The sequence below is a fragment of the Lasioglossum baleicum genome, chromosome 11 (genome assembly GCF_051020765.1).
Source record: "Lasioglossum baleicum chromosome 11, iyLasBale1, whole genome shotgun sequence".
In the NCBI taxonomy this organism is placed as follows: Eukaryota; Metazoa; Arthropoda; class Insecta; order Hymenoptera; family Halictidae; genus Lasioglossum; species Lasioglossum baleicum.
The window spans coordinates 16,219,072-16,423,222 of NC_134939.1; the positions used below are offsets into that span (position 1 = coordinate 16,219,072).

At 47.0% G+C, this 204,151-nt stretch overlaps 2 long non-coding RNA genes across 3 annotated transcripts; one reads left to right on the top strand and one right to left on the bottom strand.

Annotated features, from left to right (window-relative positions):
- Positions 1-48,712: 48,712 nt before the first annotated feature.
- LOC143213616 (uncharacterized) lies at positions 48,713-203,693 on the bottom strand. Its single transcript, XR_013010001.1, has 2 exons — positions 202,647-203,693; positions 48,713-51,097 (listed from the first exon to the last, which is right to left on the bottom strand). It is a non-coding gene; the product is annotated as an uncharacterized LOC143213616 (long non-coding RNA).
- Positions 110,163-128,349, top strand: LOC143213355 (uncharacterized). 2 transcript variants are annotated; one of them, XR_013009958.1, is made up of 3 exons: positions 110,163-114,439; positions 124,178-124,285; positions 125,203-128,349. It is a non-coding gene; the product is annotated as an uncharacterized LOC143213355 (long non-coding RNA). The 2 variants fall into 2 exon arrangements; XR_013009957.1 differs by having other exon boundaries at positions 110,163-124,285.
- Positions 203,694-204,151: the final 458 nt, after the last annotated feature.

Below are 204,151 nucleotides of genomic sequence, written 5' to 3' on the forward strand. Positions count from 1 at the left end.
CTGTTCCCTTTGTTCCCGCGATCGGAATGATCGTATACTAATCCTGTAACTTGCTTCAGCGACGTGGTTCTTCGGGATCTTGATCTTTGTATTGGATATTTTTATCCAATGTGCTACGAATTTTGCTCTGTGTGTATTAACTAGACTGCGGATCTTTATGCAAAATAAAAAATGTTTGCATTGACTGCAGGACACAGGAGGCAAATAAAAATTGTATTCTTCTTTTAATTATCCTATCAAGCTGAAATTAATACACTGATGTCCTTAAATCTTCTTAATTCGAACACTGCTTTAAATTGTACGTGTCCATTTTCGTCATAAATGCATAAAATCCGCAGTCTAGTATTAAGCCTTGAAAATCAAACATTTCTTCCGACCTAGAATATTCCATTCTATATGATTTTTTCATTTTATGGATATGTAATTGGTTAGATCCCAATATACTTAATAATGTAAACAATATTTCGAATAATGGTACAACAACTTTTAGCGGCGATTCACCAATCAAATGACAAGCGTTAAAAAGGCTATTCTTCCCATTAAAATTGACCCGAATGCGATGGAACATCGTACGATTAAAATTCGAAGATCGTTTCGAGTACGATGCCAGAGCAAAATGTGTCGGAGTGTTTCGGATATTCGTTGGAATTTTGAGGAACGGGTCCAGAAATTGCAGACAGCCGGTGGAATTGCTGGCTCCGCGGCAGTCCGCGGAAAACATCACGGGGCAAGGAGAGAAGCCCGCGCCTGGGGAAAGAATGCGCGATGGCCGGCTCGTTACGCCGCGCGACCTCTCGCGATCTCGTCTCTTTGTCTCCGGAGGCCAGCAGTACGCACCAGGTGACCGTAATCGTTCACAAATTAACGTCGTCGGGGCAGTTTCTTCTCTCCTTCCACGGATCCACCAGTGCCTCCGTATAAGGCCAATATACCAGGCCGTGTTTCAATCATTTTGTTCCGTGGTGTTTGCTAGCTATTCGCGGCCATCGCCATCCGATCCGTGCTTTTTTCCACCGTCGCGAAAAACCACGTAACGTTCTTCTGAGACCTCTAACACTCGCATTTTTCTGCCGATCTGCACAATTCAGACCGAGCCCGCAGCTTCTTCGAGAGACGCAATACTCAATCTTAAGCTATGTCCACACGGAGGCAACATCGAGCCACTTTTTGTCGGTGATGAAAGAAGTGGGTAACAAAAAGTTGCTCGATGAACATAGTTTTAGAGGCCTAAAGAGAAAAGTTGTCACGACAAATACGAAATCGAGTATTAGACTGTGGGGACATCAACGAAATAACGAAATGAATAAAATAACGTTGATATATTTGCGACTACATCTTTCCAAATATACAAGAGGACTTCTGACGAGCCGACAGAAATTCTCAAAATGTGAGAATAGCCGTCAGCTTGTCCGGGAATTAAAGAGGACCCCGACGAAGTTTCCAAAAATCCGTCAATTAAAAAAGACCCAGCATCCCGGCTAATTAAACACCTGAAGCGATCAGCCGGTTGAATTCAGTTGATTAGCTCGCCGAAAGCGGGCAAACGAATAAAATAAACCGAGTGTCCTCTCATCGGGTACAGTTCCAGCAGGTGAGTCAGCGGGTTCGTTCACGGTTGACCCATTAAATCACGGGTATCAGGACGGGATCAATTAACAGCGGCGGTGATTCCACGTCCGGATCGACTTTCGGGCGCGAGGATTGCCGGTCGGCGAGGAGTCGGCTCGTGAGGTCAACCTGGAAACGACTTCCAAGAGTCCGAAACACAGACGGAGGGATGGACGTGAAGTCGCAGAGAGCGTCGCACGTATCCGTCGCGTTTTATTACACGTGTCCAGGGCCTGTCCGGAGAACGGCTCACGGGAGCGGGCAATATCCATAAATCAGAAGTATCGTTGAACGAGCCCGAGAGAGTCCTCGGCCTCCGCGGAGTTCTCGTCACCGTGTTATCGCGTTGAGCAATGAACTCCGGATCTTTATGTAGATCGTATCGGGGGCCCGCCGTGACACGTGGAGAGTGTGAGAACTGCCGCGAGCGACGCTGATGGACACGGATTTACAAGTCTCGCGGATAGACCGGCTTCTTGGACTTCGGTGACCGCCTGATGAATTCTTACCTGCCTTCGACTAGCCCCGATTCCCTTCAATCTCCACCTCGTTGCCGGAAATAGGTCTGTTTCGCAGCCGAACGCTGTCGAAAGCCCTTGCAAATCAGCGGCTTAAGGGGCTAGACTCATTTCCAGGATTGCTAATTTCTCAATAATGCAGAGATGGCGTTTTTCAGTAGTCAAAAGCGCTAGAAAACAGATGAATCTAGGCCGCAGTCGCTCTCAAAAACCCTATTTTTGCGTTTACAAGGCGTAATTTGCAGTATTCGGCAGCATGTAGCTGTTACAGCTTTATGAAAATAGCTTTATGCTTCCGAATAATGCAAATTACGCCTCGTAAACATAAAAATGTAACTTTTGGAAGCAACTGCGGCCTAGATCGATTTTTTATCTAGCGCTTTTGACTACTGAAAACCCCATTTTTGGAAAACTACCCCCTTAAGTGCTAGATGACTGACTTCGAAATTGTACACAATACTCGAGCTTCAATAATTAGAATACGTTTCACACCTGTGAAAATTGCTGTAAAAGTTTCTTCATTTCTCAGAGCAGGAGCTGAAAATGATTTTAGATGCCGACAAAATTCCTCGCCTGTGTTTCGCGCATTTTCGAATATTCGAAACGCACATGATCCACAATGCGACGTGTTCTCGTTGCATCGCGTACGTTCTAACGAACAGAACCAATTAATGCAAAAACTGTGGACGGCTCTCGGAGGAATTCGCTTTCGGTGAACTGATGGAAATTAATTCGAGCGTCATTGAATTACGGGTAAAACGGAGCGCGCGCGGGTACGATGACGCTGGATACAGACGACAACGAGTGTCTTTCCATTAAGCTTCATCTGATCCGCGCGAAATACCGATTACACGGAGGGTCGTTGGTCCGATCCGCGGCAGGATACGCGTAAACGCGAGCGACTCGTAAATTTTCCCTTCCCCAGGCCCGTTGGGAGGGTGGGCCCTTCGGTTGATTTAGCATTCAGCACTTAAATCAATTCTAACAAGTTCGGTACTTAAGAGCTCCCGAGTTTGTACAGAGAGCGCGCGTTGCTCGTTCGTTCGTTCGTTCGTTGGTTCGTTGGTTGGTTGGTTCGTTCGTTCCTCCGTTCTTAAAGAGAGAGAAAGAGAAAGAGAGGGAGAAAGTGGCGCCCGTAGGGTGGTTTCGGGGGTGGTGGAACGTGGGCGCAGATGGGCTCGCGGAATCTCGAGGCGTTCATTACAATTATCATAGCAGCTCCACAACCGTAACATCGCGAACATTAAGATGCCTCTGGAAAACGTTTCTTATGCGGCATTGGTTCACGGGGTTCGTTGGTCTGCCAAATTTTCAATGGCTTCCCCCATTTATCGTTAATGTTCCTCTGCGAGATCCTTCTTTATCCAACTCGTCACTATGAATTTTACAGCTACAACTTCTCTATGATAACTTGATCAATAATCATTGATGAGTAAAAGAAAATCTGTATATCGGTACACAATATCGACTACAAACACAAAGATTGAATTATATGTCGAAAAGACATCGCCCAGCTTTATATCGGTATTGTTAAATTTTTACGATTGGGGTAAAGGGAGGATCGATTGTCGCAGGGGTTAATTTCCGGCGGCCAGGAACGATTACTATGGTTTCGGCCGGACAACATTGACCAGAAGCAAAGTGTCTTCGACCAGGAACCTTCTAACGACCAAAGGACCCTCGTTTGCCATCAGAATGCTTCGGGGGGGTAATGTTTTCCTTCCCGACTCGCCGGCTTGATTTATTTTATTGCTCCCGGCCTAACGTTCAGCGTTTATTTCGTCGAATTACAAGAAAGGGGTTGCTCGCGCCACTCGCTAAAAGGCGGCCCACCCTCGTGCCCCCATACCCCTTTCTTCAGCAATTTCTCAACCCCCGGCATTTGAAACCTTATGCTTCCTTCGATTGTAGGGAATTAAACTACGGAAAAAATGGGTATAACTAATGCCCACCGCAACGAGAAACCCGACCCTCCTACTCGGTCCCGTTAATTAACAAACCCGAATCAATAAAGTGGACCAGAAAATAGAGGCCGGGGGGATAACATCCAACGAGTGAACAGTATTACAAATATTTTTACCACGTTTTTATTAGCTCGCTTTCTTGTTTGTCTGTTTGTCTGTTCGGTGGCAAATGAAAAAAAAAATTGGTGGCAAACTTCCTGATGAGCTAGAGACTTAAAATCGGTTACATGTTATTAAGCAGCGCAGAATTTACATTTATTTGCCATGTAGATGCATATTTTTCAAAATCAGAACGAGAGAATAATTTCTTCCACCTATTAAAAAATTCTTTGTTACATTCTCGCACGCCATGATCGCATAAAAGATTGCGCTGTACCTCATGCTAATTTTTACAGTCCCCTTCACAGAATCCAGCGCCGAAGATGAGCACGCTTCATCAATTAACATCGACATACAAAACAGGCTTTTCTGATCGAAAATAAGTGTACGGTATTCTCCATAAATCGATAGCAGTTTGCATGAAATTTCGCCAGATTGGCAACAGCGTCGAATTGACAATGTATATATTTATACGTCATTCGATGGTAACTTACGAGTCGAACTGTTCTTACATTTTTCTTATCCGACGTTCGGCTTCGAGACTCGTCGATAGTTAATGACCCCCATGAACCTACAAATTGAGATGTCGAACATAAATTCTACATGTTCCCCGGTCGCGATGGTTAACGTTCGAGACGTCGGTTTACGGGAGTAGACGACGCGTCGCGCGGCGAATGTCCAAGCTGATTATTAGCGATCATAAAATATTGATTGATTCCGACACCTGCCTCTAACTACCCCGTATTACACTTTCGTTGGATGTCGACCACCAGCCGGAGGCTATTATCTTAATCATACGGTCTCGGAGTTGCCGTAATTATAAGCAGGCATATAACAAATATATACACCGGTACCGCTCATAACCGAGCGAACGACTCTCGGCCGCGGCAGAACAAAGTGTTACACTTTGGAAATCGCTCGACACTCCCTCAGAAAATTACTGACCCATCCTTCGGTCTATTGTTGCTTCAAATGACTTTTTATTTATATATTCTTCAATGCTTTTTCGGTGATTCTACTTTTCGAGTTTCCTACCGTGCTTTAAAAGCATCGATCTGTTCGAGGAAGACATTCCGTAATTTTTCCTGGGCCTACTTCTTTCTATTTTGTTACTTATAAAGAAACTGCGGATCTTGATGCAAGCTAAAAATTGTTTTTAAATCTTTTTAATAGGTTCACTGCTTTATATTTTACTTTAAATGCATAAAGTCCGCAGTCTACTTCTAAATATCAAGATGTCTTGGAGGCTGGAGGCTTCTAGCAAGCTGGCAGTGCTTTTCGGCCAGCAGAAGGAGGGGTTCCGGTAATAAAAAGCATCTTCGGCGGCACCGGTCCGATAAATCAGATGCAGCGGGTTAAAGGGCTGCTCGATCTCCGAAAACTCGCGGAGCCACCCTTTCGAGAACGCCACTCGCAGCCTCTTTCATCGCCCTCAGTGGAGATAAGGATCGACGGTTCTGCGAGGAGCAATCGGAAAAGAGAGGAGATCTCTGGAGATCTCCGAGGAATCGGGAATCAGGGAGCCGGATTTAAAGGCGAGCCTCGCGCGGGGTGGAAAGAGGTGGTGACGCTCCGAAGAGTTCGAAAGATGGGGGTGGTTCCGTGGGGGATAAATACGGCGTCGACGGAGAGAAACACAAACAGTAATTACGAATATCTCGGCTCGGGATCGAAAAGACATCGCAAATCTTTAACTGGTTTTAGCCATCCGGCTTCCTTCTCGGAGGGTGATCTTCCGTTTTCTCTCTTACCCCTCTCAACCCGCTTTTCACCCACCCCCATAGCACCCTCATTGCCCCCACGGGTCCTCCGTCTACCGAGTATCAAGACTTCGAACCCCTTTCGGTCGTACTTTCGGATTAACCCTCTCCCTTTTCCTCACCTCATTTCGTGTCGAAAACTTATTAGTAATTACGCCCCGGTATCAGCGCCAGGATCAAAAAGAGACGAGAGCTGTGCCGCTTTCCAGATCCGATCGCTTTTCCTCTTAGAAGGATGCTGAACCACCACGCTTCCCTTTCGGTTTGCTCGTTCCCGGTTTCTTTAATTCCCGAACTCGATCCGATGATTCCCCGGTAAATATCGAAGGAGATGAGAAAAGTTTCCGCCGGGACTGCTAATGGTACTGCCGAGCTGGCTACGGGATTCGCAATATGCCGATCCGAGGCGAACGGAATGGCCTCGGTGTTTGCAAAAATTAGCTCCGGTTTCTAACATCTCAGTCCCATTTTTCCAATTTTTTAAATTGTTGCCCTGCTGCTTTCTTTTATCTCTAATACATTTATACAGGGTTAGTCAGCTAGCGGTTCCATTGGAAATATCTTTAGTATTTTAACAATTACATGATTCTTTTGAGGATCCACAATTTACGTAGGGAAATCGCGTGTGACTGATTTTTATGGTAGCCGGGAATTTGCCTGGAACAGTCTGCGTTTCTAGATTAAAGAGTTCCCTGCGAGGTTCGTCCGGGGAGCGTGTTCGGGTAAAGGTGATTATTATTAAAATCGATAAAGCTGTGCGACGGGGATAGTTTTACTCGAGTTGAAAATGCAAACGTGAAAAGTATCTTTGAAGGGCTATTACTGTTACCGTTCTCTTGATCTCTCTCAAGAGCACGGGATGAGGGGTTCAGCATTACCCAATGAATGGAGGAGAGTGCTAGCAGTTGGAACGGCAGTATTATACGGAAAAGAGTGGCGATGTCTATTTGAAGGAAGATAACGGGAGGCAAAGAGGCGGAAAGAAAGGATAGACAAAGTAAACAGGACGACCTTCACAAAAATGCCAGACGCAGGATCAATACAGACGGAGCATTTAAACTTGTAACAATATCTTTAATTAATACGCTTCTAATTAACTCGATGAAAATATCCAGCAAATTATGACAGCAAGAAGAAACTCGATATTTAATTCACGAATTACACTCAACGAGAAACTATATGTATAGTGATTGTCTAAATTTAAGGGATCCTTTTATTGGTTGGTCCGTGGTTTAGAGTTCACGCCCCTTGCAAACGATCGTGCTCATTTTCTTTTGCTATTAGTTTCCACTCGAGCCTTACCAACAATTGTTTCCTCAGACGTGTATTGCGCTTCAAAGGGACGGTCCCTGTTCAAACGATTCCGGTCAACTGATGTTTGCTTCGGTTAGCCGACTGCCTGTCCCTTCCGGCACCCCGGCGCGGCGCACCCTTCTGTCCGGTCCTTTCCCGACAATAATCATAGGGTCTCCCTTAATTCCGTGGCAACCCCATTACATGGACTCTCTCCTTTACTTAAATAGTTATCGCCTCTACTTCTGTGCACAGGAAATTCTGATTGAAAAAACTCTCTACCGCCCTCGTTCAAAAACAAATCCCAAACGTTACTTTTTAATTAATTTTCTTATAGATTTATAATTCTTGTGTGTATAAGTTTGACTATAATACAACCAGAGATGGGCAAAAATTTTATTCAATTAAAATTTTTGAATAAAGTGGATTTAAAACACACTTGGAAAAAAGCCACTTCATTCGAAATTTTTATTAAAATTTTTGCCCGTCTCTGTATACAACTGGATTTGAAAGAAACCCGAAGTGCTGGCACCTGAATCCTGGCAACCCCGAACTCCAAGGCGACAATAGTAATTCCAGGGCACAGTGTTTCCGATCGTGTCTCGATTCCGTCCATTGAGGTCCACTCGGCCCGTGGCTACCCCCTATCGTCCAGGGCTCACGTTTATGTCTGCATCGCCCCAAACACGCCATAAAATCAGCCCCAGTGAACGTCCCACGTGAACACGGGGGCGAGAACACCATATTCTCCCCCACCAGAACGGCGTAGAGAGTGGGTGCGAAAAAAGGAAGCCGGGAAAAAAAGGATAGGTCCCGTTCGCAGACCGGTGCAAAATCACCCTTCGCCCCCTTTTACCAGGCTCAACAAGTGTATCCGCGTAAAAAAAAGCGAATAAGAAGAGAGAGAGGGATGGGAGAAAAAGAAAAACGTTCCCCCGACCATTATCGGTGAAATTGGGAATCAATAGGCCATGAAAGGATGGGGTCGAGTACACTTCTGCTGCCGCTGCGCGCGGCACACGATCCTCGACGCTCTCGCTTCGTGCATCGATGGTGTACGCGCGCCTCTTCCTATCATCCTCCCGGCCTTCGTACGCGATAATTCGATTGTCGCCTCTGGTGTGTTAAAAGAAAAATGCGGTGAAATCACCGGTGCATCGATTCCGCCTCCGGTAAAACGCCTGGAATACGCGCTGCAGCTACTGGGTGTCACGCCAGCGATTTAACAAATAGGTATCCGTCGAAATTTTTCAATTCCCTGGAATATTTCACATCTCCAGATCCGCATTTTTCACAGATTAATAAATAAAGAGTACAATAATAAATTTGTGTACCGACCGATTCTGTAAATCGGAATCAACCAAAGTTATCTCGAAGCAGGTGAGGACCCGTGGTGGCAGGGGCGTACAATAAAATTTCGTTTGCTGGGAATCACCGGTCGCGCACAATGCTTGTCAGACTCGTAAAACTCACGCCTTCTTTCGACGATTCTCGACCCCGCTGTTTCCTGGCTTTATTGCGACGTGGCCGTGCAGTTTACAGAGTTTCGTTTGTGCTGTATGCGACGCGACGTCGACAACGCCGCCAAGGACGTTGCGTCGGTGCAGAGACAGACCCCAGGGCCCCAGATCTTTTTTCGAGAGAGGGCAAAGACAATGTTTCTATTGTGATCCGAGCCAAGTAATCACAGGTTCGGCCGCGCCAGGTGCTTTTCCGGAAACTGATAAGTCCTCTTAATTTCTTTATTGCCGCCATACGGTCCTACGTAAATAGCGGGCCCCGAACACAGAAGTATTGTTCGGGCACTGAACAAGCGAGAAGAGCAGCGAGCCGGTGCAACGGATGTTCGTTTTTAAAGCTGCACCAGTATTATTGGTTCTACGGAATCGGGCGGACGCACAACAGAAACCTTTTTTCGGGCTATCACTCGGTCTGCGATTATTTGATAGTTTGCCAACGCTTTCGGGCTAAGTTTGAATATGGTTTGCAGTTATTGCAGCTCTCGACGCGAGAGAATTTTACTCTACACGATTTATTCATGCCACGGTGCAAAAATAATTCGTAATTCGTCATGTGCTTGTCTAATAAAATTCCTGATACAGGATACGCATTTCCCAACTTAATTTCTTTATACACAATTGTAAGACAGAATCTGTGCTAGATTAAATATATTAAATTGTGTGTAATCGAATATAATTTGTGGCAGGATACGATGTGTCCAGATGTAATTCCGAATGCAGTTTCATATTGATTTCTCAAGCGAAGAAGTGGATCGACATTTTGGAATATTGTTCATCGCAATGAGAGGAATAATGGCGCGCAGTTGCTCCTCAAGTATTATGCAGTCTTGAACGCAAGTTTCCCGATCCGAATTTTTCCCGATCCCACAATCAGCATCATTGTTCGCGGAGCAGCACGCGAAACAGTCCCAAACATTCGAATGCTTTATTCCGACAGGAAGCAGAACATTCGTGGCACCCTCGCTCTCCTTTTCAAGCGTAGTCGAGCGCAGGAAATGCGCGGTCGATTGACGCGTCCTTTATGCGCGCGACGATGCCGGAATATACCCAAAGAATTACCATATTGAAAGGACAAGCTCTCCCCATAGAATTCGCTCTTATCTCGCTTAATAAATAGTTAAAACCCGATATTTGTCTCCGTGGTCCCACCATTCAATTTCGCGTTCGAACCAGAACCAAACACCAAAATATATCAGAAATGCCAACAACAATATGTACAATATATTTCTCCAACTACTTTGCGCAGGACAAAGAAGTTATCAACTGTTGTGTATGCGAAGAAGGTGGTGCGAGGGGTTAATAATTTTTTCAAGACGACATCAAAGCGGCCGGAAACCACGGGCGCGCGCTCGAGACTCGTTCGTCCCCCGGAGGGTGGGCGGCGGGATCGAGAGGGTTGAAAGTTGCGCAGAATGAGGGTGGTGTGCCAGGGGGTGGTACGTATTTAAAATATCCTGCCCGCGAAATGCCGATACGGATGGGCTCTCGACGTAAGGGGCCGACTTAAGGTACGAGAAGAGGGAAGCGGTCTGGCCTCTCAGGGCGGCGAGATGCTTGGGGGTTCGTACGCGAGAATTTGCTACCCCCCGCCAACCCTTCTCGTCAGCGAGGTATGCCTTTGGCCTTTGTCATTTAATATCGGTGTCGGTATGCAAGGACTCGGGGTAAGGAAGCCTCGGGTGATCGCTTTGATGGCTGGGCGGCCCATTCGTGAATTTATGGCAAGTTCGGGCCACCACCCGCGAACCCTCAACCTCTTTCTACCTGTCTAGGCGGCTTTCCTTGCGGCCGGTCAAATCGCTGGCGAACGCGAAACCCGCGCAATTTCGATCGAGACACCGTCTCATTGTCTTCCACGAAGTTCTGTGTTCCGTTATAATTAGACTGCGGATTTTATGCATTTATTACGAAAACATGGACACGTACAATTTAAAGCAGTGGACATGTTAAAAATATTTAAGAGCATCAACGTATTAGTTTCAGCTTAATAGCATAATTAAAAGAAGAATACAATGTTTATTTGGCTCCTGTGTCCTGCAACCAATGCAAACATTTTTTATTTTAAAGGTCTGCAGTCTAGTTATAATATTGTTCGACGCATCCCTAGCTTCAATAACAGTGCATATTGCAATTGCAATAAATCGTTATCGTTTATTGTCCGGAGGAGGAGTACTTGTGCGACTTGCGGCCGACTCACTCTTGTCTCCGTTCGTAACAATATTATAATTGCCGGTGAAGCCCTGTTCGGTGCGCAGGACAATAAAGTCCTTGAGGAAATAACGAAGTATTTTCTGTTGGTGTTTAACGGGAGGAAGTGGGGATATTACGGTGACCAATTGGTCGAGTGAAATTTCGAGAACAGGGCTTTATTAACGTCGGGGCAGTGCGTGAACGGGTTGTGTAGCGTACATCCCAGCATTCCTGCGGACGTGACGAGTGACCATGGGGCACGCGTTATTGGAGAACGCCTGAACCGTAACGACCATAGCCAAACCGCATACGGTTATGGTATACGAAAGAACGTGTATCGTGTATACCGTCATATCGGGTCTGGCCAGGCAAGGCCGCGTCGCGCCGGTACTTGCACCGCTGGCCACGGTCACGCAGGGTATATTCACGCGTGTATACGTTCTACACGCGTGTATATACGCGTACACGTATAACATGCGCGTGCAGTGTGCACGCGGCTTGCGCTGGATATATTCCCAGCGTTAATTTATGTACAAGTACCGGCCGCATTGTGCGCAGCTGTATTTGTTGCCCGTGGACTGGGCTATGATCCGAGACCATAGATCGTGACTTCTGTGGGAAACTCGAAGGAAAGTAATAACTGCCGGCGCTACCGACGCACATCCGTCACTTTTTCCCTTTTTTTTCCTTCATCCTTCTTCTTCTTCTTTATTTTTATTTCTTGTCCGCTCTTGATGCCCGTGACGGTGCGTGCGATCGACGCTGAAAGGGAAGGCGGTAATCGGTAACGCAACGGAGACTTTCCGAGAGGGTCGGCCTGATATTAATCAGAAACGAATTTCAATATCATTACGCGATTACTGAGCTAATGTGCCTGGAGCGACTGAAAGCCTCGATGAAAATAATCAGCAATGTAGGTGAAAGAAGATCAACGTTTCCCCGATGTATCTGAAAGTTCCTAGGAGCCTAGCAGCTTAGCCAGAAAGTGAAAGAGGGCTCGAGCTAGGGACCAGTATAGTGTGCGAAGTAAAGAGAGCCACGGGGCCACGGTGAATCGAAACGAATCTCATCCTCGCGGGTCGGTCCTCGCGATACGGAACGAGTTTTCTCTGGGTTCGCCTCGATCCGTCACACCGCCCCCGCGAGACGCGGTCACATGCCAGCCACGGCGATAAATTACAACGTTATGGTTTCCCCTGACATTTCTGTACAGTTCGCTAACCCGACCTGGCCTAACCTCCGAGTCCTTAGCTCTGCGTGCATGCGCGGCTCGTCGCGTTCGTCGATTCGTGAAAAAAGAGCGCGTCGCGTCGGTGCGTCGTTCGAGGGAGGAGGACGCGAACGAAAGAAGACGAAGAAGAAGAAGAGGAGGAGGAGGAAGAAGAAGGAGAAGAAGAAGACGAAGACGCTGCTCAGTCGGTACTTATCTTGAGCCGGGGGCCAACAATGCAACCGAGCTTCGCTCACGCAACTGTCCCTCTGCATCCGCTCTCATCGAATGTCTCTTTCCTCTAGCAAGGGAGACAGTTGGCTCGAGTCTTTATGAAAATGCAAAGCAAACCGGAGCGAGAGGACACCGGTGGACAGAGCAAGACAGAAACAGAGGAGAGGCGAGGGGAATCGGGAGAAAAGAAAGGCGATGCGGCGCCTGACAATGCCACGGAGACGCGCCTACGTGTATTAATAATTACTGTTATTCCGTAATGACCGATGTGGAGCATGGGAAGACTCGATAATCCTATGCATTAGGCCACCGATCCTTCATTATACCCGGTTCGCCCTTATTTATGGAATTAAAGCTAGACCCGGAGATGGATCTGCTGCCGTTTTCTATGCTTTTTTAACGGTGGTGTGCCTCTTCCCCTCCTCTCCTCTCCTCCTCTCGCCTCCTGTTCCTCCCCCGCGTCGTGCGTTCTTAATACGCGAACGCTCTACGCGGCCACTTCCGGCGACGGTGAGAAAGCCAGCCAACGATCGTGTGCCCTCCCGCCGTTGATAGACAATCCTGGAATGTCGCTGCCTGAATTATACGATTTAATCCGCACCGGAGGAGAAAACCTTCGTCGCAATTACTGTACTCGTTAATGGAACCAGGTAGACTAATAGCGGCGGCGAGGACAACGGCTGAGAGATTCTTTTCCTATTCCAGGTCGTTGAATCGGACAAGACGCTTCCTACCATTCACCGGTTCTTAAACTGAACTGCCTACGTCCGAGATCATCATTGAACGCATCAAAATCCATGTTTTGGCAAATATTATGATTTGAATGTTTGAATAAAATTGTTCGACGACTATCAAGTAATAGTAGAGGTTCTTTACAATAGATATGTGCACGAGGGGGTAGTTAATGTATCCGGGCAACGTAAGGTTTCGATTTAACGAACGGAAATATCGGGGCCATGAATCATTTAGCCGTTTCGGACGCATCAGGGTTCCGAACGACGATATCCACCGAGGAATATCACCCTTCCCAACGACGTCAGAACGATTCCGCGACTGGACCCGCATATCAGCCGAGGTTGCCAGTCAGTCAGGCTGACAAATGTCCGGCAACACCCTTCGCCCCTTCCGATTCCACCGCCTTGAATCTGAATCCTTCTGCGGGAGGGCGTTCGAGTGGATACTTCCCCCTCTCCCGATACTTTATTACCCCAGGAAACGGTGTGCCCGGCTAATGTTTTCATTCGATCTATCCCCCGTTTTCTATTCGACTCTTCTGAACCGTCTTAAGTAGTCCCATCTCGGCTCAAATGTGCCAGATAGTAATGCATTCTACCGTTTCGTACATAATGTTATATTTATTAACAGTTGATAGACATTCATGTCTTCAAGAGACATGAATTTGTAAAATGCTGACTTTTATCTCACACGATGATACTCAGGAAACATTTTTAGGAGTTAATAAACAGCCAGGAGTGAATAAAGAATGTCCAATGTAAGAAATATTGTCGTGGAGGCAGGATCCAGCGTTTCGGCGGAGAATCGGCAAGCCGTAGAGGCGATTAACAACGTTAATATAGAAATACAGCTCCTGGGAGTGAGATCTCTCCGAGGTGAAAGTTAGACGGGTGTAAAAGGAGTCGGTGGCACAAAGGCGGGAAAAAGAGAGAAAATAATTCCTTCGGATGGGTTTATTTACGGTTCACCTACCATGTTACGCCCTGTACGTGTCGGCTGCCGATTCGTTCTTGCTCTCCATCGGAGTGCCAAAACCCCTGCTATCCTCTCACAATACGCGGGGGAGAAAAACAACGATCGTGATCGTGGAATAAAGTAGATGGCACGGGATGGGGATGATGTATGGCGAAATATACAAAGACACGTTGTCTCCCGTTATTTACGTTATTGTGCGCCGACACCTCTCAACTTTAATAAGAATGGCTCCCTGAAATTCCGCGCTGAATACGACGCGCAAAGCGAATTGCCATTGGTGACACTCTCCGCTATACAAACGCGACATCAACAGACGTTCAACAACCCAAATTTTTCCTCGCCCACGCATATTCCCTATTCTTTCTCGATTCCTTTTCATTTTAATTACAAATAAATGACTTCAAACAAATTCACGAATCTACACTCTTTTTATTCAATAACAAACCGGATGCACGAAATGAAACAATTTCATTTGACAGGTTAATTCCAGTTCATTTTTGGTTGCTAATCTCTGAAATTAATTTAGCGTTGACGTTTCCCCAGGAAGATGCGACTCGTGCGTATTCCGAAGACACGGTACAGCGCAAGTTCTCCGTGCCGGATCAATTCAAGTTAAACAGAGCTAATCTCATAACCTGAGATTCTCTTCCAAACGGATAGATACAAATCAGAGGAAAGTTCCCGGTGTCCAGACGGTTCTCCAATGTTAATTCGGCCCGAAAGTTCAGCCGAACAAATTGGCAAGATCAGCCGGCAGAAGAAGCCGCTGCAAGAAGTTAATCCACGTAAAAGCCAGATCAGGTTAAGTCCGCCAGGTCGAAGGATTTCTGTTGATCGATCGAGGGATCGAGCCGCATCCCTGCTCTTGGACCTGTCGTGGCTTTCTCTGCGGCATCGCGCTATAATGCTGCCTTGATCTCTCGGGGAATGACGAATTCTCTTCGTGAACATTCCCGAAACCAGACCATCAACAACGCGTTTGAGACACTATTTTCAAAATGTACTTACGGAACGAATATATTTTACAGTGTTTAGAGTATTACAATAAAAAGAAAGGACTTTTCTGAGCAGTATAGAAAAATTGAAAGACTTGGAAGTCTTTTAAAATGAATTTGCTGCGTGAATTCGTTTTAGAACAGTGCGACGAAGAAAGATTTTATTGGAGGATCTCTATGGGAATATTCTGAGCATTTATAGCGAACGATTTCGACGCGAAAAATTGAGAAACGTAAAAATCATTTACAATGTACTTGCTGCGTGAATTCGTTTTAGAACAGTGCGATGAGAAAAGAGGTTTATTGGAGGATCTTTATGGGAATATTGTGAGCGTTGCCGAGAAGGATTGCGAGACAAAATCGAGGTAAGAAAACAAAGAGTGTTCGCGGCTTTCTATGGTCACAGTGGTTGCCCGTGTGAACGTCCAGCGGTGCTGTGGACGGACACGATTGGTCGAAGAAGAGTGTCAGCTCCGAACGTTGTTGTTCTATCCGACGCAGCGTCCGAAGCCGTAATAATGGAAGAGCAACGCGCCTAATTACCACCGATACACATGTGACCGCTCGGCGGGTACTGGCCGAACGCCGGTTTATTCTTAAAGGCATATCCACACGCCTAGAAGTGTCGCCCGAGCGAGCGTCGGCCCGCGATTGCTCGTTAGCAGAGCCACGGCCCCGTGTCTGTCACGAAATCGCTGATTATCATCGTTCAAGGAAACCACCGACGACTACGTCGCCCCTTAACTCTCGTATACCAGCCATCGCGGCCATTACTTACTTATGCCACGGACTGGTAGGCTTAGAAAAGCTTTGTCCACCGGCGCAGGCCCGCGAGAATTAACTAGAAACTTCGTCTCGAATTTTTACACATCGAATTCGCTCGAGTTTCCCTGAATTTCTAACAGGGAATTTCGTTCAAATTATTCCATAATCGACATTATGTTCTTCTCTACTTTTCTAATTGTCTGAGAATAGAACGAGACTGGTTCCCACTTGATAGACATTTTTATCGTATCCTGTTTTCAGCGGTGATTAAATTTTATAGAATTTCCTGAAATGATAAAGCAAAGTTAGGGTTTCCATCCCCAAGAACAATGCTGTATTGTCTCGTCCCGATGATTCCGATCTCGCCAACTTGATGTCGTTGCGAAGGGTTAATGCTTGAGATACAAAGGGTGCTTCGGGAAGATCACCAACGGATAAAACGGCACAAAACGATGTTTATTCATATTTGTGAACGTAAATTCTATGGTTCGTTAGTATGTTTCTAGGAACATGAAAATCGCAGTAAAATGTGGAAAGTGATTTTTGATGGATCACCATGTTCATAGAGCATGCTGCGGAGGACGGTTGAAGAAGGTTGTTGATAAGAACTATGTTCATAACGACGTGATCTTAATGACTCATCTGTAATACATGTAGATATTAAGCTACCCGGGAATATACTCTAATGTCTTGAAAAATGCTTGTGATTCTACCTCAACGATAAGCTTCTTCTCTCGGAACAACTGAAAATTATTCCACTCGATATTCTACAAGATCAAATAAACAAATTCCATTAGTTTCCACACAAAGAGACACGATCAGTGGCCACAAAGAATGATCAAGGATCGCTAACACTGTGGATCGTTAACTAGGAAACTTATGCGAAAGCTGCGATCCTAAGAAGACACGTAAAAATGAATTTGCTAACGATGATCGTTATTATAATCCATTGTAAACCGAGCCCGATAGGAATCTCGGTGATATCTGGCCAGAGATTAGGACAAACGGATATTCGTGGAGCGAGTATAATTTTTTAGGAAATCGTTTTGGTCGAAGAGTCCTCCGGTTGGAACGACGAATGCCGGAAGCTGGCATTCAACAATGAGAAATGAAAAACCGCTTCTACGCTGCTGGTTCGCTGGCTAGGCTGGCGTGTTCACACATCGGTTGTCACTGGTGCACGTGTGAACACGGCGACACAACCCGGAATTAGGGAAGACGCTTATTATTTCAAGGTTCGGTTCGCCTGTGCATCAAATAATCAGCCGCGATGCGTTACACTAGATAAGTCCGTGAAAAAGTAGGCGATTAGACGTTCCGGACGGAGGAGGTCGGGAGACAGGAAGCAACTCGGATTAATTTGCCGAAGTGTGGCATTGTCGCCGACGCTCTTTGTTCTCGTTCTGCGACGGGGAATTTGTTAGCAGCGGAGAATTACCGACTTGCACGGCTCGTGAATGGGATTACACGAAACTGAATTCTTCGCCGGGGAGACCACAATGCCTGATTGATCGGCGAACCATGGGAATTAGCATGAACGGGCCTTGAATGTCCAAAAATCACAAAGACCCGATCTTTCTGTTATTTCCCGTACCCGCAGCCGAACGGAAATATAAAAATGTCGAACACAATCTTTCACTGTGTGCAAATGTTCACCAAAAAGCAGAAAAAACATTGATCTGCACTTGCGCGCATCGAAAAGCGAAAATGCTAATTGAATCGTCTTTTATTGCCAACGAGAGAGAGTGGTCTGGTTTGTCTGTAATTGTTAAGAGCCACCGACTTTCAATTTCGTAAAAAATGATACGAGGAACGTAGAAGGATCCCGAAGTACGGTTTTAACTGCTCGACAAGGTTTCCGATAGTTCAGAAATCACGGCGCCCAACGCCAAAAGTAGCGGGCACTATCTTCACCGCTAATTAAGCGCGTTCCACCGTGCCGCGGACGCACGTTTATTAACCAATTCTCGAAACAGTTTAGAACTTTGTAATCACGATGGCCTACCGGAGGATACGCGCGGCTGATGCCGCAACGACATTACTTCGATCCTCGTTAATATCGCATGGGATTTTATTCGCTACCTGCCCTCGAATTGCCAAAAAAGCAAACCGTTCGGGAACACGTGTATGTACTGGGTGGCACGTTTCACAGGAACTCGGATCCTTCAAAAGAATATCCTGAATGAACATTGGCAGTCAGGATAGTTCTCCCCACTCTTGTTTTCCCACTCTACCTTCCTTTTTCCCGTCACGTGGCGCGTTTTGTCTCTGTCCAGCATGCGTCACGATGTCACGTGACTAATCCTGTAGCGGCAGAGAGATGGTAACATTTCCCCCTCCATTAGAGTCAGTTCTGCTGACCTGGAGACTCTGTTAGCAACTTGGGTACCAAACTGCATATCGAGAGGTCCACCCGGTATAATCCGGTCCGCTCGTAATCGCAGGGGAACTCGGTCCTTGAACGAGGGTTTTACGAGTGCCGGGGCATAACCGTGAGTACAAATTAAAATCTTGCACGCTCGAAACTATCGGCGACGGCGGCCGAGAGAGACAGAAAGAGAGAGAGAGAGAAGCCGTGGCCGTTGCTCGTGTCGCGTCTAAACTCGTATCGGCGGATTGGACCGCGGCAGGAAGATAAGGAAGCTGATCCTCTCTTGTCCGTCGTAAATTCAGCGGGAGCCACGAAAGAACGCTGGAAGAAGCCGAGAAGAAAGGGGCGCAGGGAAAACAGCGAAGCAGCATAGGCTGGATGAAAAAGGAGCGAGGGAGGAGAGGGGACGAATGGTTGGTTCGGCTGATACGGACGATCGCTTCGTCTGCAAGCGGACTGATCACTCTGCCGTCGCTCTTATAATTATTATTCGTATTTTAATGGCCGTGGAAAGGCTCGTACGCCTTTGAGGCCGGACGGAGCGACGACTCCTCGAGACCCACCTCCTCCAGCGAGGAGCTCGCTGAGCCGCCCCTGTGCTTTTAAAAATATTGGGGATTTCAGATATCAAATGCCGCGCGCTCTCGCGCTCTCGGCAACGCGTTCTCTCTCTCTCTCTCTCTCACTCTGTTCGATGGTTGCCGAGAAAAGGGACGTGAGATCCTCTCCCTCTCCTTTCTTCGCAGTTCTTTTCTGCTTCCCCGTCGAGCGCCTCCGGCGCAGCCATTCAATCAGAAGCCGGGGCCGAGGATAAGTTGCGAGCTTTCATTTCGAACCCGCTTCTTCACGGAGAACGGACGCACCCGATACCGATAGGTGAAGCTTTTCCTAACTTAGCCCCTACCCGCCCCAGGGGTTCTCAGCCGATGAGACACCTGGAGCCTGGGTCTTCCTCGACCCAAGTTATCCGGAACATGACGTCGACAACATCGTCCACACGATAATCATAGTGTACACACATTACGGAGGGAGTTGAGATATTGTCAACTAATGCCCGCATGTCTCCTAAAATTGATAAATTAATCCGATCGGGATCAAGCTGGAGATCCAGTCTAGAATCTCGAGCCACCCAGCTCGAATACCGAAGCGTCGCGAAAGGAAGAGGTAATCAGTAACGAAGGAAGGAAAGTATCTTCTGATCAATGAAAAAAGTGGACGGAGGATCCTACACCGATGAAGGAAAAGAGACAGTGATAGAATGAGACATCAATCAATTTACAACCCTTTGGCCGATTAAGCCGAATCAGCCGGCCGAAGACGATTCGTTTCTCGGTGGCCCTACTCCCGAGTTAATATGAATTAATAGATAAACATACAATTAGAAGTAATCTATATTAATTAAGGGAGGGTCTTGGCTTCGCGGTGGCTCGCCTCCTTTGTGTCGGTACCGTGAATATCCGGCGATTCATTCATTAACCCTCACCTTCGACCCTGTGGCTCGGTAAGGCCGCCAAGACTCGAATCATGCTTCGAACAATAACCGAACGAGAAAATCTACTTACGGATCGATCGACTCTTTCGACGCCCGGAGACAGTGCCGGGTCTCTGCGTTGCTATCTTCCTGTTTGGTCTAAATCGCGAAACAAATTCGAAACGCCCTCGATCGAACCTGGGAAACTCGCGATTCCGGAGATGAACGGATTTTTATCGCCTCTGTCGCTCCAATTCAGCAGATTACTTCTAGCAAAACGATCTCCCCCCCTTTCCGGCAACGAGCGTTTTCCGCCATCGTAAAGCCAGAAAAAGAGCGGGGACAGTCACCTGGCAGCCCCGGCCTTAATCCTAAGATTTGCCTGTACCCTTATACTTTGGGATTGCTATAAACAAAAAGCAGTGGGTGGCTCTCTGTTTCCGCCGCGCCGCCTCGGCAATGGGAATAGGTTATACCGGGGGAGGAGAGAACGGGGAATCGTTATTAATACAAAGGGACGATGGCAAGCAAATCCCAATCTGAAATACGACAGGGAATAATCCGGTTAAAATAAAACGAGCAGCATCCGCGGGGGCCGCGTTAAGATTAAGCCTGGCCAGTTATAGTCAGTTGCATTCAACTGTTTCCTCCCGTTTAGCTTCCGTGGTGGTAGACCTGGCTCCTCCGGAAAGAATGGTGACGGCGCCTCTGCTAAAACGTAAATGAAATAATTAACCGGCTCGCACCGGTCCACCTGTGCACAAAATCATCCTCGCGTTGCACCGGACTTTACGGCGCCCGGGAAGAACGCACGCATCGAAAAGAAAGATTTGCACGGGAGCAGACGGGTAATTGATGCGAGCCACAGCTTTTTTTAATTCCTCTTCCCTGGACGCACAGCGAACCGTCGTACTCCCCTTTTCTATCCGAAATATTCAATTCATTTCATTCATTTCATTCATTTCATTCATTCGAGATGATCGTAGGTATTAAATTGTTCTAGAACTGTTAAAACATTCTTACAAAGGCAATAAATAAAAATTAGAAAATTCTTTTCCAATATTCTGCACATGTTTTCCACATTCTACGGTGAACAGTAACGCTGCAAAAAATTACAGACCATTGCCGGACACCGTAACCTAGCAAGAAACTGTTTAATTTTCATAAAAAGAATATTGCCGAGTAACACACGTTGAAACTCTAATGAGGGAACGAGTTCTTACCGTGCGCGTGCTTTATCTCCTGACGGGAACAGCAGATAAAGACGATGTTATCGGTGGTATTACACGAAGCCTGTATGTAATTTCGAATGATATTATAATAATTAGAATTGCTGATACCGGTGAGCTGTTCTATTCCTTAAAGAGTGGAGACATCGATGCATCAGGATGCAATTTTCGACGGCATTAGAGGGCGCCCGGTAAGTGCCACTGCGAGGGGACATTAGTCACGTGAGAATGTCATTAGCAAATTGCTTAATTCGCGGAGGTTCTCGATACGAGCGGTGTTTTCGGCGGCCGCACCTTTGTAATTATCGGACGGTCGATGTCCATCAGAATTTTGCGGTCTGTCACGAAGGGCGTTTTATTGGCAGGTGCTCGATCGCCGAAGGGTGAAATACACCGCGTGCATCAAGATTGAATCAAGACCTCTTCTGCCGATCGCACGAATCATCAGGCAGCCTCTGACGGATCTGCTGATATCCTGATTATTATTGATTCAAGCGGGAATTAATGGTAATTACGTTCAATGGGTTACGATTAATGTTAATCAGCGAAAGTCCAGACAAAATCGTCGGTTGATCCTCCGTTAGACATTTTTCCATTAGAAAGTTTAATTTGTTCATGCTATTTGTTAACAATCACGCAACTTTTACTAAATCTAACGGAACTAATATACATATACTGTTATATTATGTATCAACATACGGTTCCGTCTAATGAAATATTAGTAATCAGTATATCAGATCACATTTTAATGATAACGATCTCTCTTCCACAACGCACGAGAATATCTAAGCAAATGTTATACAATTTGAGTGTGCAAATCCGAAGCGTTGCACGCCGATTACACGTCACGAACGACTCCACTTACATCCTTTTACGTACACCTATTTATCGCAATACATGTTGTTACATTTTACAAGGAACATTCAATATCACTGCTCCAGACGCTGCGTTATCTGATCAATTAAATCGTGGCATTGAGCGTAGAGGGATTGGAAAAAGTCGTAGATCTTTAAATCTGAGCTTCGATCTTGAAATCTATGCGAGTCTCGTTCATCAAAAACATTTTCTAATGTTTTCACGGAGGTTTGAACTTTGAACGCGCAGGATTTTCGAGAAGAGAGGCGAGTCTCTATTTTCTGCAGGTTTGACGCGACCGTTCTGCGTCTATGCGGAGGCTAGGCAGTTCCGCGAATGACTTATGCGAGTATCTTTCGTCGACACTTATTCTGTCATCGAGCGTGCGAGCGTAAGAGGCGATCGGGTCGCAGAAAAGGATGATTAGGACGAAAAGTGAAAAGGGGAACACACAGGTCGCGACGGTTCCCGGCGAACAGAAAGATGGAGGACGGTTCCTTCGAATCGAGGCCCCGGTTTCTGCGGCCATATATAACCCGGGACATTAAGTGGAGATCTCCACGGTGCCGTGGGCTCAGTCCGTTTTATCACCACGCTCATACCGTTTCAATATGCCATCAATAATAACTTCTTTTCTGATAGTCGGCGGACGGGCGCGCGCGCGCGTGCAACCTGGCCGCGTTACATTTAATGCCCTGGGCCCGGGGTTCTACGGGGGCCTCTGCCGCTTTGTCAGGCCCCAACGGACACATTGTTGCGGATCGACTGAAAGATGGCCACAATTAAAACCGACGAAATTTCTTCGAATCGACTTTCGAACAATCGCGGACCCCCCGCTCGCCCGCCATTGTCGCCGCGATATTTATGCGCGACGTCGCACGGTAATTTCTGCTCGCCGATGAACGAGCTACGGGAACACCGTGCTCGCCGGATCGGAATTAGTAGACTGCGGATGTTTATGCGCGTGTATTAAACACCGGAGGAACCCGGCGATATTTAACGCACAATTAAATTTTACCCGTCTACTAAAATCAATGGGAAATCATATTTCAGCCGGGTCAAACTTCATAAAAATGTTACGCCCCCGATTCCAATGGCAAATTTTGTTTTCCGTGAACAAGAAGATTTTTCCGTCGATGAAAAAACTTCTCAGAGTAAAACGAACGATGGATTACGGAAGCAGAGGCCTGAAGCTTTCGAATGAGACCAGATTTATTGCTGCAGTATTTGCTTTAAATTCAGAAATTAATTAAACAGTGTCTCGAGAGGTTGAAAATTATGGTTCGATGAAAGTCTGCGCGATAAGAACGAACGCACCGCGATAAAAATGATTTTCCGCGAGTATTTACCAGTATATAGGAACATTGCAGCGAGCAACGATTTAGTATCCGCATTTAATTGATTACCATGCGTGTGCGTTTGAACACACGAATGCAGAGGCTACACGGCAGCCGAGGAGAAAGCTAACGATAGACGATGCCGCTGTAAACGATCCTGATTTACGATGCTATAATTACTAATTAGGAGGTAATTGTAATATAGTAGACGGTTCTGGTATAAATATGGATTGATACCGGCGGTATACTTTGTGAACCATTCGTTTTCTTATTTGCCCGCTTTATACGTATACAGGGAAGATACATTTCATTGGGAGATTGTCGAGCGACTAACCAGATTTATGCGAATCTTCCTATTGTATCAGAATATAATTCACTAAATTACGTAGTCGGAAAATTAAGTAATTATCGCAACGTAGGGTTTTCGCGAATAACATCGCGAGACTCGCGGATTCGCGGACCGAATCGATCCAGTTTATTCGAAATAGGAAGTAAAATGGGATCCGTTAGGTTGTTTCCGGCCAATCGTGCACCACGGAGAAAGCACACACAGTTTCGGAATTGATTTCATCGCCAGCAAAGCGTGCCCTCGGTAAACTATAACACAGCTGCGCTCACGGCGCGGTGCAACAGCGAAGCGCAGCCGCATGAAAATGAATTTTTATGTGATCGAAAAATCGATGTTCAGGCTGCCGTGAAACTCCCTTGGAAACTCTTGGCAAATAGGAATAATACTTCACCGGGTAATAGATGCTCCGATAGCGGGCCAGTGAACCCCTTTTGAACGCTTCAGCGATCGGGCCTTTGACGGCGATGGCAATTAGAGTAGTCCGATTTCAATTATTTACGCTGCTAATCATTACAATGTTAACCGCTCGTGCACGTTCTCCGAATTCCCCGGAAAATCACTACGAAAATTCCCCATCGAGATCATCGCTCCGATCCGAAAAGGTTTATGTGATTCAACAAACAGTTCCATCTCAGTATTTATTCCTATAATTAGGACAGAACGCATTAAGAGTTCAAACAAGAATGATTTTCTGGAGAAAATGGGCAAGAATTGTCAGCTCGCGAAGATGTGCAGGCTGAGCGACCCAGGGTTCGATGGCCCCCGTAGCGGGGACAAGAAAAACAACAGTAGACGAAGAAAAGACCGCTGTCCGATACGATCTTTTCGTGCTAATAATTATTGTATTAATTACGGCGAGGGAAGCGTGCGCATCTACGACGTTTCGAAGATACAAACGCGAGCGTACGCGCGGAAAGAACAGAAGAACGAAGCTAGAAGAAGAAGAATAGAGGAGACGAAGAAGAAGAAAAAGAAGAAGAAGAAGACGAAGAAGAAGCGGAAAAAGAAGTATAGTTGCGAGCGTACTAGTGGTTCGCACAAGAACGCTATACGCGACGAGGAGGACAGAACGAGCAACTAGGCTGCGTTAGACATTAGCGGAGCCGCATGGGTGAGACTGACTTATGTGCCAGATTTCCTGTGATACCAATAGTGAGGACACGCAGTGAAACGCGTGGGACTCGCTGCCAAGACACGCAACGTCTGATCGAGTGATCTCCATGCAATTAGGATTCGTACGCGCGGATTATTTTCGCGCACCCCGCCGACGACGACTGTGGCAGATTATCAACCGGCGCGGCGCGGCGCGGCGGCGTGCCTCTTCATGTTCTACCGGTTTCAAATTCATGATATTGTTAACGGAAGGCTGTGTCTGCAGAGATAACAGAGAAAGAGAGCGGCGCCTGTGTGTGAGCTTTTGTAGGAGACCTTTCATGGTGATTCGTTTTACAATAAAAACATGTTTCCCGAAAGGACGACTCGAAAAAATTTTTCTATCGTTTTCTACCTTACCAACTTAGAATTCCCACAGCGCACAGTGGGCCCAAACGCCAATCTAACTGATAAAAAGTCGTATTTTCAATCACATACTATTACTTACTTTTTTATTTGTCTCCATTCTTAAATCCCTGTAGATCTTAGAAACTATATTCTGTTTTGCTCTGAAGATTTTTTATATAGGGTAATATTTACGCAAAAGTCTATAGTCGCTGCGGCCTTTAAGAGTACCCCAGAACGGTCAGTGAAGGGCCGGGAAGTCTCAATCATGGTTGGGAGGAATCGGCCTCGGTCGTAAAGTTTTTCCCGTAACAAACACGAATTTTTGGGAAAAATGGCTATATTTCCCTGTTCAGAGATCGTCAGTATCTCTCCTATAGTGTAGGTGTGTATTCAGTGCATGGATGTGTGTACAAAACTGAAACGATGTATGTATAACTAGAAGTGTAAATAAGTCTATCTAATCAAGTGTGTATGTTTGTAAATATATGAGGTTTTTATTTTAGTGTCCGTTTCAGTTCATTTTGTGACTAAAAACGCTAGTAACTTTAATTTCAGCGGGAAATGCTCCTTCTCTCTAAAATTACATTAATGTAAATGACTATAAAAAGTTTAAAAAAATTTTTTTGTGGTCCAAATTACCATAAATTTAAAGATTGAAGTCTCCCGGTTACAACGACTCCATACAAGTTGCAATAGGAAGCTGCGTTTGATCACTATGATTTTTTATCAGCTAGATTGGCATTTGGGCCCACTGTGCAGCCTACTAAAATATACCCGAACCGAAAATTGTGCGTCGCGACGAGGAAAAGGTCTGTGCCCGACGCGTTCGTACAGTTGTCCCGGCAATTTCGCAGTAGTCGTGCATCAAAAGTTGCGTTTTCTAGCGCCGCTAATTTGTCTGCGAGCATTCCCGATTCCCATAAAGATACATGTCCGATTATTTTGGCCGCGGACCGGTCCAGTCCAACAATACGGAGAATGTTAGGAGCGTTTAGGGGGGCTGACAGAAACGCACCGGTGAGGAAGACTAATCTTCGCGAAAATCCGTAATAAGCGGCGGTCTCCGTTGCCGGCACATGTCGCGGGTACGCGTGGGACTTGTAACGAGGACATGCAGACTCGACCACGGTCCTCAGAACGTGCCGCGTACGCATCGGTCACGCGTGCCAGCTAAGAATTCGAAGCGGAGAGACGCGCGCGCGCAGAGTACGCAGCCGGTGCGACGAAAGCTCACTGCCAAATTCCGCGCGTTCTCAGTCAATCTTCGGCCCCGACCTTCGACCGTGATCGCATTGATAGCGTCCGATCGGCCCGCGCGAGATTTTCCACTGGGAAGGTCACCAACCCCGAATAGACACGAGATGCCTCTCCGTCTCCTGGCCGGATTAAAATTAGACACCCCCGACACTTTCGGACCTGTCGTTCGATAGACATGAAAATCTTATGGGGACTTGTCGCCAAACAACGCGATCCCCGTAAATTCTCTCCACCCCCGCCATCTGTGTTTTTATTGTTTTATTGCGCTGGTAAAAATGGAAGGTCTGCCGCTTTCGACCGGCTGCAGCTTCCTATAATTATACACTGTGGATTGATAATCTTTTTTATCAATTTTACAACAGTTCGAACATGGAGAATTTTACTTTTTCTTATTGCATATTTAGCCATTGATTATTGGGAGTCCCGATAATTAAAGAATTCTGTTCCGAAGAAGCTTTAATAATGCATAACTATGTGTTCGAAGTAACAACGTTCGGAGAATTAATTCGGCACACGTACAACAGCCAGGAAAAGTGTTGGTATACTCACGTAAGGCGTAAAGGCTGTTTGTATTCACCCAGATGCAGATTTGATGCGTTATTCATAAAACTGCATCTATTTAGAAACTATGTAGATTCATGAATAACTTACACGAATATCTTTTGTTAACACTTACTCTCGTGCCTTGTGTGGAGTGCACGAATACTTTTGCTGTCTACCGTATGTGTACATAGATCGTTGGAAGCCGACGCGTTAATTCATTCATATTTATTACATAAGTCTATTAAATAATACACCGTTGGTTACAAACAATTCGAGAATGTTCTGATATTTATTGCCTCGATTAAAAGTCATAAAGGAACTTACATGAAATCTGTAGAATTTTTCTATGAATTTTTATGAGCGCTATAGGCTCCATTGTTCACTGTGTTTACCGCAGCCTGTTCATTTTTCCATTATCGCGCTCGAAATACCCACAAACCTAACCCTTGATGCATAGATAAAATTGTAATTGTAAAATTGTTTGTGGATAACATCTAGGCAATTTTCAATTTCTTTTTGATCTTCGCACTACTTTAAATTTCATAAATCCCTAAAACCGTGCAGGCTAGCGATTAGACATTTTCATAGATTTTTAAGGGATCGGAATCGCGGAGAATGCAAGGGCGCGTAGCCGAGAAATATCAAAGACTCTGTTGATAAATTGAAATCAACCGCGTCGAATCTCCGTGAGGGAAATAATCCGGTGTCGCTCGTGGCCGATGCGCGTCGCGTCATAATTAAGCAGATCATTAGCGTCATCGCGATGCGACCGGCAGAAAACACCGGCGAATTGCAACGCCCGCTGGCGCATACCGTTACGCGATGGCTGCGAGCCGATATGGTACCCTGACTAATGCGACCGCGGCGTTGCACCTTGCAAATTGCAGCAGACCGCGCGCGGGATGCACTGGTGCACCTATAGACGAAGAAAAACTAGCTGGGCCCGATTTAAGACCGGAGGAGCTCTGTGTTCCTCGGTGACGACTTCCGACGATCCTCGTAGCTGATCCCTCGACACCTGTCGCTCGTAAACGCGACGACGTGTCCGGTTATTCATTCCGAAATGTTTTGACACCGCCCGGTTTTATTAATGTGCTCCGGCCGCTGGCTCTCGTTTTGCAGAAATCGCTTTGCTCGTTTCCGGATGGCATTCGACGCGAGTGCGAAATTTATTAGCGGGAACTCACCAGAGAATGCACTCAATTCTTCGTCAAATGAGCGAACGGATCCATAGATTATTAGGAAATTTATTCTCTCCGGTTAGTACTCGTGCGAGGAATAATTCGATCCACTTATATCTCAATTCATAAAACGCACAGTCCGCATAAACAAATCGTAGATTCTCCGGAAAAGATAGAACATGTACTAAACAAAGAGCAAAAGGAAAATCCGAGGGCATCAAAAGTTTCCCATGGAAAGTGTGCTATCTGAAATGTGTGTTTGTCAGGGAACCCTTTCATCGGCAAACTGTTCCATCTCGAAGGGGCCCGATGCGGGCTCGGAGGTAGTTCTGGCCGGGGTAGGTTCGAAGGGCTCGGCGAAACGAAAAACAAACCGCTTAATAGAACGGCGAATTCCAGTCATTACTATTTCCCTGAACGCGGCTCCGGTGTCACGGAAAATTTCAATTTTCCGCTCGAGGTAATAGATAATAACGCGAATATTTTTCCGTGTGACGGAAGTCCTCCCGTGGACAAAGGATTCTTTCTCTTCTGGCCGTGTCCATGCCCGCCCCCTCATCATCCCTCAGGCCCCCTCTCGTTCGTTCGTTCGTTCGTTCGTCGTCCAGCTCTCTTTTGCCGAGGGACAGAAACACACCGGCGTCGAGGCAGAGAGGCTAGAAGGAAAAAAAGGAGACGGACAGAGTAAGAACGGAGGCGGAACAAAGTGGTGACGGCGCGGCGGCAGAGAGCTCGAAACAAACAAACACTGAACTCGCGACCACAGAGAGAGAGAGAGCGAGAGGGAGACACATACATACGTAGCACATACCGGCACACCGGGCGGCTACGTTGTCCCTCTATAAATATGTATAGCCAATATCCGCTTACGTATTCGCTCGCAGCGACCAGCAATATCGTCATGCAGATCCGCGACGGGATTGGATCGCGGCTGCCAGCGGCCAGGGGGATCGACGTGTGCGATTCACGGATCCCGTGGATCCTTCCAGGATGGCCACCGACCTGCACGAAAAGATCTAATCTGCATGCGTTTGACTCCGACCTCTTTCGGGTACAAAGTCGTTTTAGAAGCCTGTTGGATTCCGTTAATTAGTATTTTATTTGTAAGATGCAAACGGAAGGGGTCCCATGGAAATCACCGACACAAATTTCCTCGACACGGTTTTGATCGATAACAATGTTGACCGACAATGAATTTGATTCACAACGACTTGAGGAGGGATTCTTATCGATCGTAAATTGTTTGAATAAACTTGGAATAATGTTTTCGGCGAAACGGTTCGATCAAATTCTACATTATACATATAGCTATGTTGTAGGAAATTTAAACGTTTCGATTCGGATGTGAATTAGTTATCGTCCTAAGACCACGTTTTGCTGTAGAATTGTATTCTATTAGAGGAAAAGAAAGGTGTTTCGTCCTGTTACTGAACTGTGACAGTTACTGAACTGTCACCAATTAGTATATTAATAACTTTCCTCAAAAAGTCTTCTGACACTTGTGTCTAAGGCAGGGCCCGCTAGATAGCCTTACTGATGAGTCCTCTAGCGGGTCTAGGACGAAACACCTTTCTTTTCCTCAAACCGACAAATTCGTTGTAGGTTAAAGGTGTTGTCGGCCAAAGTTATTGTCGGTCAAATCTGGAGTCGGTGAAAACCGTGTCGGGGAAATTTGTGTCGATGATTTCCATGGGACCCAAACGGAAGTTAGCCGAAACCACACGTTGACAATGTATTGCAAGTTAGCGGAACAGAGAATTTGTACAGTATTTTGGGTGAAAAACAGAAAGCCGGGTATCTGTGTAGAATGAAATGACGTTGCTATACAACGTGACACTGAATTCCGAGGGGATAGTCGGCTGCATCCGACTCGCATAATCGTTTTTAATAAAATCCGGACATTCCAGAAAAATCGGCGGACTAGGAATGCGCGGAAGAAGTCCGAGTATGAAGAATCGATATCCGGTGGTAAGAAGCGATAGTGTCGCCCGAGCAAGAGATTCGCCGGGAGCCGTGGTCCCGGGGACAGAGCGGCAAAACAGGGCGAACGGATGTCGAAACGTAGAAAGAAGTCCGCGGTGTGTGGTAGGCGTGCGTTCACGCCTACTAATTACGATTCTAGACGCCGGTCCCCATCCCCGGCGAGGTGTTCTGGGTGCGGTGACTGCTAACGAGAAAAACCCACACAGTATAGCCAATCGAAGCGGCACGCCAGGGTTGAGAGTGGTGCGACCGATGCGAGAAGGGGTGGAGACGGTCCCCCGAGGTGAATCTTCAAGGTCCGTCGCGAAGAAACTGGCCCCCGGTTCTCCTCTCCTCTTGGGGCCCGCGTTCTAACGTGTCCGGATACCAGCCGGGCGCGTCTGCCGCTCCGAGGTAATTACGACAGGGTTCTCTTCTCTCCGTTGATGCTTGCCATTGCCTCGCTGCTACCTTGGACGCTGTAGCTGGCTGCTTCGAGAACAGAGTGACAAAAAGCCGCGTCTTAATGCAAACGCGCCGGCTCCGGCCGTAACTCGTTAATTATAGGCCGTCCCTGATTGATCCGCGGCCACTTCGCCTCGGTATCCGCGGACGGATACCACAGGCTGGTTTGCGCCGACACCCTGTCGATATTCGTGGCGGCACGCGCGACCAAAAGGTCCCCAACAGACATACACGGAAAAAAATTAATTGAAAAATACCTAAGAAGCCGACTGGACCGCCTACGTGCGTGACGGCCGACAACGCTCCCCGAACTAGACTTGTTTGCTAGGTACGCGAGCGACGATGCTTCCAGTTCTCCCTCATATTTTTAGTCCGTTTTTCACTGTTGCCCTATTCAGCAGCAATGAAAGTAGCAACAAGGAGCATGTTTTCCAGGGCACCGAAGAAGGAATATCTAGAGCTCGATTTTCCCATGATCTCGAAGATCCCTCGGCCCGATTCGACTACAGCGCACACCTATGGACGTCAATTACCAGCAAGGTAGACAAAGCGTGAACACAGTCCGGGAAAATGCTGAAGTCTCTGATTTGATTTGCCGCTACATTGTTTCTGGTTCTCTGGAAGAACCCCCCCGCGTTCCGTCAGCGATATCCACAGCGCGGCGTTGGTTTCCTGGACTCGGACAGGCTTTCGTCGCCTATCACGCTGATCTACGTTGCGCGGCGCAAGAAACAGATGGGTCGACTGACGTGCGTTGCTCGGTGTACAACGTACTCTTCATTAATTTTCCGTTAGCCGCGGTTCGGTTACGGCGAAACGATCTCTCGTAGCGAAAATACGTTTCACTTCGGTTGGCTTGGTGCGAGCGAGGAGGAGACGGTCACCGGTACGATGGAGAGAGATCATTATCGATACGAAACGAAACGAAGCTCGCCGCGGTACCCTTCCTTGGTTAGTGCCCGTGCCTTCTCTGGGCCCTGTGTTCCTTATGCCTTATAATACCCGCGCTGATGTCGTCGCGATTGTGACAAAAAATGACGCGTATCCGCCGGAAGCGGTCTTCCTCCCTTCGGTGGCCGTCCATTACTTCGTACTTAGGCTCTCTTTTTCCCCCCGGGGCTTCTACGGAGAGATGATTCGTCGTTTCGTGGACGGCCGAGCCGCGAATTGACGCATCTGCCACCGCCGTGACGAATTCGACGGCGAATTAATTGATCGCGATCTGACGCGACTTCGGCTCTCAGTCCTCGTCGTTTGTCTCGTCGTCGTCGTAATCGCTATGGCTGACCTCGAATACTATATCCAGACGTCTACCTGTCGTCCCGACCCCGTGTAATTTTTTAACAGGACCAAGGCTGTCTCGGACACCAACTTCGATTTTTTGTTTTTATTGAAAGCTGAATTGAAACTCCCCGTAGGGGGTTATAAAGCTATACATTAGTAATGTATGTACATCTTACCCTGCTGCATTGTGGAATCGCTAGTACTGTGTCTACATTTCTTTTTAAAAGATTCAATACGCTTATTAGCTTGTTCTAGTGTACCAACTTCAATTGCAAATTCTTTTGCCGGACCAATACGCTGCTTAATCTTGGAAATTTCTGATTTTCTAGAGTGTTTTGAACTGGTAATTTTTCAGAAATCAGAAACACGCGCGATCCAGAGGTAAGCAATCGTCCGAGCAAATCGGCTCGCAAGCCGCAAGTCTTCGGGCGACTCGGGACGAGCAGACAACAGTTGTGACGATCCCCTCGGCCCATAAATAACTCGTTAGCCCAGTAAATTTTCAGTTAGCAAACGTACAATTACTTCACGCGGGTGTGTTTCATCAAGCGATCCGGATCGGCGGGCACCGTTGAATAATTCAACGAGAGCGCTGGCCCGTCCGATCAATATTCGCTAATTCGTAGGTAAAAAAAAAACGTGGGACTGTGTGTGTGTGCGGGGGTTTGGCCAGAAATGGTAAAAAGAAAATCGCGAACCGTTGCTGTCTGTATAGAGAGTAGTAGTAGAGCCGTCGTTTTGCCGTTGGTGCTCGCCCAGGCCAATTATACACGTGCCGAACCGGGACGGATGAGTCGAACGTTACCGGGGTCGTGGCGTTCGAGAGGGTAACAGGTGGTCGAGCAGGAAACATAGGCTATATAAGAGCAGATACTGGCCGACTGGTTAGCATAACAATTGCACCAGCTACTGTACTGCTAGCGAGCGTGGAATGATTTATGCGTAGGAACGCGCATCGCGTTCACACGCGCAACAGACGCGAGCACCGACACCAAAGGCTTTTCACTATTTCTTGCGAGCACGTCGATTCCTGCGAGAACCCGAGGAAAAGTCTTGAGGGAAACCCGCTTGCCGATCGATCGGACCGCTGCCTGGGAAAGCGGGAACTGTCGCATGCTCGCTGCGAGGTCTCCTCATTTAGAACAGCAAACGTGCTTCAATCGGGAAAAAATGATGTACCGGTGTGAGTAGCAGCTTTCTAGAGTATCCACGAAGACGCTAATGATCCCCCGAAACCAGTATTTTAAATCGGAAGCTGATACACGAGTATCTCGCGGCGGAATCGAGGCTCGGGTTGCCGAAATTCTCACCGGGATAAGAATAATGGACCATGTTAGGGTGTTTCCCGATGGCAATCTTAATAACTATCCATTGCGCGGGTAATGCGCGAATTACGTATGGTAAACTACCGCGGGATTTAGAAGAGGAGGACGACGTAGGTGGCAGAAGTGGCAGAAGAGGACGATGCTATCGATATTATGGATGTTATCAGATCATTATGCGGCGAGAGTACAAGACGAGGCACCGAGGCTCTCTAGTCCGCTGAATTATGCATAATGATGCGCTCGCGCTCGAACAATGACTGGCCCCCACCGCCGAGTATTGTTCGGCCCCTGGACACACGGGGGAACCTACGACTATATAAAAGTGCCACGGAAGATGCGCCGTCAAGATCGTCAGGGAAACAAATGACGCTGGCGGGCCTTTTAATTGCAGCACCTGCTCCGCTTTACGCGCAGTGGTCGTCTTCTTCGCCGTCCTCTCCTCGTCCTCGTCGTCGTCGTTCCGTTCCGTACAGCCCCGGCGAAAACGCGGAGGTGATAATTTTTCTTCTACAGCTGGTCGATTTCGTTTCGAGGCACCGAGTCATTGACGAGCCCGCTCGTAAAAACCGGCTACCTTGTAAGGTAGACGCGAAACGTAAATGACCCGCCGCTCTTAAGACCAGTTTTTGCGCTCATCTTCATTATTAAACCGCTATAGTGTGCCCTCGTTAGAAAATACACACTGCGAGCAACCCGGGGGACAGATAACGAGGGTAGGACCTCGTTTCTACACTTAACGCTGTGATATTTCCACGTTCCGCGACCAAACAACGCCGATTCCGCTCAATAAATCAGAAATAAATAATAAGCTCATCAATCGAATTAATTGCTACTATGCTCTCCATTCCACGCGATCGATTACAGTTTCTCGGGCCAGATGCGTCGAAGAGGGTCACGAATGATCTCCCGAACGATCACGAACGACCAATCATCGACGAGATATTTATTTTCTATTATTTCGTGGGAATCGAGGCAACGCGCAGCTTGTTCCCGAATTACGAGGCCCCGGCCGATGGCGGATTTTTATTTTCTGCGCTGCCTTTCCATCAAGCAACCCCTCACGCACCTTTTCTCCTCCGGAGGGTGAATCTTCCCGGCTGTCATGTGTCTATTAACGGCACCGGGCTTGGATAGCTCGCGTGACATCGAGCCTGGATCGGTTATCATTCGACAGGTACCGTTTATTAACCTATTTAGATACACCTCGATTCTTGCGCCGCGTTCGGAAATCGGCAGATGGATGTAGATGGATGTGTGTCCGTAATCTAGCAGAGCTGCGGGCAATCGCGATCAAATTGCCTGGGCTGATGATGCTCGTGTATATCGGGACTGTCGGCGCAGAATCATTCAGGCTAATGACACTATTTGACAGAATACTGTGATCGGGCCGCGGGCCTCTCGCCTGGTTTCGATCGACGCGATTTCTAACAGCCAACCTCCTTCATCGTTATTTAATTATTGGTTGCACATGCATTTGTTGGGGCAAAAATAATTCTCGGTCGATTATCTAAGAACAAAAAGCAGCATTGGCGATGCGGACATTTTTCCAAGATTTTTAGACTTCCATCTCGTTGGGGTCTGATCATTGACAAGACGCGGGAGCGTGTCAGGCGATAACGATCTTACTTTTCAGCGAATCAGGGCGATGTTGCGAAGTCACGCGGCTTCGCATTAAGAAACAGGAAGTCGATTTCTAAACGATCCCGTCGGAATCATTAAATGGTGCCAATTAAAAAAGATAATGAGCGGGATTCATTACTCTCGCGAACAAAGATTCCATGCCCGTTTGGAGAACGGCTCTGTGCCTAGACGCCGACGGCGCGTCGTCGTCGTCGCCGCGACGCGAAACGACCGCAGGAAAACCGCGCCGCGGCTCTGACGCAACGAAATCCAGTCGAATAGCATCCACAATGGACGCAGATCGAGAACATCGCTATTAAAGATAATAGAATGTGTAGAGCAATTTTCCCACAGTCACAGCGGCGAAAACGCGCCGGCTTTCCTACCTTTCACCTAATGCCACATTTCGCGTTGTTCTGCGTTCGGTCGCGAAATCTACAATTGAATTCCGCGGAATCATTGTCTCCGACGGAGATGGAAATATACGGTCTCGTTTGGATCTACCGGGCACGCCTACCGTGTCCGTAGAAAATCGCATTATAGTCTTGCCTGTGCCAGTACAGTGATGAGAAAAATAGATTTCGATCTCTAATTTTAATGTTCTGCCAATAGACCGGTGACGTTCATTTTACGGTGTCTTGAGGATGGTTAGTAAAAGGAAGAAAGCGTTTGTCCTGTTGCGTAGATTATTCGGTCAGCCGGTTAATTTGGTAAATCTTAACCCGAGGGAGAGGACGCGCGATTTTCCGTGCCCCGGCAGGCCAAACTTTTTCTCCGCTCGCATTAAACGTTGACACGAACACCGGCAACTTTTCGCCACGCACGCCATAGTGTCACCGATCGCATGCTAGCGTGCGGTTAGACGACATTTCAACGCAGTAAACAGGGAAACCTTGTGGTCTTTAGCTGAAACTGGAGTTCAGTAAATAACGTCTTTTCATTCCTGCGCTCGGAGGTTCGAAATAACCGAGTGCTTCTGATTCCGGAATTTCTTTTCCTTCGAGACACTTTCTTGGAAAAACTACGTATGTATCCATAAGTCAGCATATGCTACTAAATTATGGTTCCCGAATTTTCAGGATCTTCAGAACCATTTTTATTGCATCGGCTGCGTGCTCTTGACGCGCTGAGCTCGATGTGAACAGAAAAAAGAATTTTTCGAATGTCCGATTAATACCGGAACGAGAGGGGGAACACTCGTGTACATCGCGGAGAACACGACGCTCCCACTGAAACACGGTTTTAATTACTTTTCATACTTTCGTGCGATAAACGAGGCGTTGACTATCCGTTCGCCGATGTCAGGGGGCGAGAAGGGCACTATGCACGCGCCGCAGCTTTTAAATAAACGGCTGTCTTCCCCTTTGACTTCACGATAATGAGTTTGTTTGCATTCCAATTTGAAGAAGTTTAACGACGTTCGTTAACCGAAGCGAAGCGGCGGCCTCGTCGTCGAACCGAATTCGCTTTCACCGATTCCCGGAACACAGAAGTCATTACACTTTCTTCGAATTGATCAGGGAACCGTGATAAATCCCCCCCGGGGATTATCTGGATTTCAAAACTCGACGCGTCTCCTTTCTGATCCCGCCGTTCGAAACAATAAAACGCTCGATGCGGAAAAGAATGCTTCGTTACATTCATATTTTTATAAATTATAGAAGCGAAGCAATTTGCGATGTAAGATTTCGCGGATATTGATAACGAAACAAAAGGAACGGGAATGGAAAGTATTCACGCACACAGTGCCCGAGATTTTTATTTCAGAAATAGTCGACACGGACAGATTCGAGCGCCGTCATTTTTAATGCGGCCATCAGACGGTGTCATCTTAGAGGACGGGGTTCGGAGTTCGTCTGAGGTCGCGTTATACTTAACAGGGGCCTCTCGCAGACAGCATAACTGGCCCGAAGGGAGCCGGTCTCGCGCGAGGGTATTTCAAAAGGGGATAATTCGGAGCCTTTTATTTCACGGTCTAATTGCGGCCGCGGCGGCGGCGTTCCCGAAGTCGTCCAGAAATCCACGAATGCCTCGATGTTACGGAATCGTAATAACGCGCCGCTTTCCGAAACTTTCCCCGAAACGTGCGTCCTGATTAAACACAATGAACATAGCGCAACACAATGGAGTAATAATATCCCGGGACGGCGCGAAATTCGCGTGTTGAATGAAAAAGTTATCAACAAGCGAAATTCCCGTGAATTCCGACAAAAGCATCGAGTTAGGCTAGAGCACCGGGGGAACCGGGGGAACCGGGGAAGGGTTGGAGAGAGAGAGAGAGGTGGATAAAGAGGAACCAGAGGGTGAGGGCGAGATTGAAGAATGAAAAGTACCGAACACACGCCGTGTGTGTTCGGAACAAGTCGCCGTGCCGCGCCGGCCAGGTTTCTATCGTAGCCGGCTCATTATCGTTGTAATTATCAGGCAAAGAATATAATGTGAGACGGTGGCGTGTCAGAATGCATTCAATATCGGGCCTCCCTTATACGAAGTTGATCCCCGTGTCTGCGTGGAAGTCGTACGAGCAACTCGGGGGAAGGAAAACAGGCTCCCGTTTCAAATAAAAACCAGGATTTTCGAGGGAGAAAAGTTACGCCGCGCCGGTTCTTTTTCTACCCGTTCCTATCGCCACACATGGTCTGGCGATGTCGGGGCCTCCCGGACACGCCATTTTGATTCGTTAGCCGCGGTCATTTCATTCACACGCGGCTCAATCAAATATTTCGATTCAACTATCTTATATGAACAATGTGAAACGAATAATTTTCGTGTACAGGGTGTACAAAAAGTAATGATCATCAGTTCTAGGGGTGAATCTACACCTTTGGATCGGTGGACATTTGTAAGAGAAACTTGCCGCAAAATTGCTTCCACCAGGAAAAATTTGTAAGTACCTACACTTGACGTTAGTATTTTATAATGTAGGATTAATATTATTATGTGTAACTATGGATATATAAGGTATTCTTTCACATTTTGCAACTTCAAATTTATGATTCGCATGGGCAGGGAGACGATCACTTGGTACGGGCCTAGCGACTGTCCCACGATCATCTTCTGTCTCATCAACATGGCCGTTTGGACTGTAGTAGTAGGCTTTTGTGTATATGTATAATTCTATACAATCAAATTTTGCAAGAACTTTAACACCTTATATCAATAACTATTTGTTTGAGACATTTGTCTGAGACAAAACAAACTTTAACAACAATTTTCTTTGTTATAACCAATTTGTAGTTTCCTTTACAAATGACCACCGATCCAGACGTGTAGATTCACCCCCACGACGAACGACCAGTACTTTTTATACACCCTGTACACTAATGGGTTCGATCTCTCGTTCTTCATAAAAGAACGCGGAAACGTTTCCAGCGACCAGCAACGCCGGCCATTGAAAAAAAATTGTTTATTGCACGCGCTTATCAAAGTCACCGAGAGTTCCACTGCAATTGAATCGTCTGTAAACATGCAACAGACAGTGTACGAGCCCTCGGACAATGGGTAGGATTCCGGGTCAGTTCTGACAGGTAGTGAAGTTTCTTTTGCACAAGTTTCAGCGCAAAGTTTTCCACGAGATTTTTGCACCACTTGTTTCTTATCTGGCTGACGGGAAACGATACTGCCACACAATAACCCCACCAGACAGGCATTCCCTGACTGAAATAGATTTGCAATAGCACACGAGTCGCCTTTCAACAGCGCGGTGGATACACTCCGCCATTTCTGCAATACAACTTTTTACTTCGGACGATCTCTGGATTTATTTTTCGTTCTGGAACTTTCCAAACAAGATTTTTATGCGATATTATTAAAATATACATCAATCATTTTGAAGAACGTCAGTTTTTTGTGGTTCTGTTTTTCGAATTAAAATTGTTAAAGTTCTACGAAGATTACCCGGTTAGGGCGACGCGTATGAATAAACGGGGTAGCGCGGTTGATTTTTTGATTCGTTGATCAACGTGAAAGGAGGGCTAGCTCCTCGTCGGATCGATCGTAGCGGGGAGCTGCGTCTCCGCCGCGAGGAATCGCTCGGAAACGCGAGATATATTGACCGGACCGTTGTATCACGGAATCCGTGCATTAATAACCCAGCCGGTCTTTAACCCGTAAACTTTGAAACTCGGACGGGGTGCGATTAAGAGGCTTCTAGGGTCGTTTCGTGCTGGCCACCCCCTTTACCCACCCTCTAAACCACCCGCCAACCCAAGCTCGAGTCGACCGAACGTAGGAAGTTATAGATACCTTGGATCGAAGAGTTCGCGTGAGACGTCGGGGGAACGATCGTTTTGACGATTGCGATTTCGCTCAAGGCGCACCGAGCTATCCAGTCAACGAGACAATTAGGGTGCTTTATAATATCGAGGCTGATATCGGGCAATCTAATTGCGGCTGCTAATTGCGCTGCTGCGATTCCGCTCGCGGATCCATCGATTCAAGGGCTTCCCTAGCCACTTTTGCAAATTGTTTCCATGCGCTTACATGAACGTGCTGAACGTTCTGCTCTCATTTCCCTTTGCGTTGTTCATTAACGTTTGATTCGCCATATCAATGATCGTCTGGTGCGCGACAAGGAAGAATATATGTTACAATAAATCCTTCATCTACGTGGAAACATAGTTTTCCTTGAAAATCGAGCATCGACGAAGAAAGCATAATACTCGCGCGACAAAGTACGCGGCATCAATCTAACAATGACGCAAGATCAAGCACAATCTCGTCGTCCCGTTTCAAATTTGTCGTGCGTCGTCCCGAAAACGAAAAAGCAAAGTCGTCGTCTGCTTGAAACGCGACCGAGGCCGGGCAATTTCAGAATCCATCGCGCCTCAAAGGACGAACGCACTTTTCCACGTGAAATTCTCGCGTCCTCTGTTCGCGCCCTAAATGCAGCCGAGGCGTCGCGCTCGTTCCGCTCCTCTCTTATTGCGAATTCTTCTTTTCCGCGCGCGCTCGCTCGCTCTCTCGCTCGCCAACACACCTGGGACAGGATGTTTCCTCGCGGGAAAACGGGGGTCCTGCTACGCTTCCTTATTCCCATGCATAGCTCTCGATGTCGCTAGAGGACCCTGTTTAGCGTGCCGGCTCGTCGTTCGAGGCGGATAATATTCAATTTCACGCGCCTCTGCGGCAATTTACGCGCCGCCCTGAAAACCGTCGCTTTTACGCCGCTGTTAGGCTGCGGTTATACTGGATCCGATCTCCGATTTGCGGGGCACACGCGCCACGCAATAATAGATACTTCACCCTTCGAAATGAGTGCAGGCAGAATTTTTCACGATTTTTCTATACGAAGTTACAAGGGTTCGAATATGAACAATCTACCAGATAACGTTGAAATACATCAAAATACTCTTTTCTAATGAAAACATTGTTAATGATCGTTTAGTTCGATTCAGACGCGTTAAGAACGAATTCGAGAGGACCCGGTAGGTGTGGAGACAGATCGGTGATCGCGTCGAGTGTAACCGCGCCCTTACCGGGAAGAGGATCTTGGAGAAAAGTAAAAAAGGAAGCGGCTCGAGCGGTTTGAACGTGCTCGTTTCCGGCGTTCCCCTTGTCTCCTTCGATCCTCGCGGAGCTTTACTGCCTTCCGAGGCCGCGTAAACGGCGATAATTGCGCACGCAGTTGCAGAAAGGACGCTGGGAATCGCGTGCATTCCCCGTGAACACGTGCACATAACCGGAGCCGAGAACCAGGGGGCAGAAGTTCGGACTAGGAATAGGCGATGCCGTTTTACAGCCGCGTAAACCGCCTGAAACGCAACGTTGGTTAACTGCGAGCGAGTTCGTACGACCAGCACGCCGCCAGATGCGTTACGACTAGCCGGCCACCATCGTCTCTCTATCTCTTTTCCTTTCTCTCGCCCTCTCTCTCCCTCTCTCGTTCTCTCTTCAACGGCTTGTCAATTATTGAAATGAGCTAATTATCGTTTTCTCGAGCCTCGCGGCGAACAGCTGCACCTTGCGCGTTCTCGAACGTTTAGACGGGAAGGGGAGAGGCTCCCGCTTGTCTGCAGAGTGCACCGGCGCGGCGTGCTGCAGCGCGTGCTACGCGTCGCGTCATTATCCTTCAGAATGCAACGGCTGCACTCGCGCTGCTCCTGCGACCGGCTATTCAAGCTCTTTCGGAAGCGCGAGACCGCTTTCGTCGAGCACCGGCGATCGTCTGTTCGCACTTTCACTGCCTCTTCAACGAGAGATGCGCCGTCGTTTCTTCCTGGCTTAAGGATTCGTTTGTACGCTGATGGGTTTACGCGTTGCCCGTCGTTATTTAACACTTGCACGCCACGGACCGTGTCGGCTCGTCCCAGTTAAACAGTCATTTAACAACAGCCATTCGGTATCTTTTTGCTGAACTTGAAAATCAATTCTTACTGCAATCTATTAAGCAGACCAAACTTTATTAAGACTCTACTAGGCGTGAGAATGTTACAACAATTATTTCCATGTTAAATCGGATTGTCCTGGCCCTGAATTCGTGACGTTTCAGCAATACACGCTGCACAAGGGTTTCCCAATAATGATTTTATAAATCGATTCAGATTGCAGAGGAAGATATTCGCAGAACCAAGTTCCCGGGTATTGAATTCCGGGTAATCTTCGCAAAGACCACGTGATCCGAGCGGGTAAGACGTCGCGTAGAAGTCTGCTAGATCTGAGGAAGAGGGTGGGGGGCTGAAATCGTTCGACTAATGGAACAAGAACTGAGGGGTTTGCTGGAAGAACCTTATTTCGCTCGTTTATCCGCGGAGTGCAGATTCTTAATAGAATACTCGATGAATGTATTTCTCTTACGAGACTAAGACCGGTTACGGGGGACATCGGGCCGAAGGGGGAACCCTGGAGAGGAGGACAGGGAACGGTGGAACGGGGTACAGGAGAGAAAAAGGGGGAGAGGGTGGGTCTCAACGCGATAATAAATCTGTGCTTAGCTCTGCGACAATGGGCCGGACGGAGAGAACGGAAAGAAGGGTTTAAGCCGCGTCCTACTTACGCGACGGGGATACTCTCAAATGGATCGTACCCGGCGGCCAAATTAATCCGCCGGGAAAACGAATTTCGCGAATGATTGGACCAACGCGACGACTGCAGACACCTTCGATTCCCCGTTTCTTACAAGAAAAGACTCGCAATGTCTTCGGCTGTCCTTTGACTGAGGTCTCCTGTCTTTGGCTTTGTCCCTCGATGGCTACGCCGCTGCCGACGACCTTAATTGGTAGGCTATTGTTCGATCATTTTACTTTCCACTCTGTGTGTTTGAATGTTCCCTCCGAGTCTCTTTTATTTTTTTTTTTTAATTATAGAAAATCTCAGAAGAGATTTATTACAACGTTAGGTATAAATATAAGTGGAGTAAACACAAAAGAAGAAACTTATATACAAAACTAAGCATGAGGATGTACAACCATTTTGGTTTCCCTTAAACATATAAGTTACAACTTTTTAGGAACGAGTGAATATAAAGGCAGACTATAATATTGGGCCCAGCCAAAAATATAGAAACGTCCAGAGGCAGTTGGAATTTTAACTCAAAAAGGTTTCTCAGCAGTAGTAATCTTTGCGCATCATATAAATTACACTGCCCAAGGACATGATTAAGAGTTTCACACTCGGAGTTGCATCTACACATAGGGCTGTCAATGATGCCAATCCGTGCGAGAGAGCCAGCAAGATGGTAATGATCAGCTCTGCTTCTGTTTATTGAGTCTCTTCTATTTTAGTAAAAATTGTAGACGAAAGTTTTTTCAATCAAAATTATATAGCAAGTGAAGAAATAGAATTTTATGGAGCTTCTTTGTGACTGTTGTGTCGGGGCAGCAGGCTAGAACAGGAGGATTTCCAGTTTCGAGAAATTCCAGATCGAACGGAGCTTTAATCGCACATTAAATCGTTCATAGCAGGCTTTAATGCCTTCGAAGAAAAAGCAAGAGAGCCTAGGCCGCAGATGCGGCTCAATCAGTGTCGCATACTTGAGGCCGCACGCTCGACCTAGCCAAGGTCGGCCGAGAGCTACCTGCATTCTACGTGTTCTTGTCTTACCCTGGTATAAGGCAGGTGATCCCCTGTGTTCAGGTGAGCAGCACGGCTCAAGGAGGGTGACACTGAACCGACGACATTTTCTGGATACGCGGAGAGATTCTCCTGTTTGTTGATCCTCTCCTCTCCTCTCGGGATCTTCTAACAATTGCGACACGATCATCCACTAAAATTTGAAAAAATCCAACTCACTACATTACTGGATGAGAAATCCTTATAATATTATTTAACCTGTTCCGTCAAGATCTAACATTTTTTAACTGTTTAAGAGGATGACGAGGAGTCTCGCAAGTGAACAATGCTCTCTCGAGAGAACAGAGTTCGGCTCACAAAAGATCGCCGCCAGCGAGTATGTGTGAAACGAGCAAGGGACACCAGGAAAGCTCATCATTGTGACCGGTTGGAAACCGGTCGATGAGGTACGACGGGTATGTTCGAGAAATGCCGTCAGCCGGCCAGCTGATCCTGGGAACAACGCCCCGCGACCATTTCTTGCGGGAATTAGGCCTCCTTGATTTAAGGCCAGCCGCCGGGTTTCTCACATTCGCGAGGGGGCAGCTCCAATTCCGCAAATTCGATCGGGGCTTCTATTTAAATCGCCGTTCCGCTATTAATTCTACCCGTGCGTGGATACATTAACACCGGCTATCCGCTCTCTCGCGCTCGCGCACGGAGTTTGCGACTCCACTCTACTCTCAAACGCGCATGATTTATCATCCCGGAATTCCTCATTCGTCAAATTTTAATAGGATTTTTTGTTGGGCCCCCGGATTCCTTCCTTGGATTCCCGAAAAACGACCCATCCGAACGAAATACGTTCTTCTGTCCACCGAATGAATCTCGGAGCATCCACCTTCGCTTTCCAAGCTCGACAATATTTTTGATCAATTGTTGCTGCATTCGATAATGCGTCGGAAAGAAGAAGCGATGCGATTGAATAATCTTCCTTAAAATAATAGCCTCGAAAGAAATGATTAAATTTCATTGAAGATAATTTATTAAAATGTCCTCAATCATCTACTTTTGATTTTTGAATTGCATTTTTGAGTGGTTCGAGGCAACGAAGGGGTCGAAAATAAAGCGACGAGCCACGTCTATAATAAAGCGATGACCGTCCGGTTTCCATTTCGGAAATAATGGGTTTTGATTCGTTTTAATGGCGCAACTTGTCTCGCGGTGGGACACGGGCTCGGCTCGGATCGGGGTTCGGTGCGCCTCGGAAAAGAAATTCGTCGAATTGTTCGGTGTCAGCGTGTACAGGTGAGCGATACCGTCGTTTGAGAGGCCGTCGGCCGAGTAGTTCCCAAGACCGTGTGTCGATTGGTCGGGATTGTTTGCGAAATTCCTTCGATAGTATTCGATGAATCTATCGAGGCACGTCGTCCGCGATTCCAAAGGACTCGGTATGCCGGTGCCGGTCGTTAGGCTGGTCGTCTTTGCTATCGAGAGCCCGCGGATAAAACCGTCTTGGGAATCCCCTGGCCAAACCGTCGTCGCTTAGACGGTCGACCAGCCCCTCCTCTTAATTGTTTACGCAATAATTAACCTCGGTAAACCGTGCTCCCCACCCACCCGTAAAATTTTCGAGCCTGGCCAATTTTTTCCGTCGCTTATTTATCAACGCGACGAGCAGTTGAAAATATAGAAAAGCGTCGAGGGACAATTCTTACAGGTGTCCCAGACCAACTTCAAATAATCCTGGAGAGTCCTCCAGCTTCTATTTAGCGTGTCCGGGAGACAGTGAAAAGGATAATCAGTCGAGGATATTTATATTTGCTGCCTCGAGAAAGCGGAGTGCTCTCTAAATTTTTCAAGTGTACACCCAGGGTAAATACCCAGCAACAAACTATTTCGACGAGGTTCGAATGTTCCGAAATAAACCATTTAGAAATTCCGCGAGCAATGTGCACGTACGTATCTGCTCAGCAAAATTGAATGAAAGAAGTATTTCTGTTCTCTGTGTTTCACGGACGAGAGGTTCGACAAAGTGTTTGGAGTTCGGCACAGCAAAATCGAGGGAAGCGAGGAGTACAAAGACCAAAATCAAAGTCGCGATTTAAAAACCAGCCCTTTAATCTCGGAGGCACGGGAATATCATTGGCGACCGCTGCACGTTGGTCTCTGCACGAGGACTCCGAAAGAATGTTTCGCCGGGAAATAAAAAAGAAGAAAAAAAAAGGATAAGCGACGAGGACAGATCTTCTTGAGAGGAAAATGCACAAAGGCCGCGCGCGTTTCGAGAGGAATTATTTTAATACGAGTCTTTGAACGGGGGTTTTCGAAATAATTGCGACAACAACTGGAAACGTCCCGCCGATAGACAGCTACACGCACTATACTCTTTCCACCCGTTGGCCAAAGGGGTGGCGAAAAGGGGGGTAGTATGTGTGGGTGGGGGCCACGGGTAACTTCAACGTTCAAACAAATAGGAAGTTTGTTTGCTGGGTGTACAATAGGTGGAAACCGAATGATATGTCTAACTAAATACGTTACCGTACCGGTATCAAAGGGAGAACCGAACCTTTATGATGGTTTCTGGTTGGCCCGCGTCTCCGCAGTTTGCCGCTCGCTCCCTTCTGTGGTTGCACACGCGTACACCCTCACCTGCCCTTGCCTGTATCTCTCGGAACAGCCGCGCATATACACGCACACGCACACGCACACGCACACGTTGATACCCCACGGCTGTCGCTTTCCGGACGATGCATCAATTGCAAAATTGAAATTTCAGCATCAACAATAATTACCATTGTCACCATACCGACGGCTGCTTCGCGTTCGTTACCGGATCGAAAGCGGTTCTCACCGGGACCACCCCCGCGCTCGCCGATACGTCGTCGAGTCTGCTTTATCCGCTCTGGTTCCCATGAATCGCCGCAAACTGTTTCATACTCCTTTCCCCAATTTTCCCTGTTAATCCTGCACACGGTTTCCCGTCGTTTGTTCATTATCTGGCTAGATAAAAAGATTCTTAATTCATGACTTGATAAAAATGTTCATCTACCCGACTAATGGTTATGATTAATTGTGAGAGCCACGAATTAATTTGTACACCAAATAAAGATGCTCCTGCGGTACTCCGAAGTGTTCGGTCAGAATGTAGTCGGTGGAAGATGAGAACCGCTGAGAATTGAGAGCGTCAGGACGTGAAACTTTGCCTAAAGGCTCAGAAACATCGGGAAATACGTAGCTAGTTAGTTGCTTCGGGGCGGGAACGCATCACCGTTTCCCGATGCGTCTCCCCGGCCCCTTGCATCGCGTGTACCCACCATTTCCGGTTTATCTATCGAGCCGCTGAACGGTATGACAGCCAACCTGTCTAAACGCTAATATGTCAAAGGCAGGCGGGAGTACCGAAGACAACCGGAGAGCAGCGATTCTAACGACGACGACGACGACGGCGAAGACGACGACGGTAACTGCTACCCTCGAAAAGCCCTCGTTTCGCTTATTTGGAAAGTCGTCTGCGACTCTCTCCTGCCAGCTTCCTTCCTTCCTTCCTTCCTTCCGAATGAAAGACTAAACGGAACCCCCAGCCCTGAAACGCGGAGGTGCTCTTCACCCCCTTCGCTTGTTAACCGTGCACGCGCGAGACTCTTGGCAAATTGATCGCCTTGTTACGGACGAACGATTGCAGTAGTCGGTAGAGGATACTGGATGTTAGAATTTTGGTATCTTCGAAAAATTCTCACCATTCTTTCAACCTCTGCGACCCTTAATGCTTTTAATTTGTGTTCCAGAGTAACGGTGTGTAGGAAAATGAAACGACGGCTGAGACAATTGCTATCGGTTCCGTGGGTCTTCGGAATCCTCTTCGGAGTTCGGGGGTGGTTTTCAAGGGGTTCCAACTATTTGTTCCCGAGTGGGAATCGATACCGCGATTCGAATTCCGCCGGCCGCCTAAGACGATTATCGTTCGAAGGTAAGCTCTCACAATTAGAATCAACGCATTCATTCGTTGCCGAGTGGCGGAGAGAACGGTGGCCCGGGCTCGCGAGACAAAAAGAGAGAAGGAGGGAGAGAGAGAGAGAGAGTGAGTGGGGGCCTCGGGATCGTCTCCCGTGGGAAACCGCTCCTTTCGCGGCAGTAAGGACAGAGAGAAATAAAATAGTGAAAAAAGAGGCATGGCGGTTACGGTGGGTGGGATGGGCAGGGGGAGGATGAAGAAGGATGAGAGAGGATGAGGTGAGGGGAGCACAGGAGCTGGGAGGACAAAATCAAATAGAAAGAAGAGGGGACAAATCGCCGGAGGAGGTGGAGGAGAGGAATCGGAGGTGGATCGAGGTAAAAAGCTCGGCGACGAACGCGGCCGCGGTGCCTCCTGAAGAGAGATCACCTTTGTCGGCAGCCTTGCTAATTAGTTTACTAACTTATCGACTCGACCGTCCCGTATCTGTACACTACCACGAAATCCCACGGGGTCGGAGCATTGACAGTGGCTGTCACCATATGGTTGAGGTGTTGTGAAGCAAAATAAACCTCGAAATCGTTCGATTCCCCAGCGATGGAAAGAGAAGCAGAGAGAGAAAGAGAGAGAGTGAGAAGCAGAGGCGAAGAGAAGTTCGCTACAACCCATCTGCTCGATTCGGGCCCCGATAGTCGCGTTCCTGGAGACAAATTAAGTTCTTGCTACTCACGTGTTCCCTCGACGATCGTTTCTACCTGCTTGATATCCGGGAGAGTCTGGATTCGAGCATTATCAGCTTCGGCAAAGTAATTGGTAATTAAGAACGAAAGCCGATTGACACGGAAACGTCTGCTGGCTTGAAGCATCGACATTGATAAGAATAATATTGAAAATTTTCCAAAGGAAGCTGCCAAATCGTCTCATCGCCATTTCCTTCTTTTCGATCTATCCGCTTGAACGGTGTCACTCTTGAAAATAGAAGTAGCTCCCGGCTCACCTTTTCCCCCCTCGTTTTTTAAAACCATCAGTTCTATTGTCAGCCATTCGGAACTTATTCCCGCGTAAGTTACTTCGCTTTTACAACCGGGAACAACGTTTCCACGGCATAGTTGGATATTCAGCAGCATGCGAGCCATTATTCCCTTTATTCGCAGCCCTTACTTGATTCGCGCGACGAATTAAAAAGCAGGAAGAAGACGAGAAAGGGCGAAAGTAACGGGCTGCCGTCCTGCTGGCGAGGTGGAGCGGGCGCGTCGAAGCGAACCGATGAAATTCAGACGAGGGATAATTTTTTAACGTTATTACTCGGCCGGCAGTCCTGCGAATCGGTTCCCTCTTCTACCCTTTCCTCCTCACCCCTTCGTTGATTGGCAATTTCGCGTCTTGAATTTTTATCCAGCTCGTCGGAATCGGAGGGGATGTGAGAGAAAGAGAGAGAGAGAGAGAGAGAGAGAGAGAGCTCCGGCAACCCCTTCGTTTTTAAATTATCCGCGAGATTAATCAAGGCGTCATTTTTCACGTCCAATTTGCAATAAAAAGAAACCGTGCCGCCGCGACAGACTAAAGAGCAGAAAGAGAGAAGGAGACAGAGGGCGAAACCGGGGAGGAGAGCAACAGAGCACCGTCGGAAAAGTAAACCTTATTCTTAATTGATATATTTTGAATTAATTAATCCTTCCGGCCGGATGATCCGATGGCGACTCCGAGGGCCGCACCCTTTTTCTTAATTAGCACCGACCGTAAATTTCTTTCAATGGACACTTTTTTCTTCGATTATTAGCGCATACATTTTCCAACCCCTTCGCGGAGCTACCCCTTTCGCTCCCGATGTTCAACATCTGCTGACAGAGGAATTCACTTTAGATTCCACGGTGTCTTATAAACTCGTGAAATTGGGATACAGTGCTCTCTCTCTCTCTCTCCAGGAACGTGACTGTAAAGAGCTGCGCACTAAATTCAGCAAATGTTCACTAGTCAAACGTCGGTCATATTGTCACCCGCCCCCTTTCGTTCAACTATAAATATTCTCATCAACGAAATTCAATTTTAACTGGTGAATGCATCATCGAATAATATACCACAGCTTCATTCAAAAAGTTTATAATTATGTCATGTCCATCAATTTAAATATAGGAAGAACTGACGTACCGAAAAGAAGAATTGATTTCCATTCAGCAATTCGATAAAAATGAATATGGAACATTTCAGGTCCGTAATTAAAAGCTCGCTTGGACATCAATCAATAAGTCTGCTTTTCAAATAAATCAGCTCCGGATAAAAATGTCCGATCAATAAATAATGCACGATCTTACCCGATATCGTTTTTCAAAGAGTTACGAGCGGCAAGAGAGGGTTGAACTCCGATTCCCGGGGGTATTCGAGGGAGGACGCAGCCGCTTAATAAGAAAGTTGTCCGATGGACCGAAGATCGAGGGACTGGGGGCGTTGAAGCGGAGTAATTAAAAAATATACGGCGATAAAATAATATTGGCTACAAATTGCGCGCGGCGCTCGGCGATCCTTCGCCCTTTTATATAAGATATAAAATTTTATTCGTCCTCGCTCGCCGCTTTTCAACCCCTTCGCTTCTTTATGTCCGCAGTGGTTCTTCTGACCATCTGCTTTTTATATCTATTTATGCGCCTCGGGGAAAAAAGAAAATACGCGAACCCAATTTGGACAATGCACCAATATGCAGGCCCCGGTTCGAACCAATTTGACCTGTGCTTTCAGTTCTACTTTTTCTTGCAGGAATATGTACATTGATTTATTATTAACACGTTGTACACGTTGCAGAAGAGATGAAAATTTACTTAAAAATTGAGTGTCGACTATGATCCAGTAAATGAACGAAATAGAAATCCTATTAATGGTTCTAAACACATATTTTCTTCTGTCAAAATACGAATTCCCGAACAATAGCCAAGAATTGCAGGCTACTGCGAAATTGCATCTTCCAAGGAGCAGCAGCCGCACGAACGACCGACACTGTGAAGAATAAATCTTCACGGGCCTTTTCTTGGTCGCTATCTTTTTTCCGGTCGGCTATCAATGCGAAACTGGACCTGTCTCTGTTCCGCTTTGCCACCCTGTATACACGGTCCCGGCGCTGTGGCACGGCAGCGCGCATAGCCGCGGGGTGTCCGCTCGTTTCCATTCTGGGAAGGCGACGGAAACGTTATGCAAATGGGTTTTTACGGGGAGAACTTTCGTCGGCGACGAACAGAGGAACAGGAGAGGATGCCGGGGTTGGTGCGAGAGCCGAATCAGTCCGTCTAGCCTTTTCCCTCCGCCCCTAGAGCCGTGCCTCGGGATCGGCCAAGAGGCCGGATCATTTTTACCGAAATTAAATCGAAAATTAGACTCGCATTAAAATGCGCTCTCGATAGGACTCGCTGGAATCGCCGGTGGCTCAGCAAACGGTAGACCAGAGTGAGTAGAACGAGAGAGAGAGAGAGAGCGATCTGGTCGATGGGGAGGGTTGGAAGAGGACAAGAGGACTCGAGCAAAGAGCGGGGTAGGATTGAAGTGAGAGAGAAGGCCGAAAGAGGGGGTTTAAACCGAAGGAATTTCTTGCTCATGCAAATCAGAGATTCGCAGGCGGGGCGCCGGGGGTGGACGCGGGGATTGTACGAGTTAATCAGGATCCGCTCGCGCGGAAGGCACCGGAGCCAGAGAGGAAGCGGGAATCGGCACAGGCCCAGTTGAAAACCACTGAGAAATAAGAGTCCGACGAGGCCTGCCAGCTAGAGAAAGGGATAAAATGAAAAAAGTTCGCCCGGCGAACAATCGTGTATAAATCAGGGGTGGTTAATAGGTAAGAACAAAGGGTTAGAGCACAGCAGCCGCCACCGCCGCCACCGCCGCGCCGCGCCGCGCCGCCTCCGTCGAAAGACGAGGACCGGAGGGATGCGCTCTCGGCGGGGTTGGACCCGTGCACCGGCTCCAATTTACGATTCATTTCGCCGAAACGGCCGCCACCGTCGGCGCGCCTTATATCGCCATTTTGCCGATCTGAATAATTAATTTTAATAACGAATTCCCAGGCTTGACGCCCTCCGTCGAACTCCTGCCGCCGTTCGAGCCTTCCTGCCTCCTCTACCATCCCCCGCAAATCCACAGGCCGCGTTACGCGCGTTCGTTTTCCAACGATGGGGGAATGTCTTGGACGTTTGACGGAAAGCCTCTATTGTGCGATACATTTTTAATCGGCCAGAGACGCCGGTAATTTGTTTCCCTGATTCTTCTCGCCAGACGCGGTTACTTTTCGTATTCGCGAATCGAGGTTCGCGCGAGGAGCGCGTCTCGTGCAGGGGAGCAACTGCCGAAAATGGGAGTGGTTTGTGTAATGAGATTGCATTGGGAAAATTCGTCGACAGTCAGAATAAAAATATATATGCATAGTTACCGGAGAATTCGCACTGGTCAATTCAAAGTCTGAATTCATTAAAACCTACGTATAATTTAATTTTTCTCCGTTCCGTGGATCGAAATCGTTTCCGCATGAAGAACGGTGGATTCCCAGTCGCCGCGTCCATCTGGAACACAAATTAGTTAATTAATAATTGTAGTTAATCGCATCGAAGGCTGAATCGATCTTCGGCGCGAGTAGAACGGCGATCCGACTGGAATTATTGATTATCGCAACGCGAATGACGAATCGAGCCGCGATGTAGGGGTTGATCGCTTCGAAATCTTGTTTGCTACCGATTATGGATCGTCCGTGTTACCTCATGACTGCTAACTGATTGGTGTATTTTAAATGGCTCGAGAGTTATCGATTACACGGGCAACACCGTTGTATTTTTCGCTTGATCGTGATCTATACTATTCCGAACACGCGTTATCAGCTTCGTACTAGTTCCACCTATTCGTTTCACGTGTTTATAGTATGTTTACGATAGTTTTGTAAACTTATTCGTTCTCTGGAAACTTATATCTCGCTGGACGATGGTTAAAATACATCGGAAATAGTAGCGGAGGAATCAGTTATCCGACGAGATCGAAGACTGAAGCGACCGGAACGGCTAACGGTACGCAAAAGACATAAGTGTCACTCTTATTTATCGGCAATTAGACCCATTAAATTCCCGTGTCATCGGGCAAACGGGAACAGAGTGCGTCGAACAGCTCCTTCAAGCAACATTACACCGCGGCATGCACAATACATCAGGAAACCCGTCATTTACATCGCTTAATTGACAGTCTGCCCGATAGCATCGTGAATACGAAGAGTCCCGCCGGTTGTTCCAAGGAAACCGGTGTCGTTTCGTTCGTCGCCGGTGATCGATGAATATTTGATCGATCCCGGGTTTCAGCTCTCTCTCTCTCTCTCTCTCTCTCTCTCTCTCTCTTTATTTCCCGCTCCCACTTTCGGGTAACATCGTATCGAGTCGAACCGTGGCCAAAAAATAAATATCGAAAAGCGATTTCGACGTGCGACACCGCGAATAGCAAACGACGTGTGTCGCGACAACGAAATAAATCGCCCGGAGCGGAACCAATGATAAGATCAACCTCGAAAAAATGGAATACGACGGGAGATAGGGATCTACCCGCGAGAGAGGCTCTCGATTACACTCGCCAAGGAGATATCTCGGAGCCATCCGTGATTTACAAAGCAATAAAAGAATCAGAAAAATTCGACACCGGAGAGAGAACGCCGCGGCTCGCACACCACACCGTAGATTCGTGCCGGTGACTTCGACGGGATTAATACGGCCATAAGTTCGATCGCGGGACGGTTTATTGGAATTCTTAGGTCAGATTTATGCACGCGAGAGCCTTCCGATATGGGACGGCAATTTTAATAAACCTGTCGTTTTAATTTCTCAGGGAAAATTCGCTTTTTACGAATTCTTTTCGTTTTGACAGCTTCTGTATCGAACGAGCTGTCTAGACGCTTAACGTTGCTTTTCGGCCAATAAACTCTGTGTTTGTAATGGTTACCAATAACTGTGAAAACTGATATTTGAATCTTCATCGATGCAAATCTTGGTCGTTATTTTGTCCATAAAAATCGAAAGGATTTTATACATTAATGGCAGAATTAATTACGTGAAATCTCGAACAGTGAAGACAAACATTATTTTCGATCAATACAAATTATGAAAAAAAAGATCTTACTGTCCTCGCGCGTCCTAAAAGGGACGAGTCAGATAATTGTTAGAATTTTAGCAGTGAAAGAAATATTTTGGGAAGCAGCTGTGCAAAATGAACGTAGACTCTGGATGATGTTTCTACGAGGTGTGCAGATCGTGTGGGGTAAGTTCGAGCAGCGATTAGCACGGTAGGACATCGATGATTTAGCGGAGTATAGATCCAGCGATCGAGCTGGGACGTCGAAGAAAAGGAACGAAAGAGAGAACCGGGGAACGATCCTCGAAGCATTCGGTACCTGATGCGACGGTACGAACGAGTATGGTAGTGGTGGCCCAGTGATATACAACGCTATCACCCTCGTATTTACTGCAGTGTCAAACCAGGGCGACAACTTGGTTACAAATTAGTGCTTTGCATCTCGCGCCTGGCCACGTCCCGCTCTTACACCGTACACCGTCGCCTATACATGTACATCTATACACGTATATCTGTCTGTACGTATGCGCATCTACGTATACATTGTACATGTGTACGTGTATCTACATCGGTGGCCCTTCCAGCGGGCTATACGAGTCTCGTATGTTTATGTTCCTGGCAGCTGCGCCGCAGAACCTTGCCAATATTGGTTCTCAATTTAATGATCAGCCAGTTGCGTGCGCCCTACCTACCCCCTTCTCGCGAATTCCGAATCGTAAAATTCTTCTTCCGACCAATTCGATCGGTTCGCAGCTTATGCTTGCACCTTAGGCTCATTAAAATCCATAAAACAGTTTCACTGGCCGTATTACCTTCTCCGGCCTCCCCTTTTACAACGAATCAATCAAACGCGACGTTTCTACGCGGAAGCACCTGTTCAAGAACATTACAAAGAATCATAATCATTTTCGGACTCGTGGACACGTACCTCTCACTTTACCGGTCCCTTTGTAATGCTAAAAAATTTTTAACTGTGTTAGAAGGATGTTACGGACTTCAGTGTATCAGTTTGAGCAGAGTAAAATTCTGTGTGACTCATGTGTAGACTGCGGATCTTTATGCAAAATAAAAATTGTCTTTATAAACTGCACAACATAGGAGCCAAATAGAAATATAATTTTTTCTCTAATGATATTAATTAGCTGAAACGAGTACATTGATATTTTTAAATCCTTTTAACCTGTCCACTGCTTTAAATTGCACATACTCATTTTGCCATAAATCCATAAAATTCGCAGTCTACTCGTGTGTCAATCGATGCATCTTTTGTTCCAATCCAATTTCTACTGTGTACACCTGCAAGATAAAACTTGTATACCTCGGTTTCAAGTTAGGACATGAAATTCTTGAGTGTTCAGGATGGCACGTTCGGGAAAGGTTGATATCGAGATCGAAGAAAGTTTGTGCGTTCCCCGTGGATCAAGATATATCGGTGCTCAGATTCGTAGACCGAGATCGTGGCATCGATCGGTCGATAGGGTGAACTGAGAACCGCTTGCCAGTAGAAGAGGCGATATATCAGCCGTGGGTCAACAATGTGTAAGCGGTATCGTTCCCGAACCCCCAGGTCGAGCGACCCAAGTTCGCTCTCGGTGACACTTCTGGAGTTTCTGCTCTTTGGACGGTGCACACCGGAGATATATGTTATTGGCTGTTCGTGTGAGTACACGTGTGTACACGATACAGCCGAGACCCCGGTGGACGTGTCTTGTATATATGTTCGGTTACCGAAGCTTTCAGAGTTATAGTCGGGAACCTCGAAAGATGGCTCGTGAACGGCCCCGTCTTCGATGCTACTTTACCCCGGCGAGTGGCCCCGAGGAACCATACATGCTAAATTAACGCCGAAACTTTCTTGTAAATATCCCACTCCTTTCTCGTTAGCCCCCTCCAGCCGAATATCGCTGCCACTATTTTCACATCGTCCGCTAGCTTCTCTTTTGTTGACTCCCGGTCTCATCCAGGTTGTTTTCTTACAAATGCATAAAATCCAGTCTACTCATCGCACACGTGCTCTACTTGTTGCACCCGGCAAAAATCGCGAGGATCCTTTGGGAACTGCAGAAGTGCAGTTCGAACGGGCATCGAACCTCACAATGGAGTAAAGGGGAGCGCATAATCGCGATCTCGTTGAGAATTAATTGCACAAACGTTCGAAAGCGGCGCATAAGGCAAACTGCTCAATAAATAGCATCGATATGAGAGCGCAGCGTGCACAGTTCGAAGCGGGCCAGCGTTAATGAGGAAAAAAAAGCATATCGCTTCCCACAGGGGGTTGCGTGAGGGTTGAAGGGGGTGAAGCAGGGGTGGCGGAGTTTTTCACCGGTGAAACGTAGAAAATTGCGGGAGCGGGTATCGAACCGGTCCATCGTGCCGTGAATCGACAAATTACTTTTCATTGCCGCGATGTAATCACAGATTCAGGTGTCGCCCTCATTACTGGTTGCCCCGGCAAACCACCCCCGTTTGGTGGGGGGGCGGTAGGAAAGAGGGGCGCGGGTGGCGCGCGGAGGGGTGTACAAGGACGTAACAGGAAAGGGGCGGTTGGGGTGTTCGAGGGTGAACGGTGGAAGCAACAAATTGAGGTTTTGAAAAAAAAGCACTCGGGGCCGCCGCGCCGCTTTGCCACAGGGAAACCCATTGATTTCCCCCATTCAGCCGGCGCGATAATTAAATGCATTTTATACAGTTCTTGGTGCGGTCCCCGGGCATAACGGCGAGTAATTAATAGACGTTTAAAATTTTTAATAACGACGCTTTTATGCGTGCCGTTTCCCGAGCCTCCCCAGTAATTATAGCCGGTGAATGGATCTGTTGCATTTGACTTTTAATGCCGGTGGATCAAGCGGGTTACACTGTGCCACTCTCGCGAGCAAGAGAGAGAGAGAGAGAGAGAGAGAGAGAGAGAGCAACTCCGCGCGCGCGAGGCAAACTCGCTCGCGTTCGCTCGCCTGCTCGCGCGCTACACTTATCTGCCGGTGCTAATGACGGGAAAATTTTTCGTAATATAGCTTTTCTGCGGGCTTGTAACGCTTCTCCGCTTTTCTTTCCTCTCTCGCTCTCTCTCGCTCCTTCTTTTTTCGGCCGGTCGAAGGAAAAGCAAACAGGAAGAAAAAGACGGCCGGAAGTCCCTCCGCGTGCTAACGAGCGGCTTCAACTTGTTCAACGCTTTGCTTCCTCCTCCCTTTATTCCTACGATTTCGCCATTTCTACCCGTTTCTTTTTTCTCTTTTTCGACGTGTTTTCCTTTTCGTTGCTTTCTTCTTTTACGCTTGATATATTCAACCGACTTCTGTCGTTCGGCTATTATGTTGTAACACGCCTGGTGTGGATCGTGCTTTAGCGACGACGTGTGTGAATCGGTCGAGGCGGGCGCGCGAGAGTCCCGGGGCCGGTTGATAAGGATTAATTGGAGACGCGTTAACGAGCCGCCGGTGACGATATTTCACCGGCGCGTTGATGAAAACCGATCCCATTCGCGGAAGAGTTTACATAAAATCTTCACGCGACCGTTGCGATAAATCAGTGCTTCTTTCTACACTCGAGAAAAACGCCGACCGAGCCGCGCGCGTCATTAAAATTAATGATCGCGTGATCGGCGGACGCGTTCAAGCTTCATCTCGCGAAGCAAACCCGGTCAAACTCGTGCCGGTTGAATCAATGGACACCTGTTTCAAGGCGGCGCGACGCACCAACTCCAGCCACCATGGATCCTTTAATTAATTAATTGGGACGCGCGCATGTCAAATTAGAACTCGTGCAGAGTCTTGGCCCAGGGATGCTCGCGGAAGTTCCTGGGATAATACTAAATTCCCTTTCGTTCTATACTGTGACACTAAACCTGCCGCGCCTTGAAAGACGACTTCAAATAACTCTTAAGTTGTTTGTTGCACGAATAAATTTTTCAGGCGAACATAAACACACCCTGTATACGTCATTGTAATAAGATGACAACTAACTCTGGAACTGTTGGGGACTTTTCTTCGGAGAAATCGAGCCGAATAGTGAGGACCTATAATTCCGTGGAACCACGTCTATACCCGTCGAAAATGTTGCAGATCAAATTACTGTCCCGTCGGGGGCCCACTGGGGCCCGGAATCGCGGCGGCTATCGAGGAATCGTTTCTACGTCTCTAAACCTCGGCCGGTTTAATTGGTCGTCGATTTATCGTTATGTAGGCAGATGAAACTGACGATAATAACGGGCGACAACTTGCGGGATCGTCGCGTCGTATGTTAATGCGCGATTAATTATATAACCGCGATTTTATGGGAAACATGATTCCGGGGAATCCAACGGAATGCTCTCGACTGGAAAACCTAACCACTCCTAGCAATTCCGAGGGGAACGTGGGCGATCGATTCTGCAGTTAATCCGAAGGAATTTTTCGCCAATTAATAACAACCATTTAGTACTGCCGTAAGTGCCTTCATTGTCGCATATTAATAAATAGTGTGAGCACAATGAAAAATAAATAGATTAAATTAAATACAGGTAACATTACATTGTATACAGATAACATTAAATATATACAGGTATATTAAATATATACAGGCACATTAAATATATACAGGTATATTAAATACAGGTAACAAACTGAATGAAGGAATTGTAACCAACTAGTAACGTAAAACATTTAATTTTCTCGACTCACGGGTTTTGTTTGGCAGCTATTAGCCCGATATCGTTTTATTCGATAAAACGCTTCGGAGAGACCAGGCCGATGATCGGTTCTGTAATAAGAGAAAGGCGAAAGAGCCTCGCCGGAGTTATTAAGTAAAATATTGAATTACGACAAGGAGGAACAGCGAACGTGGAAAAAGGCGGAGTGCGATATAAGAACGATATGGGGTGCCGGGATGATATCGAGTGGATCTTCTGTCTTGATATAGACCACCATGAGCGAGCTGGGCCCAACCAGTAGACCTTAAATCGTCCTCGCACCGGGAGGGCAAACCAGTGCCCCTCGGTACCACCTAAAATATCCTCGACCTAAGGTATCCCGATCGAACGTATCCACCACCTCTGCTCGCCGTACCCTACAAAATCGACATTCCCCACCATTAAATCACTCGGAACGCTAGGTGTGGTGTGACAACGATGCTGTGACTTCCGGGAACGGTGGACTTAAATTTACCGTCTTCTGAAGCGGACGTCCAATCCTTTTCGTGGGCGGCCCCCGCTAAGAATATCTGAAGAATCGTTCCTGACTCCTTACGACTCTTTCGCCTGCAATTATCAGGCCTTCGAGCATGTCTCCAAGTGTGAAACAAATAGTAAGTAGAAAGACCAACGTATTCGCGTGGATCCTGGTCGATCCCAGCTCTTCATCCTCGACAGCTCGTCCCGCGAAGACTTCAGAAAAGATAAACAAATCGGTTTCGTGCGGGCGTGAACGCGATCTCGTCGGAAATCGTCGACTCTTCGCTCGAGTGTCCCCTTCAGCCTTCTGTTTCGAACGGGAGAGCTCCAATTTGTCGTCGACGTGGCCGTTGCATGCTCGGCGGCCCTTTTTCGTTTCTTTTCCGCTGGTTTCCTCCGAGTTCACGCAAGCCGGCCGCCTGACAAATAAGCCCACCATGCAGCCGCGGAACGGGCGAACCAACAAATAGCTTCGCGGCCAGGTGTCAGAATCAAGATTATGACAGCGCGTCGGGTATAAATTTGAAATTTAAGAGAATTCTACCTTTGCCCGGGGTGCTACGGTCAACGTGCAACCCCCTCGAACCCCCTGAAACCTCGGAAACCCTCGCTATTCCCCCCTCCGGTACCCTAACCGAACGCCGGTTCCACGTAAATCACGGTGATATGCGGGTTCGCCCAAAATTCCCGGCTAATCTCGAAATCAAACAGCAAGGAAAGACATAAAAATGCTTTATCGCCGGAGACCGAGATGCACCTAAGTCGCCCACCCCCTACTCCGCACCTCACGGCTCCGATCGCCTTGTTCGGAGACCGGACAACGATCTGGCACCACCATTTTGTCTCGGGCCGATGACATCGAACCTCCTCTAGCCGTTTTAATCGGTTCCTGATAAATGAAACGATTTTTGAAGTGAAACTTCTTTTTTATAAAATTTACTTTTCTTAGTAAATTCAACATTTCGTAACCGAGTATAACAATATCGATTTTAATGAGAACTACGCGAACCAGTGGGAGTTTGCTCACGGCTCAGATTAGTGGGATCGATGCGCTGCACTTTCTCCGCTAATCCGAGCCAGCATTGTGTCCGACCAGCCACGGGGAAGAGGATTTCGGTGGTCCACCGTGGTTTTTTTCGGAAACAGTGATCGCCGGGTACGTCTCAGTTTGCATTTAAAGGACTTCATCTATAAATACGTTGATTAATGGCCGTGTCGCCTCTTATTTCATGCGTCCTCTCTCCTCCGTGGGGCTTTGCCACGAGTGAGAATACGGTTGCCAGGCAATTTAAGACGCATCGAAAAACGCAACGGTCAGTTCGGGGGGCAGAATTTATGCTCGTCCGCCAATGCATCGCCACCGCTTCGGTCGGTCGTCAATAACCACCGTCCACCGCCGATACGATACACCTTCGGGCCCCTCTCTCTCTCTCTCTTTCTCTTCTCGGCCTCCGAATATCCGATTGCAATTATTTCTTCTTGTTTGCATACTTCCCTCGAATCCATCCCAACTACCCGTTCGTTCCCAGAAGTCATTGATATTCGCGCAATCGGCGGAACGGTGATACCGAGATCGTATCGATTCACGAAACCGGCGCGGCGTAAAATACTTTGTCACGATGACCCGGCTTAACGAAAAATCATCGCGCCATTCTACATCCGCTATTGAAGATTCCGATCGTCCGGCAGCCGAGGATCTTTGCTCCAAATCCCAGGCTTTCATCGACGCGTACAAATTCGTGCGTCGATAGACGCGCGGAGCACGACAACCCTTTTTATCTCGGAAATTTGAAGGGTCATTTGTCTGTGGGAAAAGGCGGGGGGAGGGGGTTTATGGTCAGCTGCGGTTCAGGCGGCCGGGGTCCGGCGATCGGGGTCCGTTGAAAATTTCGAAAACGCGGTGATCGATACGCCGCGTCGTAGGGCCGTGCATAGACAGCGAAACAAATGCCGCCGCCTCGCATTTAATTACAGGAGTATTTTATCGGGAACGGAGCCATTGGTCGCCCATTCATCCGTCGTTGTTCACGTCCGGGTGCGTCTGGTATTTCGAGGGCAGCACAAACGTTTGCCGGGCTCTCTCTCTCCGATGCCGATGTGTGCCGATGTGTGTATGCTGCCGAGCCCCGGCATAGGGCCGACGCGGTCCTCGAATATTTATGGGGGCCAAAGTCAAATTAGTGGCGTACGGCGTGCACCTTTTGATTAAGTATCTGTTAACTAAAGGTAATACTTAATAAAGTAACGCTGATTTAGTGTGGGCCAGGGACGCGCGGCATCGGCCGATCGTTCGTTTTCCCATTCAAAATAAAAATTCGATATTTATGGGCACCGTTCGGGACCCATATGACCGTTCGGCCCGCAACCAAGCCGATCTGCCGATGGGATTCGAAGGGTTCGCCGCGTGAGCGAAATGCGTGTGTTCCGCTCGCCTTGAACATCGAATCTGTCGCCTTCGGTCCTACGTTCCTCGAATTCCATCCTCCGTGCTGCCACTCGTCGATACTCGATTCGATCGGGCCCCAGAACGAGCCCACCTTTCAATGAAACCCACGGTTTTATCATTTTCACTTGCGTCAACGACGCTGGACTCGTCCCCAGCATTCCCCGGCCGAATCTCTCATCTCGTTCGATGCTCGACCACTTGGATTAGCGAGGTCAATCTTTTACATATCATACGTCAATTTCTTTCGCACACTAACTGATTGAAAAGAGGAATAGTTGAGGAATAGATAACTCAAAAGTTGGAAAGTTCACCTCTTGGACGTGGTGACAGGCGTTAAAAAGGGATCTTGTTTGAGAATAATTATTTAGCAGACCCGCCGACAAATTGTATTGCGGCCAGGGTGACTCGGAGCGTGATCCGGTTATTAAAAATGTTCAAGCGCAGAGTAACAGCCCCTCTCGGATTGAAAATAAACGACGTTCCAAGGTGGTTCCGGAGACGGTGCCACTCGGCCCGGTTATTGTGTACTCGGCCACGGAAATTATGGCCAAAGCAAAGGCGGTCGGCTCGCGGTTCGGTAAACACTAAACACTCGTTAGCGTATAGATTGAAACGCAATCTGTATTCGCGCGCGCACAGGGCTACCTTGACTTGCGGTAAAGAGAGGGAAACGGATGGAAAGGCCATGGTAACTCGTTACGCCACCCAGAGAAGAAGGGAGATTCCGGGGTTTGCGCGACCGAGAAAGGGTAGTCCTGCACTGCCCGAACAGCCCCGAGGCCCCCCACTAATTGATTTGTGCTACGGCAGCCCCTGCTGCCATAACCTTTTGCTGTGCCCTTTACTTTCCCGACCACTACCCCTTTCCTGGCTAATCCTAAGACACCGCACGCATCCTACCATTTTTTGCCACAGTATTTTGTCGCCGCTTATCACTCTCCACAAAGCCGAATGGAAGTCGTTAACCCTCGGCATTTCTGGAATTTTTTTAGTTGAAGTTGACCCTTTGCACTCGGAGCTATTCTAACTCGAAAGTTAAACATTTCTCCCGACCTAGAATATTTCCATTCTCTACGATTTTTTAAATTTTATGGATAGTTAATTAAAATATTTTGAATACTGATACAGCAATTTTTATTAGCGCCTCGGAGTCACCATTCGAAAAGATTTAAGACAAGTTGTAGTCTCTTTTCGGATCAATTAAAGGTTTCAATCGCGTTGAATTTATATGTTTGAGGAATTCGTCCGTCGTTTGACGTGTGGGTGTTAAGAACGGCAATTAAAATCCGAGACGGACCGAAGCGAATGGAGTGGAGAGCATTAACGATTCCTCGAAAATGGTCGCAGCATGGAAGGTTATGGTTCACAGGCAGCGCACGCGAGGAAAAGGCCAAGTTCATTGAATAAGGAACGTTTACAACGTATCTGGCGGCAATAATGTAGCGTATAGTATAAGCTCATGCGAGATATTTAGTCGGATATCGTGGCGCCACACCACCCAGGGGACCCTCTCATTATTTGCTGCCAGGATGAGCCTTTATTAGCAGTTATCCTGTTCGGTCTCGAATCTATACGTTCGCATATCCATAAATTCGTGTTTACGGTGACCGTATCTTATGCAAATGAGACGATTTAATCCGTCGGATATTTCAGAGCATTTTTAATAACCCTCCCACCCTTGGTTCTGCTCGCCTACTCTACTCGGGGGCCCTTTTCGGACCAATCAATTAATGACGATTCATCGTCTCGCATCTTCGGCATCCGAGGAGTCTTTGCTCCCCGAGGGTCCTGTTGTTGTGCACATACCTGACACATCTCATTTTATTAAATACTATACTGAATATATAATTTGTGTCTCTAGTATTATAATTAAGACATTATGAATTGTTCGCGTTCGTTTTTAAAGTACAGAGCGAGCTTAAAAGGCAGACAAACGCGCTGTCACCTGGTCGGGCGACCAGGAAAGCAAAACGGTGGTGAAGATTAGACGTCGCTACTGGAAATCGCGGCAGGAATCATTGCGTAGGGGAAATCGGCCCGGATAGAGCAGCAATTTCGCTGGATGTTTCGAGCCGGCAAAGTGCGATAATAAGCCCGCGGGCAGTCGGTGAGAATTTGCAATTCGCTCCGCTCAAATTGAATACTCTGTAGGCGGAATCTGGACTCTCCGTCGAGGGTTAACCTAAGATCAGCGATCCGTGATATAGTTGGACTTTGTAGCCGTCTGTATAAACGGTCGTTTACTTCGTTCTACGACGAATGTCGTCTCTGGGCGTCTCAGACAATGGAACGGCGAATTCGACAAACCCTCACCGCCACGATCCAATCGGAATGTCCCTCAGGAGAAATCACCACATCGTTTCACACACGCATTGATTTACCAATTTAAAAATTATTTAAATTATTATACAACTGCAAGGAACGAAGGATACGTGATTTAAGCAGTGCAAATTCACTTAGAACGGCCCTCTATTTCCTGCGAGATAAATTCCCGGCGCTGATATAGGATCCCATGATCAAACAGTTAGAGTTGCCGGGCGCTTATAGAAAAGCTCGTTAAACGCTGAATACTTAACCGTTCGCGTCGTCCGCGCACTTAAGCTCGCACACACAAGCGTTGCAACATCCTCGAGCGAGCCGCGTTAACTGAAGATATGACCGCATTCCCTATCAGAGAATCTTCGGGAGCCTTTTTTACGCCGGCATTCCTTTGCGCGCGCCGGCACGTGCTCAGACGCCCCTCACGCAGTATGAAACTCACGGTGACGGATTTTGTAACGCGCCACGCAGAAATAATTAAGGGATTATTTCAAGTGCTCGCTGACAGGCCCGCCGGCTCCGAATGCACGCGGATCGGGAACCCTGAACGATAAATTTCCACCGGTGGAAACGTGACGAAATCGACTGCAGCTGCTGAGCAGGGCTACTGCAATTTGGCAGCTGATCAGTGACCAAGATTTAATGCTGACACCGTGTACTGACTTGGAGAGTGCGTTCGCAATTATTGTCTGGGGTCTGGACATTGTGACAAACATTCTTGCTGACTTTATTTTGAGAATTCCTTAAATTGATACGGAAAAAGAGTATTTTTGCAGTTCCCATTTTGTTTTGAAGAACCCTGTCGACCTAAAGAAAGATTGCACCCTTAGCAACCACCGTTTGTATCTCCACAAAATGATGAAAAAGGTCCGAGGCCAATAATTGGTCGAAAGGGCCGCGGCAAAACAAAAAAAATGGTAAAAATAAAGGTCATACGTGTAAACGATGGCGCGACGATAAATTAATCCGTCCACCGTTCTCCGTGCCCGTGGTACACCAAATTCGCAAGCTGCTCTCACAGCTCTACACTCGCGCACCCTCCCCCGCGGCAGCCGTGCACCACTTATCCATGATTTATTGAAATTACATCTCGACACGCGAAAAAAGGAACGTTTTCCCGTGGCATTATCTTCCGTTCTCCCCGTCTGAGCACGAACGACACTCCTCCGTATCCGTGACAGGACAATATAACTATCATCTCGTCGAAGATTAACGATCTTTTCAGGTGTGCCGAAGAGAGCTGCTGTACAGATCGGCTCTCTCGTACGTCTCTCTTCACCCTCGCGCCTTTTGTGCACGCGTTATTTCACGATTAGAGACGGCTGTTAGCCTAGCCGGAAACGTTCGACGTCTTTTGTTTCCTATGGTCGGCCCGATGATCTCTCTGTTAGTGACAAATTGAACTCTGACCAGCCATTATGTTCCTCGATTGCCTGCGAATAATCCGCCATCTATTACATCGTCTTCGTACAGGATCATTTTTCTCAGCCGTCGATTTTATACCTCTTTGTTTCTGTTTCCGAACACGTCTCCTCTGAATACTCAAATAATTGCACCTTTATACGTCTTGATTGCGAGCAATTAAAATCCGCAGTGTTGGAAGTATAGGCAACGAGGAAATCATGTACGAGAAATGAAAATCAGATTTTGATCGGAGAGAAAATTCTGTCACCAGAATAATCGCTCACACATCTTTTCTTCTCATCATCACGTCTTCCCATTTGTTCTTCGGCTAATCTTCCCGAAGTGTTACAAAGAGGAACGAGATTTTCAGAAAGTGTATCTCGGCGGGGATTAATTAATGAGCATTTCTGAGTCGGATAGTGATCGGTGATACGAAGAAACTGGTCGGTTGGATTATTTTGAGGGAATAATAAAAGGGAGTATCGTGCACGAGAGCTCGGTTAACCAGCCCGGCGCCAATTAGATCCCAAGAACATCAGCTCGCGTCGGTTTTGTCGTCGATGGAACGATATGTAAACAACTTCTCGGTAAAAATCCAGCCTCGATCGCGATATTGGAATTCCCGGGGTTTAACGCTGTCTGGAATTAACACACGATAGCGGCTCGTTAACGTTCGTGATCACGGCAGGTACGCCGACGCGTCGCCTCGCCTCGCGTCGCGACGTCATTTCTACACATAGACACGGGTTCCCACACAGAAAACCACGGTGTTGCTAGTACCCGATACCCCGACGAAGAAAACTGGTAATGGGGTGCGTGCTGCCACCGCATCGCGAGATCGAACTGGTTTATCGATAAAGGGAAATCATAGCTTGCGGACTTTACACGAGAACCGGAGCGAACCAAACGCGCCAAATGAATAAGTAACTATGGGTTTCTGTGGCTGTGGTTACACGTGTTTCCACGGGAAATCTCGCAACACCGTTGGATTGGCTAACTTACTCCGCGAGGAGAACCGAAATGACCTGGATGACACGTCGTTATTGGAAATTTTCTTTTGATTCGAGTGAGAAATACCTGGTTAAGGGGATAGACTCGTTTTTCCAGGAAGGGTGCGGAATGCGCGTTCACATTTCTCGATAATACGAAGATGGAGTTTTTCGCGGTCGCTCTCAAAAGTCCGATTTTTCGTTTACGAGGCGTGATTCGCATTATTCGGAAGCATACAGTTGCGCATGCAGCTATTTTAATGAAGCTGCGATAGCTACATAAGCTACGTAAAAAAGTAAATTTTTAAATCTTTTAGTTTTAAATCTTGGAAGTATTTTCATAGCTATTAAAAATTCGCAATCACAAATTTTCAGGACTATCTGTATGGGGTTAGGAATCTATACGGGGTTAGAAAAAATTATTTTAGCGTCTTGTTTTTTTTCTGCGCATTCCTAAGTTTTGGTCAACCGCACAGCTAGATTTGACAAGCTGTATGTACTACCGAGCATCAAATATTGCATTGTCATCCAGTTCTGAGGTATGTTTAAAATTTCAAGTCTCTAGGTCATCGGGAAGTTAGTTTAAAATCAATTGCAAAATTTGTACCGAACAAACAAACAAACAAACAGACAGACAGACAAGAAAGCGAGCTGATAAAAACGTGGTAAAATAGGACTTTCGAGGGCGGTCACGGCCTAGATTGATCGTTTATCTAGCGCTTTTGACTACTGAAGAACCCCATCTGTGCATGATCGAGAAATGAGAAGGCGCATCGCGCACCCTTGCAATCACGGAAGCGAAAAATGTACAAGTTGAAAATTGAAATAAATTCCTGCACCCCGAGGCCCGCCCCCGACTATTTCAGTAATTAGTGTAACCCTTATCCGAAGACAGGGCTGGTTGCGTCGAGTCGATAAAATTGTAGGTTCGGTGAGTGGCAGGTGCGAGGCGTTTGGCGTTTCTCGCGTGGACATTGAAGCGTGACAGGGTGCAACGCATCAAATCCTGCTGGCGAGGCGGCAGTTGCACCGGATCGCCGTAATTCTCCGCGAGAAGGAATCGCGGTGAAACCCTTTTCGTCGAGCTGCCACTTCACCGGCGCACACAGAGACAAACACCGACAAACATCGGTGCACAGTGTTGGGAAGCGTCGCGCGAGCTCCGATGCACATGCACACATGGATACGTACAGAAGGGAGAACCGTGTGCACATGGACTTTGTCCACATGCGCGTAGGATACGGCACGGCACGCCATACTTTGACAGACACAAAAACATCGGAGAGCCTTGATAAATTGCCCAGGAGAAAAAGCATCGACCACTCGAGGCTGTTCGGTGGCGCGAGAGGGGCCGAAAGGAACAGAAAGAAATGGGAGCGGAGAGAAGAGGAGAGGCGTTAAGGACAGGATACATCACGGACTGGTTCCGGTATTGTTCGCGTTAATAGCGGCCGAGATACAACGGGACTCCAACGGATCCACCCTCGCGACGTAAATACGTGCGTTCGAATGAGCGATGCTTCGATTATCCCGATCTGGAGAGCGTCAATTTGACGGAAACGAGAAACAGGAAACGTCTGCCGCGAGGGGACGAACAAAGTAGCCGGCTGAGTAGCTCGGATGCGCGACCAGAAACTCTTTCCCTTTCTTGATTCCAATCCAGACGCTATTTTCTTCGTCTGTCTGTTCGATCCAATTTCGACCTGGCTAAATAAACAAGATTATTAAAGCGTACCGTGTATCGCGAGTCTGAATCCGCTGAGTGGGTGAATCCTTAGCATAGTTAGTGAAAACAGGGGTTCATTTTCGGACATTGTCGTCGGCTGGTAGCAGCCAGTGGGCGTCACCGATAGGGAGCAGCTTCCTCGATGTAATTTATATATTTTCTTTCGACCGATATTTGTCATCAAAGAGTGGCCATTAGTAGGAGAGCGTAGCAAAAGAAAGATCTTCGGGAGACACAGCGGGAGGCATTAGACCATGGCTCCCATTAGCTGAACCGGGTTTTTCTTTCAGAAAGAAATTAATGGCTGATCTTCGCGCTGTTTGCGCTGCCGTTCGCTCGGTGTACAACCGATTCTCGTAATCCTTCAATAACAGCACCATCAATTAGACACTTCTATCTCGGGCGAATTAATTCTACTACCTTGCACTCGCCACTCCTCAAACATCCAGCAAGAAGATCATCACTCGCTTGTGAATCAATATGCATAATAAAGATGTTTTGCATCAATTAGAGGAAGAAACGTAAAAATTCATTTCTTTGCTTAATATAATCGTGATGGATTGTTCTCATTTCAAGGTACAGTTTCTGTAATATTCGTTTCAGCCGTTCCCCGAAGGCGTTCCACGCGATTGATAAAATAAAAATTGTGGAATATTGATCGGAGCGTTCTCAGAAAAATTGCCCGATCTCGAATATTCGTCGGAGGACAAATTTGTTCGCCTAACAGCCGGATCAATCATGTGGATACATACAATCGCAGATTCGTGAAACCGGATCAATGGAATTGACTCTGCGAGCAAAGGCAACGCGTCCGCGAGAATAATACGCTTAACCGCATTGTGCGAGCCATTTATGTATTTGCCGGAGCGTAGAACGTATTTTTAGTGTGCTGGACGGGACTTTTATTAAACGATCAATCAGGCCACGTTACGGCAAGAAACGCGTCGCGTTATAAACCGTTACCGTTAAGCGTCTCCTACCTTGGAGCTATAGTGGCTGATAGTCGTTCGCACTCGCAGTTGGGAACCACGTGAGTGGCACGTGACTAAGAGGATGTAGCAATTATATCTTGACTCTATCCTCTATACCCCGGTCTCCGCTCCCTCTCTCTCTCTCTCTCCTCGCTATCCGTCTCTGTCTTTCTTTCTGTCGAGCACAATCGCCTGGTTCTTCTCTCAGCCCTCTCATTCTGCCTCAGCATCTCCCTCGAACGCGGCCCGCCTTCGTAACGCAACAATTAACGTGGCTTCGTGATATCAAAAATGACCCTTCCCCGAATCCGAAAACCGGCGGCTGCCCGTCAAAGGCGGCTGCAATAAATTCTTATTGCCGTTCATCGGGGTATTTACGGTTCCCCGAACGCCGACGCGCCACACTCCCTTATTATTTTATCGTCTGATTTCATCTATCGATACTCCTGTCGTGTGCCTCGCTCTCACCAAGAATTTCTGGCGTTATTGTTTTACCAGGAATCCACTCTCGACAGACCCTGAAACCAGGAGCACGAACGGTGAACCGAACCGGAGTGCCAGACCGATAGGATTGACAGTGTTTGTCCAAGTTTGCTTCTTTTCTGGAAGGGAGTTGTTTGTTTCTGAAATAAAGACGATGAAAATGTCGGCGTAATTCCGATGAAATTCTGAATGTGTTTAATCCCAGCAAAATCCAGCGAAGGTAGGGGAACGAAGGGATTGTATGGGGGCAGCAGGTGTAGGTGGTCCCCGGTGTTTCCTGCATCCGCGGGGGCCCCTGAATTGGAGACTTGCACTTATACGGTAGCCGAACGACGTAGTCCAGGAAATCTAATTGTCGGTCTTCGACGTAGCCGGCAAATTACAAAAATAAACACATCGGCGGAGAGTAGATAGGAAGCAAAAGTGGGGGAGGGGGGGGGAGTTCGGGCGAAGGGTTGCAAAAGCGGAGGGACAAGGACAACGAAGAAGAAGGAAGGAGAGGGTAGGTAGAGAAACGGTTGAATCGAGAGAGGATCGCCTCTCCTCCACACTGCTGCTGGGTATAGTCTCATCCTTCTCTTTTTTTCTCTGTTTCCCTGTTCGCCTCTCTTCTACGGGGAATGGAAATACTAATTTTGCGGAATACGGTGGCCGGACTGCGGTAAGCGGCCGTTGGGAAGACGGTGGTGTGGGTCGTGATTACCTGGGGATAATTATAGTCGACGTGCGCACGGGTTATAGAAGGGGGTGGCTCTGACCGTACCACGTCAGACGTGCGTTTACGTGTGCGTAAGGCTATCACGTGCTTGATGGAGATCCGAGGCGAAGTCATCTCTCGACACAGCGCTCCTGCTGATGCTGCCGCGCGATCTCTGATCACCCGTTTGACTTCGCCCGCTATTTACTTTCCAACTTTTCTTCGAAAGGGATCCGCGAACACCTTCGTCCGCGGATCAAAGATCCCACGGGAATAATCATTGTAATCACCGCGTACCGAGGTACCGGCGCCGGCGGCTTCCGCGCGCAATTTTTTTCGATTCGAAAATTAAGGTGATGATTTATCATAGATATTACTCTTTCAACCCTCTGCTACCTGGCAGGGTCTTAATTTAATTTGGTACGTCGAACATTACCGCGGGAAAATTGATTCACGGGCATCCTTTGCTTTGTTTCCGACGCAAGGGATCGCTTCGAATCAGGAATAAATTTGCTTCTTCTTGAAATGCTCTTAAAATTAAAAGAAAGAACATTCTTCTAATCCTTCGACTGCTTGAAATCGTTGCTCATCGTGCTCGTGATGAATGCATAAAGTCTGCTAACGACGAGGGGGGATTCGAGTTGCCTAATTATCTAAAAAAATCGTTGTCCGAGGAGGTTGAAGAACAGATCGGCGACCTTCGAGCGGATTCGATACAGCGTATCCGTCGGTGACCGCGAAGGACAGTCGGCCGGAAGATCGGCACAAAGCCGGGGCCGCAAATGAGGCTGGAAAACGGCGAAAGGGGTCATGAATTCGCGCGGTTCAATTCGTGTCTTTGTCTCTTCGATGAAGGGCGCCGCGGCAGATATCTCTCGGGGTATATACGCGCGCGGTTTGAGGTGGAGGCACTAAATCAAGGCCCCGCATGCTTTGGATGGCGTCTAACAAATGAGCCAATGACAACCAGCCCGGCCCTGGCTCTCGGCTCCTCTCGTTCTCCCGGTGGTTCCATCTCGCTCGAACCCGCACGAACAAAACGATAATATATTCCAGCGTGAAAGCAAGAGAGAGAACGACGACAGAAAGAGAAAGAGAGAGCGAGGGAGAGGGAGAGAGAGAGAGAGAGAGAGAGAGGCGAACGGGATCTGGACGGATCGAGCGGATACTATACGCTCGGCTCGGCTCGGCGCGTTTCGAGGCCCACGATCATCGAGCCCGAAGGAGAAATCAGCCGATGATGCCGGCAATGGTGATGGTGATGGTGGTGGTGATGTTCGGTGGTGGTGGTGGATGGTTTTAAGGCCCTCGCAGGGATGGAGGAGGGGCTAGTCTTTTACACGTCACCGGGAACTAATACCTCCAAGCACGCTAATGACGGCCAATAATTTAAAATATGAATTTGTATAAATCACCGGTAATCGTTAATTTCTCGGAATGTTAGATCGGCTCCGGTCCATCAGCCGCGGCCAGGACAACACCGGCCCCATCGTCTTTGAGGTCCTCGCGGAGGTCATTTGTGCCGGGGCCCTAGATTAATTGGATTAATTAGGCATTACCGTGCCCCGGGGCACAACGATGCATTAGCCGGATACGAAAGGGGGGAACCCGTGTATGGGCACACGTATACAAGGATCTTCTTCTCTCTTATTTTTTGTACCTCTCTCTCTCTCTCTTTCTCTTTCTTTCGATCTTTCTTTTCGTTCGTTGTTCCGTTCTTTCGCTTTGCGACGCGGTCTTGCTCTTTCACTCGGCGACCTTCCTACGGGGGGAGATCATCTTAGGGGATTCGCGGGATCTTTGATTTTGGAACAAACTGATTTCATCTTTCGTCACAGGACGACGCTGACGGATCGCCGGTGATTTTTCAGCATGGACTGGGAATCGGCCGGCTTTGAATTTTGGCGCGGGCAAGCCTTTGACGCGAGAGCTCTTGTCTCGGGGGATTATGTCACGCGTCGAACAGATTCTCTAGACGATTCTTTCTTTCGATTTGCTCGGACCTCTGTTGTCTAGAGCTGCGACAATTAATGTTGTGTGATGTGTTCGTTGTCGGAGACACTTTGACAAATCTGAATCGTGTCGCGTTGGAATTTGTCTCAGGCGGTTTGGGAATGTATGGAGAAATTTTACGGATCATTAGAATCTTTGATGATAGAATGCCATGGAAAATATTGTGGAAGGAGATACAATATTTGAGGAGTAGAAGAATTACATTTCTGCCCGGAGAGATTGAAATGTCCTTGGACACTGGATCCTCCAGTCTCTCGAAATTGTGCGAGAACACTAACTGCGTTCTCATTGAGTCGATGGCGATTGCGAACTGCGACAGATCGTCTGTCGAACCCGCGTATCGGTGAACTCTTTCGAAGGGGTCCCCGAGTGGCCGGTTGCATGGTCAAAAGTCATTACCGGCGAACGAAATTTGACATGGTTTTTACTTTTATTGCGCGACCGTTCGCCTATAATTATTTCCACATCTATCACTCGAGAGCTTGGCAATGACCAGCCGCGGTCGTGGCTCGAAGATTGAAGATCGGCTCGGTAGAAAAAAATGAGACGCGAAACCGGGGTCTTTCGAGCAATAGCGCCGAAGAAGAAGAAGAAGAAGAAGAAGACGAAGAAGATGAAGAGGTGGCGGAGGCGGAGGATGAGGTTGAAGGAGGATGAAGACGAAGGAGTAACGAGGATCGAGGAGAGTGGCGGAGGGAGGAGAGGGGAGCGCGTCTATATGGGCATTCGTCGTCGACTGAATGCCAGTCGGTTTCCTCTTGTTCGACGAGAACACGAAAGGCTTCGATGACGTATGGTTCGTGGAAGAAGGAGAAATAAAGAGCGTGAAGGGAGGAACGAACGTACCTGTGATTGTCCTCGCTCGGGATTCAGAAAAAAAGTGTCATTGTGCTCTCGGGCCGAACGAATGGTCATTTGGCCCGAGACCGGCTGACATTTCTTCGTGTTCTATGAGCTTCCCCTTCTCCGTACACCCCCGCGCGCCGTCAATTGATGAACCCTTGACAGTCGTTAACGATTCGAGGCCACAGGTCTTGTTTCAGGGCGTAATCCCTCCCTATTAATATCCCCAACGTGGATTCATTCAAGTGTCCGTCAATAATCTGTCTGGCCGACGCCAGATACAACATGCCCGGGACCGGGAGGATTATTCTGCTTTTTTAATAAATCATCCCTCGAATGGGGGACATTCTCAAAGATCGTTTTATCGCCGCGTTAATGCGACCGAGACATTCCTCATGGCCTCGGAGGGATACGTCGAGATGTTCTTTGAAAGAATGCTCTTCGGAAGGTTGTCGACTACAAAGCGCAGGCATTAAATTGACATTTATTTTAATAGGTATAGGCTCTTTGATCATTCTTCCCGTTGGACGTCTTCTCGAACCGTCTTCGTTCGAAAGGAATCTTTGCTGTTTCAGAAATGGATTTATCTGTGATATAATACTTTACATAATAGTTCCGTGCTAACTCTGACAAATGAGAGTATTAACCTTCTACACAGCGCAATTTTTCTTGAACCTGCGTTTCTTCGTTAATTCATCTAACCCAGAAGAAATTTCCAACAGTACCGTAATCCGAGCGTGACAGGATTCGAACAAGAGGATGAAAATATTCACGGCTCGTATCCTCGATAAATACCGTCCCGAAAGTGTCCTCTGAATATTCCGCGTTTCCGCGGAATCCGCGCGAGCCTGCCTATCTATAGCGGAGCGGTCTGATATATTTCTGAAGCTTGGCGAGCGGCCACCATTATGCACATGATAATTAGAATGCGTTAGCGCGTGTCTCAATATATCCGCACGTGCTATACGCGCGCCATGTGAGTTGGACTAAGCCAACCGGTCGGCCGCTCCTTCACTGGATTGGTGCCACGGTGCCGTGGGTGGTGACCACTTCTTCCTCACGAGTACAGACGCTCTTATCGGTTATCGGTATGCTGTCGATGATTTACCGATACTCAACCTCTCGATATCGCAGCAAAAATGTGCATCGCATCTCAACATCCACCAATTTTCGAAAAATCAGCCTGTTCGAGTAGAAGTTTTCTCGAAGAAGCACAGCGTACCATCACAGCACGTTAATACACCGCAAAATTTTGCTTTCCGCTGTGTGACGCACTCGCGAAAGTTGCAGCAGCACAAAACCCGGCAACAACGTCACGCGGAGTATTAATTCGCGTTTTTTGCGTCAATTACGAGCCGACGATGGTCACGCATATGTGAAGACGACGACGACGACCACGACGGGGGCCTTGTAAATCGATAAAAACACAGTTCTCACGGGGTTCTTGCTGTAGAGTATCCGCGAGGAGGATAGTCGGATATCGAGGCGCACAGGAAATCGTTGAAACTCTGTCTGATGATCAGGACAAGCAGGCTTACGTGGTTTTTTTCCCGTGTCGGTGGTAGCTCGCGGGCGGACGCAAGTGCGTGCCATCTGCAGTCGCCGGCGTAATTCTCGCGAGTTTTAATATCGTGTTTCGGTATCGAGTGCCTCGAAGTCGACTCGACTCTGCGAGAAGAGAAGAGAGAAGGGAGGTGTTCCCTCATAGGTAAAAGAAAAGGCTGGCCGATGAAGACGAAGAAGAGACACCCAGCCAACGACCAGCCAGCAGCAGATCTCTCAGGAAGACTCGGCTTCGGAATCATCCGGGCAGACAGCGATATCTTGTTTCCTTAATAAACGGAAACGGAACGTAATCGTATTATTTGTTTCTACCTTTAAGAATACTACCCCCTCGTTCTAAATACGCGCGACACGAAGCGAAAGCGAGACGGGGGGACGAGACGGGAGACGGAATTCGAGGATCCGACGAGATGAACACGAGGAAAGAGAACGGAGGGAATATTTAAGAAGGTATTAAACCTCCCTCTCCCCCCGCCCTCCGGCAACCCCCGTCGCGTGGATAAGAAAGCATTAACGTTGTACTTTATTCGCGAGTGCTCGATGAGTTCTGAAATATGGAAAGTATCGCGAGATTCCGGTTTCAGGTAACAAAGTTCTTGCCCGTGCCCCCTTTTCCTGCTCGCGGATGTCGATTCCTGCGAATAAGACGAGGCTCTCTCGCTTTCTTTCTCTCTCTCCCTTTCTCCTTCTCACTCCGTTTAAACCGGACGAGAAGCGACCGGTAATATTTCACCGAACTTCGCCCGCGAATATTCATGTCCCGGTGGATTTAAGCACTGAAATATGTTTAATGAATTCGTAACCGAATAAATATACGGTCACCGTATTTCTCGGGCTTAACGAGACCTCTCCGTTTATGTCCGATCGAGTTTTATTCGTAAATAAGCGAGACGTTTTGGGGCAACAAAGAAAGTGAATCGAAAGTTCTTTGCGCTCTCCCATCTTTCAGTGAAACTAATAGACGCACGTATAACTTACTTCAAAATGGAGCTTGAACGCAAAAATGAATTTTTAGAATTGCTGAGGAATTTCAGATTCCGGAGTCTTAATCGCTATCATAGTTTAAGACGGGTCACGAGTGACCCGGTGTCGTTTAACGACTGAGAGTACCTCTCATTCACGGATCCTTCTTCTATTGAGCAAATAAACACGTGCGTGATTGCCAGGACATAAACGCAGAGCTGTATCCGCCGAGGCATTCTCATTGAGAATCCTAGTGAGAGTAAAACGACCCGAGGTCATTGAATGGAGTCAGGTGTTGGACCACGAACCTGAAGGGAAACGCATTAACAGGTGTTGTGTGCAGGGTAATAGTCGATATATCATTCACCGAACCTACCTGAACGAGCGTCCACGTTCGTTCGAACGGGGGAAAGCGTGCTCGATTTTTCCGAGTGTTTCGACGATACAATGACAGAGTCGAAATCGTCGGCTTTGGGAACAGGTGGCTGATGGACGCGCAGGTTTCTATCCTGCTGAAACTTCTTTCCAGTAATTTTCGAAACTGTGATGAATCCGTAATTTCTCTCTGATGAAAGTGGAAAAGATATTCGATTCTAAAGCTGATCGTTGAAACGCTTTTATTCGAGCGATGACCGTTCAGATACTTTCTAGGTCAGCTGAGGGTCATTTCTGTTTCATTTGTGTTAAAAATAAATTTTTAGCTGTTTGCCCATCGATATTCCCGGCGTTTGGCGTCGCAAAGCGCGTAAGGGATGCATTCGCTCGCATTTCCGGTGCGGCTAACTACACCGTCCAAGGGTCATAGTTTCCCACAGCGTCGAGGGGTCCGATTAACAAGTATCTGTCGGGCAACACGGAGATCGCGGTTGTAGTAACGTTCGCAATACCCCTTTCGCTGTCTCGTGCAAATAACTTCTACATTACGTATCGTGTGTCGAGGAGGTAACGGCCGTGCGACCGAAGTCACCGAATCGGGGCCCAACGAGTTAACGATTACAAATCGGCTGGCCGATCGGTACCTATTCCCGGATTAATAGAGCGATAAATAATCGAAAAGCTGATTACCAGAAGCACCGACTCGCGGCTTGTACAGATCCGTCGACAACGAGAAACCCCTGTACAAGAGAGAGGGAGAGTAAGAGAGCGAGAGAGGGAGACACAGAGCTCGTTGGAAAAGAAAAGGAAGAGATGCGGCCGAACGTTGAAGAAAGGAGAACCGAAAAGGAAGGAGTGGAAAAGGGAAAAAAAGGATGAGGTGTATTGGTACGACGATTCCTTAACGGCAAATGAATCCTTGCACCCGCGATACACCAAGAGCTGGTCTTAAGTTATACCGGGAGGAACGTAAACCCGTAAACGTGCCCGAGGCCAACATATTACGCGCATTAATTCGCCGTGCTTGACGTGGAAGGCGATTCGTAATACGCGCACGGGAAGAGGGACACCAAGAGCAACCAGAAGAAGGACCTCGATGCATAACAGGCCTGCAAACAGCGACAGAAGCTACCCTGGAACCTACATGGCGATCCTAGGTTATAATGAGATCGGTAGGGACCGACCGATACCTCTGCCTGCTCGGTAATTATTAATTTTGAAGCCAGTAAATATTCTGCGCGAGCCTGCCTCGAGGAAATTTGCAAGGTTGCCGTAAGATGGATGAGGATGCAGTCCTAGAACAGAGAGAGAGAGAGGTCCTCGACTGGTCTTTGGGATTGGTTGTCGAAGAACGATGGCACAATTGTTTGTATTAGCTTAATTAATTCTTTCTTTGGATTTACTTCACATAATTACAATTCACAAATATTGACTAAATTCTTGTAATCTTTTAATGTGTGAAATTACGCCCATCCAGTTTTGTTTGATTGCGGTTTTAGATCACAGAGCAAAATGTCGTAGAACTTATTCCAAATGGTTAAAAACTGGCTTCGCTGAAATAAAATTGGTTAATATGTAAGGAGCATAACTGATTCAACACGCTCTAAATCGGAATAACTTTTTTATAAATGGACTAAACGACTTCAATTTCTCTGTAAGGCTAGAAAATCTTGAAAAATTGCAATTTTTTACCACTTTTGATCGTTTATAGCTCGTAAGTAAGTAAGAGTTGGCCAAACACATTTTTTAAATTTTCGTTATTGGCCCAGCTAAAAAAATAGTAAAAATCAATTCTTCCTATGTTTTTTCGCAATTCCGACCAAATGCATTTTTTTCAAAATACTTTTTAGACGTCCTTTACTAAACTAATTCTTCTAGCCTTACAGAAAAATTGAAGTGGTTTGGTCCATTCATAAATAAGTTATTCTTATTTAAAGTGTGTTATGCTCGTTAGTGTAAAATCCAAGATCTAGTAATGAATAATCTAGTAGGTATTTCTGTAGTTCCGAGTGGAGGGTCTCGATGGAAGATTTTTCGCCGCCGTGAAAGATCCGAGGCGAGCAGAATCACGTTGCAAGACGCTTCCACCGACTCCTCGGAGATCGACGCAGACTGTATCGAAGACGTAATGGAGATTATAAGGCCACAAATGATCGAATCGCGTAGGTACACCAATTACTCGTGGAGGGCGGTCCGATTCGCTCTGGCCTCCCTTGACGGACCACCCGTTGGTCGTCGTTACGAACGCAGCACATCGCTCGGATACATCTCTGATCGGTAAGCTCTGATCGTTCCTTTTTAACCAATCTTCCGAATAAAACTAGTCTCGGTCCAATGAGAAAGCCGTGACTATCGATTTCCGGTTACGAACAACGGGAACGTTCTCTTTTCTGACATTCGTCACTCCGAAGTGGGTGGGGTTCGTGTGACAAAAATCAGGTGTGTTATCCAGCTACATTTTCCACATATCGAATGTTTTTGACCGGTGATTGACGTTTCCCGTGCAATGTACGAGAGAGGTGTATGTATAAATAAAATTTCCCACACATTCTGCCCATCAATATTGCAAAATTTCTCTCTCGTTTTCCAGCTGTATATTTTTCTTGTCTCTTGAATTAATTAATCGCTAGTCTGTATTATCGTACTTTGTACTGGTCTCTCTTGCAAAATTGAACTAAACGCGAGATTCACTGAGATATTCGAACATTTTCAACGAAAATGATATATAAATTTTTCTTTTTCTTTTTTATTAAGCATTTCAGATCTCAGTCGAGATCTATTTTTGCTGCACTGAAACAAATTACAGTATACATATACACATTCACACATACACAGTCCACACTACATCAAATCAAATTCGCAGTTTACATTTTTTCAAGAACTTAAAAATAAGAAGACAAGCGGCAATATTGGGTCGGCCAACCAACATACGTATATAAATATTTGATCACGGTTTATTAAATATGTTTGCGTCACTGAAACTTTGATGGGAGTTCAAACATAAATTATAGCCACACTCCTCGTCCTTCCATGTAATTAGAATACGTAATTTTAAAATAAATCGTAACTTCGAATAGTATTCAAAGCATTGAACGCACTAAGTATTTATCGAAAATTTTTTTAAAATCGTTGACTGAGCGTGCCGATACTTTTTGGTGCCACTGTACCCGTTCGGTGATATATGCCTGATACACGTTTTCGAGGCGGGGGTGTAACAAAGACTATTCACAGTCCGATTTAAACAAAGACGGCGTCGTCCCGCGACGTCACGGAGCTACCAGAATGTAGCTGCCTCTCCGGCAGACCGTGGACGTTCGTAATACCATGGAATTAATCTATGCTCGCGTTGGTAATAATAAGGAAATGTTTCAATCTCGATGATGTATAGCGCTCGGTGCTCGCTTGTTCGCAGTGGGAAAAGGGTCTCTTCGTTGTTTGGAACGGCCGCGAAGCGATCAATCTCGTCAACGAGTCGAGCCCGGGGATTGGGATCAGGAATCCCAATCCCTTCAGGACGCAGATCCCTATCTACGACACCGGGAACAATAAAATCCACAAAATCAAATGGTACCGATTGTCCTGGTGATTAGAGAAATAGAACCTCCATCGCGCACGGTGATTTATGGCGCGTAATTGCCTTCGTTGCGCAAAACCCCGTGTGAAACGACGAGGTGTACAGGCGACAGATACTACGGAACACTCGGAACCACAATGGCGGATAGTCTTCGTCATATACACGTGAACCCTCAAGAATTCGAATTGTTCTACCCGATATCTTCTATCTGCTTGCGACATCAAGAATCCCGTCGAATTATCATCCGTCGTTCATTTTCTTCGCTGTTCACTGCCACTGTGAATTAGGCTGTGAATTTTACGATGAAATTCGAACGGTTACGGTGAAAATATTTTAACAATTTTTAAAAAATCGCATTATTTTAGACTCGTTGATTAAGACGAGAAATAAATGTGGGGGTACGGTTTGCGCGGCGAGGGTGGACGGAGAAGCGTTAAAAATCGTTCCCTCGGACGGACAATAATCGGTCGGCGGTTCTCGTGCAACGTCCACGACGGGATTTCTGATTTATCCGGATAAGTTAGCGGAACGTCATCCCCTCGACATCCCTGCCCGGTGGACGATACCCCCCGTCGGTGTTACGGCGTCCTGCTTCGACTTTGATAACCATACGATAGTTGCTTTCTGCCCGGTTGGGGTTGGAAAACGGAGACGCGCGCGCGCGCGCCACGGCTCGGCTCGGCGGTTTATCTTCGATTACGAACGTCTTGGCTCTCGGTTTCTTGGCTCCAGATTTATGGCGAGCGATTTGTCGGTAGCGCCCAGATTAGAATTAGTTTGCGGAGCCCCGGGTCCGCGTTTGTTTGCGATCCGACACTGTGTGTATGTGTGTATGTGTGTGTGTGTATGTCGGCTCTCCCGTGCCGCTGGGAGATCGAGATCTGCGAAGAAGAGAAGAGACGTAAACCTTGCTCGCGCTCGTGATCCTGGCACCAGTTGATCGAAACCACGGGAAATGAAAATCGTGCCCGGCCAACCTGCGCGACGATGAGGAAACTTGGCTCTAATCGCCGCGAGATCGCCGCTCGCCGATAACCTTTTTCTAACTAATCGGCGTCCCCGATTCATTAGCTGCTTCGCTCGGACCTTAAACGCCTCGCTCTGATGTATAATGGACGCTCGGGCCAACGATTATAACGCTGGCAACCCTTAAATAACACTAGAGCTACGTGTACATTTGTCTATCGCGATCTGAAATTGCGCTAACCATTAAATCTGTATAACGCGTACCACACACTTCAAAGAGTTTTTACAATTTAACAACTTGTTCGATCATTTTATTGGAATGCGAACTAGCTTTGGCATTGTTACGTAATGATTTGAAAAATTCGAAAATGGCCGCAGGGGTCGCGAAAGATTGCGAAGAGCCGCGATGGCGTCTGTACACGCACGCGCCACCCTCTCCGTGGTGGTTCGGTAGTTTGCACCCTTCTTCCCGGCAATATTAATATCTCTAATCATTCACCAACCCCTTCGCACCCTTATCAAGGGACACCATAGACGTTGCCTTGATACGTGTTATTCAGATTTATCCCATTTGCCTTTGGGACCGTATTTATCCGTAGAACAAACCAAGTACACGGCCCGATAAAGCGTTTGTTTCGCGACCGGGATTAATGCTAAGCCGCAAATGAAGGGCTCCAAGAATTTTTTGTCTCCGCTCGAGTCTCTAAACAACCCTCTCGGGGCTCCCGCTATACTTTCGTCGACTCAGCCTGATATCAATGGCGGTCGTTTGTACGGCTAACCCTTGCTTTCATAAACAAGAGATAAACATCCGAAAAATTAGAAATATTCTGACGATCAACCCCCGGCGCTCTGTAAACTTGATGTTCATTTTTTAGGGGAATTAATGTCCTCTAGCATCCTCGGTGTACTTTTTACAAAGACAAAAAATCTGTTTCTCGAAAAATTGCTGTTGTAAATGAAAACATTATTCTTGATAGCCTACGCACGATAGATACAGCAATTAGTTGGACATAAAATAAGGGTTGAATGGTTCAACGTTCTTTTAGCGGGTTGTGGATGTTGATAAGATTGAGTCGGAAGACGTGGGATCATTCAGGCGGCATTAAAAGGGCGCAGACATATAGCCGGGGCGGGTGGATGGAGATGAGAAAAGGGGTGGGAAGGAGATGCTCGTATTTAGCCACCCTCCACACCTTTGGCCAGTTTCGTCTGGTTATTAATGAACCCGCTGATAGGAAGTGTCCGTCTCCCAGCGAAGAATCGCCTCTCGGAGCAACGCTGTCACGTATTCGGCTTCTATTTCCCTTAGCTAACGCTCTCTATATGCAAATACGTACGACCGGTCCCTCCGCGTGTCCTCTTTCGCGTGTCTCCTTCGCGTATGTATGGAAATGCGTATTATCGGGCCGGCTCGGGCCCGTGTGTGCCCGTGCATCTTTACAGGGATCCAGCGCCGGGTGTATGAGTATATGAGTGCACGAGACCTGACTCTTTATAAATAGCGACTTTGATATGCAGTCGCGCCTTAACCGGGGGATGAAGCTCTAACCCTGTGTGTAGCTCCGCGCCCCATCAACGGCAAAGCCTGGCCGCGTTAAAAATTAAAGGGTCCACGCGTCGTCGTTGCCATCCGGATCGCCGATCCTACACCAGAAAGGATTTTCCCTGATTCTCTGCAGCACTGCATATTCTTTCATGCATTGTGCGTTTCGTGGCAGCCTAATTGCGCCGGTGAAACTTGCGAAAAATTATTAGAAATGTTACTGACTCCTTTATGCGGCGTGAGAACAATAAAATACCGTAACGGATGAGAAACCAAGGCTAATATTTTGTACGTTTTATTATTGTACGCATGCTCGTTAAAATCAAAGTGGGACAGCTGGACTCTTTCCCTTGTCAATCTAAAATTGGACAGCACAAATTTCAGATGATACAACGTTCAGTCACATAAATATTTTAGCTAGACGCACCGTGATTTACATACTTGACCGTTGCTTGTCAAATCGCTAGCATCGTACTATAATTTAAACAAACGTATCGGAGCTCGGAAGCCATTTCCCTGAATACGAATCAGAAAACGAGCTGAACTCCGCAGCGAACGATGTATTTGACTAGGCAAAAGGAAGGAAACTGTTATCTGTTCCAGTTGTTTCGTTGAAGAGGTCGACAGGTGCGGCTCGCGCCACCCAGCTGCCGCCGCCGTTCCAATATCATTCATATGACTCCACGCTTCTGGCAGCCATTGTTTCTCCGGCGTCTCTGCATCAAGGAGATATTTTATTTCGTTTTAATAAACCGCTTGTAATTAAATTCCTGATTGCGGTTCCGAAGAGAAACTCCTTCGTGCCCCTACTACTTTTAAGAAACGTTTCATTTGTCGGGACAGTTAAAAAATTCTAGCTTGAACATTTTAGAGGAACACGTTTGTAGTCGAGTGACATCATCATCGATTTGCACGAGTGTCAGCCTGTTCGAAGGACGGGCCCAGGACACCGGCAGCGACCCGGTAGGGCGACCCCGGTTGATAAAGGGCCACCCACCAATCATAGTGCTGGTTAGAGGTGCACTCGGTCAGAGGTGTACGTTTTAGACGCGTTGGCTCTATTAGAGTCGCCATAAGTTACAATTAAGTCGGTTTCGGGGTGCGCCCTTCCCAGATGTAGGTGTCGACGTGTTTCGGGGGTGTGAGGAAACTCCAGTTACGGCGAAATCGGGAGGCGCGCGGCGGGCCCTGACGAAGAAGGCCGGTAGTGGATATCTCGGGAGAGGCCTGTGGGTCTATACTGATTTAGAGTTAGTCTAATTTCGGCGTCGCAACACCTAATGTCATGCCGTCTATAACGCATAAATAATTACCACTTAGCTCCTTTGTCGTTACGAGATCCCGGAGCTTCCCCCTCGGACCGGCGACGCTCCTTTGTCCGTTGCGGATCGTTTACGACCGCAAGATTTATCGACTGGTAATGTCTGGCTTGCCGGAATCATTAATGATCGATAATTCATGGTCGCCGGGAGACGCTTCTGTTTTTCGGAGAAACAATGACCACGATCGAAATAGAAATCACCGTTCGGCAACGCATCTGCGCGCTACCGATCATCCGCAAACAAAATCTCGACTCGCCGACCAAGCTTTGTATTCGGGATTTCGTGTTCATTTTTATTCCGACGATACCCGCCTCTAGTTAAGATAATTAAGGATTTGTTTTTTCGGAGAGGGACAAATTTTGCCGTATTCTTCGAAGATCGGCTAACACGACGAAAAAGTTTAATTAATCGGCAGTTTCGCCGCCGAGATCGGTACGGATCGGTATAAATCGTTCGGGTCCTCGGTCCCCATTTCCCCCCGCGGCTCCGGATCCGTAAGATAAATTAAGAGGGATCAAGGCGAATCGGGGATCGATGCCGAGGAAAACACGTTGACGTCCTGCTGTTTTACAACGGCCACGTCTTAACACGTCCCCGGGGCCCGGGTCCCAGGCTGTCCATTAAAAGTATTTACTGCATATTATTACCTTCACTTACCCGATCGTTTACGATCGACGATAATAAAATAATTATAACTCGGTGTCGTAAAACGTTTACGGGGAACCGAGAGAGGCGAACTGCTTCGCGCGGTGTGCGTACCCCCTGTTCGAGCGAGTCGGACATCGCGTTCTCCACCTGAGCTGGTTTTCCCGCGCCACTCCGCGCACTGTACTCGCTCATAGGCGAGACGAGGATCGTGGCCGGGCTGTAAAGATAACGAAATGCCGGGCTATCTTAACGTCCACTTGGATTTTTCACTCAGCGGACGATTATATTCCCGGGGAACAAGGCGGTCCGTCGATACCATCGGATCGAACTGGCTGGCTGGGGCTTTACGTCGAAAAACTTATCGAACGGCCGCGCGACGTCACTTGATTCCCGACCGTAAAACGGGCCGCTACACGCGATTCTAAATCTCGTTCTATCTTGACGTTGATTCGAGCTTCGAGAACGAAAGAGGACGATACACAATACCCGCACGGACTCGAGCTGCTTGCCAGACGACTGCGACGACTGTCTACCTTCCACCTCGTCGGACCAACCCGATTCCAATTGGTAAGTGATTCATCCGAGTGGATCAGTTTTATCACCATCACCGCGTAAAAATTGCAAGATTCAATTTATTGCAGCATTACAGGGTGACAAGAAATAACGGAGTTAAACATTTCTTATTATAACTCTGTCAGATCGACGAACTTTGAAAAACCAAATGATAACAACCATAACATAGACCTTTAGTATTCATATATTTAAGGAGTTTCGAAGTGGCCACCCTTTGAACCGATTCAGAGGCTCAAACGTGTCTTGAAATTTTCGGCTATGGGTCGCAGTTCTTCTTTGAGCCTCTGTATCGGCGCAAAGGGTGGCCATTTCGAAACTTCTTAAATATATGAATACTAAAGGTCCATGTTATGGTTGTTATTATTTGGTTTTTCAAAATTCGTCGATTTGACAGAATTATAATAAGAAATGATTAACTCCGTTATTTCTTGTCACCCTGTATTATTGTTTCAACAACACTTGATCTCGCGTTCCAAATTCGAAAGATTTACAACCTACGCGAACAACCAAAGACACCGCGTTTTGATTTACCGAAGAAGGGCATAATCGGTAAAGAATTTCTCCGGAGATTGAATAGAAATTAATGGGGAAAGTTCCTCTCTGGGTTTTCAATTAACAATGGGCTGATTAAATAGGAATGATGTATGGATCCGTAAGAGGTGCTCCGACTTTTTCTCGCGGAAGCTTCGATGGCTGTTCGATGCACGGAACCGGCGCGTCGAGAACCCCTGCGGGTCTATTCACAATCACGGATTTGATTTAGCGATGGAGAGGCAATATAATGTCTCTAACGAGAGTGTAGCATAAGGATAAAGGTAGGAAGCCGGTCTAAGAGGGGAGTAGAAGGGAGTCTAGTGGAAGGAGGACAGCGCATAATGCCATAATGCCAAACCAACACAGTCCCGGCTCGTCAGTATCTTTGATTAGAGGCTCCATCCTCCTGATTTGCTTCTAATAAACCCATGAAACCGGCCCGGGAGATCAAGACCACGGTGCCGAAACGTCCGATCACGTGATTCCTGCGAGCACTACACGTCCACCGGGACTGGAGGAGGGGTGAGGATATATTTTTATCGATAAGACTCTGAATGTCGTTTCGGGAATTATTAGGAACACGAAATTACGGGGCGATTCGAGATAACCGGGTATGCCTCGGATATCGAAGCCACCGGATGATCACAAAGATCCCGAGATCCGTTGTAACGTCGAAATCGTGTTGTGCTTTCTCTGATAATCGACCCGGTATTATACTCGCTATCCGAGCTAAAGTCCTCGAGGAACGGAAGCGGTCATTTTAATTGGCTGTTGGGCAGACCGGCGCGGCGGCTTGTCATCGGCAAAATCGCGTCCCGACGATCTTACTAACTTGCCAAATCGTGTCAGAAACCGTGCGTAATTATGTAAATTCGTTCGGCAATGCATATATGCAACGCTTCATATTTCCGACTCTTTATTTTACTCTTAATGCGTCTCTCCCTCCTTTCGAGCGTGCCTCGTACGATGCTTGACTTGCTGGTTTGCTAATTATTTATTTCTTCCACCGCAATCCGTTGTACAATTCTTGACACATCGAAGAAATGATTAAACTGCTCAAGTAATATTTCGAGTAAACGATTATTGTTCTCTGAAGGATGCCTAGAGTCTTCGGGAACGGGATTGAACGAGGGCCGGGGAAATATTAAGTTTGAATGGTTGGAAGGTGAATTATGTTGATCACGTTGGTCGATACGGGGCGAACGGAATATCGGGCCTGGAAAGTTGTCGGTGTGCAAACTTACGGGCGCAATTTCGTGGCTTGGGAAGTTCCAATAGCATGGCGCGCGGCGTTTTTTTCCTGGCGCGGCGGCGGCGCGGCGCTTCGAATCTGAATCCTTGGAAAGCGAATGAGCCTCTTTCGAGAAGGGAAACGAAGGAGAGTGGGTTGACGGCTGCTCGAAGGCAGCATTATATACACTGAGAATACCTCCCGCTGGCTGCAGAAATCACTGGCGGGACTTAATAAGCGTGGAAAGAGCCGAAGAGATAGAAGATAGCTAGCTGGATGATGCGAAAACTTTGCTATATTAGCCTTTAGCTTTGGCGATCCGCAGAGCTTTTGCCGCGCGCCGAGCAGAGCCGAGCCGAGCCGCTCCGCGGAAACTTGCTTGGGTACGGACACGCGTACCGACATATTCCCCAAGCTTATATCGAACTAACTTTCACGGGAATATGTTTTCGCAAGAGTTCCGACACCAAGAAACGAAATATCGCCGACGGATGACCGCATCCGGATCTGGAACAATCGCGAGGGAACTCGCGAACGAGCTGTCCACTGCATCCGTTTTTCCCAATTCGAAATCACAAAATATATTCAGTGTTTGTTCGCATCATTAACATTTTGTGTAGCCGGAATTCATTTCGTTCATTTCGGTAGGTGTTTCTATTGGGACAAAAGAGACAATATTCGGGTGTGCACGGTTCTGAAAACAGCTTCCGTTTGATCGTGAATGAAATTTCCGAGTCTCCTCGCTTTTAAATCCACGAATCCCACGCGGCTCGCGTTTAAGAGGTCGCGGGAGGGAAAAGAAGGAAGGAGGATCTTCACTCCCGAGCTAGACTTTATCAGACGTCTTTTTTTTCTTTCTTTCTTTCCCTCTCCCTTCCATTCTTTCCGTTCCGTCGGTGGCGAAGAGAGTTAATGAACGGCAGAGCACTCTTGCTTTCGCTGTTTGATGCAGTAGCGTTTTGGCCCACGCGTCACCATAATTACGTCGTGCACGCACACGTGTCTCGTAACGCGTGATCGGAGTGCCAAGCATACGAGATGCTTTTTCTACCTTTTCGACACCAATCGTCAGTCTGATCATCCTTCCTCGGATCATCAAAAAGTTGTCTGAAATTCGTCGTTCCTCGTAAATGTCCGATTTAGGCCAAACCTTGACCTCTCCGTGTTTGACGAATTACAACAAAATTGAGTAGATGAAATGTAGAATTGTTGAAAAATTGAAGATGTCAATATATGATTTCTCTTCTATTAAAATCGTCAAGGAAAGACACAACACTTAATTTAGTTTCTATTTCTAGCAATCGATGCAGACAATTCTTATTTTCTCTTCTTTATATATAAAAAATGGATGTTTGTATACATATATATATATGATTAATAGACTTCGAAACTGTTTGACCGATCAACATGAAACTTGGCACATATATGTATTTTTTCATGGAGAAGGTTTTTACGCTATTTTTCTTTCTTTCTTTTTTTTAAGATCAAAATCTAAATTCTTCTCACTCTTAGCACGGGCGAAGCCGTGCCGGGGGCTGCTAGTTTTGCATAAAGATCCACGGTCGATTGATGAATCAATTACCACCTCAACGGTGTTTCTCCAATGCGAAACAGGAACGAGGGAAAAAGGCCACGTGCGGTTATCAAGAGCAGTGTGCGTTATGAATGTTTAAGATCGGTGCAACAACACTACAACTAGTATCGGAATGACGTTATGATCTCACGATGACATCACTGGGTAGCCGGGAGAGTTTCTGCTTGCAACAGCGCGGCGAGAGCGTGTGTACGGCCAACGCTCCAGACAGGATATTGTCGCGGCAGTCATTCACTAATTGATTCACCGTTTTATTTTACGCCGTGCCTCTCGAAGAGCGCGCGGTTCTCAATATCTGATTGACAGTCATCGGCAGGGAACATCTGCCCCGGCCACGCTATCTCTAATTACATTACAGTTCGGTAGCCCAGAGAACGTACGCACACACGCGCGTAATTATAGCTCGTCACGCAGATGACCCTCCGATGCAAATTTTTCAACCACCGGATTGATACGTTATCTGCTCGCTGCCTGCTCTGCTCATCGCGAGACAATCTTCTGTCACGGGTGCTTCGACTGTTATCTTTTAGACGGCAGACTGGCGATAACACAGCCGCGATATTTAGAAGTTTCGTCTGCGAGATGCTGAAGAATTTGCACATGTCCGTGCATTATCTCTCTGTCGCCGCAGACACCGAGGAGAACCAACGTAACCCTGTTTTTATTTCCAAATAATTAGTACTGAATTCGTTCTTATCCGACCCCTGATCAATCAGACTTGTTATCTCGGTCTCCCGCCCGAAATCGCATCTGCTTATTAATATTTCAGAATCGCAGAAAATTTTCGATGTATTTCTGAAATATTGAATCTCGAGAAAGTCAGAATTCTGTGAACGACGGATCGTTGATGGTTTGACGAAGATCGGCAATTTTTGTTTCAGCGCTGAGAGGATCGGGATTCCGGAATTGCCGAAGAAATGAGAACCGTTTCCACGACGACGGTGGCATTAATTCATAGAGTTCATAATCTATTAGTTACGTTAGCGGAGGAGCGTTAACGAGTGTAATGGCATCACACGCCATCTACGTGTCATTTAATTCCGACACCCTCGCACCATCGATGATCTCATAGCCGCGGCCGGCTTGACTTCGCTTAATTGTTTGTTATCATTACCGAGCGCGTGCTATTGAAATTAATGTTGATCTGTCTCGGTTAACATGTGCGCTCCCATAAAACCTGCTTCCGGCGCGTTGGCCCGTCTCTCTCGCTTGATGGAATTAAGCCGGGCATACGCCTCGCGTCGACGGTTTCTTCCCCTGAAATAACCAGTTTTTCGACAAGCCTTCGCCGCTGTAAAGAGCGTCAATGGCGCTCTTACTTTTCATATGTATGCTGTTCCTTTTCGCTTCTCTTTTTTTTTCCTCAGGGCTCCGGACAATCTCAATTCACACCGCATTAGGTCTTGTTATCCTGTTAAGCGGGTAACATTCGGGTTCGGCCCTCGAATTGCTGTATCAAAAAGTTCAGAAAAATAATTGAATCATCTGCCCTCTAAAAAGCGGCCGCGATGGCCCGTATCTCATCGAACTTAATATTTAAGCGTGAAAAAGTCAGGCTTCAATTCTACTCGGCCTGTCATCCTCCGCGGTTTTAAAAAATTTAGAACTTACCACCACGTTTCAAATAAAAATTAAATCGTTCCAGATAAACGGAACGATTTTTCTTCCGGCCTGAAATACTTCCATTTTATATGATTTTCTTAATTTTATCGATACAAAACTGATATAACGCTTATTAAGATATTAAATACGTTTAGTAATTTATTGAATACAAATTTAATAGTGCAACAAATATTTAGAATAACGGTATAAGAATGATTAGTGACGCCTCTCCGAGTCACCACCCGAGTGCAGAGTGCTCGTAAATAAACTATTAGCATCAGAGGCAATAAATATTTTGATCGTGCAGCCAGGCATTCCGCAGGGCCTCGGCCGGAAATGCAATGGCCGCGAATGCTCTGTTATTTAACACGCTCAGCAAAATCGAATTAAGAGTCAATTAGGGATTCTTCATTAAATCTCCGTATATAATTACTGGGTCATTAGGATCATTAATGAAAGCAACTGGGTGTGATGTCCGAGGAGAACAGAAGGCTGCTGATTATTAAAGGCGCAGCCGAACATGAGCTGCAAACCGATATCGTGATAGACGTTCTCGAAAGCGTTTGATATCTCCCGTGAATTCTACCTGACCAGGTAAAAATAGAGATCACGTCTCTCTTCTACCTATCTTTACGGTTAATTGCACCGTGTTCTGCGTCAAAGAACGTTCTCGTGCTGAGCTTCTAACTTAAACACTGACCGGTCGATCGTAGAGAGAACTTCCTCTCATTGATGGATGATAAACGAGCCTAATCTAACGCGATCAGCCGGCGTATAATGTGGTCACTGACCCTCGGTGCGTGATTGTTGGATCGACGGACAAGTGTCCAATATAGCTTCCATCGAACGTTTATTGCTAATCGAAGCAGCGATCCTCAAATCCACTTAATCGCAGTATTTCACAGAAATTCGAAGAAAATTTGAAGATTAATATTTTTGCGATTTTTCTTAGTTACATTTCGATAGGGTAAAATGAATATATATGAACTACTTTTTGTTGATGTCACTTTCTGATTATTTTAGAATGCTCTTTTTTGACCAAAAAACTACCAGCTGTAGATGCATTTCCTTCGTATAAGATTCTGGGGTCAAGTTTGTTAAAAAATTAATACAGCTTGGGAAAAATATTTTTTTTTGTGGTGTGTCATTTGCAGGTTTCAACGAAAGGGGTTCTTAATATGGTACACCTTGAGTCCCTAATATGACACCTAGTGCCATATTCGGCATCCACACTAAGAATGTCACTAGCTACACCGATATTGCCATATTGGGATCTCCACGTGGACTGATAATACTAGCTACTGACAAAGAGAAAATGAATTTTAGCTCAAACCAACAGTTGGTAAACATTAATATTAATAAACCGAAACTACAGATATGTTCAAACATTTCAAAATCACTTACCTTCCTCGAAAAAGATACAATCGAAAATCTAACCACAAAAATATTCAACACGTGGAGACACAACTGGCGTAGGATCGATATTAAAATCTATAGAATGGTGCGAATGCACTGCACACTGTTGGATAAACATGGTAAACTATTGTTTGAGGATTTTCTCACTAGAGTGCGACTTCTCCTTTACAAGATATGAGGTGGTGCCATAATGGGGGACTATCCGTCTTTAAAATTGAAAGAATATTTCAAAGAAAATTGAAAAATTAAAATTTTCGGTGGCTCTGAAATTTGTTTGGACCCCAGGAACAGTGTGTAAAGTGACTAGAAGTCGGCCCTGGAATGCCATAATCATCCACGCGTCGGCGAACCCTACCGTAACAAGGAAACTCGTCGGACAGGACTTGCCGAACACGGGAACGATTTGCTTTTACAACTCGATAGCTCGGCGAAGATCAGAAAATCGTTCCGCGATATCGATTCCGAAAGAGGTTCGAGAGGATCATCCCACTCGCGCTCCTTAATGAACATGGTGGCTGCGATGCACTTTCGTTCCGAGCCACTAAAACCGGCTATCGGACAGATCCGCGACGTACATACTCGTTGATCGCAGTTTATTACGAATCGGGCACGGTCCAGATACGGCCGATCGAAGCTACGTGCGCCGGTCGATCGACGATATTATTACAGATTGCCTGAACGGCCTGTGAAATTCATGATGAGCCGTTTAATGGCCTTAGACAACCGCGAAAATCATCCATTATGCTAGGGACAACGGCAGCGACGCGACGCACTCCCTTGATCAACTTACCGAGTCTCCTCGAACAATGCAATTTTTCTATCCCACATCCATCCGGAATCTTATCTTGCATATCTAGTTACTCGGAGTTTACGAAATTCTACCTTCCACCATAAAATTATCTGAATATCTGGTTGGATAAAAATTATGGAGAAAACCGAGTGAAATTCAAAACAGTGAATAGATAGTTCACAAAAATTCAAGGATGTACAGTAAAGTCTCGACTAAGAAAAACACTCGGACCCGTGCTTTTTCTTAGATCGTGTAGTTCTACTATTTCGTTCAATGGTTCTAGTATCAGCTGGCAATCCATGAAAACTTTAGAAAAATTAGAAAGTGAGGAGAGCGATGAAAGGGTTCGATGTCTCGAAAAGTTGTCTGTTTTGCACGCGAGCATCGCGGTTGTTTTTCGACCGGTGTTTCTCCGCGTGGATTCATCTCGCGCTGCGTATAATTAGACTGAGTTATCGACGCCAGATTCGGGGACAATGGCTGTATAAATATTCTCGTCGGGAGCGGTCCGCGTACGTGGGCAGATGCGTCTCGCGGATACAGGGTGGTCCTGACTAAATGCAACGTGGATCAGAACAAGGCCGGCTCGTAACGAGTGCGTCGCGAAACGCCTGTTACAGCCGCGGTTGATGCACGACGATCTGTCGCGTTTTTGACGGGAGTCGTTACTTGCCACTTTTGCAGCCATCGCCGAATTCCTCCCTTTGTGTACCGTTCGGAGGAATTTGTTGCGCCGATCGTCGCTCTCCTATTATCCTTCGCGCCATTAACCAGCCGATTTTTGCGACTCCCTGCCAAACAACCCGTCATTTTCACCGAAAACATTATCGTCTCCCTCTCCGTTTTCTATCGAGCCTACAAAGCATAATATATTTTTTTATTCCGTGGCGATAATTTTGAAAACTTTTGGTAAGTACAATTTAATGCAGTTTAATTACATTTTCAATTTTTTTTTAACTGGAAAATATTCAATCCGGCAATGAGCGTTAAATTTGAAGTAATTTTGCGAACGGAATTTCGAATTACGGATTATATTTGCGGAATGGCGTTTCGTTATCAGTAGTCCTTCGCCGGTTGAAGATTATACATTGCGCTGGGACCGGAAACGGGCGCCGGTAATTATGAAATAAATGTAACGGGTCGTTCGATAGTAAAAAGCTAATGAGAATAGGTGCGTGCGAATGCCGAGAGACAACGCCCCAATTAACATAACGCGTCCTGCGGAGACATTTATTTATTTATATTCGTCTCCTGAGAGAGAGGCGGGGGCGGGGGGCACACACCGGCCGAGTTTTATTTATGGTCTATCAAGTTAATTAATAACGGTCTGTCCACTCTTCTGGCGTGTCGGACTCGTCGCGTGGAAAAATTAATTCGGTCATTAACGGATCGTATCCGGAACAGTGTACGATTCGTGCCCCTCTGCTCCCCGGAGACGACCGGGAAATATGAGTTCGGGCCCCTTGGGTGTTTTGAGAAGTATCGATTAATCAAATGGGTGGGGGAGGTTGCTGATGTCACCCATTCTCTATCAGCCACGCTCCTTTTAATCACGAAATGGAATTTTTCGAAACGAGTCGACACTAACGCGACACTAAAACGTTCTAATTACATCCCCTTATCGGATTCCGAGCATGTCTCGATGGAACTCATTGGGAGTCTTCATTGACACTCTTCCAGAAAAGAACATGAGCATCGAGTTAGAACATTTGAACAGCTGTAGATTAACGTGAAACATTATTCAGTATGCTATAGCAGAGCTCGAGGGAACTCAGCCTTGAAGGAACGCGATAAAATCGACAACTATCGGGGTAGGGGAATTAGAGGAATGGTGCCAAATGGATTTTCAGATTTTTCAATATAGGTTGCGGCTGTCACGAGGCGGTAACACGTAAATTGAGAACGTCGATCCAAGGTTCCGAGCAATATTTCACGACGCGCGGCGCGGTGTGGCTTGTTCGTGGCACTGCGACCTCAAGGAAACACGCTAGGGTTCGGGTCATTAAGAGGCCGCGAGGACTTTTGTTTTATAGAGGACCAGCATTTTAAAAGAGATGGTATCCTTCTACACGCCTGCGTGCGGAGGGAAAGGCCGAATTCAAACGGCCGTCTGAAATGGTCCTTCTTTACCGAGAAGCAGCCCGATCGTGTTACACCGGTCTTTCGGATCTGTACGATGGTAATTATCCATTCTCCTCGACTATGGAGACACTTTGGATCGTGTTACACTTGTTGGTTTATGCAATTAGTGGACATCATTTTTTACGCGCCACAGGGGAATCCATCTTTTTTTACTTTCTCTCTCTTTCTCTCTTTCTCTCTCCGAGCCCTCGTGTGTTCACGCGAGAATCTAACAAGCAGATGTTGTCGAATTGATGTACCGCGTTTCGAAACCATGTTAATGGAACTGTGAAACGCCCTCGGACAACCTAGAACCATTCTTCTCCTGGTCTAGCCAATGCTAGATCTCCGTGGATGAATTTTGATGGTAATCATTGCAGCTCTGCATTTTCGTGGAATCAAATTTTACTTTGAACGTGTAGGAAAAATTGTTCGATTTAGCGTGGAAAGAAAAGGAGAATGGATTGTTCCGGCCGGAATCGATGTACCGTCGAATGAAGCGAAGGATATGGTGTTGTTTAATGGGGAAAAATTGTAAAATGGTAGCTCACTGTGTGTGTGTGTGTGCAATCCGTCAACGAAACGTGTCCCTCTCCATTCGCGAATGGGAGTAACGATTTTTTTCCCAGCCGCGAGATCGAGTTATTTCGGAGTAACGTTCAAACCAGCCATAGAAATGTCGCACCTTCGGTCTTAACAACATGATAGAGTGCGAGCGACAGCCAACTTTATCATTCCCGAGCGTGGTGGGTGCGTTAACTGCAGTGCACGCTAGTATTTTGCTGGCCCTATTAATAGATACGTCTGTGTCTATGTAACTGCGGTATTACGGATATTAATAGCCCATAAATTCAACGCTATTTCCACAGGTAAAAGTTGCACCGCGAAAACTCTCCAACGATATTTCCCTGTTCCAAGGAAACCACCTCTCCGACGCCTCTTTTTCCATTTCTCACGAACAACCACTTCGATCCCAGACACGAGAAGGCAATTATCATTAATCTATACAACGATCCAACAAAACTTCACTGTTAAACGGCTATTTGATGAAGTTCCCGCCGCACGAACCCGGCTAACAATTGATTTCCTTCGTCATAAATAAATCTGAATGCTTCTTGCCTCGGGGGACTTTGTGGGAAAATTGTTTTCGGATTCAGCACGTACAAAAACATTTATTCATTGCGGTTGTACTCAATATTAATAATTAATGCCCCTGTTTTGTGCGATTATTTCTTTCCGCCCTTCTCCCTAATACACGATCAAATCAATTCTGAAAAATCCATATTTCCGCAACAACATCAGCAAAGAAAATTCAAACTCGGTTTATTACCCGGAGTTACCAAAATTCCCAGGAGCGCGGAGGTTCGTGGGATGCCGGGTCCCGAAAAGCGCGCAGAAAATGCGGGCTGTCCAGGAAAAGAACGCGAACAGGCGGCCGCCGCGAGGAAGAAAAGCAAGAAAGACCGCTCGCAAGCAAGCATAGCAAGCGAACGAGTCTGAGAGAGCGAGAGTGAGCACGCGAGAGAGAGAGAGAGAAAGAGAGAGGCAGCAAGCAAAAAGGAACAGAGGCTCGTGGAAGAGAGCGAGCTAGCTGGTCGCGACTCGGTCTCGCGGGGAGGCGAGGAATACAGGCTGAAAAGCTGAAATCACGCTGGCCGGAGCGAGAGACTCGGTCGACGCCGTTGCAGTCGCGTTTGCTTGCAGCGCGTTGCAACGAACAGAAAGAGAAGAAGCGCGGGCGGATTCTGGTGGGGAGAGAGGCCGTGTCCCGAGCTACCACGCGGCGTCTATAGGCCCTTTGATCTTCGCCGCTCTTCGCTTCTGCCTCGCTCTATCGACACTTCATACTTCTACGGCTGATCGCAGCCATAAAACATTATACCGGGGCTCCGCAGAGAGCCAAGCCGCGAGACCTTTCTCCGACGGTGCCCCATTGTGTCCGCTGGCGCAGTCTCTCTCGTCGCGATGCACCGCTTCTTCTTCTTCGTCGTCGTCGTCCTCCTCCTCCTCCTTTTTTTTTTGTTTTTCTCCAGGCCTCCCTGCCCTCCGCCGTAATAACAAAACGCGGCGTAATAATTAAAACTCGAACCGTACACCGAAACCGACGCCCCCGCGGACCGTCTGAATTTTGCGAGACGTCTGAACGGTTCGACGAATGCGACCCTTCTCGATTTCTGGCTCGATGAGTCGCTTTCAGCTACATATCCTGATCGCGATTCAGATGTTTCACATATTAACCCTCAATCGTTTTATAAATATAAAAGGATAAAAAACATTTTACCGCTGTGTCAATTTGTGGAACGAAACGAGGGTTAACGTTTAAGCTGCCTAAATAACTCTGTAGATTACGTTGCAATTTTCCAAACGGGACAAATTGGATTTCTAATGAGCCACAAGTAATACGCGAGTGATCTAATAGAAGTAGACAGGGGGCGGCTAGTTGGATAAACGTGCTCGGTTAGAATTTGTCAACGCGATTCTCGAAGAGTCGAGCGAAATTTGCACATAATAGGAACGGCGCCAATGAGAGGCCGTTCACAATTTGAAGGGGAAATTAAGGACTCCGGGTAGCTCCTCGCAGACCGAACCGACCGTTTGACATTCCAGTCGTTGTTATTATCGGCAGACCGGCGGATCTGGAGGGACTCTGATGAGTCAGAGCTACCGAGCCGTTCTGCTAATTTTTCAATTTATTCCTCCAATTACGCCGGGTACGCGATACGCCGACAATTGGCCGTTATTAGTTTCGAAACGCGACGCTCTCCGGGCCGGGGTTTCCGTCCTCGGAACGAATTCGCGCGTTGATAGACTAGTATGACATCTTCTTTTCATGAAATTCCTTTTGTTTAACCTAGCCACTGCACCCTGTTAGCCTTCGAATACCTAAACAATGGAGCGCCGCCGTCCGCGATCTTTCTCCCTGATTTTCTGGAAATTAGTCTAGCCACTCGTGATTCGCCAATCAGCTCTCCTAAAACGCAACACTTTTGCCTAATGAACTATCTTCGATACCTCGCATCGATTAATAAAAGAGGATTTTTAATATTGATCATTAGGGCTCTTCATCCCCTGTCGTGCAATGTTCTAGAAGCGAACAGAATCATTTGGAAGACAATTCTTCTTTTTCAGCTATTGTATTAAAATTCAAATAGAATATAATATAGATTAAATTTATTTCTCCTTTTAGTGATTTAATAAGCCGTAAGAAATGCGTTGATACTCTTACATTCTTAAATTTTTTAATTGTTTGTCTTAATAGTTTCGTAGAAGAACATAGAAAATGAATATTGGTGACAAGAGAACAGGATAGAATTTTACGGGATCGATCGAGGAAGGAGTGGCGGGGGTGCAGACTAATTCCAGGGTGCAATTTCGCAAAATCCGGTGGCGACGGGGAAATACAAAGAAATTCGCGGCGGGTCAGAGACCCGGGGGACTGATGAGCCTCGGAGGCGTCTCTAGCCGTAATCGCATAAATCAGAGCAAAAGAGGAAGAGGAGAGCGACGGTTAAGAAAGAAGAACGAAGACGGCAGACAACAGACAGACAGAGAGTTCGCTCGGGCAGGTACAGTATACCTGGTGGGTTCAAGAAAACATTGACACGACACGAGGCAACGCATCCGTCCCGCCGATGACACAGCGGCGCACGTGCACTCCGAGTAGTCGGGCATAAATAATACAAGACGCGGACAAAGATGCCGCCCCCTTGACCATTTGTTTAAATTAAAATTATCCCCGGAGCCGAGGGAAGTGCGTCTCCTCGCATGTCCACACGCCGGCTCTTTTATTATAATTGTTAATGGACGGTTGCCCGGGTCCTGGACACCTATTCCAGCCACGGATCTGTTCCTCCGCTCGGCCGCCGTTCTAATTTCTGATAATTCGCCATGGCATTTACATTACTCTACAAAAATAACAAGAACGCATCTACATATACACATTGTACACCCAAGAAATAAATTCACATGTTTACAATCTCAATAGTCGTCGATTAAAACCATTCGAATCCGTTCTTCGTTAAGTATTGGAACACGCTGTAACACCGTAAACGAGCTACACGTCTACGGAAGCTGCCTAAAAATGTTTCTACAGGTAGTATTTCCCGAGAAGCATCTACCTAGCAATTTAGCTACCGCCGCAGCAGTCCCCCAAAACAGAGGGCCCGTAAAAAGGTGAAATCGAGTGAAAACTGGATGTCAGCTCGAGTAGTTCGATCGCAAATCATAAAATGTCTCGGATCGCGTGTTCTTGTATCAGAGGATTAAATCGGATGTGGAGCTCATCGGGTCCTCGTTGTTAAGCTCGAGCAGGATCGCTCGTAGTGGGACTTTTATTGGCCGAGAGACGGGCCCGGGCAATCGAGGGCCCGATGACACAGAGATGAGCCGGACCGGGTTCCGTGGGCTCCGGGGCCACAGCATCGGGAAGCAAGGATGAAATAGAATCATCAGGTATGCAGTGGGCATGACCTTAAATCGGCTCCCCGATACCAATCTCTATCGATAGCCTGGCTGAAAGAGTCAACTGGATCCTGGAGACACGACGATTCCTCCGGGACTTTACGACCGCCATTTCAGACGTCCTGTCGATTTCATCCGCGGCTAATTGAACGTTTTCTCACAGGGTACCCAAACGGGGTTGGGGAGCGAGAACGAGGGGGGTCAGCGAGAAAAATACGCCTCGCGCGCTGTGTGCCTCGCTCGCGATCTGCCTCGCCGATCTGCTACGCGGAGATACTAACTAATTTTCCAATTAGCAGCGAGACCTAACGCGCTTGTGTAAAATCGAACTCCGAACGAGCCGGCTAGCCCGCTTCCATTCCCGTATAGCAACGCTATCTTACGGCTGACAATGAGCACATGTTCTTACCAGGCGCGTGTTAGAATTTCTCTATCTAATGATCGCCGATTAGAAGCGAGATGCTATCGGTGCTACCTTCGTTCGACTGGACCCGTTCTCCGCTACGGATGCGCCCACTCTTTGAATTCTAGTTTCGAACACGGTGTAATAAACCGTTTGACATGATTAAAAAAGAACTGGAGAAAAGTCGGCGACACCCGCTGGTTAATTTATTCTGACCTTCCTCGCACTCTGGTTATTTTATTAAGTGTCCGTGGTGGCTTAGGATTACTTTGACGAGCATTTCCGATGGTATAGCGTGTTCTTAACGTGCGACGGATAATTAGCTCTATGCCTACCGCGCACTAAAAGTGTAATAATTGCGGAATAAAGTATATTTAAATAGGGATACGCGGTGACGTTTACAGTTCCGTTTATTTTAGAGTTTGAATCATGTTCGCAGACTGGTTTTCGAGGGAGGGGGCAGCTTTGGATTGTTAGAGCGACACGAAAGAGACATTATGGGTGAAGGAGAAAGAGGAGAACTGGAATTCGGTAATGATTGTACCGTATTGACTGGTTACACGGCATTCTTAAGAATATAGTCCTCCCGCATGCGGCAAATTTAATTCCGCCGATGGCGCATTCTCGCACGGCATGCGGGTCAGCACAAAGACCAAAAATTTACGCCAAAGCGACGCTAACGCTGGCAATCGCTTAACGCGTCTGCTACTGCACCGGGAAGCGATGACGCTCATACGGTGCACAGTATCAAACTATTTTTAAGAATTCTGCCAAAAACTGTATTCGCGGACGCGGCATAAAATCCAGACTTCAACGACGCGAATGCAGGACGAATTTTGTTCCTTTCAAGCTCGTTAGAAACCACTGAATAATCACTTTCAACGCTTAATTTTATTGCTTCTGAATGTTGTACGTGCTTAGATGCAGTAACCACGGCACAAAGAGGGTCTTAATTTTATATCCACTTAAACAGCTGCTGATATATTTCCAGATTCGTGTAAACGCTGAACAGTAAAAAAATCGGTCGTGTTTAACGCGACGTTATCAAGCTTCAGCCATCGATACCGTCGCCGGTAAATCAGCCGATCACGCAATCTAATAATTTCCTTCGACTCCCACGTGTTTCTTACAACAACTCAGCGGCAGCGTTAAAATCCATAAAAATATTCGATGAAAGCGAGGAATGAGATGTGCAAATGAGTGGCATATGGGTGTTGAAAAGGCATCAATAATTCACCTGCCGCGCGATACTCGCGTCTCCAGGCGATCGCGCGCGGGAATCGCCAGTCGTCTCGGGCCGGTTTCTTTCGCGTTAATTGGAAAAACCATAAAAAAAGGACAAGGCACCGGCCGAGCATAACTCTCGAAGCGTGTTGTGCCCGGTGATGCATCGGGACGCGATAAAGCCGCATGGAAACGAACGCGTCCGACCTCGCAGCGAATGGTCCGAGAACAGACATTCGACGAGCGAATTAACAGGGGATCCGCGACGATTCGATTGCTCGTTTACCGAGACGATCACATGCTTGTAAAATGCGAAACTCGTTTTCTACGAGGTTCGCGGCTCTACGCGCAATTTACCCCGGCCCAGCGTCTGGCCCCTCTCCTCCTCCTCTCTCTCTCTCTCTCTCTCGCTCTTGCGTTGAGACTGTTTGTCTCTCTTTTGTAGGCCCCTCTCGTGCCTCGTCGTTTCCAACCGCGGTAAAGCACTTTACACCGGGGCCCCGGCGTCGCTTTTATCGAATTCTGATCTCCTCCCGGCTCTTCTGTCCTTCACCGCCGCCTGAATGTGATCCGACTGATAGGCAAACACGATGCCAGATGTTGGACCGAGGCAATTTGCGCAACGATCGATTTATGACGGTCATATACGTGCACGATGCCCGCTGCTTTTCCTGTTTAATGGAGCTCCAATAAAGTCGTTCCTGGACGCGGTGATCGCGGATTACAAGAGGTCTCCGCAGGGGCTGCATGCCCGGCTGCCAAGCTAGCTCCGTGTATGTCCGACGACTATGCCTCCTCTTCATGAAATTTCGAGAGACCGGACCAGCCAGATCCACCACCGATAAACACGGATCGAGGCTCTTGTTTATGAAAATTGATTTCCTGAAATCCTCGCCTAACCGATATCCCCTCGGTCCCTTCTTCTGGGCCTCGAAGACGATTTTTAGAGGAGACACTTCTATCTTCTTATCGACCTTCACCGATCTTTTATCGACTTCACGATCACAGCGCACCGAAGCGAACTAATTCGAGGTTCGTGTGTCCGACAAAAATTCTGTGGTTTCCCCTCGATGAGGTTTCTGCAATTGTTTAACGTTTTCATCGAATTCCCAACAATATCCCAGCAGTATTTCAGAAGAAAATCGACGCGAAGGGACTGCAGCAACGATCTATCAGGTGAGAAAGGCTCCCCCATGTTTCATCGGCGAGCTTTCACGCAATCTTCGGGGCGGAGGGGCTCGGGCCGAGCAATTCCGAGGAAATGATAGATCGTCGAAATCCCGATTCCATCGATGCCACGCCGGAAATCCGTCAATGTCGACGGGCTCACGGTAGTTTCCGTGGGCTCTCGGTGTTTGACACGGATACCCTCCGAGCACCCCTCCCTCTCTCACTTTCTCTCTCTTTCCAGCGAACCGTTCTCGGGGCTCACCTTCTTTCGGGACTTTGTCTTAGATGCTGCGAGAAGATACGAGCTGGAAGGTGTAATGGATCGCCACACGACCAGCCGCCCCAACCCCCGTAAGGAACACCGGCAGAGATCGGTTAGATTACAGAGAAGCGGGGCATAATGTCCAAACAGTTGCTCGTCAACAACCGTCTAACGGTCCTACAAAACGTCTACCATTGCCGATCGCCGAGGTCCGACAGTCGAATTCCTCGAACGCTACACCATCGAGAGCTGAAATCTTCACGGGGCTGCCACAGATACCGTTACGGGAGGTGCCGAGGGGACCTTCGTGACAACTACCGATCTGTTTCTGCTGATCTAGACGTGGATCCCGAGGGGTACCCTCCCGTATTAATCCTTCATTTAATTGCTTCGCTGTTCGACAGAAAAAATATACCTCCACATAGCTCGCGTTCCAGTAGCGACTTGTCCTCCACGTTGGGAAAACATTCGTGATTTTAATTTTGTTGTATTGTGGCGCTGTCCAGTGCACCTAAAATTTTTTGAGAGATCAGTAGGGGTTGCGGACGGCTCGATAGCGGATCCAGGCTGACCAGGGTAGCGAGGACATGCTAGCACCGCGGAGTTGAATTATCCCACGGTCGAGGCTGGCTGGATATTCGATTTCGGTAGCTGGGTTGCGTCCGTACTGTGCTCGTCGGAGGAAAACGATGGACGTGGATCCGCGGAAAGACGTGCCAGCGCCGTGGGTGTGTGCGAAAGGGGACAAAGAGATCCGCGAGTCCACGGTAAGGACGAGGAAAGAGCGACAGAAGGAGGCGGCTTGTCTCCTCGAAAGGAAGAAGGACAGCCGGTATCTCTCGGTCGCGGACGTAGAGGGGAGAAGGATAGCGGGATGAAGAGAGGACGGGAGGACACAGAGGGAACTTGTTATGCTTTGAGAGATATGGCGGAGGCCTGCGGAATACATAATTTTGTAAAGACAAAAATGCTGTGGTCGTGCCTCGGCGGAGTCGCATTTTTCCTTGTTTCACGAAATGTTCAGCCTCGGATGCCTCTACCCTCTCCCTCCTTCTCTATCTCTCGCTCTCTTCTCCCTTACTCTCTTCTCTGCTCGTTCTCTCCCGCCCCCTCTTTTCCGTTTGTGGCCTGCTCCTTGTCCAAGCTGTTCTCTGCGCATCATCCCTCTCTCGTTCCTCTAGTAATGCGCCGCGGAATGAGAAACGTTTTGTAAAAAATGTATCCGCATCTTCGCTACGCCGGCTACGCTTCCATCGCGGGGCAACATGTTGCCGCGGACTGTGCGTGTTCCGAGGAACACGTCGAGATGAATTCTGATGGCTCCTCCTTCACTGTCGATCTCCGTCTGGATCCGATCTGTGGCGGACTCGTTACAGATCGCACGATCCCTGCGGTTGCGGCTTCGATTCCGCTGCGAATATGGCGTCGGATGGACCTGCGGACGGTCCGCCATTTTATTCGCGATATAACCTCATGAAGTCGAGGGATTTATTCTTTATTGATTTTGTTGGGTCTTCTTCACGGTGAGTTCTTCAGCTGTATTTATTAAGAGGGTACCGAAGAAGGAAACGGAAAAGTTTCAGGTCACCTCGTCCCGAGGAAGGCAAGGCAGGACCCGTGTCAGCAACCATGATCTAAGAGGCACACAGATTTCCCGGGCAATAATTTCTGAACGAAAGGTATATCGCCGTGGCCATAAAGAACGACAAACTATTGTCTCGGGGACAAAATGTGGCCAATAAGTGGTCGGCCACGTGAATAGGCGAAACGCGCAGCTAACGGTCCTTCCGAGGGAAAAATTTCCATAAACTCTTCCCGGTCGTTTTCGTGGTGATCTCCTACACCGCGTAGTCCCTTCTCCGTCGGCCTGCTGCCTGCCCGACGTCGTCCCCTCTTGCTTTCACGCATAGTTGAGATCCCTAACTGATTTTAGTGGTTTTCCTTTGACTTTTTGACGTCTTACAAGGGCCGACAGCCATTCAAATGCTTCTAGAACCGCGTGGCCCGGTCTGTCGCCGCTATAACTAACCTCGGTTAACTCGACAAGGGAGATCCTCCTCGGTCCTCACCGCTACCCTTTGTTTCTACCTTGATTGGTTCCTTCAGAAAATTAAAATTTTTCCAATAATCCAAAATTCACGTTCGGATACCCTAAATTCCGAGGGAATTTAAGTAGACGAAAGGGCACGGCTCCGGCTGCAGGGTCGGCTCGAAACGTCCGAAATCCTTCAAAGGGATAACTCCGAAACGACGATCCCCTCGAACTAGGATCCAACTTTTCTAGGTCAAAACTAGCCGGCTCACGTGACCCAGTTCCATCCTGAATTTAACTCCGTACCCTGGCTGAATGATCCAAGAGTTCACCCTGTGTTTCTTTGAAGAAGGACCCAAAGGTCCTGGTCGTCGAGGTTCACGGATACTCTCGCGAACCTCTCGCAACCCGTGGACTCCTCGGCATTCTGGCACGTATAGCAGTTTTCAAGATGGGTATTTGATAGGATGCGGACACGTAGGGTACGTATACGCGGCGACTCCGTAGATTAGGATGATATAATTACGACATTAACATAAGTCACCGGGCAGGTACGACCGCGGAATAGTAATCGTGTCGAACACGTGTGCGCGTCATCGTTGTTTCGTTTTACCGCAGTTCGTTTGCCGGGGGGATACACCGCGTTCGCGCTCGTTTCTTCTTCTTCTCCTTCTTCCAACAGGGTTCACGTGCGCGTATGAGGACCCCGGTGATATCCTTCTCCTAAATACCGAGATATTTATCGTGACTGACGCACCGTCGCGTCGCGGCCTGCTTTCCGAATTCTCTTTAATCTGTCTAGCTACGGCGACGTGAATTGTTTCGTGATTACACCCGTGAACTTGTCGGCGACAATTCTACGTAAATACTCCTCAATTAGTATTAATTCTATATAAATAATATTAATCCTCTCAAATAATATTAATTCTATGTATATATACTCCTCAATTAGGAGGAGTTGGATTTTGGATTCGGAGTACCACGGAGTTCGTGGTCTTCGAGAACGATCCCGAACAATATGAACCAATCTGCACAGCGCAGACTTCATTCCGCCGCTGCACGATCTGGCAAACGATTGCAAAGGTTGTTGAAAAAAATATTGGTGACTTTGAGATGACCTTGAAAATAATTTTGAGGATTTTTTGAGGTATACGATCTCCTGTTGTTTATTTTGTGCGGGTTCCATTATTCATCAGGATATTTTTTCACGAACAAACATCTAAACACTGCGGTTAATTGACAATTTCACAGAATAATCTGCGGTAATTATTATCGCGAATAGCGCACGATCGCGGACATATTGCAGTAGCATTGAGGGTGCATTTCGGTCGGAAACGTTGCATCGCGCATTGGTCAGCCGGTGACCCGTTTCAAACGGGTCCCCGTGAAATTCGCGATCCCGCGTTCGGGGGCGGTTTTGCACAAAGAAAAATCCGTTCTGCAACAATCAACAAGCCCAAAATAAAAAAGGAAGAGAGAGAGAGGGGATGTGGGGGTGGGTGAGGAGAGAGGGATGGAAAGGCAGGAAACGGAAAGCGAAAAAGAAGAGAGAAAAAAGGGGTGGAACGGAATCAGCAGGCTGACGGAGCACGCCGTTTGGAAAGTTGGTGAACTGATGAAGCAGTCAGGCGATCATAAAAGGTAGGCAAGTTGAGCGTTGGCTGATGAAGAAATAAAAGTGTACCCCCGCCTTGCCTCGCCGTCCTCCCCGGTCCTCTCAACCGGTCGGAAGGTAGAGAAAGCACAGAGATAGGGTTGCGGAGGCAGGCAGATTTCGCTCGGTCTCTCTCTTTCTCCTCGTCTGTTCGGTTCGCCGGTCTTTCTCTCTCCTTTTCTGGGTTTATCCGAGTCACCGATCGCGTAGATTCCGAGAAGCAGCCGAAACAATATCATAACTCGTCGGCCCCGGGAGCCCAACACCGTAAATAGAAATGCCTGATACCGCGGAGGACTCGTTGCCTCGCTGCTTCGGTATTCCTCCCGCGCAAACGGGGCTCCACGATAATTATGATGCGCCTTGGAGTCCTGGCCGATCGGTTTTTGATGTCCCTTGCTCGCCGGCGCAGCGCGGCAACCGAAACGACCTTACCGGGTACCGGTTCGGCCTGATTCGTGATCGAAATCCGTGATCGATCTCGACCGGCTTTCCAGTCTCCTGGAATCCTGTAATCTTCATCCTGGAATGCCTAAATGTCCTGGTAATCCTTGGTCGCTTCACCTGTGCCGGGAGGAGTGGGGAGGTTATCGGCGATGTTCGAGATCAGGCTGATCGTGAGAATCCTATTGGCGAGTTGTCGTTCTGTTCTCCGTTGCGCGAAGCAAATTCCATTTATATTCAGGTCCTTTCGATCACGATGGCTTCCTTCACGATTATTAGGCTACCAGGTGAAGGCAAATCAGGGTATCTGTCAACCTGCCGACGCTCAATGCCTTTTCGCTGAATCCGATTATACTCGGTGCCAAATCTCAGACATTTGAACATACAATTTCATTGAAACATATTTTTTTTAAATGTCAAGTTGTGGTGAAATCCAGCTTTTGAAAAATCTCTAACATCGGAGCTAGAGTTATTTAAAAAGAAGAAAATGAAAATACGAGATGTTGCGGCGTGTAAAGATTCGAAAAAGGGGGATCAAGTCGTCCAGAAGGGAACTAGATCGTCCCCGGTTGATTCCTCGTTGTTCCATTGACGATTTTATCCATTCTCCACGGGGGCTGACATCTTTTGACATTCGCCACGGATAGCAGCGGTTGGCTACCATCGCATCGGCTCGCTGGAACCAAAGAATAGACACTAGAGCCACGGGCTGCGCTCGCTTAATCCGCGAATCGAAGCTTTCATGCATAATTCATGGCCGCGCCTCCACCTCCCGGGTCCGCACCGCCGCCGCCGTGCGCGGCGTCTTTTGAATCGGAAACTTTTGGAATTCCCTCCCAACGGGAAATTTATCGCGCTTACGGCATTTACGTCACCCAGAAAACTCCGCGTTTTGTACCTATGCGGCCGCCGGAACGCCCGGAAACCCGCGAACCATTTTTTCCTTAATGCTGTGTATCCACCTGCGAAAGCGATCATCACGTTCGAAAGGTCCAACAGAAGTTTATCTTTGATTCATTACGCGTCAACTTCGTAAAAATCTTCGGAAATAACGAAGCCGTGCTCCCCCATAGCCTAAATTGCCAAACTGTCGGTCGGTTATAACCGAGGATAATGGACCGGGAAGGATCATTATTAATATTTGAGAATTTATTGGCTGGCACGAAAGGCAGCGTTAGTCACGGAAAGCCGAATGATTCGATCTTATTTCCGACGACCTAGCGTCAGTATCGTTCGTTCAGACTGATGCGGGTGTCTGAAAGTGGTTGCCCTCTCCCTGCCATGGCCGGTGTCAATTTCAATCGCCGGTTGAAGAGATTGATACGGGTGATCGTCTGGGCGTAAGCGTCGTTCAACCATGGGAGCACGTCTCCCATAAATGCAGAAAGAGACGTTCGTGTTCCGGCGACAACTCCGGACGAAGTTTATGGCCGCGTTTTCGGTGGCCGCTTTCGGGGAACGATGATTTGGATAATTCTTGCCGGACGGTAGATTTCGGGGACCGATTAAGCGGAACGACTGATGAAGTGACTTGGAAAGCCAGCGAGTACGGCTGAATGGTACGGTGTACTTAATAAGGATGATGACAGTCCCGAGAGCTGACTTCTTAAGAACTAGCTATCCTTTTCTTTCGAAGAAACCAATTTCTGGAAGGCACGAGAAATATCAAAAACAATGTTACTGAGTCTAGATCTTTCAGTATCGTCAAGACATGAGAAAAATGAAAAATAAGTAATGTTACTGAATCTAGATCTTTTAGATGTTGATTAGCGTGGCCAGCGGAGGATCGTCGATCGAGAGAGGATGGTAGTCGAACGATAGTTAGAGCGTCGCGCGGGGACCACCTGAGCCATAATTCAAGAAAGGGGGAGGCGAGTGAGACCATGGTGTAGTGCGTCACCCATTGTCCAAAGGCGGGTGTGGTTTGTCGTTGTTGGAGCAACGCGTAGGATGATCTACCTGGGCCATTCCTTGCCCCCAGGCCGACTGCACTCGTCTCTCTAATGCTAATATCGTCTCCGAAATTGTACGAAGGCGAGACATGTTTGCCCGGTGAATTTTGCGACCATAAATCCATTAGCCACGCTCCGCGAGGGGCCCTCGCTGCCACAATAGGCACGCCGGCGATTGTCGCTGGCGTTTTCTCGACAATTCTACTCGCCAGCCAGCCTTTTATACTCCGGCGAAATTGATCGGGGAAATATCTCGTTGCGGGAACATCTTCCTCACGAGATCGCGTCTAAATAAATGACTGTTGTCTGATTTGGGTCATCGGAAACACCGAATAAAACTAATCAGATTCCTGATCCTTTTTAATGGAAGACAAAGCTGGGGAAGAAATTAACTTAGACGAGCAATGAATTTCGCGTCGAGATTTATTCAGGAAAATAGAGACTACGCGACTCGCGCTGTAAAATAATAAGTAGTCGAAAAGGTTAAACGCGATAAGTATTCTTCCACAGATGAAAATATCATCGGACGTTCTCTTAATTAATTATTGACGTAACACTGACAGGTACTTTTACGGCTATGAAACAGCGAAACGGATAAGTTCGATAGATTGATAGCCCCGCTGGTCTTCCACTCATTGCGTAATCACCGCGACAATGATTTAGGATGACTATAACGTTAAATGTCGTCGCCTTCGGCTTACGGATTGTTTCGCATCGCGGGAGATTAATGAGCCTGCGTTGCCATTAATCCCTGTTAAGTCTTTTCCAGAAAATCTTGTGCCCCGCGGTGGAGAGAGAGGAAACGAGACTTTAAGCTTCTTCCGATTCCACGGTTCATGAGACCAACGAGATCTTCGGACACTCGTCTTCGTCGAGAATAATAACTGATAAAATATTTGTATCAATTTGACGAATTCAAAGTTTTGTCCTCAATTTTCTCAACTACATTTTGAAACAAAGGCTGACCAAAGCCACTGCGCAGGGCCGAAGAAAAAGACTGACAAAAATCCCATTTCTCAAATCTCCGGGCCAGGATCAGCCGGGGCTAATCCAATTTCGACGAGCGCTACGAGCAGATAATCAACGCTGCCGGCCAGCAGATTCGAAACTACTAGAAAGAAAACTACACGAGCGTGTTTCTGAGCAGTGTCGTCGGTGGTATCTGATCGTTCGATCTCGCTCGTCGAACGTGATTGCGCTGCCTTAACTTTCTTTCCCTTTTTCGTGTCCGAAGCTTTGTCCGAGGCATCGATATTCGGCGTCGCGCGCCTTCCGGAGGACTTATGACCGCCGTGGAAAGGTAATGGGCTCCAATAAAGCATCGATACCCGGTCTCGTCCCTGTATCGGGAGGTCCGTGGGACGCGTAAGGACTCAATACAACCGTGGACAGGGGGGCAGGTCCTCGGCAGGCCATCTCGTAAAATAAATCGGTGACATCCCGCAAGGCTGGTCAGGCGATTTGTGTGACGGACAAGCGTCGGGAACCGCGCTCCCAGCTTCGTATGAAGACGTCACCTCTACCTCAGCCTCTGCCACAGCTTGGCAGAGAAGGAGTGAGAGAGGAGAGCCTCCTCGTATCGGCAGAATCATTTGTCAGGAGCTTCACGTCGCGCGGCTGGAGGTCTCTCTACTTGCGATCGACTCGCTGATTGACTTATTGTGAGGATCGCGGACAGTCGCCTGTCGACGTGCCGGATCATGCCAGCCGCTACCGGATCTTGATGGCGAATTATACTCGCGAGCCACCGTGAGACGCCTGTGACGAAACTATGGCGCCCCTGAATGTCTATCGAAAGCAAAAATCGAAGCCACTCCCGACAGGGTACCACAGCCAGAGAAGTGAAACTTTCGCACAGTGCCCTAATTTAATGGTCAAGGATTCTGGACCTGGAAATAGAAATCTGAATGCTTCGGAACCGGTCACGCGGGGCACTGTTCCTTATTTTTCAAGAAAATGCGACAGATTTATGGCGTCGTGGAGAGATCGCCGTGTCCGAGTACGTCCGAGAAAGTGTTGAATCGGTGTGAAAGGTGGGATCAGCAGGCAATCTCCTGGTAGCCTGTGCCGGAAGACGGACCCCGGGCGAACCCTAATTACCGGGAGCAATTAGAAAATTGCGTCAGACCCGGGGGTAGTCGCGATTCATCATCATACCCTTCGAACAATCGACCGGAGTGTTCCTGGTCGTTATTGTTCGTCGATATTCACCGGCGGGTTATTGCTCCGGTTTTCGACTCTCGAGTTTACCTGTCCAGGTAGAGAGAAGGATAGAAATATCGTTTTGGAATTGCGAAAGCATCGCTCTGGCCCCCGGAAGGCTTCCCTCCGGAACGCCGCGCCGGGGGTGTAACTTTCGCCCCGGAGTAAGAAAAATTGCTGAGCATATTTCACCGGTGGTTCCCGGCGGGGCACCTGACTGCGCGACGGCTAGAAACGTTGCTCGTCTCGGCTTCGAGAAAATAGATCGACGATCGAAGCCATTATTTAGAGAGGCGACCGGACCGGCCGAAAGCCGGTGGACGGATTATGCCGGTTGATCTCCGGGACTAAATTGCATCGCGTCTGCTACGCTCCGGGATTAATGGACTACGTTATCTGGGAAAGGAACCGCTCGATAGACAAACGCGCCGCATTTATTTATCACGAATTAGACGGCAAAAGTACCGCGATTCCGACACCACCATTTTTCTCCGACATTTTTCGGCGATACCGTTCTACTACCGGACACGATTTTCAACGATGCAGGACTCCCTTGATGCAGCATCGTTTTCGAGACACTTTGGCTGTATCTTTTACTGAAATTGCGGAGTATTAACCTTTAACTACTCGCGCTGGCGTAAAAAAAGTACACCGTTATTTCAAAAAATGCGGTCCCATCACAGTGCGACTTCCCCCACCACTGCCGCTTCATGTAACCTACGCCCAATGTATCCACAAAATACACACGAAGTGTTGTTTTGGTGGCAGCACGTTGAACTGCTGTTTCCGTGTATTCATTCGTACAGAAGAAGGAAATGAAGAGGAGCCGCCACCAACTTTGGCAGGTATTTTGATACGAGCGAGATGTTTTATCTGCGGTAGGAAGAAGAATCGAGTAACCACCATCATCTGCGGCAGTTGCAAGAGATCAGTATGTAAACAACATATGACCACCGCTATTACATGCGATTCGTGCAAGATCGGCGAACAGAGCAGCCAATAAAGCGAATTTTCTTTTTTATTAACAATTATTATATTCATTTATCGTTATTTTCTCAATAAATATCATAATTCATCGAGACAATGTATTTTCTGATACATATGGTGTACAAAATACACCGCGCGAGTACTTACGTGAAAATTCAGGGCGCGGGTAGTTAAAGGTTAAATATAACATCGAAAGAAATGATTTTATACGTTGCCAGGTTTTGTGTACCTCAACGTTTCACTTCTTCAGCGTCTGACCGCAGCTAAGAACGTTCCATTTGCCATCTGAAAGCATTGAATAAGGGCTGCCTGGTATCGAGGATTGTCAGTCTGGGGTCTGGTTGAAAAATTCCAGAGCCTGTGGATCGGTAGGCCACAGCTACCGTCACCACCCACGCAATATTTCTCCCTTCGACATGGTCCTTGGTGGCGTCTTACCCGTCGATTTTCAATCCCGAGGCAGTGAAGAAGGGCTCCGACGTTGTCCGGGGCCCGCAAGAAAAATTGATACGTGGGCCCCTAATGGCCCAACAAAAACGGACCCAACAGGGACGCGACAACAAAAGCGTATGCATATTATGAATGAATGGACCGGGCGAAGGAGGAACGGATCCCAGAAATATATTGCCTCGGTGCACCCACTCTCTCTGTCTCTCCGTTTCTCTTTTCCTCTCTGTTGCATGCGTGGTCACTGGTGCTATTCCCGAGGGTGTCCGAGGGGGTTGACGGGAACAGGGGAAGGTGAAGAGGGTGCGCAGAAGCGCCGCGAGAAAAGAAACTCGCGAAAGAAAGAACGAGTCGAAAGAAAAACAACGGTGCAGTATACGGTAGAGAGTACAAGAGTGAGAGCAAGAAGAAGCAAGAGAAGGAGAGAGAGAGAGAGAGAGAGAGAGGGGAGAAAGAGGATCGAAAGAAAAAGGAGAATGAAGTTGCGAAGCTCGCGCGAGTTCTCCTTCTCCTCAACTCCCTCCCCCCCTATTCCACTCTGCCCCACACCCCCGCTTTTATCTGGCTTTGTGACGAGGAGCAGGCGAGGCCCCGCACGACAGAAAATTAGTAAAATCCGGCGGGTAGCGCGTGGAACTGTCTGTCCTGATGCTCGGCGTCGGATTTATAAGGAGCGAAGCCACGATTTATGCCGCGGCCCCTGTTATTTATCGATTTCGATGGTGCACGCGATATCGCCGCACGGATATCGATACGTTCCTGCCTCGAACGGCATGCCTGGCCTTTCGGTCCTTCTTCTTCCCTCCCGGGACTCCACCTCTTCTTCGCCTCCTTTACTACTACTCCTTCCCTTCGCGCGCTTCTTTATTTCGTCCTTGCTTTTCTTTCGCGCCAGCCGTGAAAAATGGCACAGCGAATTTTCTCTGCGATCGGCGACCCTCGGTTACCGAGTAATTTGTGGCCCTTTTGGACATCATACCGCTCCGCTGTCTCAATTTTAGCTTCGCACGCGTTCCGGAATATTTTGTAAATTGTTAATGTTTCTCACCATCAACTCGCACTTTTAGAATGAAACTCGCAAACTACAGCTCGCACGTGAAAATTCTCAATCACGATGTTCAGGCGATCGCAGACGTCGGGACTCGAAATCCGCAATCGGTGGGCTTTCACGCGCAAAGATCGCGCACAAATGTTCCAATCAATGAAATCCTCTTTCCCGAGGCAACGGCCAAGTAATATCAGCCCCGACTAAGAAGGGTTGAGTCCTCCCCGGAGATTAAAACAGTGCGATACGAGTGTCGACAGGCTTACCGAGCTGAAATCATCCGTTCACTTTTTCTCTACGATAGATTAATACCGTAAACGGAAGGGTGTAGGCGAACGTAACAGGAGGAGGGTGCGAGAGGTTCTGAAAGACGAAAGATCAAGCCGATTACCCCGCAGAGCGGGCGTAGCGTTAGGGTTGGCGAGGCGGTTTGCCGTGCAATTATTAATTCCAGGAAATCGATAAGCTCAAAGAGGTTCCTCCCGATGCCGTGCTTGTAATTATTGCCGACAGAGTGGTAGGAAGAAGAGAGCAAGGAGCAAGAGGCAGCCCTCAAAGCACAATGCCACCCTCTAATCATGCATCGACTTATCGGCAACGAGGAGGCGGGGGTGGGCTCGTGTTTTACCTGCACCTTGAGACACCAATAGTTCTTACGGTGCTCCGGCTAATAGCCCTTTCGGCGAGAGAGCTCAAACTACAGGAAGCACTTTCTTCTTCGGTTCTCGCCTGCTTTCAGGCTCTAACGAGCGCGGTGTCGATTTGAATATCTTTTGGACCGCTTTCGAACGACGAGAAAGACTCTAGCTGGGCCTCTAGCCGTTTCATTAGAATAATAACACGGTTAATAATTGCAGAAAATTAGTAAATTGCCAAAGAAATAATAACGAATTCATTAGGTACGCCTTACACATCATTAATCAATCAAACGTAATGCAAAACTCGGGGAATTGCTGACCTACCTCCACTTTCAGAAGTGTTGAAAATTCACCGTCTCGATCACGCAACAGCCTTAATTAACGAATCGACCGTCTCGCGGTTCCGAAAACCGTCGCAGCTAAATCTCTGGTTTATTATCCGGAACGTTTAGCTTTTTACGAAGTCTGGGACCGTTCGATGGCTGCTTGCCAGCCTGCTGCCGCGCGATTAATGCGTATTTATGTGCGTTTTCCGGAGAACAGCGGCGGCGTATTTTCCTCTCGCAGTTGTAGAAACCTGTACGAAAAGTTGGTCTGTAACTTTCCGAAAATCCGAAGAGCCGGAGAAGGACGAGAGAACGAGGATGGGGTTAGAAATATTTTTTGGTATTTTGCGAGCGGGAGGGTGAAAAAATTGCAGGCTACCGGAAGCGTGGTGATAGCGAGAGGACGATATCGGTACGACCTCTAGGAACGAGCCTCTGACCACGGTGGGCCCTGCTCGCCACGGCTGTGGCATCGTGTGCCCTATAAGAAGTGATCGTTACTGCACGCCGCCCTATAATCTACACGGGCTAATGACGTCCATTACGTTACTGCGCGCCTCGGACCGCTCGCGTCGTCCGCTCGCTTGGCCACGGTCCCGATACGCGACTCTGTTCTGTGTATTCTCGTGCCGGTACCACCGCAAAGAACACACGGAACACACGAAGGATTCCGCGGCTCTAGACCAGTTTCTCAGGGCGCAAGGCCACGGGCACCGCGGTTCCCAGAATCATTTCAATTTTCCGACGATCCTGCACGCCGCCCTCTATCGATCCTCTCCTCCACAGGGACTGGAAACGCAAGGAAAATCGATTTCATCCGTCTTGGAACAATAAACTGCGGTAAAATGCGGATATATTCATTGTAAAATTTTCTGCATGCAATTAGAAATCGTTTTTGAAGCTAATCTTTTCAGTATACAAGATTCAAGAAAGTCGAAACTGTTCCTAGTATCACACTTTACGATTTTGTCTCGAGAAGCTTATCACATAATTATCCAGGTTATTCGAAATAGGTTTTGGATGTCGAAGCTGCAAGGGGCAGAGCTGCTTTATCGAAAACTATATTCTTGAAATATTAAAGCCGAAGGATCGAGTTTTGGCCACAAAAAGTCGCTTTCCAGGCCAGTGTGCAGCGGCGGCACCTTTGTGCAGCCATAACGGGAGCCGCAGAACTTAATGCTTCGACACAAAACAGCCTCGTTTTAATTCATCCGAATGTCTCGCGTGGCACGCACTCAAACTTGCTCTAGGTTCTTCACGGTTCTTTGAACCTTGTTCAATGAGAAATCGAGGATGGGTGTATCTTAATCGTCCGGGCCAATTTATCGTGAAAGATGCTTCCGAACAGAAAAATCAAGTGGTCAACAGGTGAAAGGTTGAGCGCGGCTCGAAATCGCGGAGTTTTAGGGAGCAGAAGATTTTACAGCTTGCATGAACGGATGAAGGGGTGGAGGATTGGGTCGTCGCGAAATTTGAATGCTGATGGCGACGGTGTCCGGTCGATCATCGAAAAGCAAGGACCAGCCACTCGCGTTCCTGGCTTATCAAAATGACAGACTGGTCCCTGAATTGATCGTCGGCTAACTTAATGGTTCGACGGAGGTCTTCCTCTATCTACCTGGCTCTGCATCTCTTCCACGCCCTGGTACGTCGTCCCCCAACAGCCATAACTCGGTCGAGCGAAACAGAGGAGCGCGCGCGAGCGGAATCTGTGTGTGGCCGAGCGCAGGCATGTATAAATACGCGAGGAGAGCCGCGTATAACAAGTTATGGCAGATAAATTTATAGCATCTCCAGTGAAACGCCATTACTTTAAATGCACCCCTCTCCGGGGCCGAGTGCGCTATCCTCCGCGATCCTTCTTTCGCCTCTCTCTCTCCTCTCTCGCTTCTTGCCCCTCTCCCTCTCCTTCTCTCTCTCTCTCTTTCTCTCTCGGATCTCTTTTTCTCTCTCGCTCTCTCGCAGAGTCCTGCCGCCCGTCCGCGGTATCAGCTTTTACGATTTTTAAATAGCCCGCGCCTGCGAATGCCTTCGACGTTGCAGGAACCGCGCCTTTTGTCCGGTCTCGATCTACGGATTTCAATGATCTCACCTGGATCCCTTCCCGGCCGGCCGGCACCGTGATTTTACGGCTGGTGCTTCGATGCTTTGCCTGGATCTCTCTCCGAAGCAGCCATTTCACTGTCAGCGATTTTTTGCAACGTTGTAAAAACGTAACGACACGCTCGTCTTTGTTACAGATGCCTGCGTTTCGAGGGCCCGATGTTTTATAATTATTGCCTCACGGAGGCGGAAGCGCATGATCCAAGGCCTCTCGATCCCTAAGGCGCCGCGCCGCTTCGATCGACGCGATCATCATCGGTCCAGCTACACCTTCCAGCTTCTCTTCTCCGGTTCGCTCTCGCAGTTGAATAATCGATTCATCGCGGGCCTGGTGCATCGGGAAAAAACTGTGAAAAATCGTCGAGGAAGGGTGCAGAACGGCATCGACACGTCTCCGGGTCCCACCCCTCGCTTTCGCGAGACGATCAAAGTTCAACCTCCATAATCTGGCCTAATCATGGCCCGGTGCCCCGAGTCGCTAACTTCTGTGACGTGTGCCAAGTCGTGGCGGGGATTCAAGAACGCTGGTGGAGAGAACAGGGGCTGGACGGGAGGGTGATGGCGCGGGGAGGACCGACGGGGGTATCAGTATCGCTGCGAGTAGGTTGCCAGCCGGGAATAAACCGTTTATCCCATATTATAATTAGTTAAATTCTTCGGGACGTGGAGGTGTCTTTACACGTCAGTCAGCCCACTTCGCTTCCAGGCTCATCCACCCCCGTCCCCGTCATTCCTTCAGCCCTCTTCCTCCTCGATCCACCTCGTCCACACCCTCCGCCCTCCACCTTTCCCCATCCACCATGGATCTCCTCGTTCTCTCCTCCCCTAACGGCACGATCATCTCCAGCGCAGACGAGCCAGCCGTTCCGACTTAACTCGTTCGCCCGACCAGGTCGAGAGGGGGATACGTAAGATATTAAACTATCTGAAAATTAGTTAAATCTTGTTTAAAAGTTCGCCGGCGAAGTATTTGCAGCCGGAGAGAATCGACACCGGCTGCTGCAATGCGGCGATCCGAAGCGGTTCAGTCGCGGGATCCGCGGATATTGCCACCGCCATCTTTCCTCGCCGAAAACGACACCCTACCGAGCCTATCGAAATCCTTTTCCAATCAACTGTCTGCTCTACAGCAGCCGCTGATAATTCTAATATTTTTTGTACCCTTTGGGGGTAGTTTTATTCTTGGCGTGGTCTTTTATATTTCCGGATTAAAAATCCGATGGAGCCTGTTAAAGGTATCAGGGAACGCGTAAGCGTATTTACATTGCCGTGCAACTTGCTTAATGGGTCTCCAGCCGATAAGGCTAACGAGTCAGGCCAGTCTTGAACTTTCGCAAAATAGATTTCGCTTCCTGCGAAGGTGTAGCACCGTTTTATCCGGCGCGTTGTAACTCAAACCCGCGCGCCGAGACGTCCGAATAATGACTGACAGCCATTTGTTTTCTGAGTCAGCGACATGTCCATAAACCCGCGGAACCGATAAGCTGTGTATAATTTTGCCTAATAAACCGATTTTTTACGATCCCGTAATAAATCATGCTCTTGATATGCATTTATGCTAAACTGGTTCGGTTCGTCCCGCGCCGATTACACGTGGTGTGCGTGAATGGCTATTAACGCACAATTAATAACGAACCTCGGCGATTTTCCAGTATAGCTCGTTTCATTTCTTCCTCGAATTAAATAAATCGAGTCTTGCCAGTTTTAGCGGTCTAATGCTTCGCGGTAGATTCATTCCGGACAATGCAAATTCGCGTTCGCCGATTTTCCACGCGATCCAGGCGCGGCCCCGATAAAAGAATATAAATCTGTTAATCGGCGGTCGCTCGTCGAAATTGCGAATCCGCAATAAAATCGACGGCGAGGAGAGCGTGTGGAAGAAAAAACGAGGAATCGGCTCCGGGGGCGTGATAATTTATTCCAAGGCTGAAAATCGAACAGCCCGGTCGCCGTTGAAATCGGAACGGAACGGGCGATGAGGATGAAGAGGAGGAGGAGGAGGAGGAGGAGGATGCAGAGGATGAGGATGAGCCGAGGCACGCGTGTAATCGAGAACGTCCAATTCCGAACGAGAGATTAACACGGTATTATTATTCTGACAGGATTTTAATTTCGTCCGCGGTCAAGCGATCCAACCTCGCCCGTGAGAAGCTTCCCCCTGCACGGTTTTCTGTAGAAGTGACGCAGGAGGTTATGGCAACGGCAAACCTGGTGGGTGTATCGATATTGACGAGGGTGCAATCCAGTGACGTTCCAGGCCGAGGGACCAGGCCGGCAGAACACCCCTGCGTTCTTCGGGGTCTCAGCAGGGGACGGTCACAAATTATATCTGCCGGACGTGATGCTAATCTGGAGAAAGTTTGGAAAAGCAGACGTGATTGATTCTAATTTATACGAACCGTACCCGGAATTCGAACTAGTTTCCTGCATTCTTTAACATCTGGTCCGCGTCTCCTCTGCAGGCGATCTCCGTTCGATAAGCACGTTGGAAACTCAGTTTCAGCCATTGAGCTGTCGTTTGGGACCTAATAGGGAAAACATCCCCTAAAACGTTCTCTCAAACTGACCACAAAATGCTGACAACGGAGAAATGTTCTTCCGCATGCTAATGGAAGTTTGAAAAATTATTCTGCGCTCTTACTGACTTTGAATTTAGAATGATCCTGCCAGCAGGATCGATTCCGTCTCGTCCCTAATCCCTTCAGGCCTGTATCGGAAGATCAGCAATCGTTTGGCGCGAAACGCGTGAATCGATCGGATTTTCAGGTCCGCTAGATGAGAACCTGTCCTCCGGTGGTTCGTTTTCCTTTTCTCGCGCCGGCATCGACACATTCTCCCCCCACACATTCAGAAATCCATCGCACACGTACGCAGGACGGACGAGAATGTGTGCAAGGGGGAAGCCAACGGCGGGCACACACGTTCAGAAAAGTAGTCCGACAATGGCAAGTTACCTGTTGAACATACGGACAGGTGACACCCCACGTCCTTTATACGGCGTATCCGTTGCGTCGTATTTTATCGGTCGGAAAGTTTGATTTCTCGTCGAGGCTGGCCCACAATAAAATACTTCGGCCCGGCTCCCACGCCGATCAGCAGTCAAGTGAGGCCGGATTACTTTCATAAATTTTCCCCCGGCTCCGACCCCGGGGGAACCCGTCGATCGACGAATCAAACCCACGAAATAATCCTCGAGGGTTCCGTCGTTCTGTCTTTAAAATCCTGAAGGATCCACGGTATGTACACAACGAAAGGCCGAACATTTTTCTTTTCCGTTTTTTATTTAGAACACGAGAAACCATCCAGGAAATCCAGCTTCCGCTCTCGGTAACTCGATTTCTTATATCATAAGTTATTCCGCCGTAATTCAATTTCCTGCCGGAGTTTCAAGCGAATTAGGATATTATAGATCCGCTGGAAATTATGACACACATTTTCAGCTGTTATTCTTTCGCTGGTGGATAAAATTGAATATCAAGTGCATTGTCTAGCCTATCAGCAACAATCTCGTATCGCAAAAAGAAAAAGATTCAGAGCCTCAGGAAGCAAAATCCAGCTGACATACAGCACCCCGAAGGTTCGAGGACCAATGGGCAGTATCCTGCGGCGCGATGGTGATTAATAAACGGGCAGAAGTGGCAAAAAACGATGTCGGTAACATGGAGTTCGGGGCCAGGTACGAATCCCACGTGTCACAGATCTCGGATCGATTCCGTCATCGATAGTTTCCGAAGGCTGTCCTTGAGAGTCGGTCCGATCCTTCCACCACAGGACCGATCGAAGGCCGATACACGTACACAGAGATGCGTGCGTGTGGGCAGAGGAGAGCCGAAAAATCGAATGCGTTCATCCGGCAGGCATTCCAATGAGACAAACAGGCCGCAAGGAAGAAAGAAAGGAGGCTAGATGATGAAAAAAGGACGCCGGAACGAGAAGATGTAGACGGATGGCGTGATACACGGTCTCTCGCGGCATGGCAGCCTTATTTCTCTGGTATATATCTTTCTCTTTCTCTCGCAGAGTTGTCTCTCTCTCTCTCTCTGTCTCTCTGTCTCTTTGGTCTCTAGCCTGAAACGCTACCAGAGAAGCTACGGTAGCGGGTTTCGCTCTCTGGGCTGCTGGCAGGGCGTAGCCTGCAGGCCCCGATCATTACCGACATTGTCCGCTAATGGATATTTATGAATGCACCAATCAACGCCACCACTACCGGGCTTCAATGCAATCAGAATCGATTATATAGATTCCGGCCGCGGATGCAACCTTCGATCGTCCTTGCCAGACTCCGCAAGACGCGCCGAGCTGCCGCCGCGTGGGCGGTCTCTCTTTCTCTCGGAAGCATCGGGGAATTAGGAATCAGTAGGAAATTGTCGGGACTGCAATTGCGCTGCAGTTCGAACGCTCTCTTCGAAGGGCGCCCGTCGCCTCTCATCCCGATGCTCTCTGCTCGCGGGAGTCTTTTGTTCGATAAAGCCCAATACTCGATGGACACCTAAACCGACGCGGCAAAAAATCAACTTCTATGTTTTCACCACAAAAACACGACCGAAGTGAAAACTTGCCTCAAGAAGTTTTCACTTGGAAAAATATGATTAAAGAGTATTAAAAATAACGCGTCTATATTTTAATAATGAAAGATATAGTTTATTTTCCGCTTTACAAAAAGTGTATATGTATGAAAGAAGCAAAACGAACACGTCGCGTCGGTTGCCTGGACAGTGGGCGTGTTCTCATTGGCTATTGCCATATTGGCTATTGCATAGAGTATGAAAAGCTTATATTGCAACGAAGAGAACGGTTTAAATCAAATATAATGATATCTCTGGCGCTATTAGTCGTTCGAGGTTCGGCTACATACTTCCGTGGTATAAACGGATGAAGTGCGCAGCGCAGTGATAAGAGCGATAACATAGCAATCGACGGCCAGAGAAAAATCGGAATTTCCTCGAAGGGTGACACCTTTCTGCGTTGGTTCCGAGAAGACGTTCCGTTTTGATCTCGCCGCCTACGTCCCCCGTTCGCTCGCTGTGCCGTTTCCGTTTCCCCGATGCTGGGAGAAACAAAGGGCGATCGGTTTCGCTAATCAGCCTCCGTTCAGCTCATGATTGCACGTGTGACGTAATCGCGACATTTGAAAAAAGTCACGAATAAGCGTTTCGCAGTTCGGCACGCGGTGAATATGCCGTCACGGGCCGTAACACGCCGTCACTACGGCGTGTATAATATCGCGTGTAGCTTGGCCGCATTGTATGTTTACGAGTCGGCCCCGGAGGGCCGAAAGAGCAGCCGCCACCACGAACAGAGAGGTGTCGACCAACACGTGTCCGTATCGACGAGGATGTATCGACGACAGCCTCTCCCTTCGGCTATCCGCGTGTGGTCGTTGTTCCAGCTCTTCCTTTTTCCCCTCTCCGTGTTCCCCTGGATTCCTTTTACTTTCGACGCGTACCAGAGAAATACTCCGACCGATGCCTATCAGCCACCTTGAGCTCCGAGATCGGTGATTAAATTCGAACTGGAAAACATCGTTGCATTCGCCGCTGAGTAAAGACTCCGTAAACTCCGAAATCGGGGTAATTTAACCTACGTGACAGACATTACACTCTTTTAACCCCTTAGACCCGGGAAATCTAAAGAGGCTGCGTGATGGCTACATGAAACGATCTCCCGTAAACGCGAAGAATGACCGAGGTAATCAAGAGCGATGCTATAAATCAATATGAAAAAATTATGAGGGGAACTGGGTCGGGAAAAGTGTCCATGAAAGTTTTACGAACTTTAAAAGGTCAAGGAGGACGATGATGGCTAAAAGAGGTGATCCTGCAAGCTTCAAAAAAATCTTCATGATCTCCCGAATCGTCTGAGAACTCCGAAGAGAATCTACAAGCAGTCACGATCATAAATCGACGTTGCAAAAGAAATTTGTGTATCTCCCGTGAGACTCGTGTACACCTTCCGTATTAACGTCTCACTCGCCGATAAAAAGCTAAACAATTCCGAGGGAATGTTTTCCTGATCGGAGCGAGGAGCCATAACCGCGCGGTTCGCTGAAAAACGCCGGACGCAGGGCTGAATTTTCCAGCTAAGACGGGCCGCACTCATATGCCTGCATGTAACGATCGTTTCATGGGAAATAACGTATAAAATGAATTGGCTATAAAGCCGGTAGCTGCGTGGCTCGGCGGAGGAGAGTTATTCGTACCCCGGTTCCCGCGTGTAACTCGTGTACCCTATAACTTGACACCCTAGCCGCATCGGGCAACCATAACGCGCGTATATCAGTATAATCCATCTGAAATCCGGATCCAATTTCTCCGGGGCGTCACAGTAAATTCGGCATTATGAATTTCACAAGCAGAAGAGCACCATGCCTCGTCGACTGGTTACTTTTTCGACTGAAGGAGAAGAGCTGCTGGCTTCTTCGGGGGATCGAAGCGCGCGAGACCGGCATGCGGCATCGTCGTCGTCGTTCGAGATGAATTCTATTCTAGCGCGTAACACGGACACTAAAACTTTATTCCCCCCCAAGCTACGGGAGCTTGATGTCCCTTCTCGTAACTCGCGAGTATCGAAGATAAGGACGCGAGCGAATAATCCGGCCGGAATCGCCCGACCATAGAAATTTTAAACGTTCCGTTAGACCCCAGGCTTCGCGGAATACGCTCGTCATATTAAACGATAATAACCGAGGGAACGGCCCGGATACGATCCGGCAAGGTCCTCGATGCACGCGAAATATTGGAAACTTGCAAATTGTGCCAGTCGTCTCGATGCACGCGCTAGAAAACGCGGTGTCTCTGCTTCTCTGGCCATTTTTTGGTCTTATTTCAACTCGATAGACTATCGAGAGATCCTGATCCTTCGGAGCAAGCAAAGCGTCTTACACGATTCAAAATTTATGCATATTTCTATTTGCCCGCTTAACACATTACTGACCTGTGATTTTTGTATAATTTTGAAAAATCTATGGTACATGGCTAAACACTTTTTAATGAAACCTTCAATAGCAACAGCAATTTTCATTGTGAACTAACAGGTCACCCTCAATAGCGTTATCTAATAGTATCATTTAAGATTGCAGTGTAAAAAAACTGTCTATGCTTTCTTTTGGTGCAGCAAAATTATTGGAAATTCTGTTAATAGGCTTCCGGTAGGTAAAGTGTTAAGAAACAGCAAAATAACTACAACATTTCTTTTGTCTTTTGAGAGGTACCTTCCAACAACATTTCATGTAGAGACTCTTGTATTATCGATGGAGCTCATTCAGTTTTCAGTACATGAATCGCAGCATGTGAGTTTAGAGGGAGAGAGAAAAAGGTTTCGGGGGAAGATCGCGGATCGGCTTATGGCTGACAATGGTAGTCAGAGCCGAAACGGTAGCAATGGTCCATTGAATCGAGCAGTTTCCGATTCCTTTCATCGTGCATTGAACTTTGGTCCGGCGAGGGCAAGCAGGTTCCTGGTTTCCTTCGGATACGGTGTCGGTCGCCAATGACGACGCTGGATCGGCGGATTCTGAGGCAGTGGCATCATCAGAATGAAGAACGACTCGGAGGTGTCCACCTAACGTTACTAATGATCCCGTGGGCTCCGTAGAATACATATGGAGCGGCCAGTCTGAATTAAAATCGCTCTGGCTATAGCGACCTACCCTTCTCTTCTCCTATGATTAATGGAGAGTTCACACTCAGAATGCACACACAGGATAATTAAGGGGATATATTCTGGCCACCGAGTCCGCGTGTAGTTTGAAGGATGTAACGGGTGACGGGATCGTCAGGCCTTGCTCTCTCTCTTAGCCTGCAACCCTCTTATTACACCTAAAACACTTAAAGCGCGTCACCTCTTCCCGAATCTCTTCTCAATTCGAAAATTTCCTTCGCCTTTCTTGACGTTCTCGATATTGAAAAATTGTCGTCTAGGATTTAGGGTATTTTTAAGTATTTTGTTTTGTAGGGATCGTTTGATTACGCGTGTGATTGATCGATAGTGAGTGGAAGATTTGAAAATGCCACCCGGTATACGGGGTTTGGGCGGCAAGCTTTAAGATCTGCCGCATCACGCCGCGGTGGAAGGGCGGCCTAATCATTAATTCAAGGCTTAGGTGTAAACAAACGATGATTTGATAACGTCCAGAGACGCAGAGGCGTCTCTAACGGCTACTAGCGAACGCAGAAAGGGCGGACGGAATCTTCTCTTGATCCATCCACGCACGATGCGTACACGCCGGGGCGGGACAGGGGTTCCGACCTGTAAGTACAGGTGCTGCATTTGCTCGTTAATTATGTATACGACTCGCGAGAATTACGCTCGATTAATTTTCCCTGATGCGCGTCCTCGAGGCTGCGCGGATTCTTCTCCGCAAATGGTATCCGTGTTCCTGTCCTCCGCGTCTAAAACGTCTCACTTCGTCCAATTGCCTTTTCCGCTGAAATCGAGTGCTGGCAATTCGAAAAGTTACTCAAATATTGGCAACAGAATTGTATAAATCGCGAGAATATTTCATCAAATAATCACACAAAATGACGACGGTTATCAGTCAAGTCGATGTGCACGATTCAATTAAAATCTGTGGTGTCATTCCACAGTTCTCGGAACTTGCAACACGTGCGAAGTTCGAAACTGCACTACTAAGAACTTCGAAACAAACACCTGTGTAATTAGTTCCGTATCTGTACGGGCGTGTAATATTAATTAAAATGTGCATGCAACGCTGCTGTACATTGTGGAACGGGCAAATTGGAATGAATTTTTTCAATTAAATACAAATATCGACTAACGAAAGAATAACTAATTTCGATGTGTTCCTCTTATCCCACGGACTCATCAATTAGGGATTCTCCATAAAAAGTATAAATACTGAATGAAGGGAGGACAAGGCGATGGGAACGCGCGCGGGGGTTCTAATCTGTGACAAATTGCTAAAAAAAGGTAAAGGTTTGATGTAGAGGGGGTTGCACACGACGTCGTTGAACCCGGCAGCATGGTTTCAGGGCACAAGCGAGAGGGGTTGGCCCGAGGGGGTGATACGAGCCACAGTTACAGAAGGCGGGGGTGGTGGGAGATCAGGATGGCGATGGGTCGGGTTAGTGGTGGTGTGTACAGGAGCGAGAAGAGCGCCATTCTTTTGTAAGAAGCTCACATAAATTGCGACACCCAAGAGTTAAAAGCAGTCTTAAATTACGTGCCGTCGACTCCTTGATGAATTGAGTGCTCCCACCGCCGTTCTATCCTCCTCCTCCTCCTCCTCCTTCCATCTGCTTTCCCCGGTAGCCTCTTCTCTAGCTTTCTTCGCCTAGCGATATTATACATTGTTTTTACGTTCCCCTTTATACCCCGTCGGAGGCTTCGCAACCCTAGCCCCGGCCAGGTAACTGGAGCAACTGGTCGTAATGAACAGCTCCTTTATAGTTTTCAAGCCTTCGCCCGGTCGAGGATGCGTCCGTGAGATCCTCTCCGTCACTATACACCCAGTCCTCGGCCACTTTCCTTTAAAATGGGCCAGCGCTACCCCGCCCGTAGATTGGACCGGCAAAAGTAACTCAGGTGTTCTAATTAATTAAGCGTTTTATTGTCGCTTTTACAGACCCCGCTTTCCCGGATACCGACGAACCTTGCCGCGTCTTTATCGAGGAAATCAACTTGGCTCCACCCTGCTATGTAAAACGCGATCTTCCTAAATTTCTTTAGACCCTTAAACGAACGGCTGCGATCTCCTCCGGCTCTTTAAACTAACAATCATTCCTCGGAACACAACAGAGAGGAACACATTAATTAATAAGATAACAATTCTGCCAACGATTCGATTCCACCGGTGTACAAGTATCATTAGCAGACATCGCTGGTCCTAACTAGGGCCCCTAACAAGCCCCCGTTCTCCGAAAGGGGTCCGATTGAACTAGTTTCCAGGGGCGGTGTCATCGTGTCCCGAACCCGTGGCCGGAGCGCGTATAAATTAGCCCGAAAATCGCGTAAACAAGTTGTATCGCGGTCTGAATCGTGGCCACCAATCACCACGGCTTCTCTTGTCCCGCCGACAGTCTCCTTCACCGTGGCACAACCCCCCGCCGCCCCTCCGCTCCTCCCCACCGTACACCCCACCGTGTTCTCTGGTTCCCGTGGTTCCACGGCCTTGCCTCCTTTTGTTTTTTAATATCGCCGTGTATTTTATATTTCTGAAATCCTATCTGATCCTGCGCGACTGATTTATATGCACGATGATACACGCGTGCCGGCACTACCAACGAGGGGGCCTCGAGAAAGCAGCCATCATATCTGGGGGAATCATCGGGCAGCGCAAACAGAAAATAACTGGGTTACCTTTAGTTTTATTTGGCGCAGGTTACGTCGGATTCGTGGACAAACGGGCAGAGAGGGAACGAGAGAACGAAGAGAGGGAACAAGAGAGAGAGAGAGAAGAGAGAGGCGGCGGAAGAGGAAAGGAAAAAGGTTGGTGGCAAGAATGGTGAACGAGGATCCGGCCGAGGGGACGTGGAAGGCGAACGGGCAGGGGGGGCAGGCAGATACGTTATTGTTCTTGGAATGATTCCAAATAAAGATTTCACCGGTACAGTGTGTAGGAACCTGAATAATAAAATTCCGACGATGGGCCAGCGCGCAGCGCTAACCTCCATTTAGCTCTGCTGCCGGTTGCCGGGCACGGGTGTAAAGGCTGCCTCCTCGTAACAAATTGTCCTGTTTGCTTTTACCTCGCGCGTCGGCTTTTCGGCCATCAGAAAGCGAAACGATCCCCTGAACGCTGATGGAATTAGCTCCCTCCGCCAGCGACAAAGTCGCGGCGATCCCTTATCTCGGTAATTGACGGGATTACGCCAACTTGCGGATTTTACGTAGATCTTCGGGAACTAGTAGACCCGCTCTCGTCTTTATGATCCTCGGCCGCGTCTACGCCGAGCGAAAATCTCGGAATCTGCCCTGCAACCTGTTCTACCTCCGTGGAACCGATAAATCAATCCCTCACCACATCCTTGTTCTACACATTTTTTTTTTCCTTGTGGAATTCTAACAGTGCGTACAAATTCGCGAATTAGTTGTTCGGTCTCTTTGATTGCCCGCGAGATTTATTAGTGGATGCAGGATTTTATTTTAAATGCCGGAGTCTGGAAATCGAATAGGGAAAATTGATTTTGATTTTGAAGAGCACAAAGAAAACATTAGAATCGGTGAGTTTTAATTGGAGCAGCAAAGTCTAGATCCCGATCAGTTTTTCCCAAGTATTTTCCCTTGATCTTGGTCACGAATTCTGGTCCGCCCCGGCAGCGTTCGGCATTAACCGCGATTATCATATTTTCGTTGGGGACCTGGCATCATAAATTTGATCTCGTTATCTCGTTTACGGACTGCAGCCGTGCAATGGAGCGGGATGAACTAACGACGGAGACGTGGGTCACTGTGGAAGGAGACGGCTGAAAGAAGTGACGAAGGAATGGCGTGCTGAAACGAACAGGCTTCTTCAAACGAGAAGATTCCTGATGTTCTCGCCGTTTATATTGTGTTTAACAAGTCCGCCGCTGGCTTCCAGGAAAATCAAACTTTTACCTACGCTATCCGCGCTTGCTGAAACGCCAATTAATTTGTATGCGGAACCGTTCCGGAAACAAAGCAGTACATGCTCTCAGAAATTACTGTAATCCTGTAGTCTCAGCTAATAAATTATTATTCCTGCGTATCTGTTGCAAGTGTAGAAAATTGAACAAAAATGATACCGTATATTCATGATCTTATTGAGTAGAGCTGTACCTTATTAAGTGTACAATGCCTACGTTTTAATTGGTGCTCGTGTAAGTATTTTCGTGGCTTGTAAAATCGTTGAAGGATGAGAAGGGTTGGCTTTGGTTCGCGTGGCGTTAGGATAAGTTGCCGAACATCTTGATAGGTTTCCGTGAAAGCAGTTACAACGCAGGGCGATCTTTATCGCCAGAAAGTTCGCGCTTCTTTCGATTCGGCCAATTTCGCCGGGCTCGGTTCGCGCGCATAACTGTGCATAAGCGAAATTTATGCCAGGCGATTTGATTACCGCGATATAAACTTGATGCGGACCTGGACGACAAGACGGGGACATACATCACGCGCACGGTTCGAGCCTGGTCTCTGTACCCTGGTACCATTCCTGGTAAACCAACGACGCCCCGCGTTCCGTTCTTCCTTCTTTTGTTTCACGGCCGCCGGTATCCTTTCTTCTTCGCCGATTCGTCGCCATTTTTTTCGTGATCCGAGCCGCCATTCCTTTCGCGTGCGTGACGACTGCTTAATATCGTCCACGTTCAATCAAACCGTTAGCGTTTTTCTACTTTATCATACTGATAACAGTACCAGTTCGGAATTAATAAAACATAACAAAGAAATTGTTGCATGAGAATTGCAACTCGCTGATTCAACACGTCAGGTAACGAATACCGAGCGATATTAAGAAGCTGGTTGATTACTTACTAGCACACCTAGTGGATTGAACGCGGGCACGTTTGCCAGACAAGCTCGCGCGCCAAAGATAAGTTTAGAATAACTTGTTTTATGAATTGTCTTGTCACTCAAATCATAATGAAAATCATTTCCTCGAAGACCCGACGAAAATTAAGTCGCAGCGTGGAATATACATAGATACTTAATTGATGATCCGCGTCTGGGCGTCTGAGGTGATGAATACTGCACTTTCGAAACTGTAAAACACTAATTTATCGACTCTCGAGTGCCTGAAAATATCACCGAGAATTCGAGCCTCTTCCAAAGTAAACAACGATCTCGAACATCAAACTCAAAGGATTCCGCAACGAATTCTATCAGAAGACATCGTTAACGTTCATAATAGATCTTGAAGCTCGCGAAACTCGCAGCGGTATTCTTTCCAGATAAAATTCTGTTCGGAAGTAATGGTTCTCACGGGACATAGACTAAACGCTTTTTAAAAAGTCGGTGTTCAACTTTTACCACGGCGAGCTGAGAAATATTTTCCGACAGCAAAGACGAGGTGCTCCGACCATGTAAGCTGTAATTTAGGAATTTATTAGCTCTCTAGTTAATCATAAGCTTCATTTTTAATTCAATTTCGTCGGTAAAAGAAACTGGGATTTCTCAATTTGGGAGTTTGTTAATTTCCTGGTATAACAGAGACACCTCAATCTTGCAAGAAGAAATGCATTATTCTGGTAAGAACGAGACGTCTGGTGTTCGACTTAATTCTACGGATCGAAGGGGTTCATTGTGTCGTGGTCGCTGGCAAAATCAAAGGTTCAAGAGGTGAATCAAGAGGTTCAATTTATAGTTATTGTTGCTAATTCACCTGCATGTTGATCCGGCGACGTGTATTATTCGCGAGGATACCGAACGCGTCGTCGAAGGGGGCCTAAATCACCAGCGTCGCTTGACTCACCTTCGTCACACCCATGGCGGCACCCAGGAATAATAGCGGCCCGGGGCCGGAAGTCCCCTCACCTTGTCGGACCAGTTCGTTCCGAAGAATCGACGGTTTCGACGTGTTTGTGTCGACTGCGCCTCGGTGCACGCCACATTCGATTTCATATACGGAACCCCTGCACTAATGATGCCTACACGCGGACGAAAGAAGAGGCGACCGTCGTGGGCGAACGGATCATCTAATACTGTCCTCGGGTCCTCGCCATCGCCTGGACGAGGGGCGGCATACAAAAATCCAATATTTATAACTTATTGTCTGGAATTTGGTGGCATAATCAACTCGAACCGCTCGCCTCCAGTGCCGAGTTATAAGTGTATAAGTGCATAAGTGCACTATCGTGCACCTAGATTACAATTAGAAATCCACCTTTCTTCTTTCCTGCAAAAATTGACGAAAACCCAGTGCCAAAACTTAATACGTAATTAAAGTGTAAAGTTAGAGTTAGAGCGGGCCCGTAAAGAATGTTTGTCGAACCAAAAATCTTTGACGAATCCGTGCTTCCTTTGACGCAGCGAATGTTCTAAAAAATGTAGTGTCAAAGGGTAGTAAAGTGAAGGTAAGCTTAATTAGGGAGGAATATTGTTTCCCGTCGGCAGGAACGCGGTGAATAGCGTTTAATTATTAAGGCAGGGTTACGCGGAGCGAGTTTCGAGTCCGCGAATCGTCAATTGCAAGGCTTATTGTCGTGCCGGTTGATTTAAAAAATCGACAAATGGTTGTTCAGATGGTATAAAAGCGACGGGGAAAGGTAGAGGTACTCGCGAAAGGACAACGATTACAGGATTCCCGTGGTCAGAGAGCATTCGATCCTCGATGCTGTAGGTACTGGGGACTATAAATCATAATTAGGCTGCAAGCGGTAGCCGCGAAGTGGCTGCAGGCCCATTAGCAGCAACAATGCAGCCAACCAGCTTAAGACGTCGTTGTTGCCAGAAGAAGAGTAAGTTAGCCGGCCATTCAGACGCAGATCGTATCGAGACTATAGAACAGGACATTCGCAAAGAAAGAATAATGAGTGTGCAATTCACAATGGGTCATTTGGAAATGTTCCTCCGATGGCGATCAACGGGAACACGGTGTCCTTGCGCGTCGATAAATGAATTGCTTGTACCACGGTGTCAAGCTAATATCTACTATCAATTATCGGAATCCCTTTACACTCTTCTGTGCTCGCGGATTCACTGACATTTCGCCTCCCTTACAATCTTTCGAATTCTTCGACAACTTAATCTACGAATTTCTAGCAAGTCTATTAACCCGGCGTTAGTTAGGTGGGGTCTCACAGACTCCAGAGATTTTAGATTGATTGTAACATTGCAAAGATGTTTCATTAGTTAAGTATTTTTGAATAATAAAAATTTAATTTCGTGGATCTGCGTTTTTACTCTGATAAATTTCAAGCCTCTTAAGCAATACTTAATCTTATAATTATGAAAAAGGTATTTATTTCTATAATATAATATATTATTTCGGTGGGTCTGTGAGACCCCACCTTACCACTTACGATACATTTTCCCACTTTACCACAACGCCGGGTTAATAAAAAAAATTATTCAGCCAACATCGACTCGTATAGAAGAGAATCTGCTGCTCCAGACGAGCCTCCGCGAGTTAAATACTCGGAACTGTTTCATCCATTCGTTTCGACTTTCGTTAATTGCCACAAAGCGAGAAAATAAAGTGTCTATACACTGCATGAACACAGTGACGAAGCAGAAGCTGCCGTTCATCACGCTACTGGTTTCTAAGGACACGAGGAGTAACGGTGAGCATTGGAGGGGATGATCTACTCGTCATTGTAGATGATTGGATTCAGTCGAAAACCGATTAGACTAATTTCTACGTCTGCTTAATGTCTCATTTCCCATGATTTTCTGTGTCGATCGTGTAACGTTCCAGATTGAAGGATGACAACGCGTGAACGATTTTTACGAAGATTCATCGGGTACTAATTGGAGCAAACCTAGGCCACAGATTGACCAGAAAATTTTCAATTTCGACAAACCGGATAATCGTCGATTTAACGGCCGGTGGTTCTCGTTGGGGTTTTTTTCCGTAGACGCCACCGAACCTGAGAGAGCCTACCTGGAAACAATGATTAGGCACTATTAGACTTCGTGGATGCAGAGGATCTTGTTGCGGCGAGCAGACATGTATCGGTGATTCACCGGTTTTTTAAAGATTCAGTGGCCCTCGTCGTTACGGAATCGAAGGTCGAAATAATTGAGACAGTCCGACGATTTCCACTTGTAATTTCGGCTGCGGGGAATGTTCGGACCACCTAAGGTGACGGCCCCCGCGCTCAATGGGTTCCCTTGTGATCGAAGACACCCAGGCCGTGTTATAAAATCTGAAGATTCATCTTCGTCTACTTGACTCAAGTATTGACGGGCCCTGATCTTCGGCCGAGGCCTCCGGACAGTTTCCGTTCGCCGAAAAGAACACAATGGAAAGCCAGAAAGCCACAAACAAGCTTTCCTGAATTCCTAACGTGGCTCCGAAATGTTATATTGAACGTAAATCGACTTGAAAAATTCTGAGACATTACTGTAGAACTCCCGTTATCATTTTATATCTAATTTAATAAATCGATGGGGGATTTGTAGAAAATATTTAAAAAATTTACAGTAAGTACGTTGTGTTTTACGAGTGGTGGCGGTGGGAAAATATTTGTTGAAGATCCAGCGTTTATTTGGCGGTATCAATTTCGAGTTCGCACTCTCGAGCGATAGAAAGCGCAGAGCGACGCGGCGCGGCGGTGCAGTTGCATCGACGGGAACGGTTTCTCTGTCAAATGACGAATGAGCAGAAGTCATGACGAATTATTGTGCGCGGTATGTCATGCATCAACCTGCCAGCGTTCGCGGCCAAGGAATAACGAAGATCCGAACGAACGAGTGTCTTAAATTTCATACCAACACCTACTTGAGAAACGGTGCACGGACGATGCCAGCCGTTGTCGTGTACGTTCGACGTATCTGATCGTTGAATGGACGCGCAGTCGATGATTCCAATCTGCTGTCAATGGTAGCCAGCCTTCGGCCGAACGGCCATTTACCAGCCGGCGGGATGCGAACACCACTTAATCATATTTCGAGCAAGTATGCGGTGCCGTTCGACCTCGGCCGTGTGCCGATTTTTGGATCCACGGTGACCGAAAAGTCTGCACTCGAATTCCTTCAACATTTCATTCCGCTAAACACACATTCCACACAATCCAAATGGTTTCACGGGCCACTTTGATGACGCGTAACGTTACAGCGGGCCGCACTTTAGGTAAACATGCTTTTAAAAAATGTAATACAAATACAAAATGAATAAAACTTTATTGTTATACTATGATTCAATATAATTAACTACAACAATAATTAACTCTATTTGGATCCAAAAGCAGTTACAACTTATAACTCGTTGTGCAAAATATCTTAAGTTGGTATATCTCTCGGATGTAATATAAGTATAGCAAAAATTAAATTTTGATGGGGACGCAAAAATTTGTTTCATTTCATTGCTGCACTGTAATTCAATTATATCAAAGATATCAAATATAGAACTGCAGTTCATAGTCGCACTTGTGCATTATAACAATGACACTTCATTTATTTAATATTTTTTGTATAGATACAACAAGAAACAAAAGTTTCAATAGAAATATGAAATCGCCTGGCGGGCCTCACAATTTAACATGGCGGGCCACATGCGGCCCGCGGGCCGCGCATTGGCCAGGCCTGAGTTATGTGGAAGAATGAAATTTTAGTCACTCGGTAGAATGTTGCAGACACGTTACAGGTGTCCGACGGATTTGTGTCGAACGGATCAGGACTTTTCCGAAGGGAGCAGTTCAGTTCAGGAAGCTGTAGAACGGCTCAATGAATCGTGGAAAGGAGGCGTTCCTGACAAATTTTTCGGATATCGTCGATTTATCAAATGGCCGCGATTCCCGTAGCCGAGGTGTCAAGACAGGTTGACGTCGCCGTCGTCGGAAAGGGGTTCGCGTTTCAACGACAACGACGTCGGGGTAGACGTCGACGACCATTAGTCGCCGGACGATATAACCTCTGATGTATTCCGATGTTGACGGAAAACCTGTAAAACGGCCTCACGCCGGCTTACCGGAGATCTATTAGCGACCGTTATAAATGGTCCGACGTCTCCGTCGATGTCACCGGTGTCGCTGAAAGGAAATTGACTACTCATCCCCCTGTGTACCTCCGACTCCCACGTTCCTCCGGCCGCCTACTCGAATCCTAGAATTAAAATCATTCACGGTGAATTCCCAAGAAAACACGTAACTCGTTTCTGCCGAACAGCCTGGCAGAATCACCGAGAAACCCATGCCAGATTTTCTAGAATCGAAAAGCTTTTAGGACTAATTGATATTTCACTTTGTGCGTTTATGATTTTCAGGAAAGTTGGAATACACACGATTTTCAAAATAGCATACTATCTGAAAAATTGGTTTTCACCAATTAAAGACAAGTTACCACTTTTAAAATGTTCTAATATAGTGTATGCAATACCTTGTAAGAGATGTAACCAAGTTTACGTTGGAAAAACGTCGATACACTTGGAAACACGTGTCAGAGAACATAAACGTAACATCTTGCTACCTTGAACACAATACACTGCCTTGACAAGACATTCAATAGAATTTGACCACAGATTTGGTTTTGAAAATGCAAAAGCAATTGATAAGGAAGTTGATTCAAATCAAAGGATATTATTGGAAACTATTATTCGGAACGGTTGAACGCAGGTTGAAAGAGCGTGGATTCGTGTCGACGCAGAATGGAGTGCGGTGCATCTCGTCGAGGGAGCTTTTAAGATTCCAGTAGCCGGTGGCGAGCCAATAACGCTGGCGTTAAAATATGGTAATCGAGTCGCGGGATCGGCATATCGACGACTTGACAAACGATGCGACGCCCGAAGCATCAGACCACCAACAGATCTCGCGCGCGCGAGAGCGAGCGAGCGTGTGCTCTTCTCTCCTCTCCTCTCCTCTCCTCGAGCGGGGCCGCTCTCGCTCGGCCGGCTCTCAATAATTTGTTATGTACGTGACTCGAAGCTGACTGCTATCCTGGCATTCTGCCATTCCTACGTCCTGCCTGGCCGAGTCCTGACACCTGGTCGCATGAACTACGATCAGCAGGATCCTTACAGGAAAACGATCCCCTGATGCGATAATTGCGATCTCCCTCGATAATCGTTCGCGCTTCTGATCGTTCCAACCTTTTGCTCCTTTTTCTAATTTCATCCTCCTTCTCTGGAAAATCGTTTCCAATTAATAAGGAAACCTGATTTCTTCATTACAGAATAGGAATGATACTATTAACCACTGGAAGTTAGCCTTAGCTACTGGAAGCCTCTTAATACGATCCTAAACGACCGTGCTTTATCAAGAAGAAGCTGAAGCAAGTTCTTCTAAGTAGGAATCTCTGAAGAAACGATTAGACAACGGTGTTCGGATGAAGATTTATACTGTACTCGTTTTAATTTTTAGGTCATGAACGAAATACAATTCGGAATCAGTAAATTATTGATGTTGCAGAACCTCGAAGCAATCACTGGTGGACAATAGATCAACGTTATAACGATTGCAAGCTAAAAAGACTCCGGGACATTCGTGTCCTTCGAAAAGGAGGAGATAAAAATGTTTGCGACATGCACAAAGGTGAAAATTAAAACGTTTCTCGTCTTTTTTAATGGCATATCCTTGCAGTGATCGCATTAGAAATATTTAAATTAAACGGATTACGTTTTAATGATCTCAGTTCGCAATTATGCCACAGATGCTTTTAATTTACGTCAGAAAGAAATGTATTATCCTCTACCTTACTACTCCGCTGATTATTTTCGCGACATAAATTTCTACAGGACAATTTCGAAATAGTCGGACCCTTTTCCGTGTCGATCTGCAATTTTGCAAAATTTTCGCCGAGCAAATTGCGAATGCGCGGACCTGTCGTAACGGGAGACACATCTGTTGGCCGGGCCAGCAGAATTAGAAGCAACTGCACAACCGTTCGCAATGTTTCGTTTCGCATGCTCTGTCAAGATTGATCCGGGAGCTCGTCTGAAGGGCTCTCTCCGCAAATCCCCGAAGCCTCGGCCAACTGACCGCATCAATCCTATTACAAGACGGGCCTATCTCAGCACGGATTCGCAATCGGTCGATTGACTTTGATCTGATACGCTCCGAAAGTCCGGCGCTTGTCACTTGGCTCGCGAATCGCCTGCCATCGCCGACATCGGAGCCGGTTTACTCGTCTGATTCGTGGCTAGCGCAATCCACTGGCTGGCTAGAAAGTTAAACAAAGAGGCCTGATCGAGTCCCCAGCCATTTCTGAAATTCTTTCGCCTACGAATAAAATGTTCCAGCCTTTGGAAAGCAATATATTGCGATAGGAAGATTGTGTGCAGACCCTTCTGAATAAATTAAAATTAATACACCAATCCATTGTAAAAGTCAAGGGATAGTGCATTATTTTTCTGGGCGAGTCTCGGTTACCTTGAAGGAATTTGCGCGAGAAAATATCACGAGCATCTCGGCGGGGATATTCGCCAAATGCGGGTGTTTAGACGACGGTTTTGACGAGCGTCAGAAAACAATGACCGAAATTAATAAGAAACTAGTTGGTGAGCCTCAGACGGGCCGCATTGCCATCTAAACTTGCGGAGGGTTTTAGCAAACGGGCGATTTCTGTCAGCGTGACGGTAATATTCTTACACGACGGTCAAACATTAAAATACAGGGACGAATGTATCAGGCTAAAGTACAAGGCGCACGGCGCACGTTGCTAAATTACGTGCGAGCATTTAGCAGTGTACCAATAATAGACAGCCTCCCTCTCTCTTTCTCTCCGTCTACCTCTCCCTCTCTTTTACACTTGCCCTCTCTCTCTCTCTGGACGTGCCTCGACACCGGGGGACCCCGCACGCTACTTTCGTCGGACCGTTTTATAGCGTTGTATATCTTGAAACGCTTCATTACTGCTTACTCGACAACATAACAAACATTCGGGCGAGGTTTAACATCAACTGCCGCGATTTTACTGTGCCCTCGTGGATTTGTAAAGTAACGAAGGATTCTTCGGCCGCGGACCACGTGGACGGACGTTGATGGAAAATTCTCGGGGCCGTTTTATACGGGGGCCCCTCTAATAGTCGACGGGCGAGGCTCGCGGCGCGCTAAATCTCTCTGAGAAACGCCCGTTAAAAAGACGAGATATCCGATCGTTACTACCGCTAAATCGAAGTTCGTTGACTTCGGAACTGCCCTGCAGGAGAATCACGACCCTTACTTCCATATTTCCGCTCCGGGGAAATTATTGGACCGGCCTCGGCCAAATTGGTCTAGCTGAAATCTGCGAGACGAAACAATCTTGAGAATAGCCACGAGAGTCGCAAGAGAAAAACGTCTGTACAACATCCTAGCCGTGAAAATACAGGGTGACAAGAAATAACGGAGTTAAACATTTCTTATTATAACTCTGTCAAATCGACGAACTTTGAACAACCATAACATAGACCTTTAGTATTCATATATTTAAGAAGTTTCGAAGTGGCCACTCTTTGAGCCGATTCAGAGGCTCAAACGTGTTTTGAAATTTTCGACTATGGGCCGCAGCTCTTCTGGCGTCATTCGGTCCCACACACTGCTAATGCCTGGAGATCGTACGAACGTATAGAGAAGACAAATGAAAAACAATGAGCCACATCATTTTAGAAGAATTTGTTAGTCTGACTCATTCGAGGCGACTGAAAATCGAGCAAGAAAATTTACAGCTTCGTTAAATCGTACACGGCTGTACGCAGCGTGCAGATTTTTTTAAACGACGGCGCTGATTTCAGAAACATCACGGAGCGTGGCCGGTGTAAAGGGATCGGTGTCCGGCGTGGATAAATGGAATACGTGTCCTGTAATTGCGTACTTGACCGTCGCGGACGTTTCAACGGTGCACGACGCGGTGCAACACGGTGCAACGTGGTGCAACGGCGTCGAATTAGAATGCGCCGGTGCCAAGAACACCTCAGGACTTGGGAAAGGATCGAAGGAAAGGGAAACCGGGAGGGTGGTCAAGGCGGTAGACAAGACTCCGAAGAGCCTCCGCGGAGGACGTCTCCGTAATGACGGAGCATAAATAACTCGGACGTTTACGTGCGCATTGATTTAAGCAAACTAATGATTTCACTTTGACCGGTCGGCTGTGCAACCTCACAGGAACCACGGTCATATTGACGTTTATATCCGGCCGTGTAATTTACATGTCTATGAACGACAATTATTGCACGGGTGGCTTCGCACGTTATTAGCTGCCATCTTGCCGAATCGGCCACTGTCCGAAATTATTGCCTTCTTAATAAGCATTTTGTCTGCTGGCACTGTCCGCCATTAATTTACGGTCCCGGCCGTCTAATCCGTGGTTGTCACTGGGAAAAAACGACACCGGCCACTCACAATTTCATTACCGATGTAAAAATAAGCGCCCCGGGCCGGTTATCCTTTCGTTCCGAGGTCTGTTAATACACATATGCGACCATAATCATGAAGGTGGTCTGAGTGAAAATTTAAAAACAAGTTATTTCACATCTCATTATATTAAACTAAACTAATTAATAATAAAGTGCTTGTTACTTAACACTAAACCTACCGAGTACTTAAAGCGATTAAAATGTTTTAGCTTATCCTTTTCCTTTAAATATCTCAAAACAAGAAATACGTGACACGGACCATTTTTATAATTATGGATTTATTGCAATGACTCGTAGATCTAAATTTAATTTCTTCGAAATTTCCAATCACCCTTTAAATCAGTATTCTAATGAACGAACGAAACTTTGAACAGTAATCGTGACAGCTAAAGTTTGATTTCCCTTTTACAAGAATCGAAGGAGATCTGGAATATTCGCAGCGCGCCATTATGTAAATCGACACGGCGTCGTTTCGACTATAGCCTGTGCAACGCTATGATGCTTAATCACGAATCGAGGAAAAGCAGAGGCGGAATCAGAAACGCTGCGCCGGGCGTAGAGCATTAAATCGAGGCTGTATTAGCGCAGAAGTCGAAAGATATTTCACGGTTCGCTAAACCCAGACGAGCATTTGACCGGACATTTTGTCTCGGGCATTGTCTAGCCCCCGGTGTCGAGATTCCGAGCGGTCGAATGTCGGCATTTTCGCGATTTTCTAACTTGACGACGCGGAAATCCGCGACGCTGAAGGCTGCTGACTCTCTCTCTTCATACACATTCGCTACGTTCGCTGCGCCGCCCGATAAGTCTGAAGGGGCTGAGCTCGAGGAGATGACATTGACGGGCTAAGCGCGGGAGTTAAGGCTCGGAGCTTAACTCATCCGTCAGTACGCGATACACGTACTCGGGCACTGTTTGTCTAAGTTGATATTCTCGCAGCTCCGAGACACAACCGGGCTTGAATCCCGAAATTCCTTCGATACTTCTTTTAATCTGCTGTCGAGCTGTTTCTCTCCTGACAACGAGCGATTAGCCCCGCTGCTGTTTCCTTCCTATTTTCGAGCCTCCGGCAAATTCAAAACAGCTCCGAGCTCTATTATTATTTTCATGTCGCTCTAAACGCGAAGATAATCATTTTCCGCAGACTGGGAAATTTGTAACGCGATTGTAAATTTAAGTAAATAAATTAAAATGTTTTCGATACCTTCTACTATTGTCAAAAAATTGTGTGCCTTTTAATTCCAATTTTCTGAGGTGATTTTATTGTATAAATTCTGGAAATTGAAATAGGGTAATTTTTAATTTCAAATTTCTTTTCTGTTGATATCGTATATTTATCTTTTACTTTATTTCCAGTTCTAGTTGGTTCAATTGCAGTGTGTAGTTTGACTGTTGCTGGAAAGATTGCGTGGAAATTTTGGCGAATCAAGTGTTTCGGAGGTGATTCGGACTGTATATGATTATTCTAATGGGACAGTTAATCACGTATCTCCGATCTCATCCGTCCTTCCTTCAAAGGAGCGATACCATTACGTTCCACGGGGTTTCCGATCGGTCGACCCAGATGCATGGTAACACCCTGCATGTCCATACGCTTTTAATGGCATAGTGCATTCTTATCGAGGCTGCTCCGTGATATGAATATTCTATAATGGCTGAATATAGGTTGTAAGTCGTTTCCACGTTGAATACAGGTGCGTTTTCACTTCACCTGTGACATATGCAGAAGCTCCTTCAAGAAAAGTCAATCATCCACCGCGGGTAATTCCATGCAGTTCACACTGTGATTTCGATCCTTGCTCCGACGTCACTACATTATCATACATTAAATCCCATACAATTTTACGAGATGTATCAAACACAATACTTTTGTAGAATCTAAGCTTTGCTATTGCAGGATGTGATTTCGAAATTCATCGATACGATGTATTAGAAGAAATATTCACCTTCGGAGTAGAACATTCGCGAAATAAAAACCGCGGAAAATCCTCGTCGCAATTTTCCAATACTTTTGTAGAATCTACGCTTCGCTATTGCAGGATGTGATTTCGAAATTTAATTCTAAGAGGCGCATATTCATCGACACAATGTATTGGAAGAAATATTCACTTTCGGAGTGGAACATTCGCGAAATAAAAATCGCGGAAAATTCTCGTCGCAATTTTCCGGCAGCTGCGACACTGTCATCGTTTTCTCGAGTCGAAGAGAGCGAGAGGGGGTACGTCACGTCACGGGCGTTGATTCCGGCGAAGTAAGCACCGGGGCCTGGCGGCACTGCACTTCGACGATTTTAGACGAGCGTATAAGAAAGATGCGCGGCCCGTTCACACTTTCATCCCCGGGTCAGACAAAGCTCGCAGACTTCGGGCACTCTCTCCCTGCCTCCCCGAACAACATAGCGCAGACGTCGACGGCTCGTAGTAAGGCGGGCAAGGGATATTTCGGGCATGAAAGCCAAGAACGTGTAAACGAAGTCGCCCCCGCCCGACGTCGGGCGTCGCTACGCGGCGTGCCTGCTTACCGGCGCATAAATCAGAATTATTACGAAGCTATTAGCGTGCCGTGGTAACAGCGGTACGTGTCCTTCGTGCTTAGGGGAGGTGCTGCGCTCGCCTAACCACCCCCTGTCTACGTTCCCGCCATCGGCAACGCGGCTATAGCCAATTATTAATCGCCGCCGCAACGATCGTCTTGATTCGCCAAACGAATCAGACAGAAAAACGATCGTTTCTTTTCTTACCATTACGTGCAGACCATTAAAACTTTCTCATTTCTTGCTCGGCGGAATTTCTTTTCGCGCGGACGGCTCGTGTCCCGGCGATTACGAAGGGTTTCAACCCCTATCGACGCGGAAATTATTTCGCCGATGTTTGCTTATCGTTTGATTGTTAATCAACGAATTCAGATTGAAAAATAGCTCTGAAATGTGTAAAGAATTCTGACTGTATTTATGAAAAATGAAACAACTTTTGCAAAGAAGGGTTGCTACAATTTTTCTGTCTGAAACAGTCGAAAAATTGCGTAGAAATAAATGTGAAAATGTGATAATGGAAAATGGTATGGAAACGAGCACGAGGGTAAGTTTGTTCGGAGGTTTGGAGTTCGGGGGAATGTTCCGCGGTTTCGGGTTGAATCGTGCGAATGGGTCTCGATAGAAATCATCGAAGCAAAGTGTTCGGCCGATCGCGTTGAATTAATCGTCAGCGAAACGGGCCGATCCCTCCGAGCCATTATTCAATTTCTATCAGACTGAGGAGTCCATTTTCGCGAGTCGGTGGTGAACGGAACCGAACGTGGGCACGCGATCACTATCCTCCAAGCATGAATTACGCATAGAGCGGATGCTCAATCACACTGGAACACGCTAACGACATGCAAGATGACGTTCGCCGTGCGTGACTTCCAGCATTCATTCCGTGCGGTGTCATTACACGTAGAAACAGTTGTCTCTATGCATTAATACATTCCCTGACGATTCAGCGCGATCGCTTTTGTCAACGAGGAAATTTCCCCGGAACCGGGATACCCTTGCCTTTCTGATGCTGGCTTTGCTTCTTGGTCGAAGCTCCGTTTGCTTCGGCCCGACAAAAGATCAGCGAAAACTCTTAACAAGTCAGACGAATCACATTCTCATTTCTCAGATTGCAATGCTGGAAACGAGTCTACTCCCTTAAATTTGAATGCAGAATTTTTTAAATAAGATATCATAGTTTGCTTCGGTAGCTAAAGATTCGTTTCGCTTGTCCAGAGCTTTCAGAATTTCTGGAGATATTTCGGGACTGTTTAAGGTCTGGCAAAATAGTCCGAAGCAGTTCGGAATAGGCTTGTCGGGGGTAGCTCCGATTGATGACGATCGGAAAGCATCTTTTCCAGGAGTCATTAAAGGAGGACGGATGCGACGCGTTCTCGCAGACGCTGTGGATGTCTCAGCGCGGTAGTTAGTCATCGGCTGGCAATTTATCACCAGTCACGAGATTCCGTCGGTCTAAGCCTCACTTACTATGCGCGCGATCAGCGTGGCTGTGCAGTCACGATGCCGATTACATATAATTACGAACAGATTAATTAATTACACCGACAGGGACCACCTGAACCCCTCGTTGATGTACAGATCCGGTGGCAGTCGGTCCTGATAACGCACAAAAGTAAAACATTCGAATCTTCTTTTCCCAAGTATTAGTTCGATCGTTAAAACTTACCAACACCCTTCTTCATCTTTTTTTCCGTGTAAAATTGATTGCATACACGGTCAATATCCATGTTTTTCATTTGCTATCATTTTTAACAGCAGCATCGATCGTATAAATAGCTTCCACGGTCTAAAATCGCCCGGCGAAATAATGAATCTGAATTATACAGTCGCGGACTGATTACCGCGACAAATTGGAATAAAATCGTGGTATGCGCAACATTCTCAGCTTTACAATGAGGTGCAAGCTCAGTATGCTGGGGCAACTTGTTGCTTTCCGCCAGAGTCACCTTATATATCAAATTAACAAAAAAACAGAACTGCACTAGCCGACTAAATGATAGGACAGTTGTAACGTACGACTCGCCGCGGCGGAAGGGAGCAATTCTAACAACCGTTAAAACAATTACTCCGCTGAACAATTTTCGAAAAAAAACCGCTGACAATCAACACGTTGCTGTCGCACCGTTTATCCCCGATTTTGCCGAATCGATTGACTCGACGAAATGAGAACTAGAAAACGTCGACGAAATTAACTTTTACAGAGTGGTGGTTTTAAAAATGCAGTGTATCCATTTTTAAGAAAGGAAAAACAACGTTTTCTATCAGAGAATCGACAGTGCCAATTTGCAGATCGGAAACGGACCAACGATTGCGCAAAAAGGGTTGCTAGGTGGAAAAAAAGAAAAGATGGCATTGATTTATGGTTGTTGGTGTCTCGCGTTCTCGCTGGCGTTCGTCGCGGGGTACGTCTTAATATTTTGGTGGCACGTCGAAGCCAATTGCCTTGGCAGCTGCTCGCAGCTGTAATGAAACAACGCGGCGCGGTCCGCCGGTGGAAATAAATACCGCGACGATGCCGCGTATCTCTCGATTACCACTGAAAATCCCTCCATAGATCCTCGGACCGCCTTGTCCCGCGGATGCATAACACGGTTCGCAGTGCAGTAAAGTAGCGTGGGTGACATGCTGCATGATGGACCGAGAAGCAGGTGCAGCCTTCGCTTTTACTCCTCGCAGCCACCTCCGCGACCCTTACGTACCGCATTTATGCGGCCACTGGCGTAGCATGTCGGCCTTTGTCGCTTTGATGCCTGCTGCTCCTTTATGGACAACCGTATCTTTCGGGACGCGGCAATCCTAACTCTTTGCTGTTCAATGAGTTCCAGCCCAGTCCAACTCTAGGGCTCTCTCTCTCTCTCTCTTTCTCGGTCGCGCACGAGCGCACTGTTCACTTCTCTTTTTACATTCCGCCGATTCTATTTACTTTTAGTCGGCTGTCCTCTTACATTGTGTACTTTGCCAGCGCACCACCTCGAGCTCAAATTGCTGCCATCAATGATGCCCGGCTCGCGGGTATTTTGAATTGATCATTTGTCAAATTATTTTCAATTTTTAAATGTGGCGATTGACCATCTTCCATTTCCACAAAAATTCCAGACCGCAGACAATAGGAAATTTATATTTTTTGTATGGCTACATTTAATTGAACGCTTAAATATATCGATCACGAGGGAATCAAATTTTATTTCATTTAAAAAGCACCGCGCAACATTCATATTTGTTAGGCTTTCTTTGAAATCTTCGTCGCGAGTGTGTTTCGTTAACACTTTACCTACCGGAAGCCTATTAATAGGATTTTTAATAATTGTGCTGCATCAAAGGAAAGCATATATAGAAATTTTCTTTTACATTGCAATCTTAAATGAAACTATTAGATGACGTTGTTGACGGTGACTTGTTAGTTCACAATGAAAATTGCTATTGAAGGTTCCATTAAAAAGTGTTTAGCCATGTACCATAGATTTTTCAAAATTATGCAATAATCACCGGTCGGTAATGTGTTAAAATACAGCAAAGGGTTAATCCGAAATAAATTCATTTTGGGCCAAGATGAAATAGAACCGAACGAGAAAATGCGTAGAACTACCGATTAAGATGCCAGTGCAAGTAGGAGTGAGCGGATCGCGGTGGCTAAAAATCGTGTCTGGACAAAGTTTCCTCAATTAGAGGCGCAGCGGCGAAAGTGTCGGGTTTTACGATGATATTATTTACAGTTAAACGGCGGGCCATGAATTCCCCGTTTTCCATTTACGTCACAATTCCGTGTCGGCTCATTAAAGTGTTAAACTACGAACGGCCGGTGATCTATAACACGGTGTCTCTCTCTCTATCTCTGTCTCTCTTTCTCTCGTGTCGGATGTGGTCCGGGTTTAAAGAACGACGCGATTTAAAAGACACGACGAAAGGGGTGACGAAAGAAGAAGAACTCTTGAACGTCGGTGGCGTGGGGAAGCGTTCTGGAAGCCGGGGTCCAGGAAAAATTCTTTCTCGTGAAACGACCGGGCCGAGATCTTCCTCGCGAAAGTACCTCTTCGAATCTACGCGCTCAATGAGACGTGGAGAACGAGATGGAGGCAAAGTCGGGTGCCGGGTGGTCCGTTTCGAGATTTATGAACGGCCCGTTCTGGAACATTCGAAGGAAACAGCGCGAAAACTCGGAATGGATTTCGTGCACCCCGGTCCGAGGAAGAATGTCCGACTGGTTTTTGGAATGGGCCGGACTATTTGCGCGACGGAACGGCCCCGACACTGTTTCTTGTATATTTAGACGAATTCTTCGTAGCTCCACCGGCGACATTGTACCCAGCTCCCGTGCCCCGACACGATCATCCTTTTAATGATTCGAGACCAGACTGATGAACGCCAGAGATTTCTGCAAAATCCAGCGAAACTTATTGCCCCTGTCGCTCCGCACCGACGGACTACATATATTGTAACCAAACTGCGAATTTGCGCGCTTCGGTGTCGCGCATATTTTCGGCAAACGGCGGAATTGAAAAATTCGCTGAATTTACAACTTCCTGCTCGGTATCCGTTCGCAGGATTTATCGCTGCCGGAGATTGCAATCTAATTGGTCTGATTTTCTTGAAATAATATTTTCTTAAAGCTGTTCTGCATTCGATACGCGTTTATATTTATGTGTAGGCGTGCCAGCACAGCCGAATTCTAATGAAATTAAGAAATTAATGATTGCTTGATAGAACATTAGCTGGCATCGATTCCGCGTACGATTACATGAATTATGTATTCAATTAGAGCATTATTGCGTTGAATCCGAGGTATGCACTTTCATTTTTAATTCTCTCTTTGTGCCTCTTGAAGCGTGTCGATCGACGCATCTATATTCTTAAATAGGAAACGGGATCCATGAACTGTCTTCTGCAAACAATTTTTAATTGAACCATTCGTTGCCCTGTTAATACATCTATTGGGTCAGAGCAGACCCAGGGATCGCTGTGGAGGGGTAAAGAGCTCCCGATCGCGAGAAGAAAATCCCAGCTCGGCGTTCTCTGTTTCTCGGCGCGAGTCTTTTATTCCGGGAAGTCTTTTAAAGCGGCCGAAAGGAGAGCCGAGTCTCTAGAACCCTTTCGATGGTCCATGACAGTTCGCGGAAACTAAATAGATCACGCGGAAGGGTAATTACAAGCGTCTCCCGTGAAAAGGAAGGAGCTCCGGCCGAGCGGGACGGTGAAATGAAAAAACGAACACAGGCGACCCGCCGTGAACGAGAAAGAGAGAGGGAAAACAAGAAACGAAGTAAAAAGCGGCGAAAAAAGAAAGATTAGAAAAGCTCGGGCTCGAGTAACGTTGGTCTCCGCAGCTTCTTTGATCCTCCCAATGCGTTATGCCCGCCGATGATTTAAGGACGCACTTCGCCGGGGATGCGCGAGCGCGTCGCCGCGCGCGTGAACTCACGCAACCGGCCACTAACATCATGTTTAATTTGATTTATCGACGCTATTACGCGCGATGAAAAATAGCTGAACTAGGTTACGGGTTTTCGGGTACAAGCGCCGTGGCGGGCAGATCGTTGACAAGCCGAAAGCGGCGAAACCGTTCGGGGACTTCCGCCTTCGGGCTCGCCGCGCCACGCTGTTAATTTAATTCCCCGGGAAATGATGAATACCATGAGTTATGCGATCGGTAATTAATGTGCGTAATTAGCCTGACTCTATTCCGCCGGCCGTGGCCCGATCGTAGGCCCGACCAGATGAGCCGTGAGTCAAGCAGCACGTCCTCCAGAGAGCCACACCACGCAATTAGATCAACGCTTCGCGACACTTTCCGCGAGGCCAACTCTTTCACAACCTCCCGCGGTTTTTATATTTCATTTAGTTTGTTCACTCGTGTTCAAAATGTGAACTTTGTTAAATTTTTGGCTCTCGAGGATTCGCGGGGGGCAGCGAAACGTCCAGACAGAAGCCTGCGATAACGGTAATTTGACAAACGTATCAATTACACGTTCGTTTCGATGCGGAAGGCACCCGTAATTTAGACCATGAAGCAACAAAGATCGTGTTCACGACAATTAAAATATCTTGCCGGCCATTCTGTCCCGCTCGATCGCTTCGGCGCTGCCCGAGACGCATCGGACGTGCCTCAGGCGCAATAATCTGGGTGATCCCGGGTCAAGCATTTACAAAACATTCGCTTCGAGTTCGGGTTTCATTCCGGAGTGCAGAAACTCTGCTGCAAACAATCAGCAACAAAAATATACGATTCCTTCTTGGATGCACATATTTCCATGAAAACACTTTTATCTTCTAGAAGTCTGAAAATCTACTGTGTGATTTTTCAAGAGCTCTTATTCCATTTCTTGGTTCATTATTTTAAGGAGAACTAAATACAGAGGAAATATAATATGAATTTGATATTACGGTTAAAGCTGTTGCTCGGTGGAAATAAATATTTGATCAGGTCACGGATAGTTGGTCTCCCCGTTACCCTAGACAGTGTCGATTGCACATTCTGTTCGCGGGACGGCTGGTACAATGTTTTAGATCTCGAAAAATCGAAAGAACGTGACGCAAGCTCGTCGCAATTTTCCGTTGAAACGGTCCCCTATTGTTCGAGGCTGGTTTGCGTATCGTTCGAAGGCAAATCGGCGGTTAATTTCCATGAAGAACGGGGGCCACGACGTGGCCGGGGGGCGAATTTGTAAGCGTGCATCATGCGACTCGGTCGAGCCCTCTCTTCACCGACGCGGCAAAGGTGTAGCGGGCGAAAGGTAATGGTCCCGGTAATATCGGTGCTGTGTGTGGGGCCTGGGCTGCACTACTAGTAATTGATTGGTCATACCCCCCGTACCATTACTCGTTCAAACTTTGCCTCTCGGTTCCCCAGCCTTCCGTGACCCCCTTTTTGCCGCCTCGAGCCTCGAGGTTCGCCGATTTTTCGAAAACAACGCCTTCCTACCCTTTGTCTAGTCCGTTTCAGCCTTATCATGCTCGCTGAGCCACACAGTGTACTCCAGAATCATTCTATGCTGTATCTAGATTTGTAGAAATGCGGCCGGTATACTAAAGTTATTCTCGTTTTACAATACACGTTGCATAATACGATCCGCCGTTTCCCGACGTCCATCGAAGACGCCATTGGCAGATCTTCCTGCCCAGAATGCGGAGACCTTCAAAGAAGCGGAACTGACAGCTCGCCTATAACAAGTGCGACCAATTTCTGATATTCTAGTATCCGCAACAGCAAATCTCGACAGTCGAAAACCAGTAAATCGCGTAGATTCCTCGGCCGGTCAAGCGGCGCGGGCCGTCTTTTAACTGGCCGTGTAATTTTATTATCGCGGTTGGTATATTGTCCCGAGTTTATCGCCGCTAAGGCTTCCCTTATAATTAGAGGAATTTATCGTTCCAGCCGAAAATAAGGTTATAGTCGCGTTTCGAATTTACTCGGATCGTAAAGTGTTACATTATGTGATCTCAAAGCAAGGGTGCGCTCATGCACGCCGTCTATTTCGAACTTTCGGCGCCGTGGCGAATCCATCCGCGCGAACTCTCACCGCGGCCAGGCAGAAATATTGTTTCACCCGAAAGCGTTCGAATCGGCGAAGTTTATCGGCTGCGATGAAAACCGGTATCCCACAACAAGGCTCTCCTGCACACTTCGCATTATAAATATTCGGCTGCGCCGAGCACTTTTGAAAAACGCACACTGTTTTGTGGCCGATCGCCTAGCAGCTAGGTCCTCTCCTAGGTCACACTCTGACAACCGCTAATCTTTGCTCAACGACAGCTGGTAGTCAACTGAGTTAGATCACAGTGGACTGGTAGGATCCTTTTTCAATTTTTGGATCGAAGCTCCAAAGCCTTCCTCGCCGATTACTTTTGAAAGGTAGGACGGGCTCGCGAGATTAGGGAACGTTTTATCAAGTTTTATCAAGGCTGCGACACCTGTTTCGACGGTCAAAGGTGAATTCTCGGTGTGCTCGAAAACGGCCGCAGAATGAACGGCGATCCCCCACGCGGCGGTCCCACGAAACCACATTACCGATTGTACGCGATAATTATAGAATAAATAAATTCACGTCGTGTTGGAATGCGTATAATATATCTACGTCTGCCAAATGGTACCGAGATACAGTCGTATATCACCGGGCGAGTTATAGGCCCCTCCCGGTAACTCATTGCACAGTGTACGTAGTTTCTAGCGATGCGTTTGGCTCGTATCCACTGTTTCTCTATGGCGCGTATCGCGCGTCGTTCGAGAATCGATGGCATTTTAAAGAGACCAGAACTCTTGCGGATCGAGAGTCTAGACGGATTCGAGACGCTCGAGCCGGACTCCATTGTGCCGGTAGGCCATCCAGACCTCCTCGAGGATCCACATAGTTCCTCGAAAAATGACTGCAGCTTCCTGTATAATTACCGACTCGATGCATCATGAAATTCTTCGATTCACGGATCATCAATGACTGTTCCGCGTATCCCAGAAAGGTTAAGGCGTGCGCGTAGCCGATGAAGTTCCTCTCTCCGTATAGCCATACATCTTGCCGGCCCAGGGTTCGCGGTAATATAGAAATTCAATCGTTCAGGCAATTATGCGTTGCGGCTGTTATTATGGTTTCTCTGTGTCCGCCGGCCGGCCTATTCTTCGGCCTCGTCCGCAGCGTATATATAATATTTTATTGGCTTTGTTTACGACTCGCTGGTGTTTCTTTACTGTCTCTCGGCCGGCTCTCCTAGACGCCTACATTCGGCCCGCGCGTTTTCCCATCAGCTCCTTCGTGGAATCGCAAAATTCGCTCTCGTTAAACGCTCCCAGACTACGGAGTAACGACAAAAATGTAAATGAACGCTATATGAATCACGGTGTCCCCTGGAACCGTCCAGCCCACCGGTGTCTTATTCCTTCTCCGCATTGTTATGGTTCCCCGAAAAAATGGCTTCTCTATTTATTTAATTATACAAAGCGAAGATGCAAGTAATATTTTCGACGTGTTCGAAGCAGCAACTTTTCTTCGGCGCTCGGCGAGGGGTGAATTTTCATTAGCCGGTAACTCCCCGGTTAATTACGATTCTCTCGGTTGATCACTTGGCGACGCACCCTGCCAAGGAAGCTGTCGATGTATTTTTGATGGCAGCAAACTCTCCGACAGATTGCCGGAAGCGAGCCGAGCCCCTCGCGGAACAATTTTTCCGTCAAAGGGAATGGCGAATGAAATAACGTTTGCGATCTTATCTCGTCAGGTATTTTGTCCATGCCCCCTCCGCATCAAAGGTTATGACCAAACCCCGGCTGACGATCAGACGTACACACGTACCCGAACTCGGTGTATCCGTGTTCGTGGCGTCCGCGCGTTTGTGTTGCACGCGGATGGACGTGCGCGCATCGAAGATCTGTGTATCGTGCGTGGGGTACGAGCATCTCGACGTAGACGTTCACAATAGCTTCTGTTTAGAGTACTTATGGCCGAAGGGGGTCGAGGGGCTGCCGGGTAACCCAAGTCAGCCATCTTATATCAAATAAATCATCGCAGACACGTCAGAGATATCATTGAGCCGGTTGACGTAGAGCACCGTCGCTGCCGGTGCAACGGGTGTCGCGAGAGTATCGGACGCGCGGGTACCGTATCCGTTTCTCTTATCGGCGGACGCGCCACCGCTAATTAATCGTCGTCAGACCGGCCGCGCGTGATAATGGTCGACCACTGTGATAATTGATCGCCAATAAATCTCGCTTCAATGCGAGCCCCGATTGATTAAGCGATAATCTACCGCGCGATCGCTGATCTCTGAACACCATAAGCGAATCCGACAGTGAATGGGCCTCCTCAATTGTTAATTAAATGTGTGAGATCCTCGATTATGCCCGTAGCAGACTTGCAATCCGCATTGAATGAATGATTCTTTCTTTTCTTCAATTTATAAATAGTTCCTAAAAAATCGAATTGGAGCTGTCCTATAAAAAGATTCGATTCACAATTCTTTTAGCTGATTATACCGATCGACAGGGAGTAAACGAGGAGGTCCGGGGTCCAAATAAATTTTTAAATTTTATATGAAACGCGTGGTTGAATGGAAAAGCGAGGGACAGACGAGTCCGAGAGGCACCACAGGGTATATTTAGCAGCGTAGAGTTACGATAGGTGGATAGTATTCCGTATCAATCAGATGCCGGGGGCCACATTGTCTTACGCGTCAGGCGAATAAAGGGGCGCCTGGGCCCAGTGCTTGAGGCCCCGCGTAGCCAGCAGCTCCGGACCACCCGGACTGAGCCTATACACCCGACAGGGATCGTATTGACTCCGCGCGAGAGTCTGTCGAATCTCAGCCGCGTCCTTCACTCGAGTGGCTTACGTTGCATCTTGCTGCATTCGAACCTCGCCGGACTCGAAAAGAAACCAAAACGATTATTCAGCTCTTTCAGATTCCATTGGTTCGAAATTTCTTCATCCACAGCCTCTCGAGAAGCTACGAATGCTCGGGACGCAACAAATCAACCTAGAATCTACTGATCGTACAGCCCAGAGATCCTAAATCCTAAAAACCATAACGCACAGGAATCATAGGGATCTAGAGGTCTTAGCGCCGAGAGATCCAGTCCTCCAGAGATTCTGGACTTGGAGAATCTTATAATTCAAAGGTATCCCAGGGCCTTGGAAGCGGAAGTCCCGGAGAAGATCAGGCCCCGCTCACACCGGGGATAAGAATGGCCGGTCAAAAGTTCCTCGTCGACAGACGCAGACAGTCCGGTGATCGAAGAGAGAAGGGACGGGCTGAGTACACAGTAGCAGACTCCTCATATAATGCGATATAATCACCTGGCATGACTACACACTATCTGATCCGCACGCACATCGAGGCGGACCAGTGGGCCCCGTGCGTGTACGGAAATCAGTAGTCGGGCCGCGTTTCACTTCGAGCCGATCATTACTCACTGCTCCTGATATTACTTCAATTCAATCAGTGTCTTGCCAGCGGCTGGCCCCGCGAGTCCGTGTGCGCCACGTTCTCTCGACGCCATCCACATATCCACATATCCACCGAGAGCGAGCGCGCACCTATGGCCACGCGTAGGCCAATGTGGCCAGGTGATGAATGGCTTCGGCCGGCCCTGGAATGCGGTCCCGCGCATCGATGTTATTGGCTGATTTTTTGGTCGATCCCGTGGGCAGAAACAACCGCGGGAACATCTTATCTTGAATACCTGCGGGCTAGCTTAGCTACCCCGAGCGATTATGAGTGTTCCCTCGGTGGCCGATCGATGGGGCCCAATTTTTTTGAGAATTTGTCGACAGAGTCAATTGTTAATCGATCCCGCCTCAATTTCACGTAATAACTCAACAGAAGTTGTTCCAGGATGACCTCCAACGTCCTTGCCACCAGCAGCAGAAGCAAGACAGCCCTTCCCGCGATTTAACATTTTAATTTCCCAGAAAGTCCTCGAAACCTGCCCGAAGATCCAATCACTCGGCCCGGCTTTCCATCAGGCCGGTCCCAGAAAAACCGCACGTAAACTCGCCCCGTTGCATTTCTGTAAAATAAGAGGATCGTCCTTCCCCGATGGGTCGGGTCCCAGTCCATCGTGCTGTCCGTCGAGTGGGTAATTCCAAATTGGTAATCACGCGATGGCGCCAACCTTTCGCAGTCCGTCAGCAATCTCGAGTTTTGTTGTTCCCTTGGACGACTCCTCTCCCCTCGTCCTACCTTTCCGTTTCCCTTTTCTTGCTCGGTGGCCTCTGTCCTCCTCCTTCAATGGACCACGTTCATCCTCGTCCTGGAATAGTCCGGGACTGGGTTGCATGTGGGATGATTGTGTCCGGGGATGCTCTCTCCTGCGCCGAGCGTCAGAGGTTTGTCTTTGTGATGACCGACGCAATGTGCAGGGACGCGACCGGCTACCGGGATACGCGTTGAATTATCTACTACGATGGTCCCTTCAACTCGTGCCCCGGGTAGCCACGTACACGATCCCCTATCCGCCTACTTCTTCCCCGGTAACTTTTCTTCTTCATCTTCTCTCCCGCGGAAGAACAAAGTGTGACAAGACGCGACGCCAACAGAGAAAACGTCCTTGGGGATCCTCGTAGACCTGGCGCAATCTTGCACCTCGTTGCAACTTTGCCAACCGCAACGCTTAAACGCTTCTTTCGGATTAATCGACCTCGCCCCCGTCGCCGCTGCTATTTTCCAATTATTGACGGACCCAAAGATCCAATCGGACAGCTCAAATTAAGGCGGTAGACTCGTTTCTAGGATTTGAAGGTTCTAGATTTCTTCTCATTTCTAGATTATGCAGGCGATGGGCTTTTTCAGTAGTGAAAAGCGCTAGATAAAGGATAAATCTAGGCCGCGATCGCCCTCGAAAATCCTAATTTTACGTTGCATTATTCGACAGCATGTAGCTGTCGCAGCTTTATGAAACTAGCTAAATAATGATTTAAATGAAAATAAATTTTTTTAAAATACTACGTTTTTAAAACGGACTAAAAAGTATAAAATACATTATTAAAGAACACCACGTTTAAAAAACGGACTAATAAGTATAAAATAATTTTTCCTAGCTCCACACAGGTCCCTAACCCCATATAGATTCCTAACCCGTGGGGCGCGGGGAGGTGTAACGGTTAAATTTATTAATAATTCATATCTCCTAAACGCATAAGCTTTTTAAAAATTTTTTTTAAAATATTGCATTGTTATCCAGTTCTGAGCTATGTTTAAAATTTCAAGTCTCTAACTCATCGGGAAGTTAGTTAAAAATTTGTACCGAACAGACAGACCGACAGTCGAGAAAGCAAGCTAATAAAAACGTGGAAAAATAGTAAAAAACGTAAAAATAGATTGATCTCTTCTCTAGAGCTTTTGACTACTGAAACCACACCCTTGCAATCCTGGCAAAACGAGTCTACCCTCTTAAGCTACTTCCGATTAATCTGATCTTCTAATTGGAGGGTCAGCCCTCCTTTAGCCCTCGGACTGTTCAAACTGCGTTCCTCTGCATTGAAATTATTTGAATGTTCGCTAGAAGGTATTTGTGAAATGGATCAGGCGTTCTGCTATCTGCGGTTGAGGAGGAGCGACGTATGGAGCGTTCTCCCGAACAAGTGGCTACATCGTCGATTCGACGAGAAAGATGAAACCGATTGATATCAAGGCCCGGCTCACGAAGGTTAGACTCTAGAAATTACGAGGTCACGAGCTAATCCTTCCGCGTGCATCTAATGTAAGTCGTCGGCCAGCGATACAGTCCCGGCCGGTTTCGCGTCGCAAACAGATTGCACCGTGCTCTCGGACAACGATAATCACCGCTCCCTCTGTCAGAGACAGATAGGGGTAATCGGTAGAACTGAAACGGACCGTGTGAAATTTTCGATCAAATCGGCTATTTTCGAGCAACCGTGCCACGCTCATCGTCACGCTCAATCTAACAGCCTGCTCATTCCTGAATCCGCGTTACGAGTCCATCAAAAATCAATATCGAATAAACTGGCCACTATCCTCTGCCATAATCGCATAATCCTCCGCATTACGTCAAGCTTCGTCCCGTAATATTCCTGTTATATCAATTCAGTTGAAGCTCAAAGGCAATTTAGCCTTCAATCAGTGAGTTGCACTTTAGAATTGTACTTCCGGCAGTACAATTTTTTTAAAGTTTGTGACGGATGATAAAGATTGCTCGGAAAGAAACTGGAAATGAGTCGGAAAACTCAGGGTTTTCGTTCTCGGTTTCCGGTGTTTCTCGCGGAAAATGCCGATTCCCAGTGCTCTCGGTACATCGCCGGAGGATCCTCCGGGTTCCTTTGGTCGCCTGTGCCCGTGAATTGAGCACGAAACGAATGACAACGGCAGATTGTTCCTGTCATTCCGTACCGGTGCGGCGACGTCTCGCAACGATCATCCGGGATCCCGGTGAATAGGCGACGCAATTTTCCTGGACGTCTTCCGAAGCTCCGGCTCCGCACTCTTCGGAGAAAACTCCGGGAGATCTCCCGGCAGCGCACGTCCGACCCGGCGTATAATTGAATTTTAATTTTGTAATTTCTCCGGGCGCTGGTTGGTGCCAATCTCTCTGAATATCGGACCTGTCTTGACCACGCTCTCGCTTCTTTACAATTCGTTTCGCACGCTAGTCTTTCCTCCGTCCCGCAGGAAAAACAAAGGCTTTGTTCCTTTGCTGAGTAGGAGACAATTTCCTGACAATCGAATCTGTCTGTCGAATGAGAGACGCGATTTATTATTATTCCTGTTGTAAAATGTAAAACGCAAATTAATGAAGTACTCGTGCAACGAATGAACGAAGAATTTTCAGTGCAATTATTTTTGAGGGGTGAACTAAGGGAGGAATTAAGGCTTAATCTTTGAGACCAATTGTCGTTGCCTAAGATTCCGACGATACAGTGGTTTGCAAGTTCTTTCCCATGGTTCGACGTTTCTACATCGGCTTTCCTGCGACTTTACTTAACCAATCATGAGTTGAATGAAAACCAGCGGCGCAGGGAAACCGAGGTTATCCCTCGCGATGTCCGGGGGAACGTCATCAGGCAAACCTTATAATTTTGATCATTTGACCGCTTATAATCTCTGCCGGCCGCGGTCCTTACCGCAGGATTTATTGTCCGGTCACTGGGATCGCAGAAAACCTGCGAACATGAATGTCGATGTGAACGGCGAATGGAGAATCCTCGATCTGGCGTCTTACCATTGATGAAAGATGTCGGAATATTTCAGAACTAAATTGACAGGCTTCGTACTTCGCGATAGATAATTTAATGAGATTTTAAATCCGCAAGGGAGAATGTAAAAGTACCCAAAATTCGCCCACCTTTTAGAATTTGGGAAAAAGTCGAACGTGGGAAACGGCGCGAATATCCCGCGTCCCGTGTGTACGTTCCTTAAGCCAGAGAACCAGTCTCCGTGCAGTGCATCATATTTATGTTACTCGCGTTCAATAATTATTCATCCCGGCGTACAGATTTGCGCAGATAAATTCAAGGTCGATCGCAGGCTCTCGCAGAAGCCGCGCGCCCCAGGGACTCTCCTGGCCGGCGAGCAAACAAATATCATAATTCGCATTGTTCTCGTCTCTTTTTCCCGGTCGCGATTGAATATAACGAAATGCAAATACGAGGGACGGTGTGGGGGTAGACGTTGAAAGCGACTCGAGAGCAACTCGGTGTACGGAAGAGAGAAGGGTGTGGGGGCCGGGGGAGACGGGGGTAGAAAGTATTTCGTCAGAGCTTCGCTTCTGTCAAAGTCCTAACCTCCCCCTCGGACCGGCGAAAATCGTTCAGGAATTTAATAATTAACGAAGTGCCCCGGAGCCACTTGTGTTTTTGTTCCCGCTGGCCTGATGTTTCATCGATTCGACGGGGCGCCCCGCGCCGTCTGAAATCAAATACCTTGACGTGCGCGAATCCGCTCGAAAAATTCTTTCATTTCGTCCCTAATTTGCAAGAAATTACGCCAACTTCCTGAACGGTATTTCATATTAGATTATTAATCGACGAGTTTCGTTAACAGTAGAAAGACCTCTCAGCCACCGATAGCTTCTGAATCGCGTTGCGAATTGGTCGACATAGAAATTATGGTTGTGTTTTTAAGGGCACGACGATCAGAATCCGCGAAATTGCGCAGTTCGGCGATTCGGGTACCCGGGCTGTCCGCGGATTTTAATCAAGCCTCGATCCGACGGCGGGTTCCACGATGGAATAAACTGAGATCCGCGAGATGGTGCCGGGGCACCACGGGGGTTCGACACGTACAACAAACCGGCGTGAGACCTCGTACCCCGTACCCCCGTTGCCTATAGGTTTATATGCGGTCGGTCAGCAGCAAGTCCATGGCCCCCCACCTCCCTCTCTCTCGCACAGTGCCTCTGGGGCCCCAGGGGCCTGGGCCGGGACTGGGGCTGGGGCCCCATCGCTGGCGCCTGCTCACTCTTCTCGCGCGTACACCTCTCGGAATCACCGATTTTATGGGCCACCTTCGACGTTTAATGAAGGAACTTTACGAGGCGGGATTTTGTTTTAAAGAGTGTATCGGCTTCGTCGATAATTTTCGCATAACGACGAGCCACTCTCCTGTCCCGACGGTCCCGATGCACGTTCTCGATGGAACGGCCGATTCTCTGCCCCCCATCTTGTTTCTCCTTTTCGTATCAACTAGTCGAGAGTCGGATTCGCCCGGACCTCGAATATCAACGGCTCCGAATTGCTGGTTTCCTTCGTCTTTCGGGATCTTTATTGCGAGCTGCAGTCTGCGAGATTTACTTTACATCGATCTTCAAGAATTCCTCTATTTTTGTTATTTCTTTTCGAAGTTAACTTCCAGCTTAATAATCGAGGGAACGTCTGACAAAGACAGACTGAATCTACTGCAGCGCGAGATTGATTCGGTTTTCTTTATCCATGCACATATTGTGTGAAAAATTCCTCCAAATCAAATAGAGTGTACCCTCATGTCATTTTTGTAAGCTATAATATTTTAATCGCTTTTTAGTGCTCGGTAGGTTGACTGTTAAATTCCGCATGAACAGTGCAAAAGAAAATAAAAATTCACCACCTGTAAAGTAACGTAATTTTCCGTGGTAAAAGTCGAGCAGATGCGTTTACGTGTTCGGATCGAGCCTAATCAATTACTCGGCTCCGTGCTAGGTCGCGAGGAATCGCCGGGACACGATCAGTCGCATTGGTTTTCGACTTCGGGTCGAGGCCGCGCGCAGTGTATCGATTACCGCGATATATCTCGTCACGCAGTTAGTTAGCCGTGCTGGTAACGACCAAGGCAACTCGAGGACAGTGTAAGAGAGTAGGAGAGTAAATGCGAAAGAGAGAGAAGGAGAGTCAGCCTCGGTTGTCTACACTCTACACGCTCACGCACGCGTCGCGTTCATGTTGCTTAAACCGCCTTAAACCACCTTCGACCACCTCTTCGACCGGCGTCCGAGGCAGTGATGGATCGAGCCGAGTTATCACCACCTCCGGAACACCTGCACCCGAACAGGACAGACAGAAGGGGTTGGTGAGGGTTTTAAAAGGGAGGTGGTATCGCGCGAGAAGTCAACGGGGGCAGTTACCCCCGGATATCTCGCTTTGGAAAAGTTAGGCGACTTCGATCCAATCGCCCTCCCACAAAATTCGTTCAACAAAATCGAATTATTTCGGATCAAACGATCGAAAAGGAATAAAAATCATTTCTAAAAGATTCTACCGTGTCTCGAAATCTCTCTGCACCGATTTAAATTCCTCTAAAAATCGCCACTCAGCTTTTCTCTCAAAGTTTTCACGCATCTGCGCCTCCGAGGCGAGGAATCGCAGATTTTCTGATTAACCGATGGAATGAGAAAAGTCGCAAACGGGTGTAGAGCGATCGCATTAATGAAGGTTTAAGGAAGCGAAAAGAAGCGGTCGGGCAATCGATGGTTCGCGGCAAATTAACTTCGGAAATTTGACCAATTAATTACCGGAGGAACGCAATTAAAACCGGGGCTCGGTTCGGAACGCGATCGCTTGTGCAGGCAGCTTAAGGATCGTCCTCGAAATTCTTCCGAGGACGTGGCCGTTGGTTTGCCGTTAAAATATCGATGCAGGAATATATTTACTGCCGCGTACACCGTGTAAGTTTACCAGGAACACGATTCACCGCGCCCCCGTGGATACCCATGCGCCAATACGATGAATATGCAGCAAAGAATCGTGTATTAAATATCAGCAGCCGCCGGGGACGACGACGTACTAGCAACCGTGGAGGTTGCGCACACCACCACGAACACCGGGCATCGTTTTGCTCGACCGGGGGCACACAGTTGATTTTGTTCACCGGTATATATCCTTTAAAACAAGACAATTTGTTTGCACGCTCGATACCACCGGGGCCCGGGCATCAGCGGGTGGGATATCCAACCTAGTCTCCCGTTTAATCTCACTTACAACACCCTCTTTCTACCTCCGCCGGAACCCCCTAACACCCCCGCTGAATCTATTCATATTGTCACAATAGAGCCCCCGGTTTTTATTCCCGTCGCTAAGCTCGATAGTGTTAAGCTGGATTCGAGCTGGATGTCAGCCGGTTCCTATCTTCGCGGAAAATAATCTTCTGAGAGCGTCGGGACACTTTGTTTAACTATAAAATGGACTCCGGAATATTTTTAGCACCTCTACGCAGTGTATTCCTTGCTCTATAACGGTAAGTTTTCTAAAAAATTTTAACTCAAGTATTACTTTTATCTGTAATTTCAAGACAGAAAAGTTCAGCAGTGTTTTCGTAGACTGCGCCAGCCATTGTTCGATGAGGAAACGCCGAAGAATATTGTATAATACGAGGCATAGAGAAAGAGAGAGCGAGCGCGACGGGCAATTAGGGGTGAGGAAAGTTTAGTGCATCGTAAATGCATAGATTGCGACATTTGCGCGTATTAATAGCGTTGGCAATGAATGAGCATAGATCAAAGGCCAGTTGTTCAAACAAACATGGCGACCACCGGGGCGCATTGTATTTATGGAAGCCATGAAAAAACAAACCTATGACCCCATCAAGTATCATTTCGAGTGTAGATATCTCGAGTATCAAATTACCGGCGAAGCATTTTCCACTCAATCACAGTTGGGAAACGGTTTTCCCTCGTAAATTCGCTCCATAATCCGTTATTTCTGTGCAATATCGGTTGCCACATTGCGAAAATAAGGGAAACAGGAGAGGACGATGCACATTGAGGTGGAAAACGACAGTGCGAATAATGATATCGTACAGGAAAGCAGAACGGTAACCAAGCCTAGTAAATTTGTCACCGAGATCGTGCGAGTTTCTTTCGGGCTGCTCTCGTACCCCGGCCAACGATTGATTTACACGAGGTGGCCGCAGGAACAAGTATTTATGGAGCTAATTTGTATGCGCGCGGAAGATAATTAAAAATATGGTGGCCGGGTCAAGGCTTTGAGAAAAACCGCCCCGGTCAGCGGAGAAAAAACCTTCCAGGAAAATGACGTAGAGCCGCCGCCGGATCGAAAGCTGCGAGCGGGAAAATGAATTTAAAAGAGGATGTCGGAATCCGAGCAGCTGAACAATTCATTTCCCAGCGAGGAAAATATCTGCGCGTGCCGTTCTAAACAAATTCTACCCGTTCAACCAAGAAATCTTGCAATCATTTTTAACTTTTACTCCGAGCTTGGTCGATGACAAGAAATTATCTAAAGCAAATTTAAAATGTTTATTCAAGGAATTTGATAGTTGACACAGTAATTAAGTTTGACGGAAGAAAGTGGCGATGAAAATTTATGTCGTGGAAGTTCGATCAGCTCTTTGAGAGAACAAGGGAATCAAGGAAAGGAAGACACTGTATATATTTGTGGAGGATACCCATGCACGAAAGATTCGGGATCCAACCCCTAAACGCAGAATGGAAGAAGGATAGAGCGGGAAGAACATAAACTCTCCGGGGAAAGGAAATTGGAATTGAATAGTTGATGAATTTTAGGAGGGAATTTTAACCGCCGATGCGGCTGAATGGTTAATTTCAGGCAGGGGAATTTTCCACCCTGTTGCCGGATGCTTCGAGACGTTCCATTTTTTCCTGATGAGATTGTCTACTCGAGTCAAAACCAAATTGCAATACTCGAAAGTGACTTCAAAATTTCAACTCTGCAGAGTTGATTTCATCAACCACGTTATTTTATTTGCTAAATGTCTCTACAGCCGGAGAAATGAACCCAAATCATCCGTATAATTTCCGAGTATTGTATTAACAAAGTGCTCTCAATTTTCGACTCGCGGACAATCAATTCGCGGGGGCGTGTTCATGAAAAATTCCGGCCGGTGTTTACGTGTAATGTGCACGGGGAATAAAATACGGCCACGAACGGAATGATTAAAAACAACAAAAAGAGAGAACAGATAAGCGAAACAGGAGCATATGTGTCATTATTGTATGCGCGCACCGGTGTTCCCTGCGTGCACGGGAAAGCTTAAAGGGCGAGAAAGAGGTAGACAAAGGGCTGTCGGGGAGGAAGGGAGGGACAGAAAGAGCGAAAGAAAGAGTGCAGCTCGAAAGAAAGCGTGTGCGAAGAATAGAGAAAGAGTGCGCGTGCTCAAAAGGGACAGCGAGAAATAAAGGGGAGGTAGGGGTTGTGAGTTATGAGTGAACCTTCAGGTAATATCTCGGTGCCACGCAATTTTTAATATCGACGGGTGTTTTCTCACCTCCGGCGCGGCATTATACGACGCGGTTTTTCAAATTTAAAGGTCGCGGCTGCTCGAGCCTTACCTATCTATCCGATATGCTAATTTCGCGAATATCCAGGCGACCGGGAACCCCCGACCCGATAATTCCCCCCTCGTGGGATCTCGCGCAACAGAAACAATAGACCGGCGTGGCGTCGTCGCACCGTCAGCGACACTTGCTCTTTCGACGCGATTATTCCGCGGCAAATTCACTCGTTCTTATTCCATCGCGTTCTATGTATACACTTGAATAACCAGGATGCAACTTCCAAAAACACTGCAGAACAAAATTTCTTAAAGCATTCTCTCTTCAAGACATCACAATCGTAAATCCATCGATTGAACGTTTAATCGAAAGTCGTAAAAATCGTTTTCCATTTCCAGTCTTCACTGAAGTTTCTTTTTGAGGAATGCATTTCCTGTTACGTAAAACACTCGATTATGGATACAATACAAGCTTTTCATACGTTCACCGTGTACAAAGTCGATTAATTGCTACACTTTTATTCATTCGTGTGATCTATCAGTGATATTTCGACATCCTTCTCTTGAATTAATCAGACGGCCAAATACTTACCGTAAAGGGAAAGTAGCACTTTAGACTGACTGTTAGATTGAATAAAAAATCGTGACTTCCAGATTGTTAGACAAATCAGAAAGACATCAACATTGTCTGTTCGTCTGTGGCCAGCGAACAATTAAACATGTTTAATAATTTCCCATGGAATCGCCTTGGCGATTCAGCAACAACGAAGCAGGAAGTCGTGAAATACGTAATTTTCACACGTCCGACGCTCGGCGAGCGCGACCGATCTTCCGTTCGGCCGTAATTGTTTAACTCTTTTGCGGGCGGGTTGTTTATTCGTATTTTCCTAGTTTTTTTAGGCCGTCGTTGTTGTTTTTATTCGGTAAGCGCCCGTGTAACACCTTGCAGCAGCTTCGGTCGCGGGGGTATCAATGTCCCTCCTTGAACTTTACAACCGTCGGTGGTTGTAACTCAACCAGTTTGCCCACCGATTCGTGTCGGTTGCCCACATTTGCACATTTCACGTCGCGCCGCTCCGCTCCACGCCGCTCCTCTCCGCTCCTCTACGCTCCGGAGCGGAGGTGCGAGGTTATTGCACGGATTTGTCGTCGGCGCAGAGTGCCGCGTGATCGACGCTGTTCACGATCGCGGAAAATCGACTAAACTTGGCCAAGAGCGAGAGAGTGCGGTCGCGCGATCCAGCGCCCCGTGGAAATCGCCGGGACGCGATCATTTTCACGGGTGAAAGTACCCGGGCCCGGTGCATCGGGTCCTGTAATTGATGATGCAAAGACGCATCGGAATTTGGCCGCAGGAACGGCATGCAATTCGAATTAGTTAAACGCAATAAATCTGCAGAAATATTGGCGAGCCTCCACGCTCCTGGAAATCCCCGAACTTCGTCCGATTTTACACCGGAAGAGATCCTCCCCACTCCGTTCGATTCGACGCGATTTTCGGAGAGACTTCCCGGTAAAATATTTCCATTATTGCTGCTTTGCTTCGTAAAATTAAAATGTATATACATACACGAGTATTAATCGACAGGAAACAGTGTTTCATTTAATCTGAGATTTGACAGGTCCGTCTGGATACCGGCAAAAAATATTTTATCCTCCGGTGTGGCCGGTGATAAATAACCGGTAGTAAATCAGTAGTTGGTTTGTCGGTCGAATAATTGGCGAGGTAATCAAAGGGGGGCCCCGAACGTGAAGAAGTTGCAATTAAAACAATCCACTCCGCGTGGGAAATGAAAAGTCCGGTCTCGGGTAGAGTATATATCGGAGTCGGCGCTCTCTCGGAACACGATGAAATAAAAACGGCAAAGACAAGGATTTTAATATGCTCCCGTGAACATTACATACGTACGTAGCCACGTAGCAGGTACCGCGGAGGGGAAAATTTCTTCGTCGGACGTGAAATCAAATACACATCTATATTTTAATACAACCGAGCAGAAGTTACACAGCCGTGTGCGCCGCGCGCGCATACCGCTCTCGTCGCTTACTTACGTGAACACACATAAATATGTAATTTCGACGGCTGGTCTGTTTCAGACTACGTCCGCCAATGCGCATTCGTGCATGTATCAGGGAGTACGCGAGCAAGTACGTAATATTTGCCTTAGCTCAATCCACACCCGGCTCCTAATTACTTACTGCCCGGCTACCACGCCACGATGGATCGCTGGTCGCCGTATATGCGATGTATTACGACCACGCTGCTACTTTATTATAGACATTGTGCATAGGCGCGAAGACGTGAATCACAGGCGTAACAATTCCACGCGTTTAACATTGCACTTTCTTTCGGACTTATTGCGCGCCCGGGGAAACTGCTGTCCCGAAGCCGAAGTCGCGATCAAGCGTTTTACGCCTCGCTGCGCGTCATTTCGGTCACAATTATTACGCCAAAAATATATTTTACTACTTCAAAATTCTTATTATTTTTCAACTTGAAAAATTGTTGGTAACATCAGGATCGCTGGAGCATTCCGATCGGTAATAACCGCGGAAGACGGAAGCAAGTAATTAGTGGCGGGACGGTGGAGAGCGTGTCGGGGGTAGAAATAATTGGGGAAAAAATTTGGCGCTGGCGAGGAAGGAAAAATGCGAAACACCCAGGGCAATCGGGAGTAAAATCTGGCCTGGCTGGTTGTTAAAGACAGGACTGTAACAACACGCAGCGAGGCCAGGATCCACGGACGATATGATACTGTCACGGACACGGACACGAGCATACAGGTGCACGCGTATGTATTCATCGAGCAGAAGCCGCAGCCACCCTCGACGTATCTATCTATTAAACATCGGCTCTCGGTTTTCTTTTCCTCCCTGGCAGAGAGCCGGTCTCTCGACGGCCGCTCTCCCGCATTATCGATATTAAAGGAAGATACCCGTCTGAAGCGTACCTGACCGTGTCGCGTCGAGAGGATTAATTAACTCGAGCGCGCGACATCGAGAGCGGAAACCGGGCTTTTGTTTTCCCTCTCGGTCTCGCTCTGCTCGGCTCCGCTCGTCCTCTCTCTATCCAGCTGCCGAGGATCTCCGTGTTTCCGTTTCCGGCACACGCGAAATTCACCCGTGATTTTCACGGCACGGCACGGCCAGGCTCCACTCCGCTTCGCTCCGCTCTCGGGATCCAAGCTCCGGCTCGATTGCAGGGACCGCACGCGTGCAAACGGCTCGACGAATAAACCCGAATTGATACAGAGAGACTACTCTCCTTTTCCCACCCCCTCTCGGACTCGGAATCGCACGGGAGAAACTCGAAGCGATTATGGTCGCCTCCGTTGGGTACGGGTTGATTCTCGGATCTTTCGGAATCGTTCATTGATTTTCGTAGAGACATTATCATAGATTTTTCTGGGAGGATTAAAATTATTCGCGTGATTTAAATCAGATGTACAATTGGGAATTGGTCGGTGCTTTGTTGGAAATGACACCAAGATTCTCGGATCTTTCGGTATCGTTCATTGATTTTCGTAGAGACATTATCATAGATTTTCTGGGAGGATTGAAATTATTCGCGTGGTTTTCATTCTGTCAAGAAAGTACCGGGAATCGATCATTTAAAAAGCCCGCTTAAAGGGATTGTTGAAATTCTTTTTGTCGCTAAGTTGGCACAACTGTCCTCTATCTCTTCGAGGCACCCGTTTTCAGTCGACAGATGACATAAAATAGAATTCTATGATTCCAAAAAATGCGTTTAAAAAATGTTTTGATGATTGGGTTATTCGTTGGCATAAGTGTATTACTTCGAAAGGGGTCTACTTTGAAGGCGATACAATAAATTTGGATGAATAATACATATTTTGTGTTTCATTGACCAATTCCCGGTACTTTTTTGACAGAATGTAAAACGGTCGGTTAAATGGTCGGTGCTTTGTTGAAAATATCACAACATTACTAGGCTGTGGATTTTATTCTATGAAATGACACCATTTTTGCCGCGAACGCATCAAATCCGCAGTCTACTAATTGATCGACGAACGAGACGTGGATAAATATCGCGTAGCTTCCGGTAAGAGAGGAGGATGGCCGTTCCGATACAAAGGAGTCGAAGTAACAGATCAATTCGAAAACGTCAGTGTCACTCGTTTCCTCGTTTCGTCGCGTCGCCGGCGCGCATAAAGAGCTCCGGCAAGCAGAAAACGTCGGTTAATTAGTTTTTCTCGGCGATGGGAAGTTCCGGGCGTCAATTAGCAGGAGAGTCGCGTGTACAGGCGGGCTGTCGTCGTCGACGTCGGACAGGAAGAATTGAAGTGTCATCGAAGCTGGTATTAGACGGGGCGAGGGCGAGTCCGTGGAGCATTGTTTCTCGAAGAACAAAAACCTGAACCGATCGCGGTAATGAGACAGCGATGACGATTTAAATCGAGCCACTGTATAGCCACGAGATCGAAGAGAGAGGGAAGACTGCACAGTGGGGTGGGAAAATCGTGGAACGAAGGCAGCAGGGCAAAGAGTACAAGAGCGGATGGAAATACCGGCGGCATTATCCTTTAATCAAATATATTACCGAGAATTTATCGCGACCGGTGAATTAATTAAATGCCGAAGGCCCCGAAGCGGAGTGGCCGCATGAAATTTAACATTCAATAAAATAAATCGCCACCCACCCTGCGGACCCCGGCACACCTCGGACCTACCCCCGAACAACGATCTCCTACGCCTGTTATTAACGCAGTCGCGTAAATTATTGCGCCGCCCCGATTTACGGGGCGAACACTGACGCAACGGGTTATCCTCCCCTTCGAAGAGAACCAAGATAGACTTCACCCTCCGCGCTCTATACATTTCGCTCCAGCACCCCCTGTGTTCCATAGTCATTTTTACTCTATGCTGCTGTCCAGCTTTGAGTGGCTCTTTGACTATCGCATTCATTCATCCTCAACACTCGATCTAAAAAACATTTTCGGCCCAACAAATATTTTTCCTTGGTTAAGGGATGTTCGAGGAGTGTCCACGTATTTTTTTAATAATAATCCTTCCACCGGTTTTGTGAGGGAAATTGTTCGAGTTGATGATCTTGTACGGGGTGTGACGTAATTACTGATCGAATGGATTTTTGGTGTTTTTATTTATACTGGTTGCAATGGACGACTCCCGACAGGCTCCGGCTGTCTGCTCCTGCAGGTTTCGCGTGTAGGCAGCTCCTATTGTCGGTCAAGTTTACAGTTGACACGCTAGAAAAAGGGAGGTTGAGCGCATTTTTAGACGTACAGTGCATCGGCACGCAACAATCACCGCTATTTTCGTTCTGTGTTCCCCGACAGCGTAGAAACACATAAAGAAGCCGTTTCATTGCTGGAGGTTGTATCAAGCTGCAGTATTCATAACTCACTGGTATTTCTTTCGAGAACACCTATCACCAACAACTGTGTCTCCAAGCACGACCATCACAATTTCTTTCAATTCTCAAACGATATTTATGAACCACCATTGTGCGACTCATTTTTCAGGAACTAAGAGGACGTCTTTGAAACCTGTAAGCACAGATGTAATTCAGTTTACAGAATATTACTGTGCGATCAGCGGATTTTTATGCAAAATAGAAATTGTGTACCTGAATTGCAACAAACTGCAGTGAAGTGGAAGTTTCTTTTCTTTCCGTATTTAATAGATTGAAAATAATGTGACAGTATGCTGAAACATTGCTAATGGTTTTACTTTTTCAAGCTACACCTACTCATCTTTGTCATAAATGCATAAAATCTCGCAGCAATCTCTGAATTTTGTCAGCGACGTCTTCGAGAATCGTGAAAGAGGGATTTTGTGGAGGAACGCAAGATTGTTAGACGGATCGTTGATGGAAATGTTTAACAAGAGCGAAATGCAGACAAGTTTCAGCGGGGGTCGAACGATTAACGCGCGATCAAACAAAGTTTTCTTCGCGTGAGGCCGCCTTGAATTTGCATACGCGACCGGGGCACCCGCAGTATTATGACGTCACAGCTGCCCCGACGATCGCGTGCACGCACTCGTCAAAGGGTTGAAGCATGGTTCGGCTGGTTGCCGGTGACGGTCAATAAGTCCTCAGACTCGTTCCACATTGAGAAATCGATCGAAAGTAGAGCTTAAGAAGGTCGTGCTGACCCCTTGCGAAACCACCTTACACGTTTAACCTTTACGATAATCCCCGACGATCGTTTGTTTGCAATCTCTGTTAACCATTGATTCACGTGCCACCCAAATGCATAAGTTAGCCGCATCGATCGTGCCCATTGACGAGACCCGGCGATACACCACCGTGCATTAACCATCGATCCCTTAAACACACGGTTCAGAAAACACGGAGACACCGCAAATCGCAAGTCCTTAATGCGAAAATCCGAGAAGATCCGTTTCCGAAGCATGGAAAATTAAAATTTTAAATCGCGGTCGAATTTATTCGCGGGCAATTATTATTATAAAAATAAATTACACATCCTAAAAGTGTATATAGAATTTGTCTGATTACTGAAAGTCTGAATACTGCAACACATTTTGCGTTTCAAGGAATTTAGCGTGTACAATGATCTAGCAGAAGATGTTAAGTAGCGTTTGGCCGGCTGATGTTTTAAACATCGTCGGAGCAACGCGGGTGATCGATTAATTAACGAATTTTTGTAATACAACTTCCGCGGCGTTGTCGAAACCACGAAGTTGCTCATGCAAATCGCGAAGCCGCGGTAACACGTGAATCGTGCAAAATAATAAACGGTGGAACGCCGCGTGAGGCTATCGTTCGAGCCTGATAACGGGAGCAACGTTTGCAGTTTGCTTTTTCAATTACATACCGGAAGACGAATTTACATAGAACAAGTTCCCTGACTTCGGCTTCGATTGCCCGGATATTTATGTTGCAGCTGGAATAATTTCCAAACTTTGCATCAATGTTTGCGATGCTGGCAACAAAAGATTGTTTCCATTCTAGGATCAAGTTTGTCTTCTTCCGAATTTTTAATGCATACCAAATGAAATATGATGAGTTCGTTATCGAAGGAAATTTGTTTAAATTGTTAGGTGTAGTGACGCTTCGATAATTGTTTCAGAGAGATCATCGATTAAGAAGGGTGTGACGATCGCAACCCTCGGCGATTTTAAAACTCCGCCTGCGTAGAATAATTCGTGCAATAAAGTGAGAACCGCTGGCTCGTGGGCGAATTTAGTGCCGCGAGGTTGGCATTAATATAAAGGGGGCTGATAATGATCTTAAATTATCGATCCAATTGTTTATACGCCGGCGCAATTCTATTTAATGCCGCGAGCCCCGCCGTGTCGCCTACCGCCACGCTATTCTACCTGCACCTAACACCTTTTCTCCTCGTTCCACGCGTTAATGTGCAACCATGGATATTAAATTTATCGTGCCAACCACCGTTTCGGCGCTAACCGAGTCGACGGCCTAATTGGCGACACGGTCCCCGGTCAAATTACCTCTCGAACCGATACCGGTCGTCCCGGATGCTCAGTATCTTCCCAGGTGACTTCCGGTTTCGCCGGACAGACCTTTCATCATAAATCTTACTGCAAAATAACATTTATTGCCGACAATTTTTATATGGTACCTTGAAATTGCTGCACTCTCTCGTCACTCAAGTTTCACGAGAATTTAATTTTTAAGAGCTGCAGCTATCTACGTATAATAATTATTTAGGTAACTCTGAGTTGATTGTTTCATGTTTGAGTTTGATTGTACATGCATTACCGCTTTCACCGGGCTATCCGAGTGAATCAAGCTTGCATCGTTAGTAATTGCAATTAATCGTTGCGATAGATGAAGCCGCCGAGTTCGGGCTCTATAATAAAATCAGTCGCGAAAAAAAACTCGCTTCCGTGTCGGTTACATAAAAACATTGTACTTTTACCTGATTCGTTGGTGCATTGTTTCGGGAAAATCGGGTTGCGTCAGTTTTCCAATTGTTTTCCGATTTTCCGAACCGTTGCATTTATGGAGATTGCATCAGGAGAAGGTTCGTAGATTTTTCTACGTTGATAACTAGACTGCTGATCTTTATGCGAAGTAGCAACATTGAGTAGATGAATTTCAAAATTCTAGGAAAATTTCAAAAATATCGATGTATTATTTCTCATCTATTAAAATTATTTTGGGAGGAAATAACACTGTTAAATCCATATCAAAATGTACAGCGTTCGATCGCATGTCTACGTATGTTTAGTTCTATTACATGTGCCTTTGTTCGTTTCAAATAAAGCAGTTACGTTGGGTGTCTTTAAACACTCTACTTGATTTCTATTTGTTGCAATCGATGCTGAGAATTTTTATTGGTAACTAGACTGCGGATCTTCATGCGAAATAAAAATTCTGTATCGATTGCAAGGGATAGAAACCAAACAGAATGTTATTTCTTCCCTCAATAATTTTAATAGATGAGAAATCATATATTGACGTCTTCAATTTTTTTAATTTTCCTACAATTTTCAATTTCATCTACTTCATTTCGCTATAAATTCATAAAGGTCCGCAGTCTATTGATAACATTCGGGACGGAAGTTGAAATGAATTGATCTGCAGTAAAATTGAACGAGACGACAGTCGCGTGTATGACGTACCGTGTAGTCGATCTTGCGGACGGAAACGAACGAGCGGCGTGTGCAACTGGCAAATTGCTGTGTCGGGGAATGTCGTCGGTCAGGTATTAATTGGAAACGCATTAGGGGTAATGATCAATGAATAGATTGTGATCTGAGCGTCGTTAATGCGGACCTAACAATTTAATGAGAGACGTCTGCCGGCCGGCCATTATTTGACGAGTCCTTTCCCGGTAACGTGACTGGTCGATTTTTTTAAAAGCTGCGCTCTGGCCGTGCGTTCGAACCGATGCTCGATCCGTCGAATGGAAAACGCTACCTATTTCGAACCGGTAACGGAAACACGTTCCGAAGATCTATTATTTCCGCAGTAGAGGAGCGAACGGTCGAGAAAAATCGAAATAGTAGAACTGGCTGTTTCCTCGAATCGCGCCAAGGATTTCTGGCGACCGCCTCTACCGCGACCACTACTTTTGCACATGTTTTTCATGTTACGCTAGACTAACCAACGGTCCCTGATACGAACGCCGTCGAGATTTATTTCTCCTGATACCGTCTCCTAATTATCGTACTAACTTCTCGAGGCTGAGCCGAGGCTTAGCCACCGCCCAGGAGTATCGGAGTCCTTACGCGAATCGATCGGCGAATAAAAACTTCACCGCGACGCATTTATGCCTCTACCTATCGTGCTGCACGCTTAAAAATTATTGCTCGACCGATAAACCGCTGCCTCGTACCCCGGCCAACTAAGAAATACGAATATTCCACTGTTCAATCCCTCGGAACCCATCAACGACCCCTGCGAATCGGTGCGAGACCCATTTGATACCGCGATTCCACCAGACCTTGCATAACGGGGTCAACAAATTTGTTCAAAAACGCTACACATTCATTCTGACTTACGTCGTGTAGAGTCTGTTCGATAAGCAATTATTATATTCAAGTGGTTTGGTTTTAAAAATTCGGTTATATTTTTTATAGCTTCATTTATAAAGATTGTTTCATTACTTGGCCAGCTCGCTGACGGTCGTTTACGTAAGATCGCGATTTAGCGATATTTCCAGCGAAAAGTGTAAGAATGTTAATTCTGTATGCACGATCCAAGAGAGAGATTATTTTTTTAATTAATCTAATCAACTTTAGGAATGATCCATCATTTTTAATCGGGTATAAAGAAAGCATAACCTGGTGCGGTAACACCTTGAACAGTGTTGGAGTTCTTATTTTGCAAAGTACGACGTTTTCCAGAGTTGTAGCTCAAATAAAATATTTAAAGATTATCCGATTGAATAAACATATAAATTGCACAATTATCCAGTGTGTGGTAGCTTTACTGTCCACGATTTTGATACACCTGTGAGCTTACAGTCTATGTCTACACCGTCTGCCACAATCAGCTCGCTAAAAATCGTAAAAATCCGCAGCAACCACAAGGCTGATGCAAAGACGGTTATCACAGGTATCCTAAACATAGACGGGCGATCTCTAGATCGGTTCCATCAAGAAGAGCGGTCTATTAGGCAGTCAGGATATATAGTCGTAATTAGAGGGACATCGGTTTCTCGATCAGCAGATGCAATAGACCTGGATTGATTCCGGTGATCCAGGTGTATCTAGAAACGAGCTTGTTCGACGGGGAGTGGGGGAGAAAGAGCAAATGGGGGTGCATAGTCGGGATATCGTAGCCGGCTTACGGTTGTGTCCTCTTAAATTTGGAGTACGCGGGGCTAAATCGATGCCAAGCGAATTCCCCGCGCTGTATTGAGTAGTTTATTGCTTTCATGCATTTGCATGCTAAGTAGTCGCGTGCTTACGAGTAATACCAGCGTCCCTGATACCATACACCCCCGGGTAAGAATGGCCTATCTAGCCTTCGGTCTTCGATATTGCGGCCGGTGGGACACTTATAAATTGAGATTTTATCAGACCGTAAGTCGGGGATTACGAACGGACCGACGGAAACGTTATATGCGCCCGAGCGGACCTCGCCTCGTGTCTATATATCACCGCTCCTTTTCCGCCTTTTTGCAAACGTGGCCGCGACGCCATCTGCGCATTCGTCGCCGGGGTACACTCTCTCCCCTCTCTCTCTCTCTCTCTCTCTCTCACTCTGCCGGGTTAAGAAACACCCTGGCGGGGATAAAACTGAAAAATGGCGTTCTTCTAACGACACACGCTCGAACAGAGCTGACCGTAATAATATATTTCAGGAGATTAGCCCGTGTGTTTCGCCCGGCAGTCACATTTAACGCGCCACGAGGACATCGATCGGTTTCGCGACTAGGACCTCTCGAGGGCTTTATCAACACCTTCGGCCACCATCGAGCTACACCTACTTAATGCCCCCGCTCGATACAATAAGCCCTCATAATTGGAGACTACTAATGTCGGACCTAAGACGGCTGACGTGGACTAGCCGCGAGCGATCGCAGCCCTGATTTTCGAAAGAGAGCCTTGCTTCGATCGCAATCCCGGCGATCTGGTCACTGGGAAATTATGGTACCAGGCCTGGAGAAAATAAGGGCAGCTTGGAGGACTGCTTACGGTTCTTACATTTTTACAAAATCATTTCCGATGGTTTTCAGGTTTCTGTTGATCCAGAAGGGTTGAGTTTTGCATTGACTTTATTCCTTGATTTTCTACGATTTTTTGGTAAGATGTTAATGGGTTTTACTATATAATTCGCGAACGACCCGATTACGTCACGCGAGGTTTAGGAAAGCGGCGATCAAGCCATTTTTTTTCACACCGCGGTAATTTAGTTATTTCGAGCGTCAACGTTCCCCCATTCCCATCGGATAAAAGAAGCAGAAAGTCGGAGGGTAACCGGGGGATGTCGCGGAAGCACGAAAACACTGGGTTTACATCCATCATTGTTCCTACGTTGAAGACTGATAGGCGGCCATTATCTGCGAACTCGTTACGATCCCCTATTGATAAAGGTACCGATTATACCGTGGGGTTAATCCCACCTCCGATTCGGAAATTGGAATTTCTGGCTCTGCCAGCGAAACGTCAGGTGTCTTCGAGAACCCTTCTTTTCAACGGGGATCGTCTTACAATGGATCTTCGGGATCCGGCCCCGTTTATCCTCGAAGCTTGTATTTCGTTGTAGTACCTTCACCACCGACGAAGTACTATTAAAAACTGCTAGCCTCTGCGCTATTCAGCGACATAGGCAAGTGGACACAGGTGAGCGCGACGATAACGTGGAACTTGCAGTGATCTGAAATACCGCATCGCTATAAGTTCCACTACCGACGAGTATCTCGTTCCTCGCTTTCTACCTAAATAGAGCAGAATGCTGACATTATACATTCTGTAATTGACTTATAATTATTTTTATTTTCCTTATTGTTTTATAAGCGATAGTTCATAGATGGAGGAAAAATGATTGCGTTATTTATACAATAATGATTCTTAAGAAAAATTCTGTTATGTTATGTAATGGAAAAATTCAATCGTTCTTATTCAGATCCTTAGGAGGAAACAGAAAATTAATTTTCTTACTTATTTATCCGATATTGCCACTTGTAATGCTCGACAGCATTAACTGAAATTATTAAAGTAGAGACGGGAATATTCCTATTATATATATTTATTATATTATATTATATTTATTTACTAATTCATCCATGTAATGCTTTATTGAACTCTTTATTATTCCTAACAGCATAAAAGGCGGACCATGAAGGTTCGCTGTAGAGTTGCGCATAAAAATTGAAGTGCACGGGAATTTTCTCAATATTGTACTTATTCAATTAACATCGCGAATAATAATGCACTGGTCGCGTTTGTTTCTTTTTTTAGACGTTCAATGCGTATTTTGTAGATTTAGCCTTGCGCGAAAATGGTCCACTCGCGGGTTTGTTTGCAATATTTTCTTATAATATAAAATTATCCGCAATAAGCGAGAAAGAACGCTCTCACCGAGAATTAGCGGTAGAGTGGGGATCGTAACGCGATTATAAGGAAGAGAATACTATGGCAGCCACAGTTCATGAGTATTTGATTTCTCGGAAGCTCAAGAAGCGCGTCCGTTCAACGGGAATCGCAAGAAAGTCTCCACGCAGCGTTGAAGATTCGAAACGAACGATTACATGACAGGAAATTACAGTGCCTCCGATCGCGTCTGGGTGCACGCAACCCTTCGGGAATATAAAGGGGAGACCCTTGCGGAGCGTGGTCCCGACAGTTTCGGACACGAGGCGATTGGATTCTCTTCTTTGCGGTTTAGTTTCACCTTTGTTTCGACAATGCGATTCTCCGTTGAACCCGTGTGTTCTCAGGCTCGTTTTAAATCGTGCTGGAAGAAACCGAACTCGACGATTGCCGAACTATCAACTAAAAGAATTTCATCTCGAATACATTTTTGGAGTCCCAACCAAGTCGACAGAAGTATTTGACACTTTTCATGGTTTCATAAAAATTGTTGGAGCTCCGCTTACCAAGGGATAGTCATTGAGAGAAACGACACAGACGTCTGTCCCCGAAGCAGGACAGAATGAGCTTCGCGATGTTATTCACTGGCAACGCGAACGGTATCGCGTCGCATTAAAGCGGAAGGGAACGTTTCGAAAAAAGAAGCTCGTTGCTCGCGCACTTTGTATCCTGTTTCGTTAGCGAACAAGGGGGCGAGTATCGGACAGAAGAAACTTAGCGTTACTTACAGATTATAAAGACACCTGGTGTACAGGAAGTTCTTCGGAACGAGTGTTGCATTAATTTTTATTTCTGAAGCAAGAACGATGGCCTCTACTTTCCCTCGGAAAAGAAAACGGCAATTCTTACACCGCTAATGGCGACACCGCGGAAAGTGAATTCTTACTGTTGCGGAAACTTCCGCTGCGAGCGAACGCTCCACCCCGAAAATTATTACCGCAATTTTTCTTCTCTGTCAATTTTCAACGTTTCACTACGATCCATGGTAAAATTTTCATTCTGCCTGAAAATTGCCTAAAGTTTTATCTGTTTTCACTGCAAAGATTCGTTGCAGCGAGCACATCGAAACGTGGAAAATCGACGAACGCGAACATACATGTATAAAGTCGCATCGACGGTGGTCGAAAGGACTGTGAGCCCGCGCCGGTAGCACGCGGAGGGAGTGGATGCCGAGCGTTGCAACTGCACACCGTGCAACAGATGAGTCGGTATCGGGCGGATCCTGGGCGGCCAGAAAATCGGCAGGCATTCTTCCGTAATTTTTGCAGCCGGGTCGCGACAAAACGGGGGAATTCATAACATTTCTCTCGTGTAAGTGGTAAGAAGTCAAGTCAATGAGGGTTGAAGTGGCGGCTGCACCGACGGAAGTGCCTCCGCCCCCTCCCGCCCCTTCGGCCCTGGATGGCTGCGTGCAACCCGGACCGCACACATCCTCGAAAATTCTCGCACACCCTGACGAAACACACGTATACGTATTACCTTAGCCCGCCCCCTCGTCACGCTGTTTTTCCTCTTCTTTTTTTCCTTCATTTTCGATTACGCATGAGCGACCGCGTAAAAATTAGAAAGGAATCCACGAGAATGAGCGCTCGGATTAAAAGCCGCGGCGCGCTCGAGTATTTTCCCTCAATTCCCCGGCCCCTACGCTTATCCGGCACCCCTTCTGGCCTTCTCCGTCGCCTGCAGCCCCCCTGGACCCTCTTTTCGCCCGCTCCTCTCCTCTCTCTCTCTCTCTTTCCCGCCGGCACAAGGCGATAAAATGGGCCACTATGCGGCACGAAAAATTTTACAATCAAGCCCAGACAAGCTAGTCCTGCCGCAGTGGTGCATAGTCTGCACCGTTGGTTCGCACCGTGGCTATGCACAGGGGCACAGGGGGGTCTACGTAGATGGCGGAGAGCCACTCACTCCACCGCACACGCCTCGGATATAATAAGTCACGTGACATTAATATTTGAAAGCAGTCGGTACGTGGATTGCATTCGGAGCGGCCGCCGTTTCTGCCTCGCAATATTCCTCTTCCTTCCTTCCTTCCTTCCTTCCTTTCGTCTATTTCTTCGCGGGAATCCCGCCCTCGTTCTATTCTACTCGCCCCTCTTTCCATCTTACTTGTTCCCTCTCTATCTCTCTTTCTCCCTTTCGCTTCGGCACTCGTCAAGCCGCGCCACTTTCGCCATCCGGACCACCTCTCTCCCTGTGGAACAACTGCAATTCCTCCTGCCGCCTCACGAATGCTGGATCAGGTCCTTCCGACAAAAGTTGATTCGATCTGCCGGCGACACCTGGCCGATGGTGACTAGCCGATCGTTTGAAATTGGAAAATGTTGGGCTAAGTTTAACGGTTTAATAGAATCAATGTAACAATGTACCCTGTCCCAAAAATTCTATTACGCTATCCAACATCGGAAAGAAAATAGCAATCCCGCGAGAAATCCCCGATAGGACGTTCATCCGGGTAAACTCCGAGCATGCGACCGCGTCTCCGTCATTTTATTGGAAGCGTTATTCGCGGGGATCCATCTAGGAACCCGAGGGGGTTCGTTTGCGTGAAACGCGAGGAAGACGGCAACGACGCAGCCTGCGATTCTGGACTCTTAAAAAATCCCATAAAAGCCGTAGCCGGCTCGAAAGCCCTCGGTCGATCGGTATGCTCGCGACTAAAACGTTTTAAAAAATTGAGCCCGTGGAACGCTCGCGCGCGCGAGAGAGAGAGAGGGACGAAGATCGAGGGGGAGAGAGAGAGAGAGAGAGAGAGAGTAGGAGGCCGCGCGTACTTTCCGCACGCCTCGTTCCGCGGTACATTTCCACCGAGGGGTTGGTGCGGGGGTGGTTGCCGGGGTGTGGCCTTAGAAATGGAATACCCCACTTTATGTTTTATGCGATAGATCAGCTGGCGGGCTGTCATACGGAGCTTCGCGTCTCGGGGATAAAGTAAGATAGACGGATACCTTCGTGTATGCGGATACGCCGCGGATAAATTCAACCTTACGTCCCGCGGCTTTGCGTTTTACCTATACCTCTACCCCCTCCGAACCGCCCCGCGGCCCTTCTCCACCTTGTCTACCGACTGCCGGGTATATACAATGTGTCCCCGAAATCGTAGCCGAAGTAAAAAATCCAGAAAATGTATTAAGCGTCATTTCAACTTCAATCCATTCGAATGCCTCTGAGTCTTTCTATCCTGAAGAACGGTGAAACCAGCCGCATCGAAAGCCCCAAATCAGCCAATACACTTCCCAGAGCATGCTCGCCGAGAATCCGAGCGAAAACAATCTCATTCCAACCCCCTGTAGACAGCAGCAATCGTTTCGAAGCTCTCGGAGCGACTGCTCTCAGTCCGGTCATCTTCTTCGGCACCAGGTATTTCATTAAACCCGGCAAATCGTGGATTTCAGGAAGGCAGTCAGAGGCTCGTGGGTGGAAGGCACTGTTCGTTTAACGAAATATCATCGCGTATCGCGCAAATGAGTTTCCCTCGCCCCCTTGGAGAGAGAGACGCCGGGAGAGCACACGAAAAATCTCCGGTTTGACCCACGCGCGGTTGTTCCGCATAAAATGTATAGCTTAAGTAAATATCGGGGAAAGGACCGGCGGGAAGGGTATGGAAGAACGTTCGGGCCATGGTGTGGCACCAGGGGCTTGTGCGTGAGGCAAATGGGTGGGGCGGGAGGGTTTGGAAGGGGTACGAGACGGAGGGATCGTGGAAATCGTGAAAAATACCGCGGCAGTCTCGAGTATCCTTTCGAGTACGATTAGCGTACTCGTAGCGGCGTTCCGCCGTTATCAATTCTCCGGAGAACGCCAATAAAAGAGACAAAGGTAGCGTCAGAGGGAAAGAGCCGGCGTGGTAGGGAGGCTACCGAGGCTCTTCTGCATCCGCGTACATACATACATACGTCATATTCGGGGTGGGTTTTTGCCTCGAACGCCGTTCTCTGGAAAAGAGCGAGAGCCCGGGGAAACCGGGGGGGAAAAACCGAGACGCTGGGCTGCCGAGACCCGTGTGCCCCCTATGTTTTATGCATCCAAGAGCTGGAGAGAGCTGGCGAACTTCTCCAAGGTCGGTTTCCTTCGAGGTAGCAGCCCGTTTTCGAAAGAGAGACTTTGTTGCCAGGTCCGCGGGCCAGGTCGTTTATTTACGATAATCTCTCTCGAAATCGGTGACGAGCGGGTCAAAAATCGTTAGTGCTTTATCACGAGATAATTACTCGGGGCCCGGTGTTTACGTCTTGTAAATCGCCGTTCCGCGGAATCGTCGATCGTTAATACGCAGCTCGGTCTTAGGGGTCATCGGAGATGATTTTTAACACGAAAAACCGCGATCGTTTTTGTTCGTTAGCCCGTGCCTTTCGATCTGGCTAAATTATAGACTCTTGATTACCTCGGACCGAAGGCGCGAGGGGTTGCGAAGGGCGGGGACCAGCAAGAAAGTCCTCCCGAGACCGATCGACTCCTTTCGAATCCAGTCTACTGCCTCGTTAGAGACCCGCCGAATGAAGTAGTCTTTTGTAAACGTTAGCCTACACCGACGGGCCAACTTATTGGTTGTTAATTGCACTCTTCTTTCCCCCTCCCAACTCTCTTCCATGCCCGTATCGTCGCGACACACCAATAAGTGGCGTCTCGAATCTTAACCGATGCAATTATCATGCTGCAGGCCAGTAAATCGATCCCTGATTTTATGGATTTTCTTCTGGATGCCATCGCGGGAAATAATATGCTTGCGCAACTCGCCTCTCACATTTGATTACGTTCTGTAATTAGCTCGCCGCTCGCATCTTAATGCGTTTCGACTACAAATTTAAAAGCATATAAAATATAGCATAAAGTAGTCGTAACTCTTTAAAGATCTAATTCCTTGCAGTTCATCGAAAAATAATTTAGGAAGCATACAACTGAATAGAAATGCTCATTTTCGGAAATGTGCAACGAGCTGCAATTGTGCACTTTCGCGCGTATCAAACGTCACAGTGCTGTCATTAATCTTGCGCATCTCGCGCCAACATCTTCGAAATCCATACAAGATGCAACAGCAGTTTCAGACTGTTTTAACAGCACAGAAAATTGGAAACCGACAATTCTGTACTTCGGTCAGGTTTTTCAGGTAATCGCTAAACAGCTTTCGAGCAGAGTAACCCATAGAACGGTTTTTCAAGGCATTCTACCATAGAATAGGAGGCAGCATCGTTTCAGAGGAGTGAGCCGCCTCTACGGGAAGCTTTTTTGGCAGCGACGGGTGATAATTATTGTCTCTCGTAAGTTCAAACGGGTCGGGACACCTGATCTATAGATCCAGATTATTAGACGCGTGCAGCTCGGGCATTCAGGTCGAGCACCTGCCTCACCTGTTGCCGCAAAACATTATCTCCCCGGCAACGTTCCGCGGCACTCAGCGCAGTCATCTCTCACCGATAAATGACGGAAACTATTTCGTGGCGTTCTCTCTCTCCTCTCTTTCCCGTCCCCTCGATGGCCCCGACCGTTTTTCTACCTGCAGAATTTGCTCGAACGACACTCTCCTATGCAATGTATGACGCTGGGTTAATTCTTGAGTCGACGGTGCACGGCGCACAGCAAAAAAGTTCACTAATTATAGTGCCCGGCCAATAAACCCGCGCAATTTCCACAAATTTCCCGAGGAAAAATTCAACGGAGACACGGAATCCAAACGTGCTCCACACCTGGAAGCATCTATGTGCTATCGAACGATTCTTACGCAAACGTAATTTAATTAAAAACTGGTGAAAATTGGATAGAATGAAGATACTTGAAATTTTTTAATATTCTCAATTCCGTTAAATATGTTTCGCTCTTATTGATTTTATTACTGAAGCCCTCATGCTCGTATTTTCTGTAACAAATTGAATAGTACAAATTTTTCCGGATAAATGCTGCAACAAATTTTGTCAATTCGGAATGTTTTTCTGTAAATCGTGAAGGGTTGACGCAGCCCTTAGCGTTTATTTAAACAATGCTCGACTCGTTCACTGTGATGAATGACGTCGTTGTGTAATGGATTGTCTGAGGAACACGTCCGAAAAAGATATTTCTGGAAACGATTGTTCGCTTGGCCAGAAAAGGGAAGAGTACGTGGGAGTATCGGTAGTTACCGCGGCGTCCGTCGCTGGCCATCGGGGCGCCAGTTGTCAGTAGCATTGTCCCAGTGCGGCGCTGCAACACCTTCCTTCTCCCTTCCAGCTGCTTGTAAAAAAGAAACTGCACGATTTTACAATGCATTTATTCCCTAACTACCGGCCGAGCCATTCCATTATTCCTTTCGATGTCGGGCAAAACAAAAGAACCGTTGATATAGCATCGCGGAAGTTAATTACGTAATTAACTAGGTAATTGACGAACGTGTGAAAGTCATCGATCGCTATCAACACGATCAATGGTGAAATCGAGCCTCTAAAACAGCCTATACGCGTTACGATTCATAAAGTAGAAATGTTTAACGCTGGAACCAGCAGACCCATCAAAATGATAGGTTCCATGGTTTTTTATTACTTTGGGCATACATCATCGAAATTGCCCCAATCTCTACAGGCTTGTGATGTGCAATTTTTACTGATTATTCGCGTTACGATGTAGCAAAGGTCCTCGTAATTAAACTCGACTGTAATTGAACATCCCCTAATTTGATAGGACATCAACGCCGTCGCATATTACTACATTAGGAAGTGTCCGCTAGATAAATACAGTTCCAAGAATCGGAAACGATACGAAGAAGAATCTGATGAGACCACTCGACCCAGACGCATCATGCACACGTAATGATCGACCGGTCTAATGACGGTCAGATTAATATAGAACCGACAAGAGAGAATCGATGGAGAGTAGTCCCCGGATGGCAAAAAACGCCGATAGGCACAGCTCCGACGTGAGGACCAAATTGATTGATGATTAGGAGCCGATAATTAAAAGCGGCGACCGGATCCTGCCGCTTCCTTTCTCGGAGAGTTGCTCGGGAATCGGGATTTTTCAGAAACCTTGTCCCAGCTTCGTGAAATTCTAGTTTCGACAGAATATTTATTCGACAGACATCCTCTAGAAAAATATTTCTAACAAAACTTTCCTTTTCCTTTAAGAAAGAATATAAAATAGAATGGAATTTTGTTCTTGGTCGGAAGAAATGTTTAATTTCCAAGTTGAAATAGCTCCGACTGCAAAGGGTTAACTTAGAACAATTTTTAAATGCTCAAAAGGGACAAAGGTCCTTCGAAGTGTTGTTACGATTCCGTTCGAAGTCGATCGAGCGAACCGCTGACTATTAAATATCCGCAATTAGTTTTTTCTCGTTCGAACTGACGAAAAGTACCCCGTTAAATACGAGGGCGGGTCGTGTGCGGTGCGGCCAACGGTTTCTCGTATCCCTTTTAATGGCCAGGAATTAGAGGATGTATGGGACCAATGGCTCGCGGACCGCACGATTATTAGAAACGCGAAGGGTCCAGTCGAACAGTCTCCTAATGGATATATAATTGTCATCATCGTTCGAGAGGCTCATCAGCGATCGGCTCTCCTCGTTCATCTAAACAGGGCCATAGGGGAGAAAAAAAGGGACGAACGATGCCCGAAGTTGCACATTACAATATAGCAGGGAGGCCGGGCTTAATCTCCGATTCGCCTGTAAAATATCCCGCAAGATTGGAATACTAATTTCCTTGAGAACAGAACACTCGAAGATTACCCTATTGCTCGCCCATTCCCCGTGATTTATGGCGCGAGATGCGCTCTTCGAGTTTTCCGCGAAAAACGCGAGCGAATCCCTCAGCCCTTTCCACAAACATTCTTATTTACCATAATTCCCATTTGCGAGCAGAGATCCTGAATGTTCTGGGTGGTAAGCGTTCCTCGATATCCAAACTGTTCAACCACAAAATTAAATTAAATAAAAATATATTGAATAAAGATATTTTCATGAAAATCCTTCTACACGCCCCGCAGTGGAGGGGACAGACAATTTTCTTAGATCAAGACTTTATAAACTAGAATTAACAAGAACAGATAATTCTGTATACACCCTATTTCGAATAAATAAAGTGATTTTTGTCAAGATTTTTTAACTACTTTTGATTCTGTATAGCCATTCCGTTTATTTTTGGGACACAGGGTGTATAAATAAAATTCTGTATTAATTGGAATAATGTATAAAACATTGACCGAAGCTCGGAGAAAATGGTCTAAATTCCACCCGGACAAAATGCGAAGAGCAGACAGAGAGTAGATTTCTGTTTTAGTGAATTAGGCCACCTATTAGCGCGCAGCCGGCGGTACAGCGATCCGGTAGATCGCGATCCATAAATCGTGCAAGAAGAAAAAGGCGATCAGAAGCGCGCGGCGGGTTCGCTTAGAATTGAATTATCTGAAATAGAAATTGCCGTGGAACAAGTTTACCGCGTGACAAGCGGCATATAAAGTACGTCCACTTCGGATTGGCCGGCGATTTCTGGCTCCATTAGGCGGGCCGGTGCGTTTTAATAATAATTTATGAAAACCGTTTATCGCTTTAATAAATATCGGCTCGCTAAAGAGACGACCGTAACAGAGTGTCGCTTCCGTCGTCGTCGTCGTCGTCGTCGTTGCGTTGTGTTAGTAAGGCGGACCAGTGGCCGGTTGCTCAAATAAATTTGTTCCAGCCATGGGTACGCATAAATTATTGTGAAAAATTAAATTTACAACCGACCGGGCCGACCCTTTGCCGCCAGACGGCCCCGGTACTGTCATTACGGGGGGCCGGTATCGTATCTTAATACGGGCTGGTTCATCGACCAGTTTCACTCTTATCGTGACGAACGATCGAGCTTTAATTGGTCGATTCGTCATCCACGACGAATTTGATTATCAACGTCAACCGAGAAACTTATCGTGCCCGGCCGCAGCACGCGAATGACTCACACTTCAAACCGTATTAAACCCCTTGAACCTCCCCCCCCCCTGCCCGATAGACAATAACTAACTCCTGAATTTCTGCAGGATTTTTTACAAGTAACGAATTCCTCGGAGGAATAAAAATTGTGGAGAACATCTTGGATTACAGCAAAGTGTTCAAGCACAGTAAACGTTATGAACAGTAGATCGTCGTATTCAAACGTGTCTATAGGTTTGTTTTCTCAATGTGTTCAGTTTTTGTTCAAGTTCGATACGGTCACTTCAGTAGGTTTCAAACCAGCAATCGATACACATCATTTTCTAAATGTGTTTAATTTGACATAGATAAAGTTATTATAGCAAGTACGTATCAAAACCAAGTTTGATCAATTTCATTCCATATTATTGACTATTATATTTACATATATATTTTTTGTTCAGAAGCAAATTTCCACCTTTGATAAAGGTTCAAAACAGAACCGAAACGTCAGGAAAGGAGTAAATCTTTAGCAAAATTGCTATATTATATTAATTGATCGAAACGGTAGCGCTGAAAGCATTTTCAAATTTGATAACATTTACGATCGATAATTGAAATTATTTTATTTTGTTATGAACAGTATAGTAAATCTCGTGCAACGAGAATATTAATTTCTTTTTTATCCGTCAGCTATTCAATGAACCCTTGCTTTACCCTTTTCTTTGCGAAACAGGCTCTGATAAACCGTGCTCTCGTGAATGTCTGCATTCTACTAATTACAATTGCAAACGCATGAGAATATTCGGGATAGAAGTAGAAACTTTCACTAGTTAGGCTCGCGCATCTTGCCTCGTTTGCGACTTATCTATAAATCTCTCGAAGAACAAGAGAGAGAGAGAGAGAGAGAGAGAGAGAGAGAGAGCAACTATGTTGCTTAATTCTTCAATTTTCTAACGTTTGCTCCGCTGATGCACGACCGTCGAAAGTTGAACAGTTGCGAACAGATTAGCTGAACGTTTTCGCGTGGAAGAGAGAATATGATAAATGAATGGCGGCAGTGTATGATAATCGTTCAAAGAATTCGTAGCTCTAAAACAATCCGTTACGAAACTGATAGCAATAATTTTCGACAGGGAATTTCGAGGGCGTTTACGAGGCCGGCTAATGCCGATTTAATGAAATTATAATTCCACGGGCACGGAAGATTGTCAAATGATCGGCCATTAGGTGCGCATCTGCGCGCCGGCCTGATGTCAATATAATAGTGCGATTCTTCGAATAGTGAATTTTAGAAGCTCATGAAAATTACACGTGCCCTCACGTAAAAGTACGATTTGCGTATTATATCCGCGCGGCAACGAGTTAACGACGATTATTATTTGTTATAGAGCCGCTGGTTACGGTGTTGAAACGACTGTAAATTAACGCTGTATATAGGGGGAAACTGTAGATTAACATTCGGGAAAAGGTTGCAAAAATATATTACACACCGGTCTCGCCCAGGCGAATCTCATTCGGAAACGCATGAAAGTATCGGTCAAAGCTGCGGCCGAAATAAATTTATCCATCGCGGACACCGTAATATTTGGCGCGAACATCCCCTAAAATCCAACGATCGACAGCAATAATTGGTTTAATTAGCGTGTCTGCATGACAACTAGAGCCGAATTGCTCTTTTCTACGCGGCGATACGCGCTCTGCAGACACAGTTCATAAACCGCGGATTTATCATCGCGAAATGTTCCCGCCGCGTAAAACATTTTCATGTATAAATATCGAATATTCGAGGGAGATAAAGGCCGGCGGGCGTTGCTTTAAAATGCGGTCCTAGCGAGAATAAAAAAACGAACCGTTTGTAAACATGCTCGCTCACATGACCATTGTCAATCAATACACGGCTTCGCCGAAAAAAATAAATCGATACCGCGATAAACATCTAGAAACACTCCTTCCGACACTGTCACAAACGAATTAATTTTTCTGCAAATGCGAAATTCATTTTTCTCCAAGCACAGTCTTCCAACAATAGATTTCGTTTATGAATGAAAGAATAAAACAAATATATGAATGAATAAGCGGAAATAAAAATGTAAATAATTTTTCACAGCGGAACTGCACCGTTCCCGATCGAGCCTGCGTTTCAATCATCGCGACGCGTCACGCGTTTAAGGCCGCGTTCATTCGTTTTTCGGCAGGATCGTAAATTTCTCCGATTTTTTCCAACCGCGAAGGGTTGCGAGCTACGTCGTCTAGCTACTACGTGCCTACCGCATACGTATCCTTTTTTTCTGCGCCTGCTATCGGTTGATATGCAAATGGCCGCCGGTCCATGGACGAAAGCAGATAAAATATTTTATTCGCGGACCGGACTGCCCGAGAACCGGACCACCGAAACACGCCATTGTTAATCAATTTTTGATGAACCACGACAAGCTGCCGACGCATAAATATTTGTTGGTCGTTCGTCGCGAAAGTGTGAAATGATAACGAGTTGAAGAATGGCTGCGGGACCGCTGTACTGCTTCGCCAGTTCACGTTTGTTTCATTGTTGGTTGACTTTTTGTTCATTTAACATCTTCGTTCAATTATTTCGCTCAAGATGAAATACAAAAATTAAGAAATGTAACAAGAAAGTATTGCCGAATAATTGAAAAGAGAACTGACGTCGCAGTGGTTTTTTTCGAAGTGCAATTTAGGTCCGCAGGAAATATCCGGTGCATCTCTCGAAAAATAAATTGAAACCGAGACGCCGCGTTTGCTTCATCGTTCAGTACCAGCGGGAGATATCATAGCGCGGCGTCGTAAAGCTCGGTGACTATTTTTGTTATCCGAGATTCCCGCGGAACAACGATGATCGAGGAAAGTCGTGAGCCAGTAAAATCCGAAGCTAGCCGCGCCCCGTTTTTTATTAGAGAGTCCCTGCGCCTCGGCCAAGGAGATCCGTAATAAAGTTACGAACTTATTTCCAGTTGATTATCGTAAAAGTTTGGGGGAGGCACACGGGCGCGATGTATCTCTGGAGGCAATCAGTTAAAGAATGCTACTTTGATAGCGTTCGGGGGTTGGCTCGGGAAATTTTATGAATCTCGGCTTGGAGACTGGTCTACGCTAGAAAAAAAAGAAAAAAGAAAACTCGTGTCCTCGTGGATGAAGATGCGTCACGGTAAAGAAATTGCCCCCGAGGCAACTTATCGGAGCGAAACTGTGCTCTGAGCACCGTCGAAAAACCGTGACGAATGTGTACAAATTAGCATTCTATAATTAAATTCTACGCCGGTGTCGTTTATTGAATGTAACGGGCAGGTGCGGGCGTCAGGTGAAAACCGCGGTTCCCCGTGGAATCACGGTGCCTCGGAATTGAATTTCGAAAATCTGGGGGATGGGTGGAGAGCTGTGTGTTGCAGGTGGCTTGCTTGGTCTTTCTTTTTTTAATTGCCCCACGATCCATTTATTCGTACAAGTATTTCCATTAAGATCGGCCCGCGCCGGGAGAGGATAGAAAGCAAAGACGCGCGCGGGCAGCTCTTGACAGACTGAATAAATAACATCCTCTCTTGGGCGTTTCCGTTCGCCGACTTTCGAAATAAATCATTAGACCGCGCTCATGCAAATTCACGTTTTTCCACGGAAATTCCGAGAAACCCTGCGGAATTTCGTTTTGCCGACCGGAGAAATATCGAGCAGCTCTGCAACCGATTCCCTGCTTCACGGTAATTATTGCAACCAACGTTCAAGTGCTTAGAAATTTGCATGCTGATCTGTGGGTCGTCGCGAGAATGGTAAACAGCAGTCTCTATGCCTTACATGATACTTGTCTGAACAAGCAAATTCAAACTGGAAAACAGGATAGGAGTGTTAGATTCATCAAGTTTGATGACGTTTGGAAAGGTTTAACGAGATCTCCATTTTATTTAAAGATTAATATTCCTTTGTCGAATAAAATGAAGAAATCTTGTTCGCTACTTTAAGACAACTTTGACAAGCCACAAGCTGTAAATATAAAAACAAGCAACTTCAAATTGGAAAACAGTATAGGAGTGATAATTTCATCAAGTTTGATGACGTTTGGAAATGTTTGACGAGTTCTCCGTTTTATTTAAAGATTAATATTCCATTGTCGAATAAAAATGAAGAAATCTTCTTCGCTACTTTAAGACAACTTTGGCAAACCACAAACTGTAAATGTATAAACACTTGCCACGACTATTTAAAATTGACAGTGGACTAACAATCATAATGTTTGACGAAGTTTATACTTCCACAACCTTCCAGAACCTGGTGCGGACTCTAGACCCGAGGTAGACTGGCTTCAACAGCTCTCGAGGAACGTTGGTTGGCACAAACCGAGGTTTCGGAGCTGGGAGCGTCAACAAACAAGGTTTCAGAGCGTCGAGGACTCCCTTGTCGACCGAAACCGTTACGCTGGACGATAATATCGATCGGACTCGATAACCTGCAACAGGTGAAATCGTCCCCCGCCTGAGTTCCGCGGAGCGTGGCCGATTGAGCAACCGATCAGCTGCGCCCCGAGAAACCGGTAGATAGGTATCTGCGCGGAAGCGTCGTTATCTCCGTCGAGGGAAAAGATCTCGTGTTCTAGAGAGACAACGGAAGAGTAAGGGAGACGGAGAACCAGGTGAGCCCTCTTCCACCCGTAATACGTTTATAATGATAAGTTGTCATTACGCGGCGGTCGGGGCCCCAAGAAAACCAGGGGACCCAGAGAGAGGAGAGAAATGATGATCCCACCGCTGCAGGCTAGGTAATAGCTGCCGGTCGAACCGGCGCGATTATTGATTAGTTTGGTGGTGCTCGATCGGTGCCGGTGATCCATCAACGATGAAACTCCATAGTCGTCGATGCTACTCCGGAGCTGCGCCCGCCCTCCGGAGCCCAGCCTGCACCACCGGCTGGTCTTTAAAAACGCATTACCGGAGAGAGAACCCGGGTCCTCTCTGCCCTACCCCTCGGAACCCTCGCACATTGCCGAGGCAACTCCTTCTTCTCGACCAATCAGACCGATAGATTCGAGACTCTCCGATCGCCACGGACCGTTCAATTATTTTGCAATCAACGAGCACCGGGTCCTCCGGCACCATCGACGAGCCTCCACTCTGATTCGGGAGACGCCTGATCGCCCACTCCCGGCGTCAGGTAGCTTCTTGGGCGACCAGGAATCGGAAATGCGACGACTCTCGTTCTCCGTAGAATGATGTCTCGAAGTTTTTGCTCGTCTCCCGAGAAGGTAATTGAATTAATGCCGACTGAGACCCTTTTCTTAGTTGATTTCTGGAAAGATCAATTGTCTGGGACTTGGCACTGTGTAAGAAATTGTCTTTAGAAAGCTTCGCGGATAAAATTCCTCGGTAATTAATTTATGGAGAGATTAATCGTCCGATTTGTATCGGGTGACGCGACGTTTCCCGGTGCACGTCAGGTGGAATCCAATTAATCCGGGGCGATACATCGATACCTCTTTGGGTAACGCGCGAGCAACGCCATGGGGACGATGATGGGGAAAAAAGGGAAACGAAAGGTGGGGAGGTTGAGGGCAGAGGGGTAGGTTCGATAGCTTGTAAAGAGGCGAAGAGCGGGAGGTGCTGTGACAAGGTGAAAATGCAGTAATAAAACCGGCAGGCTTTCTCATCGTTCGTTATCAGTTCCCACTCGACTCATCCCCCTTTTTTCCGGGGACGCTCGCGCGCGGTGTGTTGCAATATCGATAAAAGCTTGGATGTATTGTAAGCTCGTCCGCGAACGGAATCGCTGCCGCAGATTCTACCGGGGTTTGCGGGGGTGCGGAGCTGCGGAGAGGGAGAGTTTGTCATGGTATGGGAAAGCCATCAATTTCAATGGACTTTGAAAACCGAACTACTTGTTGCATGCACTCCCCCTGGTTTTCTCTCGCCCCCCCTGCCCTGCCCTCTGCCTACACTCCCTTTCCGGAACCGTTCGCTCACCCTCCTCTCGATACGCGAGCCGATAGCTTCCCGAGGGAACGATGCCTGTGAAACGTCCCGAACGTGTTTCCCACCTCCGAACAAGGGTTGCCCTCTTTTTCCTCTTCTACCGTTGCTCTGGATATTCCTCTTTTTCGATACGGGATGCCTCGGCCGAGAGCCCAGCACCGGCGAAACACTATATCGAACAGCCAACGGGATGAATCAAATGCCGCGGTGATTAACAATTTAAACCCGACTCCTCCGCCCCCGTATTTCTTTTTCCATTCCACCGTGCAATAATCAATCTCCACCGCGCTTCTCCTATCGGACCGGATTTCTCTTTCAATCGGACTCGGTAAGTTATGCTTTCCCACATCTCCAAGCTGTTTCACCTGCATTTTTACACCCGCCATGCGAACTTTATCGGGCGCGATTATTAACGTTTTTAGAAATTTATTTAGAGAATTCGCATTGATAAAAATTTCAATTTTACAACTCTAAATAGCAGTCGCGTTCCATGCAATTCTCCGCGAACAATGAGTCTTCTCGTTAATTAATTAACCCTTCGCAACAAAATTGAAAACTCAGCAAGACTATTATAACCGGTTGCTGGAGGGCTCCCCTGTGCAACATAGTGGCTCTGCTCCACATAATTCTCGACGTGAGAAGATCACGATCGGAATAATCGTAAAGAGGAATTCGCAATTATGTTTGCGGGACCGGCGTATCTTCTCGAACGCGTTAAACTATGAATTAGCATCGGCGCGATCGTCATGGATAGTGGAATCATATCGCGACCGATGCGAGCCCGGGCGCCTTTAATTACATTCTTCGCAACTCTAATTACGGCGATTGTATATTCTCAGGTATTATTCGGCGACCTGGAAATTAGCGGTTCGACGTTGAATAATGATCCCACTCGTTCGGAATTCAATGGGATTATAGATTCTATAATTCGCGTATGGTAAAACCGCGACAGTTTTCCATGTTGAACAACCTGCTAACGATGTTGCGCGTACGTCATTGTCGGTTCGCGTGCAGAGAGACTCGGCAATAGGTTTCACTGGAGCAAAGTTACGGTATATTCTTTCTTATCCGCGCGTAGGACCGCGATATGCATCACGGGACGGGACTTCCAGACGCAAAACGAAGGGGGATGACAGGCGGCTGCAGGATGTCGATGAACACCGTCGCGATTTTGCCTTTGTTTTTAATCACTGACCGAGTAGATTCGAACCTCCAGCCCATGGAACGCTTGTTAATTGGCCGGGATAGCAGGATAATCAACGGCGCTATTACCCGGGCGAATTAAAACCGATGTTAATGCTAACGTGGGAATATTCTGATGGTCCATTGTCTAGACCGATCTCTGCCGGGCTCTTTTTTCTAATTACGTGGTAACTGTATCGAACAGGGCTCGAACAGTCTAACACGACTCGCGCGCTTCGAATCCTCCACATTCGAACCGGACCTGCTGCTTTGGCATTCGACATTCGCCACGCTTTAATTATATCGCGCCGCGATCGTTTACAGGTTCTAGGAAAATCAAGATCGCACGATTCTTTTTCTGTTTTTTTCCTTTTTTTTTAACGCGTTTCTATTAAAACTACAACGATGCTCGCCAGACTTGTACTTACCGCCCGTCTAAACCGCTAGTTGTGTTTCTTCACGGCAGCTCGGAAATAATTGGTGACGCGGGGAATACTTATGCAAACTGGTGCGTACGGCGTTTAGATAAGCAGAGATAAACACTCATGCTCCCTGGTTAGCCGGAGTACCTGTTAAGACGTACTCGCGCCCGGATTTGATTGAATTCTACGGCTTTGGAAATCTTCGTTCTACAGTCGCTTCTGCAATTTGTATACTCCTGCGAGTGTTTAAATCTTCGATCTTTATCTGCAATTAGAGTCGAGCTTGTTTCGTGCAAATTCTGTTCCTCGGTATCAGACTAGCATACCATGTAAAATCAATGAAGTCGAAAATATGAGAAGAATAGAATATAGAACGTTGAATAATGAATTACGAGCAGAATAAAACACAGAGTCTGAATTAATGAATTACGAGGAGTATAAAATAGATAATATAGGATAATGAATTGCGAGAAGACGGAGTGCAACCAGTGGTGGCTCAAGTCGAGCGAAGGCCCCAAGCGGTAAAAATTTTAATAATGTTGCCGTTAGCCTATTAGAATTAAATAATGAAAGTAGTGTAGTCTTGAACATATAATTCACAATGGAAAATTGAAAAAGTTGTTTTAATTTTTAGTAAATAAAATGAATGCTGCGAAATTCGGGGCCCTGTGGGGCTCCATGCGGCCGCTTAGCCCGCTTAGTGTTAAAACCGCCACCGAGTGCAACGCGGATTATAGAATAATGGGGAAAATGGAGAATATTGTGGCCATTATTGGTAGAGTATCGAGTACACACATTCTTCCGGTGAATCAATTACCTAAGCACCCCTCAGCAACCCCATGTCAAACACCTGTACACCCTGGTACACCCTGTTGAGCCCTCGAACCTATCGCATAGTGGTTTCTGGGCATTGCCGAGCACGGTGTCAACGGGGGACAGGCAATCGATGAGCTTCATCCGAGCTTTGCTCGGTGGTCTGAGGGGGGTGAGTTCTTGGTGGGAAGAGCGCGTGCATGGTGTGTGGTATGGGGGGTGGGTATGGGGTGGCTCGTGTACAGTTCACCCCGGCTGATATCGAAGCGGTTACGCGGAGCTTCCACGTTAATCACATATCCACACACACGAGTACCCGCTGTTTGTTTACCCACTGACGGCTCTAATGAATAGCAAAATCGGGCCGCTGCGTTACGCAGCCTTTCTCTCTCCCTCGCTTTCTCCCTCTTCCTCTTTCCCTCACTGAAACGCGTTCACTGTCTCTGCACCGGTGTTCGCGCGGCGCATTGACAAGCTGCGGGCGAGAATTACGCGAGCCACTGCAACTGCAAAGATGAATGGCGACTGCGAATCGAAACGTGGGAATCGAAAGACGAATCGTCCCGCTGATTTATCACCGGATATTCGATTTCGCGATCGGTGGCGCTTTAATGACGCCTCTCGTATGAATTCATCCCCTACCGCCTCTGCCGACTGCTGATTCACTGCTTTCTTTATCCACGCCGTTTCCATTCAGCATACGTCCTCTCCAGGTTGAATAGCACCTGATACCATCAATATTTAAGTTACCAGATACGTACCAAAACTGTGGAAAAGCTGTACCAATTGGAAAATCAACCGCAACGATTTTGAGAAGGTACATCAATCAAGCCTCTGCTCCCCTAACATTAAATTGTTCACCATGGACGAATTTTGTGATCAAAGAAAAGATGATATTAATATCAGTAACTACAAATATTCTTAGCTATCACCTTACCTTCATTCAGAGTTGGGCAAAAATTTAATCAACGACTGACGAATCACTTTCTACTTCAATCGTTAATCGCAATTAACAATTAATCTCCTAGTTTAGTCGTCAAAAATTGCGGTTAACGATTAAATACTTATTAATCTACTTTATTAAATTGGGAATAACAGTTAAATTTCTACTGTAGTCGTTAATTGCGATTAACGATCACATTCCTTTCAATTGTAATCGTGAATCGAATAATTGATTAATGATTAACTGCTGAAATTTCGAAATGAAATATGGAATCAAAACTATATGAATACTGAAAAAAATGTAAACTGAGTTTGGGTACTTTTATTTCTTTCGATGATTTCTTTTTTAATCAACGATTGACGATTAACTTCATTAATCGTCGATTTTGCAATGATTACCTTTTTTAATCGTGCACATTAATCAATCAATCTTTATTAAAATCTTAATCGACTAATGCCCAACTCTGCCTTCATTTTCTGTCGAAACACCCTGTCAAGTTTGCATTAAAAAACTAGAGATTTGCACAATCCATAACAAACTGTAAATTTGCGAGGATCGACTCGTCCCCCGGAAAATCTCCGACACTCTTCCACTCGATATCCAGATTTTTCTATTTACAAGGTATTGAGAAACAGGTCGGGTTCCTCGGGTCCGCCCTTCTTTTCGGATATTCTTTCAATATCGAGGGGAATCTTTAAGTGGCCTCGCCAGCAACAGGTTGTAAATCCGTTTTTTTTTTAAAGGGATCCGTTGCCACCGTTCGGTTTGAGGTCGCGAGGGTGAAGGGAATTCCTTCGGGAAAGGTTCGTCTCTTTCTCCTTTCCTTCGTCCCGGAGTCAGGACTCGACCTTTGCACGTTTTCCAATCACGCCATTTCCATCCCCCTTTCCCCACGAATGGGCGGAGGAAACGGATTTCCTCTGGCGTTGGGAATTCGTTGCTCGACCGACTTCTCAATTGGGAACGGGACACGTTCCGCGGATGTCCTTGAATCGTCGTAAATTTCCTTTTTGATGGTCAATTGGAAAGTTCCCCTGCGCCGATGGGACCGTAACTTTCAATAGGAACCTTTTTATCCCGGCCTGCGACTCGATCATCTGCGTACCTTCGAAATGGAGAGCAAGGTGCGAAATCGAAGTCGCAAGACGTGAATGAATTCTACGTCTGCGTGTTAAAACAATTTCATATTATTTCTGAAACATTTATGTTATTTTATAATTAACAATTAAGAGAATTCCTCTGTTGTATCTCAAGACAATTTTAGTTAGAATTTCATTCACAGAAGAACAACGTAGAATTCATTTCTGTAGCACAAACAATCCTGGAAATTCTGTGTCCAGTGTTAATAAATTACTACACATTTAAGTATCGTATCCACGAAAGAAAAAGAATCGTATACAATGGAATTATTCCAGGTCGGAAGAAACGTGTAATTTTCGAGTTAAAATAGCTCCGACTGCGAAGGGTTAAATGAGGAAGATTGATTTCTTGTGCTGATTTCTCCGGTGAAATTTCTGTCGAGGAATGTGTCGGGATTATGATGGATGGCTCGAAGATCGACAGAATCGAGGAACAATCGTGGGGCTAGACAATTGCCGTCGGATCGGAAACGCGCTCTTCGACAATTCCCTCAGACAATGACCATGAAATAACATTTAACTAGCCGTGGTGACTTGACTGACAAATTACGCGGAATAATCACGAACGAAGTAACCGAATGGTGGGGACATCGAGAAATCGGAAAGCGAACGGGGTAGAGAAAGGGAGAGAGAGAGAGAGAGAGAGGGAGAGTACTGTGAGACCGGATGCCGAGTAATCATTTATTTTATATTAATCATGTCCGTGGGGCCAGGAAGAAGGGCGGCCGAGTTTGACTAGGCGCAACCTGTGTCGGCAATGGGACAATAATAAGAATAAGAAGGAATTCGTCGGTTCGGTTTTTCGAACGTTGCCACTGCGAGAAAAAGAGTCGGTGCATGTCATTAGCTATGATGGGGCACCCGGATGCCCTGCGAGGAGGAAGCCGCTTTCATGGAAGACGTGTACGTGGATTGACAGATTCCTGTATGCCATTGTTGTCGTAGTCATGCCCGTTGCCCTCTAGGAATCGCTCCTTCTTTTGTGGCACCCGCGTTCCTCTTTGCTACCGGTTCCTCGGGACTACACGCTTAATCGGAACGAGAAATTGCAAAATTGGAGACACGGTAGTCTTCAGCATACACTTTTCTAAAGATTTATTTATTTATGCTACACCAGCATTTATCCATACGAGTACAAAGTCGAATCGTTCAAAATAGACACAGTTATAAGTACATTAGGTAGCGGCCAAGTTTGAATAATTTAGCCCTCCATGTAACTCTTTAAAAATTAAATAACGTTCCTTTAAACTAATTTTTACAAACGCTTTTTTCGGTATTGCAAGAGGTATTTCGCAGCTAATGTATTTTGTTTGATCTCACAACTTTTTACGGCCATAGGAACTCGGCTCCTGTTTACAGGATGATTTTGTCGGGATGGGAAAATCAGAATGTGGTAAATATTTGTGGATCTTAGAAATAGAATAATTTGGGTGATGTCCTTATTCCGGAAGAATTATAAAGGAAAGATCCGCTATGCGAAGACTTATTTAACCAGAAAGATTGGAGAAAGTTCGGGATAAATGGCCAGCAATATGTTTGTTTGACTTGCGGAGTTAATGGCACTCGATTTGATTAATTGTTCGGTTGAATGTTCGTCGGTGGAAATCAATTTGCGAATTTTCAAGGAACAGGTCGTTTATGGAAGGAAAATTAGAAGCCCGGTGAAAGCATCGGCCCCGCGGGGTAAGGATTAAAGACAGGTGATTAGTAGTTCCGGTTCTCACACTCGGCAAAACAAATAACTGGTACTAACGAGGCCCTATCAATAACCGACGGATAACGACCGGTTTTGCGGGAGAAGCGCGATCGCGGCAGAAACTCCGCCCTTGAAATCTTGCAGACACCTCCGAGAAAACCACTCCTCCTCCTCTGGTTCCATCGCGTTGGCTACCCTAACGAGGCTCCGGAATCAGTGGCGCCGCGGTGGATTCCTTCGTGACAGTACTATCAAAACATTTAAATTCATTAAACTAATTACAACGGCGCCAATCGGGTTTCCATCCACCAGCCTGTAAAAGTTCTACAAAATTCAAAGAATATTTTCCATTGGTTTGAAGTAGCGTTTCGGGAAAGATTTTGTAGTTTGGAAGGTGGGAAGGGCGGCGAAGACGAACGGCAAACACGGGAGGGCAAAGGTAGTCGCTTCCTTCGGGCATCCTTGCCAAACCAAGTCCTTTGCATACACCAGGAACGCAGATGGCAACGACAATGTCCGAGCGGAAGTAATTTCCGAGATGAGCGGCCGAGGCCTGGCTCGCAATAGTGGTTGAACAGTCAAAGTGGGCTCATTTCGGCATACATGCCAGATCCCGCGAAAGGATGCTCCGCAGGGAGGTCATATCCTGTCCACCGTGGGTCCCCTGACTGGTCGCGCATTAAACCCACTGGGAGAAGTAATTTTCTGAAGAAGCCACGCAAAGTGCCGGCCGCCCCTGGAAAAGTGTGAGATATTGTGACCCTCGGACATCACCGAAATGTAGCAAGTCCTGTCTGGTCAAACCCGAAATTTCTCCGGGGATCGCAACCAAACTCGAATAAAATGTCAGATCATTCCACGATACTGTCCTGTCCACTTTCAATTCAGTTCAGGATAATCTCGGAAGCCTGGTAACCGTCTCAGTGACAAAATTGTGGACATTTTTGTGGAAATTAATACGAGGTAGGAACAAGTGTTTGTTCGTGTAACTATCCAAGAAAGGAAGAGAGCACGGCGAGCTCCGGCACGTCAGAATCGTTACGTTCGTTGCGTGCAGTGGATCAGAAACAATAGGAACTGTTGAGAAAGTTTACGCTCGCGTGGAAAGTTTTCCAGCTCTATCTCTCCGGTTACAGTTTTCCTCGGATCCTTCTTTTTCTGGAAGCGCTATCAGTTCTTCAACCGAACGTTCTTTTTCATTTAGCGATTCCCATTAGAGTTATCAGAAACACATTGTTTCTTCGAGTAAAAAGACCGTTCGAATCTTTCGTATACGTACTGTACGATGGAAAAGCTCGGTCCGACCGGTGTGTAATAACCCGCGTCTAATTCTCCTAAGTTTTCAGTGCTCGTCTAAACGAGATACGCATCGGTGTTGCGCCAGTGAACGATTAACCAGGTCATGTATTGTTAGGTCCTCGGAGACAGAGAAACTATCAGGGAAAGCAAGATTCCAGCAGCTACTTGTTGAAGTGGAAGTAGAAGTCTTGTGCAATTGAAATGCCGTGAAATTTCATTTTCCTGGTAGAACTCCCGAACTGAATTTCCTCAACTGCCGGAACTCCGCGCGATTGACATACTATCGTGTCGTTTCTATTTTTGTATTGGAATTGCTGGACATTATTGAGAGACACTGTGAACAGTGCTGCAAGAAAATATAAATAAAGACTGAAGGGAAAACTGGAGGATCTCTTTAAAGAAAAATGTTGATTTTGCAAATACTTGAAGATGGAGGGAAAATAGACTGAACTAAATTTATTTTAGAAATGTAGGAGGAAATTGGAAATCTCGCAGACTCTTCACTGCAAATAGCAAGCCCGAGGCCCATAAAGCAGCGTTTAAGGAGTTCAGTTCGCGTATCGGCCGTGCGTGAATCGCTTCCTTCCTTGCGAAACCTATAAAAACGTCAACGAGTCGACTACTCGAAGGATCGTTACGTTTTCTTGTTAATAACCTACGCGGCTAGATACCTTTCGAATTCACGCCAATTAGTTCCTAACACTGGACACGAGTCCAGTACTGCGTACATCGTTCGTGTCTATGGAAGCCAACGATCGCCAGAGATAAAGTAAATATCTCATCCCCCAATTCGATTGTTATATTCGATCGTAAAATACAAAAACCGAGCGTTCGCTATAATCCTCTTTACGGAAAAGAAGAATACAGAAAACATTCGATTCAATTATATAATCGAGAATCAACGCTTGTTTTGCTGCAATGCTATCTTTGAATTTTATTGCATCGTTACATTATTCTATCTACGCGATCTCGGTGAAAGTAATTTTTATTGTTTCCAGTAAAATGCCGGTGAAAGCCATTTTTAGACCCAATCGCCTCGTTCCCGGTAACAAACCGCATTAACTACTGTCCAGGAGAAATCATAAGCAAAAGTTCCAGCACTTTAACCCCGGACAATTAACTTTCCTAAAAATAAGTCGGACATTTGAGTCGCGCGATGCATTAAACATTTCCTTAAATTTGTACAAGATTTTATAAGATAATGTGTTAAATAAATAGAATTACCATTAGTTCAAGCAAAGTTCACGCATTAAATTCGAGTATAAATCTATCTATATTAATAAAAATCAAATGAGAACGGCTGGACCGATTTGGCTAATTCTTTTTTAAAAATGTTCGTGTTTGTCCGAACTAGGTTATAGGATAAGAAGAATTGGAAAAGTATCACGGAAAAATGGAAAATTCGGGAAAAACTAGAAGTGCTTTTAGAATCATATTTCAATACAACAAAAAAACGAACGTCGTAGCTTTTAATCAATATTTCAATAGAAATTTACATTATCGCCTTCTGTTTGCATTATCGACATTATAAACATTCTCTCGCGAGCGAGCTACAACAACCCTACGCGTAATTAAATAAAAATTCGCAGCGGCGAGTAGAAGCAGAAGAAGCTGACGAAAATTAGGATAGAATGAGCCGGGATTAAAAGAGGAAAAAGTGAGCAGAGGACCGGTGGTCATGATTCGGCAGGAAATTTCCTGTTGCATCGAGAGGGTCGATGACTGGTCGGTTTTCTGATGCACGTGACTGCAGGACAATGAATCTTTTCTCGCCTCGGCGACGTACCAATCACTGGCCTGTCACAATACGATCGACCATGATCATTCACGAACCAGGCGAGAATGACGACGCGGGGCTACTGTGCGCCACCAAGAAAGGGATCCTCTCTATTCAGGGGCTTAAAACGTAGTCACGATCTCGCGCGTGATCGTGATTTCGTGGTCTGGATTTGTATCGTAGATCGCGGATTCCCCAGCTACGAATCCAACGGCGGATTCGGCGCCCATAGATCATTACGCGACACATCATGTCGGGACTTTTATGCGGCTCCCGTTCCCCAGACAATTGTTCCGTGTCCTCCCCTTACGCATTCAAATTTCCGAAATTAATGCTCCACGTTGTAGAATTTTTTATTGCTTTTCCTTACACGAAGCATAATTCAAAGGACATGGGGACACGTATGATTTGCTATTGTTGAACTACGTGCTTATTAACCTATTTCCGGAAGATTTTCTTTACGGTTACAGTGATTAAAACGTGATTATCACCGAAAATGTAGAAGAGAGAAGTTAGGTCGAGGGCTCGGGATGAAAATTTGGCGAGCAATGCGCGCGGAGTCTGCTGGATCGCGCAACGGTCCATCTCGTTTGGATCACGGCTGAGTGGCCGGGCGTTTTGTAACGAAATTAGAACAGCGAATCCGAAGATATTTAAATGGCCGGAGCTTACGTACAGATACCCGGACGGCGGCAGCAATTTACTTTCATACGCCATTAAGTTCATTCGAAGTGACCTCATCCGGAGGCGAACGTCTTTCGGAAAAGGGGGCGCCGGCTTGCGATCTCCACGGCGAGATACGTATTTAGTCTTCCGTAGGAAGAGAGATATATAAACGAGAGGGCTCCCGATAACGTATTGCCAGACGGCCTCGTATAATCAACAGATTAGCCGAGGAATAGATCAGAGGCGATGGGCAAAAGGAGACCCGGTTAGCTGAAAGCTTTCCCGTTGCCCATTAACGGAGGGGTTGATTTCGTTCTTCCTCTTCGCTCGAAGAGAGCGTTATAGCGCCTAGCCCAGCTTGTGCCGAGCCGAGAAAATGCGATTATAAGTCACGAGGTGTTCGCCGTTGCCGTGTCTGTCAACGAGGAGGAGTCTGCTTCCCGGAGAGAGAGAGAGAGAGAGAGAGAGAGAGCGCCCGGATTGATTGGATATGGGGAACCACGGTTCCGTTGAAGAGATGAAAGACAACCGCCCGCCCTGCGACAAGCCTGACAAAGGAAACGTGTTTTCCTGAAAGCACGTCTGATCGAACCGCGCCAATCGAATTCGCTAGATGCTCCACATTTACTCGTCGACGATTTTTCCATTCACCGCTCTTCAGGGGAGCATTTCCTTCGTATCTCAAAAATACGTTCTAACAGACGTGGAAAATATGATCTTCGTAAAGCAAGAAGTGTCTAATGAAATAAGTATTGTAAGAGTATTAGCACCGGTCTTAACAAAGGGAATAAGCGTCGGTTTCGCGAGAAGTAGGAAATTCGCTGGACAATAGCGGTCTAATCACTGCACACGGAAACATCAATTCCGCTTGGCGGCGGTGATGCGCGTCGTCGTCGCCGTCGTCGTCATTCTGCGCAATCCAGTTGCCAGGTTTTTGTTAATTTCGCTAATATCCCCGAGTACGTGTCGAAATGCCTTTCGGACAGGGAAATGAACGCGTGACGTGCTCTCCGCCTCTTTCTCCCCCAAAGAAAGCAGGAAAGGCGGCGGGAATTTAAAATGCATACACCCGGGACCATAATTCGATTAACCTAAGCGAAAATGCACTCGTTTGTAGCGTGCATATATAACAAATGAAATCTCCTGCATAGTAATTCCATTCGGAATACGAAAGTGGAGGATGCGCCGCGGGGTCGTAGCTACGTACGACGTCGGACACGGAGTGTTGGAGGAGGGTGGTCTGCTAGAGAGTGCCTGGGGTGGGTGGTGGCAGCCAACGGCAGTGGTAGTGGTAGTTGCTGGTGGTGGTAGTGGCGGTGGTGGTGGTGGTGGCGGTAGAGGGCGGATTAAAAATGTAATCCAATAATAACGCGTCTCTGGTGTCCGTGGAAGTACGTACGTAGGTACATACATATATGTATGTACGAAGATAGTGGCGTAGAAATAAGGGTTGCGAGGGAGGTCGAGGGTCTCCGGTTCTTTCCGAAAGATAATTAACCAGCACGGTAACGCCATCGTCATTTTTATCTCTTTTCGTAGCTCGATCTTCCGCCGGGAATAATACAAACTCACGCATTTATCATCTCTCGGTCTAATAACTCCGCCTTCGCACTTGCACCGCAGCACCGACGCCCACGGACCACGTCGAACCAACGCAAATCCCTGTGAAACGGCCAAATTGATTCTCAAGCCACCCCCCATCGTCCCAAATCTTCCATAATTTTTGTAAAATTACCAAACTCTTCTCTGGACCGTGTTGTCCCCGTATTAAAATAAATTTACAAATATGGTCGCGTGACCGTGGTTGCAAAAATCATCGAATTAATTCTAGCCAGGCATAGGGGATGGTTTTTCAATGGACAACGATTACACAGATTCAAGAGAATATAGTCCTGTAAGGGATCAATTTACTTCCGATAAACCCAGTGAAATGAATTTAGATTTGCCCAAGCAACGGGGGTGGTTTTTCGAAGATTAACGATTAGAGAGTTTTACGTAGCGTTCGGGGAGGGTGTCTGAACGGTGTGTACGGCCCTGCGCAGCATTTCCTCGTGCCTCGACACGTCCATGTGTCGAGTACGTGCCAGCACCTACGTATATCTGTAATGCCGGTAGGTACACCCCCGGATGAATCTTGAGGCAGTGAAAATATCACGATGTCCGCTGCCACCGGAGCGTATCCGAGCAAGGAGGGATGGGAGGTTGGAAACGGGTAGATGGAGTCCATTAGCAGAGACTGGTGAGGATGTGTGCGATTATACACCCCCCAACAGTCCACTCAATAATGCATCATCCTTCTCTATCCGAACCCGGCCGCCCCCGCACGTCCACACGTATGACCACTCGGGTAGACTCTTCCTTGCCAGCAACCCACCCCCTGGACCGGTTGGTACCTTCTCCAACCGGTCGCCTCCCTTCGTCGGCGGGTCCACCTTCTGTGCACGGTACCGCGGGTGCTTATTACTGGCGTGGCTTTGATTTGCGAACGGGTGAGGCGAGCGGGGGTGGAGGCTGTGGCCGCCAGGCGGGGGTGAAACGGGGGTGGGCAGCTCTCGCCGGGGATACTTGTTTCAAAGAAACGACGAGCGGCCACCGTAGTTTCGAGATTTCGGAGGGAGGGATGGCGGCGGCGGCCCGACGCTGTTTAATTGTGCCGCACTTTTTCGCTCGACTCTTGAATCGCCGCGACCGTGTCCGACGGGTTCTCCTTTTGATCATAAATTTCAGGATTAATTCAACAATTTCTCGTGTCCGCGAGACTTTTTCCATCTCCCTCGTACCCGCTCCTCTCTCCTATCCTCCACGTCTCTGTACCGCGTTCCCTGCAGCGCTGATAAAATACAGCGAATACGTCGCCGGGCAAACAAAAATGCGCGCAAAGCCGTTTCGGTAAATCCTTGCGGAAGGATTTCAGAGTCCGCCGGATTGCTCGTCAGCCGCGCGCGTTCCGCGTCTTTGTCTCCAGCGATTCTTCGGGCAGCTTCGGATGATCATGATGAGCTGCGCCAGGGTTTTTTTTACGGTGATCGCACTCTACAAGGATCAAAGGGGACTAATTATTATCGAAAAGGGTGCTCCCGTCTGTCGCTCTGTTTGAAGATGTACTTTAGCAATTTTTTAACCGCATGCTCTACACGGTTTATTTCGATGCTCGGAATTAAAACGTGTTCGTCGAAACATCAACGCGCGTACAGTACCCTCGCGAATTTTCCCAAGCGATAATTCACCGAAGATCAGCATCGATCGTCGTAAGAAACGCTCAGCGTTTTTGCGAAAGGGCTCGACGGGGAATATATAATCAGCGGGTTTGATACGGCGCGGCATAATCGCCGTGGAAAATAATTGGTTCTCGGCTGCTAATTTCCCGCGAATGGCAGTCCGGCAGTCGGAACGATACTGAAATAATACTTGATACAGCTACTTGAAAGAGAGTTCGCTCTACCGAAGTGCTCCATCTCGTCCCGTTGGCCCGCGCAGATTAACGGCTAATCCGGCACGGGAACGAGGAATTGTTGAGAGAAAAGCGGAAATGCTAATCTCTCGATGGGTATCCCCGGGATACCTACGCACTACGGAGTCTTCCATTTCCACGTGTGTCGTTGGCCCCCGGTTGCTTCGTTGTGTATGAGTATGTGTGTGTCTGCGCTTAAATCGCCGCACACTACGACAGCACTCGGCCCAGGGTGCACATAAGGGAGCCGTGTATACAGGATCCCGCAAGTATGTGTGCTCGTACGTGTACGCGCGTGTTTAAGTACGTTTGCCTCGATTGCGTGCGAGGAACGACGACCAGAGGAACGACGCTTCAACGCGTCGCGCAAATCCTCTCAGATCGTGCCCCTCTCTCTTCTATCCGCCGAACGACATTTCCGCACGGAACAGTTTATTTTGCGGCGATGGACTTCCGACTATATGGGATAACGCGGCCTCGGTTTAATATGAATCTGGATGGCCGACGCAGGTGTACTTAGCCGCCCACTATCGTTACTCTCCTGCCAACGGAATCGATAAAAATGTTCTGCATTCGGGGCGACCTTTGCATACTCTCCTTGTACGCGGTTTTTAGTTCTTGATACGTTTTATGGTTGCACTCTATCACCGTTATTACCGCGCGGATCTTTACGCGAGATAACAATTCTCCCGCGTCGATTGCCGACGCCACAAGCTAGATATAAATTTCTTTCTTTCCTCGCGGTCGTGTTACGAACTTGAAAATGCATCGACGTTGTTACAGTTTTCTTTATTGCTCCAACTCTTTAGGTTGAAGAAAACCAGTCGAAAGGCTGTGTATTACAACTCGATCGAATCCGTGGTTGTTTGTACGTATTGGTACCTTCGTTCTCGAAATCGAGAAATTCTTTGCGTTCCCCGCGTCCCCATCATCGCGATGATCGCTTGTGAAACCACGATTGTTCGAAACGGCCGTGTGAAACCGTGTACCTCCGAAACGTTCCTCGGCCCCCCTTACGCGGTCCCCATAGCATTACCTAGAGGCAGAGCGTCGTTTCCTGCGACGCGTTTTCCCTTTCGTGTCATCAACGGCATTCGAGCGCGTAATTAGATGGAACGGTTGCGTTTTATGGAAAACTGGGTTTCCGTCGATCTGGAATCGCTATCGGGCGATCATTGGGCAACCTTCTTCGCACAGGGGTCCCCATTGAAAACCGTAGGCGGTTCCCACGTGCTGAAATATAACTCGCAATAAACCAAAGTGATAGTAGGTTAAGTCCTACGATGCTATCTGCCCGGGTAATTGCCCCGGCAAGTACTCCCGGGTAACGGCCGGGCGTACAACGTGTTTTCTGTGGCAATCCGTCGTTCGTCGTCGTCCTCCTCGTCACGGGAATAAAGAATAGCGATCTGTTCCTTTTTTCTTTCGGTCGTTTCGTTCGGAGGAAAAGGTAACACAAAGACAAATAGACACACACGCGAGCGAGCAAGCACACAGAAACGAACGGGGGAGAGCCGTTGCTGGTTAAGCGGGTCAGCTCTTCCTGAAACGGTATTCCGGATAAAACAGAAAAATGCCAACAATCGTTGCCGATGTATCAGACTTGAATAGACTTCCCACGATCCCGTCGCGTCGGCTGGCTGGCTAGATTCTTTCGACACATAACGCCATGAAATTCCAGAGTATCGACGGGAACATTGTTTTTGCAACGACTACTCGCGCGCGGCTCTCTGTTCTCTGCGCGCTTGATCCGCACGACCGATAATAATTTAAACATTTCAATTATCGACCAGCCACGCCGCCGCGCCACGAGGCTAATAACCGAGATCCGCTCGAACAGATAGAACGACTCCATCGACTAGAACGTCGCGGACGTAACGACCCGTTTGACAAATCGTTTCCAACCCTCCGGGCAGACGGAAACGAATTTGTGACGGTTTAATTTGTTGCGACCGGCCCGATACTGCCTCTGGAATTTTTAATTTTTATTGCCCTTTTTATTACCCGCGCCTGAAAATTATTACTATCGGCGGGGGTTGGTTCGGCGTTGCTTTCTTCTGGGCCGCTTCCCGATTGCGATTCTAGTTTGTATACTATGGAAAAATTTGTTGAAATTCTTGCTCAAGCATCGATTCAATAATGAAATCATTATTTAACCCTTTGCACTCGAATGGCGAGTCTGAGGCGCCAGTAAAAATTGCCACACCATTATTCAAAACAGTTTTGATATTATTAAATTCGTCTGTTTTTTTTATAAATTGTGAAAAGCTCAACTGTTATATGAGAAAACTGGTTAAATTTGATATGCACAATGTAAAAAAGATGACATAGAATAAAAATGATCTGGGTTGAAAGAAATGTCTTGATTTTCGAGAAGGGGATAGGATATCGCCACTTCTGCTCGGCTACACACACGGATGTGTGTATCTACGGTATACACGTACGCCGAAACGTTCGTAAAGAGCCAAGTTCATTGACTAGCGAGCAGGTGACCGAATAACGCGTGTAATGAATAATTTAAGCAGTGTGGCAGACCTAGTTTTCAAAAACTGAAACGGCGTGAAGCGTGGGGTGAAGTATGCGCCCGATACGGATCTCCGTTTCGAACTTCTTTCAATTGCTTCGGGGATGATTAAAATTCATCGTAATTTCACCTGGACGGGCAGGACGTTATCGCGATCGTTCGATGGATCTCTCGGATCCGCTGACTAAGCACCGATGCATCCCGATTACCCTCCCTAGGATAATTAAAGAATAGGCAAAATGTTGAAACCCGGCCAGTCGGTGTACACGCTGTATGCATGTCTGCTGCGAGCGTGTCTATGTACGCGCGTATCAAGGAACGATCCATATTCATGAGCGAGTAAGAACCAGTGCAACTAACGACTCGTTAGTTCTTCTAAGTGATAATTTATTTATCTTTCTGGAGCGGTCTCAGTGTCTGGCCGAGCGATCCAGACGCGGCCGGCCACAACCGAGCTGCTTAATTCCTCCCGGCTAATTACGGAAAAATCACCGGGAATCCCTTTTGCGCATGGATCGCTGGGAAACCATTAACGTACAACAGCCTGCACTTCGATTCTCTAATACCTCCTTTCGCGACTGCGTAACCCGTGCAACTAATTCACACGGACGAACGATCCACTATCATTATTCTTATTTCTTGATCATTATTGTTATTTCTCATCAAAGGACTCGCGTCGACAATCTTCCAGCTGGATTGGATATGCAGGACTAACAGTGTTCAATTTTTACTGTTATCAAAAAATCCGGGTGATTACTAGACTGCGGATTTGGTGCAATTGTGACAAAAATGGGCACGTACAATTTAAAGCAATTCGGAATAAATCGATTCGGCTTAATAAGATAATTAAAAGAAGAGTATACCATTTTCATTTGACTCCCGTGTCCTGCAATCAATGCGAACACTATTATTGAACTCGCACAAAGATCCGCAATCCAGCGGTTACATTTAGTATCGGAACTCACACGAGCGGGTGACTACGACAGCTGGCGATCCTTTGAGGGCCCCGTCCTCTGATAGGCTGAGACAGGCGAAGGTCCAGCTGTAGGTCAATCGCGAGGTCCATCGGGAAATCGTTCTGACCGCTGCACCGCGAGAGAGAACTCTTAACCGCGACGCGGCACACTAACCACCATCCCGTTTTTTCCCGGGCACAAAGGGGGAAAAATCTGGCTCGTCGTTCCGCCTAACGTATCCAGTTTTCCGTCACAAAAGAGACCCCTGGGGGCTGGTGCGCGGGACTCGAGAAAGGACGCGGCAAGGAGGCGAAAGGACGATGCTTGTATGGGAACAAACGAAGGGATGGTGCCGACTCTTATGATGGACGTAATTAAAACTTTTACAGCGCGGCGAGCTGAAACGTGAGCAAAACGAGGATCTGTGTGTACGCGTGTATACATACACGTCCGTATACGTTCGCGGATGATGTCCGTGTACGTTCTTCTAGCCAGTGTGCGTTCTCCGCCCACTTTTGCGCCGAGTATACCTCGGATATATCCTGCGATAGGTGGCACACGCACCCCGTGCGCACAGTTTTTCGCGGTAAAAAGGGGCACCGGCGACGAGGCATGAACCGCGCGCGCCTATGCCTCCGAGCTGAAAGGCGTCGAGCGTGGACACGACATTATAATTACAGTGATAATGACCGTGCACGGGGACACAGTCGATAGCAGCTGCTTCTGTGTGCTTCTCCTCGCCGAGGACACCAACGGAACACGTAAGAATCTACTCGCGAGTCACCATATTGCTGACGCCCGGGATGACAGACTCGGATAATTATCCCGAGCTGTTATAAACGCCTAATCCATGCAAACCGCGCTTCGGGAAATTATGCGGACCCCGTAGGAACGATCCGGACGTAACTACTTCTTGGAACGCCGCGCCGCCGATCATCAAGGTACATACATCTTGATTTTGTAGCCTACGAGGATCGTCGCGTGTTCTTCGGCTTCTGCGAGAATTTGTACTTGTGCTTGTTATTACTAAACTGCGGATTTTTATGCGAAATAATATGCAAGATATGCAAGTTTTTATTTTTCTTTAACAAGTGTACAAAAATATATATGGCATAATTTAAATGGTATCGAAGGAGGAATATCATTGAAGAACAATTTCTTTCGTCCGGTTATTTTTTCATAGTTTTTTCAAGGTCAACGTTATTTTTTCCTCGGGAGAACTTATTCTTTTTATTCCATCTTATAGCGGCCGAAAAAATACATTTGAATATGCTTAAGTCATTAACAACATGAGAACATGAATAAAAACGATGTTCTTGAAAAAACTATGGAAAAATAACAGGACAAAAAAAATTGTTCTTCTATGATATTCCTCTTTCGACACCATTTGAATTATGCCATAAATATCTTTTTTGTGCCATTAAAAATAAAGGAGATATTTAGGTGGCCTCATGTATAATAATTATGCGAAATAAAAATGTTTTGCATTGATTGTGGGAAGCAGGAACAACAGA